We start from the raw sequence: 288,358 nt of genomic DNA on the forward strand, positions 1-288,358 counted from the left end.
GTGTATGTTTATGTAATGTATATATGTTTTGCGATCATTTCAACCTTTAATTGACTTAAATCAAACAAAAATGACCTCAGATGAGTCTGAATCAGACACAAACTGCTGACTTGACGTTCAAATGCAATATTCGTTGTGTCATCTGTCTTACATCGGAGTGAGTAATTTGGCCCAAAATGAGCCTCGCGCTGGAGGGGTGCAGGCTTTGCCAAATGCAGAGGAAGAGGGCTGGTTTTAATCTGGAATATAAGGTTTGGAGGTAGCTTATTTGTCATCAAACATATTGATATGAAAATGACAAAAAGCAGCATTTTCTGTTTGTTTATTTCAGACTAAAAATACTGAGGTAAGTGTTCCAAAATAAAATCAGTTGTGCCTCACAGAGATTCAAATCTATCCACTCTTGGTTTTGTGACAAACAAGAGGTAGAGAGTAAATAACAGGCATGGAAGAAATAAAAATGGAGGTCAAATATCAGGTCAGACTTGCATTCCCATTGAAAAAAGGGCCCGTTTTTACCTCAGTCGGTCACTCAGTCAGACAGTCGTGGAGACAGAGGTTGATGAAAAATGAGCCGTAACAGAAGGGTTCAACTCTGACTCTGTAATTACTCTACAAATCTCTGATTTCCCCTCCTTCATCTCCAGACTATTTATAGCTGCTGCATTCCTCTCAGAGAATAAAATGATCTCTTTGAGACAGTACAATGCCAGAAATAACAGGTTTGGACAAACATTTGCTGAGGCGTGGTGGGCCTGGCTGACCATCGCTGAGTTCCACTGTGGTTTTAGTCTACTGTTTTTTTCCCCCCTCGTCCATTTATTCATCTGTTCTTCTAAATGTGCTCGGGGTGGGGAGGTGGTGAGTAAGATGCGATGGCTCGACAAAAGCAGCTTGTACGGAGCGGGATGAAATCACTTTCTGACACACGAGGGGATTGGGCGAAAGAAAACACACAAACGCGCACCTTCATGTCTGCAAACACTCAGGTGCCTACAAGGCCCAGACCTCCCTCTTTGTGCATCACTGTGTTTATGTTACAATCATATGGATTTGCTGGCAAATATGATCCACTGAGACATGTGCGAATATGTGTGTGTGTGTCCTTGCGTGCCAGTGTGTTTAGGTTATCGGAGGAGCTTTGCTATCGACTGTGTTTTTTGTCAAATTTCGTTTGCCAGAACGAAACAAAGATCATATGATGCCTGCTTAGCATCCAGGCTTCATATCCAATTTATTTAGACCAGTGTTTAGAAAAGGCTGTGTGGGTAAATGAATGGGTAACGCTCCTTTTAACTTTGGACCACTGGCCCAGATGACCCCCTAATTTGGGGTAAGTTTATACCACTGAGTAGAAGAGATCTTTTTTTGGGGGGGTGGGGGTGGGGGGGTTCATTGTTTATAGTATATTGTGTGGAGTTTTGGTCTTTAGTATGTCTAAATTCCCCAAATGGAGCCGATGAGAAAAGATAAGTTAAACTAATGTCACAGCTAATATCTACTTTTGTGGACCCAGTTCTATTTGATTCAAACCCTTGATCTAACGCTTGTTTAAGGTTATCCTACTCTTTTTCAAGTTTCAAAATTCCTGCCAATAAAACCTCAGACTATGCAAAGGACCCTAAACATAGGCTATAGTGGAGGAAATATGAAGCTACTTTTAAAGCCATCCAACTACACATGGCATCTATAGCCTGTTGTTTCATTTGAGTGCACTGAACCTATTTGAACCTCATGGCAGGTTCTTTCTCTCAGCAAATTGTTTCCTAGCTATGGCTTTGTGTTTAACTTGCACACGGCAACATCTGTATGTAGTAAAAAACAAACAAACAAACAAAGTTTTCACAGGACTGGTGTAAAAAACTAAATATGTTTCTGTTTCATTTAAGGGGGTAAGTAATACCCAGCTGCTGCTAATCAAATATACTTAATTAAGTAATCATCAAAGCTGTGACCACGTCTGAAAAAGCAAACATTTTGGGACTATTCAGGTGTGTGTTAACACAATATCATAACTGTCATAGTCTTCTCAGGAGTGGGCTACCACCAAATTCACCCTAAGGTCAGAGTGTGCCATGCTGAAAAAAAAATGCATGAGTTACATCTCAGATGCTACAGGCCTCAGTTAGCATGTTAAATGTTAAAGTTTATGACAGCACAATTGGATACACTTCAAGGCGAAAGCCTCTTCTCTTCAAAAAGTTCATAGCAGCTTGGATTAGGTTTGCAAAGTTGCATCTGAAGTCAACCACAATATTTCTGGAATAATGTCCTCTGGAGAGATGGGATCAAAGTGGAGATGTCTGGTCACAATAGTGCACAAACACCTCATAGAAAATGTCAAGCACAGGGATGGAGGGGTGATGATTTGGGCTTGTTTTACAGCTATAGGACCCAGGCCACTCCGCAGTCATTGAGCTGTCCATGAACTCCTCTGTATACCAAAGTCTTCAAGAGCTAAATGTGAGGCCAGCTCTCCACAGCTAAAGGTTAACCAAAATGGGAAAAAAATGCCTGCAAACTTCAGTAAGCTGAAGCAATTTTGTAAGGAAGAGTGGGCCATTACATGTACTTCAACTTATTGCTGCTAAAGATGGTTCTGCAGTCTGCTGAATTTTGGGGCATGGCAAGTGAAACCACTTTCTTTTGCATGATTGTAAATAGACTTTAAATGAAATCCAAAACTTCCATGTAACAGTAAAATGCCTTTATTCTCATGGCGTGGTCACATGGTTACTGAAGCCAGAAGTTTGCCATTAGTTGAGCATCACTGGATAAGAGTCATTGTTTCTATGGAACCCATTTAACTCCCTGACATATACTGAAATATGACAATGCCGTCTATATAGCTGTGCCCCAATTCCTAGGCCGCATCCTTCGGAGGACCCAGTCTTCACAGTCTACGTGGGGTCGGTCCTTCGAAGACCGAGAAGCCCGGAAGCGCGAGGCTGTGAAATGGGACGGGCTAGCCTTCAAATTTGCATCCCCAGCTGTCTCGGTGGAGTTTAATAAACTCAACCGTCTGCTCCTTTCTCCCCTAAAATATAACACGACATTGGAGTAAATTCTCGACCATCAGTTTTCTGTTTGATGTTTATTCAGCTGTGTGAAAACTTTAACTTAAATCTCAGTCAAACTGATATACTCAGAAACAAAAAAAAACACTGAAAAAAGCCAAATAACAACATTTTTAAGTTATCCAAGTAATTATATATCATGTTTAACCTGGGTAGTGAAGGACTGTGGGGGGTCTGAAAACAATGTGCTAGAGGTTCGGTGTTCTCGCCGGCTCTAGTGAGCCTTGACCTCCCGTTTAGCTGTTGAGCTGGTGGGTAACAGACGTGTCCAAAAACGTCGGAGCACTTTTGCAATTATGTGATGTCTTGATAAACCAAGCAGATGAAAATAACTTAATAGTTTATTTTGTGACCCAGAAAGAGTAATATTAAAACTAAGTAGCTGCCGCCATTGTTGGAAACTGAAATTGGCTGGGCTGCGCTATGAATTCTGGGATAGTTACACCCCATGCTTGAAATCCAGAGAAACAAAGGACACATTTGTCAGCCGCATTTGTAGCAGGCTTCGAATTGGGACAGCCTTTGTCGCCTGGCTGTGACGTAATTGGCCTTCAAATGCGGCCTCCGAAGGATGCGGCCTAGGAATTGGGACACAGCTTTTGTTAATCTTTTTACCAGTACATTAAAAAACAGCTTTTCTTCTGAATGCCAGCTTTATGCCACTCTATCTCACGCAAAGTTTCCTTACACATTGGTTAATGTCTCTAATAGAACTTCAGGTAAAAATCCAGGACTGTGGGCCAGATTTGTATGTGAGTACAGAGAACGGGGATGTTATAATAAACCCTTTTAACTGCTGATATTTTGACTTGTCACAGCAGTATAAGCAGAGGTGTTTCTAATAACCTCAACAATAAGTACAGTGGGACCCCGACTTAAGTAATTAATGCGTTCCCGAGGGTCTTTTGTAAGTCGAAAATTTTCGTAAGTCGAAGCACCCATCGCCCTTTTGAGTGAGGCGATGCTGGCTGGAGACGAAGTTCTTGGTGGAGGAGGAGGTGGTGGAGGCTGAAGAAAGCATACGCATGCATGCATACAGCGAAGCGCAAGTACGAAAGCCAAGGGTTTGTCACATGATTCGGAAGGCATTTTTGGGCATTCTGGGCTTTTTCGTTAAATGGGGTATTTGTAAGTTCCACTGTAATGGTAATAACTACAAAAGCACTTTTCATTCTGCTATATTAATTAATTAAAAGGGCCTGATGCAATGCAAGAAAAGCAAGAAGATGGAATTAATCATTTCACTGATTCTATTTTACCATTTCTTAACAAGAAAAAAACAACAACAAAAAATAATTGCACAAAAACATCTTTGCCCACAGTGGATGTTGAAGTATTTGCTGCATGATAACCATTATAGGTGATCCATATATAATACGGCCACAAAAAAATACACGTGTCAATCACATTGTATCATAACACAAAGTCGTTGTCCCTTTTCTGGCTTTCTCCAGTGGTTGTTTGCTCTTTTGTGAAAATGTTTTACCACAATGGTGTTGCATTCCACAGCGACACCCGATGATTTCTCTAAATGTAGACATATTATTTAGGGTTTTATATGCTGAGGCCCTGGCTATAGTTAGTGGGTGTGCACACACTGACCTATAATAAAGTAAACACAGTCAACTGGGCTCCGGCCAGTGAACTAAAAGTGAAGCCAAGTCTTCTCGCTATTTCCCTCTGGAAGTATCAGGTAAAAGGAAAATAATGGTACGATTCAGTTGATGTTTCACGACATAAAGTCAATGGAGCTGGAGGACATTTCATAGTATCTGTCAGCTGCCTCTACTCCAGCGCTCATCAAATTAATTGATGACTGGTAATGTTTTTTATGTTGTGCTTCCTGAGCGTTCCTTCCTGAGGGAACAAGATATTCTGCCACAGTAATGCTACCTTTTTTTATTTAAAAGGCGACTTTGTCATCACCCACACACACAGTCATTGCCACTCTTGGTGGAGGAGAAAAGATCCACTATAACTTAATACTAAATCACTGTTTTGTTGACCTCTTTTGATTGAAAGCTGTTGTGGGTGCAGAGAAAAGCCACATCCCAAACAACATCAGTAATGTGCTTGCCGCTGCTTTTACAGTTTGCTAGCTACCTTGTTGGCCAAACAAATGGGAGCAAAATTGCAGTTATTAGATCACAATTTCTATAAAAAGGCATATATTAGACTTGATATGGTTCATATTTAATCTTCCTCTTCTTGTTCCAAGCCACATAGGCCCTGAATTACAGCCCTTGTGCTTTTTAAAGCAGACCTATTATGATTTTGACCACTTTTCTGTTCAAATTGTGGATGCTTGTATCAAGTAATGAGGCATACTGTATGTACTGTAGCCCTATAAGCTAAAAGCTCAGGCTTCAGTCTGCTCTAAGCACTCAGTTTCTTTCTACAAATGGTTCTCAGTCATCTCAGTGAGAGCTGTTATCTCTAATGTGGTCATCTTAGAAACACAGCTAGAAGCTCAGAAGCCCCACCCACCTGCAGCCTTTCGTTAAGACTATTGACAGCCAAATCGTTACAGAAGACACCCTTTGTTTGAATAGTGTTTTAAACTCAAACTGCAGTAAAAATAAATATGCAGTCATGGCAAAAACAAAGTACACCCTCTGTCAACTCTAAGATTTAAAAAATCAGGAGATAAAAACTATGTAGACCTTACCGGGGCTTTAAATTAGGCAAATACAACCTCAGATGAGCAACGACACATGGTATATTGCACTGTGCCATTTATTCATTTGACAAAAACTAAGTCAAAATGAAGAAGAAAGTTCTCACAGGACTACATATAGGTTTGTAAAAAGTACACCTCAAGATGCAGTAGCTTGTAGAAACACCTTTAGCAGCAATAAGTTGAAATAATTGTTTCCAGTATGACTTTATCAGTCTCTCAGATCATTTTTGGCCCACTCTTCTTTACAGCACTGTTCAGTTCATTGAGGGTTTCCAGGATTTGCTCATGGATAGCTCTCTTAAGGTTCTAACACAGCCCTTCAGTCAGGGTAAGGTCTGGACTTTAATTGGTCCACTACAACCTTGATTTTTTTCCCTTTTTTTCAGCCATTCTGTCGAGTTGCTGCTGTGTTTGGGATCATTGTCCTGTTGCACGATCCAGTTTAGCTTTTACAGTCAGACAGATGACCTCATATTAGACTCTTGAACAGTTAGGTTTACAAAGAAGTTCTCCACTTTGGTGTGGTCTGTCCACAGGACATTGTTCCAGAGTTTTTGCAGTCTTTGTCATGTTCTTTTTGGAGAGATGAGGCTTTCTCCTGGAAACCCCTCCAAACAAGCTATTTTTGTTCAATCATTTTCTAATTGTACTTTCATTAACTTTGATATTTAACATGCTAACTGATGCCTGTAAAGTCTGAACTGTAGCTGTTGGGCAAATTTGTACTTGGGGGCAATTGCTGGGATATTCACTCTTGGAAAGATTGGAAGCTGTCTTGAATGTTTTCCCACAGTGAATAACTTTTTCTCACTGTAGGATGATTGTGTGGAAACAGCCTTATAACCCTTCCCTTGATGGGCAGCAACAATTACTGATGTCTTTTCTGCTTGGATCCCTCTCAAATCAAGCACGTTTGGATAGCAGAGCGGCGTTGCTTCCTCTCAATTCCTATAAAGGTGTACTTAGATTTCCCCACTGTGTTTCTGCATTTTGTCAAATTTTATGGTTAGTGTGAATTTGTATTTGCCTAATTCCAAGATCCACCCAGGTTTAGATGACTTTTTAATTACGTCCTAGTACATAAAGCCTTAAACTGAAAGATAGTGTACCTTCTTTTTACAATGACTGTAAATCAAGATGCTGCTTCTTCCTTTCCTATGCCCTCCATGACTCGAATCATGCCTAACGGTCATTTGGGATCAAACCAGAGAATTGTCAGTTGTAGCTGTTCTTAATTACTACTTTCTGCTCCATGTGACATCTTAAATAAATCATCGTTCATGGGGGAGGAGTGACAAAGACAGAGGGGACGACAAGCCGAGTCATTCTGCGATCATTTCAGATGCGGGCTCATGAATTATTTGGTAGGAAGATAACACTAATTTTGCATTAGATTTATGGCCCAGTGCACCTGCAGAGTTTCACCCCCCCCCCCCCCCCAACAAACACGCTTACACACAAACACACATGCATATTTGCTGCCCTGCCCCTCCTGACACCCTGTTGTTTGTGTGTGTAGTAAATGTAGGTCATAAATGTGTGTGCGTTTGTGTTTACTGTACTGTATGTGGTCATGATGGACACACAGTGTGCTATGGGGGTCTCTCGACAAAACTACAAATATAAATACACACATACACACGCACTCAATCCAGCGGTAGGTCACTTTAATATTTCATTTGGCTGATGGACGGCGTCTGCTACTCGGTGAGCCAAACATCATTACAACTCACTAAGTGACTTAACTCTAATTAGAGCTGAAAATCACATTAAAGCTGCCCTGTGATACAGGAAGTAGTTCACCTTTTCCCATTGCTTGTTTGGAACTGGAATGCATGAGTACCTTAAATCCATATCGTTAAACACATCTTAAAGTCAGAATTTTTAAAGCACAGAGAACAAAAGTCAAACGACATGTTCAAATTTCAGCATATTTTAATCCCCATTGTTTGCATTCAAACCTCACACTTGCTGCTTAATGCTAATTTACAGAAACAGTGATGCTTAGCACCTTTTTGTCCTGATATTTGTAGCCAATGCAACGATAAAATAAAAAACTGCATCGCTTTTTTGTCCGGCCGTTTTGTGATGTGCCAGAATGTCTGTGTTTACGTATATAATTTATGAATGACGAGGGAGTAAACAGCCCTGACTTTGGTAACATGCTTTTGCACTTTGAATGCTTGTGCGTAAGGCTGTGCAGCTCATGTGTGAATGAATTAACAGCCTGTTTATGATTATTCTTTCATTCCACTTTTCTTTAAAGTTTGCTTCGCTTTTATTTTTCATTTGTTGGTGAGCTGGTGGTGTCAAGTTTAAACATAATGTGTTTCAGTGTGTTGTAGAATGTTTAGTATTGTATATGTGATAATGGCTTATTGGATGACTGGAGGAAAGGGTGTCTTTGTAGCCTCTGAGTTGGTTGAATTCCCACCTGAGGCCAGGCCATGAATCCCACTAAATCAGGAGAAGATCCAGGAGGAATATTCTGGAACTTCTGGCTGTGGTAGAGAAAAGGGATTGGTTATAGAGTTACACCTGGTAACGGGAAGTGACAAACAGAAACCCTTTATCACTCTTTTTTTGGAAAACTTGATAAGAGTATAAAAAGAAACAAAACAAAGAACTGTGTATTTTCTTCTTTAAAAAAATTGGAACCAAAGTCACAGAAAATCTTGATCTGAGGTTTTTAGTTTCTATAGAAATCTGTCCTTTTTACTTCAAGCTTGTAAGTTTTCCTTTTCCATGACTCTGTACATGAAACTGTTTTGGATTCCTACTTTGAGTCCATGTCAACTTACTTTTAAAACCTCAACAACCACCTCCTTCCCTCTCCATCCACTTCCCTGCACAGTTCTATGCTTCACCTAGGGTGGGAGTCGGAGATGCCCTTGTTTTCTCCTCCCTCCATTCCTCCATCCCTCACTGTGTTTGTGCTGAACAGATGCCAGTGCTGGGTAAAGTCCTTTCCAGAGGGACTGCGAGCAGCATATTGGTTTATAATTAATGAAATTAGGGCTGCTGTCTGCTGAGGAGGCTACGGTCCCAGTGTAGGATAGACTGCTGCCTGCCAGGAAGACAGATGACTGGAGAGATCCAGGAGGACAGACAGAAAGAGACGGATATCGCTTGATCACTGTCAGTACACTGGACGACCCTGGCAGTTTCCTGAACTAATATTTTAAAAATTGATCCATTTGTGACAAAGGTGCTAGCCTAATGCTAGCTACTTCACTGCTACAGTACACAGGCCTCCTTAACACTTACCAGCCACATGTGAGCACTAAGCCTCATATACACTGTCTTTTTACCACAGATGTAAATATGTGCATGAAAACAAATTACATATGCAAAAAAGTCCAACTGTAATTGTAATGCCAACTCTCAGAGTTTAGGGTACGCCTACACTTACCCTAAACCTACACATGCCTACACATAGGCCCTTTGTGCTGAAAGCCAAAGCTGCATGGACCCTCACAACCAAGTATGACATTGTAAAATCACAAATTAGTAACATGTTGACATTCTGGGGAGTCAAATACTGCTGTTCACAGAGATTTGTGCACAGTGTCTCATGGCACCAGTCTTTGACGCAACTTTGGAGGCAATATTGAACACCAGGAGATCACAGTCCCCGACGACAGGTGGTGGTTTGTGGGTTGTTTTCTTTTGGCAGGATTTGGGAGAGCACTTTGTTCCACTTAGTTTTTGCTTTCATATTTGTGTGGCTCTACCAACTGGTTGGGTTAATGCTCCAAAACTTGCTTGTTAAGGTTTATATGGTTAAAACTAATGAATAATGTAGGCAAATATTGCAGTTTGGGTTAAAATACGCACCTTTACAACATTAAAACGGCATGTTAAAAAATGCTTAAGCAATATGTTTGAATTTCAAGCCAAGGTCAAGTTTGATGAGTTTGGTGTAGTATTGCCTACATCAAAGCAAAAAAATTGTGTATTGTGCAAGGAATGAAAACAGGCTGGAAATTTCCATGGCTTTCCATGAAACTAGAGTGATTCATTCTGTAATCTAACTGTGGACAGTTTCCTTGGCTGAAAAAATTCAGTTAATTGATGAAAAAAGTTTCCCCAAATCCAGTCGTGTACTTCTTTGTTACCTGTAAAGCCACATTCCCTTTTTTTGGCTTTTAATACTAAAGAAGCAAGAACAAACTAGTACCAAAAGCAACCCGGGGGTGCCCCAAGGTCTGCCAAATGAAATTATAATGCTATACAAACACAGATGCCTATAAAATATTAATCCTTGAATTAATAATTTGTTGTTTCATGTTAAATATTTAACATTGTTTTGAGCAGATTACATGACCTTCATCAGATGAAGTCCTAGACTAGAATTTGCTATAAAAAATAATAGTTTGAAAATAAAAGATGTGAAAAAAGACTCATAAAAGTGTGGATAGTGGAATTTTCTCACCAGACATTTTGACTAGTCACAGTAGGAAAATCACAGGTGTTCATAAGATATTAACAATAGTTTTGTTCTATTCAAGTGCCTGTCATGGTCCTGGGCCATGTGGGCCCAGTATTCTTAGTTCCTTGTATTTTTGTATTTCGTTCCTTATTTAGACCATGTTTTCTGAGTTGCCCTGTTGTGTTGTTCCCTAAGTGTTTTCCCTTCATGGCTTTTACCCCCTGTGTGCCCCTCTGTGTATCTGTGAGCCCTCGTCTCTCCTTGTGTTTTATTCCATGTTTCCCCTGCCCTTTATGTCTAAGTTCTCCCCGTGCTCTCTCTCCCCCCTGTGTGCCCTCTATGTATTTATGAGCCCTCGTCTCCCTTTGTGGTTGTTTCATGTTTCCCCAGCCTGTTATGTCTGTGTTTTCCCCGTGCTCTCTCTCCTCCTGTCTGAACCTCTGTGCCTGTACCCGTCAGTGTTATGTTCACCCCGCCCTGTCTCGTTATGGTTATCTGTGTCACCTGTGTTCCCCGTGTGTTCCCGCTTTCCTCGTTAACCCTCTGTGTATTTCTGTCTGCGTCTTCCTCTGTTCGGCGTCGCGTTCTCCCTCATGCCGTGTGTGGTTCTCCCCGTGTCTTCCGGTATATGTTACTTTAGCTTTTCCCAGTTTAGTGTAGTTTTGTATTGCTTTTGTATCATCGTTATTGTTTATCACTTATCAGCAATAAAGCTGCATTTTGAGTTTATCCCCCGTGTCTGTGAGTTTGCAATTTGGGTCCTCATCCTGCCTGCCACACGGCCGAAACATGACAGTGCCCCAGTGAGTCGATGCAATGACAGTCAGAGAGCATGGTTTCAAGAGCCTAAATGTAACTATGAGATCACTCATTTTAACACTTACTTTGGCAAAATGTCCACTATGAAAAGGGGACTGACATTGACATTCATTTTCTGGAGACTTGCCTTAACCTTAAAGCTCAAGTTTAACTTTCAATATTCACCCTAAAATATATTAACTCACAGTATGCAGACTTTTTGCCACACACACACACACACACACACACACACACACACACGTGCGCGCGCACTTGTAGTCCTATTCATGCCCACTAATCTTATTTTAGTCACTTTCAAGCTCTCCTCCTCCAGTTAATTCACTTAGAGCTGCTCAATCTAGCAGCAGCCATTAAAGCTCTCCCGCTGTGTCCCGATGCAGCCAAACCTTCAGTCCACACGAACACAAAACGATATTGCGGCCACATCAAATGCACCGAGCTGACCTCCAGCATGTTTTTTGTTTCTGCGGGGTCACGTTTTCCATGAAACAAGTCATGGATATTCTTGGTGAATGAATCTTAACCTTTTAACAGACCGTCTGAAACATAATAAGGGCTGCTGTGTGATACTGCAAATTTTGGTATTGACCTGATAGCAAGTAAACATCAGGACTGTATTTATTTGCATTGTTGTATTTTGTCATGTTTCTCAGGTCTTTGTCTGAATTTCTACGAACATTATTGCTAAGGATTGTCACACTGGGTTAAATATGTACACTTGGGTTTTAAGGGGTATTTATTATTTTCTTCTTTTTTTGGGGTTGTATGGAAGCCCCAAACGCAATTTCATTGTTCTTGACAATGACAATAAATAAATAAATACTAAATACTAATACTAATACTATACCGATACCAGTACCGATACCTTTAACATATAAAGATCAAGATGAAAGATCATCACCACGAGTTTGCAAATTCTGAGCATGTTTTTATGAACACTAAAACGCTTTGTCACTAACTGAGAAAAAAAATAACCATGGCTTTTTTTTGACGTTCGGAAGATTAAGACTTCCTCAGTTTCTCGGCTTGATAACACAAGTGCTTGCAGTTTACTGCAGGCATCATGTTGATAATGCATCTTGTTTGTCTCAAAGCTTCATTGTTATGACATTTGTGCTCCATCACATTATAAACAGGCAGCGTGGCTGGCTGGCTGGCTAAGTACAACCACTAATTGTTGTAATTGTTAGCAGTTGCTTGAGCCGCCTGGTCTGTGTGTATTTCTGTATATGAATACAGTATATCTGTGTGTTTACAGTGCGCATTATTGGTTTCTTTGAGTGCAACATACACCTACGCACGTGTGTGTCTGTGTGTTTATGTATTGATCTGTGTGGATGCATTACTCTAAACACTTCCTTTCTCTTTCACTTTAGGCTTTAAACACTCATGATTAGTTGGGAAGATTAGAAGAAATACCAGAGAGGAAGGAAGGGAGAAATAATGAGGGAAAGCTGAGGAGAGATAAGAGCAAGTAAAATGAACAAAACAAAATCTCACTTTGGTTATTGTGTTCTGTTTGACAATAGCAGAAATGTAACTGTTTCAAAATCTTACCTTTTTTAAGGTAAGTTCATACATATTTCAAAAGGACAGGACAAGTATGGATTGCTTGGAAGGGTTGGAGGAGAAAGCCTCTCGTATCCAATAAAAACATGGCAACATGGATTAGTTTTGCAAAGTCTGAACAGACTGCAAGAGCTCTGAAACAATGCCCTTTGGACAGATGATACCAAAGTTGAGATGTTGCAGTTGACTGTGAACTCCTCTGTATACCAGTGGCTAAGTCAAAGTTCAGAGCTGAGCTGTGCTGTGTATAAATGAATGCCCACAAACCTCAAAATGAACTGAATCAATGTTGTAAAGAAGAGGACCAAAATTCCTTCACACTGATACAAGAGACTGATAAAGTCATACAGAAGACCAGGACTTCAAGTTATAACTACCAAACATGATTCCAAAAGCGACTGAATGGTGCGGTGTAGTTTGTTTTTCATGAGACTGCATAGAGTCACTTCACTATATGTTAATATATATATGCTAGCTAACTTGCGTGGCTAGCAACTGCACTGTGGTATAACATAGGATGCTAATTTTGGTTAGCGAAAAACAGACTTAACATTCATCTCTGATAACTGCGCCACTGCCTTGATAGAATGGAGTCAGTGGAATATCGTCAAATCAGTAAATCCGACTAGAGCTAGCTTTTGGAAAATATATACTATTGATTATCTTATATGTGCTAAACACAGCTAGAACTGAGTTAGCTAAATTTTGCAGCAAGACTGGAAATAGGAGGACACTTTTGTAACATGGCTGGTTTCACCTGTGTGTTATAGTAACAGTCATATAGTTAAACTTGCACTGCACTGAAAGTAATATATAAATGTTACTAGCTAGGAAAAGAGGCTGCCATTACAACTTTTGTGGAAAAGTGACCAGTGTAGTCATTTGTACTTGAAGCAGTCATATCCCGTCAGAGTAACGGGAAAGCATGCACATCTGAAATTCCTTCATTCATTCACACAGTTTGTCATTGGAAGTGTCAGAACTTAACTGAGCCTTTGGACTGTCCGGGGTTTTGGGGACCATGTTCTGGGAATAGAAAATTTCAGCGGTAGACCAACGCCACCAAAACCAAAAACTATTTGTATGAACAATTTGTGTTTTTGTAATTTTGGTTAAGTGACCTTTCTTAATTAAACATTTCTTGTCTTGACAACAGTGAAAACAAATATGCTCACCCTGTCAACAAACAGATCTCAACCATCACTAAACACAGACTACCAAAACACGGCTTCGGCAGCAAACTTGAAAATAAGTCCAAAGAACATTTTCCTCCATCCTGTGTGAGGGAGATGGGCAGTAAAGTGTGGTGAGCTTTGGGCCCGTAGCGGCACTGTGGAGGAACAGCCGGTGCTAATCCAACCCAGTAACGGTTCAGCAGGCGGCAGTAGGAATCGTTGGAAAGAGGGAAGGAGCGTGAAATCCCAGACACCTGGTGGCTCTTTCTGCACAAGAGTCTGCAGCTGGTGTCGAGAGCCCACAGCCACCCGGCCAGCTGTGCTTCCTCGACGGCTCCTCTGGCTCGCACTGAGGTTAGACCAACACATTATCTATCTGCTGAAAGGGTTAATAACTTCAGCTGTGCTCCAGTCACTGCCACATTCCTTTTTTAATGCAAAAAAGTCGAAAGTGTATGTTTCAGGATCAGTTATTAAATATTCTTTTGGCAAACTGATGTCCTTTAGTCACTGAGAAATAACAGAAATCTGTTGTTCAGGGGGTTTTTTGGGTGACATCACCTAAGCTGGAAGTTGTGGATGTGATGTAAAATCCAGTGTGATGAAGCGAGATCACTGCGCAATGACATAATTATTTACAGAGCATAAATTAAGCCAACGTTGCCTTACATAACTTCAGAATGCCTTAATAGATGATTGAGTCTCACTTTCACCGTGTGCTCAAAGCTCAGAGAGGCATTAATGATGGTGTATACGCCGATCACGAGCCACGGCACTTGTTTCATATAGTCTAGGTCCCTTTGACCTCTGTTGCTGTCCCATGGTGTCTTTCACCAGGATGTTGGCAGTGGATCATTCGGGTCCTGTGGGTTGTGAGGATTAGGTCATTTCTGGCACATTACATGTTTGCTTGGGAGGAGATTTAGGAAGTTTGGGGGCAGAGTCAACACTTTGGGTTCTTTGTCATGTTGCTTGAGACATTCCTGAATAGGTTTAGTGGCGTGGCTGGGTAGGAGGGGGTGAGTGTGCTTGGTCTGCAACAGTATTTAGGTGCTCCGTATAAATCACAGTCACATCTACAGCAGAGTTTCCCAGTTGGCTGGTACAGTAGCCTAAAGACCTCTTCAGTTACTGGGTGAATAATAAGCACCAAATGAAAAATAAGAACAAGCAAATAAATTGTGCCACAAATTAGAGCCTGTAAATTCTGTTATTTTTTTTTAATGATATTAATTGGTCTGTTTCCTAATTAGAGTACATAAGTGAATGTTCTGTTTACCGTGCCTACAGAAGCATTAGTAATCTATCAATGGAGTAAATTAAAAAGGTAAATAACTTTATTGTGCTCGCTCAGTTTGTACTGCACGTTGTATAGATGTATTTAATTTTAGATGTGTCTTTCCCCCATTAAAACACTGGGCTAAAAGTACTGTAACGTTCCCAAGAACCAGACGTTTTGATCTCATTTTGTCCGTTTATTCGGTAACACAGGCAAACGGGCTGTTAACTCTGGGGAGAGTGCTCTCGTACAACACCTCACTTCAGCCCCGTACAGTCACACACAACAACCAAGACCCGCCTCCCATTCCTGCACACATAACTCCCTTTTTCCTGCAGCACAACCAAACATGTATCTTAAAGAAATAACAACAGTGTGCAGAGATAGCCAACCTGTCACTGTAAAATAACCTTTAACTATCGTTACTGTACATTATTTTAAAGGGAGAATTAGGGGTGCCTTTAATTAGGTTAATAGGCCCACCGTGCATCTCTTTTTATCTGTCACATTTCAAACCACATCACACATGTTAATATGTCAGATGGAACAATGCCAAAAAACCTCTTCACCTAAATTAATGTGCATGGAGCGAAATCTAAGTGGCTAAATGAATCATCAACATTTAAAGATGGGATTTTTCACGGTAACCATGACACACTGTATTCCCCTACAAGCAGCAGGGGGCCCAGGACACTCCCCTGTGGGACTCCGTGTGCTAAAAGGTAGATATAGTTTGAACCCTAACTCATTGGGTTAAATACAGAGTAAAACATTATAGTGTTTATGATCGCAAACCATCACTGAAAGCTTTTGAAGTAGCATATTTTGTTGAATTAGTCATTCATCACTGAAAACACCTGACTACAGACAGTAAAGATGAGCTGGAAGGTTTTATTGGAGCTCAACAAAATCTTGATCAGGAGTAGGTTAACGTTAATGGTAATCCACATCCACTAATGAATTATCCAAATATAAGATGTCCATTCCTAAAGTTCTCCCAAAAGTAGAGAGAAAACTTCCTAATTTAGCTTTAAATATATTTCCTTTAAAAAAAAAATAAAAAATACATGTATTAACAAACAAAAGAGCTTTTATTACTTGAAATGGCACGTTAAATGATCAGATTCCAGACATTTAGAAGTTAAAACCCTATTAGTCTTAAATTGTCTTTCATTTTCCTCTTGAAGTGATTTGCTTTGAATGTCTTTTGTGGGCGTTAAAAATGTTACTGGCTCAATGTAACGCTATTTAGAGGCGCACATCAAAACCCGCCGGTCGGCCACTAATGCAGCAGAGCTGCCATAATTAAATGTTTGTTTTTGAAGGAGATGTGATGTGGTTGTTTTCTGACTCGTTTCATCTCTGCGTGTTTTGAGGGGTGTTTTCACCATCTGTGTGTGTGTGTGTGTGTGTGTGTGTGTGTGTGTGTGTGTGTGTGTGTGTGTGTGTGTGTGTGTGTGACGGGCCAAAAGTTGTGATGTTTAGTTACCACGAGTAGCTGATGACAATGTGCAATAACTTGGATGCGTCTTAGCATATATAATACCCTACAGACATATTGTGTTAATGACACATTTCTGAGGAGGAATTTTCTACGATTTGAATAAGAGCAAAATTCTGTTTTGACAAATGGAAAAGTTACGTAACCGTGTGTGTGTGTGAACTGGTGAGGATTTAGATGTCATCATACCTGCTTAAAGCTTTGTTTCAAGACTTAGACTTGGTTTTAAACTTCATCTTAGAACCAGTTTTAGGTTCAGGTAAAGGTTAAATAGTTGTAATTGGTGCGAGCATTAGTGCTATTGAGGAGGTGTCATAGGAGCATGGTAATTACAATTTACACAGTTTCTGTTCAGGTGCTTGTGGGCGCGTAAATTGTATAATTGTCCATAAATGTCACCTAATGAGACAGACAGGATGTACTTCGATCACAAGTATGATACATTAGTAATATTGTGTTTAAAAAAACTCAATCAATAATTCCTAATCTGACTGAAAGTGCTTTCAGTGACATTATTTCAAGTTCCGGTTTTATTCACAGCAAATAAACCCCACATCTGTTGTCTGGATGTTCAAGCTGCTCATACTTGTAGTAAAGAAATTTCCTCCTATTGTAGGAGGTAGTAGGATATTAGGATATGGATCTCAGCATTATTGAAGCATAGTGGGATCATGTTGACAGACAACAGAACAAAAGGCAGAAACATCCACAGAAGAGCTTTGAATGTCCTTCAAGAAACCTGGAGAACTATTCCTGAAGACTGCTTAGCAATATTTTGCTAAGCAAAATATAAAGAAATGAGGGCTGGCTCAAGACTAACGTATCGTACTTTTTCATGGGTTATGTGCAAATTAGTGCTACCATAACCCATACCATAAGTGCTATGGGTTATGTGCAAATAAGTATTGGTTGTGCTAAACAACCAATACTTATTGCAAGCTACAAATCACATGAGCGTTTTAGTTGACTAAATGTGTCATGGTTCTCAAGATCTGGAGAGGTCGTGGTGTGTGTGTTTTTTGTCTTCGCCTCTCCCACCAGGGCGGAACTGGACCTTGATTCCCCGCCTCTGAACCCTCCCTGAACACACACCTGTGGCTCATTCACACTGATCCTGGCAGACTACTTAAGATGGCAAGAGAGGCTGCTTCCTCGCTGGATCGTCACATTATTTAGTGTCAGTGTAGCCTAGCCTTTGGAAGTATTCCTTGTGATCACCTAGAGTTTCCTCCTAATGTTGTTTTTCTGTGTACAGGCCTTCTAGATTCCCTTAAGACTAAAACTGATTCATCCATGTGTCTAGATAAATAAGCTGCCTAACCACAGTTATATCCCTTAAGCCTTGATTAAAGCTACAGTACATTGCCGTCCCTGCCGTCTGGATTTCTGTGGATGTGTGTGAGTGAGCGTGAGCATTTTGGAGTGGACATTCAGAGTGAGCTGTGGATTAAGTTCAAGAGGAGCGTATGTACCCCGCCTTGGACCTTCCCCTCGGACCCCCCTCCACCCCCTGGAGCCCCGTGTTATCTGTCTCACTGTATATATGTAGATATTCTCACTTGGTGCCACACTGTAAATAAACCCTCACCTTCTCTCTAAACTTCAGAGTCCTGCGAGTGAGTCCTCTGCCTAATAATCTGTGACCAAATGAAGTCATCAGGGTGCCCAAAGGAGCAGGGCACAGTAGATGAAAAAATAAAAGCCCTCAGTATGCAACTAGTGTGCTGCAATGTGGACTCTAAATTAAAAATGTGAAAATTTGCACGTATAACTTTCTCGAATGTTTCACTACAGGCTGTTTGTTGCTTACATGCAAGGCAGTGCGCACAAAGGCCACAGAAGCCTCCAAAACATCACACACAGACACACACAGCGCCACGTGTTGGCTTCACTGATTACCGTGTGTTGCGTTCAGTGGTGTGTAAAGTGCTGCCGCTGCGAGTATTAGCCTGTTTATCAGAGTGTGTATTAACGTGCTCCAGCGCAGGGGCTGAGGGGACAGAGTGTGTGTGTTTGAGTGCGTGAGCGTGCTAGCAGGGGATCACAGGTGTGTTTGCGAGCTCCGCAGAGAGCCTCCTTCCCCCTATAACCCCCACGCCCCCACCTCGAGCATCCTGGGTAATATCAGCCCACGGAGCACCTGCGTCCCTGTCCCAGAGCGCACGCACGCACACACACACGCACACACCTCTAATGGCCCCGTATCAGCCTGCCATACGGCTCTAATAGCCAGCTGTGTGAGCAGAAAACCGTTGGACCGTGCTGACACTCACTGATGCAGTTGTAATATTAGATCTGAGTTAACTGTGATCTCCAATTAGTTTTCATCACACTTGAAACAACCAATGAACACAGAAAACTACATGAAACACACAAAGGATATTTCACGCTTTAGCTTTGAATCCATTTAAAAAACAAAAACAAAAAAACTTTAGTAGCACACAGGGCTCACGGCTTTACTTTTCCAATAACTTTTTCTTGACTTTCCACCACTAGGTTGGCTGTTTTCTGAGGGATTTCCTCTCCAGTTTGAGTGAAAACATTTTCAGTGGGAAAGAAACAAGTAGGTTAGAGTCGTGGTCGAGTGTGTAGGTCAGGGTTTTCACATGCAACTTAATATAAATGTCTTCCCGACAACAGCCTGCTACCACAGCCATTTCACACAAACACGTTTGACCTTAGAGGGGCAGACAGAGATATGAGTTTGCTCAGATGATTCAAATTGTTATCAGGTGCTCTGGCATGTAAGGAAAACACGGAGTTGCACAGAGTTAGCAAAACTCTTAATGACTCCCAGAACAAAACAACTCTGAACCCTCACAGCAGATATCATCACAGTGTCTCTGACAGATACAGTTCTTTGATAACATTTTTAAATGGATTATATTCATTGGAAAGACTCAAGGACATCATTACACTCAGATTCACTTATGTTATCAGATCAGTACATTTTTCCATTAGTATACTGCAGAATGCTATAACACCAGTATTTAAAAAAGGAAAACAGCTCCGGGAAATATTAAAAACTATAGGATGAGGCTTTCACTCGCACATACATTTTAAGTTAACAAGAACTTTATTTCTGCAAACAATAACTACATTGACTTCTCTGGTCAGTAAACCCAAGCAGCTAAACTGCAGGACGGTTCACCTGCATGGTGTCATTTAACACGTGCTTGTGTCAGCTAATGTTTCTCCCTTTAATATTTGTTTCTGCAGTCCTCGAGTTAAATCTGCACGACCTAAATTTTAAAAAAAAAAAAAGAAAAAAAGAAGCCCCCCCCTCAATCCCTTTAATTGCTTTTGTACAATTTATATTTTGCAGTTTACAGCTGCTGTTTTTTACAGTCACGTCTGTGGTCAGCGAGGCCTTTGCATTCGACAGCTGCTCTTTTTATAATGTCGGAGGTTGGAGTTGCAATTGACTACTTAGAATCAGAGATGGAATGACAGCTATTTTGATACGAGCTTTTACATGACTTTACATGCACCCTTCAGTCATTATCGAGATCAACTGATGGATTTCTCTGGAGAGCAGACATGACGACAACAAACAGGAAGACTCTTGGAAACAGCCGCCTTCGTAAGTTGATGGGTGTGTTTGATAAAAACACACACACACACACACACACACACACACACACACACACACACACAATGGTTTGTGCAGGCTGCTACTGTAAATGTCATCGCAGTGCTACTGAATTTTTACAATTCAAAAGATGCAAGATTTCCCACACAGAAAATGCATTAAACTTATCAGATTTTCCTGCCATGCCTACAACAGAATCAGCAGTTCAAGATCACAACTGAAACTAACAGGAACTCTGTCCTGCAGATAAACTATAAAACGATTCATTTGTTTTCACAAAATCTCAACCTTTGTTGCACAAAATGACACAAAACAGTGTAAAGTGACAGTGGTTGCATCCCAGTTTAATGGCAGATTCACTTTTGCAGGTGGATCACCAACATTTACATCATAACGTACATAAATGTCCCAAAAAAAAAAAAGAAAGAAAAAAAGAAAAACAGTTATTTTCCTTTTCAGCCAAAGAAAAAGTTGAATGTTGAGTGTGTAACAGTCCAAAGGTCCTCTTGGCATGTTTTAGTCCCATTTACAAAGACATCTGTAGTCATTGCAAAGAAAAGAAAATGTAATTACAACAATAATACTTAGATTTAAGTAAATACAAAGCTGGTAATAAATAGTAAAAGGAGCAAAGTGTGAACTGGCTTTTTTTGAGTTTCACATACAGACAAGTCAATGCAGGGATCTCCAAAATAATTTTAAGGACAACACAAAAAAATTATATCTAGAAGGAAAAAAAAAAAATCAGAAAATAAGAGGTTATAGTATTTTTTCCCTGCATGCTTGTATTTCTAAAAGGCGAATGCAGTTCAGTGCCGTTTATCCTTGGTCCCAATGTAAGTGCATGAAACCTGAACCTGAAGGCATGTAAGAGTTTGCTCCTCTGACCTGCTGTAAGCCTCTATCCCTGCAGTTATGTATTTATGGGGTTGGATTTAAGAGGGGCAACATGCACTCAATCACTTTATACAAACCATATATGCACCTTTTATCAAAACAGTACAGCAAATACAAAATTTATTGCATTTTATCGACAGCAGACAAAGAAGATGCACATTCTTTGCTAAAACTGTTGGAAATGTACTTGGAGAGCTAGTAAGAGGGCTGTGTTTTAAATGCAGTCTAAGATGTAGAAGGCTTGAGCGTTTTTCTTTTTTATCCTGTCAAAAAGTGGAAAACGACTCAAAGAATTAAATAAATCTGATTTTCAAAGACGTGTTGTCCTATGGAGCCTTTTCCCCAACATCAAAACAAAAACCATGGCATAACTGAAATGCATTTTCTCTCAGTGGCACTGAGCGTTGTCCCAAACACTGTTTTATAAACCAAAAACACTGGCTCTGAAGGTAGGTGGACTCACTTTTCAGTCAAACCATCCATAAATACTTTTCCCAAGTTTTTCAGATATTAGAGAGCTCTGATCATCAGCTCTATTAAAGGTGATGACAAAATTGTGTTTATTCACAGGCTGTCTGTGTGTGGTCGCTGCTGTTATCTCTGTTGCTCTCCAGACTGGGGGCTGTCCGCGCTGCTGTAAGGGGACAGAGAGGAAGCTACTGGCCCTGAAGCTTTTGCATCATCCCCTTCCTCCTTCTCAACCTCCATTTCCACCTCACCTTCTCCTCCCACATCTCCTCCTTCTGTTCTGAACACCTCCACTGATCCTCTCCCGTCCTCGCTTGACTCCTCAGACGGGGAGAGAGCCTCTTCCCCTCCTCTGCCCTCGATTGTGCAGACGCCTCCCTCACTGGGACTGGAGCTCTCCCTGTCATCCTCCCCAGCGGTAGGCTCTCTGGCCTGGCTGTGGTGCTTAACGTTGTAGCGCTGGTTCTGGAAGAACTTGATGATTGTGTGTTTGGGCAGGTCTAGCTGGGCTGACAGGGTGTGGATCGCTTCCTGGTCCGGGTAAAGTCCCACATCGCCAATGAAGCTCTGAAGGATTCCCAGGGCCTCCAGAGAAATCCTTGTCCGTGACCGGGCCTTCTTTGTTCCTCCACCTCCGAGGCCAGGGCTCACCCCGCGCTGAGGCCCATCTTCTGAGCTTTGCAGCGCTGGCGGGGGGATGGGCTGGGGTTCATCATGAATTGGGGATGGAGCCATTAGCGGTGGCAGGGGCTGCCTGTGGAGGGTCTGTTTAGAAAATAAAAAAGGTTGAGTCACAGCATTAAGAAGATTTGTGTCGCCTAATCTGCAATAGGCGAGAATAAAATAGAAAAGAAAAAAAAAAAACAAGACAATGGATCCGTCTCACCTTATTTAACAGAAATGTTTGCCTTTTCTTGATTTTCCATATCAGTTCATTTAAAACTATGCCAAAAATATACATTTAAAAAGCCGATTCAAGGGCAGCTCACCTCGGTCTGAGGCAGCTTAACACAAAGTTGACACTGTATGAAGTTAATAAGTGGCCCTTGAGTCATGATTTCTTTAATTTACTGTTAAATGGTATCACTTAAACTTTTTAAAACTTCCTCGGTGTCCTGTTTTTTGTTGTTTTTTGTTTTGCTTTGTGTCACTGAAGATGTTAGATGTGAAAGACAGGAGAAACATATTTCAGCACTTAAAACACTTTCATCATTCCCTTTAGACATGTTTCTTATATGTAAAGCTACAAATATACGGCCTTTTGATGATTTGTGTAGGGGGCATATTTGCTTTGCCATCCATGCTGAAAAAGGTTGCACATATTTGTCCATAAATAACTAAATCTCTTAAACTCTCAAGCTTTGAAACATCAAAATCTATTACACACTACGGTTTGCTCAGTCGCAGTCTATTTGAAGATTACTCATTCTGTGTTCTCACACTCCTCATCGCCACGGGAGTAAGCGAACTGTTCGGCTCATATTTCAGCTCGTGCCCCTCTGCAGACTCAAAGAAAATGTACTACAAGCGGAAGTGCGATCAACCGGCTTCCATCACCCGCCAACATGCACGCTAAACTCCCAAATTCATCACACAAACAAGCACGCTACTAGAGCTTATTAACAGGGTGGGGAGGCCTGCACACCCAAACACAGGAATCCAACACCATAAATCTGTGGTCCATCAAAATTAAAGGACCTAAATAAAGATAATGGCAATTCCTTTTTCTCTGCTTCAATAATTACAGGCTATGTTCTGAATAATATTGAGGTTAGGGCTAGACTGGAGAGCATTTTGGTTTTTGGGAGAGGGTGGGATGGAGGAGTGTTTAGCAGGAAATGTGTGGGCTGGTCATTTACCACTTCTATTTTCAATGACTTATGGGACACAAACATGACAAAGAGGAGGGCTGCTAAGAGGAGCAGGTGGTGGGATCAGACAGACGGAGGAGACAGAGGAAACTTTTTGACACAGCACAGCAAACGCTCATGCTGCTTTTCCCATTTTCTCACTCGTAAAAACACTTTGATTTGTGTCTTTTCTTACACATGGCTGCGCTGTGGTTGCGAGTGGCTGACTATTTTTAAATATCAGATTTTCACGCGTTTCTTTTGCTCCTCGGATTTTTAACCACATTTACCACTTCAGTGAAACACAAAACAAACTTTCCGATTCATCCTAGCGGTGCCAAACTCCGACCACTGACTGCATGTTTGTTACCTGCGGCTCTGAGATGTGCAGGACGGTGTGCAGCCTGTCGCTGTGCTGCTGTCTCGACTCTTCTTCATACACCTGATCTCGGTCGACTTGTGACAACGCCAGGAACCTCCTGATGGTACACAGGTTCTCCCACAATGTGCGGTTCTCAGGGCTTGGGCTCTCTTTCCATCTTAGCAGCTCACATAGCCAACCCTGAAGGAAGAAGAGAGGTTAGCTGTGTCTTTACTATCAAACAAATTAATGCAGCGCCCACTTGTTTGCAGGTGTAACTCAAAAGGAAAGCATTAAAACTACTCTAGCCTCGTGTACTGAGCATTTTCCAGACTGAGATCTGGAGGGTTTACCAAGGAATACTGGTGGTGGTGGACACCTGATTAAAGGGTGTTTACAGCAATTACAATGAAAGAAAAATAATTACTAACATGCTTCAGCAATTTGCAAAATCAATGGTGAAATAAATAAAGAATCTTTTAAATGTAACCACCTACACAAAAATGCTAAAAAGTAAGTGAACTACTTGAATTACAATGCAAATAAAACCCCAAACAAACTTTATATAGAGGAGCTTAGTTAAAGCTAGTTTACAACTTTCCAAAACTGAAGGCAGGTAGGTTTAATGATTTCCCTGTGAAGAAAATGCTCTGTTATGGCATGTAGGTGACTAATATGACATTTTAGGGCTACACACCAGGTGACTGTAACATTCGTTCTCATTTAGGAAGCAAAATGATTTCAGTCGCAAAGTGTCTGTACTTATATCCACCATACCTGAACCAAAGCTTAACGTATACATATCTATAAACCACTGTAGACACATATACACTGAATATATACTGCCAAGTCCTTATGTATATACAGTAAGCATCTATCCATCCCTTCTTTATCCCATAATTTATCGCAGCATGTTTGCGCTTTTTCATCATTGTACATATAAATATAAACGTACTATACAAGCTGCTTTTTCCCTATTGTTTGTTCTGTCACATACACTGAGACCCTGCATGTGCACATACTTGGTGAATAAAGCCGAGTCACTTTTTCATCAATTTTACACATTTATTTATATTAATTTATACATGTGCGAACACGAGTGAATCAAAGTTTGTCCCAAAGAGTCGAAGGAAAAACCAGAAGGAAAGTCTGATATGAGTGGGGTCTGCAAATGAGTGCGCGCATGTGTGTGTGTGAAGATTGCATTATCTCTGCTAGGCTGACCCAGGATCTGCCACCAGCTGTTGTTTATACACAGCCTTCAGCCTGGAAATTAATGGTAATAATGTGATCATCCCTCCATCATCTTGTCTGTCTTCTCCTCCATCTTGCATCCTTCTGTTCGTCCTGTGTTCTCATCCTTTAGCATTTCAGATTTAGTTTTTAAGCATCTCTCAGCGAGTCTCACACACCCAAACACACCAACTCGGTATTCATAATAAATGTAGTCTGTTGTCAGAAGATATTTAAACTGGTTTTAAAACCATAGCGTCCTCCCTCTCCCTCCCTCCTTCCCCGTCTCCCCCTTCAGAAGCAGACTATGCTTTGATCTCGCCCTCGATCGCCCGCATTGTTTATCTGAGGATGGAGTCATGATGGTATGCCACAAGTGGGTAATCAGATACCGCACACGCCCTCGCACAAACACACAGTCACACACGTCTACACTACACCCTCATCAGCTCCTTCAAACATTATCAACTCAGAAATTTTTACTCATGTTGAGACATTTTTATCTCAGGTTTGCACGTGTAACCCTCTATGTACATGCAAGTTTAGGCAGCCCACGTACAGCCCACACCCGTTCAGGCCAAGTTCACAGCAGCGGGCTGTGATTACAGGTTCAGATTTGAGTATAATTCGGTTGTGAAAATCAAAGAATCAAAACAACAAAAACAAGGACTGACCTGACTTTTATTAGCAGCCACCTTAGCGAACAGAGCCTGGGAGACCTTCGCCCTCTTCATCTCCTGCTGGATCTCCTCATAGATCCCTGATGTGATGTTTACCAGCGAGTCCAGCTTTATCTGCAGCTCCGGGCCGGGCATGCTGCATTTTGTCTACACAAGACCAAGAAACACAATCTGATGTCAATGAAAAATAAAGATATGTTGTAGTGAGTGACATAAGCTAGACTATAAGAGTGTAAGATTTTTCAAGTTTTAGTTGAAAAGAAATCTGCTAGCGCTTTATTTCATGTGCAGAGCTCGTATTTAAATGTGTGCATGTACCTGTGCGTGTCTGTGTGTGTTGGCACTGGAGATGTGGTTGGTGGAGTGGTTGTGGTTAGTGTTGGTACTCCTCTCCCTCTCCTCCAGGTAGATCCGGTCTCGCTCGCTCTCAGGCAGGTTAAGGAAGTTTTGCATGGCTTTCAGGTTGACCAGCAGAGACTGAGAGGCAGAGCGAGGATCCTCCTCCTTACGGAGGATTTCTGACAGCAAGCCCTGCAGACGCACACATTTAAATAGTCATTCTTAGATTCTATGGAATGAAGTCTTTTATTATCGTCTCCACATTTGCCTTAATTCCACGTTTACCTGTGTGCGGTTAAAGGCCACACGGGCAAACACGGCCTGGGAAACGCTGGCCCTCTTCAGCTCATTCCTGACCTGCTGGTAAATGTCGGAGGAGACTTCGGCCCCGGAGTTGAGGCTGGGCTCAGAAACAGCCCCGGAGATCTTGCAGCTCCGTGAGATAGGAGGATGGTTGAGGAACTGCTGGTTGACTCCCTGTGGGTGCTGGTGGGCAAGCAGGCGGCTAACAGCCAGCTGCTGGTTGATGAGGTGGGCCATCGCGAGCTGTTGACGTACAAGTTGAGGGGGGAGTTGGGGAGGCAGGAGCCCGCTGTGGCCCAGGAGAGGTGGAGCCTGTGGACGAAGTGGAGGACTGGGGTGATTCTGTCCACTAGGGTGAGGCAGGCCGTGAGGCTGGGTTGAGGTCTGAGTGTCCCCGAGGCCACTCTTAAGGGAATGAACTCCGGACCCACCCAAATGGGTGGGAGAGGGCAAGAGAGAGGGAGGACGATGGCTGAGGATGCTCAGGTCCAAATCCCGCTCCACTACGTCAACACACATATACAATATTGTGTTAATATATCTGGATTGAACATCCTGGTGTGGGGTTAAAGGTTAATATTTCTTAGACTGCTGGTATTCAGTTTGAAGTTTCAGACAAATCTCACACAGAAAACATGCAAAAACTCTGAGACGCTTCTTATTAGCGAGCATCATATGCAATGTAAGTGTCAGAAGTATTTAATTTTCATTCCACTAAAAACACATTAGACGATGGGCGTACCTTTTATATCCGACTTCTCCTGTGACGACCACATCTTTTCAATGTATTCACCTACAAAGAAAATGAAAGCGAGAGGACCAAGACTGTTAGCAGTTTCTTCTGCATACATGATTACCCACGTAGTTCAATGATGCTTTACTTATAAAAATGATCTACATTGCATCCAGTCCATTAACGGTTACTTCATGTTTCTCATCCCACTCTGACATCAGACAGTGTGAGCAAAAGTTAAATGGCTCAGGTTTTATCCAAGCCTCAGTAGTGACAGTAGAGGAGCTTGTGAGAGATCCTACAGGGATCCTTCCAGGAGTTCTTACAGCAGCGGTTCTCAAATTAGGTCATGGCACCCCCAGAGGTCCAGGACCCGGAGTCAAGAATACCACAAAACTTTGCTCCAAGTCACAAAACTGCACTGTATCATTTCAAAGTATGAAAATCTCAACTATAATTCTAGTCTTCGGGGGACGATCTGATCACAACCTCGGCTGAAGTATGGTCTTATTTTCACTTACTGTCTCCATATTCACCAGATAAGATTATCAAATAAGTGAAGAATGTTTCCTCTGAACTCTTTTCTTTCTCTTCCCCTGGATTTTAACAGCCTCTCCACGTAAGTCTGCTTCTTGTTAGGCTTCCACTCCGGTTTGGCTGTGTGTCGCATTTTTGGTTATTAAGGGAATAAAAAGTTGCAGCAAGGTTTGGCAGGGCATCAGATTTTTACCTTGTGTGTGTGTGTAATAAGTATTATTCCTGTGTTTTGTTGGTGTGTGTTGGTGTGTGTGTGAGTTTGGGGGGGGGGGGGGGGGGGGGGGGGGGGGCGGGGGAGGGGAGGTTACTGCTGTTTTCCATTAGGAGTTAAGAGCATTTAGTTTTGTCATGTGTATTAAGGGTGACATTAATGTGAACCATGTGTGACAGTTCCTTCCTACTGAGAGCTGTCACTGACAGACGTCTCATGCAGCAGATTAGACACACAGAGGCTGGCACACGTGCTCAGACACATACAGGGGGTGGACAGAAGAATGGAAAAGCTTCATTAGAAAGGATCACAAAACGAAGGCATTAAGGCAGGTGAGTCATATTAACTTGAGATGTAACTAGCAATAAGTGTCAGTTCCTTCTTTTTTTAAAAAAGTGTCTGACAGTTTTTACCTTTATGAGTTTTCAAAGCAGCAGAAAGCAAATAAAGTATAAACAGCCGAACAGCTGGTGGCTGAGGTTCAGGAGAGTTGTTCAAAAAACTGTAAAAGTTTTTAACAAGGCAGGAGGGGGACACTTAACCGGGAGGTTACCAAAAGCCACACACCTAGACTCAAAATATAATCACTACATTGCAGCAACACCTGGCAGTGAGGACCAGAACTGTACATACACACAAGGATCCGGCACTCAAAAAACCCATGTGTGGCCACATTTCTGCTCACTGCTGCGTAAAAAATATCATTTTAGTCACCAGCTTTCCTTTAAAAAAAACCAAACAAAAAGATTGCAAGATGACCTCATTATCGTGTTCGTCATTTTTACTTGTTGTGGCAGGAAAAGCATGTGTGGAATCAACCCGGGAAAACAAACATCAGCTATTCTGATTTAACCTCTGGGGGAAACACCTTCATACTCACACCTAAAACCTGCTCTAATGTTAATGGTCAACAAAACTCTCCTGTTATTTGGGTTTCTATTAAATTCTATCGTATTTTATTAAATATATAGACTGTTACAATAACCAAAGCTCATATTAAAGATGGCTACATTTTCAAATAACGCAACCAATAAATGCAGAGATAGTTCCTATAAGGTACAGGTGTAGTTTCCACTTTTTGAAACTATCCTTATTTATATTTTTATTAAAGATAATTAAGGATATTTTCAACTCAGAGTCGAGGAACGAAAACAGAATTAACCGTTAAAGTTTAAATGACATGAAACTATGTCTGTTTCAGTCCGTTAACAACATCATTAGTTACATTTCTTTGAGACAAAAGTGTTCACTGTGGAAAATTACCACCCAGAGATTTTCACATCGTACAAAGTGGTTCCCTGACAAACTGTTATAATATTGATCCTATAGCCAAAGACACACGTAATGAGCTTCTTTACCACGGAGCAGGAAAAACACTAAGGTGACCTTTTTAAAAATCACACCAGCCTTTATCTTGTCTTAAACGTTGCTCCACTTTAAAACAACAGCGTTAGTAAAACCAGGGGAATCATTTGGTAAATCATAAAGCCAATTTACAACCGTAATGTCATTATTCATTTTTAAAAAGAATAATTAGGGACAAATTCATTCCTGCTTCAAACTGTAGCATTTCAGCCAGGGCCTTAGAAAGCATTCAGTTGTCATAATCTAAGTGAAGGCACACAAGCTGCAGCTAATTAACTACATTGTGGTCCCATTAGACTTTGCATGCTGTTGTCTCTGACAGCCAACAAATATATGCAACACTGTTCCATAATCAGAAAAATACTGACGAGTCTCCCACTGAGCACCTTCACTTTAGCACTTTAGGGCAGGAATATCTGTGCCCAGCTTGAGGCTAGTTTGCAGATATAGCTTGCTTAACAATGAAAGAAAGAAAAAAAGGAAACTGACTGCCTTAATTACACTCAGTTACCTGATAATGTGAGTAAGGCTTCAGAGTTACCTTTGATGCGTTTGTATCTCTTGTACCAGCGCCCAAACTCCTGGCACTTGGAGGTGGAGACGTTGGCATAGTAGGAACTGTTGACGATTGCTGAGATCATACTCTGACACAGAGACAATTTGACAAAATACATTAGTCATTCATGGGGTTAGCCAAAATTTTTGAACCATTAAGCAACAGCTTTGTCTTTCAGACTGATTAAAAATCTCAAGTCTCCGCAAATGACCAACAACTGGCCACTTATACCGAGCAAGAGATGCAAAAACGCCAGCAAAAGCTCAACATGGGAAACGCTGAGGATTAAAAGTCACATGAGTCAAGCTGCAAATGCACACCACCCACACACTTCCCCTAATCACTAATTACATCATGACTAAGTCTTATGTATAAATCACAAGTCGAAATGACACACTCTCGACTCTAATGACTGCAGGGTGTGTGTGAGCAGGATAATTGAGGTGTGCGTGTTTGCATCCTTTCCCATGGGATGGTACCAATATTTGTGTGTGTGTGTGTGTGTGTGTGTGTGTGTGTGTGTGTGTGTGTGTGTGTGTGTGTGTGTGTGCGCGACTCAGATTACACATTGCACTAAGCGTGTGGTGAACTGATGATGAAACCATGTGCTTAGAGACAAATACATCTTGGCTATCAATAAGCGTGTGACAAAAAGGGCAAAAAAAAAAAAAAATGGCAAAAGAAGGAATTTAAACTTTGTCCTTGTGTTCAGTTCATCACAACACATCATAAAGAAAATCTGAATATCAAGCAACCTGCAGGAACATCTAAATATGTCCTGCATGTGCTGATTATAGCTCACATTTGTGGCTTATGGGTGCTAAAACCTGAAGTATAAAGCATTTATTATCTGAGACTTAGCAAACTAATTCTTTTGAATGTTCTGTTTACACCATCTAATGTGAGTAATATGCAGTGACTGAATGGATTACCTAAAAATCATAAAAACATTCAGCTTATTCAGAGAAAGAGCGACTCGAGTCTGATTTGGACCCATGACGCAGTGAAACTGCTGCTGAGCTTGAACTCTGCCTGGACAGAGTTATGAAGCAGTTACCTGGGAGAGAGGACACTCCTTTGCCAGAGCGCTCTGGTTGGTCTCTCTAAGCAGCTCTTTGAGGGCGTTTCTCACGGTGGCGTGGGTCCACTGGTCTGATGGCAGCTCCTCCAGCCGGGCAAAGCTACATGGAAATGACAAAACTTTTCTGTTCACTCTTTCAAGAGCAGTGCTGATTACAGAAAGAAACAAACAGGAATCTGATGTAATCCAAGCATTTAGAAGACAAGACTAGTTTTGACCCTTGTTTTCTGCAGTCACTGGTTGTAAGAGGCTTTCCTCTTGTATTTTGCCCATTCCAAAGTAATCTCTTGTATAAATTATACCTGCTGCACATATATGATGAATAACGTAATGCATTAAAATGTATATAGTGCATTCTAATGCTTAGAATATGATTCTGTTCAAGTGTATTTATTCTGTAACTCTTAAAAGTCGCCACTATAATGAGTGGATAAGTAAAACTGTACTTTTGGGCTCCCAGTGAAACCGGAGCTGCTGGCCTGTGTGCACAGTGTATACATATGGTCATCTCCATATGTCCACCAAGCACACGCAGCAGATACACACACTGCAGTTCTGTTACTGCAAAGTGCCCCAAAACTCTGCAAAATGAAATTAGATGAACAAAATCAAGTCAGCTGGTGTGCCTGGTACTTATTTTGGATAGCTCAGTAGGTAGAGTGGTGGCCCCATGATCGGAAGGTCGGGGGTTCGATTCCCCTGAACAGCTACCCTGAGGTACCCCTGAGCAAGGTACCGTCCCTACACACTGCTCCCCGGGCGCCCAATGGCTGCCCACTGCTTCACTGAGTGAATGGGTTAAATGCAGAGAGCGATTTTCCCCACGGGGACCAATAAAGTACACTTTCTTCTTCTTCTTTCTTCTTTTGAGGGGATGCTTCACCATGGATGCAAAAAAAAAAAAAAAAAAAAAAAGCTGGATTCCTATTTACAATCTGCAATACACAATGCTGACCTGTGCAGTAGGATCCGCAGTGTGACCATGTGGTAAACATCCAGCAGCATGTCCGCTACCGTGGCCTCCGGAGCATCTGTTAGGTAGTGGATGGGCATCGGCTTCCACCGGCCCACTTTAATGATCCCTGATGACACACACACAGACCAATCACTGTTTAAAAGTTACCATGTTAAACTGTTTTGTTCCCGTCAATATATTAAAAACAGCTCAATCTGTTTGTGCTTTTTGACCTGTTGGTTAAACTCGTGGTGAATCTTTGAGCATCATGATGATTTGAACATTCCCCTGGCCTTCATACGGCCGTGACTGGAAGTGCAAATCTAAACAGACCTAATCACATTAGGATCTTCTAAATCAAACACAGACCCTGTCTAGTCTTAGCCTGCCAGCCTCAGTTGTGTGTGTGTGTGTGTTGCATGAGGATGCTGGTGATAGGGGCAAAGAACAAAGTGTGTTCTCTTTGGCCTCCACAGTTGATTAATGAGAGGAGAAATGTAAAATCAGCTCAACATTAGGTCTGGAGCTGAGAATGGGCGCGCTGTTTTGATGTTCATGCTCCAAATAAACACTGTGAGGTCATTGCTCTCTTGTCTAACAGAATATCTTCTGATAACTGGCAGTTTTTACGTTTCCTAGATCTGCCACGTCTTTAAAACTATTGATACCTTCACATGTGGTCAACTACTCACTGAGATGCTACTTTAACCTTTTAAAACTCTCACTTGAAGTGAATAAAGCTTAAATTACTGCTGACAGGCAGATGTTTGGGCTTTATCCTTGTACCAATCTGCAGTCTTCCCTAGTTCCCAAACATATCCCTCATATCAGTGTATCTGTCTACATGTCAGGCGCAGAGTAAGATTTTGCACTACATATTTTGGAAGAGGGCTCGACTTCCTCCACACAGACCCAAAAACAAATCTTTTTTTTGTTGTTAGAGCAGAAGGATGTTTATCAGAGATTTAGCTTAAATATTAAACACAATTTCCTGTCATCTTTTCATATGACTCTGCAAGCTCTAAAAGATGAGTACTGGATTCTTGATGGACGTCACGTCATACACTATTGAACATACCTGCATGCACACCAGTGCATTTCTCCCTGCATTTTTTCCGCACAGACACACATCACAGTACTGTATCCAACAAAATCACAACTTTATAGGTGGGATAAGATTACGAATACAGACATTTTTTGACAATGCAACAACAAGATAACACAAAAATGGTAACTAACTGAAGATGACTAACAGACTGATGACCAAAAAGCAGCACACATGTAATACAACAAAAGGCCGTTTTAGTCATTTTCATCTAATTATCAAGCAAGGAAAAGTTTTATGGAGAAAAAAAATAGACACCTAAAGGAGCTACGTGTTCCACAAGGAGCAATTTGGGAGATTCAGAGGTACCGTAAAATTTTATTTTAAGCATTTTAAAAATAAGTGGGTACCGACATAATCTATGTTAAGTGCAGTTTCCTTTTTAAAATAAAGTTTGGGTTGTTTAAAGGGATCCACTAGTGGTTTAAACACCTTAAAAATAGTCATTTTTCAGTTTGTAATATCAGTGAATGTTTCCAAAAACTTGACCTTAAGTTAAATTTAGTTGGACTATTTCTCAGCAGTGCACCTAAGCCCACGTTACAACCCGAGCCTTAACCATATATTCCAAATAAGAAATAGCTGCTTTTTAATTAGCCATAATGTGCAAGTTAATTAAAGAAAAAAAAGCCCTGTGCCATTCAGTGAAGAGTTTAAAAATACTCATCCAGTCAAAGTTATGCAAGATGCAATTCAATCGCAGAAGAGACTCTGTATAATTTTGGTCGTGACCACACTCGGGGGAAAAATGCATGACTCCAGCCAAAAATTATTTATTTGAAAAGAAAAGGCTTATTTCTCAGAACAAAACCTAGCTATTTGGGACAGGCGAGGGGGGTCGTAGGGCGTCGGCCACATGGTTAGAGTACCCTGTGTTTATGGGACACACCAGGAATTTCAAACTGCCCAGCTCTGTGAGAGTGAGTGCGTCTCTCTCTCTGTGTGTGAATGCAGTTGAACTGGATGCTGCTTGCTCTCCTGTTTTGATCTCTGAATTCTGGTGCTCGTCTGGGGTTTTCAGACATAGATTTATTGTTCAGTTTAACCGCCACGCAGCCAGGTGGGTGTAGTGAATCACTGAAAATACTTTCTTGGTAAATACCGCTCCTGTGACTGTCCCTGAGTTTTGCGACATCAGTACTCACTGTACCGATGTGGAAAACCCCCACTCAGTAATATTTCATTCAGCTGCTGCTGGATTAATTACTCAAATAACTAACAGGGCGGTAATAATGAGTAAGGCATGAGCCTTCCCATCAGCGTGTAATAACAGAGAAGTTTACAAACGCATGTTTCTCACATCTGAAGAGGCTTCAAGTTATTCAACATCCGATCATGTTTTTTTAATTTGTATTTAAAAGATCTGGCATGACTACAGTTTGGCTTTGTTTTCACTGCTCTGCTGTCCGGGTGGCATTTAAGGGGAAGTTAAAGCCCTGAAGATGCTCACAGTAGATCCCCTCGTGTCTTGGATGTTCTTAGAGGAGCAGTAAGTCTTTCAGATTTAGAGGCGTCAGTTTTATGTGGATAAACTTTACTGATTTTAAATTGTAAGTCAGGGCTGCAGTTTGCCTGCTATTCGTTGTCATGTCATCTGGGAGATTTCTTAAATATATATAGTGGCAAATTGCAAAAAACTGTCACCTAAAGGTGTTTTATATCGTAAGGTAATGACCCTACAATAATAGAAAACAATAATAGCAAACCCCAACAACCTATGAGCAAGTACTTGGAGACAGTGAGAAGGAAGAAGCCTCCAGCAGAACCAGGCTGAGGGAGCAGCAGCCATGTGCAGTGATTGGTTGTGGGTGAGAGGAGACAGACAGAACAAAATAACTATGGATTAAATTTAGCTCCCTAAACTGACAGGTTTAGGGAAAGCAGGTTAAAGCAAGTTTAGGGAGAAATGTCTAAAGACATTTAGAAAGGCATTTTATAAACCCAGGTATGACCTTAACCCTCTCAGGCTCAAATTAAACTTTTTGTTGCTAATGCACAACCAAGTCCTGCAGTGGTACTTCTGAGTAAAAAAAACTCATAAAGTATGTATGTGGGGTAATCAGGTTGTTAGTTTTTAACTGTTGCAAATCTGCAACGCCTGCCTTGAGAGGGTTAAATTTGAACACCTGTCTGCACCTCTGGATCACTTCTAGTGCAACTGCAACTTTTAGATTATTCCCGGGAAATGTCCCAGTCAGCTTGACTTTGAGGCTACGTCCACACGTACACGGGTATTTTTGAAAACGGAGATTTTCCGTTTTCGTTTTAAAAAATAATCCCGTCCACACGTAAACGCAGAAATGAAGGAAAACGCTGCTAGGAACATGCCAAAGCAACAGGTGGCGATATATTCCTGACCGTGTAGAAATGTTGGCCAATCAGAAGTCTAGAAGCCTCGGTGGGAAATCGTAAACAAAGATGGGGCATAGAAGTAGAACCGAGTCGTATGTGTGGAGGGACAGTAACTGTGTGTATATGTAAGCATTTAAACACTGCAGAGAGTAGAATTAACAGTAACAGTATTGTAGAAATTCATTTCACAGAAACAATAACGTGGCGCACAGTGTATGTAAATGCAAAAACTGAGTTTTCGAAAATATCCACCTTTTGCAGGCGTTTTTAGAAATCTCCGTTTTCAGTGACCGTAAACGCCGTTTACGTGTGGACAAAAGGTGCAAACGTATAGAAAAATCTGCGTTTTCAAAAATACCAACCAGTACCAGTACGTGTGGACGTTGCCTGAGATTGTGAATCAAGTTTTCTACTCCAACATCTTGAGGGATCCGAGGGTGAACATTTGGTACAAACCACCTGAACTGTGACACACGAGACTGTTTGCAGTACCCACCATATAATTTTTGGCTACACCAACATTATCTGTGCACACCACCTGTCCTGCTTTACAGATTTGGCTCTCAGTGACTTCATCCTTAATCCAACAAATGAAAATCTAGTTGACGACTCACTGTTTCGAGGAGCCCCCGTACTCCTTGCAGACCAAGAAGCGGTCAGTATGGGACTTCCAGAGAAGACTAAAAATACTAGCAGTGTCAGGAGATGTGCCCAAATAGACAGGGCAATGAGCCAAATTTAAAAATCAGTTATGTTTCATTTTCAAGGACAGAGTTAAGTTTAAATGTCCTTCATAGTGAGTAACATCTGAATCATCTGAAAACCACATGAATTTACCTTTTCAGACCTACCCACACTCACTGCTTACCTCGTGCCTGCACAGCTGAGTTATGCGAGTATCCAAGAGCAACCAGTGCCGTCTCTACCAGCTGTGTGAACAGGACATCTTTACGAACCAACACAAACTCGGCGTGGCGGTCACTACGCCCCTCACAGTTGCCTGCCATTCCCATGTCTGCATGCTCCACCACACAGTAGACCGGGATCATCAAACCTGGCGCAACAAGACAGAGAGGGAGAAAGTTATAGCGCTAATGTGTAGCTCGCCCACTTCCCAGGTCCTCGCATTTAACGGGAAATCGCAGGTCAGGCCTCACTAGCGTTTCACAGTGTTTCCCTCTACCCCACCTGTTAATGTGCTTTTATCTGAGGAGGGGAGAAGATTTCCATGATATGCATGACAAACAGAATATTACAAGATTCAGCACTTTACAGGTGAAAGGTAGAAAATAAATCTTTTCAGGATTTCCCATCCCGGGCCTTTCTGTTGCTGTGGGTCTAGCAGTTAAGGTGTGGGAGAGTTGACCCTTTCAGCAATTGCTCAAATGCTTGAGCACTCCCCTCTCCCACCCTCCCTCTTATCAATTAGGAGATATTCTTACTTTGTTAAATGGTGACAGAGAAAATGTCTTTTTTGCTGTAACACGATGTATCATTATAGTCAAGAAAACAACCGTTACTCGTCTTATAAAAGGTCTACAATTATTTGTATAATACGTAGATAACAAAAATAATACATTTTCAAACATGTTAAGTCCTCCCTGTTGGGCTAAGGATATGTGGACATATTTAAGATTTAATGCTACATTACTGACTGGAAATTCATCCCAGGGAGTAAAACAAACTTAATGTTATAAATTACTTTCTCCAGGGATTCCTCCAGAAGTTGAAGCTCACAGCCACAGTTCAACAAATTTGTCTGCTCAGTATTTAGTGCGTCAGCGCTGCTGCACTATAGCAGCTCGGTGGTCTCATTGTGTTACACTGGGCAGCTGCCAGTGTCAGTATAAGTCAGTGCAAGATTGTACAACTATATTTGTGTTTGAACCACATATTAAAAGCCACAAGGGTTAAGACTTGTTTCCAGAACCGCTATTAAACTGCTGCATGTAGCGCTCAGGAGCGATGCCACGACTCTAGCGGTGAAAACGATTCCTATGCATCAGTCTGAACTTGTTATCGGATAAGTGCTTAGAGATCCTCAAAGCACAGAACCACTCACACCCATCCAGTCCACTCGTCTGTCCCACAGGAGCTGCTAATTAACAAGTCATCAATCCTTCTCCCCCAGTGTGCGGAGCAGTGACAGATCAGCCGGAGCCAAACCGCAGCAGCATCAGGCACGCTATCAGCCAATAACCAGACCGCTGAGTGGAAGGGTGGAGGGAGGTAACACAGCAGTGTGTGTGTGTTTGGGTGTGCGTGTATGTTCCGCTACAGTGTTTGTGTGATGATGCATGATGATGTTTTCAACTGCATGAGAGAATAATGGGCATCTATGACTGAGTGTTTTCTGTACCTTCTGCTCTGTAACACTATCCATGAGCCGACGTTGCACAAACTCTATAAAGCTCTTTACAATGTGTTTCTTTTCCTGCCAGCGGGAGAAACTTGGGTTCAGTCTCTTTCTCAAAGCCATGCCCGCGATTGTGATGTGATTAGCAGACAACCTGCTTTGCCACCAGAGCCATGGCTGTGTCTTTTAGCCATTATACCCAATCATTACAGCATACGAATGAACTGGAAAGTAGTATGCAGTGATAATTTTACTACATATATCCTCTTTGATTAAGGCTGGGACAGCCTCAGAACAAAGCAGTTTTTACACAGTATCAAGCCTGCTGGATGTTCATATGCTCAGTACACTGATGTGGAGCGGAAAACACGCCGTAGACAAGATATCGTAAAGATTTAGACTGACATACATTTTTAAACAACCTCCTGTCAAAGGCTTTCATGCCGAGCTCACCTTCAAAAATGGACTCATTCATTTGTCACCTGTCCAGTTGCATGAAGTAAAAAATAAATAAAAATAATTAAACATGTATGATCACTAACCAAGCAGCAATACCAAATATTCTGATTTGAGGTTAATAAAATTGATGTAAATACATTTATAATAATGAAATGAATAAAACTGGAAGTGAGCACTTAAGAGATTCTTTATCTTCCCTTTACACTGCTGAATTTAATTTAAGGATAAAAGTCATTTTAAATGAGGCAGTTGTGGCAGGACTGCTGGGTGTCTTTGTCTGACCGTTTAGACCAAGTTGGCTCAAGTGTAGCATTTTACTGTGTGTTTATGGCATAGAGAGAATTTGGGGAGAACTTCCTTAGAGAATGCAATACAGAGTTGGAGCCACTAAATGTTTATTAACTCCTTTCACTGTCTGTTGACAGCTTTAAACACTAAAATGACTTTTATTATAACAAACATGTACACCTTTATCGAGCCATCCTGTTAACAACGCACCTCCAAGTGGTCTCAGCGGTGTGCAGTTCTGTCGGGTTCGTGGGTTTGTTGGGCTGCCATTGACCTCCATACGGCTCAGCTTGCACTGAAGACCACCGCTGGAAGTGGGACTTTCCCCTTTCTCCCCCATCTCCTCTGGGCTGGCGCTGTCCTGACGGCTGGGGCTCTCCGCTTCCCCCCTGCGTTTCCACGCTGCTCCATCCTCTTGCAAACTCCAGGAGGAACACACAGCATAGCCCGTGAAGCTGGAAACACACAAGAGCTTTGCTTTAGCACAATTTAATCTACAGCGATTAACAACTACAACATGAATTAGTCAGTAACAGCTCTACAGCAGTGAGGCCGAAATTAACAACCTAGAGATAAGAGACACATGGGTGGATTATGAAATACAACAAGTCTTTGTATGAACTCACCAGTCTGGAGTTAGGTTAAAAAAAAAAATACAACAGAAGCTACTTTTGGCTGAACCCTTATTCACCAGCAGTCCCCACAGCAGGTAGTGCCACATGTTTGACTTTACTACACATCCTTCCTGACACAATCCCACAGGTATTTGTGCATCCTCCCAGGATCTAACCAGGGAGCTTTCATTTAGTAGGTGAATGCATAAACTACACCATGAGGAGGAAGAACCTCATCAAAAAACTGCAAATCACAGATCCTTGAAACAACGAGTCAGTAACAGTGATGTTACAGTAATTGTCCTCGACAGCTTCTCCTGAGAATTAGCCAAACTTTGCAGCCTTCAAAGAAAGTGGGCCAGCTTTCATTTTATTACACATTCAGGTGGTCCAGAGATCTACCATATGCAGAAATGGCTTGCACTGTCATCTTTTCCAGTGTTTTCTTCACGATGGAAAGAAAAACCCACAGCACTAAAATAAAAGAATCGTAAAAAACAAAAATAACACACGATATAGTTGATCTACAGCGTGCAGATCAACTATATCATCTTTCTTATTTTACCATTGTTGACAGTGTAGAGCCATTACAGACCGTTTCATCAACCACTCTGGCTTTGTTCCTTCCCTGCCCAGTCAATCCAGCTAACACATTTTTTTCTCTTATTTACACAGAAGTGAGGCAGGGACGACCACAACAGACTAAACACAGACCCGTTTATTATCCGCTGTTTAGGCTCACAGGAGTACACAACAGGTTATAATGAAAGACGTGAAGGTGCTTAAAGCACATATGAATACAGTGATAGTGCACACTGTATACTGTGGATGCAAATAAGCAGAACTGTACTTTATAAAAATAGTATGCTACGCAGTAGTAATTTTCAAATGCCTACATTTACTCTCTTCTTAACTTCAAATCGCTCGAGCCTCTTCTAAGCAACAACAAGAGCTTAAACTGCACACTGCTGCAGAACACATCACTATATGCTAATGAGGTCATCTTTTGCAATACTATGCGAATGTGCTTGACTTTTATTCCCGTCTTTTCAGTCTGCGTCTAAAAAACATCAAGATATTAAATAAATATTAAAATAAAAAAGTCTGTTTTGCTTTCATTAATATGCTAAAATATGCAGCCGCTTTCTCCAATATACAGCCCGATTAGCTTATTTACCTGGAGTTCCTGTGGTGCGACTATGACGTTCCTGTCACTCTGCTACCGGAGAGGATAAAATTATAGCAAATAATATTCAAGATGAGATGCCCACTTTTGCTTCGAGCTAGACCCAGTATCAAATGTTATGCGCACGATTAAATAACACGGACAGCATGTGAGACAACATGACAGGGAAGGACACGATAGAGGAAACCAGGAGAGGACGGAGTACATCACAGCACACAGCATGAAATCACAAGACGTGACACTGTGCGACCTAAGGGGAGGTTACAATACTATATAGTGTTTTATAACTGAGTGACAAGACGAGGTGAAGTTAACACAACAAAGGAAGTAACTGCTGTCGCACTTTACACATTTTTGTACAGATTTAAAAGAATTTGCATGTTTACCTTTGAGGGTGAACTGTTACGTTTGAACCAGGTGACCTGTTTCTACTACTTTTGATAAGCAAGTTAGATGAGTTTAACAACCGCAAGACATCAATGGGCTATCAATATACTCATGTACAACTTAGACTAAACGACAATTAACACACTTCCTGGCAATCACTTCAATAGACGGCACTGCAACTGGTCACATGAGATCATATCATAAGAAAGAAAGAAAGCGAAGAAGGCCCAAAGCAACACGATGATGTGACTGAAAGCACTTAAACTGCAAATCCGTCCTCATGGGTTCCTAATCTTGCACAAAGCATTCAAACAATTATTGCTGAGGCTCATTAAAAAAAAAAAAGTGTGTACACTCTAGATTTATGGCACATGGTAACAAACAACTGATTGTTAACAAAGAAGAATGAGAAACATCCTGTTTACACATATTTCTGTATACTATAAAAAGGTTTATCTGCACTGTTGTGCTGTCAGAAACAACAGTCCTCTTATATTTACATTTGCTGAAGCTTCATGAGTAATAAGCTGAGAACCTGAATCCAACTTACGCCGTTAAATAGACTCGGCGCTGCTCAATTGTGCTCACAGCTTTGTATTTTTCCTCACGCTGTGTGGTTTTCAGTGGTATGGCCGTAAAGTCGGCAGTGACACGCGAGTCTGCGCCAAATGTGACACATTATTATAATAAAACTCACATGCAAAATTAATAGCTGCCATTAAAAGAGTTTGGCCAACACAAACGAGGAAAAAATAAATAAAAGAATCACAACGTATGGAGCACAATGAGGCCCCTCCACACTGGACCAGGAAACAGAAGAGAAAGTCCTGAATGTTTCAACGGTCCTGTAAACGGATTCCTCGTCTTTGCATTTGCTGAACTTCACTTGGGCAGGCGTCCTAGATCTATTAACATCAGCATCTCATTTCTATTGTCTGATGCCTTCTAAGGCTTCAAGTAGTACAACTATGTCTCTCTGTTCACATCATGTGAAATGACACATGCAAGTGTTCCTCGAGTGTTTCGACATCAAAAACGGCCAAACTTTCAGCTCTCACACGGGACAGTTTAAGCTTGGTTTTCTCCTGCCTTTTGATTTGATTCGATGTAAATAAAAAAGAAATACTCTGGTTTTGTTTAATATACATCCTCTCACAGCATGTTAACACTCAGCTGTCTGGTTCAGCTCCATCAAAAGTTTATACGTGCTCGCATGTCTGCAAGCAGAAGCTGCAAACACTGAGCGCAATCAGTTATTCTGGTTCATGCTTGGAGTCTGCCTGTGTAGCTGGTATATTGTAATGTAGTTATTGTAGCGTAGTATCTGCACATTTGAGCTGAAGGTCACGCTGTCACACACACTCACAGACAGTATAACACTGCCGTCAATGTGACAACACTGGAATACATTTTACATACAGTTATTCACACACTCACTAAAACACACAACACTACAGGATCTAGTAGGAGCTTGCACAAATGACCCCAGTGCAAGACCAAGCAGAAGCACCCTCCTCACACCTGGTCCTGGAAAGGCTCAGCTATGCTTGAGACACTCAGTGTTGAACTCAGGTTCTCATCGTGAACCCTGTGGAGAAAACCCAGACCGTGCTCTTTGCACCCGTGCTCTTTAGTGAGAATAGTCAAATGTCAGTCTAATAAACACAAAATAAAACCCTCACGCCTTAACTTCTCCGAACCAATTCTTCACAATCTTTATTTTTCCAGTACATCCAGTGTTACTCTACATTAGACCTTTTTTTAATGAATTCTGATTGTATTGCATGTAAACTTAAAACAACAAAGTGCTCTCTCTCCCTCTCAATTTGAGTTTGGTCTGCTAATAAGCACATTTTTTTAATATTTGGGGTAATGGATTATAATCAGCCCCTTTCCCTCGTTCACATTTTCTCCACTAACCAGAGCAGCATTTAAGTCATTAATGAGGAGACATAAAATGTGGGAAGACAAAAGTAAATGGCTTTGAGGTTTGGAAAAAAAATGTAATGTGGACATGGAGGCATCACGGCGAAGCACACAGGATGTGAAAGGAATCAGTTTAGATTTAAACACAATTTTTAAGACTTTTTTGAATAATGTTTTGGTTTGCTATGCTTTTAAAACACTGCTATCTGATCAGCGCTGGCAGGAAGTAAAGAAATATTCTTTATATGCTGAAAACTATGCTCTCACTGTTTATTAACTTACCAAAAAAGCATTTTTCAAACTAGTAACTTGATACGACGCCACCATTTGACCCTACGTCATCCTGCTCTGCTACATGTGCTGCCACACAGCGCTCACAGTACTGTGAATTGTGTGAACACATTCTGCTGTATATGAGAAACCAGAAGCTCATAGTGATAAACATCGGCCATTCTAGTCATCAAACACAGTTACTGCAATGAATTCAATTATAAAGTGTCAGAAAATAGAATAAAAAGATACCTAACATTTATTTTCCCTGCAGATTTATTTTCTCTTGATGAACCCTTTACTTCAGCTCGCATTGTGACCCATAGACCATAGTTTATGCATTCGGGTTATGACTGGACTAATTTTTTCCTTCTATATTTTACACGTGTCAGAGTGTAAAATCGAGCAGTTCATCCAAAGAAAGCAAACCCCTTAACCTACCATGTATCCATATTGGATATAAGACCCTTGGAAAAATTGGCTCCATTGAACGTGAGGCAAAAAAGGAGGGGGACAGTTCCTAAATTCTTCATCGAATGCATATGTAAAAACAACTCTGGCCTCATGCTGTAATACCTGTTTGATTTTAAATGCAGTGTGCCGGGATACAGATGTGTGTGGGTGCACGCCATGTGGCGAGGCCCAGCAATTTATTCAGTAAAGAATTGCTGTCAGTTGTTTAAAGATTCCTGGTGCTGGCCCAAAAAGACTCTTATTTTGAAGGTAAACTTTGATTATGGCCTATAAGTTTATAAGAAAAGCTCCATTTTAAATTTTACACCACATCAGTGTGGCTGAGAGGCCTTTATTGACTTAATCGATCACTTCTGTACATAAAGTATACGGCATATTCCAGCCCCACTGTGACTACACATTCTTGAGCTCGCTGTATGATTATGCTGAACCACGTGAATATATTTTAAAGACAGGCACCAACTAGAGTCTCACATATTTCAGAGCTGTAACTGAAACAGCATTTTACTACTCTGATGTTTTAAATTCATATCAAAAACAGAGGGGGTAAGATGTAGTTAGCTTTTGTACACTGCTTTTTGGAGTAAAGTGTCTTTTACTCACTCATACACACATTAAAACTACTTCAAGCAACACAGTCGGTGGGAGTACAGCTCAGAGACCACACACTCTCAGCACGCACTCTTTACTAGCGCACATGGAGGCCAAATGTACAGTCACACTCAGTAGCCTTCGACCGACAAATCATGTAGAAACACACGGAAAACCTCCAGCAGACTCTAATTTAGGGAGTGTGCGTAAAAGCAGAGCTTAAAGGGCCTTTAACTGCTTTTTAATGAATTAAACTGTGAATTCTAAGAGTAGGGGTACTGGATTGAAACCTGATGGCCCAGGAGATTAAAACCAAGCTGAGTTGTATTTAGCTGAAATGATTGGGGTCTGGTGACACCTAAATGTTTGTGGCGAGGGTCTTAACGACCTCAAGATGCTTTCGGGATCTATATTCTAAATATGTAGACAGACAAGAGTTAAAATCTGCATTTCCAATAATCTCATCATGTAAACACACCGCTTCAATCAGAAGATGAACTCTTGACCAGAGTAGTGTAATAATGCTATAGATTCAACGTAATTCATTGCAAGCACATTTAATACCTATAGCATGTGAGCCGTACAGGACGACAACTTGTGATTGTCCCACCAAGATAAACTAAACTATGAGGATTATGCAACTATGGTTAATAGTTATTAGCAGCAAAACCACATTAAAAAGAAAGTTTACATCTCACCAGGAGCCTCTAACATGGCTCAAACATATAGTTTCCAATCGCTGCTTGCTCACTTAGAGAATAAGGAACAGATCATACTAAGGGATGTTGTTCTTGGAGAAAAAAAGAGAGATGAGAAGCTTTTTTAGAAAACCACACAGTGACTCTGTTCTGTAGAGGGGAAATGCTGGTCTGGAAGCTCTCAGTATTTGTATGTATCCCACTTAAATAAAAACCTCCTTTAAGTGGAAAATCATTTTCCCGTTAACACAAACTCCCTATTTAAAAACAACAACAACAACAAAAACAACAACAAAAAACTTTTACTTTGCCTTTCTTCCTGTACAGTGACATTTTCACACTGAGGGCATTTTAGCCAATTATTTTTTAAAGTCCACTATCTAACACTTATACTAGCGAATACATATTATTATTAAATACTTTATAACACATTTCGTTCCCCACACGCCTTATGTTGCCATACTTAATATGACATATTTGCCTCTAAAAGCCTCCTGTCAGCTACTGTAGCTTGTTTCAGCAGAACACCTCCTCTCTTCTCTCAAAATCTCCTAAATAACAGCTATTTATGAATAATTATTAATAAATTTGCAGTATTTTAAATACTGGCTAACTCATCATTAATTCGGCATACATATCCACATTATTACTTACTCTACTGTCGTCTGAAGTTACAACTTACACCCAGAGGAACAGCAGCAGCTATTAGCAGCTCTGAAAAGAAGAAGAAAAAAGCAGGTTTTTCTCTGGCCCTGTTGTGGCAGGAGGGCAAACACAGCTGCAGCTAATAAAATTAGGCTAATAATGGCTCCGTTTGATTCAGGTGTGCTAAATGAACCACTACTGACAATATACGCCAGTGAACACCGACAGAAACGGCGCTATTGTTAACGCTCAGCGGCACAGTGAATCAAACGGTGCTGGAGTTATTAATTTTATTAGCTGCAGCTGTGTTTAACCAAAGGCGCCTACGTGAAAGAGGTCAGCTAAACAAAAGGATATTAAAATAATTGACGGCTTGCCAAAGTGAAGAGAGGAATATTCGGTTTTTAGAGAAAAAGCATGTTCATTTAAGTTTTTGTTTTTAAATTCAAGAGAGGGCATCTTTTGCCTGTTGGCAAAGGCCTCCGGCTAATACACGTGTTAATTAAGTGGGGCTTTAATTAAGCTAACCCTTTGCATTGACAGTGAGGGAGTGTTTGTGGTGTGGTTTATTAGTTTTTACCATTTTAAAATAATATGGAGGTCATAAAAGAAATATTTTATACCAAGAATAGGCCACTTTGTTTAAATGAATCAATGTTCATTTCTTTCCAGCTTTTCTTAGAAATCACTGACAGTCACCCATCATCTGTATTTAATAGTGGTGGGAAAATGCAAAGCTGCTTCAAACTTCAAAGCACAGAAAACTGAAGGAAGAATTATTAGAAGTTAGTGGTCCCAAAACTATTCAAAAAGGAAGGATGTGTCCAGCTTACAGAGGGATAGATAGAGGGTTTGGAGGTGAACTTCCTTCACACAAGTGTTTAGCAGTTATTATGGCACCATAAAAATAAACGAGTGTTATAAATAAACTGTTTAAAAAATAGTAAAACGCATCATAGACATGAATTTAATATGCAAAGCAAATGTGCCAAAGAGAAGGGGTGGTATTGATACATGATAAGAGAAACAACAATTTTCCAATGTGAGCCTAAAATACAGGATCAAAAACTAAAGCTGGTAAATAACTACATTAGGCTTAAAACTGTACTTTAAGTCTTCAGAATATTCCCCAAGTTAAAACCAATTAATATCTCCTTGTAACATGATTGTGAGGGATGTTAGTGTTTACTTTATTGTAATAACAATTGACAGTTTAAAGATAAACTACCATGACTTCTGTCAGCCTGGCACCTGCTTACTTACATATAAATATGTGAGTTTGGTGCTATATTGTCCTCAAGCATGAGTCAAAACTGCCATAAAACTTCAGTCTGTAAGCTCTTTGGGTTTAATATGTCATTAATAATTTGTAACAACTGCTTAACTTTTGGTAACATCTAAAAGCATCATTTCAACTTCTACCCATTTAAGCTTGCCAAAGTTTTATGTCTGCTTACTCGAATATGAATAACTCACTTTTCAAGAAGTCACTGTGTGCGCTTGGGAATAAACTCCATCCATTGGTGAAAACAAGTGAATCCAGCCTGAGAGAATAGGAATTTTCCACCGCTTTCCCTTCCTGGCGACAAATGGCACGACAGTGGACCGAGCAAGGAGATCTAAAGACAAGGAGTGATGAGGACAGACTGCTGCTGGCGGGCTGAGTAAAGAGCAGTAAAATGACACATGCAAAGAGAGTGAGAGAGAGGGGAGAGTGCAGGAGGCAGGGAGGGAAAGAAAGGGGAGGGAGGAAGGTCTGGGAGGGAAACTCAGAGACAGAATGACATTAAATCAGAAAGAAAATACAGTAGTCACATTTATTACTGCCCCCAGATCACAGTTTTAGCCTCAATTAATGTAAAGCAAATACAAGTGCAAAGAAATGGACAAAGCTGTGCAGGTAAAATAAGCCACTTCTTTGTTCTCGAAAGCTGCAAACTAAAATGAATAATGTGATCATGTTAGTCATTAATTCATAATCCAGATGTGGCGATAGCAGAGAACAGGAGGACGGGGAGGAAAAAGTGGAAACAGGATGATGGCAGAAAAAGGTGATTAATGTCAGAAGTTCATCTTGGAAGCAATGTCAGAAATCGTGCGGCTCATAAATAGAAGTAGATGCGATGGAGATAGAGATCTATAAATGAAAGACACAGAGATGATTCCTTCATATATGATAGGCTTAAAAGTCCTGTCTTTGTCTTTATGTCTCTTTAACCCACAATTCTGTTCTTCTATACTACACAGAGTTTTCCATGCTTTGGTGTTAGATAGACGAGCAAAATGCTTCAGCGAAGCTTTAAAGAAATGGTCACATGATGCACTAAACTGATGGAAAGCTAGGCCTTTTTATGAAGCGGACAATTCAAAATTCAGCGGAGAATACTGGTGTCCAGCCGTCTTCCTGTGTTTTTCTCACAGTGTAAAAACAAGTCGTTTTCTTGAGTTTGTGGTCCCTGATTATAAAAACCCGGGACAGCTTCACGGGGAGCTTGCTGTACTCTGTGTGTAACATGTTAATGCTATTGGATTATAGCTTATTGTGTTTCCATTGTCTTTACAAGATGATAAATGGGGAATATTATCTCCCTTGCTTTTAAGGAAAGCAATAAAACCCTGGACTTTCCCCATTATTTATTTCACATATATACACCGTCCATCCACCGGTTATATGTTTGTTTGTGTGTGCGTCCAAATAGCAGGCCTGGGTTTTCCCAACAGTGTGGTCAGCATGTCTTGATTTATTCTAGATGGAAGAATAGTCACCTATCATTACCACTCAGCCCGTCTGCCTTCCTGTCGCACCTCCTCTGTGGTTTTGCTCTCTCTCTCTCCCTGTGTGCTGTGTGTGTGTATATGTGTGTGTGTGTGTATATGTATGTGTATATGTGTGTGCATGTGCCCGCACTGACAACACTTGTCTGTCCTACATCATCTTAAGTATCTTTGACAGCTCACCACAGGTCACTCACCATGAGCATAAGGTGTGTGTGTGTGTGTGTGTGCGTGTGTGTGTGTGTAGGTATGTGCAGCAGTTAAAGGGTGCTTTCAGAAGGCTCCAGCGGGAACAAGCCGGCTCTCATAACCTGTAATGGCAAATATTGATGTTACACGTGCTTTAACGTGCTTAAAAGACCACGCGGTGTGTTCTTGATTGACTTATATGGCATAAAGTGAGATGTCTGCAATCTGTTTTAAAGCAGAACAAAGTTTCAGTGCGGCCGACTGAACGCCTCAAAGTTACTGCAGAACAAACCATTACATCACAAATAAGAATCAAGTCTCTTTTTTTCTCTTTTTTTTTTTTTTTTTGCTTTGCGCATTTTAAGAAGACACTTGTCAGATCAGTCACATACAAATTATAATCGTCAATAATAATCAATAGTCACTCTTTGGCTTCTCTATTAAATGGATTAATCTTGAAAGAGATGCAAAACTTTTCATATGTAACTCACAGAGGCTACGTTTTACTCACAGGCCCACAAGATAAAGATATTTCTATAACTTAATATCTAATATGATAAAAAGAAAATGAAACAAAGCCAATTGGAAATGTTTAATATTAACATTCAAAATCAGTTATTAAAATAAAGACATGTACTGTCCGTCTGTTTGGTGACACTTGTCACTGGCGCAGGAGCACTGCTCTAAAAAAAATGAGAGACTGTACATATACTGGACCTGTCATAAGCTTGTGCTTTTCTGTGCAAATGCTGCCTCACTGTGGTGCCAAGGGGGAAATTATATGTTTGCTACTGAGGGTGTGTACACTAGTCCAGAGCTTAAGCTTTAGGTAATTATCAGGTAATAAAACTAAATACAAAACTAAAAGAAGATGTTTGTTTTTTTTACCTAATTGAAATAAAAATACAATAAGAAAATGTGTGTTAAACAAAATTAAACAGATGGAATATACTGTATATAATAAAAATAATGACTCAATCAATCAATACATACATGTACAGGAAATGTCTACCAAAGCCACCTGTAGTTCCTTTGTCTGTCTTCCGTGGTTCACTGTGGCTTTGACAGAAATATAGATAAATTAAATTGTGTCACCTGTACAGAGCACAAGAATAAAGAACTCATTTCAAATGTTTTTAAATGGCCTATGTAACTATTACTGAGCTATCATGAATTTAAACAAATAAATTTACATTGCTTGTTTTGATTCCCAAAAACCACAAACACAAGTAAGAAGAGGAGCAAGGAGAAGACCCATCATGGAAAGGCAGGTTTCTGCACGCACCACAGGCAGATAAAAGAAATGGATGGCATCCAGAAATCCTACCAGTGGCTGGACAAAGCTGGACTGAAAGACAGCACAGAGGCACTAATCATGGCAGCACAAGAACAAGCTCTGAGCACAAGATCCATAGAGGCTGGGGTCTATCACACCAGGCAAGACCCCAGGTGCAGTCTGTGTAAAGTTGCCTCTGAGCCAATCCAGCACATAACAGCAGGGTGCTAACAGGAAGGGCATACACGGAACGCCATAACCAAGTGGCTGACATAGTATACAGAAACATCTATGCCGAATATGGCCTGGAAGTCCCGAGGTTCTGGTGATGGCTTTCCAATGGACATAGTAGTGGTGGACAAGCAGAAGAAGACGGCCGTAGTGAGAGACGTAACGATACTGAATGACAGCAACATCAGGAAGAAGGAACACGAGCTGAAGAAGTACCAAGGGCTCAGAGAAGAGCTCAAGAAGATGTGGAGAATGAAGGTAACAGTGGTCCCAGTGGTAAACAGAGAGCTCAGTGCAGTGATTCCCGAGCTAGGCGATTGGCTCCAGCAGATCCCTGGAACAACATCCAAGAGCGCCGTCCTAGGATAAGCAAAGTTACTGTGCAAGAACCTTAAGCTCCCAGGTCTCTGGTAGAGGACCTGACCTTGAAGGATAAAGACCCCCCGCAGGGCAAGGGTGTAATTTGATATAAATATAGATTTCATAATCTCTATATAAAATATGACAAAATCACAAATCAGGGGAAAAAAACAACAACTGTGCTTTAGTTGGTTTAATTTCTTTAACAACCTTTGTTGAGTGATATCACCAAAAACCAGCTGTTAAGCCAGCCTTGTTCATGCCTATGTAAAGCCTGTGTAAATGCTTCTGCTTTGATGTGAGCACAGCGTGTATGTGTTAAGTCTGAAAAGTGAGTACTGACTGCAGAGATGAGGAACTGCTGCCATCTCTGCACTGAGATGAAAAGAAAACAGATTATCCACAGAAATATGCAACTAAGTGAGCAGACTAACCAGTGGATTTCCAGTGTGAAAAGTTTACAGCCCGAACCGTGAGCTGAAGTTGGGAGATTTTATGCTACACAGCGAGAAGTGCATCATCTTACTTCTAATATGAAATTCAGAACTGAAGTATTGAAGCTCTGGATGACAGTGCAGCATTTTGGACTGAAGAGGAAGAAGTATCACACTGACTGGATGGCAATACACCTCAGCAGTTCAGCTAATGGGAGTTCTACTTTAGCTTAGAGTTGCTATGATTAAGTGCAGTTTAATATTTATGCAATCATCCATCAGTGTGTTATTTGTAACTCTGTGTGCGTGTGTGTAGTTTGCACTGTGTGCAGTATGTTTACAGTTTTCTGTAAAGAGTTGGTCAGTGCCTGAGGTCTTTATGTGGTCTAATCCCACAGCCTCTTTCTGGAAAACACGAGTAGCAGTGGAACCACTGACTCAAATTTTGGATCTCATTCTCATGACCAAGCAATTGTGTGAGTTTCAGAGCGCTCTGAAGCTATAAAAGAGGGCAATATGAGCACATACACGTTACATTATTGTAGCTATTTCAAGGGAGGCTAAACAGTGAAGCACAGTCGGTCCCAAGATGGGCAGGGTGAGTAGAACAACATTTAGATCTGGCATGTAAAATCATTAATACCAGGTTATCACTCACATACAATCCCCGCCAGATCATCTTCTACGAGGACAAGAACTTCCAGGGTCGCAGGTATGAATGCGACAGCGACTGCACCGACTTCCACTCCTATCTGAGTTGCTGCAACTCGGCCCGTGTGGAGAGCGGGACCTGGGTCATCTACGAGAGACCAAACTACTTGGGTTACCAGTACGTCCTGAAGAGAGGGGAATACCCCAACTACCACAGCTGGAACGGCCTCAATGACAGAGTCAGCTCTTGCAAGATGATTCACTTTGTAAGCCATCTCAACACATCAGGTGCCTCGTACCAAGAGGTCAAAGACACTGTGGTTAGTGGGAAAGTGGCTGTGTAAGATCCTACACATCTCAGGGGACATTGGGGAATTTTATAGCATTTTAAAAACGCCACTTCATTTTCACATAAATGAATCTTGAAATCTGGATCGGTGGAATAAATCCATGATAAGAAACAACGTATTTTGTAGTGACATCAATCAAACCTAGCTTCATTGTTTTCCCAACCCCCTCCCCTCTACCTACCATCTTCTTCTGTATCCCGCTTCACTCAGGCCCCTGGAGACCCCTACAAGATCCAGCTGTATGGCAAAGCCGATTTCTCCGGTCAGGTGTTTGAAGCGAGCGAGGACTGCGCCTCTGTGCTGGAGACGTTTCACTGGAGAGAGGTGCACTCCTGCAGGGTCCTGGGAGGCTGGTGGGTCTTCTACGAGCACCCCAACTACAAGGGCCGCCAGTACCTACTGGAGAAAGGCGAGTACCGCAGGCCTGTGGACTGGGGCGCTGTCTGCCCCACTGTGCAGTCGTTCAGACGGCTGACTGAGTAAAAGAATTCCAATTATTATTATTTTTTTAACCTTTTCTTTGGCTTTCGATTAGCTAATAATTTGCATCAATGCAGCTGCTAAATAGCTAAAATAAAAACTGAATGATGAGGCATTGCGAAGTTGTTTCATCCCTGTGTGTTAGTGTGGTGCTTTAAAGTGTGGAGATAAAAAAGTCTACCCTGTGTGACCACAGCTAAATTATTTAAAGCTGTATTAAAGAAGTTATTAAAAGGGACTCGGGGGTCTAGTTGAGGGGGTTGTGGGTGCTGTAACACCATTTAACGGATTTTATGTTCACAGATTTTCCCAAATTAAAAACATAAGGCACCACTTCGGTGTTTATGCAAAATTCAAGCTATTTTAAATCAGGGCTAAACTTGGCAAAGTATGCTCATGTCCTTTAGAAAGCTCCAATCATTGCTTTTGCATGAGTTGTGTAAGAGCTGCATTCATTTTCAGTCAGTCTAACATTACTGCTGTGTGTTGCACACCTTTCAAATCATTTTACAGACTGGTATCCTAACAGAAACCAGTGCTAGCACAGTAAAAGGAGAAAAAACATGCTTTTAGTATACACTTAGAAGTCTTTCCTTTATATGATTGACTGTAAATAAATCAAATGAAACTGTAAAACAAACGTTTATTCTCAGATCTTCTTGAAGGTGCTCATGATAACAGTTTCCAACAGTTTAAAATCAACATATTTACATTGTAACCCGCATGCCAAACTTTGTCATGCAGTAGGATGTGTGGCATGCTGCTCCTGTCTCTTAGTCGAGTGTCCCAGTCTTCCTGTGTGCTCACATCGAGGACTGTCCCTCATCTACGAGGCTAAGCTGGGTGGTGTGCTCCCCCCACTCCACCCTCTGCAGGTCCAGGAGGGGCTCTCGGGAACGTGACGCCATGCTGGAGGTTTGGAGAGAAATCTGAGGCTGGATGTCAGACTGGGAAAGGGAATGAGGATAAGACTGGGACATGAAGTGGGTCTCTGACTGGAGGTGGGACTCAGAATGGGATTGGAGTGGGAAGTGGAGCCGAAGCCGTGATTGCGGCTCTGATAAATCCACCAGAAGGGGAGTGATGGATAATGGGTGGCTTGATGAAGAAAGAGAAGGGATGGAGGTGGAAGAGGAGGGATGTGGCACGATTGTGTGCTCGTGGGGAGAGCTGTTGAGCGAAGGGGGAGCCGAGCGGTGAGAGGCCGGGGGAGTGGTACTGGTTTGGTGAGAGAATGGAGGACTATGGGGGGAAGGAGAAGAAGAAAGTGGATCGAACTCTCCTTGAAACACCTTGGTCATGCTCAGCTGTGGAGAGGGCGGTTCATGCATCATGGACGACGGAGGATTTTGATCATCAGGACAGTGCACAGGTGCATGCTGGGTATTGAGGTGTAGGGCCAGAGAGCAGCTGAGTGGGGACACGCTGGGCGAGGGAGTCACGGCACTGGGAGTCAGCAGTGCGGACGGGTTGTGAAAGAGAGGCCTGAGAAGTCGCGTCATTTCCTGCAGCTCCTGACTCACAATGGATACTTGATGGGAGAGGACAGACATCTAGAGGACGAGATGAAAGGATGTGAAAGCAAAAATAATATTACTGGTAATCCCATATAAATACAGCATTTCTCAGTAACACATAATTACAAGAAGCTTTTATCCCAGACACTCGTGTCGAGATAACCCTGTAGGGATTTGTGTCTCCTCCTTGAAGGGAACCGAGGATCTCATGCTCACTGGCCAAACGTGTAAGCTCCTCTAAAATGGCTTATAACTGTTTCTTAATATATTCATTGGTCAGTGTCACAAATAATTATGAAGAATGATGTCATTCATTCATTCATTTGTTCTTTCATTTGGTCTAATTAACTCCCTGCCCTAATGAGTCTTATTAAAACCAGTAGCAAGTGATTAATTTTTACTGTCATCATGCAACACAAGTTACACCAAATTATATACAGATGAAGTCTCTTTATGTCTCTAACAAATCATAAATAATAAAGCAAATAACAAATAAAAAGAGCTGATGAATTCCATCATCTCACCGCCCGAGAAAAGAAACTCTTCTCCAAATCCAAATCCACACTGTCAAAGTCTATTTATTTAAAATTGTGAAAGTACACAAATAATTAGGCAAACAGGAAAAAACCTTATGCCTCAAGCTTAAAAACAAGTACTGAAATATCCATATTCATACGTGTTTCACATTTTGAAATCCCTGAAGCGCACAAAGGTGCTTAAAGTAAGTAAAGTTGTAGAGCTAGCTTACTTTTTTTTAAACAAACCAATCTCAACCTGGGGCTATGGTAGGTATTTGGTGGGGTGGGGGTGGGGGAATGATTTGGCCCAGATTTTTGCTGGATGTACTCCCTCTAGGAGTACACTAGCTTGTGCCCCAGGGACCATTCACATGTCAGGGGACTGTGGTTTGATCACATAATGTAGTGTATTTAAAAATAACAAGGAAAAACGACACACATGCAGTGCATGAAATGTACCTTTCTAGCATTTGGAGTCATCGACTGGATTGATCCCTTTAATTATCACAGAACTGCTTCTTTGTTAAAGCCACAAAGAAACTGAATAAAGTTTTGATGGACAATTTTTTTGCCCTGAAGTAATAAACAAAATCTCTTGACAAACAGCTACATCTTAGGCCCCTGAAGGTTCTTATCTACATCACGTTATGACATCATCACGTTGTTTGTCGACCACCTACCAACGACCTGTTCTTAACCTTTAAGCACCTAATATCTAATGAAAGAATTACATAACTTTCATGTAATGGCAGTCAAATCTGTTGAAGCTGAATTATACAAGATATATTATAATGTCACCATGTTACCTAGCAACTGCCTAGCAACAGGCTTAAATCATCAATTTTTAGGATTTGGTGCACCTAGAACACTTTATCGACGTTATGACATCATCACGTTGTTTGTCGACCACCTACCAACGACCTGTTCTTAACCTTTAAGCACCTAATATCTAATGAAAGAATTACATAACTTTCATGTAATGGCAGTCAAATCTGTTGAAGCTGAATTATACAAGATATATTATAATGTCACCATGTTACCTAGCAACTGCCTAGCAACAGGCTTAAATCATCAATTTTTAGGATTTGGTGCACCTAGAACACTTTATCGAAGAATTGCATTATTTTCATGGGGATGTACTACTACTACTACAACTACTACTACTACTACTTCTACTACTACTAATACTACTACTACTACTACTACTAATAATAATAATAATATTAATTACTAACTTCATGCAGTTCTTAGCATTAATAGATTCATATCTTAAAGTGTTGGCAAAGTCTGAACCTGAACCAACTGAGCCACTTTACATGCATTTTGTTGAGACTGTCCTTAGAAACAACAAGTTAGACAGAAAGTTAAACTCTTACAGCTGCACAACCGTGTTCTACATGGTTGTGTAATAAATCATTAGCTGCCACAAGTGCCCAGTAAAATAATGTGGATGTAACCACAGATTAAGAGCCTGCTGAAAAAAATGTTTTGTTTTTCATGACACTATAACAAGCCTTACCTCATATTTAAGCTTTGTAATGGTTTGCATGGTTTCATCCCGGGCCCCTGTGGACACACAGATATACACACTTATACACAATGCATTAATTCTGAGTGAATCAGGACTTTGGAAGCTGGTATGAAGGATGATGTAAAAATGTGGCCTTCAGAAGTCTGATACCCACTGAGCTGGACACAATAACAAAAACATCCACCATATAAACGAATGTTGTTCAGTAGCAACATAATATTCACAAAGGCTCTATCCATCAAAAAACTTCAGTATTACTGTGCATTAGTTTTTACCGGCTCTTCCTGCTCTTTACCTGAGGTGGCTGAATCCGGGCCGGGCAGAAAGCTCTGGGTTGCACTGGGAGAAAAATCAAATCTCGGAATTGAACCGCTCTGGTTTTCTGTCTCGATCCCATCCACAAACCTGAGGGAAGACGGGGAGGCGGTGAGAGTGCATTTCACGCAAGACAACAAGATAACACAATAAAATTGGATTTACCATTTACAGATAATTGCCAGTTAGTATAATAAGAGACTCCAGAAAAAAAGGGGGCAGTTTGGGGAACTATTTTATCTGAATGTGAGAATTCAGCTATCAAAACCTGCTGGTTAATGACACAGAGACACCACATGGTGGCAGCAGACTCTGCCAACAAACTGCAATACTGGGTAAAAATGACACATTAAAAGCTGCAGTTATACATCCAGGCAGGTATACTGGAAATGACTTTTACTTGTTTAAGACAACATACGAGATCCCTCCTTCCTTACGTAAATTGACATTATACATAATGTAAATTTACATGAGCAAGTTCCAACAAAATAAATCATTCGTTGAGTCCAGAAAATCTTTTATTATATCACACAGAACTCCTTTAGAGTTTCCAGGAGTGTGATTAAGGCACTCCCCAAAACCTTTCAGTTATTTTATATTCTTAACAGCAAACACTTTCTTTTCAGAGTAGAGTAGTCGACAAGATTCATTAGCCTGGGAGGCACGAACCTGCTCAATAAAAAGTTGTTATTATTTTCCTATTAGGATCTAAAATATGCATGAAAGTGGTGCATGAGAAAAGATCGAGCTGTGCCCTGTCCTCTGAGGTGCGTGCATTTGCTCAGTGAATTTCAAAGTGAGTGGAACCTGGATGACAAACCAAAAATCCGTAGGCAGCATGCAAAAATAAGTATAAATGTAATAAGCGCCATCGATTTAAAGTCTATAGTTTTGTAGTTGAGTTCTTTTATGGGAAACTTACAACCAATCAAAAATGATCAAAGCGTCCTCGCTCCACACTGCTGTCTGTTCTGAGAGTGCTTCAGCTCTGAGAGGAAAGTATCTCAGATCTATTATCTGCTAGACTCCTGCAGATCCCAGACCTCCATCTGCTTTCTACAAAGCCCGCAAAGTTCACAGAGATGTCAAAGGCTCACTACGCCTCTTCAAGAACTCATCGTTATAAAGAGGGTTTATGGAAACGCTGCCCAGCTGTCAACAGTCAGTGGGTCAAAGGTCGTGCTCAGTGTGAGCAGATGACGGAGAGAGGCTGCGCACCTGTGTACTAATTACTATCCACACTCCTGCTCACTCACAATCATACACAGAGTGTGTGACTGTAAGCGCTCCCTCATTCACTCATCTGCTATTTACTCCTGCTAGGACTTTGAGTTTTTGGACGCTAATGAGTCACCACCGACAGATGTAGTATTGCATAACGCTAATGTGCGTGCCTATTATCTCACGAGGTAGGAGGAAAGTAGCGTTACATTGTGGGATCTTTAGCAAAATGAGGTGTAAGGTGAAACTTACTTTTTTTTTTAGGACTTTATGTAGAAATTGGACACAAACTACCAAAAACAGAAGCGTGGATTGAATCAAAATAAGGTTTTTTATGTGGATATAATGTAAGCAGTCCGAGAGCGCAAACCACCATGGTGGCTCATTCTCCGGGGAGCATTTACTTTTAAGGGGATAGTGTGTAAATAAACATTATGTATGAGTAGCTAATGGATACTGACTTGTAAATAAGGGCGTTAATAACGTGAGATTATTATATAACGTTATACTACAGTATATTTCTAAGTAAGTAAGCGGCTCATTTTTTCTCTTGACAATACTTTAAAGATACGACACACTTTGAGGCCAACTTGAAAAAACGTAAAGGTTCGGTCAAATATGACTTGATGCAAACTATTAAGTGATATTTAGAATGCTCATTCACCACAACACGTTCTCATCCCAACAAAATTGTCAGTATGTTACGTGTTTGGAGCTGGTTGAATCTATACATGTAAATGTGTTTTGGGGAATGAGAATGCTCTTTTCACCAGTGTCATTTCCTAAATGTTGCCAATATAAACAAAGGCAGCAGAATTTTAAGTTTTAAAGATAAAAGACATATTACGTTTGACCTTATTTGACCTTGAAGAAGAGGTCAGAGTTTAAAAAATAACATGATATTTTAAACTATATACAGTACTTTGTATATGTTGACACACACCACACTTGCAAGAATCATAGTTTCTAAATTCTAAGTAATTCAATGATTTATTGGTCAATTTTTGACCAATAAATCATTGAGTTGACCTTGAAGACCTTGGTAGATGTGAACCAATTTTAATGGACTGTTAACACGACCCCGCTCTACACCCCTACAAAGTTTCATCAGAATTCATTCAAAAGCTTTCCAGCTATCACGGTTACAAACAGAAAGACATTCAAATGCTACCAAAAACATAACCTCCTCCTCGACAAGTTTGCGACAGTTGCTTAGACATGATCTTACTTCCTGTTCAACAGCTTCGTCCTTTCTATAAAAACCTCAAATCCATCTGCCAGCTTTTTGTGAGACATAGTCGAAAGATTAACAGCGCCCATTCTGGTGAAGATTAAAAAAAAAAAAAAAAACATCCTTTGAAGTAATTTGGTGAAGTTACATTGGACATGACACATCTCAGCTTTGGGACTTCCCATAGCATTACCAGACACTTCAGTCCCCAAATCCAATTACCATGTTCTTCCTCTAAGCATGTGGTGTTATTTATTCATCTAATTTTGGTGAGTTTCCCAGTTTTGAAGATATTGGCTGTAGAGATGTCTGCCTTCTCTTGAATATAATTAAACTAAACAGCGCTTAGATGGAATTGAAAGGATGAAAAAGGATGACTGGGAAAAAAAAATCAGCAGCAGCATCTCATTTCAGAAATCATGACCCACTTATTCAAAATAAAATATGCGAACTTTGTTGGGAGCAGTTTCATATAAGAACTATTCTCTTTGCTACGTCCACCAGTCATATTGCTCTGCAGTGCAGACCCGTGAAGAGAGCTGCGTGCTTGTAATAGGATGTATTAAAGGCAAGAATTGAAACCCGCCTCAGTTGGACTGTAATGTTAGGTAGAGTATATACGCCAAAACATAGAGAATTCCTCCAAAAAACAAGAGCACGCATAGAGAGATTGTGTGATTTCATTCTTGGATAAGTCTCTACTTTATGAAAGCCATTTCTGAAACCACTCTGAGACTCTGCCTTTATATAAAACACAGAGGGACAACTAGACTTTTTCCTCTTCGATATAAAAAAAAAAAAATCTTCTGAAAGAAAGCATTTTGAGAATCTGCATACATTTAAAATTTGTAACATCACTTTAGCTACACACAAACGACTTTTAAAGCAGTAATATACAACACCACCGTAGCGTCACTGACAAAAGAGAGGGGGGAAATTTTTCAACCCCTTATTTTAAGAAACCCATATGAAATGAAGACAGAAACATTTTGAAAGGAAATGCTTAGATGCAGAAAATGAACAAATGCAAGTATGTAGTGTAGCTCTAATGACAGCTGGGGTACCCCACCATCCTTTCTGTGGTCGGGATCCAACCACAAAATTTCATCAACATCACAAAGGATTTTATTCCCTCACCAGGCAGCATGGGAAATATGCCCTGGTGTGTCTAATCCAGCCTTGAATATCCTCTATGGAAGCATCCCTATCGGCCTCTTTCATGGAATTTAAGAGGTTTTCTATTGAGGGATTTCTGTCAGAAATCTTCCACTGCTATGATGAGAAAAATTCCACTACTCTGCAGTGAGGTGCAAAGGATGTGAGGGTCAGGGCAAAAAAGCAATGGCGTGTCCAGCGGGGTGGCCTGGGGGGGCACAGGCCACCCCCCAAACCAGACTGGCCACCCCAGGTGCCACCCCAAAGGCAAAACAATAAAATTCAATCAAATATCCGATTATGTTTTCACGGTGACGCTCAGATATCCGAGTGTAAGTGAATGCAGCATCGCTTCTGCGCTATGCGCATCACGTCAGCAAAGGTAGGAGAGCCAAGCGCGAAAGACGGCACTGCAGGAAACAATTTTTCGGTGAAAGAAAATGAGGACAGAATAAATGTCCCGGTAAGTAATATCAAGTTTGTTGAGTTTAGTAAACTTCGGTGAAATTAGAATACCAAGGAAAAAAATAACACTTAAAGAATTATTGCAGCTGTGGAATATTTCAGACAGTATGCTACTGAGGGCAGCTAACATAAGAGTTATGAGTTATAAGATATAATCTAAGTCGTAACATTGCTGTATGGAGCTGCAGATTTGGTTGCAGGTTAACATAGCTGGACTGGCCATCGGGCATATCCCCAGTGACTTATTTTTTATTTTTTTTGTAATGGCATGAACAATGAGAGGTGGTGGATTGGCCAGATGCAGGTCGATGTGTAGAAATAACTCCGTTGTTTGGTGGTGGCTATGATGGGGCTTCCACAGAGGCAACAGGTGGATGAGGGAAGGGGAGGCAGGAGGAGAGACCCGAAGCAGCCGCCAGTCCGAGTGTCAGGTGAACTGAACTTCAGGTAAGAAGTTATGACCTGCAGTCTATCTGGGTCAGATATAAACCAAGTTTAGGTGGAGTTTATTTTCATGTTGCTGACTTTTTACTGTCAGTTGCAATAACTCATACTGCGTTCTAGCCAGTTTGACGGAGTTTTTATACAGCTGGGTGGGTGCTATGATGTTACTGATAGTGAACTTTATTTTATTCATAAAGTTAGTAGAGTTGCCAACGGCTCCTTAAAAAAATGGAATGGTCCCTCATTCAGAGAAAATATTACACGTTTCGTATTGAGCTGAGAAGAGACGCAGTTTGTCCCGGACTTTACCTAGAATGGAAAAAAGACACAAAGCTGGATTTATTCTGTGTTTACGCTGCACAGCTGCCTCTTCTTCTCTCATTCTCTCCCCCTCCCTCTCCTGTTGCTACTTCAATCATGAAACTGATCAATGATCAGCTGATCAGCTTTTCTCTCTTGTTTATTTATCGCCCACTTTGCGCCAGAAAGAGGAAACCAGCAGATGTTGCGCTAAACAACAGCAGCACGTTTAAGCTTGATCAGCTGTTGTTAGAATGTATTTAATATTAATTTCTAGTATCAGCTGATGTTTGCTGGAGCCACAGCTGTAAAGCTGCTGGTCATGATGTCTGTTTAGATATGTGGTGAGAGGGAAACATGAAGATGAAAGAAGAAGAGGGAAGTTATGAACTGTTTCTGAGAGACAAATAACACCAGGATCCTTTTTTATGTAGCTGACAGCTGGTAACTGTGCAGGGGCAGGTCTAGCAAAGTTTTGCCAGGGGGGCAGGTAGGGCATTAACAGGGAAAGGTGGGCACAAAGAAATACTTTTCTTTCTTATTCTCATTTAAAATACCTAGTTTTTATTAAATAATTATCTAAATCTTACAACCAAAGTTTTTATCTGACGTAAAATGTATAGAAATCATACATATACCAACAAGACTGTACATCACTGTCACAACAGCATTTGTTTTCATTCAAAGTCTTTATGGCTTTAATACCTGGTGGGCCGGTCTGTAGTGAAAATGCCCGATTTTTTGTCCCAGTCCAGCCCTGCAGGTTAATACTGGCAGTGTCACCATGCCAGCTGACTGTATTTATCATCAGCCAGTGTTGTTCTTTATACATCAATATTACCATAGTTTACCATGAGGCAGCATAGAAAGTATTTACTTGCTTTCAGGTTTTATTCAAATGTTAGTCTTTTCATTTGTTTCCCCACTTTTTTCCTGTTTCAAAATCAAACACCAGTTTGTGAGAAGATTATCTTCTTTTTTTAACAGGCAGATAAAGTTTTGCATTGGCATTGGCTAATTTGTCAATTGTTTGTTACAAATGTTCATATTTTAATTTTCAAAAATGTTTTTGCCCAAAACATATGTGCACTATATGTCAGTAAAAATACTATGCAAATATTGCTGTCCTTGAATGCCGAGTAAACACTGACAAAGCACTGATTGTATCTCTTGTACTTTATCAACGCAGTATCTAAAAACTTTGCACCGTAGTGGTTAAAATCTCATTCTAATAAGAGTTAAAAGTGCATTTGGTTATTAGGTTTATAGGATTGTTGAATTATGGTTAACGGTTGGTAGAATTTTTTTTTTTTTTTTTAAACATTATCTGCCAATTAAATCTGCCACCCTTCTCCAAATCTGTGCCCCTACCTGGCCCCCCCAACAAAAATTTTCTAGACACGCCACTGCAAAAAAGATTTGTCAATGTGAGGTGGTCATAGAACCAAGCAAAACCCGAGCAGACTGACGGAAACCAACATCTTAACACATGATAATGTACTTTTCACTGCTTTTGTCGTCTTCTATTTTCTTGACAGAAAGTGTGGACAGTCCATGGAACAGTGAAGGCACTTAAAGTGTAGATGCACTGTTTGTCCACCTTCCTCATTTTCTTTACTTCTTTCACTTTCAGTTTATTTATTTATACAGTTCCAAATCACAGCAACAGTCACCTCAAGTCGCTTAATATTGCAAGGTAGACCCTACAATAATACAACAGAGAAACCCCAACAATCATATGACCCCCTGTGAGCAAGCATTTTGGCAACAGTTGGAAGGAAAAACTCCCTTTTAACAGGAAGAAACCTCCAGCAGAACCAGGCTCAGGGAGAGGTGCACATCTTCTACCGGCAGACCTTCCTTCCTCATTCTCACTGGCCCATCATTCACCATCATCTGTAAACAAATGCCCCAATTTATAGGGATCTAATTCATGTGGCTTTTTTTCCACATGATTAAAGGTGAATTCTTTGACCTGTATACCATGTGTGCTTTCTGAAGGAACACAGGAGGATATGTTGCAGTGAATGATTTATCAAATTTTAAGTGGATAAAGCAGGATAATTAAGCCTTGCCAATGCCCCAAACTTATCCGTATTGAAAATTGATGCCTACCATCAATAAACTTTCAACCAAATTGTTAGTATGGAATGTATTAATATATATGAGGCTGTATGCATACTTTTGGCCCTGTTTGCATTGGAGAAAACCCCAAATAAATCCAAGCTCATGCACCGAATTCTTGTTTTTAAAGTCATTAAAGATGTATGCTGTGCAATCATTCCACCCAGGAAAAAAGAAAGGTTCAAAGAATTCATTAAAAGCCTTAATTTATCATGCTGTTCATGCAAACTTCTGACCACAACTGCATGTGTGCAAAAAGGGTTTAACACACAGAAACTAATGAATATGTTTTGAAGTTTATAGAATGATGAACATCATTTGAGATGTGAGGTACGCCTAATAGCTTTTTAGCTTCTTGTACTGTGTTGGCCGTTTGGAAAAACTTACAAAAAATGTTGAAATTGTTCTTAAAACCACTGAATGCTTGTTGTGTTTGTACATCACTCCCTTGTATGTTCCCTGAAAATGGTTGAAAGTGTATTTACCATGTTTAACAAGTTTCAGTCGATCAAAAGTTGCTAAATTACAACTTCACTTCCTGTTCGGCAGCTTCACCGGTGGTTTGTCTTTAATGGACAAACACTGTTGAAAAAAATATCTATAAGATAACCTTTGAAAGGCTTGATTTTAAGATTGGTAAGCAAGGCCGACAGGGTGCCTGACTGCTGCTCAAGCCAAAGTGCATTGAACCCCTATGGTGCTTTCTCCGAGTGGTAGACCTCATTTATGCTAGGCCTGGCTGGGCTCGAGAATGAGCAAAGGCCCAACCAAATGGTGCTTGTTCTCGAGCCCCTACCCAGGGCCTGGCTCCAGGATGAAGCTCCAGTGATTATGTCTTGGTCAGGGTGAACTATTCCCTTGATCTTGTCAGCATCTAAGGGGTTTTCTGAATCTCTCTTAATCTGGACCCTCACATAGGACCAATTTGTCCCGAATAAAGGGCCAAACTTCTCAGGCTGAATGGTTGCTATCCCAACATGGGCAAGCAAACCCCTCCACCATGGTAAGATAGCAATTCATGGAACAACGTCCTACTGGGAGACCGGGTGCACACTTCTGATATGCCAGAGCATGTCTGTGATCTGCCTGTCAGCCAGCATGGCAATACCTTTGTATCCACCCTGAAGAGCTGTAGGTGGTAGGAGAAAAAGGGTCTGGGTTTCTCAGCTTAGCCTGTTGACTAATCCAGACATGGATACGAAGTAGAAAATGGATTTAAGACTATTTTTACCAACTTTGGTGAACATTAGAAAAAAAATGTGTTTTTAAACAATTTTAACAGTTTCATTTAAAAAAAAATCCAGCAAGACAGTAATTCATATGTTTGTGTGCTTTGAACTCAACTTTATTGAAGAAATCTAACTGTGCCATTTTTTTTTTTTGAATGAAACGTGATTAAAAAGCCATGTGCCAAGAATCACCCTCCATCTGCGACCCAGTGCTGGCATTTGGGTATAAGGCATTAGATGAAGAAAAGGTAGAGACAGTGTGGGTGTCTGAGCTGCTTTACTGGTTGTGCCCAGTTTACTAAAACCAATCATTAAAGGTAGGTGACTTTTTTTTTCTTTTTTAAAAAATACAACTGTAATCCTGCTTTTACATGTTTTTTTGTAAAACTGACACAGTGGCACAATTTATGCTCGTCTGCGCCCTCACACAGCTGAGCCAAAATAAATTGATTCCCCAAGCCCAGAGTCTGCTGCCACCTCTCTAGGGACTCCATGCAAATTAGCCTGTGGATGGTTTGTGTTTATGAATAATGTCACAAGTGACAAGCAATTCAGGCCAAATTCCCACTGAGGATTATTTACCAGTGAATGAACTCCTCCAGGCGAATCTAATGCTAAGTACCGAGTCAATAAATCCGTGAATGGCTCCCTACCGAGGGCTGAGGTCCGGCTGCAGGCAGCTGAAGCTCACAACAGGGATCTGCAGGCTGGAGGGCCGGACGGGATCACTTGCTGGCCGGAAGGGCCTCGGCGGCAGAAGCGGGGAGCGAAGAGGGGAGCGGAGGGGGGAACGCAGGCCGCGGCCCAGCCTGCCAAGGGATGACATCTTGGGCAGAGGGGAGCGTTCGCCCTCGGACCCTGAGCCCTCCTCATCTTCCTTAATGGAAGGAAGCTTTTTCATGATTCCTCCATTACTCTCACAGTCTCCCTGATGGGGCAGAAATTAAGATGGGAGGTTAGAAAACATCATCAATTTTCAGCAAGACTGAAATAAATACTGAAATATTATTCTTTTTTTCCTGCAGACTACCTTTTTTTGTCTTTAAAGTGAAAACACAAAACAATCTGAAAAGCTTTTTGAGAGAAATCAGGAATGGTGTCATGTCACTCGCTGATCAGTAGGGGGAGCTGCTGAGTTACTCAAAGCACTGATCAGAGTGAAGACTCGCCATTCACAACAGCTGCAACTGCTCTCATCTCCATTCATTTTATGAGCAGCCCTGCAAAGCAGCATTCTCATTCAAAGCAAACGCTCCAGTCGCTGACAGTCAGTCTGTGTGAGGTGAACCAACTGAACTAAACAGAGAGTTTAATTCCTGCACTCAGCGTGTTGTAGGCAGTAGATCCATTGTATTAAAAGGTTGTTGGTTGTATATCCTGCGCCTTTTCTCTTTTTGCATTTATGCATTCTCACATGCTCCAGTTCAAAAGCTGATTAAAAAAAGCTGGCATGCAACCCCATTTTCTCTTTCCCCTCTATTCTCCCTTGTCCTCAATTTTTGTTTCCCCCTGTCACCACCACCAACACCACCCTTCCCCTCCTCTCTCCTCTGCTTGTTGTCTTCTTCATCCAGTCTTGGGCTCACGTGCCTGCTTGGTATTTTTAGATCACAGAGGTTTAATTTTAGCAGAGGTTTGCCTGGAGGGAACTAAGCGGAGAAGGGACTGTTTGGAGTTTCAGTGTGTGTGTGGGTCTGTGTGTAGTATGTGAGCAGCACGTGCAGTCTTGATATGCAGCGTGCCACAAAAGGGCCACCGGGAAGTTATTAGTGTTGGGTTTGCAGGTGTGTAAAACAGTGTATGTATGAACACTGGGCTGGAGTGTGACCAGTAACATGTTGTGTGTGTGTGTGTGAGTTTCTACATCTTTTAGCAAGTGCAAATATGTTGTGTTATGTTAGTCCGCTATCTGCATTGTGTTTGCACTTAGAGGGCATAAATGTGCTGACACAATCACATCACTGTGAAGTCTGGTTTGAGCCTCCAGGAAATGAATGAAAGTAATTGTCTTCAGTAGGTGATGGAAATATGACTGTGCGTGTGGATTTCTTTGTGTGTTGGCACGTGAATGCAAATATCAGCAAGGTTCTTCCTCCTTCTTCCCCTGCAGCTTCCCCTTCATCCTGATGTTTTCCTCGTCTCGTCTCCATCTGGATATCGCTCTATTTTTATCCATCTGGGGATGACCCTGCCCCTCCCACACACATCTGACAGCACTATTTTTAGTCCCACGCTGCGCCCACTTAAGGATGCACCGCTGCTTTCGCTGCACGTGCATATACATAAACTCCATATGTGGGTTTGTGACTGTAAGATGCTGACAAGTTTGGTGCAGTGAGCTTGAGATTCATTCTTATCCTTTCATGCTGGATCTGCATCCATCTTGATTCGAAACTGCCTGTTAATGCAAATACCTAATCAGCCAATCACATGACAGCAAGTCAGCGCATTTAGAATGGGGAAGAAATGTGATTTAAGTGACTTGGAGCATGAATCTGCCCAAACAAGCATCTCTAGGTTTTCCAGAGAACGATCTTAAAAAAAGAGAAACTATCCAGTGAGTGGTTTTACTTCTTTCATTTGAGACCAGGAAACTGACACTACATTTCACAAAGGATCTCCATAACTGGAAAACAGAAGATAGGAAAAACATTTTCCAGTCTGGCGAGTCTGGATTTCTGGGTACGCAACAAAAAAGCATGGCTCCATCATATCTTTTAATAGATCCCCCTGTTGGTGGTGTAATGGTGTGGAGGATATCTTTTTGACACATTTTGAGCCTCTTAAGTACCAGCTGAGCTACATTTAAACATCATGTGTGAATGTGTGTGTGAACGGGTGGATGACTGGATGTGTAAAGCGCTTTGGGGTCCTTAGGGACTAGTAAAGCGCTATACAAATACAGGCCATTTACCATTTACCACAACCTGTCTGAGTATTGTTGCTGACCATGTCCACGTGTACCATCTTCTGATGGCAGCACAAAGTTGGACAACTCACAAAGCTCAAATCATCTCAAACTGGTGTCTTTTCAATGCACCAATTTAATTATTCTTGTTGACAGAATTAAGCCCATATTTTTCCAAAACTGTTCTTGGCTTTGAAAACTTGTTTTGATACAACTTTCGAGTAAAATTCAGCTGGAACAGAGTTGAATTTTAACTGTGTTTGCTTAACCTGTTTGAAAACATGACCACATTTATCTTGTAAGGCTTAAAGATTTAATTTTATCTTCTAAATTATTAAATTTCAGAATTTGAAACTAGGTTATTTTCAGGCAGAATGAATTTAGCAATAAATGTTAAGTGAAATGTTTATGGCAAAATCTAATATTTAGTAAGAAATTGCTGCAATCATTTCATACCAGGTGAAATCTAACTTTATTATACTACACTTAAAAATGGGACAAGGTTAGGATTTCTAACAGCAGTGATGTTTTTATACAAGAACAACAACAAAAAACCATTATTTCGGTTTTATTTACATATTTTTCTGTCTTTTTTTGTTATACTATATGAATGTCAGACTCATTTTACATTGTGGACCACACAGGGCCCAGTTTACATGACTTTGGCCTTAAATTGTAAAACTGTAACATTACAGCCCACTGGTGAACCCACTGTAAAAATCATCAATTTTTACAGTAGATAGTGAAAAACCTGCAACCTTCTATCATCTAATTGTTTATCTATTACTTATTTACTGTGGTACAGATTGAATGGTTATGGGTGAGGTCTTTATCAATGGGAAACGCTGTAAAAAAAAAGTATTAAAATACAGTTAAAAGTCTAAAATTCATGCCATTCTTTATGTTTTTCCAGGGGACCAGATTGGAGACTTTGGAGGGCTAATTATGGCCCCTGGGCCTTATGTTTGACTGTCTTTGCCCCCTTGATGGTTTCTCTTGCCTCTGTGCTCATTAGCAAGCTTACTCACAGTAAAAATGTGACTTATTTCTAGTGTAAGCTGGTTTTTCATGTGCATGCTACAGCCGAGATCCATCTGTAAAGCCCTGGCATGTGAATCCTCGTGTTTAGATCGTGTCTTTATCCGCTGGCTGTGTCTCAAGCAGAAGTCGCGGGTTCCTCCTCAGTCCCGGTCCAGATGGCTAATCCCTTTCAAGTGCAAAGCCATCGCCGTGGCATGGCGTAAAAAAAAAAAAAAATGGGTGGAGGAGATCATTGCACAACTGAGACTAATCTAAGACACAGACAAACTATTTTCGTGGCTGTTACATTTAAAATGTATTATTAGCATGAGTCAGGTTTTACACTTGATCAAGGCAATGAAAACTAATTGAAATAACTAGAATTTGGTTCGTGATTAGGGGTACTTTAATCTTTTTTTTTTTAGCCAATTAGAGGAGGTGTGTATTGATATCAGTGGAAATGAGTTTTCGCCCTTTGTGAAGCAAAATAAGCTTGGTTAAGGAACACATGTCACAGGTGAATTGGTGACGCTTTTACTAATGCAGGTAATGACATAGCTGTAGTTCTGCACATAAGTTATGTGGACTATAAAATGAGTTTGCCATGACTTTGGATGTTTTTGTTAAGTAATTGTTCAGTTTTTAGTGATATTTTATTTTGGCATTTGCGTTTCCTTCTGCGCCTCTTGTTGATTTACTTCCTGCCTTTGCCTTTTCCCCTCAACTTTTATGATTTTTTCCGCCACCTTCATTTCTTTTGCCTTTTGTTCTGTGTTTAATTTTCCTGCTTTCTCCCTGTACCCTGTCCTTCCATCTTCTTGGTCACCTCTGCTCGTTCTCAGTGTTCCTCTCACTTTTTTCCTTATTCACATTTTTTGCCGTTTATTATTTCAGGGCTTCGTGTTTCTGGCTTGTTGCTTTTTCTTCTGCCTATTTCACATTGCATTGGGGTCCACATTTAAAAGAAAAAATAATAATAATAAATCTTAAAGCTAGGGTAAGAAGGACCCATAACATTCATAATGGCTCTCCAGTGGAAGGGTGTTTTTTTGGGGTGGCATCTGCTCTGTCCCTTAAATCAACCCAGAGCATAATGGAGGGATTATACATCCCATCTGGCTGTAAACATGTTGATAGGATATGTGGCTGTGGAGAACAATCCAAGTGCTTTACCTCCTTCTACCAACCACCAGTCACTGCTGGCACCTTGAGTTTATTTGTTCTTCCTCTTATTGCATTGAACATCACTGATAAAATATCACCACTGGATTTATAATGTGTGTTGCTTCAAAAATAATGTTTAGCCTGAAACTAAAATTAATGTGGTAAAATTGCTACAACAAAGGTAATGTAGTGATGTTTGGCAGTTGTTGTACCTCAGTGTTGTGCCCTTCTCGTAGATTGTACGTCAGATCGTTCCGGATTTCCGTGATGAACTTCTGAGCGTAATCGGGATAGAGGCAGAGCACCTCACGCAGCCCTTTGAGGCTGATGTACTGCAGATCACAGTAGGTTAATGCTTTCACACAGGCGTTGGTCTTTATAACTTCCTCCTGTGTCAGACAGTCAGAGCCAATCAAGTCACCGCGACCTGGAAAGCAGAGACACAATAGATAGTAAACAGTGTGTGTGAGGTGTTAAGAAGTAGCCCGGCACTTGATAGAGGACTCCTTATCACATCTGGCATCTGTTTTTTTTTGTTTTTGTTTTTTTCATAAGATGATCAAAAAACCGAGCTATGGTTTAGACTTCTCTTGGCAAAAAATGGTGACTTAAAAATACTTTAAACTACAGCAGTGGCAATGTAAAAGGTTTGTAATAACAATGAATAACAAAATGAAACAAAAGAATGAAAGCCACCAAGTGAAAATGGAGAGGATCCTTCTGGGAGTGAGAAAGAAAGAAAGAAAGAAAGAAAGAAAGAAAGAAAGAAAGAAAGAAAGAAAGAAAGAAAATCAAGTCAGTGTTGAGCGGATTAAATAACAATAAAAAGTAATGCAAAATAAGTAACTGCTTCTAGTCAAGCCTTAACTGCGGGGGAGAGACACTTGACCAACACAACTTCCACTAGCATCACATTACTTCTTTTGACATTTAACATCAGTTAACTAAACTACCACAGCAGCCTGGTGAGTACAGCTCCTGGCTGCGATGTGACTCAATTGAATGCACTTGGCTTGGGACTCATGCATCTAACTTGCTAGCATAGCTAGCTTGCTATGGTAGCTGGGAAGCTAGTAGTTAAATTTTAACACTTCACAAAAGTCAGTTTGCTCTTGGGCCTCGTTACCAGAGCATTAAATGCAAAGTAAACGTGGGTGTTACTAATGTCTACTTTAGTGGTTCAGCTCTTTTTGGATGTGAGCTTTTTGTGACTAGTTTCACCTGTGTTTACCCACTGTTTCATGTCATACTGTGGAAATTTTATTTTAGCAAAAGAAAAGCTCGACTTCAGATATGTTTTATTGTTACTAAGAAAAAAAAAATCTGTACTCAGATGAGTGAAATTCTAGTATTATTTTATGTCTGTGTTCGCACCAATCAGTGGGCATCAGTTAAAACAGTAGATAAAACTTGCTAACCAAACTAACTAGTCACATCTGGCTGTACTGACAAGTATGGCAGGATGGCCATATCAAGACAACCCGTTGGGTAATATCACAGTATGTTCACATCTGTTTATCTATGTTATGGTTCCCAGGAGAGGGCCTAAATCCCTAGGCTGGAAACTACTGAACTAAACTACCAAATAAAACTAAATAATTAAAACTAGCTTAATAAACTAGCTTGCACACTGAAGAGTCAATATCAACATTCTGATGTTATCATACATAACATCAAAAGCAAATATACATTTTGCCCTACAACCACCGTTTTCCTTTGATTCTCTAAATGTATTTAGCTGATTTATTGTGGACCATTCCCCAAAATACTAATATGCAAGAATTTGCCATGCTACAAGCAGCACATGCTGGCAGAGCTGGCAAAGTGCTCCCACTGGAAATAAACTCTGAGGTGAGAGCATGTGCCACGTATTTCAAGATAAGAACCCAAATGCAGACACAGAGAGATAGCCTGATAGCTTATCAGGAGGATGAGAGACAGCTGGTGAGACAAGGTACAGTTTAAACTAATTAATGAAAATTTGTCAAGTGAAGCAAAACTAGGGACAAATTACAAGGGACAAAAGACTACCAAAATAAAACAGGAAGTAACTGGGAAAGCTAGCCTAAATAAATAACGAATCCAATATATGACTTTAGAAAACTGATAGAAACTCGAGTTCTAAAACACCAAGAAACTCATAATATCAGAATAATCGTGGAAATGCACAGAAATCAAGATATGCCTCAGAAAACTATGAACAAAGAAACAACCATAAAATCACAGAAGCCTTTCCAATATTTATAGACACTGTGCGCTGTCGATATTACGTGCTGCACAATAATGGTTAATATTTAGTATTTGCTGTTATATTCCCATATATCATCGTGATGTTGTTTATTGTATTGCTCTTGTTTTCTTCTGCTTGTTTTCTTTTTTCTTTCTCAACAGGTGATCCAGATGATTGATATATGTATGTTTTTTGTCTGCTCATTTAGTTGGTTTTTGTTTTTTTGCCCTTTATCCCAGTCCCTCTTCTCCGCTGTTTTTCCCCCCTCTTCCTTTCTCCCTTTTCTTTTCCTCATTCAAGTCTGTCCCGTATCTAGCAAGTGAAAATAAATAAAATAAACAATAAAAGGTGAATCAAATAGATCATTACGGCAAGGCTGGGATGGTCAGTTTGGTAAAGTAAATTGGGCATCTTTCTTCGCCTTTAGACAATAATTCTGATGGCAAAAGAACCAAACGGGACAGGCAAAAAAAAGAAAAGAAAAAACAATATTTATAGAAATAAGGAAAACCTTAGAACACCTACAACAAGACTCACAGACCATGACAAGGTGACATGTATTGTTAGACTGTGAAGTACAAATAAACAGCTATGAGTTGGAATAGAAGGTCAGCATTTCCTTCTTCTGCTTCCCCTCTTTACCACACTGTCGTCTCCTGAGCTGTAAATCCAAAGTGGCAATGCCACACCAATTTGTGCGCATGTGTGTGTGAGAGAACGAGCAGACAGGAATACTGTGATAAGAAAAAAAGCACTGTTTGCTCACCTCTATATGTATAAGAAAGCAAGAAATGCATGCTTTTAGGCCTGCATGTGTGCACTCAATAACACATGCAGGTCAGACATACTAACGAGTTTGCTGTCTCTCCTCTGTAGGCAGCAGTCACTTTATTATTTACACCAGTTAGCTCATTAAAATGAAAAACATTGTTGCTAATTTGCTACCTCCACTTCATGTGGACCTGAACTGATTCCAGTGCTGTTTGCGAGTGTGCTTATGATTCTGTATTCTGTTTTATCCACGTCGGAATGGAAAGCGTGTCGATGTACGTGTTGTAGGACAAGACCCTGGAGAGGCTCTTATTGTGGCAGTATGACATTGACCCAGGTTGGTGATTTCAGCTGTTTAACAAGCTGCTTGCGGTGCAATTTAAAGGTGAAACTGCAGGAATATTCTCAGTGGTGGTTTGATGTTGTTAGCCATTACCCGCTCTCAAGTGAAGCTGCTGTCTCTGTGCTTCTTTTTTGCATTGAAATTGGCTCAAACATCCTGAACCCACAGATTATCTCCCATATCCCAGAGCTTTTTAGCCTCTTTTTTTCTTTCAGACAAACAGCCCTCACTTCAATAAAATACTTGCGGTATAGGACGAGTCTCGCTCCGCAACAGCTGGATGTCTGACACTGTTTACGTATAGTGCAAAGTGTCTGACAGCATGTCAACATGTCTACAACTTGTTCCACCACAGCTAAGTGGAGAAATGAATAATTCATTAATTCACACATTAATGTTGTTTATAGGTTTGCTTTAGGGGTTATGGGTGCTCCCAAACGGTCTCATCAATCCCTGGGTCACACTCCATCTTCCATCTGATGGGGTGTTTATTGTTGCCCACAGGGACGGTTTAATATGGCTGCAGTTTTATAAGCTCTGGGCCGCTCTTCTTAATTATGTTCGTCTCCATAAAAGCCGGCTATTAAATCTTGAAAACCTAATAACGACCTTAGTGTTAAACAGCCTTTTTCCATCTTTGCACACAGCACTGAGACCAGACAAAACATATTTGCTTGCAAGCAGATGAGATTAAAAAGGAAGATTCCTTATCTTCTATTTTGTCTTCCTGTCGTTGATTTCCCGTGTGTTTTAAAAGCAACCTTATATGCCACCATCACAACTCTAGAAATAATTTTTCCAGCATTTTGAAATATTATTACTTCATAGGGGCAACCCTACATTTGTGCTTGTGCACAAATGTCATACCGGAGCTGGCAAAGTGCCGCCACTGTTTAACTAACAGCTGACGTAAGCTTCTGCAACTAAACTGTTAGTTTCACCTGGATCACCTTTGGGTCATCTTTCTGTGCAAACATTTCACTCAATTTCCAATTCTCACTGCAGCACAAAGAGAGACCGTGCAACGGTAATGGCCACGAATGAAGAGCGGAAAGAGGTTTCGATGACTCGACTCGAGAGCAAACCTCCCATGACGGCTATCTGGCACTCAACGAAGGCAATAATGACAGCGCTCTTTTCCTCTGAAGCTCACTGAACTCTATTAATCATACAAAGAAATGACTGTAGGCCTCTTTAGCTCCATCCTCGTGCACTCTCAGATAAATGCTGGTTTTTAAGCCTGTTTCCTGCCAAAATCAAGGAGAGCTTCTATGGTCTAGAGCACAGGTGTCGAGGGCTGGCGTCCTGCAGGTTTTAGATGTGTCCTTGATCCAACACGGTTTATCTAAATGGCTAAATGGCCTCTTATGCCTATATTTAACTCTTTCATTCTTGGACTCTTGGACATTAAAGACTTTGCATATGACTGGGTAGCATTAGCTGTTTATTGCCAATCGCCTGTGCCATTTATGTTCTTTTTTGCAGACATTTCAAGGAAATACATCACTTTTTGATCAGATTAGTATTTTGATAAGAGTTTGATTATTGGGTGGCCCCATTGGATTGCCTGGTTCTTAAGGGTCTTGCAGACTTTTTGACTTTGGGAATGGGTGCACTACATAAAGAACTGTCAGTACTCCTTTAGTCTCTCACAAACAGGGGGTCTGAACAGCAGGTGGGCAGACTGGGCTGTATGCTTGAGGTGACCATATTAAAAATCACCCTTCTCTATGACTTAAGACAGAGCCAAGGGTATAAACGTAAGCTTTTGGGTCACAGGGATAACTTGTGTGGACACCGACCTCATGGTTTAAAATTTTGGTCATGTTTAATATGAGCGTCTCTCATAGTAACAGTGTATATATGACAGAAAATAAGGAAACGTAATTTATGATTGAACTGTTTGGGTTTGTAGTCAAAATGAGCTGATTTTGTTTTTCTTTACCTAAAATGGCCAGCACAGTGTTGTCCTTCAGGACTTCCATGGAGCCGGAGCATACAAAGTAGATAGCCTGGAGCGCGTCACCCTGGCGGATGAGGAACTCCCCCGGAGCGCAAAAGGAGGTCTTGATGATCAGGGAGAGGGAGCGCAGACACCCCCTGCTGGCCGATTCAAAGAGCGACAGCTGCAGCAGCTCTTTATTCAAGTGCATCGCGATGTCGGCTCTGAGCTCATCCGGGAAGTCCTTCAGCAGCTGAAGACGGAACGAGAACATGGCTCAATCTCTGCCTCAACTTCTGCTGCTGTTAGAGGCTTCTCAACTTTCTCTACCATCCTCTGAATGTAATGTGTGGGAAGGTGAAGGTAACAGCCAAAATAAAACCTTTTCACCTTCCCACATAGTCACAAGCAGCTGATACATGCATGTTCAGCAAGAGGTTTAAAGGCTTAAAATGTTTTTGCATATTTACTCACTCGCACGATCTAAAGGGAAAGGCCTAATGTGGAAAAGGGGAAAACTTTGCAAGGAGGAAAGTTGCTGGTAGTCATGTCAAAAGTAAGAGCGTCTGTCCTCCATGATGTTATTTCTTAAAAAAAAAGACAGGATTATCTAGATTTAAAACCAACTGGTGGCAAAACACACCAGGAGTGAGTTTAGAGTCTGTGAGGCCATTAATCCGTTAAATTAAGATGGCTGCTCCAGCGTGAGAGAAACCAAACAAAAACCAAATCCTCTCAATGACTGGGAGCCGTGTTTTTTTTTATATATATATTTATTTATTTTCTAGTCTGCCTGGAGGACAAGTCACCTCATCTGCACTTTCACTCCACTTTATCCCATTGTGGCTAATCCATGCTACAGAGGCCACATGTCCGTTTGAGAACGTTAAAGGATCAGTCTCACATTTGTTTCCATCTAGAATTCACTGAATTGGATGCACAAACACTCCTATGAGTTTTACTTTTGCCTCAGGGCAGCAGTACCTGAGATCTATCTTAGATTCCTGCACTATCAAGACCAAATGTCATCCTTCCTACCTCACTGACATCAATACCGTTGTTGACAGACCAGGTTGTCTGGAAACACTCCATCATGCGTTGCTCCAGCACCTTGGGTAACCTGTGCACACGAATAAAGTCCTTCAGGTCCTTGGTGCGGGTGTGGTAGAGGGAGCGACGTGAGTACATCCTCTGGATGATGGCGGTCACGTTACCAAAAACCACAGCATGCATTAATGCTGCAGAGGAGACAGAAAAACAGGTAAGAACACCTGAAAAGCTGCTCAGTGTGATGTTTTTTGCTGTACTTGAGGTACTTGTGTGAGTTCGCTTAACGTCCAGCATGAAATGTGCAGTGTGAGGTTTAAATAACTTGGGATTACTGGGCAAAAGTGGTATATATATATATATATATATATATATATATATATATATATATATATTAGGGGTGCAACGATATTCGTATCGATATTGAACCGTTCGATACAGTGCTTTCGGTTCGGTACGCATATGTATCGAACAATACAACATTTGTAATTTATTTTATCAACTTTCCTTCTGACGATGCTGTCTGTGTTGAGCGCTCAGTGAATCTGTGTTCGACTACTCCGCCTAGGCTGCACTGTCGAGCGCAGATCCACTGAGCGCTCAACACAGACAGCATCGTCAGAAGGAAGAGCGCAGGGCAAGCTAGCGAGACAGAAGTTAAGCTCTCCTTGCAAGATGGACCTCCCCCACCCTCATTCAGATCTGGCGTTTGGAATTATTTTGGTTTTCATGTGACGTATGACCCTGAAGGTAAGCGAGTCATGGACTAAAGTAAAACAGTATGTTGGATGTGCCATGCAATGCTTAATTACATTGGTGTGAACTAGTGTGTTAGCGCAGTTAGCTCGTTAACGTGTTAGCTGTCTAGCCCCATGCACGGGCGATCGGCGGTAGCTCGTTAACGGAGATTTGCCGTGTTGTGGCGTTAAGGTCATTTCAACGAGATTAACCTGAAAGCACTAGTGGGAACACAACGAATATGACTGCACATTTACGCCGACATCATCCTAGTGCAAAGACAAAAACAACAAGCATGCTACTAACTTTAGCCGAGTCATTTAGACAGCTGTTAGCACGTGATTCTCCTTATGGGGACCTGATATGTTTAATATGCTGCTGAGAATATAGCCCAGAAGAAGCGATAGTATAGCTTTTATTTTGGAAAGAGACATTTCTCTGTAATAAACTCTCTTTTCCAAAGATGAGTGATTCCTCAATCAGATACAGGGCTTGCAAAATCGCTAGCCCGACGTCCCGGAGCTAGCGATCTTTCCAGTCGGGCTACAAAAATCTCTCTGCCCTGCCCGTCGGGCTATTGTAGGAAAAATATATGTCAATGCTTTTGCATTCTTTCAGAAATGTAGCTGGGTAATTATGTCATTGGCATCGGTGAGCCACTGTCAATATGTGACATATTGAAGTCGCGTTTGAATTTGCGCTTGTTTTTTTGCTTTCACTTTGCAATGACAGCACTGATCTGTGAGTGATGATAATTTGTGCACCAATTCCTCTGACATCGTCTTATTAATCGTTAGCTTACTATGCAAACATGACAAGTGAAATCTCCCGCAGCAAGCTTAAACATGTGAGAGGTTGATCGCGCAGAGAATCGCTGAGCTTATGTGAGTCCGTGTGTAAAAGTAGCAGTATATATATTTTAGTTCTGCTGAGCCAAATAAGACAGGTCGGGGTGAAGAAGTGACAGCCAAAGAAAAGCTTACCACAAAACGGAGAAGTTATGACAAATGAGACTATAAGGCAAAAAGAAAGTGCAGCTTTATGGTTTCATGGACAAAAGAATTTCTGTGGCTGCAATATGACGAGCTAAATAACCAGGGGTGCACATAAGTGGTCCGCAGGTGCGTATTCGCTGTCAAAATAAAAAACGCGCACAAGGGTTAGGGTTAAATTTAAAAACTGTACTTTTGAGTTAAAATATATATTTATAATTTTAATAAATGACAAATTAAAAAGGCATGAACATTTTTTTGTATCGAAAAAATATCGAACCGTGACACCAAAGTATCGAACCGAACCGAACCGTGAATTTTGTGTATCGTTGCACCCCTATTATATATATATATATATATATATATATATATATATATATATATAATTTCCCCTTGTGGGACTAATAAAGGTATATCATATCATATGATATATATATATATTTGTTTTAACAGATTTTTTTTCCATATTTTGAAAACCAAGCATTAAATTTTACCACTTACACAGTTACTCATTTGCATAAAAAAGCAAAAAACAAACAAACAATGAGGTTTTGTATTTTAACGGAAAATTTTTTCCTACATAATATTTTTGGTTGTTGAAAAAACCCAACAGACAGACAGACAGATATTTTTTATGGCTCAGGCTGTAAAGGGTTAAGAACATCTGATTTTGATGTTGAGGTTTTGCCCACCTCCGATCAGCATGGTGCAGATGGAGAAGATCTTCTCAGAGTCCGTGTTGGCCGAAACGTTGCCAAAGCCCACACTGGTCAGACTGCTCAGGGCAAAGTAGAGTGATGTCACGTAGGAGCTCCTGACAGACGGTCCGCCGCTCACTGTCATCCCTGAGCCATTCGGTGCCCTCACTCTGGTCTTGCTGCCATTCCACTGGCCTGAATCCAACACGCTCGCCCCGTTCAGTGGCTCCAAACTAGAGCCGTTCCACTGGCTGTAATTGCTTAGTCCTGCTGTCACAGTGTCTTGAGGCGATTCAGAGACTCCCAGCAGGGAGGTCAGCGGTGCCATAAAGTATGGCGTTCCCAAGCGTTTGGCCAGTTCATGGAGCCAGCCTGGTGGGGGAAGTGGGACAGTCCAGAAGAGTTTGTCAGTTTAATGAGAGTGCAACCGTGTTTGTTTGATGACCTTTACTAGAAGGCTTCATTAGCGGCGGTAACAAGCCTGGAAGGGTAGAGTCATTCCTTCAGCTTTGGTGTATGTGCATTTGGGAGTACACGTCTGACACAGCATGCAAGCATTTTAATGTCAGATTGTATTTATGCACAGTGCAAATAATAAGTCTCATTATCTGTCAGCTTGTGGCTGTTTTAACATTTTGACAGGAAGTCAAAGTCTCTTAGAAATTACTTACATCACAAGGGACTTCTCATATTTGCTTCACACTACTACTTAATCAACCACAGTAACGGGCATCACTTATATAAGCAGAGGTCATTCCTTGAACCCTAAATAGCTTTAAAATGATTAGGCATCCTAGTGGCGCACAATACCGATATAACATACTCTTATAATGCTTAAAAAAGTTCAACTATTATCTAGTCATATATTCATTTCACAAAACAGAAAACAGATGCAAAAATGGACAAAAACCTATGACTAGATCTGGAACAGGCTGTTCTTTAGTAGCCAAAGATACAATTTAAAATGCGTTCTTTGCTAAGTTGTCTGTTATGTGTAGACACAACATCATCCCTATCCATCAGAAGATGGATGAGTACAGGGACTGTACAAAGCAGCCAAATAAGACTTTGAAAGACCTTCAGAAACCCTGGAGAACTATTGCTCAAGACCAATTTAAACAAAACACATAACGTCCGTCTCCATGGACGCAAAATACAGAGACTTTTGTGCATTATTGTCTGCTCCCTTGTCTTCTTTCCTGCTGAGTCTCTATCAGAATATTGTAATTTCAAGAGTAAAACACAGCTTTTTGTCTGTAAACCCGGAGCTGACTTGTGTAGTGTTACATAAATAAACTGGTAAGAGAGCTTTTAAACCTCGTGTGCACAACTCTCATTAAGCCTGACTAGTGGAGAACAAGCCTGCTCATTGGAAGCAATTTGTGCAAGCTCAATTACCAACCCTATGATAAACGGCTGACCCACTTCTCCACCTTAGCCCACCCCACGTGTACATTTACATCCACGTGCATCTACAAATCAGAGAAAACCATATATCTTTAACCGCTGCTCACCATCGTCCTCCCTCTCTACTCTTTTGTCTCATTGCGCTTTGTTGCGTTAAATCGCTCAAACAGGTTAAGCACCAGCACCACATGCACCTCGCAGTATTGTTGTTGTTTGGCACCGGTGAGCGCAGTAGGAGGGGAAACAGATCACCATAATTAGAAGTGTTTTCGCAGTGAAAGGACACACATACAAGCTGCACGTAGAAGAGTATCTTCATGCTTTGCTTCGGAGCATTTAAAATGACACGCACAATCTTTGATTGGGTCTGTCTCCCTGTCTCTTTGCTCTTTTGCTCCCCCATCTAATGAATCCCCGTAAATCTTTAAATGAAACCACAATACAGACACACAGACACGAACCTATATCCCAAGAGGTGAGGCTATTACTTTCGATCTCGCTGCGCCCAATGAAGTACCACACGCAGGCCATCCAGTGGGCCAGCAGTGCAAAGGTGGACATGAGCAGCGTGAGGACCACAGCGCTGTACTGGGAGTAACGATCCAGCTTCTGCAGGAGGCGTAAAAGGCGTAGCAGGCGCACCGTCTTCAGCATGTGAACGCCGAAGTTCTGGGAGTCAGAGACAGAAGGGAAGGCGAAAACTTGTAACGGGAAATATGACAAGTGGAGCTCATTAGGATGGGATTAGTTACTCTCAGATAGGTAGGGTAGAACATTTACCGTGACTTGAATTAGAAATAGTCAGGTTTAATCTTTTTCACATCTGGAGCTGGGGAAGGTTTGTAATTAGAAGTACTGGTGGACACTGACAGTCTTAATCAGTCACCTTGATAGTGAGCTATGTTACTGAGGGACCTGGTGCACAAACCTATTTACAGCACAGACAAACAGCAAAAACATGTCTCAGTATCCTTACAACACAGACGGAATTAAAATAGCCCAAGAAAATAAATTCAGAGCTGGTTCAAATTCAGTTGTAGCAGGCAGAGGAAGTCACTGATGTTATCATACTTTAGTGAAAACAGTCCTGATGCTCCCTCTTACCTCCTCAAACATGCTCACGATATTGATTTTTCTCATTCTGTGCAATTCCTTGCTCATTTCTGTGTCCAATTAGTAGCCTGTTCACTGGTTTCCACACATGCAAGATGGATTACACCACACAGAGACAAGAATTAATTCCAGAAACCTGGATGTGATTAAGAATCGGCAAAGAAGAAACAGGTGTGTGATTGCTCTGCTTTGCTCCTGTTTTAATCACAGGGGGGGGGGGAAGTTACAAAAATATGATGATGATAATCTAAAAAATAAATGATTAGAAAACAAACCAAAAAACCCCAACTCAGTGTCATGCTAATCACACACTGTACAGATCTGTCTTTAGTTGCATGGTTGTGTTGCACAAAAAAAATCTGAAAAAAGTGAATTTTTTAAACAGGCACCTGTTATTATGATTTCCAGCTCCTCAGTTTTATTCTGGGACTTCACTAAAGTGGTGTTTGAATACCACATTTTTCTAATTTTGGTTCTGTACGTTACCACAATGAATTTTAAATGAAACAACTCAGATGCAGCTGAGGTGCAGACTTTCAGCTTTAATTTAGGAGGTTGAAAAAAAGGATTGCATAAAAGTCTAACACAATCCCATCATTTCAGGGGCTCAAAAGTAACCAGACAAATGAAATAACTGAAAATAGAGTCTTCATTTCTATGCGATGACAGCCTGAGGTCTTGAACTCATGGAAATCACCAGATGCTGGCTTTCCTCCTTTTTAATGCTATGCTAGGTCTTCACTGCAGCGGCTGTCAGTTGCTGTTTGTTTGTGAGGCTTTCTGTCTGAAGTCTAGTCTTCAACAAGTGACATGCATGCTCAATAGGGTTCAGATCAGGTGACTGACTTGACTGAGTAAGAATATTCCACTTCGTTGCTTTAATAAATCTCTGGGGGGTTTTTGGAGGACATACACTCTTCGATCTTTTGGGTCATCGCCCATCTGTATTATAAAATTTTAACTGCATTTTAGCTGAAAAAATACAGTATATACACTCCACTTGTCACATCAGTACTTTAATTTTCTGTTTATAACATCAAGTGGTTAAGGATGCAACCAGGAAGCCTTAAAGAAGTGCCAGAAGTCTGGTCCTCCTTATCTAGAGTCCCACAGCCTTTTGGACTTGCAACCCCTGAAAGTACAGACATATCTCTTTATTAGAAACAGCACAATGGGGACATGAGCTGTAAATGCTCTATAAAAAAGTAGTAAAACAAAATAAATATCAGACCAAAGTAAAAAGTGTAGTGTAGCCTCATGTGCCAGTCGCAATGTTTTCTGCATGAACAGCTATCAGGATCTGCACTGAACATCATCTGGCTAATCTACTTGTCTCAAACGGTAATTTGTCCTCAGCGTACTCATTTATCAACTTAATTACCAGTTACCTAATAATGAGTTCTGGTTGATACTAACCCTCTCAGCTTTCCTCCTTTTTGAAGCCACTCTTGCAACAAATTTGCACAGGAAGAGCAATGTTTCAACAAAATATGGAACAAAAAGTTGTCAGTCACTTTTCAGTTCAGGTTTCTGTGAGTTTAAGTGCAGGCGTTGTCGTCTCGGTGACCACTGAGCATGTTCAGTTTAATTGCCTTATTAAATGAGCAGTGAAAGAGTTGAGCAGCAGGAGAGTGCTACTGATAAAAGAATGAGGTCTATGACCGCCAGCGGGGCCCTTAGAGCCACTACCTTCATGTCACGTGCACAAAAATGGATAAAAATCATAACTAAAGGATCACAAAAGCATAAGCAACAGTCAAGCAAGCAGGATTTATGCACCATGCCTCTATTCCAACCCTTGTGTAACCAACTAAAAGTCATTGCTGCAGACTCACCACACTGATATTGAAGGCATAGAGCAGGTCAAAGGGCAAGGCGGCAATCAGATCCACAGACAGCCAGGACGTGACGTAGTGAATATATATAGAACGGGCGTCGTAGACCACCTGACCCGACGTGCTCACGTAAGTTGTTCGGAAGTTCAACACGATATCTAGAACGAAGCACACGAAAGGCATCATTAAATCTGGAGATGACCCAGTTGGATGACCAAGACCAACCCAACTTCTATTGAAATAGAACTGGCTAGCAAAAAAAAAGGAACTCCACCTTCACCACAGACAAAACAAGAAAGAAAAAGAATGACATCACAAATGTAGGCTGAAATGCTTTAGCAGTGTGCCAAAACCTTAAAGTCTAATTGACTCTCCTTCTTGTGATTAATCAGTCACTTTCTTACCTAAAGCAACACTGTGTCAGTTTGGTAACTTTTACTTGCATTTTTTATGAGCAGTAGATGAGAAACTTGATACTGCAGCCATGCCTGTAGCATAAATATGAGGCTAAAGCCAGCAGCCAGTTACTCCGCAGAACCACAGGGACTGAGCTAGCACAACCAGTACCTGTAAATCAAACATGTATTGTGTTTGCTAAACCAGGGTTGTCAAACATAAGTCTCAGGGGCCAGAATCAACCCGCTTTTCTAAAGTCATTTGACGGCTATGGAAGGAAGCGCATGAAACTTAAATTATTTTAAAAATTATTTTTTGAAGGGTGGCATAAATTTTACTTTTATCTGTGTTTTCATAACTTAAAGGACCTTCTCCACGTTCATTCAAAATTCACCAGTAAATAAGTATAAGATAAACCATTAGATGACAGAAAGTTCCTGTTTTTTCACTGTTTAATTTTGAAATTTACAAAAAAAAGAAAAAGAAAAAGAGGAGTTTCTGCCAATTTTCCATTTGATAATTACAGGACAGTGTGTGCAATGAGCTAACAGAACTTTTTCTGTAAGTTTATAGATTTATTTCTTAAGCCCATCATGCAGAAAAACTGAGATGTGTTGTTAAAATTTTCGGCAAAACTTACATTTTAACTACTGATTTTATCTACTGTTTTTTTTAATCGATTTTAAATCATGCTTTTTATTTGTTTTTGTTTTTTAATGTCTCTGTAAAGCACTTTGAATCACCTTGTTGTTGAATTGTTCTATATAAATAAACTTGCCTTGCCACAGTGGGCTGTACTTGGCCTACGATGTAAACTGAGTTTGACATTGCCGCTCTAAACAAAGCCAAATGGAAAAAAAAAAGAAAAAAGAAAACCCTGTCTTGCTTGTTTGTTTTTTCACTTTAACTTTTAAACAGGGCAAAACTTGCTGTTTCTTCCTGTTTAAAGTGTTTATGCTAACCAGCTGCTGGCAGCAGTTGTGCACTAGTTTCCTCAGTTTTAATGTTGCTCTCCCCAAAAAAAAGTCTGTATAAAAGAGATAAATGACACAGCTGCCTACACGAGTGACTAATGTGAGCTCCTGGTGGCTTTTAAAGCAGTCTGATCTTACAAGTTCCACTTCCAGACTGAACCAGATTACCTAAACACAAACTGTATTCATGTTTTGGTACAAATGGAACAAAACACAGGCCTGGGTGACCTGGTTAGTGCAGCTGCAATGGGAGATGTAGAGTCACATGGACACTAACAGCCGCTTTTGACTGAAGGGACTTTTCGAGAGGTCAGGAGAGTGGGTATCATTTGTCTCACAGACTGTTTAACGCAAACTTTTATGGGATTTGGGCCTTTGTAAATACTTTTGTGTGACTTCTATATGGATCCTTGATCATTTCAGGCTCATATTATATTCACCATTCATAGATGTTTCCACCAGAAAAAAAAGGTGCTCATTTTTAAGTATGGTTCATAAAATTGGATAGAAAATGATAGGAGTTAAAAGAGAAATGACTGGCAGAGAGAGGGGAAGCATCTTAAAACGGGCTTACCAATGATAAAAAGTATCTCCACCAAGATATCGCTGACACTCGGTGGGTTTCGCGCTGCCGAGCCGCCGTCCTCTCGTATTTCCACAGCTGTGAAGCAAACGTTATAGGGAACTGTGATGGCCACGTAGAAAGTGGCCAACAAGATCAGCCAATCCCAGCCGGCCTTGAATGCACCGTAGTGAAGGAGGATGAAACGGGATTTTTGGACATCGGCCACCTTATACTCGGGGACAGGGTTCGCATTGGCTCCGAGAACGCTCTTGATGTGTAGCATGGAAAAACACACATGAGAATTAATGGGCATAAATTAACAGTATTAGCATTATATATCTGCCAAGTTAACAATGGGGAGTGGCTTTTCATCTCCATTAAATATTTCATCTTTAGCACTAGATGTGAAGGTATAATTTATGGTTCCACTGGATTGGCGTGATTGAGACTTATATCGCCATCAAATCTAAATAAAATTGGCCAAGCTGAAGACAAATGGCTATTCCGACTGCTCCTCGCATGTTGGAGGCAGTTTGGCAGTCTTTATGTCATTAAAGGTTACTTAAATTTACAAGCCTTCATCTTTTTGAATTGATATGCAGATCACAATCACAAGCAAAGCTCTTGAAACCATGACAACCCTCTTAATCAGTAAAGCCAGTAAACCCCTGACACCTTATATGGCGCTTCAGTTGCACTCTCCTGGAGGCTGCAGCTTTCCCTACAGACAAAACATGCTGATGACACTGCGACTTTTGGCCTTACTAAAGGCTTAGTCAGGGTTTGAAAGTCTGTGACGGGGTATTTATATTTAAAATGGCGCATCCTCTGTGCATATTTTATTGATACTTAGCAAAGGAGAATTGTGACTGTAGAGTAAAAGTCAGAGGTCACTGAACTTTAAAAAAAAGGCATTGGCTGTGAATAATTTAAACCACCAAACACAGCACATCTCACATTGTTGATCTTCAGCTTGCTCTTGGTTTTGTCCTGTTTCTGCAGGTGTCCCGACAGCTGATAGAGGACAGCCCGACTGCGCCGGCGCTCCATGTTACAGCCTGAGGGGCAGCTGATCTGGCGAATCTCCAGACCAGTTTCCTCATCTGAGAGCAAGGGCACACAATAGGAGAACAAAGCACTAATGTGGCAGAAACTCTCACCGTGCTAACCTGCACATGCCTATAACTGAATCTAAAAGGAGGCAAATGAGAGATAGCTTGAGGACGACTGTTGTCTGGTTTAATTGAGCAACATTATGAACATTGTAGTAGTTTGGCTCCACCGAGATCTGTAATCTAAAGCTAATATGTTTCACTTTAGGTCATGGCTGTTCACCATAGCTATGGAGAGCCATAATCTAAATGTCTGAGGTCGTGTAAAACACTACACTAATACGTGAGGTGATGACAGCATTAGATTAGTGGAGCGATGCTGTACATTTACTCCCTGCTGCTGTGGAGCTGGTTGTTATGTCTTTACATCCCTCAACCACACATACAGAAAAGTTTTCAGCACATAGCAAATCCCCTCCAGTTGAAACAAAACAGAAAAACTGGCGATGAATTCACTGTAAAGTAGGTCTGTCTGATATTCCCATGTTGGTGTTCGTCAGCGTTGCAACTGACCAGTCACGCTGTTGTGATGTCATAGCTTTGGAATATGGAGGAAAAGGAAAAACCAAATGCCTTTGTTTATATAAAACTCAGCATTTCAGGTGTTTTCTTTAAGAATTCATACAATATAATAAATATTTTATCAAGTCAGGTTTCTCACGTTGGGTTCCTCGTGACAGTAAGCTAACGTCTTGGCTAACGCTAACTGAATGCATCTGAATGCTAAGACAGTGTAAACAAGTCAGCTGCGATGCTGATTTTGGACCAACGTTGTCACCGACATAGGAATATTAGACCATGTGAAAATGTAAGTGTCCACTTTGGATATTTTCAGATAAACAGTCAAAGTGGCACAGAGGAATCTCGATATGTGCTTTAAGTATTTGATGTTAACAGTAAGTTTGCCCAAAATTTACTGCTTGGGAAAGCAGGAGAATCGACTTGTTTGTGTTCTGTGATAAGCTGCACTGATTCATTCATAAAGCTCCATCAGACCTTTAGATAGACAGCTGCAGCAGCTCTGCGTTTGCTCGAACCACTAGCATTATTTACAGCTCATCATGTGCAACGTGTTCACATGTCACTGTATGCTCACATCATGTTCTTTAAATGCAAAGTGTATTTGTTCAGTGAATATGTGCTGGCGCATTCATGCACAGCACTGTGCTTATGTGTTTTCTAAGTCCATGCACAATAGTCCAAAGGATGTTGTTTTTATTTGACCCCTTCTCTCTAAAGGAATCATATGAACTGATCGGCTCTTTGCCATCTTTCTCGACAGAACTGACAGCAGGTACGTGAAGTAGGTAGTTTGACTGATTCTCGTTAATGCCTTGCTCATTTCACGTGAATTGGACAGGGAGTGGATGGTGCTCACCAATGTCAGATTCATTGTCACGGTCCTGGTCCTTGTTTTCTGTGATGTCCTTATGTGAGACCAGGAACAGAACCACCTCGCCCTTCTCGTTCTTGATGGGAACAATGTCCAACAGACACCAGAACTTAGAGCCTTTTCAAGGAAAAGAGATCAGAACACAGACACATATTGGTTTGGAAAAAAGAAATACTGCACTAAACACTATTTAACTTGTCAGTCTGCTCCAGCAGCCGAGTCTTACCGCTCTTCTTGTACAGAATGATTTCAGTCTTGAACTCCCGGCGTTCATCCAGAGCTTTTTGCATCTGTGTGGTGAGAGGGTTGCTGGTCTCACTCCCGTACAGAAAGTGACACATGCAGCTCTTCTGCATCAGCTCGCCGCGGGCAAAGCCGGTCAGTTCGCAGAAGCCATCAGAGCAGTAGACAATGGGATAGAGAGACTGGACCTGAGCATTCCCCAGGACGAAGTTGCTGTCTGAGCGGAAGGAAGATGGGAAAGTGATGGAGCAAAGTCACAAGGGAGGAAAAAGGAGAAACATAATCAAGGTAAGAGTGTAAGAAAACTGGAGAGCAGTTAGAGGACAAAAGAACAAAACCAGAAAGCTCAAGTCGTTCTCTCTTGTTGTTAAATGCTGATAAAATACTTAATTACCACCAAACAACAGCTTAAACCAGCTGAGGCTGGGAGCTGTGCCTTTAAGGATTTGTTTTGCTGTGCATCCTGTCACATTTATGCACCACGTTGTGGGGTCAGCACCTACAGGTTCACCAAGATTATTCAAAAGGTATCGCATTAAAATTTCATCCACGGCTGTCTTTTCTTTTTTTCTTTCAGTACTCACTCTCGCTGCGTGTTTGGCTCTAAAAGGCTTCTTCTCACTATGAAGAGCTGTCCTCAAGGAGAATTTAACATGCCTGCTGCTTTTCAATGAACTTCAAAAAAAATAATCATCTCCTTTACTTTGTTCGTCTTCTGCACCTCCCGTGCATTATCATTTTTTTCTTATTATCTTCAGCTGTTTTTTTGTTTTGTTTTTAATCACATATTTTATGATTTGGGGCCACATCAATTTATCCTTACTTAACCTTTAAATAGTTTCAGACTGAAATTAGCAACAGTATTTTCTTCTTTGTGTCGGCTTTGGCCAGTAGTTAACATTGTTAAGATTTTTATATTACTCTGTTAATTTGAAATCATCTCTTTGCAGGTTTCTATATTCATTATAATTTTTTTTGAATCGTCATGTGGCTACAACATTCTACTCTGAGAAAATTTACATTGCACAGTCTTATTATGTGCCTGCCCTCCACCATTTATATGCTATCGTTGGGAGGTTTCAGTGATTTATTTATTTAATTTCTTTTCCCAAAAGTAGACATTTTGAGATTTTAAAGTAAGCTTTAGCTGTTATAATATCATAAAAACTAGTTACATAACACCTAACCATTTAGCTATTATATAAATACTGACATATCCAATTTTTAAAGCTATATAATATATTAATAGTTAGCCATAGCTCAGTTACTAAACTAAAATTAATTCTGTGTGATACATTTTTCTATAATTTCTTTTAATATATACTCATATGAATTACTATGAGGAATTTAGACTGACTTGGATAAAGTCTACAGCTAGATAACATAAAACCACAGACTGTATATAAGTGATGGATGCAGTGGTGTCTTTGATTAAAATCCTATTTAATGGCCAGCAGGAAGTGACTCCAAAAAGATCCCAGAGATGCTGAGCACTTGTTGGCCCTTTTGCCTTCACTCTGTGGTCCATCTCATCCCAAACCATCTTGATTGGGTTTAGGTCAGGTGACTGTGGAGGCCAGCACTCACTCCCCTCATTGGTCAAATAGCCCTTACACACTTGACGTGTGTTTGGGGTCATTGTCCTGTTAAAAAATAAACAATGGCCCAACTAAACGCAAACTTGTTGGGATGGCATGTCGTTGCAGGATGCTGTGGTAGCCATGCTGGTTCAGTGTGCCTTCAGTTTTTAATAAATCACCAGCAAAGCACCCCCACACCTCCTCCTCCATGCTTCACGGTGGGAACCATGCATGTAGAGACCATCAGTTCACCTTTTCTGCATCGCATAAGACATGCCAGGTGGAAACAAAGATCTCAAATTTGGACTCATTAGGCCAAAGCAAAGATTTCCACTGGTCTAATCTCCATTCCTTGTGTTTTTTGTGACCAAACAAATCTCTTCTGCTTGTTGCTTTTCCTTAGTAGTTTTTTCTGACCACAAAGGCCTGATTTGTGTGAATCAGGCCTTTGTGGTCAAATGTGGTCTCCTCTGAACAGTGGATGTAGAGATGTGTCTGCTACTGGAACACTGTGTGGCATTTACAGTGGCTTGCAAAAGTATTCGGCCCCCTTGAACTTTTCCACATTTTGTCACATTACAGCCATAAACATGAATCAATTTTATTGGAATTCCACGTGAAAGACCAACACAAAGTGGTGCACACGTGAGAAGTGGAACGAAAATCATACATGATTCCAAACATTTTTTATAAATAAATAACTGCAAAGTGGGGTGTGCGTAATTATTCAGCCCCCTGAGTCAATACTTTGTAGAACCACCTTTTGCTGCAATTACAGCTGCCAGTCTTTTAGGGTCTGTCTCTACCAGCTTTGCACATCTACAGACTGAAATCTTTGCCCATTCTTCTTAGCAAAACAGCTCCAGCTCAGTCAGATTAGATGGGCAGCGTTTGTGAACAGCAGTTTTCAGATCTTGCCACAGAGTCTCGATTGGATTTAGATCTGGACTTTGACTGGGCCATTCTAACACATGGATATGTTTGCTTTTAATCCGTTCCATTGTTGCCCTGGCTTTATGTTTAGTGTCGTTGTCCTGCTGGAAGGTGAACCTCTGCCCCAGTCTCAAGTCTTTTGCAGACTCCAAGAGGTTTTCTTCCAAGATTGCCCTGTATTTGGCTCCATCCATCTTCCCATCAACTCTGACCAGCTTCCCTGTCCCTGCTGAAGAGAAGCACCCCCAGAGCATGATGCTGCCACCACCATATTTGACAGTGGGGATGGTGTGTTCAGAGTGATGTGCAGTGTTAGTTTTCCACACATAGCGTTTTGCATTTTGGCCAAAAAGTTCCAATTTGGTCTCATCTGACCAGAGCACCTTCTTCCACATGTTTGCTGTGTCCCCCACATGGCTTGTGGCAAACTGCAAACGGGACTTCTTATGGTTTTCTGTTAACAATGGCTTTCTTCTTGCCACTCTTCCATAAAGACCAACTTTGTGCAGTGCACGACTAATAGTTGTCCTATGGACAGATTCCCCCACCTGAGCTGTAGATCTCTGCAGCTCGTCCAGAGTCACCATGGGCCTCTTGGCTGCATTTCTGATCAGCGCTCTCCTTGTTCGGCCTGTGAGTTTAGGTGGACGGCCTTGTCTTGGTAGGTTTACAGTTGTGCCATACTCCTTCAATTTCTGAATGATGGCTTGATCAGTGCTCCGTGGGATGTTCAAGGCTTGGGAAATCTTTTTGTAGCCTAAGCCTGCTTTAAATTTCTCAATAACTTTATCCCTGACCTGTCTGGTGTGTTCTTTGGACTTCATGGTGTTGTTGCTCCCAATATTCTCTCAGACAACCTCTGAGGCCGTCACAGAGCAGCTGTATTTGTACTGACATTAGATTACACACAGGTGCACTCTATTTAGTCATTAGCACTCATCAGGCAATGTCTATGTGCAACTGACTGCACTCAGACCAAAGGGGGCTGAATAATTACGCACACCCCACTTTGCAGTTATTTATTTGTACAAAATGTTTGGAATGATGTATGATTTTCGTTCCACTTCTCACGTGTGCACCACTTTGTGTTGGTCTTTCACCTGGAATTCCAATAAAATTGATTCATATTTGTGGCTGTAATGTGACAAAATGTGGAAAAGTTCAAGGGGGCCGAATACTTTTGCAAGCCACTGTATCTGGGCTCTAATCTGAGGTCCTGTTAACTTGTGATTTCTGAGGCTGGTGACTCGGATGAATTTATCCTCAGCAGCAGAGGTGACTCTTGGTCTTCCTTTCCTGGGCCGGTCCTCATGTGAGCCAGTTTCATTGTAGCACTTGTAGCACCTGGTTTTTGCGACTGCACTTGAGGACACATTGAAAGTTTTAGCAATTTTCCAGACTGACTGAGCTTCAGCTCTTAAAGTAATGATGAACTGTTGTTTCTCTTTACTTAGCTGATTGGTTCTTAAGAAAGGCACACCTGTAAAGCGAAAACCATTTCAGGTGACTACATCATGAAGCTCATTGAGAGAAGGTCAAGGGTTTGCAGCGCTGTCAACAAAGCAAAGGGCTTTGTTGACAGCGCTACTTTGAGGAATCTAAAATATAAAACATATTTAGAGTTATTTATCAATTTTTATTTGCTACATAATTCCATATATCTTGCTTCATATATTTGATGTCTTCAGTGAGTATCTACAATGTGTGTCCAAACTTTTGACTGCTAGTGTGTGTGTATGTAAGCATACGTAACTTGACGAGCAGGCTATGATATAAGCCAGAGCTATGACAAATCTTTTGACAGCTTAAGTTATGCAGCCAGCCTTGAATAATTCATTATCAGACATTGGGTTAGGTATGATAACTGACTCACACTCTTAAGGCATTCATTCCATTAAGATCATTAAAGTCCATGCATGCATGAATCTGGGGGACTGGAGCAACCACTTTGAAGAATGTGAGCAATACAGGATGAGAGAGCCAATGATTGAATGAGATGAGCAGGAATAGATGGATCAATAGATGCATATAAAGGGAGATTGCTTAAATAACTGGGGACAATGACATTTTATAATTTGCACATTAATAAAGCATGCCCAATGTAAATGCTCTTGCCAGACCTTGAAGCACTACTCAGACATAAATACAAACTGCCTCTCAGTGCTAGAGGCTCATGGAAAGTCACATACTTCTCCGAGGCAGTACACTGAAGTTGTAAATCAGAATAATTAACTGACAAAAAATATTTTTGTGCATATTGTGTCATCATTAAATATATGGCTCAATAAAATCTCATTTATTGTGACACAGACATGTGAAAAATAAAGTTTTCCTAACATAATAAAAGAATAGCAGCCAAATGCTACTAATCAACTGCGTTTGATTGGCTGATAACCAGCCAGTGTGAGCATCTCTTAAAAAAAACTAAAGTTTTGGCAGTTTGCTGGTCTGGAGCATTCAGGTGTGTTAACACAATGTCTCAGTCTCCTCAGGCGTGGATACCCAGTCAATTCCACCAAAGGTCAGGCTATGCAATGCTCAGAGAAACTACAAAAACAAAACAAAGAGCTACAGCTACAGTTAGCATGTTAAATGTTAAAGTTCATGACAGTACAATTAGAAAAAAATGGTGCCAGGAGAAAGTTTCTTCTCTTCAAAAAGTTCATGCCATTATGGCTTAAGCTTATAAAACTGCATCTGAACAAGCCAAAAGACCTCTGGAACAATGTCCTCTGGAGAGATGAGATCAAAGTGAAGATGCCTGGTCATAACAGAGAAAACTAAACATATCAGCACAAACACTTGATCGAAACTGTTGAGCACGGTGGTGGCGTAGTGATGAGTTGACCTTGTTGGAGCCACAGGACCTTTACACCTTGCAGTCACTGAGTCAACCATGAACTCCTCTGCATACGAAAGTATTCTAGAGTCAAATGTGAGGCTAAATGTGGGGACAGTTAAAGTCTGACCCAAACTAGAACGTGCAACAGGACAATGATCCCTAAACACAGCAACAATGGCCGAAAAAGAAAAGAATCAAGGTGTTTCCTGTGATCCAGTCAAAGTCGAGACCTCAACTCAAATCCTGAGGCAGTTGTCAGCACACACCGCACACCCATTCTTCATAAAAGAATGAAGATAAAAACACTGTAAATAAACATTGAACGGCATTGCAAGATGGTTGCAAAGAGGAGTGGCAATAACAACAAAATAAAGAAAGCAATAACAATTGCTGACAAGGTGGTTCTAAAAGCCACTAAATCGTGGGGTGTTCTTAGCTTTTCGGATGCAATGAGTCCTGTGAAAACTTTTTTTTTCACTTTGCTGTACGAGAAAGCCACAATTTCTGCGAGTTAGATGAGAAGATGAATGCTGCTTTACTTTTTTGCACCCTAAGTCGTGCAGCTACACAGCAAAACGCTGACTAAAGGGAGGATAATAAGGTGATAACGTCAAGTTGTATTATTTATTGGTCTCCTGGAATACACCATGCACAGCAAAGGAACTATACTCTTATAAAAATGGAGCTTCCTGTTCAGAAAAAGTGTTACAAATTATTTCCAAATTTAATTTAATTTAAATGAGGATGTTCTGGGTTAGCTGGGAGCTGAGTCCAAACCGGCTACAGCACTGAATTAGAGAAAGGGAAGAAAATGGATGGACTTCCAGCAACTGTTAAAAGACTTTATGATATATAAAAGTTTAATTTGCTTGCTGCTGGTAGTGGGGAAACACATTTCTTCCTAGCAACCTGTAATTGTCACGTGGTTGCCGACCTGTCTCGAGGCCTGAGTCACCTGGGATTCAATAGTATCAAACTTCTGATCTAACTGATGGCAAAACAGTGATGTTTATTTCCCCAAATGCTGGCAATTCTTTTAAAGAGCTTGTTTCTTTTATTTTTTATGATTGCTGGGAGGCAAAACTGTAAATATAAGCTTTGGTTATTGGCTGAAAGAAAAAGTTGCTGAGTGAAGTCGTGCATTCATTTCTTTCACTCCAAATTTAGTTCGCCGCCACCTACAAACAAACATTGTAAGTAAATCAGTTCAAACATTATTTTCACTCACCCATCCATCATGGCCATTATGTTTCCACAATATGTAGGAGGAAATGTATGTTTCTGTATAAAGGCCATATGGTGCTGCTGACTGCAGAAGGGCATATCAATCAGTGAAGTGTAATTTTGTGGCTGTGCTTAGCTAAAGGCAGCTGCGAAGCCGGCGAAAGCATGTTTTTGCTGACTATGAGCTCAGAAAAGCCCAGCATGACAGACTCATGTTCCCAGCAGCTGTTTTTTTCTGCGTTTGTTTTTTTCTCTCCTAATGTACAGCTTTATGAACAACGGACCACAGTGAAGCTTGAGATGTAACAAGTGTGAAGCCGCGTTACTCATACAAAGCCGGGTAGACGGGCACTGACAGCAGCCACGCTGGTGCTGTCTCCTTCTTGTCAGTTTTTACCAGGTGTGCTGCCGTAGAAACCAGCTGTAATAACACCTGATCATTCAAGCTGGTCTGTCAGGCAGCAGGAGAGGGAGGAGCTCAATAATTTCACATGTAAGAATCCGGCGATTCTGAAGAGTGTGACGGAATATAATGGGATTTGATGAATCACTTCACCCAGAAAAATAGCCTTGTACATTTGAAATGATTAAAGGGAAGAATGAAGGAAAGAATATATTAATATTTAATAGCAGTGAGCCTATTTTGAAAAAGAACAAAGGTAGGGTTTCAAATGAGGCTACATTAGGAGATTTTACTGGGACTCTTAAACTTTCAGGGTGATGTGATAGAAAAATCCCACAATGGGTATTTTTGGAAAATGAAATAACAAAAATGGTTACCACATTTGTAATTACTGACAATGATGTTTTAAAACAAAGCAATCCAAATATCTGTTTGGATACAGCGCTGGTATTGACACCAGTGCTGGTATTGGTATCAGATCGATACTAACCCGATAGGATCAATATTTCTTTCTGTCCTCTAAGCTTAGTAAGTAAGCTCAGTCCTGTATTTACGTGGTATTGGACCAAAACTAAAATTTGCAGTATCGCTTAGCACTAAATAAAGGCACCCTGACAATTTTTATTCAAGCCTAGCAGTTCTTCTGTAGTGTTCTTCCAAGTTTAGCTCCTGTAAACTGTCAGTAGGAATGTGTAGGACTGTGTAGCATGTATGCATGAATGCATCTGAGTCCAAAGCAGCAACACCCAAGAGCTAAAAGATGGCACACTAGGGACAACAGGAGTTGGAGACCCAGGCATAACCACATGCATTTATTGCAACTGTGCGCCTTTGACATGGTTGCTTTGAAGATGGGTTAGGGTCCACAGCCACTCCCAGCCAGTTGTCATTGTCAAAGTGCCTTTGGCGCATCAAGGTGGAAATAAAACGACAACAAGATTCAGTCTGCTGTCCGTTTGAGATTGAGTGGAGTTAAGTTGGCAATTGCATGCAATCTGTTTGTGATAATGCAGCAGTTAACTGTGAAAAGTCAGCAACAATCTGCTGCTGTCTATGATTCACATTAACTAACTTCCATTCCCAGTCCAGCCAGAACCTCATAGATTTAAAACAGAAATTAAGAAAGTCATCCACAAATAGTGAGGTAGCTGCTGCAAAATGACCAAATCACTTTGCAACCCTGCGTTTATATAGGAATAACCAGAATGCAACAAGTTGGCAACTAGCTGAGTCGAGTCATCTATTGCAAAGAGATGCATCACAGACAAACTGTGCTTGAGTAATGCTTTAATGAATGTGTTGTTTATTCTAGGTTTTATATAAAAGATGGATATAGCCACCATTATGTGGTGTTGGCAGTCTCTCTGCATTTATCAACTGGATGGAAAGTATTTGTGAGACTGCAATCAGTTGGATTGCAGAGTCAAACTTGTGATTGAAAGTCTTCACCCAGAAGTTTAGGGTGTTGCACACTGAATCTCTGGGTATCCAACTAGTTGTGCAACTACTTACATTTGACCTCCAACGGCTAAAAAGTAGCAAAACTAAATTCAGCCCAGTCAGCTGATCATATGGGCAGCCACTAATCTTTCCTTGTTACAGCAGTTTGCTGTCTTATTTTACTCTAGTGTGACTGAGCTTCAAAATAAGTTAGTTTCCATAGTCTTCCATGCTAAAAGCATAAAGATACACCTTGCTAACATAGCAAGCTTGCTAGCATTAGCTGATAACTCTACCTTCTCTTCCAAATTTGCTCACTAATGGCTCTAAACACAAACTAAACAAACAAACAAAAAAATGTAACCAAAAAGCTAAATTTGATAAGTGACATGATGGTGGCTTTATCCATCTTTTATACACAACCTAGAGTAAGTAACATGTTGAAATGTGCAATTCACTTGTATTTTTATTTTTTATTCCTATTTATTCTATTTATCCCCTTTGTATATTTTATTTATATTTGTCTCTGTATTTATATATGTGTGTGTGTGTATATATATATATATATATATATATATATATATAACAATTCTGTAACTGTAACTTCGGTCGTTGCTGTGCTTTTTGGAAGTCGAATTTCCCAGAGGAACCCACCCGAGGGATTAATAAAGTTCTATCTTATCTTATCTTATCTTATGTTCATAAAAGCATTCCTCCAAAGCACTACTACTCGGTCAAAAACTCCACAGGGAACCCGTGGAGCATTTTAACAAAGAAAACAATGTATTAATTCAAGCGTTATTTCTTTGAGAACCCTGACAGCACATTATCTTCAGCCTTGGTTCTTGATTTTTTTGTAAGCATTTTTCTGTCTCTCGTTGTTATGGATGCAGTCATTTTCTAGAAGATGACATCCACATTCTTAATCCCACATCCAAAGCTGTGATTAGCTTGGTTGTTACCGAGCCAAGGAACCAGCATTCAGACTTCTCCTTAATGGGAACAAAAGAGCTTAATCCAAGCCATGGAAATACACCCTCACCAAATGTACAGAATGCTTGCGGACAATTTTACCCCACGCTGTACTCATCATTTTTTTGAAATACTGGGAATAGATATATTTTTGCGCTGTTAATACAAAGCAAAAGAGTAGTTGCACAAAACCAAAATATCACTGAGCCTCTTTGCACTTTTAATCTCATGAAAACATAAAAGAATGGAGTAGAAAGAGTTTCCTGCAAATGCTGAATCACATCTTTGCACCTAAACGTGCGATGCTTTCTGCTTCTGCACTGTGTGCAAGGTTACAGAGCTCATTACACACACATGCGGCGGTCGGCCTCATAGTTACATGGACACTTTCCCTCAGAGACGTGATCTGCTTACAGAGGAAACGGTTTCCTGTGCCCCTCCATTTTCCTTTTGGCCTTATGCCGTGATAGTATTCTGTTTTTGTTTTATTTTCTGCTCATTCCCCAGGCGCTAGGCAGGCCTGTCACATCCCCACCACAATCCAGGTGTAATAACGTGTGAACTGCACAACAAAACCGCTCAGACTCAGCCCCTGAGCGGCTTAGGGAACCCCGATAAACCCTGCTACTGATAACACTGACAGCGACAGCCTGCCACAGCACATTCACGCACAATGTAAGCCTAACACACGCACACAGGCCGCAAACATTACATGTTTGTTTGCAGCACCCGTTTGGAGGCGTCTACTGAACCATAATTATTATAGTTCTAATATTATATAAGAATATAAAACAATCTCTCCTTTTTACCCTTTTAAATGTTTTCTCATATAATTTAAGTATCGTGTGTGACTTTGCCTCATATAGTAACACCTTTTTTTTGTGCAACTGACATTTAGCCAATCACAACCCAGCACACAGCACAACATGTTTGCTGAAGTCACTTTTGAAATACTGATAATTTTGAAGCATCAAGTGCAGAAACTGTAGACACACTGTTGACCAAAATTATTAATATGCGTTTAATCTGGCTTCCATTTATAGCTGAATTTGTCTGTGCGAGAGCCAATGAAATGAAAAGGGAACAAGCAAATAAAGACACGAGCACTGACAGCTGGACGATAGCAGTCGTTAAAGCCGCTCTCTGACGCGTTTCCTCGACTGTAACTGAAAACACGTTTTCATCTTCATCTTCTTTTCACCTTCAAAACTATTTAGCCCACAGCTTTACGTATGACGAAGCTCCAGTAACGCAGAGCAAGCAGATGTGTGAGCTAACTCAAAGCTACTGCATGGCCAACATTAATGCAAAGCAAACACTTAATTCTTACATATGTTGATAGTTACTTGGACAAAATGTGCTCAATGTTCTCTGCTCTGGTGAAGGGACTTCCATATTTGCTCAGTTAAAATGTTTTCCTGCTGTCATTGGGCAGTACTTGTGTGTGGGTTTTATAATGTTAGTCATTAAAGTGTCATTTTGAGTCTGAACTATTTTACTGTCTGGGTTTTGGTCTTTTATCAACAGCGTGACCTGCAGTGTACCCCTAAAATATCACCTGTTATTAACATCTGATCTGTATCTGACACATCGTCTGGATGCTGACAGCCGACGCATACATTTACATATATTCCCGCAGCTTTTGTTGGCCTCTCTGTGGACCTTTCAGCTGATGTTATTTATTCAGAACGTGGTCACGCTGCGAGCCTCAGGTGTCACAATAATGATGTATTGATGATAACTGTGATATTTAAAAAATGAGGCATCCATAAATTAAAAATGCACGTGTCATGGATAACTGTGTTAATTGTCTCGGTCTGCCAAGCACTTTTACATTTTGATTTTGTAAATTTTTGATAAATCTTCTATAAATTCTGAAATCAGACCAGCTTTAAATACTGCAGTTACACCAAGCTAAGAACCAAAAGCAAAGTGCTCCTGACTGTTGTTGGCCTCATTTACATCCACAATTGCTGTGACTTGTTTGAACCTTTCCCTACAAGTTATTTAAACAGAAATCTAAAGCTGTTACAAGACATGCACTCATCTGTCACTACCTGTTGAACTAATCAGCCAGTTACATGGCAGCAACCCAATCCCAGTTTAGGTGTGTATACATGGTCAAAACAACCTGCTGACATTTAAAGTGATCATCAGAGTAGGGATGGGAAAATATCCCGTGAGCCATAGCTCTCTGGATGAAAATGTTTTGTTGCTTTGAGAGGTCAGCAGGTATTTAAGAGACTATTTAGAGCTAATACGAAGGCAACAGTAAGTCAAACGTTCTTCTGTGTACCTAGAGTATAATGAGGTATGCAGAAGAGCATTTCTAAATGCACAAAATGTTGAAGCTGGACAGCAGCAGAAGACCACACTGGGTGCCACTTCTGTCAGCTAAGAAACTAAGGCTACAATTCACACAGGTTCACCAAAACAAGCCAATAAAAGATTTGAACAACAGATCTTATCTGATGAGGCTTGAGTTCTGCTGCTACATTTGAACAATAGGGTCAGAATTCAGCCTAAGCAACATAAAAGCAACAAGCAATCCCACCTTGTACCAGTGGTTCAGGCTGGTGGTGTAACGGTACATAGGATATTTTCTGGGACCCCTTAGTACCACTTGTGCATTGTTGGTAATGCCACAGCGTATGTTCTTCTAGCACCTTGTTGAATTAGTTCTTCAAAGAGTTAAGAAAGATCTGAAGGCAAAAGAAGGTCCAACAACCTTGTCCGGGTATGTTAAAGTGTCCATTATTTCAAACTAGCAGACCTTCGTCAGAGCATCACACATACTGAACTCACTCCCAGCCAAAAGTTAAGACTGAATGAGGAGTCTATACTACATTTTCTAAAGTCAGAAACCATGAAATTAAAAAATACTGTTGAACAAAAGCCTAATTGTTAAAAATCTGTCGCCACAAAGCTGACAGCTACCTTCAACATTTTCCGAGATTTGCTATCAAACTGTTATTAAACGGCTGACTTTGTACGTTTAAATATGCATGATGTGGACTGAGGTATCTCTGGGTTAAAAGAGAGTTGATTTTGCATTTTAAGCTTTCTCCTAAAATGAACGAAAGGAAATCAAGAAATTCCCTGGAGTCTCCCTGCTTCGTCTTGCTCCATTAATGTTGTATGAAAAAAAGACAAGACGATCCAACCTAAAAATACTCTTCTGCTCGGCTGGTAACGGGCATTTGAGGAGTCACTGTGAGTCACAAAGAACAGGTCCCCTGTTCTGTCACCGAGCATAGGTAATGACAAATAAAACCAGTGAAGTGTGTGAAGATCACTGACATCTGAAGCAGCTTCACAAAGACGGACGAGTTCGCTCAAAGTTACCGAAGTCTCTAAATTCCTACCCTTTGACAGTTTCTTGACAGCACCCCCATTGACAGCATTGTACAGTTATACTGTTGTATGGTTGGAGAAGCCCCTCTTTAAAATTCCACCTCTGTGGTTTTACCAATGGCCTGTTAAAGGTTAGGAGCAGAGGGGAATTCATGAATGAGAAAGTCAACATTACCATCATCCCAGACATCATTCACATGCGGCTGTTCAAGCATCAAGAGCTTCTGCTTATCAAAAGTCAACATTCATCCAATCTATTCACGCGTTTATCCCCCGTAGCTGATTCCGTTTATGATTAATGCTTACACGTGTTTAATCAGGCCTCATTGAAGCCACTTATTGAAATTCTGTCACTGTGATCTGCTCTTATTATCAGCTTTTTGTAGCAAGGAGCATCATTTTAGGTTGGTTCGAGTCAGTGTTAAATATATGCAACTCAAAGAACGGATAGATAAATGTGATAAGTCAAAAGTGGAATTATCACACACAGTATTTTTTTACATCAGTTATTTCCTGTTTAACTTCTGCACCAACACACATATTTATTTTACTTTTGTTATAAATGTTTTTTCCGCTTGTGTTTGAATGTACGCCACACTCGTCTTATTTCACGCAGATTCTAATATTAAACAAACTCTGGAGTTTCCTCCTTTTTTGTTACTTTATGCATTATTTGTGCAGGATTAAAGTACGCAGAATCTCTCGAGAGCATGGGAGTTGAATAAATCTGTATAAATAAATCATCAGTTGGTTCATGATAGTCAGTGTTCACTATTTGTAATGCTCCTTTCTGTGGTATCAAAACTGATTTGTGTGTGTGTTGTTCCTCCAAACCTCAAGACAGTAGCTTATGTATATAAGGAAGGGAATACTAAAGGAAAAAAATTTGAATTTCCAATAACCTTTCCTGCAATAGTACAGCAGATATGTTTATATGTTTTACAGCAGTTTCCAGCCAATAACAGCGCCTCAAAATGTACTTGCATAAGTTGTTCCTAGGATTCTTTTTTTCCAGTAAACATGTCCAATATCATTGCAAGTATGCAATTTTGATCATCACTGCTAATGTTTTGCATGCAAGATCAGATGGAATCAGTTTGGAAGTGAGAGTGAATTTTTTCAAGACTGATATTGAAAAAGAAGCAAAAACTTTAAGCTGAGGAGAGAAAGGCATGGCACACTGTCCACCCCTGCTATAATTTGAGTAAATATATGAAATCAAAGGATTATTTATTCAAATAATCATTAAGGAAAATGTCCTTGGTATAAAATGAATATGTACCTATTGACTACATTTTGTTTGGCCTTTTGGATCCCTCCTCCTGATGAAACACCAGGAGACACTGCATGCTTTCATGTGATGGTTACATGTGGAGGCAGCCTGTGGTTTATGTCCTAGAGTCTCAGACTGTCCACCAAACACCAGAAATGAACGGCGAACAGCAGACTAGCTCTTTAGGTCTGTGGTGATACATGCTGGAGGGCTAATGGAAGCTTTCCTGGTGCTCTGTGGACTCTGTCCCCCTGTGGCATCTTTTTGATGGGTACTAAAGCTGCTGCCTCGGACCTTCTGATTCCTGGATGATCCAAACTTTAATTCTGCAGAAAGCACAGATGCATACCCTTTCTTGTTAGCTGGGTTAAATAATTTTGAAATCCAGGGCCAGTTCCTAATGAAGGGTAAGCTTTATATTTCTTTTGATAAGAAAAGCAGGTGGACAACTCCTCAAGTCTTAATGAAGTGGGTGAAATCCCTGCTTACTCAAACAGTGTGTCTAATGGATTTCCTCCTGCCAGCCTGCGCACTGGGACCGCCGGGCGACTGGAAGAAGTGATCAGAAACAATCTGCTCTGCTCTCACTTTAGAGTTGAACTGATTGCTGTTGACACAAAATGAAAAAAAATATCTAATTGAATCAGTGCTATCTCATGAGACTTCAACTGCACGGGCCTCGCAGAAAACACTGCATACTGAATATTATTAGACTTTTGAGTTTTCCGTAGCACTTTGCAGCAGGAAACAAAAATCGACACAAATGACATTTATTTTGTGTATTTATTCAACTTAGAGCTCAGAAAACAGATCTTGCGGTTACAGTGCATCGGCTCTCAGTCCAGGCTTTTAATTTACACCTTCAGGTCTGTGTTATGTAACTCTCTTAAGCAACTGTATGTGCTGATTGACAGCAATATTTGTGAGCCTAATGCACAGTGCAGCAATTTTGCAGTGAATGTGAGAACAGGTGAATAATAATAAAAGGCTGGGTTTTAATTGGTTTGACAGTCCCAGTAAAACACTCTGACTGAATGTGCTTATTTTCTTTTAAAACAGTGTTACTCTGAAGATGTTTAGTTTAAAGGAAAATCGCATGTCAGAGCATTTTGAATGAGTTCAGGTGGCACCATTACTTTATGAATAGATCTATGGTGACTTTTATAGCTGATCTAACAATTTGAAATGTTTTTCTCGCAGAGCAAGATGTCAAGGCTCATTTCGAGAGGCAAAAACTCGAGATGGCCAAAATCTCCAGTATGAACAAACAAAAAAAGCATTAGCTGGGCAATACACTGGCTGCCTGTCCAGGTCCTTTCACCCTATAACTACTGGATAGGCTCCAACCCTTGTGAATCTGAATAAGATAAAGAGAGGAAAATGGACTGTTGGTTGGACTCAATATGTCCATCAAGATTGAAAATTCCCTCCACAGGTCCCAGATCCAGAAGGATATGATTTCACATTTCAAGTTTATTTGTGACATAACATGTCGAAACTGTTCCAAAAAGTCCCAGCTCTAGATCAGGATTGACTCCAAACTTTAATCACTTGTGAGTTGGGCTAAGCCTCATCTCTGCTAAAAAGTTTTCCTGTGATCCTGTTTACAAACAAACAAGCCGGGCCAGTCACATAACCTCCTTGGCAAATGTAAGAAGGATTTTAAATCAAGTCCTGATTTCCAAGACCTTCATAATTAGGTTATACACTCATAAATTTTAAAAACAACAACAACAATAACAACACAGCAAGCTAGCTGAGAAAAGATAAAAACATTGCACTGAGAGTGGAAGGACCAGGACGTTAAACGGGGTTTGACAGCATGTTTTTTGCCCCTCTGGGCTCCATCCGTCCATTTTCTTAACCGCTTATCCAAGTTGGGATCATGAAGATTATCAGAATCAGAATCAGAATACTTTATTGATCCCTGGGGGAAATTATTTTTTGTTACAGTGCTCCATTTTAAACCAACATTAAGACAAGACAGACAATACGCTAACTAAGAATAGTACAATATATACATATATATACATACATACATACATAAGTCACTTATAAATAAATAGTTGGAAAAGAAACATGTGTAGCTGTAGCAGCAAACAGTGTGTTAAGTGGATGCGTTGTACAGGGAGATGGCCACAGGCAGGAATGATTTCCTGTGTCGTTCAGTGGTGCTTTTCGGTAATCTCAGTCTCTCACTGAACGAGCTCCTGTGACTGACCAACATGTCATGGAGTGGGTGGGAGGTGTTATCCAACATTGTCTTTATCTTGGACAGCATCCGCCTCTCCGACACCACCTTGAGGGAGTCCAGCTCCATCCCCACAACATTGCTGGCCTTACGGATCAGTTTATTAAGTCTGTTGGCATCTGCGACCCTCAGCCTGCTCCCCCAGCATGCAACAGCATAGAGGATCGCACTGGCCACCACAGACTCATAGAAAATCCTCAGCATTTTCTGGCAGATGTTGAAGGACCTCAGTCGCCTCAAAAAATAGAGACGACTCTGGCCCTTCCTGTAAAGTGCTGTGGTGTTTTTAGCCCAGTCCAGTTTATTGTCAATGTGTACTCCAAGGTATTTATAGTCCTCCACAATGTCAACACTGACCCCCTGGATTGAAACAGGGGTCAAGTGTTTCCCGGTCTTCCTGAAGTCCACGATCAGTTCCTTGGTCTTTGCCACGTTGAGCTGCAGATGATTCTGCTCACACCACGTGACAAAGGAGTCGACCACAGCCCGGTACTCTGTCTCATCATCCCTGCTGATGCATCCAACCACCGCAGAGTCATCAGAAAACTTCTGAAGATGGCAGGTCTCTGTGCAGTGGCTGAAGTCTGTGGTGTAGAGGGTGAAGAGGAAGGGGGAGAGGACAGTCCCCTGTGGTGCCCCTGTGTTGCTAATCACCTTGTCAGACACACACTGTGGGAGACGTACATATTGTGGTCTTCCTGTCAGGTAATCAACAATCCAGGACACCAGAGAAGCATCCACCTGCATCGCTGCTAACTTATCACCCAGGAGGGTCGGCCTGATGGTGTTGAAAGCACTGGAAAAGTCAAAAAACATGACCCTCACAGTGCTCGCTGGCTGGTCCAGATGGGTGTAGACACGATTGAGCAGGTAGATGATGGCGTCCTCTGTTCCGAGACGAGGCTGATAAGCGAACTGAAGGGGATCCAGATGTGGTCTTACTATGGGTCGCAGCTGGTCCAGGATGAGCCTTTCCAGGGTCTTCATGATGTGGGAGGTCAGTGCCACGGGCCTGTAATCCTGGGGGCCACTGGGACGAGGCGTCTTTGGTACAGGGACGAGGCATGATGTCTTCCACATCACCGGGACCCTCTGCAGACTCAGACTCAGCATAAACAGTTTATGAAAGACTCCACACAGCTGGGGGGCACAGGCCTTGAGGACAAGGGGACTCACTCCGTCTGGTCCAGCAGACTTGCCTGAGTGAAGTCTCCTCATTTGCATCTCAACCTGGTATTGAGTGAAGGTGATGGGTGGGGGAGGGGTGTCAGGAATCTCACAGGAGGCAACATGTGAAGAGAGAGGCTGGCACAGTGGTGTGGCTCTGGATTCCAGGCTGACTGCAGGTGAGGTTGTGGGGGTGGGAGCAGACACTGTGGTGTCGAATCTATTGAAAAACAGATTCAACTCGTCGGCTCTATTCTCACCTCCCTCAGCTCCCCTGCTGTTGGTTGGCCTGAATCCAGTGATGGTCTTCATGCCCCTCCACACCTCTCTCATGCTGTTCTGCTGGAGTTTCCACTCCAGCTTCCTCCTGTAATTGTCCTTAGCCTCTCTGATCTTGTCCTTTAGTAACACCTGGACCTTCCTCACCTCCTCTTTGTTGCCCCCTCTGAAAGCCCTCTTCTTGTTGTTGAGGAGGGCTTTGATGTCCTTAGTCACCCACGGCTTGTTATTTGGGTAACAATGAACAGTCTGAGCTGGAACAATGGAGTCGGTGCAGAAAGTTATGTAGTCTGTGATACACTCAGTAAGCCCATTGATGTCCTCGGCGTGAGGCTCACAGAGTGTTTCCCAGTCGGTCACCTCGAAACAGCCCTGTAGTTCCGCTATTGCCTCCTCTGACCACCTCCTAACAGTCCTGGTGGTCACAGGTTCCCTCCTCACAATTGGCACATAGCGGGGGGTGAGGTGAATCAGGTTATGATCTGACCTACCAAGTGGGGGGAGGGAGGAGGAGCTGTATGCATCCTTGACGTTAGCATACAGTAAGTCTAAAGTTTTCTCTCCCCTGGTGGGACAGTCCACATATTGTTTGAATGTTGGTAGTGTATTGTCCAGTGATACATGGTTGAAGTCACCCGAGATCACAATAAAGGCACTCGGGTGCTGAGTCTGTAGCCGAGCTATGGCAGAGTGGATAGTGTCACATGCAGCTGTGGGGTTAGCAGAGGGGGGAACATAAACAGCCACCAAGATGACGTGAGAGAATTCCCTGGGTAAATAATACGGCCTGAGTCCAACAGCACACAGTTCAGTGTCCGGGCAACAAATCCTTTCTTTGATTGTTATGTTGGCAGGGTTACACCACCGGTTGTTAACTAAAACAGCAAGCCCACCTCCTTTACGCTTACCGCTAGCGATGCTGTCCCTGTCCGCCCGAACAGTGTGGAAGCCTTCCACGGAAGCATTCTCATCGGGAATGACCTGGTGCAGCCATGATTCGGTGAAACACATCAGGCTACACTCTCGGTATTCCCTCTGACTCCGTACCAGTGCTGAGAGCTCGTCGATTTTAATTGCCAACGATCGCACATTTCCCATCACGATAGACGGCAGACACGGTTTAAACCTCCTCCTCGCTTCGAGCCTCCGCTGTCTCACCGTCACCTTTTTTCTTCTCTTCTGTCCTTGACCTCTGCATCCCCGATGTGTTTTCCTCCAAATTTCAGCTGGTACTTCTGCGGGCACTTCTGCGGGCCTGGCCAGCGAGCCGGCCGGCATCAGGGCGATCAGCTGATCTCTGGAGTAAACAGTCCGTGCGTGTAGGAGATGTGCCGCGGTCCCGTTCCATGATAAAAGTAACAGTTCCACGGCCACCAGAAGAACAAAAACTCTCTCAATCCACATGATTGAGTAAGAGATAGAAAACGGAGGAAAATACAAGTCAGAAAAAAAAAGAATACGTAAGAAAAAAGAGCTAAACTAAGAGAAAAGCAGGAGCGACTGTAACAGGCTGCACGCTGGTTGGCGCATGCGCACTGGTCCCAGCTATCATAGGGCCCAAGGCAGGGCACACCCTGGACAGGTAGCCAGTCCATCAGGGAGCTAACACAGAGAGACAGACAACCACACACTCTTACATCAACAGCCAATTTAGAATCCCCAAGCATGGTCTGTGGACTGTGGGAGGAAGCCGGAACAATCCAAACTGCACACAGAAAGGCCGGCTGACTGCGCAGCACCACTGTGCTGCCTGGAGTCCATTAGCAAGTTAATTCAACCGTGCTTGAATGAGATGACTGATAAAGGGTGTGGCATGGTAAACTGAAGCATTTTGAGCAGACTGACATGTATCAGATACAACCTTTCAAGTACTTACAACACATTATCTATATCTATTAGACATAGAAACTCTGGTGTGTTATATGAGGAATCAGTGCTGTAAAGCTCAACTTATCATGGATACAGTGATGTAATAATAAATTGGCACCGGGAAAGCTATGATCCAATACGACTAATTTGGGTTTTAATGCATTGTAAACTTACAATAAGAGCCATGTACTCAGTGCATTAAACTCCTTTGGCCAAGTCTGAATTATCAAGTAGCCTATGCAAAATTATCTCTATATGCTGGCGTCTCAGGTAGGCGCTTGATGAATTTTTCATATGTTAAACAATAGTCTGGGCTTTGTTTCATTCATCATTACTCATTCATTAAAGAATCGGCAAGCTTCAAGTGTCCTAGATCTCCATCAAGCACTTTGCATGTCCCCGGAGGAGCACTCTGTACAGTTTGGATATTTTAATCTTTTATTTAAAAAAATGTTTTCATAGATCCGAGTAAGTAAATAAGTCAGTGATATATAAAGTGCTGTAAATGTCCATTGCGCACAATAAAATTTAGAGGCTTCGGGGAAGACATGTACTCACGGGTGCCATCAAAACGAGTGGCGATAGTATCCAAAAAGGTGTTCTGTGGCGCGATCAGACCCCGCATCACGGGCATCCGGGAGCGGGTCGAGCCTCGTCTTTCCCGGCGCTCTGAGCCATGGCTCTCGCTGGCGGTTGACACGAAGCCCGGCAGAAACCTCGAGGATGCCCCCGGCGCTCCTCCTAACCCCTGGAGGAGGGCGCCGAGCCGAGAAACCCGGGACTCCACGGTCCAAAGCTGACCACCGACCACCGAGCAGGTGATCCGGGCTTATAGGAGGAGAGAGGAGCCGCTGGAGGCTACAGGGGTGAGGACGGAGGGATGAAGGGGGGATGGAAGGACCACGGCGCGGATGGTCACATTTACGCACGGATGTACTGCATAGCCATCCCTCTTTCCTCCTCCCCTTCCCGCTCGCTCTTTCTCTCTGCCTCTCTAACACAAACACTTTATTCCTTTCCAGACACCCTCCTCTCAGGCTAAATGACCATTTCCACTCACAGTTTTCTTTTTTTCACCCAATTTTTGCCCCTCTACCATCGCACCCCTCCCTTTACCTCCTGTCTTTGAAATTCTATCAATCTGTCTTCACCTTCCCTGCTTTGATGTTCTGATGGAGTGTCTATTTAAAGCTGGTAAATTAAAGTGTCATATTGTCCTTACTGTTTACACTGCGTGATTAACTATTACCAGCATTGTCTGCCACGTTTCACACTTGAAGCTGCAACATTTGTCACTCAAAGAACAAATGAATAATTTAGTCAGGATGGACACGAAAACTGTTAAAAACTCCCATCAGTATGATTATATATATTAGAATCCACAATCCACTCAAATATACAAAAGCCATGTGCTTATGTGTGCAGTTAGATCAGTGGGAACACATTATACTTCTCCGTATTTTCTGTCATTTGCATACTTTTACAATAATAGATGCTAAGGTTAAACATGGCATGAGGTCTATTATGTTTGGTTTGCTAGTTGTTTGTTTATTTGGTTGGTTGTTGACATGGAAGGGAGGAGATATACCTAATATGGTCATTTCATGCAGCAGCTTTAGCTGTGAGCACAAAGTCCCACCCATCTACTGTTCACATCTTTTGTTTGCAAGGGGCAGCCAATCAGAAAACAGCTGGCTTAAGTGAGTGAAAAGGAAGTCAAAATAGTTTGTTTTCAGACAGAGGATGAACTGAACTGTGAATGATACAAGCTTAATCTGGTACAGTCCAGAATATGGAGCTGAAAGTGAGCGTGATAATAATACTGTTTTTTATGCATTTTTCTAATATAAACATATCAAATAATATGCAGTGTGATACAGATGTGGTTTGCCAAATGAGATGATGACATTATGTGGCATTTGCATTTTCTCTCTGTGCAGGCTTCCTGTCACTGGGCTAGTTTTCTCCATCAGTCAAAAGATTAGACTGCCACTTACACCCTGGTTCTGTGAGTCTTAATGGATCCCCGTCTATATGTCAGCGCTGTGAGTGGCAGCACATCCAGAGTGCAGCCCTCTTTTCGTTCGACATTAGCTGGGATGGTGCAGATAGTGCCAGGATGTGGATGGAGGCCCACCCTCTGCATTTGCTGATGTGACAGGTTTTCCTTATGTTGAAGTGCTTGGGATTGGAAATGTGGTTGAAAACCAAAACCAATACTAAACACTGCCAACACAAGTTAGCTTTAATGGCCTTTAAAAAAAATGACATGTCTGAAAGTTGTTAGAGTTTAAAGCTTTAAAAGAGGCTCTACCCAACCATCTCTTAAATGTCCCACTGCAACACTGCAAAACTAGAGAAAAGGGATGATGTCACTGAAGTTCTGCATCTTTTATTTATTGCTGCCACACAGTTAGGACACACTTTTGGTCAGTCAGTAGAAAGTGGTTTGGCCCGAAGAACAGATTAAAGATGTTAAACACTGTCCAAGAGTGGGACTTCTAAGCTCAGAAATCCCATCTTCTGCACTTGGGCTTTTCTTAGTGGCCTAAGGTGTGAAACAGTTATGATGTAGCACAGACGATGGTGTTTCTTACACCACATCTATTCGGTACATACAAATGGTTTAATTTTAAACATTCTATAAGCCTGCCCTGTAGGACCATGATGGTACTCGTGTTCCTCTTTAACTAATGTTTTCTTATGATATAACTGAAATTAAATTAAATGTAAGACACTTTACATACGCATCTTTGCTATTCTGGTTTTAAGCAACATGCACCATCCCACAGACTGAAGACAGCATGGTCCTGACCCCAAGCTGAAAACCTGCAGCATTTTTTTTAAAATATTTGTTTTGCATATTAAAATTCTACTTTCAAGGCCTTCGTTCTGCACATCCTGCCCTTTGGGTGCAGTCTCATCAGACTGCAGCTGGCTTGCAGCTAGAGTCTCCCTGGCTTCTCTTTTAAGGAGATCTTACAGAGAAAGACTCAAATATCCTGAAATGTCAGAGACAAGCAAAGCTCCAACGTTTTCACACTTATTGCACTTTGTCTGCATCGGGACCCCCAAAGGTCTTAACGCTCCTGGAACTGCAAAGTAAGTATGCCTCTACTCTAATACCCTTTAGAGAAATTCACTGCAAATGCTTTGCACAGCACACATGAAAACATACAAACATACCTATGTATATAAGTATTCTAGACCTCAGTATTTCTTAGCAAGAGATTTCAATTCAGTTGGGTTGACGTTGAATCCCAAGCACATGTTACACAGCGCAGCGGCTTTTAACGAGGTAGATTCAATACAGGAAGCCCTGGCGAGTGTGGTCTGCAGATAAAACAAGGCTAAATTAAATCATCCACACCTGCGGCTGTCTGGAATTGCTGCAAAGACTAAAATAGGCTTAGAAGTTACTGTTAGACAAGATAACGGCATCTCGAGAGAAGAGGGGAGCTCCTCTCTGAACTGCTGCAGCAGAGACCTGTCAATCAAAGAGGAGGGGGTGCAGAGAAGAGGGCTGAGGGGAGGGAGGGGATGCAGTGGTGGGGAAAATTGACTGGGAGCTGGTTCGAACCAAAATGGACTCCTTCACTCTGGTTATGATATTGGGAGTATAAACCACAAGCACACTGTAACATTACAGCCCCATTCACAAACACTGAAAACCTGACCATCAGTGGTGTAAGTAAGGCAAGGGTGCCATCTACAGGAAAATCTGAACTATTCTCTAGGTCAAAAGTCAGCTCTTCACTTGCAATGGTGTGTTTCTTATCACAATCAAAGGGATTTTAATTAAAAGAAAAGAAGAAGAAAAAAAGGATATTGTACCACACAGAGATCAGTTGTCTGGATGACTTAAGGGTGATGATCAGGACTAAATTCGTAGCAATGATTTGCTTGTTTCCAGATTCGGAGGAAGCTCCCGTGAAGTCTGAAAATATGAAAGCGTGTAGAGTATCAAATCAGAAGCAGCAACAAAATCCGTACAACAGAACAGCTGTTCAGTGGTTTACCAGCTGGTTAACAGCTTGTGAGCGAGTCTGATTCTGTGCAGAACAGGTGGGTTAAGAATGTTCTCAAGTGTAACGGCCCACAAGAAACTCGCTGTGAGCTCTCTGAGGTCCCAGCTTGTAAGAGAAATCTGAATGTACAGTGCGAGTCTGCACTGCGGTATGTTATCTGTTTGGCAGCAGTGCTTGGTTTAGTGAGATCTGCTCCAGTCTAAACAGCACCTCTCGTGTAATAAATTATACATGGCTATGTTACTGCTGGATTTTGTTTTGGTGGTTTTGTCAAACTGTGCATTCACAAAACACAGCAAAGACCACGTCCAGTGCAAAGATCGCACCTGTTTTCCAGCTTTGCATCATCGAGGCAGTGTGAGCGCGAGCGAGTGAGCCTCCTGCCCTGGTCTTGATTCGCTTATGACCGACTTATTTTGTCTTGTACTCAATCGCAGCCAAAGTTTAGTTAGATATCCACGAGATGATGAGGTCTGATACGCCATCTAATAATGATACTATCCCCAACATCCCTTAAGTAATATCACTGATTTGAAATTCACAGCTATGGCTTAAGTCAGATACAACTTCATAAAGTCAGCCTTGGTGAAGTGGACAGTTTTGAGTTTTGGCCAATATTATGAAAACTCACCCTCCAGACGCCCTCGAGTCAAGATAATAAACCGAGCGGTGGGTTTTTTCCAACCCACCGCTGAGATCTGAACAGTATCCAGGATAATGAGGATGTGTTAGGTGGAAAGACTGAATGGTGATGCTTCTATGACAGGGGTGGGCAATTCCAGGCCTCGAGGGCCGGTGTCCTGCAGGTTTTAGATCTCACCTTGGGTCAACACACCTGAATCACATGATTAGTTCGTTACCAGGCCTCTGGAGAACTTCAGGACATGTTGAGGAGCTAATTTAGCCATTTAAATCAGCTGTGTTGGTTCGAGGACACATCTAAAACCTGCAGGGACACCGGCCCTCGAGGCCTGGAGTTGCCCACCCCTGCTCTATGAGATATTAACCTTTTGATCAATACAAGTGAACAAAGACAAAATGAAGGTTCACTGGTAAACATCCCAGCATCCGATAGATGGATGGATATGGATAGATAGAGTGTGCAAATCAGAAGTAGAGTGTGGTTTGTGCTTCCTCTCCCTGCACAGTGGGAAGTCATTATACATTTTAGCTGTAGTGGGTTGGAAAGAATTTCTATATCAGAGCAAGTTTACAGCAGAAGTGAAGGAGCCTCCTACTGAAAAGACTGCAGCTATTTGACTAGTAGGTCATGCAGGGGATTTGATGTGTTGTCTATTACGCTGTAGCATCCTTCCATGAGTAAGTAAGCCTAAAGGCTCTGGGGCAGTCACCAGAGCAGAGCCAGACTTCCTAATCAGCATGCAGAGCATCCTAGTGTCACTGGATATGATGCTGCTACTTCAACACATGGCTGCAAAGAAAAATGCACCAGCAACAACACGCTTGATAAAAAATGTGCAACAATTTGCTCACACGTACTCGTTCCTCCATAAAGATGACATCTGATGACCTCCCCTCGTCCCTTAATGATGAGTTTTGACACAACAGTATTTATCAATACAGACATGGTTTTTCCAAGGGTAGCTGCACAATCAGAGACAACTCTGTCTTCTGATGCACACTCAGACATTTTATTCTATGAGCAGGCCTGAAACAGGCGTACTGGGGTTAGTCCTAGTAGGCACAGTGCTGTATATGATTTTAAGATCTTTTTTCTATAGATTTTTGCAATAATATATTATCATGATTGTCTGATGCTGCGACAGCCCTACTAGTACTTATAGCTTGAACAATAAAAGTTGCCATGCCGATATCAGCGCTTGTCTAGGATTGGTCAAAAATCAAACTAAAGCAAATGAAGATGCAAGTGAAATGTAAGAAAATGACTGCAAGGCTACAAGGAAATGCATCACTGAATGCATTTCCTTGTAGGCTTGTGGTTTCAGATTTAATCCGTCTATTTGATCTAATTCGCTTTTTATTTGTTTTCTTTACTTGAAAGCTAGCATTTATTAGGAGGTGTCTGCTTTGACATAATCAGTCCTTTCACATCTAAAGCTCCCATCATTTGGTGTAATCATTTTATTTATAATACACATCCACTTTCTCTGTGTGGACTGCATCTAATATTCAAACAGAGAATAAGAATGACCCAAGAAACTATGAAAAGCATGTTTGATCAAAGCTCTTCACATATGCTTTCCTGAAAGCCAGCTCCAGATCATCAGTGCTGCACTTACACTACATGAATTGTTCTGGAATAAGATTTCATGTCTGTGGAAAAAGTTCCCAGTAATCAACATGAAAACTGAAATACCCAAACAAACCATGAAACGAGATCAGTTGCCACATATAGTTCAATCTGACCTCAACCAGTAAAACCGCAGCACACCAGAAAACTCCTCAACAGCAACGATGGTAACAGAATTATACTCTCCAGGAGAAATAAGTTGTTAAAACCTTGATTTTTTAAATGATATGAGTTCATACATGCAGTTTATATGCCCTGGTGCACAGTGTTAAAGTTAATTTAGATGCTGCTTCAAATAAGTGCCCCAAGAAGTTACCATTTCAGCTGACAGTGCTGAAACTTGCTTTTGGAAAGAGTCGGCATGATAATTATAAATGTAAAAAGTAAAATATAATGAATAATAAACGTTTTAACATTTTGGATTGACACTGATGGCATTTACACCTCTTGCCTAACCACCCCTTCTTTCCTGTGTACCTGATTAATTGATGATTGATTAAAGGCACAGGGAAGAAGTGTGAAAGTAATTCTTGACAATAAACACGACCATTGACACAACCACCATCCTGCTTCTTTTTTCACCCGCCTTTATCCAATTAAGCTGCGCTGGAGCCTTTCCCAGCTGTCATAGGACAGGAGACACTGGGTGTAATTTTTCACGATGTCTGAACATTGGCCGAACTGATCCTTTAATAATAATATCAACAATAACAGCAACAGCGTCGCAGTTCACACGAGCCGCCGACAGATGTCAGTGCAGGATTAGTGACAGCCTGCGCTTCTCGAGAGTGACGTAATCCAGTGAAGCCTAAATGAAATCCAAAGGCATCTCCCTCCCCCCTTGGGCTTAAAGTTGTAAAAGCAAGAGAGTAAATTTTTTATGCTTCAGCCTATATATACCTAACAGGAAAAACAGCTGTTTCAGAACAACAGTAATAAAATTTATAAAATACTAAAAATAGACGTTAAAACCCGGAATGAGGAGGAAGAACTGTATTACAGCTTGGACTGATGGAAAGATAGAAGAGAAAAGTCACACAAGCCCCTCACAGCTGCATTAAAGGGTAAACCAATCGGACCTGAGCGCGTGCTACTGGGGTGAGCATCTGGCGCGCGTCTCCGTCACTCTCCTCATCTCGAGCGCTCGCGCCCGCGGTGCTGGAGGATGCGTTGCCGCGGAACGGTCTCGCGCTCCGCCGCTCCAGCTCTCCGTCCTCCGTCACAGAAACCGACAGAATAACCGCACAAGCCGCAACCACGGGACGATGTAAGGCGCAGCGGAGGCCACTTCCATTTTATCTGACTTCGCGGCGTCGCGTGTGGGTTTGTTCCCGGTGAAAATGGCGACGGGGGCAGGCTGGCAGCCTCCGTACAACACCTCGACTAGCAGCACCAAATATCCCCCCTGCACAACCTCCAGCATGCTCTACGACGGGAGCCTAACGCTGGAATACACTCAAGACCTGCATTTGAAGATGAGCAAGAAGATAGCACAGCTGACCAAGGTGCGTGGACGTGAGTGAGTGAAGCTCCGTGGAGTGGTTCAGTCATTTAGAGCATGTAAATGAAGTATAACTGTGTAATAACTGTGCTGGTGCTGCATGCCATTTGTAAACATTGCGCTCATTTTTCCTGTATTTTTCATTGACTTTGGTGTGTTGGCATTTTGAAGCAGGTGCTCTGCACGCCTGCAGGGTTCAGAGGTCACCATTAAATACCCAGGCTGGGTAGTTGATAATCAGTGGCTGTGATTGCTGTGCAGTACTTACACACTTCCCCGTGCATGCCGGTAGTATACCTTACTCTGTGGCCAGGCTGTTTTTCCTATGGGTGTTGATAGCTAAGAGCTTTCCAAATGCCCAGAGGAATGTGTTAATGTGCATCCAGCCTCTCCCCACCACAGTTTAACTGTTTTCTGCCACCACTGGGCTGCCTCTGGTACCCAAGGACTGAGAGAAGTTATGTAATCTCGGAAGGATGCAGAGGTTTTTGCTTTCTTTGTAGTCCACCTGACACCAGGGTAGGATTCAGGGATACTATGCCCTGCAGTTGTAGGAGATTTAAAGTTGCAGCTACATTTTTAGAGCATTTAGGTTTTTGTCAGAGTGGAGCTGAGGATGTAATGTAAACAAAGCTGTTTATGCAGATCAAGGAGAGACAAAAGCAGGAGTAGATGACAGAAGATTTTACATAATACTCGCGGGGAATTAGACACTCTGTAGGGTTGGATAAGCTGTGCAGATATCCACAGTATATTGGGCAGATTGGAAATGTGGACATCCAGGATTAAAATTCAGTGTTTCAGTGGTTGATTAAAATGTATTTGGCGAGAGAGCAGCGGCAGCATTAAGGTCCACATTTTGTCAGCAATCCAACTGCGTGTTTGAGCCCGGGGACTTTTTCTCTGTTTATTCTTCACCATGTTTCCCCCTCATGTTTGGTGTTTGTTTATGCGGTTTCAGGTTGTTTCCTGCTCCTCACCCCACTTTAAAAAAAACAAACAGCCACAAGCCACAATCATTGATCCAAATGAAAATGAAAATGAAAGATTCACCTCGCCGGCTGAATTACGAAGAAGATTTAGGACCTGCAATCAATCCCAAACTGGCTGAGGGATGTTTTACTTCACAACTCTAACTTGCAGATTGGATCTTTAAATACTTTGCCTAGTTTTTTGGAAAACAGCAGCTTGGCAAAATCTGTCATCTGCATGCCTCTCAGGCTTTTAAAGTATTTTGTGTAATCGATGTAAAATGTTTGCAGCCAAGCCAGCGGTGGTTTAACTTTTTCAGCAACTTCCAAATGAGCCTATTTTTGAAAAAAAAAAAAAGATTGTGTTGATGGAGTTCCTTAGATCTAATAGCTACACAAATTGGGAAGCAATGCTGCATAATTAGATTGGAGTATGTGTAAAGCGGCATGTTGTGTGAGCAGGATCTGAAGCCGGAACAGTTTGTTGTATTAATAGATTTAACCAGCATAGCTGGTTAAACACTTTCAAGAAGATATGGTGAAAGAGATACTCGGCATTTTCTCCAGCGCAGCATCTGCCATGTAGAAAAACAAGCAAACATAAAAATAATAGTGAGCCGCAGCTTCAGTGCCAGTCAGATTTGTCCTAAGGAGATCTCAGAAATCCCTCTGTGTTTAACTTGGATTTTAACACAGATTTAGAGCTTGTTTTGTTGCATCGTCCGTCCTCCCTTAAAGCAAATAGCACCTTCCTCTGCTGTGAATCCATGTGTCTTTCGTTTTTAAAAATTGAAAGCGTCATGGCAGATTTATGCGTCTCTATTTTGTTTGTGTGAGTGCGTAAGTGTGTGTTTATCTGCAGGCTACCGGTATCTGTGGCACATGTGTTACTCTTCTTTGGAAACATTTTAATTTCAGATGAGTGAGTCAGACATTCCCAGCGTTTCTATTCATGTGTTGTTCGTCCACGTAGTAAATCCGAGCTCTCAGCAGTGCTGTTGTGTGTATTTCGGTCATTCTGCCTCTGCCCACAGGACTGCCACGTCTTTGCAATTGTGCTTCTTTGTTAAATTCACAGGTGCTGCATTGCCTTACCTTTTCATGAGGGTCATGCAGCAGCAGCGTTAGACGAGGAAAGTGGGCCATTTTCAGGCTGCAGCATATTTCTCAAAAAGATCGAACACCCGGTACCATCAGCAAAGAGATCAATGAAATGAAATTAAAATGATACCAAATTACCAAAAATTCATCATCAATCATCCACTGTATAATCCAGGATGAGGTTGTGTTACAGTAGATATGCTGCTGTGCTCTGATTCAGTGCAGTGCTCTGACATGCTTGATTTTTGCCCTAACATTACATCATCTTCACTGAAGAGACGATACAGTGACACGCAGAGCACTAAACTTACTTTCAAGAGCTTACAGCAACAGCTTTGAATAGCTGTATTAAACCAGTCTAATCCTATTGTGAACCTCAAGGTGGAACTGTTTTTATCAGCGAGAATGAGAAATGTCACTTTTACCTGACATTTAAGATGTTAAATCCAGCCTCATAATCAGAGTTGTTGATGCAGTGAACACAAAATTTGCTTTGACCCTAAAAGTCTAAAGGTGATTTAAAAAATCATCACCAAATTAGTGGAAAGTATTGATCATCTTGATGTGAGCAGCATCGCTAACAGCTCACGTTTCAGTGCAAAATCATTTCAGCTGTGTCCTCAGTGCTTAAACATCTGGCCGTGCATATAACCTATTATAAAAGGATTTTTCTGGGAGTACAGCGTTGATTAAATTGAAGGCTGCACTACAATGTCATATGTTACATTAGTTTTATTCTTTAACACTCCAATCTGTTTTAAACATAAGAATTTATTGTAAAGACTCTGTTTGAAACACCTGCTCTACATTCATTTGCTTTCTACTGCTTATCTGGAACCTGGTGGAGAAGGAGATGCCAACATCTCTCTCTCACCAGCTGCCGCCTCCAGCTCTTCTGGGGGAATACTCCCAAGTCATCCAAGAAACATAATCTCCAGCAAGTCCTGGGTCTGCCCGAGGGTTTCCTCCTGATATTTCCAAAACACCTCTCCTGTCCCCGCTTGTCTATTTCTTCCCTATCCATCCGAAACTAATGCTTCATCCCAAAATACAGACACATTTTCAGTTACACTGTAGCCTAGAGAGACTGACAAAACCCACAAATGAGGGATATCGTGATGGTTGGGCCTTAAGAGTCATAAAATGTGGTCAACAGACACACCTGATCTCTTCTGTTTGTATTAATATATGAATTACATATATGCCTTTTGAAGTGTGAAAAAACCTTTACATATTAGGAACCAAAGGTACACAGAGGCAACAGAATTGAAAGTTTGTCCAGTGGAAAAAACATTAAACCTAACTTTACGTTCTGGCAGTCCAATTTACAACAGCTATTGGATTTCAGCTGTTGCAAAGGTAATTTATGCTTCAAAATAAATTATTTGTTGTGTTTAAAATGCCATAGAGCAGCGGTCTCCAAGCTTTTTTGCGCCACGGACCGGTTTATGCCCGACAATATTTTCAGGGACCGGCCTTTAACGTGTCGCGGATAAATACAACGGAATAAAACTAGCAGAAGAGAAGATTTATTCATAACAAACTTGAAAAGACCCAGGAAAACCGAGTTAACGATAAAAACGATAACAAAATAACGCTGAAAACCGATAAAACCTCTGAAAACCATACATTTCACACTTGAACCTCAACTCTCGCGGCCCGGTACCAAACGACTCACGGACCGATACCGGTCCGAGGCCCGGGGGTTGGGGACCGCTGCCATAGAGGAATCGGTAAATGACCGAAGGCTGGCTGATAAGACTGCTGGTTGATGTTTATGCCTGGCAGACACTAATGATTCATAACTCTGAAGCTTAGACATTAGTTTGATTGAGTGACCACTTATTAGAAATCCATAATTGCCCGTCTGGGTTTGGCTAATATGCTTTGCAATAACTCTTGCAAACGTAAGTCCGTATTGAAAGATTTATCTAGCCTGAGTTTACAAAAACTAGCTGACAGCAGTGAAAGTGTCAGAATTGAGGACTAATTAGCTAATTAGAGTTTGAATTGATCTGCACATTTGGCTGAAACTCTCAAAACTCTTATCGTCCACCAGGACACTAGCAAACCATCCAGGGTTAGGATTAGGTTTGGGTTTTGTTTTAGCCACATGCTAAATAGGTACGTGTTCAGAAACGTCACGTAATTGCTTTTTAGTCTCATTAAGTCCTCCCAGAATACTCCACCCGACTGTATCCTCAGTTGACGTCAATGATGTCCCACTTGCACTATACATCACATTATTAGAGCGCTGCTTTGCCATAATCCCTCTGAGGCAGTCCAAAAGTCTTTTTCCATGGCCTCACCGAACTCCTCCCACAGCTGACTGGGACCACAGTAGCGGTGATTAGGATGCTCTACAGGTCTGTCATGGAGAAGCGAGAGCTGAATATGAAGCACAGTAGGGCTGGGCGATATGGCCTAAAATCCATATCGCAGTATAATTGGAAGCATGTGCGGTAACGATATATATCGCGATATATTCTTTTCTTTTGTATAACGTATTTCCCACACTATAAGGCACACTTAAAATCCTTTAATTTTCTCAAAAATCAAGAGTGTGCCTTATGTATGAATTCTGGTTATGACCTCGAATCGATTTTGGCGTGCAGAAATCTGTTAAAAAATGTTTTAGTACAACTTTGGTAAGCCGCACTGCTTGATGGATTGTCAGAGCAACTACTGCCGTGGTGAGGAGCTTCGCGGAGTAATCTGGGTCCAAAACTCCGTCACTTCAGGTCCCAAAGTCAAACAAAGACTGAGAGTTAAAAACGGTCTAAATTCTTTCGTCTTTAATAAAATCATCAGCATTGCTGCTTTACCAGGTGTAACAATTAAGTTTAACATCCATGCATCCATGAAAACAGAATTTATTAAATTTAATTTAACAGTTAGAAGTCGCTAGTTTCAACCTAAACATTTCATAGCATGTTCTGACTGAGAGATTTTTGAAACTAATTAAAACGTACAGCTCTGCTACCACTTCCAACATAAATGAAGACAGAAAACTAAACAGCAGTGGCGTTTGAGGGGTTACTGAAGTTGGACTAGCTGGTATATAATGTTGTGCTACGTGATTGCTAGCGACACAGCTATGTTAGCATAACATTAGCACAGTGAAGCTGGAGGATGAAAGCTACATTTTTTCCCACTCGATAAAAGTTAACGTGAGGGATTCTGGTGGTCAGGGACAAATGCAATTGCATAGCAGGATGCTATACACGGGGCAAACTTCAGTCAGGAGAACAACTAAGATTATTCATCCACAATACAAGATTAGTTGTTAATATACTGCAACAACATGGGAATCGAACAGCTGCGAGAGAATTCAACATTAATAAATCAATGTTACGGAAGTGGAGGAAGCGCAGTTTTTGGCTTTCCCCATATTTCAAAAGTGCTTCATCTCTTTGCTATATAATTATTATGCTATATAATAATATAATGGTTTTAGCCGCTGCGATGCTTTCAACCAAAACAGGCGCAGCTTGATGACATCATCAACATTCACTATCACGATAGAGCGGTATAGTCAAAATCTCTATCGTTTCTATCGTATATCGTTTATATCGCCCACCCCTAAAGCATAGCTGTCCATTTTTCAGTTGGTCTTCGATTGATCTACGACCCCACCTCCAAAGCTATTCATGTGTTGTTATTCCATGTATTAAATCCCATTTCAGGCACTATCTAAAGCTCTGGTCATAATCTAATCTAAGAATTAGATTATGGATACAAGCGGCTGGAATGAGCTTTCTCAGCTCCACTCTCTCTGAGGATGGCTGGCTTCTCCCTTAGTGAGAGGATGAAGAGTACAGTCATTTGAGGGAGACTCAGAGTAGTGCCGCTGCTCTTCCACATTCAGAGGAGCTAGTTTGGGTGGTTTGGGCATCCGCCTCCTGGGTGAGGTATTCCAAGTAAGAGGAGGCACCGTGGTCGACCCAGGACACACTGGAGAGATTACAGTCCTTGGCTGGCCCAGGAAGCCTTGATGTTCCCCCAGATAAGCTGGAGGAGGAGGCTAAAGAGGGAGGGATCTCTGCTTAGCCTGCTGCCCCCTGCAACCCCGCCCTGGATAAGAAAGAGAAAATGGATGGATGGATGGAGTGCATTCAAAATGTAAAAGATACCTGGATCAGTCCACAGACAGCAGGATCAGTCGAGGCTTACTTATAGGTTGTAACATGCTGTTATGGCTGTCACAGAAACATTTTTCTGTCAAAGACACAGTGTGCCTTTGTTCTTGCTTTCTGTTTCTGAGGTTGTGATGTAGCCTAGTGATGCTCAGGGAGGAAAAGTGTGCGTGAGCTGAGTGTCCTTGGAGCGCCTGAGCTTCGAAATGAAAACTGAAGGAACAGATGCGAAGTGTCTTTAAACCAGGAAAAAGTAAATGCGCAGTGCTCGTCGGCTAATTGGTAACAGAGCCTGTGTTGCCACTTCATGGCGCGTCTGGTGAAGGAAAACATTGGACTAAAAGCTCAAATGTCGAGGTATCCCATTAAGACTACAGCGCATCTGAGAGCCAGGCTTTCATTAATCCTTTAATTAGTGCATATGATGGTAATCCTCTGAAAATGACAAGAGCAGAGCAACAGAGTTTTGTCAGAGCCAAATGCTGCAGTTGTTCCTCTCCAGGCTTTAGTGACCTTTCTACCGCGGTTTGATCAATAGTGATCGACTTCAGCCTCAGAGAGATCCCTCCTGGGTGCCCCCACTGTCATTTTTAGCATCATCCCTTATCCATCCTGCACACAGAAGCTCTACATTTGAGGCCTCGGTGATAGAGGACTCCGACTGTAAATCCTGTGCATTACTGTTCGGAGGAGAATTTGCTGTTAAACAGTCTGTAATGATAGATGTGGTTCAGTTTGATTGATTTAACGCGTGCTGCGTGGATTTCAGCTGATCGACTTTAATGATACTCTTCTATGATGCTTTAATAGGTGTAAATTTTATACCACTCCGAGAGGAGTAAAAGGACGCAGCAGGAAACTTTTTTAATCTATTCACACCTAACTCAAAATTATTTTAAGATAATACTCTGAAATTTTGGCTTGCAGAGGGCAAAAAGTGGTGTTAACAAGCTTCTGTAGTTCCCTTTTCCTGTCCAGCTAGTCGATCAGCTTGAGCCTGGATGATTGAAAGTGAGACTTTGGTCAACAACGTCTAGAACAGGGCTGCCCAATCCCAGTCCTCGAGAGCTACTATCCTGCAGCTTTTAGATGCATCCCTACTCCAACACAGCTGAATCAAATGTACCTCTTCAGCATGCCATCATGTTTGGCAAAGGCCTGATAACAAGCCATTCATTTGATTCGGGTGTGTGGGAACAAGGATGCATCTAAAAGCTGCAGGACGGTAGCTCTCGAGGACCGGGATTGGGCACCCCTGGTCTAGAAGAAGTAAAGATCATAGAAGGCTTCTGTAGGTGAACCCCCTTGAAGATTAATTAATGGTTTGCTTCCAAGGCTCTACTTTTGGAAGCACTACCAAGGTGTTGCTCTCCATCACACTCCCAGGTTTCCTCGGGTTCACAGACAACCTGCGGTGGAGGCTGCAGAGCCATTAACAGGGGTTAGGTGTTGCCTTTGAAAGATGAGCTTTTTCACTGTGTTATGAATAATTATGTTAAAATATCAAGGCTAAACTAGAACTAGCATGGTAGGTCATGTTCTTCTCTGCATCTCATGTGCTTTTTGCAGTTTAGTCCACCTGTTGGGTTAATGGGAGATAAATACACTGTGTATCTATCTAGCTGTTCTTGAAGCACACTGTAGTTTTTTATTCCTAATGCCAGTAGAGTGAGATGAGCAACAGTAAAAGTGGTACAAAAAGGTGTTTCATGATGTTTTTGTGTTTTTTTTTCCAGCACTGAATAACTGTGTGTAGCTGCAGGCTGTTGTATTGCCTTTAGGCTTGTTTTGATTGGAGCTTCGGGACAGAAAATGTTCCTGTGAGACCTCCAGCAGAGAAGAAAAGAAGAAACTATTGGCTGTCGTTCTCTTCCTTTTGTTGTCAAACTTGTCATATTCAGCAGTGGACGTGTGCATGCTCTGCTTCACTTTCATGCATTTCTCTTTGGGAACCTGTTAGGTAAAAATAACACGGAACAAGTGCCGGTGCATGAACTCCACAACCCCTCCTAATGGCTACATTAAACATATACAGATAAATAGATAGTTGTTATGTATTCAGCTGTGTGTGTTGCTTAAAATCACACAGTCATGCTACATTTATCATGGCTGGAAGTTCCTCATTTTCTGCTGCTGCAAACATTAATCAGCTTGTTATGGCGTGTCAGGTTGCATCTGTGTGGTAGACAGATGCCAGTGAAGTCTGTTTATTCTGTAGTGCTCTGAGAGTGACACATATCACACCGTGTTTGCTTTTTTCACCCTAAAATCTGAGCCAAGCAAGTTTTACAGTCTGCTTCTATGCAACCACGCACAACATGTTTATCACCTTTGTAAATCTGAACTGCTGCAGATTTGTTTAATGTGGAAAAATTCAGAACAGCTACAGTAAAAATCTTAGGTCTTTTTAAAGAGTAAGAGCAGGCAGTCAAATAGTTTCACGTCATATCAACTATTAGAGCCTTACTGATATATCGGCAGCATTAATATATCAGTATCAACACATATATTGTAAAAAGCAAATAATAGAAGGAAGAACCACCATGTAATCATGTTATGTGTTGATGTTGATGATATAGTTTGTCCACCAGAGGACACTTAGATTACACTTAAAATGACACGAGTAATCCACGACTTGTTGTAACACAACAGTTACATTTTTTTTAACCCGCATTGTCGTATTATATTTAGAGATGGACCGATCCGATATTACGTATCGGTATCGGTCCGATACTGACCTAAATTACTGGATCGGATATCGGAGAAAAATAAAAAATGTAATCCGATCCATTAAATATCACGAAAGCACCTCACAAAACTTGCAACACCCCGTAACTCACCTCAGAACTTTAGCACGTCGAATGTTTGTAAAGCATTCCTGCGTTAAGCTTAACAAGCCACTGCCTCTTCTTGCTGCTACTTCAATCATGAAACTGCTTAACGATCAGCTGATCGGCGGATCTAGCAAAGTTTAGCCAGGGGGGCCGATAGGGCATTAACAGGGAAAAGGGGGCACAAAGACATACTTTTCTTTCTTATTCTCATTTAAAATGTCTAGCTTTTAATAAATAATTATCTGACACCCAAAGTTTTAATTTGATGCAAAATGAATAGAAGTCCATTACTGTATATAGTAACTATTAAGTCTAATATATATACCCTAGTAAGCTATAGTACTTTTTCCTTTGGGAAGGTACCATCTGTGCAGTCTGCAATTTTGTTGAAGAAAGATGTTGAATCTATTTAATATTTCTTGAGAAATAATTGATTTCTGTGCATTTTTTTTCACACTGCATCAAATTAAGGTTGATTACGTCGATTAAGCATCATGAGGTGGAGCGTGAGGGGTGGTTCCCTATTTTTTATTTTTTTATTTTTGTTGTTGCTGGGAGTTGGAACCCTATTAGTTAGGTTGCTTAATATTTATGCTAAGTACTCTTTAAAATACCAGAATAGGGAGGATGGTGTAGGTTTAAGTTTATTAGATTGATCAGTATTGCTGAACTATGAAATTTTTTTTTTTGCATACAGGTATAACAGAATAGCTTTAGTGTAGTTGTTGTTTTAAACTTGAGTATGAACTTATACAAAATGCAGCAAGATATTAAAAAACAGTTTTGTTGATTAAAAAACACTATATCGGATTCATATCGGTATCGGTAGATATCCAAATTTATGATATTGGTATCGGTATCGGACATAAAAAAGTGGTATCGTGCCATCTCGAATTATATTAGCAAGGATTTGTCAGATTTTTTAAATTGCCAAATATTGGCTTTGGTCTTGAAAATCCTGTATTGGTCCCGCTCCATGATATCAGATTTAGATACTACTATAGAATAAAGGGCAAAAGTTTAGGTTGGACAGTTTTACATATTTTTTAATCCACTCTCACATTTAGAAATGCTTGTGTAAATTGAAGCTTTCTTTTAATTCTGGCTGGATGTCTCAAAGATGTTGCACTGAATAAATACATCCTATAATCGCAGAAAATGCTACAAAGCTCATCACAGACTGTCTTCTTATTGGTAATGTTCGCTGGCTAACCTCAAAACCAAAATAATTTTTTATCAGTGTTTCCCAGTGTACTGTGTGACCAATAAATTAATGGCCGATATGTGCAGCTGCCTCTTCAGTAAGATTCTTGTCTTGTAGATGAGCTCTAACTCCACTTTCATGGACAGCAGGTAAGTGCAGTAGTCGTTGCTCTGTTCTGCAGCCTCACTGAGCTCAACATAGCAGCTTGTTAACAACCTCTCCACCTCAAATCAAATCAAATCACTTTTATTGTCACATCACATGTGCAGGTACACTGGTACAGTACATGCGAGTGAAATTCTTGTGTGCGAGCTTCACAAGCAACAGAGTTGTGCAAAAAAATAAATAAAGTAAAAGTAAACACAGAAAACAGCTGTTGCTTGGGGGAGCTCGTGACGAGGCTGCCATACTCGGCGCCATCTTATCCGTAACCATCCATCCAGCCACCTGTCACAGGCTCTTTTTACACCTAATTTATACTAAGGTGTAGTCTACACAAGTAGCAGCCACCGTTGCCAGCATTTATACCTGCACATCATCATGTGCAGTTACATTTTTCGGTAGCTTTAAGTCAGATTACGGCATATGTTATGGTAGAGGGTTTCAGAAAGGTATGCGGTCTAAGTTTAAGTATTTAAGTATAAATCCCCTGTTAGAGTAGCCATCCAGTTCACAGAGTGTCTTAAGAGCTGAGCAAGAACTGTCATCACCACAGTAGTTCAAGAAGAGTCTACAACAGAAGAAGAGCCTCTCTAGAGGGGCAGCTGAATGATATCGAGGGCTGCCACAACAGCGACCTGATACATCTGCTGATAGGAAAATAGAAGATGGGCTGGGGCTAGTTGGTTAGAAGTATCCATCCATCCATCCATCCATCCATCCATCCATCATCCATCCATCTTCTTCTGCTTATCCTAATTCCATTTGTCAGCTGAGCAGTATCTTCCAAGCCTCCTTGAGTGGCCAATTATACTTTTCCCACAGTTAATACACCTGGGCAGCGCTCCCAAATAAAGTCTATGAGTAGGAAACACTGTCATCTATTTCATGGTGACACCAAACATTGAAAAGCTGCAAATCATTAAATCTGAAAAGCCGTAATCAGAGAGTGTTTGACAGCTTTGCTAAATGATTTATGTAGCTGAAAAGCTTTGTTGACTTTTCTTTTTCATCAGTAAATTCATCACTCATTAACAGTCCAAGTCAATAACACTATCTAATTACCAAGTAAGGTTTTATCAGTGGTTAATCACAGCAGAATTTCCTTTCCAGCTGGGTTACTTTGACACAATTGCTCCGTGAGAAATTATTTATGGAACTCAAGTCTCACTTTTATACCATAGATACAAATAGAGATGTTAGGTATCTTCATCCCTGCGAGATGGCGAGACAAAGAAGAAAGTGTAAGAGAGAAGGGAGAGAAGAGAGGAGGAGAGATAAAGAACAAAAAAGGGAGATGAAAGGATGGGAGCAAAGAGAGAGGAGGGAAAGAAGGAGATGAAAGCAGCAGGCACAGCAGCGTCATTAAAATAATCATGTATAATTGAAGGAACAGTTCCACGGCAGACTTACTGCTGGGAATCAAGGCTCACTCTCAAAGAGAGTGGAGGGTTGAAATCCACCTTCCTCTCACTGATTTTGCTCCCAGCTTAAAAACATAAAATAACCAATGACAAAATTTCAGTTTAGCACCAATAAAAACATTCAGGCGGAAAAGTGGAAAAACACAAATGAGCAGATGGTATGTCACTCTTTTAGAATACAGTTGTAAAGGATACCAGGCAGTGGTTAAAGGGAAGAGAAATCAATTCTTTTAATTTCATTTTATTTCAGATTAATTCAGATTCAAGGCTTTTTGTTTTATTTTGCAATTCCTCGGCTGCAAGTGTGGGTCCAACCCTTCGCACTATGGCGAGTCAACCATTTTGTAGTGCAGCTCAAAGTCTCAGCTGCAAATTGCATTTATATGGGCTCAAATTGTGGTCATAAATATTTTGTACCTGTAAATCAGTTTTGTGTGTGTAAAAAAGATTTGTGTGTGGACTTAGCCAAAAAATACGTGTGAAACTCTGCACTCAACTTTCAAGCTTCAAGTACGAATTTTGATCCTACTTTTCTTCCTTTCATCTGATTGGCCAATGTCATGTCAATCACAAATTTAACTATCCAATCAGAGAACAGATGGGTTTGGCTATTGGAGGGGTGCTTTATGGAGCTTCAGGTCCTTGAAGGGAATAAATGTCCTTTTACATGCCAGCCCAGCGTTTTCCTTCATCACCAGGAAGGAAAACAGTCTGTGGTGTCTCAGTTTGGTGATTTTTGTGTCACAGGTTTATGTGCTTAATACAGGGACCTCCAGAGCCTTTTCAACAGCGCTGCGGACCTCGAGGGGGGGGGCAGTGTTGTGGAAATGACAATCTTCACCAGTACAATCAGACCACTACATTTGGCAACAAGTGTGCTTGTAGCTTAAAACACTCACCGGTACTGAAAATACAATGAGGTACAATTATCCTATTTTACCTCAGACACGCAGCTAGATGTTGCTCCAGGTCAGTTGGCTCACTGAAATGATTTCTCTGCCTCCCACGTGGTCCCATGTCAACTTATTTTTTCTTCACGGTGCATTTTTGAGGATGCAACACATTCAGTGTACATACTTTAGACGGCAAGTTTGAAAAATCAAAATAATGCTGCTTTTAAAGGCACTAGGAGATCAAGTGTAATATAGAATATTAAACAGCTGTTATATTGAGTTGCTGTGATACAGTATGTGTCACAGCAGTGGTTTTAGTATTTCTTGCTGAGTACAGGGAAGTTTAATAAAGTTGCAAATACCCTGCAGTGATGATTACTCAATTGTTGATCCCAGTGGTCTTTAAAACGTCAGCAGTGTTGCCCATAAAGGATAAATATCCCCCACCACTATACCTTTATGCCCACTTCTTGCTGTAGATTTGTATGTAACCTTTTCCTCTCACCTGTAAATGGAGCAAAAGGTGGACCCGTTCGTCTCGATGCCAGCGGGGCTGTAATTCAGCTGACCGTGACTGAATATTAGCTGCTCTCCCTGCAGGCTTCAATTTGCTGAAGCTTAAGCTTTTTTCTTTTTTTTGCATATCATTTACCTCCAGCACTTGTAAAACCTACTTATATTCCTGGTAGAGAGAGAGCAAGCATGACTGACGAGATGTTATTCACTTAGGCTTGTGCAATGTGCAGCAACCAGTAGAGGGCTTTCCTGTGACCACAGGAACGTCTGTGCTTACTGTGAAATGTTCACTTATCTCCTTTGCACCAAATTTATTATCGAACACCCGACCCCTCGCCCCCCCACCTCCCTTTGTGGGACTTTTGTTGTGTTTTGTGTGTAGCGTAGTCCTGGCTCAGTGTGTGACTGTCTTTAATCAGAACACGAAACATAATTCTCTCCTTTCCTGATGCTGTTGGTATTGATTTTGTTGCACTCTCGATGCAGAGCTGAGCTTAGTCTTCACTTCTATTGATCTGATATTGAAACAGTTAATAAGAGCTTTCTTTCCTGTCTTCTGGCTCAAGAGTTGGGAGTTCGCCTTGTAATTGGAAGGTTGCCGGTTCGAGCCCCGGCTTGGACAGTCTCGGTCGTTGTGTCCTTGGGCAAGACACTTCACCCGTTGCCTACTGGTGGTGGTCAGAGGGCCCGGTGGCGCCAGTGTCCGGTAGCCTCGCCTCTGTCAGTGCGCCCCAGGGTGGCTGTGGCTACAATGTAACTGCCATCACCAGTGTGTGAATGGGTGGATGACTGGTTGTGTAAAGCGCTATACAAATACAGGCCATTTACCATTTTCTTTCTGTGATCTAATTCTGCTCATTTCTCCAGGTAATTTATGCTCTCAACACCAAGAACGATGAGCACGAAGAAGAAATCGAGTCCCTGAAAGAAGCTCACGAGGACGAGGTACAGACACCGAACACCCTGTTATTATGTGGTGGAAAATACTCTGTGATTGATAAACAGCCGTGTGGTTTGTCACTTTTGTGGTGTCAAACTGCTGTGGGAATGAAAGTGTGTTTAAATGGTGTTATTTCATTTACATTATAAAAGTGTGGTGAAGCAGAATTCTCCTTAGTGAGGTTTCCCCATCTTCTGTTTGGTATTTTAGTCACTGGAGAGGAGAGGAGCAAATTCAGTGGCAAACTGCAGTTTTGTTATCAAGGCTAACCATGGTTTTGCTGTCTCCAGTGGTTTGTGGTATAGCTTCCTAAGGGCTGATGATGCTCACTGTTAAACACTTGACTCCAAAAATCTCCCAGAGGTATTAATCTGGGTCAAATCTGTGAAGAAGTCATATTTTACACTCCCTGTTCCCTGATGTCTATAGAAACATCCACATTTATTGGGTTTCTTCGTAATGTGTTCAGCCGTAATGTGCCACAGGTATTGTGAAATTACGTGATTAATCACATCACCAGTACTTTTTTTCCCAACCTCACATACAAGAACATAACAGAAGCACAGCACAGCAGAGTTCCCCCAGATTGTCCACTTAATTCAAAGGGTTCAGCTGATTCAGTGTAAGCGGTGTGGATGTTTACTACCAGCTGCCTTATGTTCTAAATGTTACGATTTTCTGAACTGGTTTCAAAGACACAGAACAAGTCTGGCACCAAATCAAAACCCATTATATTCAGTGGTGGGCAGAGTTTATTTGAGGACGTGAACTTGGCCTTTACAAAAGTGGTTTAAACCTACTTAATTTCACTGGTATTTCTTTTAGAGGGAAGCTCTTGTGCACTGTAGTCTGCAAGATTGTTAATTAAATGAGTGTTTGTTTCAAGTGTTAAATTTTTAAAGTGAGAGTTTTCTCCCCCTGTTTTCTTGGAGTCCACGGTGTTGTGCTGGCACCTTTTTCTTATTTATTTTCACATATTTCTCCTCAGGTCTTATTTCCTGCTACTCTGGTTGTAAATTTATGATATTTTTCCACTTTGGAAAAGAACAAAAAAGTTTTAATCTTGCTCATAATCATCTTAATCGTAATTGCCTAAACCTGAGCTGAACTTTGTTTTAAATTCTGTTTTAAATTTAAGTTCTGTTCTGTTTTAAAGCACTGGCTGCTTTCTTTCCTCTTGCTCAGGTCCAACACATTGTGACAGAAACCAGAGACAAGATCATGCAGTACAAGACTAAAATGGCGGACGAGGTGGATCTGAGGCGGCGGCTTGCCAGTCTGGAGGAATCTGTAGAGCTCCACGAACACATGAAGAGACAGGTCATTCAGCGCTGCCGGGCACCACGTGGCTTCATTTAGTTTGGTTGTATCGAGCCAGGCTTTGCTTAGTTTGTGTATTGCTTCACATATTCCTACGTTGTCATCTTTAAGCAATAGTATGTTTTAATGTTGTAGCCTTTTAATATGGATTATTTAGGTGTAAAAAACTGGATAGTATCAACTTAACATATAATACAGGAGTGGGTGTGTTATATTGCAGTTGTATGTTTCCATATTTGTCTTTATGTAACACTGTTGTGCTTGTTGTCTTCAGGCTCTAGCAGAGTTCGAGATGTACAGACAGAGGATGGAGGACTCGCAGCTGTGCACAGAGGCCCAGCACACGCAGAGGGTGGTTTCTATGAGCAGAGAGGTAAGGTTGGGCTCATAACAAAAGTAATACCTGATTGTTAACTTTCATGCATGAACCCAATTATGAAAGGTGTTGGGATGCTGTGTAAAATGTAAATGTAATCACACATACACATGCAGAACATGCAAAACTTAGTGAGAAGATGCTGACTGTATGTGATTCTTGTTGTCATTTTTTTTGCTTCATGATACTCCAAATGTTTCACATGCAAGGTCTTACCTGAAAAAGATTGGAGCATATGTTGCTCTAAATCTGTATATAACTTTCAGCATTGCTGGTGCCCTTCCAGATGTGCAAACTGCCAGTCCCCGAGGCACTTATCCACTTACACCTTAAGACATAAGAGAGTTTTGGCCTGAGTGCAAATAGTTCATTTCTCCTTGAGGATAAAGAATCCACTTTTTCAGATGTGAATTCTTCTGACCACAGAACAGTTTTTCAACTCGCCTCCGTCCACTTTAGACCGTTTGCTCAGAGGATCAGCGCCCAGGGGACGATAGCGCTCCAGGATCATGTTAACATATGGCTTCTTCTTTGCATATAGAGCTTTAACCGGGTGGCACAGTGAACAGTGGGAGTGTTCCTGAGTCCATGCAGTGATTTCCATGACAGAATCACGTCTGCTTTTAATGCATGCTGCCCGAGGGCCTGATGATCGCGGGCATCCAGTATTGATTTTTGGACATTGGAGATTTCTCCAGATCCTTGGAATCTTGTGATGATGTCATGTACTGGATATAAAAATCCTTTTGCAGTTTCTCTTCTGTTTTCTATTTTGAACAAAAGATGAGTTTATTATATTTGCAAATCTTTTCCTTGTGTGTTTAATTACATATCACACAGCATCCCAATGTTTTTGTATTCGGGCTGTAATTGTAAAAATGTAAAGTGTGTTATGCTCTAAATGCACAACAGGAATGGTTTATTTGTGCTGAATGCAGATTAATCAATCAAACAAGACTGATACAAGCATTAGTGAGTAATACTACTTCACACCACAGACTTTATACCTTAATAGGTTATAACTGGCACGTATGATAAAATTGATCAAATATGTTATATTATTGTTTAATTTATAAACTGAAAGACAACTTAAATTGACATCAATTAGATGTTGATGCAGGTAAAGGACGCTCGCTGTCATCAGGCTGTAACGACGGCATCAAAATAATTTAAAAATTTATAATAATGAAGCCCACCGAATTAATTCTGAAGGTGTGTGCTTCAGTCACGTCTTGATTGAAAATAGATTTTTTTTTATATCATTGTCCAAATACTTATGGCCCTAATTTAATATGCACTGTGTAATGCTACAGCCACATTTGGGAAAACAGCCGGTGGAGACTGTGGTGTGACCTGAAAAAGATGTATTGGAAAAATAATTATAACTTTTAAAACTGGGAGCCCGTTTGTGACCACTTGCAGTTAGCTGCCATCTTTAAAGCAACTTCAGTGCATCAAGACAGTCATAAAAGTCTGCAGTCAGTTTGCAATTAAATGGAGTCAAGTTGGCAATTATGTGTAATCTGTTTGTGATTGACTGAGACAAATCTGTTGGCATCTGTTTTAAATATTTTGCTGTCCAAACACACAGAAGTTCACATTAACTCCTTACATCCACAGTTCAGCCAGAATCTCACAGATCTGAAGCAGAAATTTCTCCACATATAGTAGCTGAGGGACATGGCACCCAGCTGAGTTTAGTCCCCGACTGCAGAGAGACGAGTTGCAGACAGGTTGCAGTCATCAGCATAGAAAGACATGCTGGCTGTCCTTATTTTTAAATTAGACAGCAATTATTTGCAAACCTTCATCATCTGAGAGTGATTGCAGTCAGTCTGAGTCAGACCGTGATTGTTTGGAGACAGGTTGCCTCCCACCAGGTAATCTGTGCAGACAGCGTGGAACACCCACAACCTCTGTGTCATTTAGCGCTACCAGTTTCACTATTTTAATTTAACATGTGGTACTAGCAGTCAGAAATGATGAGTTGGAGGGGATAGGTATGAACTCCTCTCTTAGATCAGAAAAATCAGATGCATGTCACGCATACTAGGAGACTGGATCTGCCTGTCGGTGTCTCTCTAGTGGTACAGTGTAGAAATAACAATTGAACAAAGGAAATACTGACAGTGTACATTACATACATAAGGCTATCTTTTACTGACAAAATATTATGTCTTACATACAGACAGATACACACACACACACAGTTATGCTTGTAGAGTAGCAGCAACATGTTTTTAGTAATCCAGCATATGACACTAAAACAAGGGTGACACACCAGTCACATGGGCAGGAGCATCTGCCAGTGACACACGAGTGGTAAGCTGTTTACGAGCTGCACACAGCAGGGGGGATGTCATAATCGTTACTGGCATATGCTGATAATGAATACGAATTTAACTTTTAGTGCCACAAACGCGCTCTTCACTGCTGCACTCTTCTTTTGTACGCACCTCGCTCCCAAAATTAAAATTACACTCAGAATGAAGTGCTACTTGGCACGTTTGATTAGGAGAAGGCGGTAGATTGCTTATTTATACAGTAAGTGTTCACTTCATTATAAGGAAGTATGATTTCTACTTGTTATAGTCTGCTGTTACTTCAGTATTGCACAGATTATGTTATGCTACAATAAGATAGATAGAAGATAGAATAATCCTTTAATTGTCCCACAAGGGGAAATTTGTTGTAACAGCAGCCAGAAAGACACATATACAACAAACAGTACACAGAACAGAAACATACACAATTCTTCTTACATATTTACATTAAGGACAGTGGTTACTATAAACAGAGTACTGTACAGTTATTCAATTAAAAAAATAGATATTAATCTAATATTGTTACATGTATCATGTCATCTGTCATGTCATACGATCATGTGACACAGTTTCATATGCACTGATGAATGTGGGCACAAAGGAACATCTCAGCCCTACTTAGATGTAAAGAGCTGGTGGGTAAATAAACTCAGCTCTTTATCTCTTACATTTGGATTGTTGTGTGTTATCTTTGGACTTTAAATGCTTTCACAGTGTCTGCTTCCAGCTTGAACAAAAAGATCTTTACCAGCACTAACAGTTCGCATTACATGACATATGACATCACATCACACGCTACATGTTTCTACATTTTCTTTTGAACTGTTTCAGATCTTGCGCTGCAAAGAACACTTTGCTCTGCTTAGAGGTGTACATAGAGAAGATTCAAGCTTTTATTTAGGTAATAACAAACAAGTGCTGAAAGGCTTAAGATGCTAGAACTGAATGTTTTGTGCCTCCCTCATTGTTACGGGAGGATTTTGAGGCGATGCTGCGATCAGTTAGCGTGACACCATTAGCGACTGGGCTAGCAGTAACACAAAAACAGAATAGAACATATTCCGTGGTTTCAATAGGTGGAGGAGATGCGTCGGGATTTTGAGGAGAAGCTGCGCTCGTTCAGCCAGGCTCAGGCACAGTTTGAGGCTGAGAAGCGGCGAGCGCTGGAGGAGCTGAGGACCACCCACCGCCAGGAGGTGGAGGAGCTCCTCAACAACCAGCGGAACCAAAGCGCCTCCTCCACAGAAGACCAGGAGAAGCTGGCTGAGCTTCATAGACAAGAGGTGGGCGGAGCTCGATTGAGCGAGGGAGATAGATGAGGTTTGGATCGGAGTGATGCATGTTGGGATTTTTGTAGAAAGTTGATAAAGCAAGTTTCTTTCGAGGGTAACTGCTGTTTTTTAAGGCTTATCAATGAAATGAAAGGATGTAGTGTGTTGTAGTGCAGTTAGCTTATGAGCACAATATAAACCCGGAGTGATAATAATTTGGCTATAGAGATTTGTTGCATGTCATTCTCTTATTTTTCTCCCATTTTTCTTTTCTCTCAACAATAAAAAGACTTAAAACTAACTTAAGACTAAACATAATGTGGTTTAGGGGCTTGATCTATTCAAGACTTGTTGTTTTTAAAAAAGGATTTTGGAATGTGTCTTGACAAGCTCTCTGTTTATCCATCTCTTGGCGTAGGTGGAGGCATTGATGGAGAGGGTGGAGGAGCTAACAAAGGATAAGGTCCGCCTGGTGGAGGAGTATGAGGCCAAGCTGGCCAAGGCTCAGGAGTATTATGAGAGAGAGCTGGAGGCCATGAGGAGAACACACCAGCTCACCACTGAGAACCTGCTGGCCTGGAAGAGGACGGAGGTAAAAGCTTATTCCTCTCCTTTTTATGACAGAGAAGAAGAAAAGCAGAAACCACATTTTAAGTACTAAACTCAGGCATTTAATTTGTTTTCATTTGTTAGGAGTACTGTACCGCTTTATTAAACAGAGTCCGAAACATGTTGTTCTGTATCAGGCCTGTAGCTGTTTATGTTCCTGAGAGAGACACAGTGCTCTCTTTATTAACAGGTGTTGTGTGTCTTAAGACAATTATTCCGTTGCAGTACAGCTACAGGCAATAAAATGTGTTGAAACAAACAGGCTTGTATAAAATTCTTGAAAAAAGTCAAGAAATTGGTCTAGAATAAAGCCGTCAAATAGTGCCGAGGGCTTTATTTCTCTCAATTTTAGTAGGTAGAAGCCCTTTATTGAAACAGTTTTATATTAGATGTGAGACCTTTTCTAATTCCCTCTGTTTGTTAAGTATAATATGTTGCATTAGTACAGTTTCCGCTGCAGGAACAGCTTCATTTTTGGGTCTGTTAATACAAAATCAGCACCTCCTGAATGCATTTCTCGTCATTGCTTAATATGATTTTAATTGTAAATACCATATGTAAGAACAGGCAGATGGTGTTAAAGTTAATAAATCAAACATAAGAGCAGCTGTTGAAAACAGCAGGGTGATATTGTTGTCTTGTAGATGTACTTTTGTGATTAGCTCACTCGCACACTTACACGACCGACGCCATGATGGTGTTTTTGTTTTGATTTTTTTTCTTGCTCATTATTTGGTACATATTCGCTGCTATTTTTCTCAAGCTGCCTAGAGCAGTCTCTCCCAACTTTTGGAGCCAGCGCGTATATATTATTATATTTCACATTAGAAAAATCACACGGCACACCACCAAACTAAAATGCAGTTTTCCCCGCGCACCGGGTATAGCAATCGGCTCGGTTTGTCCTCAGTGTACCTTTTTTGCTTTCTTGTGACCACTACTCACGCTAGGGCCTTCATCTGGGTTGAAATGTTCCCCGGGACCCAGGTCAGATTGACTACTTTTTCTTGTCAAATATTTATCTATTTCTAATACACGCTGCGTTGTCTCACTCACAGCATGGCTATATAATTTCTTCTTCATCTTCTGTTTTACTGGACGTTGGCAACCCATTTAATTGGAGCAAAACGTTGTACTGCACTCTAGTGGAAGAGAATGTAATTGTTCTGCCTGTTTCCCATGCCGGTACCGGTCCGTGGCCCAGTGGTTGGGGACCGCTCGCTTAGAGTACTAATCAGGTGAAACCAGATAATTTTCCACAGCACACCTGATCATTTCTCACTATGACACCTCGGCACAGTTGTTGGGAAACACTGACCTAGAGAAAATGACCTCTGAATAACTTTTGTTAATTTAGGGAAGCACAGTATGCCTTTGTGAACACACACAAACTCACCATTAAAGGATTACCTAACATTAAGAATCTAAAAGCAGCATTAGTTGGTTGGTTTACTCACTTCAAACACAATGCTGATAGTTTACATACATTTTTCATGGGAATGTGTTTTTGAATGTGTTATTGTTAGCAAACAGTTCCCCGTTTTTGCCTTTAGTAGATCTACGTTCATTAGAAGTCATGTTTCTGTTTGATTACCAAACACGTTTAAGCTTACATGACTCCAGTGTGTTGATGTGAGTATGTCTTTGCGAGCTTACTTGCCAACTTTGTGTTTGCTGTTGGGCAGGTGGGTTTGGTTTATTCATGGTTTATTGCTCCCTGCTGCTGCTTGAAACGAGGTTAATTAAAGCCCTGAAAGCCAAAACTGTATTTGAAAAGAAGCCTGAGGTAATTACTCACACCTTTTACGTTACATACAGGCGTTTGATCTACTGTTTATATTAAAATATGGATTAATTAGTCCAGCTTTTATTGCGTCTTTGTCAGTGGTGGTGGACTTGCGTGTTATTGATACATGAGTAGCAGTTTTTGAGACACCGCCTTAAAGAAAGCCTCATTTATCTCAATGCACCTCTCAAGGTTGCTTGTGTCGTCTCCTTTTAACTCACACAGGCAGGTGTTGCTGGCTATAAGCGTTGTGTTCTTGTGTCAGAGTGACTAATTTAATTCTGTGTCCTCGTGAAGGTCGAGCTTCGTAAGGAGTTCCAGGCGCAGGAAGTGGCATTGCAGCGTTCACTGTCCAAGCTGAGGAGTGAGCTTCAGAAAGCTCAGGAGGAGGCCAGAGAGAACCGCGACAAGACCAACAGACTGCAGACGTCACTGGCCAACGCAGAGGGAACCATCAAGGTGTGTGGGGTACGAGTGGCTGAACACCATGTTTTATTGTCAAATCAAATGAATAAGACAAAACAATGAAAACCCTCTGGTCCAGATTCCCTTGATGTTTTTGTAATGACAGAAAAATAATGTAGCAGTATGTACTAATGCCGCTACTGCTGGTTTTATCATTCATCTGTTTGCAGGATTTCCCAAAATAGTACAAATAATATGAAGAGTTTTTCTTTGCTTCAGTTTTAAGTACAAAGTGGGATAAATTGAATGGAAAATGTTTTCTGGAAACAGAAAGCCTCGGGGTGGAGAGTGTTTTTAAGAATCTTAAGGTGGTGGGAAATGTAGTGTGCACTGATGGTCCTGCAGGCAGATCTGTTTGGAAGTAGCTGGAGAGTCTGAGCTGAGGTTTTAAAATGCCAAACGTTGTATTGTTGTAACATAGCTGAGCGTGCGTGTGTGTGTTTCTGTGCGTGCTGCAGAACCTTCACAAGCAGCTGGAAGAGGCAATCCAGGACGGAGAGATCTGGGTGATGCAGCTAAAGGACACCGAGTATGAACTAGAGAGCAGCAGGGAACGAGTTCAGCAGCAGGCTACTGAAATCCTGCACAAAGCCAGTAAGATTTGACTGCTGGCGTTCACCACTGTGCAGTGCAGTGCTGTGTGCAGATGTTTCACACATCCATTAAAGAGGAAGTCTGCTATTTGTCATCCTTATTCTCACGATTGTGTTTCATGTTCCCCAATTTGCAAAAGAAATCCTCACACACTGCTGCAAACGAAAGTGATGTTTCACAACGTGTTTTATAATTGATCGTCGCTTGCAAATTTCAGCTAAATTTGCGAGTCCAGCAGAGCTCCTCATGCTTAATTAACCGATGTTGTAAATCTCGGCTTGTATGTTTAAAATTTGATGAGGTATTTCCATTTATTCTAATTGGTCCATTCGTGGCTACGTGTGGCTTTTAGCCTTTTCGTAGACCTCTGTAACCCGTGCAATAAAGTTTGCTAATGACATGATTTAAATTCAGCAGTCAAAACGTGTCTGCGTAGAAACAAATGCATTATAATTTGTTGTAATTTTATCAAAACCGTTGGAGTAAAACAACATTCAAAATCCTCAGACACACTGAAAAACTCTGCTGTTAACTGGACTCAAATTCATGTAAAGATTTTTCTTTTAGTTTGAACAACATTCATAGCCGTTCAGCTGTAGATTTACGAGTTTACATGGTGCACCTGAATGCACCACGAATAGAATATGTTGACTGATTTACAAAGCGGTTTAGACACCCAATTGATTAAAGTGTAGTTGGCAATATGACTGCAGGGAGTTTGTGTGCAGCTTTAGCAGTCACGGTCAACGCCTGTTTGTGAGGATATCACGCAGAGAGTGCGACAGCGGGGTGCCGGGCTCCAAAAATAGAACAAACCATTTCGTGGAGGGCAAAGTTTTATTTTGTCCAGCTGCCACAAACGAATGGTTGAAACACAGTTTTTTGCACCTTGAGGAAATGTATGTGCATGGATAATTTTTTTTCCCTCCAGCATCGGTGCAGCGGAGCATTTTTGTATTATGAAGGGAAAAACAGCTCATGTCTCGTAAGGTCCAGGTTGGTTAGTGATACAGGGCTCAAGCCAAGGGGTGTCTGCGTGTCATGGTGCCTGTGCTCACGCCTTATACTGTGTGATCTCTACAGAAGCGTCTATAGAAACTTTAAAGCTCTCCTATGATTACTAGATTGAAATTGAGCTTTTATGTCATAAATAGTCTGAATAAACTCATCCCACATCTTTTCCTTTGACTGCTTTTCTTTTTAGAACATCTGCTTTCCCTCTGGCTGCTCAGCTAACCACACTGTTGCACCACACTGTTTTTCTTGTTTGTTATTTAAAGTTTTTCCCACCAAGTTTTACAAGCAGCTGATATTTTAAATTAGCAGACTGCCGACTTCCTGTTTAATAACTCTGCTGCAGAGGCCACTTCTTCGTTCAAACAGCAATAACAATAACAAACATCTAGTTTAAACGTTAGCTCAGATTCCTGATTGTAGAGCCTCTTTAACACACACACATGATTTCAATTTGACTGCTTTCAGGTCAGATCGGCTCCTTGCAGGCAACCCAGATGGCCCACGAGGCGACCATCAGGAACTTGGACCAGGAGCAGAGCCGCCTCAAGGAGAAGATCAGCAGGCTGGAGGAGGAGAGGGAGGTTCTGCTCAGCCAGAGCCAGACCGCCAACGACCAGCACAAACAACAAGTGCTCAAACTGGAACAGGTACTTTTTTTTATCCTTTCTTTGTCTGTCACAAAAAGCCTTTTTACTTCCTCTAATCTGCCTCTTGTCCTCAGTCTCTGCGCGAGGAACACCAGGGCTATGAGAAGGAGCTCTCCAGGTTGAGAGCGCACTATGAGGAGGAGACACTTCGCTTCAAGGAGGCGCAGGTCAGAGCATTGGAGGAGCTCGAGGAGAAACACCAGGTGATGAGAGAGGAAGCCCAGCAAGAGAAAGAGGAGGAGAAGAAACTCCTCATCACGGTGAGTCCAGTGTGAAGGTTCGGTGTTGATGTTGAATCTGACGAATGGAAACTTTTTGGTCCAAAAAACTGTCCTAAAATCCTTCACAAGGTTTTCTTCATTATTTTCAAGGATATCAAACACTAAATATGATACAAAAAAGTAAAATATGAGGAGCAAAGTCATCATTTCAACACAGACAGTGTGACAGACAGATGGTATTGTTGCACATGTAAGATGCACACGAGCACAGTCGCAGAAACGTAGCCATGACACAGTAGGTCTGTTTGTACTTCATGATCTTAATTTTTATTAATTGCATTTGTTTGTGGTGTCCTCATTTGGTCATAACATGTTTGGTCAAAGTCTTCACATATTTTTAAAAGCTGAAAACAACATTTCCAACATCCTGATTTTCTCTGCCTCTGGATATAAGAAATTAGGTTCAAGGAACATTTCACCATCAAATTCTGAGTTCACTGCTACTAATAAATTTAAACACTTTGGTAATAATAATGTTGAGAAGAGCCTCTGCAAATGTTAAATGAAAGACATTAATTCTCTGTAGCTCTGAGCTGAACATTACCCGCACCATCATTTTGAAAAGTTGTAAGAGTTGAGGAGGGTATGTGGATGTTTGAGGCGGGAGTACCTCAGCGGTCCTCGGGGCATAGGAAAAATACAGAGTAACACAGAACCTTAAACCATCTGTCACAGAAGTGGACGACTTTTCTCATCCACAACCCGCTGAGTCAGACATCGCTGTGGTGGAGGACCGTGATTGGTCCTGAGCTGTGTCATCAGTTAGCTAAGCCTATAAACTGTAACCCATTGGTTAGCATTGTCCCGTTGAGACGCCTCGAGCCGTTTCGTCTTGGTGTTTTGAAACCGTTAGTGGAGGTCGGATCCATCACACCCCGATGGTGGGCATACCCAGCTTTACGGTCCTTTCCTCTCCAATGAAGACGGTTAATTACAAAATAAAAATCTTAAATTGAACTCTGCCACACTTTAAACTAGTGACTGAGACTATAAAGTCACCAGGAAGGGTTTGGGGTTTTTTTTCTGCAGCCTTCTTGTTACTATCAGAAGTCTTCACCTGGACGGGATGCAAGAAGGAACAGAGGTTTAAGGCACTTCACATTAGCTTTACAATTCAGAAGTTATGTCCATCATTTATAGAGTGAATGCTCCAGCTCCAGTAACGGCGGAAGCCATGGCTCACTCATTCTTGTCTCCCTCTCGCTATTGAGGGAGTATCCTGCCATCTGCAGTCTGATAAGTCAGAGCTACACGAGGGTCTGGAGAGTGTCATGCGGCGGTGCGTCTATTCCCCTTCAATCACTTTCAACCAAATTGAAAAGCCTTAAGTAGAGGGTTTTTTTTAAAGAAAATTAACACTCGTATGAATGAAGATTATGTTTCATAGACTCCAAGTAAAGGGCACAGGCTGGAGGCGGTGGGTTGGCCATTTCTGATTAGATGGTATTAAAATCTAATGCCATCTAATCATTTCTCTGTCTTTGTGTATTTTTAATCAGTTTTGATCAGACTGACTCTGTTACGTCTTTACTCTGCTGGCTGCATTTCTTTGTGTTGGCACATGACTGAGAATTTACATTTACATACTGCTGTCTTTGGCCAAACACACTGTCAGTGTCACTGCAAGGAAATCACAAACTCAGCAAGTGTTGGTCACTTGGATTATTTTAAGATATTCAAACTAAAGGAAGATTGTTTGTTTTGACTTTTTGCTGTGTAACCATCTTGATCATCATTCTTTATAAAACGATAAAGCATGAAAGAAGCCATAAAGATGTTTTCGGGGGGGGGGATAAAAACAGTAATTGGAACACAAACAGCCGAAGGTTTCTCTCAGGGTTTATGTCTCTCACTTTTTTCACGGAAGCATTTGCAATTAATTTCCCTCAGAGCAAATGGCTTTAGTCATTAAAAAAATATGTATCTCTAAAAGAAACGCGCAGCCCCCCTCAACATTTAATTAGGTCAACATTAAGACTAAAGACATGAAGCGCTGCATCTCTCTGTGCCTGTGTTTTCTCCTCTGCGTCTTTCAGTCTGTCGCCCGCTCTCTTTCTTTCTTATTCAGCTTTTCTTTTTTTCACTCCTGATTTGCTCTCCTCTCTTTGACTTCAAAGGGGAGGGGTTACGTGAGGAGAATACGAACGGCCTTATTGCCAAAGAAGCAACGACAACTGATGAGATTACCCAGGTTAAATTAATTTAACCTGATCCATTTAATATAACAGCAACAACAAGACTGCTGGGCAGACTCCTCTCTTTCTTACGTGTCTCACTTATTCTGGATAGCTAAATAAGCAAAAACAGGCCTTTATACAATACAATACAATACAGTTTTATTTATATAGCACATTTAAAAACCCAAAGGCACACCAAAGTGCTTCACAGTAATATGGAGAATCAACATAAGTCAATAACAGGGTACAGATCGGGCACTAGCACAGACAGGATAGAGGCACTAACAGACCAGGAGAGTTAGATAAATACAAAATCCACTAAGAAGACAAAAACAGCAGTAAAATTAGTAATAAAATAATAAATTTAATAAAAGATTTAAAGATTTAAAAGTTTAAAATTTAAAAGGGTATTAACTGGTCAGGAAAGCCAAGTCCAATAGATATGCTTTCAATCTTGATTTAAAGGATTGGATAGAGTCCAAGGCTCGAATAGAAGCAGAGAGGCTGCTCCAAAGGTTGGTTGCAGCTGAAGGCACGATCGCCTCTGGTCTTCAGTCCAAACTTAGGTTGGGCCAGGAGTAATTGACCTGATGATCTTAATGCACGACAAGTGTGTACAGATTGAGGAGGTCAGTGAGGTAGCTGGGCGCAATGTTATTCAGGATTTTAAAAGTGAGTAGCAAGATTTTAAACTCAATGCGATATTTGATTGGTAACCAGTGCAGATCAACAAGAGCCGGAGTAATAGGGTCAAATTTTCTAGCTCCAGTAAGAAGGTGAGCCGCAGCATTCTGAAGGAGCTGCAGTCTTCGAAGAGAGAAGGCCTGGAGACCACAGTAGAGAGAATTACAATAATCTAACCTGGAGGTCACAAAAGCGTGGATACGTTTTTCCAGGTCCCCGTGTGGTATATAATGCTTAGCTTTAGAAATCTGGCGCACTTGGAAAAAAAAACAGATTTAACTACAGATGACACTTGCTTATCGAGCTTAAAGGAGCTATCCAAATAGACACCCAGGTTACGCATAGAATCAGAGAGAGAGTTAGCTAGGGGCCCCAGCAGGGCAACAAGCTGGTCTCTCAAGGAATATGGCTGTCGAACACCAGAACTTCAGTTTTTTTCTCATTTAAAACGAGAGAATTATCTGACAGCCAATCTTTAACCTCGCTCAGGCAATCGAACAGGGAGTTCAGTGGTGCTGCCAAATCATCAGTCAGTTGACAATAGATTTGAATGTCATCAGCGTAAAAGTGATAAGAAATATTGTATTTTTCAAATATGGAGCCCAAGGGTAGCATATACAAAGAGAATAATAAAGGGCCCAATACAGACCCCTGGGGAACACCACAACAGAGAGGGGCAACAGAGGAAGAGTATCCTCCCATCACAACAGAGAAGGATCTATCAGTGAGGTAAGAATTAAACCAGTTAAGGGCAGAACCCTTGATGCCTACAACATGCTCTAGCCTCCTCAAGAGAATATTATGATCAACCATGTCAAAGGCTGAAGACAGATCCAATAAAACTAAAACGGCAGCAAAGAGTCAGCAAATACAAGAAGATCATTATAGACTCTTAGCAGGGCCGTTTCAGTGCTATGGTGTGGCTTAAAGCCAGACTGGTATTTGTCAGTAATATTATTTGGGGCGACCGTGGCTCAGGGGGTTGGGAAGCGTATCTGTAACCGGAAGGTCGCCGGTTTGATCCCTGGGCTCTCTGTCCTGGTCGTTGTGTCCTTGGGCAAGACACTTTACCCTACCGCCTACTGGTGTTCCCCAGAGGGGCCGATGGCAGCCTCGCTTCTGTCAGTCTGCCCCAGGGCAGCTGTGGCTACAACCGTAGCTTGCCTCCACCAGTGAGTGAATGAATAGTGGCATTGTAAAGCACTTTGGGTGCCTTGAAAAGCGCTATATAAATCCAATCCCTTATTATTTGCAACTAAGTAAGCCTGTATTTGGAGAAAGATGGCTTTTTCTAAAATTTTTGAAAAAAACTGAAGTTTTGAGATTGGCCTATAATTGGCAGGGTCTTTCTGATCAAAATTGCTTTTTTTAAGAACGGGGTGCACTACCGCATGTTTTAAAGCAGTCGGGACACAGCCCACTACCAATGATAAATTCATTAAAAATAAGATGCAAGGCCCAATTTCCTCAAAACTTTCTTGATAATTCGGGATGGAAGGATATCGTGCACAGAATTTGAGTTTCTCAATTGTTCAATTATTCCCTTAAGAGTGGGGAGTGATAACACCTCAAAGTGAGAAAAGGTGGACATGCATCCTAAAACTCTTGTGCTGAACAGGATTCAGCACAAGAGAGTGAGAGTGTGAAGCCTTCAGTAATAAAACTTTTCCACTAAAATGATTAAGAAATTGCTCACAGAGAGCCTGAGAGGCTGAGCTCAAAGAGTCTGGACAGGGATTTATCACCGAATTAAAAATTTTGAATAACATTCGGGGGTTGTGGCTATTAGTCTCAATAATGTCTGATAGGAAAGCTGCTTTAGCTGCTTTTACTGAGTTCTGGTAGAGAAAGCGGCTCCTACAAAGAATGTCATAGGATATCTGAAGCCTGTCTTTTTTCCACCTCCTTTCAGATTGACGGCAGACACGACATAAAGCTCGTATAGTGTCATTTAGCCATGGTTGATGAGAAGTTCTGGGACGTTTCATCTTTATAGGGGCCACAGTATCTAAGATGGAACAACAGGTGGATAGCATAGCTTTGGCAAAATCATCAACCAAGGGAGGTGTGTAACAGTTAGTATCAGTGAAGTCTGGATCAAAAAAGGCAAAGTTTAAAAAGGCCGTAATGAAGTTAGCCACAGTCTCAGAGTTAATGATACGTACAGGGCGATGACAGCCTTTAGAATTTAAATCAGTTGCACATAGCTCAACATCAAACATGACCAAAAAATGGTCAGAAATACCAGCATTATCAACGTCCATAGTACAAATATCCAAAGCATATGAGAGGACCAAATCCAAGGTATGGCCTTTAAGATGAGTTGGTTCCCTGACCCACTGTGTAAGGTTAAAACAGTCAATTAGGGCATGAAAATCCTTGGCTAGGGGGTCATCAGCACAACAAATATGTATGTTAAAATCTCCAGTAATAAGGGCTTGGTCATAACTTAATAAAAATGACCCCAAGAAGTCAGCAAATTCACAAATAAAAGGCCTATTATATTTAGGTGGTCGATAAATCACAGCACATAGAATCGTTGGGGGTCCGGCAAGCTCCAATAGTTGAACCTCAAAACTAGAATAGGTAGGAGAGGGCAGTTGCCGAACTTTTTTAAAAACAGAGGCCACGCCTCCACCTCTTCCCGAGGGTCTCGGTGAACTGAAGAACACACAGTCCGGAGGTAGTAGCTCTGAAAAGGAAGAGGACTCACCAGGACGAATCCAAGTTTCAGTCAATAACAGAGCATCAAGCTGAGAGGTGAGGAAGAGGTCATTTAAGATGAAGGTTTTATTCACCAGTGATCTTGCGTTTAATAAAGCCATCCGAGAGATCGGCATCTTATTTCTGCTGGAAGAACGTCTTAGCTGGCTTAAATGCCTGTGCCGTACACCATCGCTGGGGGACCCAATCCAAACACGAACAGGCAGAGAGACTACCGGAGAAACCGGACAGGCTGTTTACCGACCGGACAGATCCAGCGATGGCTGAGCAGCCTGAAGGACAATGGACAATGGATCCCGAGCGGATGGAAGTCGTATAATCCCCGCGGTGGTGAGGGAATTAGCTGCAGCTGATGTTTTAAGGTAAGCCTTAAAGCGAACCCGAAACCCACTCCGTTTGCCCCGCTTCCTGTAACGCTTCTTAGGTGGGGGGCAGAGAGAGGAACCGTATGAACCAGTGGAGAGATGATACGTGGAAAGGAAGCAGCTCCCAAATTCCAGCCTTGATCCAACCCAGCACAGGGGGGAAAATGAAGATTTAACAGAGTATCCCGGTCATAGGTGATTAATGCATAACCATCTGGGGGGCATAGTGCCAGAAAGATAGCAAATAATAAACAAATATCAAGGAAAAGAGCTGAACAACAGAGACGACGATGGCCTGCCGTACACGCTGGCGCCATCTTACTCTCTGTAGGTATGAACTTATTTTCAACTACAGGGAATAGCTGTCTAATCAATGGGCACAGACACTCGTATTCCCCATGTTCAGTAATAATAATATATACTTTATTGATCCCTGTGGGGAAATTCCTCTCTGCATTTAACCCGTTCACTCAGTGGGCAGCCATTGGGCGCCCGGGGAGCAGTGTGTAGGGATGGTGCCTTGCTCAGAGGTACCTCGGGGGAGCCAGTCAGTGGATTCGAGCTCTCGACCTTCCGATCATGGGGCCACTACTCTACCTACTGAGCTATCCCTGCCCCATCAAGGTAGCTCTTAGAATTTCCACCTTTTAGTTATAGCCAAATTAACATCTTTTCAATTCTTTGTGTTTAGCAATAGGTGGGCTTGTGTTTTTCTCTTTGTTTTTTTCTTTTTTTGTGAGCTCACATCTAAAATTGCTGATCTCCTGTTCTGTGCTAAAGGACAACTGTGGGCAAAGTCCTGTCCAAACCTTGTCTGGGGTTAATCTTACATTTCTAGTATGTTAGCTTGTTGATGCTGAACCTCGGAGAGTGCTGGCAGCGCCGTGGACCAGGTTGCTGCGGCACAGTGTGAAAGTTGTGAAAATCCACCCACACCTTTAGTCACAGGCCTGCTCGTCACATGAGCACAAAATCTAGGATTTCTTGTCAGTTTTTATTCATTGATTTTGATCTCCTGATGATGTACTCGTTCAGCTTCTTTCCAACTAATCATTTGATAAAACGAGTTCAGGATCAGGAAAATGCAGAAGGTCAGTGTTTTTAAAATCACAATAATCTAATTACTTCATAGTGATTTTACTTATTTAAATTTCCTTTAGGGCTAAAAGAAATAATATAGAAAAGTCAAATCAATTAAGAAACCAATTTCAAAGGATATTATCCTATAGATTAAGGATAATAGGATTAAGACCCATAACATTTTAAAGGTTCAACTTTTTAAATGATTTATTTCTGTCTGTGTAAAATTATATAAGCCTATAAGAATTAAGAATTTTGCCTATATTAAAAAATATTATTATAAATTGGTTCTGACACACTATTTCAGATTTCTGCCATCTGGTTATTCTTACACACACACGTATAATATCAGTATCTTCTTTAATATCTGTAACAAATTTCTTTGTTTTAAGCCTCACGTGAGTCATAAGGCGATAAAAGTCACATTAATGATCTGCTTTGACAAAATCTTTTGATCACGCTATTACACTAACTAGCAGATGCCTACGCTGCAGTAATGTTTAGTCTATTGTTATGTGGTTGCTAGGCAACATGACAACGTCTCATAAAATATCACAGATAATCAAAGTTTTGCAGATATGAAGTAGACGTTATTGTGATAACGCTGTAAGGTGTTCGAGGTGGAAAAATGTTCAAAGCAAGTCATTTTTGCCCGCTACCCCTAGCAAGGTGGTTGCTAGGCAACATGATGATATCAAAATGTGTGACAGAGATATATAGATGTACCCCTGTACGAAGCTTAGATGATTGTGTAGGAGGAGTCTGTGGACAGACAGACAGAGAGAGGTGTGGCTCAACTGTGGTGGCTCGATCAGACTGAAAATCTGATTTTTCACTTGTTTTGTGTCTTTTAAAATATTGTTAAAAAATTCGAATTGAGAAATAATGAATGAATATTGATTATTTTTTATATGTAAGAAAAACACATGAGTATCAAATTGACTAAAGTTCCTGATTATCCTGAATGTCCAGTAACCTCTAACCTTTCCATCAAACTGTGTCAGGAAGGATAAACTTATATTGAGCAGTATAGTATGACCAAGACATGCCTTACAGCTGCAGCTGGTCCATGGGTGCTGCACGCTGCCTGCCCACTACTCCCAATGCTTAAGATGGGTTAAATGCAAATCACTCTATGGGGCTCGGTAAAGGCTGCACTGCTCTCTTATCTTATTATCCTATAGGCCAGTATGACTGTTTTGCTCTGAAAAGGCAAAAAGTGAGCAGAATAGTAGGTCCTATTGTTCTCTCTTGTTTATATCTGTTGCAGCACATTACACCCCCTTTATTCACGCTCACATGGCTCCAGCTGCATTTAGAGCTGAAGTTCAGCAAAGGACAGCGTACATACTGGAGTTTGCTTCCATCCAATTAAAATGAATTAGCTAAGAGGCATGAAGGCAGTGTAATATATGACTGGCACAGAGTAACACAAAACACTTTGTCTCAAAAGTCATTCCTTTAATATTAAAGCCTGCCGTCCAAAATGAAGACGTATCTTGTTGGTCTGAAACGATTAGACGCTGCATTTTAAATCACTTTGCGCTCGGTGTTTTCTCTCTTCCGTCTCGTCCCATATTTCTCCTCTTTCATAATGTTGCTCTCTCTCTTTTTTCCTTTCTTTTCGCCCCTCGTGAGCTCACACTTCGGATGCTGTTTGAAGCTGACTGCTAATTGGTTGATTTTCATTGACATTAAATCCTGCCTCTAAGCCGAGTGAGAGTCGTGCATGAGCGTGTGGGCGTGTGTTTATAGATTCCCTGAAAGACAGAGCGACGGAGAGAATGGATGGAGGGGTTGATGAAAAAGGGAAATATTATGTAAGTCGAAGCTGCGTTTAGATTAATGCCTGCTTTTGTTTGGGCTGAAATGAAAAAGGGGATGCAGGACGAGAGACGGTGAGACAAAGATGCAGACAGAAAAGAAAGAGACAGAAGTGGTCATTTGGAAGAAGAAGAAGAAAAAGGCGATTTATTCTAAAACGTCTTCATCTTTGTACTTGTTAGTTTTACGACTGTCAGCGGATATTAACGAGTTCTTCAACCGAAGCAATAAAGCGACTAACTCTACAAATTGCTTGTGCTGTATTAATTCATAATTCACCACGGTCTACTTAAGGCCAGATGAGACAGCAGTAGAATAAAGACTTTTCATTGGTGTTTCTAATGTCCCTGCACTGCTGCACATGTAGATTCATTCCTCTGATGGGTTTGTTTGCAGGTGAACGCAGCTTCTCTCAGTTTAAAGAGGACAGTCAAAAATGAAAGTGTCCATAATGAAGTGATAGGCTTTTGGCATTGATGCAGCTTTCTACTCAGTGTCAGCAGCGTGTTGTCTTTTAAATATGGCAGCAGCTGAAGCTTACGAAAGCGGCCAACTGTCACTTTCGGCATTGTTTACTGTGCTGATTGTTTTCTAGATCGGGGATGTCAAAGTCATTCATCGAGGTCCACATAGAGCCTGTTTTGAGCTTAAGTGGGTCAGACAGGTGGAAATCCCCTCTCTGTCACTTTGAAGATGTTTAACTACACATTTAATCCCTGAGATATCTCATTATAAGAAGGAGAAGTGCAGTTTCAACAGCTTGTCTCAGTTTTTCTAATAAAGAAATGCTGCTGTAGTTAGAGAATTCTGTCTATCAGTAAAGACAGATCTTGTAAGAAATAGGGCTGGGCCATATCATACCGTTCACGGTAATACCGGTATAATGTTGGGCAACGACAAGAAAATGAAATATCGCGATAGAATATGGGTAAAACGTACATGCGCAGTGCCTTTGTTTACATACATACATGGCGGCAACGCAGAATGAGAAGGGCGAAAGCGGATCGTTAAATGAAACGGATGAACCAGAATTGGTTTGTGAAAATGCTGCAACTTCAGTGGTGTTGAACTGGTTTGGCTTTCGTCCGTCAGATACACAACAAAGCACTATTTTTGGTGGCGCATGCTAGCGGGCCGTCGTTATTACCGTGTTGTTTGGAAAATACGGCACACTTAAAATCAATCCTTTGATTTTTCTGAAAATCAACAGTGCCCCTTATAATCCTGTCTGCCTTATGTTTAAATTCTGGTTGTGTTTACTGACCTCGAAACGATTTTATGTACACGGCGCTCGAAAATCTGTCAAATGTTTCAGTACGACTTTGCTGAGCTACGAAGCCGCACCGCTTGATGGATTGTTGGAGCATTACGGCTACCGTAGTCAGGAGCCTCGCGTAGTGATACGTACTGTGCTTCAACATAATATTACCGTATTGTGTGTTTGTTTAACCTCTTTTAAAGTTTTGTGGTTATGCTGAGGATATGCCGGCCAATTTCCACTGGAAATGCCTTTTTGTCAAACTGTCAGCAAGGAATTTGCACTGTTAAATTTTTATATAACTTTAATGCACATAAAAAAACAGCTGCTTGTTTAAGTGAAAATACATTGATTTTTTTTTTGCACTAATAAACTTGTGGAGTTATAAAGTTTTTGTCTAGTGTCAATTATATCGTCAGTTATATCGTTATCGCAAATTTTCAAATCTATATCGTGATAAATATCGCCCTGCTCTAGTAAGAAATGTATAGAATTATAAATGATTTGTGGCAGCACATCCCCTCCACAGTTTTGGAATTATAAAGCAGAAAGTTTTTATTTATTCATTTATTTATTTATTTGACTCTACATTGTAAAAAAATAAAAAATAAAAAAACACATTTTTATAGCCGATATTTAAAAAAACAGGAACTTTTTTCTATTACGTCATTACTTTAGTGTCGTATGATGGCTCTAGCGGTGGTCTTTATCAGCAGGAAAAGCTGTAAAATTTATGAAAATGTAATTAAAAGTCCAGTATTTTTGCCCTCCTTTACAAAGGGAACATTTCCAAAGATGGAAATAGGCCGGACTGGAGTCTTTTCAGGGCCACCGTATTTTGACACCATAGTTCTAGATGAATTGTTTGGTTTTTAAACAATCGTAAAAATGTCCTTAATCAAATTTCGTGTTCTCTTTTCTATTTGTGAAACTTGAATATGTTTAACTGAGGCAAGGATCGCTGTAGTCAAAGACGATTTCATTTCCACTTGCAGTCATTTCAACACAAACACTATACGCGTGCGTACGGGTGAGGAAGACCCCTCACAGACCAGAGCAGTAACACGAGATTTGACATGGATTGAGTGAAGCACTCTGTGGAAGGTGGTGCTGGATTGCAAAGCAGCTTGTGGATGTGCAGCAACTCTAGGCGGGCTAAAGAAGCTTAAATATTGCAATCCTATATGAGATCATCAGTAGGACGAGCCATCAGCTGGCGTGGGCCGGCATAACTGTTGCCCATTCAGTTTGTTTAAAACCCCTGTACATTATCAAAACAAAGAGTATGAAGAGATTACAAGTTCCAGCAACAGTGCAGTGGCCACAGTGAGGTCCATCCACCAGTTTTCCATCTTAACCATGTAAGAAATCCAGGGAGTTGGAGACGATCCCGCTCTCAACAACATGTGAATCAATATCATATAACTAGGTGACATAAGCTAAGCAGCCCTCACTATTCATTTAAAAGTGAAGGGTTTCTTGTCCTTGACCTGCCGATTGATAGAATTATTGCCCCATCCAGGTAAAAAATACTCTTAACCAGCTCTACTTTTATACACTTTCATCCTGCCGTGGTGTCAGCGATGTATGACTCTGCAGGTGATGTTTGACACATCGCTGAGGTGGATCTCTGGCAGAGAGTTGAATGATTGAAATGCTGCGTCTCGCGCTATAAATCATTTCTAAGTTCTCAAAGCTTTCAGTTTGTTCACATGTCTTTGTTTCACTTCTTCTGAGACGTGATCTAAATATTTATTGGCTGAAGACTTGCACTTGCGTGGTGGTGTGACCGGCATGTTGTAATGCTGCAGGTTTTATTTGTTTGCTTGGCTTTTTTTCCCTTCCAAGAGTTTGTGCTTCTCACCTAATTCAAATCTGTGAGTCGGGGCTACAAGAGTACAAGCTCTGATTTAATTTTAATCTTGTGGCTCTAAAGCTGCATGGGAAAGGTGGCTCTCCTGTGAGTGGGTTAAAGAAAGAGGATGTGGATTACTGGGTGGCTCCCATGTGGGAAAGATTAAAAGGGGGGTTGCTTTGTATTTTGCTCACGTCATTGAAGAGATTCTGATGGATACAACTTGCCTCAACCCAACGGGGATGTCAAGATGATAAATAATAGCTGCAAATTAGACACTAATGACTGAACCCTTATTGATCACTGGTAAGGCAATTGCACAGCTGAATAAGTAGATGTACGTGCCCTCTTTTTGTATTCGCCTGTAACGAACATCAGATGATCAGAAGATCCAGAAAATATTCTAAATTCACCTTTACAGTAAAATAATAGTATCTGCAAAGAACGAACAACCAGAAACCTGTTGCTCAGCACTGTTAGTACAAACAGAGCTCAGTATTGTTTAGGTGTATCATAAAGCATAGACAGTAAGGATCTCAGCAATTTACTGAAAAGAGAGACTTAAGAAGTAGATCAAAAGGAGATTTTCATAAGAGAAATCCAGAGTGGCCCAGAAAGGATTTGACGCTCTGGTTTGAAGGATTATAGAAACTGGATGTTTTGAAGAGATGGCCTTTTAAGTGTAAATGACAGTTCACGTGTCTTTTCCTCATTCAGTAGCCCTGCGTCACGCTCAAACGCTGCCATGACTCCACATTGTGGCAGAAATTGGATTTTCAATAGAGTTGCTTTTAAATCTCCTCATTTTTTTTAGAGACTTTAAAAGCAAAAAGCATTTTCATATTGAAAACATGCATTGAGAATTTGTCTCACAAAGACATTTTAGACATGGAAGAATGTAGAATAAATCTCTAGTTTCATGGTCCAGCACTAATCAACTTGCCCAATTTCTTGTCCTATTATCCTTCCCGCTCTTCTCATCCGTCTTTTCATCCAATCTCGTTCCTTTCTTCCTCTCTCTCTTTCTTCCCGTCTCCAGAAAATGAGCCAGGAGTTTGAGATTAAACGGCTGTCATTAGAGGAGCAGAGAGATCGCCTCCAGCAGCAACTCGACAACTTGAAAGAGGAGCTTTCGGCCAAACTCAACATGGCCAATCAGGAAGTATGAGTCAGCTCTTACTGGAGCGCTAACGCATGACCAGCATGACCTGATCGTCTCCATGCATACCGACACGTCTCAATCAACTGAGTGGTTGTCTCCTCAGGTGTCCCACCTTCAGGAGCTGGTGAGAGAGGGGGAACAGAACCTGAATTCAGCTCAGATGCAGATTACCTGTCTGAAGGAAACTCAGGAGAAACTCAAGATAGAGCTAGACGCGACTCGAGCCCGCGTCCGAGAGACGAGCAACCTGCTGACTGACCTACAGGTGAGGAGAAAACAAAGACAGTACTGAGGTTTGGAGAACCTGAAATGAGGGTCCTCCTGCATTAACGCCCCAATAAAATAAAGTCTTACTGAGGATAATCACTTCAATATCAATATCACATTTATTTCTATAGCACATTTATAAGCAACAAAGTCAGTGTAAATTTGCTAAAACTGCAGTGATGTGTTCATACGTTCTAACACCTGTTAGAAGACGCGCAGCAGCACTTTAGATTAACTGATGGAGACATGAGTGCTGAAGACCCAGAGAGAATTGCAGTAGTCCAGTGTGATGAAGGCATGAATACGTTTTTCTGCGTCTTTAGGAGGAAGATAAGGCTGAGCTTTGGCAATTTCAGGTAACTGATAAAAAAGTGTTTTTCACAACTGTGGACACTTGCTTCTCTAATTTAAAAGAGCTTTCTAAAAACACTCTGAGATTTCTTACAGTGTGGGAATGATGACGAGCAAGAGGACCAAAGGTATCAGTTAACTTATCCAAAAGGGGCGTGTCTTCCAAAAACAATAACTTCAGCCTTATATTTTAGGGTGAGAAAATTTTGTGTTAACTGGTCTCTAACATCATGTAGACAGTTAAGCAGAGACTGCAGTGGGACAGAAACAGAAGTAAATTTGGATGTCATCATAACAGTGGAAGGAAATGTTGTATTTCCTTCAGTAGTCACAGATCAGTTCTTAATATTTGTTTTAGAATCCTGTAAGATGTAAACATACAGAGTGTCAAATTACACAGATTGGTTATCAGTGTCACACTCAGATATTCAGATCTAGACAAATGAACAGAGCGTTAAACTGCAGCTGAGAATATGCAAATTCTATCGTCTTTGTTTTGTTTTGTAGAAAGTGTTGAAAGTATTAAAGGTGCAAATACTGAAGTAAACATTTGTATAAGCATAAAATTAATGTAAAAGTAAGCCACTGATAGCTTTCTAGTCTGTTTTCTTTCTGAATCAGATTTCCTTATAAGGTCATTGCCCCTCAGTGGGCCTCCAGAAGATGGCCAATCAAAAGAGAGTGGGCTTTTAGGGACTGGAAGAGGACTTTTTATGGCTTTATTTTTGATAGGGACAGTGAAGACTGACAGGAAAGTGGCGGAAAGAGAGAGGGGAAGACATGTGGCAAAGGACCGCGTATCAGACTCTAACCCTGGCCGGCCGCTCTCAGCCGTGGGGCATATGGTCGCCTGTTCATTCCAGTGAGCTAAACCGTCGCTCCCCAAGGATAAACTTAGAGCTGTTAGTTTCTGGCTCTTGTTTTTTTGTCTAATGCACCTTGTTACACACACTCAGTCACTTAAACTTAATGGATTAAATCCCAGCTTTTATTTTACCAACTTTCTGGGACTCAGATTTTACTGAATTGAAGTAACCTTTGCAAAAGTCTTGACAGGTTGGGTCAACCAGTCAAGAGTTTTCAGACCCGACACTGAGACTGGCAGATGGTAATTTGCCTCCTGACATAGTAAGTCAGTGTGACAGCCTGTCTCATAGTCTGACAATAACAGCTCAGTCAGTCAAATAAATGTGGTGATTAAAAAAAAAGCCTTCACTGATGACCGAATAGAGAGAGACAGAGAGGGGGGGGACACAGGCAAGGATCGGAGGATAGAAGGATGGGAGAGGGGAAGAACATTTTGAAAGCAGGAGAGCAGGAAATGAGAGTTAACTGAGAAACAAGCGCGGTGCTGAAGGCCAGCTGTGAGATAATGATGATGAGGCCATTATGAGCAGAGTGGGCCTATGTTTGAAAAGAGCCCTGCTGGTGTGAGACGCAGGAAGAGCGTTTGTGATAGAGAGCGTGGCTTACTGGCAGGGGGAGGAGGAGGAGGGAGCGACTCGATCCTTTCATTAAAATTATAGCTATTAATACTGTTATTAATAATAGGGATGATATTTGTATTTAAAGGAACTTATTCATGATAATAAGTCATCAAATGAGAATTTGGGAAGGCTGAATCATCATAGGACTGTACAATAAAAAGGTTTAAAGTAGAACAAAAATGCAGAAAGGGACAGAAAAAGTGTGGAAATGTCTTAGCTTCAGTAACAGGAATTAAAACAACTGTTAATAAAGGCAGAAAGAAGAGTTAATAAGAAGCACAGTGCAGAGAGGCTATAAGAAGAGCGATAATTAAATGAAACTGCAGAATGGTGCTCTTTGAATTCCCACCAGGCTTCTTATTTAAAGGGCTATATAAAGAGCAGGACTGGGGCAGTAAAAAAGCCAAGCTTGACACAGGATTGTATCCTGTGTTCACACTGAGCTCATTAGCATAGACACAAGCTCAACACCAGCAGAGGCCGGCCTCACAGTAAATTTAGACCAGCTATTGTTTAGCACAGAATGAACCTTTAAGTAGATTACTAGGTTAGGAAAAGTAGAACGAGAGATGGTTTCATTTATACTCATGTTTTATTTCTACCTTAAATACAGAAAGTTCACAAAATTAAAAAAAAAATGTTATAAACTATGATGTCATTGTAGAGATTACATCATGTGTTCCTCAGACAAGCAGCCTGTTGTTAAGTCATGAGTACTTGAGCATGTTTCGTGCTTTCGATGTTGTTGTTAGAAGTTCCACAAAAACAAAATAATTTCATGTTTTTTTTCCAGTATTTCACACAGCGATTGCAAACATGCTGGTTTTATTTTGGATGCTTACACTATTACACTTTGCACAAAGAATCTGAACGTTTGTTTTCAGCAAGTCTCACACATGCCTCCTGATCAGTCTTAGCCCATTTTTCTTTAGTGAATCTCTCAAACTCCTCCAGATTAGGTGGTCAGTGGCAGTTAAGTCAGGGGTTTGTGCAGGACAGTCAGTAACATTCACTTTGGTCTTTGTCGTGTTGAAGACAAAGCGACGGCACAGACCCAGCTTTGCTCCCGACTTTCAGAATCTTCACACATCCTTCGTTTTTCATTGTTCCTTCCACCTTGATGAGATTCCCAGTTCTAGTTTAATCTCATCTGACCAAAGGACATGCTTCCAGTATGAATAGTCTCCTGGTCATCTTTAGCATACTTCAGTCTGGCTTGAAGGCTATTTTTCTTTCCAGAGTCTTTTTTTATTTGATTTTATGAGGTTTAAGCATCACAGAGTTCAAGTAGAACAGTAGTTTGTGCTATGGCTCACTTAAAAAGGTCCGCTTTTAATATTAAGCTTTGTCATTTTGATTTTTTTCTGAAAAAATTCCTCTATTGTGTGCAGAAATGTTTATAAATGCTCTGTTAAAAAAAGAAATTCATAAGGGGGCTAATAGTTTTAACCTCAGCTTTACATTTTCTTGTTATATAGACTCATTTAAATTTATTTTTATTCTTAACAACATATAAATATAGATGTACATTTGTAGTGCAAGATTTATCTTGCGACACTTTGAAGGGCCCCACATGCTGGAGTGAACTGCACCACCCTCACTAACCTCTGATGCAAATCCAGTCATTTTGTCTATAAGCAGCTAAAATATGACGGAAACTGAACAAGGCGATGGTTACTCACAGTTAGCTTTAATGTAGGTGGGTAAGCCTTTACTATAGTCTCTGATTTATCAGAAATGAATGATTCAGAATTATAATTATTCAAGTGAAAGTATAATGAAACAAATACAGACTGTTTAGGATAAAGTAACAAGTGAAACATGAGTCATGTCTGTGGTTTTTTTTTTTGTTCTTTTCTTAATTTGCCGTTGAGCCCATCGGTCGCTTTTTGAGAGAAATCCAGCCCACTGTGGCTTACTGAAGCATATATCTTTATTACTATAAATATCTAGTCCCCAGATAACCTGTGAACTGTTCCTAAAAAAGGCTTTTAAATAATGAACAGTAGCTAGTAAGAGTCACAAACACTCAAATCCAACTGGTCATATGTTTCTTCCTGCATTGCTCCTCCAAAAATCATCTCCACTTGTGAGAAATCTAAAAGCACAGATTTTTAAAAAAATCTTATTTAGATTCCCAGAAATGTAAATTGTCCTCACAGTGGATTTAACCACTCATGTGCTTCCCCTTGCAGCTAAACAAGAGAGCTTTTAGCTCTTCTAATGAGCTCATCAGCACTTACAGCCTGCAGCCTCTTCAGCAGCTGGAAACAGCTGACCCGGTGAAGTTTGTTTCTGCCTTGAAACCAGCACATTATAAATGCCCTGTAGCCATGGCATTATATATGCATGTGGAAGTGGGCATTACAGTATGAGTCATCCAGCTTCAGCTATTGAAATATGGCATCTGGTCAGAGATGCAGACTTGGAGAAAAAAGAAAATGCACTTTTTTACTTTATGCGGCTTTAAACTTACACTATTAGGGCATCAGCACTTTAAAAACACCAAGGTTATTTTAGATATTACCTGCCTGCATTATTATAGATTTTACTCTGAAAGTCTTTTTTTTACATATTTATTGATTGGGGCCTAAAATTATGTCAAACGAACCAATACTGTTACTAGAATCTGCCACAAGACAGTCAGTCTGATGTCACACTATGATTGAATGGGGTCAGGTTGACAATTATAATTACAAATTTACATTCAATTATTACATTTGTGCTCATCAGTCTTCCTGTCCTATAGGAATATAACCAGAATACAGTCCCTTCAAGTTGTGCTTATTGACAAAGGCTCATTCAGCTCATTTGTGCTCTGAATTAGGAGGCAGCTTTGCCAAGCTACCGGTCAGTGTGTCCAGTTGATCAGTTTATCATCAAGTTTTCTCGGCTACCATTATCTCAGGATGGATGCATGAGGAGATGAGCACTCTTGTTCGCAGTAATCTCAGAGTTCTTTAATTTATTTAAAAAATATATATTTGTTGTTTTCCTGTATTGATACAATATTGCAATTTTTTTGTTTTGTTTTTGTTTATTTGCCGACCTGCAAAGAACTCAAACACAAGCTGTGAAACTGAGTCGTCTTGCACACTGGGGTTAGGGACTGGGACTGGGATGCAGTTATTAGTGGAAGAGGTCACATATTCCAAGACTGAAGGTGGCACTTCACGCTGTTAGCAGCAGCAGTTTTTGTTTAGCTGTAAAAAACAAAATCATTAAACGAGGCCCTGAGATAAAATTACCATAAATTGAAAATCTAAATATCAGATCTGTTTATGTTGAGAATGAGTTAAATTTTATAATCTTGAGATGCTTACATATATAATTTATTTGGTAAACGCTTTTTTGGGGGGGTGTTCATTTGATTTCCCCAAAATGAAGTCTGAGCTCAGCCTGCTATGGGTTTAATATGTATTATCTGTGGCGGTGATACAATAAAACATGATGTCTCCTCAAATGTGCAACTCATAAACAGTGCAGATGTTTCTTACCAACTCAATTGCTGATTTCAGACTAAGATAGCAAAAGAAAATATCAGGAATACTGATAGTGTGTGATTTCTGTTGGAGTTCAAATTTGTGCACCGCTTTGTATTTGCAGGAAGAGATTGAAACCCAGAAGCAGCAGCATGAGGCCAGAGTGATGTCCATCAGAACAGAGGAGAAGCAGAAGATGGACAAGATGGCAGATGACTTGGATCGGAAATGGAGAGATGCACTGCGGTAAAAGAGAGAAAAACAGGAAGCCCATCTCCCCTGATGTCTTTTCTCATTCGTCTCTGTCATCTCACAGCCCTCTTCACAATCACACTTATTATCCCAACAAGTCGGCGTCTCCCCAAAACACTCATGTATATTGATGAGAACGAATAGGAAATGAACACAGTCGGAAGCAAGTTTATAAACGCATGCAATATTTACAGATGTCTTTTAGCAGGACAAAACCGAGCAGCGTGAACACACACGCACACTGAATGTACAATGTAATTAATTTAGTCAAACTTTGTGTCTTTCTGTAGGGAAGAAGTGCGTTTGCTAAAGGAGGAGTTGACCGAGGAGTATGAAGCAGACAAACAGGCGGCCATGACTCAGCTCTCCCAGCAAAAAGAGCTGGAGATGATGGCAGCGAGGGAGGGCTGGCAGAGGAAGGTCGAAGACCTGCTGGAGCAGGTAACGCACACATGCGGACACTGACACGTGAGGGTCCGGCCTGTTTTGGTTTTGTAAGGTTACCACCAGTGTTGGTCAAGTTACTTGAAAAAAGTAATCAGTAACTAAAAACTGATTACTTCCGCAAAAAAGTAATCCCGTTACTTTGCTGGTTACTTATTTTCAAAAGTAATTAATTACTTAGTTACTTAGTTACTTAGTTACTTTTTAAAAACATGATGAGGTGATAAAGCGATAGATCTTTCAGCCTAATTTTACTTTTTCTGCATAATCCATCATACAAAATGTAATCAAATGGAAAAGTCTCCTTTTTTTTAAACTTGTTTTGTTAGTTTTAATCTTTTAACTTTATGCATCAAGCAAAAATTTAATTATATGCAACATTCTCTGACTGGAAGAAATTAGTTTAACATTTAAACCTATTTTCTGTACATTCCAGCACATAAAATAAAATATTTTTTTGTGTTTACACTCAGTCTTTCAAATAGATGCAAGTAAAACACAGCAGAACATAAATAAAGTCAAAGACTCAGCGGTCCTGTTGCTCTATTTTCACCTGTAAAGCAGGAGTAGGGTAGGCGTAGGTTTACCCTGGTGCAGGTGTGCCACGGTCAGTTGAAGAATCCGCGAGTTTCTCTGTGAGTTTCCCATTACGTGGTAGCGCACTCGGTGCTTGTTTAGGGGTTTTTTTTCGCTGTAAAAAGAAGTTTTCTTCCCACGCACAGCGGACACTAATGTTTTTGTCACTTTTTATGGAATCAAACTCACAGTAAGGTCAGTACTTCCACGCTTTAAACGCTGCAAGCTCATACTCTCTCCCGCACTCGATATATGAACATTGTTGATCTGCACACAGCTGTTGTCACGAACGTTGCACTTGCTTACGTCACTGTCATGAGACATTCTCGCAAAAAATCACGGTTTTAGTAACGCAGTAACTCAGCGTTCCTACGGGAAAGTAACGGTAATCTAATTACTGTTTTTGCAATAGTAATCCCTTACTTTACTCGTTACTTGAAAAAAGTAATCAGATTACAGTAACGCGTTACAAGTAACGCGTTACTGCCCATCTCTGGTTACCACATACAAGGTTTAAGGGCTTTAACTCCAGAAAGCCTGAAGCATAAAATAATTACGAGACATTTGTCTGTTTATCATATCTATTTTATTATTAGAGTGCCCTCCAGGTCGTTGTGAACATTTTAATAAACACTGTTAAAACACAGTTAAAATGTTGATTAATTGACTGTATTTATTTTATTTCACAGACATTGATTTAACTGTAAGGCTAAGTGTAAATGTATTGCATTAAACTATGACATATATGGAACTTTGATATTCTGGATCTTTGTTTTCTCTAACCGGACCTCCTTACTTTTTAATTGAATACCCCTGCTGTTCAACATTTCAGTGATGTCAGCTGTAGACATGTAGACATTTCTCCCCAGACATTGATCAGTTTCATTTTTCTGTCTATCAAACCATACCCACCGACTGTGTCAGGAGGAAGTATTCATCCGCTGATGATGAGACGCTCACATAATTGACAGCAGGGCAAGATTTTAACATTGTAGAGACCCCCCGTCAGCTGAGCTTTCATGTTAGCTAGTCACGCACTTCTTTTAATTGGCAGGCAGCAGAAAGAGATCTGACGTTGCTGGATCCTTTTTTTCCTTCTTGTGGTGAGAAGGACATGATTTTTACAGATATTTTTAAAACTGCTTTTTTTTTTTTTATGTATTTTTAGTGTTTTGAGAACCACAGGGTAAGTACCATTTAGTTTCATCATATACAAGCAAAAGTAGACCTTTATATGGCTGATGGCTCAAAAACTGGGAACGTCACACCAAAACAATCCAGATGGATAAATAGCTCTATAGTAAATATGACTTGCTGTTGACATAGCAACTCTTAAACTCTTATTCTTTTCTTAGAGCTGCCTTACAAACCGACCCCAGTAACTCGTTTACTATGTCAGCTGATGATAACAAAAACACAATGGCAGCCTGAACCAAGAGAAAAGAAAAGGTCATGTCAGTCTGAGAGGCTGATTTGACCAACTTCTTCTTCCATGTAAACGATTGGCTCTCGTCTTATAGTAGTTACTAACCAACGTTGTTAGTATGTTTGACTTTGCCTTTATAGTCAGACCCACAAACAGTAGCTTTCTGAGTTTTCTGTAAACAACCAAAAGCTACAACATGAGGTCGGGAGCACATGCTGGTGATGCTGCAGTCATCACTGTTTGCAGTATGTTATAAAGCATTGATATCACATGCAGGTGAACTCTGTTAGTATCCGGGAATGCAGTTGTTCATTTTTTATGCATTTTTTGTTCTTTGACAAGCAGTTGAAATTATTTATCATTTACTTCAGGTTTCTTGGTCTATTCCAGAGTAAAACTTGATGTAATTCAATGATTTATTTGATAATTGCTTGCGGCTCTTTAGTCCTTAGAGTGCGGCTCCGCGTGGTTTGGGAAAATAAATTAGAAGTATTTAGCTGAAGTGTATTTTATTTATGTTCTTTTTTAAACCTGTACTTCTAAATTGGAAGATTATTGTGATATTGAAATAAAAAAATAAAATTATATTCTATTATTTTTTTCATCGCTCAAAATAAGCTTCAAACTCGCGGAAGCCGGTGTACCCGCCGAAACGCCGTGCATTTATCGAGACTTTCAGCCCCAGGTAGGCCAGTTATGGATCTTCGGATCCACATTATGTCAGCAGCTCCACCATGAACTATGTTAAAAACAAACACCGCTCACGCCTCACAGATGACAGCTTACAGTCCTGCGTAAAGATGAAAGTGACTTCTTACAGCCCCGATCTGCAGACGCTGTGCGCAGAGGTTCAGGAGCAGAAGTCCCGTTGTAAACTTATCATGGCAGACCCGACGATGTTTGCATGAACACGCTTTTCAGCATCTCTTTATTGACCACTTTTCACACACGGTTGCTGTACGCACACAGCCGGCTGTAGCTTTTCAGTTCACAGCCCGACAACACAACAGCAGAGAGAGCACAGACTTTAAGGCGGCGAGGCGTGATCGCGGGTGCCGCTCAGGTGCGTCCGCCTCCCCTGCAGCGGCGCTGCAGACCACGCCCCGCCACACACATTAACCAGGTAAAATACATATTTAGGCAGAATTTTGCAAATATCTATTTTTCATCTTTTAGCAGCATAGAGCTTTTTTTCCAATTATTTTTTAAAAGTCAGCTCAAGGCTCCAAAAGCACAAAGGAGATATAAGGGTGGCGGCTCACAGCAGCTTTTGTTTGCTGGATCATTTTAGTTCAGCTGGGTGTCTTTCCTTTTGTTATATTTCTTTAAGAGTTCAAAATGTGTTAATTACATAAATAAAAATGTAATTTTCTCTGCAGCACTTCATGGATTTCATAAGCAACACACCTTAGTTGTTCACACAAAGCATAAAGATAAAAAACAATATATACAGTGTTATCTTCATTTTAGATGTCACAAAGTATTTGCGGCTCTCAGTGTTTTCTTTTGCGTGGAAACCGGGTCCAAATGGCTCTTTGGTGTTAAAGGTTGCAGACCCCTGACTTAAGGACAGCCTGAAGCAAAAAAAGAAAATCCAAATCAAGTCTCACAGGCATTCCTGTCTTTCAATAACTGTGTGAATGTGATTAACAGCAACGCTGTAAATAGCTTCTTCACCTGCTTCACAACTCATATAACTCCCACAGCAACAGTAAATTGGTATGAAAACAACAAAAGCTGTAACAGTGTTAATTTTGTCCCGTCATAGTGAGGTAGAAGAAAAGGAACAGCCTCTTTTTTTTAAACCAGGTTGTCTCTAAGCCATAGTGATGCTTGAATACATACAGGGAGTGCAGAATTATTAGGCAAGTTGTATTTTTGAGGAATAATTTTATTATTGAACAACAACCATGTTCTCAATGAACCCAAAAAACTCATTAATATCAAAGCTGAATGTTTTTGGAAGTAGTTTTTAGTTTGTTTTTAGTTTTAGCTATTTTAGGGGGATATCTGTGTGTGCAGGTGACTATTACTGTGCATAATTATTAGGCAACTTAACAAAAAACAAATATATACCCATTTCAATTACTTATTTTTACCAGTGAAACCAATATAACATCTCCACATTCACAAATATACATTTCTGACATTCAAAAACAAAACAAACAAATCAGCGACCAATATAGCTACCTTTCTTTGCAAGGACACTCAAAAGCCTGCCATCCATGGATTCTGTCAGTGTTTTGATCTGTTCACCATCAACATTGCGTGCAGCAGCAACCACAGCCTCCCAGACACTGTTCAGAGAGGTGTACTGTTTTCCCTCCTTGTAAATCTCACATTTGATGATGGACCACAGGTTCTCAGTGGGGTTCAGATCAGGTGAACAAGGTGGCCATGTCATTAGTTTTTCTTCTTTTATACCCTTTCTTGCCAGCCACGCTGTGGAGTACTTGGACGCGTGTGATGGAGCATTGTCCTGCATGAAAATCATGTTTTTCTTGACGGATGCAGACTTCTTCCTGTACCACTGCTTGAAGAAGGTGTCTTCCAGAAACTGGCAGTAGGACTGGGAGTTGAGCTTGACTCCATCCTCAACCCGAAAAGGCCCCACAAGCTCATCTTTGATGATACCAGCCCAAACCAGTACTCCACCTCCACCTTGCTGGCGTCTGAGTCGGACTGGAGCTCTCTGCCCTTTACCAATCCAGCCACGGGCCCATCCATCTGGCCCATCAAGACTCACTCTCATTTCATCAGTCCATAAAACCTTAGAAAAACCAGTCTTGAGATATTTCTTGGCCCAGTCTTGACGTTTCAGCTTGTGTGTCTTGTTCAGTGGTGGTCGTCTTTCAGCCTTTCTTACCTTGGCCATGTCTCTGAGTATTGCACACCTTGTGCTTTTGGGCACTCCAGTGATGTTGCAGCTCTGAAATATGGCCAAACTGGTGGCAAGTGGCATCTTGGGAGCTGCACGCTTGACTTTTCTCAGTTCATGGGCAGTTATTTTGCGCCTTGGTTTTTCCACACGCTTCTTGTGACCCTGTTGACTATTTTGAATGAAACGCTTGATTGTTCGATGATCACGCTTCAGAAGCTTTGCAATTTTGAGACTGCTGCATCCCTCTGCAAGATATCTCACTATTTTTTACTTGTCTGAGCCTGTCAAGTCCTTCTTTTGACCCATTTTGCCAAAGGAAAGGACGTTGCCTAATAATTATGCACACCTGATATAGGGTGTTGATGTCATTAGACCACACCCCTTCTCATTACAGAGATGCACATCACCTAATATGCTTAATTGGTAGTAGGCTTTCAAGCCTATACAGCTTGGAGTACGACAACATGCATGAAGAGGATGATGTGGACAAAATACTCATTTGCCTAATAATTCTGCACTCCCTGTATGCATGCTATGTATTTGCAGCCTTTAAATAGGTTCTTTAAAGAAAGCCTTTGAAATTAATGCTCCTTCAGATGTTCCAGTAGCTACAGTTCGGGAGATTTTATCTTATGAGGACTGAAGTTAGCTGCTAGGGTCAGAATGAAAGCACTGTAGGAACAGAGCGAGCCGTTTGACGCTGGTTTGGGAGCTCAGACGCTCGTCTGCTTAGACTCATGTAGCCGTTCCTGCAGAGCATACTGTCTCTGGGTAATTCAGAGCTGAGTCACAACTGAAACCTCAAAGAGGCTCGTCCTGAGTTTGCCAAGACGCTGGTGGCTCCAGATAAACATTTTCTGACAAGCTGGAGTCACCAGTGCCAGCTTGGCAACTTTTCAGACGCCCCCAACCAAAACCGTGACAAAAGCAGCTCACGGCAAAACGAGACAAAGTTAAAGAGTGATCTGACTTTAACTCCAACACAAGATACAAGAGATTCTGTTTCACACAAAGTTTTGTTCTTCTTCATAAAATATTTTCGTTTACCAAAGAAAACTTGTCCTTTGGTTTTGAGACATCTGTTTGTGGTCGGCGGCTCTGCGATGGACCTTTGACCTTTGATATAGCTACTGTGTTGGAGTTTCTTAATTACTCCAGAAATCGTTTGTTCTGCAGACTAAAATGTAAATATTTATTTGCTTAATTGAAAAAAATGTGCAAGCTAAGGTGGCAGTTTTCAAAAGAATCACCAAATATCCAAATAAATGATTGCTACCTATTTGTTTCAGCTATAGATATGGTATCATTTTAAGATGAAAGGAAGCAGTCCTCATTGATGTGGCTGTAATAATTAAGATGGAATTTCATAGTGGGCTCTTTAGGGAGCATCATTTCTTATCTGCAGCATCTGCAGATTATAGATGCCAGATTAGGAATCATGTAAATGTGGGTCACAGTATAAAAAGAAGCATTTTAAAGTTATAGTGCCGAGTGGCTAAAAATAAACTTCAAACAATATCACAGATCAGATATCTAAGGAGCTTACACTGTATGTGTACTATATGTGAGCCTCTGCATGTGTGTCTTTTTTTTGCCCTCACAGGGCTGTGTGTGTGTGGGGGGGGGGGGGGGTTGGTTTAGGAGCAACAGAAAAGATGGCTAATGTGTGTATATGTAATACTGTAATCCACGGATATTATTAAGTGTATATACACTTACCGGAATCTCTTTAAATGTGCTTTGCTAGTACCTCTTTTGATTTCAGATCTGCATTCATTCCTCGCGGCATAATTTCAACAAAGTGCTGGATAAATTCTTCAGAGATTTTTGTCCATATTCACACGACAGCATCACAGAGTTCCTCATCACAAAGGTGCTCTATTAGATTGGGATCTGGTGATTGTGGAGCCCATTTGGGTTCAGTGAACTGAATGTCCAAAAAAACAGTTTGAGATGATTTGAGCTTTGGGTAAATACGCACGTAGGCTGTGGCAATTAAATGATGCCTACCTGGTACTGACGAGTCCACAGTCTGTAAAGAAAATATTCTCTACTCCATTGCACCACGAGCGTCATAAATCATTGATACAAGGCAGGATGGATCCCTGCTTTCATGTTGTACACACCGGTTTCACACCCTACCATCTAAATGTTGCAGCAGGAGTCAAGATTTATCAAAGCAGGCAGTGTTTTCTAATCTTCTGTTGTCCAATTCTGGAGAATTATAACCTCAGTTTCCTGTTATTAGCTGGAAGGAGCGGCATCCAGTGTGGTCTTCTGCTTTAACATTTGCATGTAGAGATGCTCTTCTGCAGACTCACTTGTTACAAGTGATTATTTACTATAAGTGGTTGCCTCCCTGTCAGTTTAAAGCAGTTTGGCCATTCTCCTCGGACCTCTGGTAGATGGTATTGGCCACCAACCAGAGGTAGAGGATTTCACCCAGAGAACTTCTGGAATTGAATTGCTCTGAGTTTGATATGGCCGGGGGCACCAGTACAGCATTAAAGTGAAGTGCAGATAAGCATAATTTTCAAAATCCAAGACCATGCTTTCAAAGGCTACATGAACATCACCTGAAAAAAACATTCCCAAGTAGTTTAATTCATGCTTAAAAGATCCTTTTCAACCCAAAATATTTAAATTTAATTTGAAAGCCCAGTTAGGAATGTTTTAGCTTATCCCCGTAATACTTTCAATCATAGTCTTGCACAAAGATTAACTAGAAAAAACAGCAGACATGCAAGCTGGGCCACTATGAAGACAAAAGCACGAAAGTATTATTACAGTGATCTGCACGGTATTGACCTACTTACAGCTCTGCAGAAACACCAGCCCTACCGGGGGCTCAGAGACTCATCAGTCACAATGCAAAGAGAAACTCGCAGTCCCCTCAGATATAACACATCACGTTGCATTTTAAGGACAAATCTCAAACTGTTCACACATAAGCCATGATTACAACTAGCATCTGTCAGAGTGATAACGGAAATATGATGGCTGTATATTGGTCGATTACCCATTAATAACGCTAAGAATAATAAATTCTCCGCTTTATTTATCAGAGAAGGGGATATTATATTAGATTGTTACTTTCCTGGTGTGGTTTTAAGGCTGTCAGTGCTTCTCTGTGTCTCTGCACCTCTTCTGTATCATCCTTACAAATTCAAGTTATTGTGCATTCAGACAACACCAATCCCATAATTGCATCAACATTCCACCCTCATGGTGTGTACAATTTCTCTTTCAGTCAAAAAGTAATTCCAGTAGCAACTACTGCTCTTCGGCATTTCTTTTGATCAGTGTTAATACTTCATACGCCGACCCTCCAGCCTGCCAGATGCTCAGCTTGCTCAGAACAGCAGAGCAGTGAGCATGGTGGGACTCTGTTCTTGGTTGCTGTGTGATGGATTTAATGGTGGGACAACTGCCATATTGCTGAATTTATTATTTTAATAAATTTCAATACAGATCTAAATTTAAGTAGATGCAGGGCCTTTCCTGGCTAGGAGAGGGTCTTGAGGGGCAGCTACAACTGTCAGCACAATTAGTCTAAAAGTAAGGGTTTGTTTTTCCAGGAAAACCCCTGTGATTGATAGGGTAGTTTTGTTTATTAACTGGAAATGAAGATGCATACCAAATCCAATCAAAATGTTTCCCATTTTTTCAGAAAATCAATTGTGATTTAAAGGTACAGCCATTAATTTTAAGCATTTACTTTTCTTCTGCTACATCAGAGTAAACAGACTAATAAAACATGGTTAATGCATTTGTTCTTTCCATACCAGTCTGCCACAATCACTTATTGTCTGCAGATTAGACAAGCAACTGGCCCATCTCCAGACAGCTGACAACTGTTATGGCTAAACAACAACAGCTAGTTACAAGCTAACGCAGGGGTGGGCAACTCCAGGCCTCGAGGGCCGGTGTCCCTGCAGGTTTTAGATGTGTCCTTGAACCAACACAGCTGATTTAAATGGCTAAATTAGCTCCTCAACATGTCCTGAAGTTCTCCAGAGGCCTGGTAACGAACTAATCATGTGATTCAGGTGTGTTGACCCAAGGTGAGATCTAAAACCTGCAGGACACCGGCCCTCGAGGCCTGGAATTTCCCGCCCCTGGGCTGACGTTACATATGTAATGTTTGGCTCAAGTGTCCTAAAAATCACACTTTCCCTCTGATAAAGAGTTTGATTGCATTCTCACATCGTATCAGCGTTCAGTCATGACGTTCCTGAGTCCTTAAAAGTTGCAACCATTACAAAGACAGTTTCAACAGTTGCTAACAGAGGCTAACAGCTAACAGTGGCAAAAAGGACCTCAGTATTGCTGTCATTATTCACAACTGAGCTTTTTTGACTCCATATTGGACTCCTTTCACAAAGTTTTATAGCCTCTTCCAGAGTAAATAAAGATAGATGCTTCTCACCCGGCTTTGACAGCTGAGGTAAACAGTGGACTGACAGCCTTCCACAGGAGCAAAGACATGCCGGCCGGCTGCATCTCTTATAGCATTCAGTCTCAATTGAATGTTTTTGATCTCTCTTGGCATGTTTCATTGCCAGTGTCAGTGTTATTTCTATTCTAAAGTTAAAAACAACAAAGTATCCAAAGTCTTTACAAGTTAGTTAATGAACAAGCAAGATATAAAAAGAAGCAAATATGATATATTGTGACAACATAAAAAAGCTACAGTGGCTATCCTACAGCAGCCACAGTAACTAGGATTATGCGCTTGAATTGTGAGGGTACAAAAACAGACCCCAGTTGCCTGCAAAATCTGCAATCTACTGACATTTGGCGCTGAATAATTTTACTCACTAACTTTAAAGAATTGCCAAGACTCAACAGGATGAAAAAATTGAATGATTTCCCTTTTGACTGTTTTGTGCAGACACACTAGCAGATGTAGTTAAAAATCACCCCTGATGTCCTGAATTTTTGATTAACCTGTTTCAGTGAAGCCATTTATGCCTTTGCTGCCTTAGCCTCTCATGTTTGATGGACGTGGCAGCTACATGTGCTGTTAAAGTAGAAAAAGACATTCCTGAAAGCCCTTAAGTGAGCGCAGGTCCCGTGCGGTATTGTGCGCCTGGGCGGATGTGCCGTCGTTATCTATAATGACTTCTTTTTCATTAAGATATTTTCATTACCAGGTCCGAGCCCGAGGCTCCAGTTTGTGCGAGCCAAAACTTGTGCGCTTGGGATTGTGTTTAATTAAGTCACAGAGGGCTGGGTGCATGTTTTTGCAAACAAGGTCGCTTAAGGTATTTCCACATTGCTAATCTCACACATCCCATTATTTTGCTGTAAATGTAAAAATGATTAGTTGGAGTAGACAGAGAGGATAAACTGTGCAGGCCATCTTTTTTTATCCGATGTAGAACCTCAGAAACTTCATCCCAGCCCTGCTCCTCATCCTCTCATTTTTAAATCCATCTTACCTTACACTTGCTAATGTGGTACTTCTTCAGCACTAAACCCTGCGGGGGATTTAACTGCAGCGGCTCAGAGAAAGAGTGGCATGTGAAGGGCCGGAGGCGTCTGGCTGAGAGAGTTCTGCCACTCACTGGCAGTTAGGCCTCTGATAGCTGCAGTATCTCCTCGAAACAAAACACTTTGGCGTGCTCTGATGGGGCTTACGCTTGTTGGCTTTTGTTATTGGGCCGTGCGCGCTGTCACTCGTCGTCGTGACGGGCTGTCAGCTCATTGACACGAGTGGAGAAATCTTCATCCGCAGCCCTGAAGTGGTTTTATTACATCTGTGTGTCAATATCACCACCAGGGAGTGGTTGTTAGAAAAAGGGGGAAAAACCTAGGCTCTCTCCCTGGTTAAGAGCGATGCATTGGAAAAAATATAGTGGAGCAAAAGAGAGAGTTTTTTAATTAAATGTGTGTGCTCTGTTAAGTGAGTTGCTTCTTTCCTGGAGGTATGTCTTCCTTGTAAATTAAATGTGATGTCGCCGCACAGTTGGAGATAGAGAACCACCTGGAGAGAGACACAGTGTTGTCCCTGCAGTTCAGCCTGTAATTACTGCTTCTATCGGATGTGGGCACGCTGACCTGTTAACATTTGCTTTTAATCTAATTTGTTCTGTCTTGTTACTTTTTTCTTTTTTTTTTTTGAATAAGCCTTTGCTCATTATAAACACCTAAACACCATATTTTTACTACTTCCCCCTTTACGTCCCTTTTTCCTCAGATCTCTCTGCTGAAACAGTCCCTGGAGCTGCAGCTGTCTCAGTCTCAGTCAGCTCTCCAACAGCTGCAGTCTCAGTTCAACCAGGAGAGAGAGCTCCTGAGCCAACAGCTCAAAGGTATGCACGCGCTTCCTCCACGTGGCGACTGCGGCTACAAGCTGCCGCTGGAGTTTCAACATTTCATCCTAAAATAACTTTCTTAAAGTAGCGATTTTGCATTTGTATGTGATTTTAACTTTAAAACTTTAAAACTTTAAAACAAGAGATTTTTTATTTTTTGATTATGGGAATTTGAAAGAGAAGGAAGGTTGGAGCTGTAACAGCCAGTTTGAGCTGTTAGATGACGAGTTGCAGTCTGACAAGTTTTATCAGGGGAAACCTGCGTGCCTCTAAATCAGCCATTCCCAAAGTCAAGAGTGCTGCAGCCCACTTAAAAACCCGAAGATCCATTGGGGCCACCCAATCTTAAATCTTCACTCTAATCAGAATCCATGAGAATGTGATGTATTCCTCGAAAAATGTCTTAAAAATAAATAAACCACACAGGAGGATGTTGGCTATAAATTGCTAATGCTACCTAGTCATATGCAAAGTGGTAAGGCTAACTGGGACATAAACTTTAATACAGGGGAAGTAAATTTAGGTCAAAATAAAGTAATACCACCTCCTATTTCCTGTTTTAATTCCATATTTATATAACTACATTGATATAAATATGTAACTGTGCATACTACTAATTTCAAGTTGAATTTCTGTTATTATTGCAGCCAAGCAGCCATGAAGGGGGCCACTGCTCCCTTAAAAACTTTTGGGAATCACTGCTTCAAAACATCCATGAGGGAAATAACTGAATTCACAGCCCAGGATGTTCACTAGCATGAGATCGTCAGCATGTCGAGACAAATCATGCTGCATTGCACTGTACCACTGCTGAAACCGATTTTTTATTTTGTTGTGAAGAATAAATAAAAATCTGAAATGTAACCTAAATATTTAATACAAATAGTCCGAGCATCGAGTGTGTAAATATTTTGTTGTCACCTTCTGTTCAGCGGCGCATCTCCTGCCGCTGTGCGACTGGCTCAGATTGTCATATTGCCTTATCGTGTCAAACAGAATGGAAACACGTCTGCTGTTGATGCATCTCAGTGTACACGTTGATATCTCTGTGTTTGCAGAGATGCAGAGAGAACATCAGAGGAGAGAGCATCGATTACAGGAGGCTCACTGCTGTGCCCTCAGCACCATGGAGGAAGCCAGGCAGCACCAGATAAGAGTACGACACACACACACACACACACATATTTGCAAGCATGTAGGTTTGCATCGGTTGTCTTGGGATTTGTCACATAGTTGCACGACACTACCTGCCTTTTGTTCTCTCTGAAAAGAAAAGTAGAGCAAGTTCTAACTAACTTCTCGGGGGCTTTTACTAAATACATTACAGTAGCCTTTCTTGTTCCACTGTGGACTTCACTGCAGTCTTCTTTGAACTCATCTGTTTGTACACACAGTAAAAGTGCCACGAGGACAGTTTCAACAGCCTCACTAGTGCAGCAACAACAGCTGCTAAATGCTACCATCGTTCACTAACAAGTGCTGTGACTGAAGCAATAATGTGCTGCAGTAATTCTAGTAGCAAAAATGCCTAACTAAATTAATAAAATCTGTGATTTTAAATATGATTTAAGCAGCAAACCTTTGACTACTGAATGCAGCATTTGAGAGATTTACTGTTGCTTTGTACTGTAGTATTAACGTGACTCTAGAACACTGTATGTTGGTGGATCCTGTATGGCTAGGCTGGAGTTTGGTGTTGCAGAGATTTCAGGGTGACGATTTTTTATAAAATTTGGTTTGATCTGTCACCTCAGCCGAGTCTGGCATCAATAAATGTTCAGTTTAACTCAGTCTTATTTATATAGACCAGCACAAGTCACTTCAAGGCACTTTATATTGTAAGATAAAGAAAATAATACAGAGAAAACCTCAACAATCAAACAACTCCCTTTGAAGAAGAGGCAAAAGTGGGAAGGAAAAACTCCCTTTTAACAGGAAGAAACCCCCAGCAGAACCAAGCTCAGGCAGGGGCAGCCATCTGCTGCGACTGGTGTGGGTGAATGGATTTGATAGTTAACTCAAAAACAGGATGATGATGTACCGTACTATTAGCTAGTATTTTTTACCTATGTGATTAAAAATGACTACAAGGCAACATTTGAGCAGAAAATATATTTTATATATTTTCTTCAAGTCATCCAAAGCACATGTGACAACTGCAGCAATAAAACTATGAAAAGGTTAGCACTGCATGTGAACCATGATTGGTATTCTGTCCAAAGCTAGCTCTGCTTATAGGTTGATTTAGCTGCTTGAACAGCAGAGTAAGCAGTGACCTTGTGTTGAAGTAATGTTGACTGAGATTTCTTGAAGAAATGTTTTTGACTAAATCCATCAATACAAGAGCGTGAAACAACACGTAAAACAAGACCACTCAGAGAGCGCAACTATCAAAGGGCAGGTTTATTAACACTGATGTTTTATTACAACATGATGATGTCAACCCGTTATGTCATCATGGTGACATCATAGCAACATCATAGGGACAGCAGTCAAGCTCATGTTTAGCCAGCATATGTAATCATGTCCCCCAAGGCCTAATATGTTGCTGTTATCGGTATCACCATCACAGAAAATCTGAAAATGCTGTTTTGAAAACTGTGGACAAACAGACAGAGTACACACTCCCTCCATTAGGGAGGAGAACAAACTAAAAACTTGCTGCTAAACTTAAATTAAAGAATTAAAGTGTCCTTTAGCTGTCTATCGGCAGGAGAGTAGAGAATTGTGCTTCAGTAGCTGATATATCCACAATGTCGCTTCCCGTGAACTTTGTAATACACAAGTAAACGCCTATTACCATTATAAAAAAAATGAAAGAAAAAGACTGACAAAAATAAGAGTTTTACTTTTAAATCATCAAATTAGTTCATGTGCTCCTCTGGCTGTATCCTGTGTCTTTTTATAGTTCTGTAAAAATGTGACTTTCAGTACAGAAATCTGCAGCTGCTGTTCCTCTCTTTTCACCTGTGTTCTTATCTACTTTTTTTTATGTATGTAGCAGTCTGTGATCAGCAAAAGTCCTTAAAATAGTGCTTTATAAGAGGTACACAACTTGATTTGTCGTCCTGGGAGCTTCTAGTTTCTGACGTTATTTCTTCCAGAGAGGAAATTATAGTGTGGAAGGTGCTGCAATTTGAATTTCCAATATAGTCCACAGCACAGCAATGATTACGTGTAGCAGAGTATCCATTGTGAAGTTCAGCGAGTGCTGGTCAACAAAACTACTTGAGACCAAGTAAAAAAGTTTTTGAGCTTTTCTAATATTGTTTAATGATCCTTTTATGTCTGCCACAGAGTCAAGAAGTGCAGAAGATTCATAGCACAATCAAACCCCTGAGGAAATTCCCGGCTTTCTGAGCCATTTTATTTGGATCATTTACTTTAATTTCACCAATTTTCTTGTTAAGTAATATTAAAATGAGCCAAACGATATAAATTATGGTTGAGGTAGTTTTTTTTTTTCGTTATGTGGCACTGAGAGGATGTGTCAAAAAGCTCAGTGATTTTATACTTACACTCTTTAGTCATTTTCAGCCTGTTGATGGATCTCGCTGTCAGTTCTGCTTCCTGAAGCTGAGTAGCTTCCTTTTTTTATGCAGTACATAGTGGGACAGTCTCCAAAAGTCTTTGTGTGTTCTTAATATTGTCACTTTTCCTGTGCCAGTCTGTTACTCAAAACCAGCTTGGAGCTGTGGTTCGATTACACTGTTCATTTTCTCTCTTTGTCTTCTGGCTTTCTTTTTACAACATTTCACTTTTATTTTTCAGCCAAAAATAAAAAGGAAATATTGAGTCAGACATCCAAACTACACTTTTCTCAAAACCATATTTTTCATGTAACATATTGTGTCTTGTCATCTTTGTCCTTTCTCTTCTCCTTCCTTTCCGTCCCTCTATCCTCTTTAATCTCCCTCGCCGTGCCGTCTGCCAGGCCCTCGAGGAACGTCTAAAGCAGGAGCAGCGGGAGGAGGTTCACGCTTTGAAGGAGGCCCACAGGAGGACTTTAGAAATCCTCAGACAGCAGTCGGACCAGGAGCTGCAGACACTGCGATTTGAATTGGAGGACGAGGGGAAAGCAAAGCTGGGTAAATGATGATAGATATAGTAAACGTGGCTTTGACACGTCTAGGTTTGTAGTTATCGATCGGGGTTGTTCCCACACTGCCAGGCTCGCTCTGTGGCGTGGTTTTAAATTGCAGCAATGATTTTTTCCCCACCCTTTGGTGATTGTGTTTCTACCTACTGAGACGTTCTGGTTCTGTTTCGGCCTGCTGTGATGATGTTTTTGTCCATAGTGATTACAACAAAATCACCTTCATTATCTGCCTATTGCTGTTTAGAAGAATAGGAGAAGAAAGAAACATTTGGTGGTTAAATCGTAAGACGCTTTAGGAAACCAGGATGAAATTAACTAATGGTGAAATCAGCTTTCTGAGATCTGTGAACATGTGCTAGGTGATAAAATTGATCTCAGTAGTTGCCTCCAATATTAAACCAACTAAAAGAATAAGTCGTGAAAGTACGATGTAGGAAAGGAGTCACAAAACATGAGAATATCTTTCATTTCTTCGCACTGTTGTCATTTTTCTACATAAACTACATAAGAAATGATCCCTCACATTACCTGTGGCGTCTCTTTCCTGCAGCCTCTCTTCGTGCAGAACTGAACCACCTCCACGCGACAGCCATCGAGCATCTGAAGCAAATCCACCTCAAAGAACACGCTGCCACCAAACGAGAGCTAGAGAAAGCCATGGAGCACAGCCAAAAGCAGGTGACACTGACAGTGGTTTAGTTCTGTTTTTGTTCTTGTCTCTCAGTGTTTCGCCCTAAGTGATCTCAAGGTTTAAAAGCCTTCTAGCAAATAACTGCCTATTCTGTCTTATGTGCATCCTCTAGGAACAAGATCTCTTAATTCGTATCTCAGACCTGCAAGCGGAGCTGTGTTCCCGTAGCAACCGTATCACCGATCTGGACCATGAGATTCACTCTCTGAACGAGACCATCGACACGCTAACCAGAGAGCTGGAGCTGAAGGGCAAAGAGGTGCTGCGGGTCCGCAGCGAAGCTAACCATCAGATAAGGTTCAGTAGCTCAGCAGACATTATCCTCCCATTACCCTTAAATACTCTTGCTTATATAAGAGTATTTAAGTAAATAATATTTGTGAAATTTTTGCATCAACCATCCAATTTTAAATATGCATTCACAGCATAAAACTAGAATTTCACAGCTGCCTTTTAAGTAAAGATGACATCACATTTGTGAAATCATGTTAAACTTGCGTCTGTATTTTTAGTCTTTTTCTGAGGATTTACTGAAAAAAGTCACGTTTATTCATAAGTGCAGTTTTTTCAAGCCACTTTACATTAGACGTGTTTTTCACAGTCTAAAAATATATTTTTATTTCATTTTCACATATGTAAATTTTTTTCCAGTGTAGCTCTGTCTGACCATTTCAGTTAAAACACCAGTACTTTGTTTATTGAAGCCATAGCTATATAATACCCAGTAAAACAACAAAGTCTATAGATGTCCAGATCTATCAGTGTAAGCATTTATTTATATTAATACTGTATTCTGATCAGTTTCTGGTGAACTTTAAACATGTTTTGCTCTAAATCAAGCACAGCGTTATCAGCATCATGCTTTAGATAAAGTGGGTAAAGGACCTCTCAGCTCAGAGTTTCATGTTTTACACGCCTGCTTCCACAACTCCAGCCTATCTGTTCTAAGCCAGCAGAGTTTGTATTGACTTAAAATGAATCAGTGTTGCCTTCCAGCTTTACGACAGGCAGTATAAAAGATGGATGTAGCTACCATGAAGACATTCATGGTATTTAATCTTGGTTTGGAGCAGGGCTTGGTCTGTCTGCATATTATACCCTCATTGTCAGTCACAGGTGGCTAGCCAATCAGCATAGCCCAGATAATCCTCCGTTTTGGAACATGGGATGATCAAGATTTACAAAACAGACTTAATTTTTTATTTAATAAGATCCAAAATTGGCTCATAAACTCAGCAGGAAAATGTTTATAGAGGTCAACACACAAACCATAGGTTTCTGTAGGATCCAGTCTTTTTGTAGCCACCACTGTCGCCATCTGGTGGCTAGAATGCAAGTTAAGGCACTCGTGCACTGGTTTCATTTTTCTTGCGTGGAAAAACGCCACAAAGTCTTTTGCCTACCGCATTTTGACTCCCGTGCTCTTTTTTATAACCTAAAGACCACTGTGACTATGTTTGCTTCTCCAGCTTTAATGAAGTATTCCAACAGGGTAAATGTCAGCGTCTTTCAAGCTTAATTTGTTGTTCGTAACACAGACTTTCTGTCATATTTGTCTGCCCCAATGTGAGAAAACACTAATTATATTAGGATAGTTTTTTTTAAATTAAAATTCCTCAAGAATTGCTGAAATGCCCTTTTCTAGTGGTTTGAGTGCTACTGTCCAGTGTTAAGCTTGTAAAAACAGTTACTTTAATGAGTGAGTGATGCTAAAAAGAAAATGTGAAAGCAAAACCACAGCCATTAAAGACGGATGTTCGTCCGCTACTCGTGCAAGCGTTGGCAGCCTGTGCCAGTAACCCTGGCTCTGCTTCTTCACATTTCTTATAGGAAGTTTAATTCTAATGGTCCCCATATGTAAATGAAGCACACTCTTCATTACGTTCTTTAACTTAGATTGCAGACACATAAATTAACACTCTGACATTGACACAGTAAGCACTGAGGGACCGGATGCTCCCTGTACCAGCTGTGCTTTGTGTCCCAGCAGAGTTCACTTTGCAGCTGCACATCTTGCTGTCGGCCTCTATAATTTACTGAAATGCGATGTCAATGTCACAGGTCCCCCTTCCGGGAAATTAAATGTACTGGTATAGAGGCAGAGGAAAAGTCCCAAAGTGATTATTATTTAAGTGTAAACTTGTGATACTTGGTGGCACTTTAGGAAATATGCATCTAGCAGAAAAGTTCGCCTAATGATTTATTCATTTATGACTTCTGTCTTTGCTGCAGAGCTCATGAACAAGACCTTGCAAAGAGACACGAGCGAGAGATGGGGGAGCTCAATGCAATCCATCAGAGAGAAACACAAATCATGCTGGCTGACTTCAACAAGGCCCAGGAGGTCCTCAAAGACAAGATTTCTGCTCTACAAATACTGTAAGACATAAAACCGTGTGATGAAACCTCTTCTGTGGCTCTTTTGGGCTGCTACTGTTTCAAGATAGATCAAAGTTGTCTCTGTTTTGTCTTCCTTTTGTCTCTCTGGTGCCACACTTTGTTCCTGTTTATTTAACTCTTAATGTTTCCTGGGTGCGTCCAGGTTGGAGGGCACAGAGGAGAAGTTAAGAAACAGAGAAAGCCGACCAGAAGACCTGCATGTGATCGCAGAGCTCAGAGAGATGGTGACTGAAAGAGAAGCTCTGGTCAAAAAGCTGGTGGTGAGTAGACGCGGGGGTCCATGAGTCCAGATCTTGGCATGGGATAGTCTCTGAGGAGTAAACTGAAAAATAGACATGCAGTTCGTGAGAAAGTCTAAATCAAGGATTAATCGCTGGAAGCGAGGTCAAACAGTCAACAGTTCTCAGGGTTAAAAATGTATTTCTTTGAAAGTTCCTTCATCTGACTGCATGTAAGGGTCTCGACCAGCAGATGTTGTTTACTTAGGAAAGAAAAGTTAGCGAGCAAGCTGCGTCTTTGGGATTTGATAAAGATCCTGCGATGCAGTTAAATGTTGATAAGCAGAACTCGGTTTGAGCGATGTCTCTACTTCTTCACTCTCACTCCTTGTGCGTGGCCCTTCGAGGCACTGTGGAGGACCTGTGTCTTTGCAGCATGCTGCTGATAACTTCATGAAGTCTTAATGTGGAACCGCCCTTTGTGGTTCTGCTGTGTGTCAGTCGGGATCTCAGTAGACTTTTTTCAAGATGCTGATCCACAATTCACTTTGTTATTCTTTAAATTATGAATCCATGTGTGTAAACAGGATCGTGTATGTGCGCTTGCTTATCCTTCGAATGCAGGACAGTGAGTCAAGAAATTATTGATTTGGTGTAGTTTTAGTTGAAAATACTGAGGGAATGCAAACTTTATGAAACTGTGACTATTAAAAATGTGTGTTGGCAAACAGACAGAAGAATAGTGGAGTGTGTTTTGATTGGGGTGGAGTTTGACTGCAACATGTTGTCATTTTTTTATATAGGATGACAAGAAGTTCTACCAGCTGGAGTTGGTCAACCGAGAGACGGGATTCAACAAGGTCTTTAACTCCAGTGCCAATGTCGGTGTCATCAACCCCCTTATTAAGGTGAGTGGGCTCATTCCACACTGCTTTTTTTCACTGTGAATGGTGTGGATGCTTCAGTCTTACAGCATACCAAACTTCTGTACAGCTGAAGTCATCTGCTTCACCTATTTACCCGGTAAGTATTAAGTCGTTTTCACACATGAACTCTGGTGGTCCCTTCTGACATGTAGCGCACAGCAGGACATACGATGCCTGCTCGCTTGCTTTTAACTCTCTAGATAATTGCCTGCATTTAGTTAATTGCCACAAACAAGGACCACACGGGTTAAAAAGAAAACACTGTTTAATGCCGTTCCCACTGCTGATATTGAAAAGTTCAGGCCTGCCGTGCATGTGTGAAAACGGCTTAAATGTATGACTGAGTGTTTTACTGTAAGGATCTATCTTTAACACTGTATGAACTCCAGAGAATGTAAAGACCCACATCCACGTACCAAACACATATTTCTTATCATTTATTACATACTCAAACACCCAACATATGATATATAGTGCAAATGTACTGAGATCATCCTTGAAGATAAATGGAAGTAATCCCCTTGAGTCATAAATTCAAACCAGTGAAACCTGTAAAGGTGAGCTGCACTCTGCAATGAATCAACTCATCCAACAGGCTGAGGATTGGAGAAACACCAGGGCAGTCACTGCATGCGTCTTGGCATAGTTACCCAGCTTTGTTTACAGCCGCCAGATGAAGTTATTGATCATTATCCCGCCTAATGAGGGTAGCAAACATAATTTATCCATATAAACTATGTTTCTTTATTATGTAGAAATAGATTTGCAGCAAGAGAAAAGCACAAGGACACTAAAACCTTCTGTGTTGCTATTGTACCTGATTATCTTCACGCATTGTTCTGCTACCAGCTGTAAGAAAAGAAGAATGTTTGCGGCCCGTGTGCTTGTGTAATCTTCTTGTCTTCCTCTTTATGCTCCCATTTTTTCGTCTGTTGTCTGAGCGCCATTGAGCGTTCTTCCTGAAACCTGGTGCCCATTGCACACGACTCATGATAACTGTTATCTTTGTACAAAGCTGCTCATCATCCTTCATGTGTGAACACAGCTGTCACAGCTTCAGTTTGAGTCATTCAAGAACAATAACACTTGATTTCAGTATCATAACATCAGCTCATCGTCTCCTCATTTCCATCCTCCTCCTCCTCCTAATCGTGCCTGTGTTGCTCGCTGTGGGTTGTTTATATTGAATAACATATGCATCTTCAGTCCTTCGCTCACACGTCTAAGCTTCCAATGTGTAGGACTGGAAAATCTCTCAGTTTGCCAACTAGTGGGGATATCAAGAAAGTGAGGAAGATAGCAGCTCTCTCTCTCCAGCAAGTCCCCTCAGGGAACACTGAGAGATTATTCAAGGCTACTCTGTGCCTATATTTTAATTTATGCTCTTTTTTTCATGCATTCTTTGCTGACTTGCGCTAAACATATTTGGTTGATCCCCTACAAAAATATTGCAATGCCAGTGTGTAGAAAATATATTAATGAGGTTTTGCTGCTGCTTGTTATAATATGTAATCTAGTGCATTGTGCATTTGGCCATATGATAAACCCTTGTGACAGCCGTCCAGTGACAGTCGAGGAAATGTACTTTTCGCCGTACACCGACCAGTAGGGCTGAACGATATATCGCATTTGCGATAATATCGCGACATGATCAAGTGCAATTTTCTAACCGCAAAGGCTGCGATTATACTCTGGACATGTCCAAATTCATGGGCTGCATCCTCCTGAGGCCGCATTTGTAGACCGATTACGTCACAGCGACGCGCCGAAGGCTGTCCAAATTACTACCATATCCCAGAATTCATAGCGCGGCCCAGCCAAACTCCAGTTTCCAGCAATGGCGGCCGCTACTAAGTTTTAAAATTACTCATACTAATCTTTCTGGGTCACAAAATAAACTTTTAACATATTTTCAGGCGAGAAAGTAGTTGTGTAAACATCAAATATCTGCTCGGTTTATCAAGATATCCCATATTTGCAAAAGTGCTTCGACGTTTTCAGAGGCGTCTGCTACCCACCAGCTCGACAGCTAGCCGGGAGCTCGAGGGTTACTGATGCGGCCGAGAACGGCACAACTCCCGGCACATCATTTTCAGATCACCGCGGAGTTTCGCTGCTCGGGTTAAACGTAATATATAAGTCACTTAGACAACCTAAAAATGTTATTGTTGGGCTTTTTTCAGTGTTTTGTTTGTTCGTGAGTAAATCGGTTTGGCTGAGATTAAAGTTATTAGATTAGATAAAATAAAACTTTATTAATCCCCCGGGTGGGTTCCTCCTTGGTTTTCACACAGCTGACTAAACGTCAAACAGAAAACTTATTAAACAGAAGTATGAGACAGTCGAGAATTTACGCCAGTGTCTGGTTATATTTTAGATAGCAAGAAGCAGACGGCCGAGTTTATTAAACGCCACTGAGACAGCGGTGACGCTAATCAGAAGGCTAGACCGTCCAATTTCACGCCTTTAAACTTTAAAGGCGTGTTTGTGTGTGTGTTTATACAATTGCTATTATGTTTGCACTTTATGTGTAATGTTACTGACTGCAGAGATCAGTAAGATGTGTGTATTTTTTATTTATTAGTTTTATTTATTTAATATTATTTTTTAATTGAATGACTGTCTAGTAGTTCACAGATGTCGAAAAACTGAGTGTGGTAAAGCCACTGATTTTTTTAATGTATATTTCTGCAATCTGCACATTGTACTGACTTTCATTTTAATGTTTACACCAGGGTTCCTTGTCAGCACTTTATGCTCAGATGTTTGTAAGCTAAAAATAAACTATTGTGTATGTTCAAATATACTGTTGTGATTGAAGAAGTTAAATAAAAATGTCAGTCATCAATTCATGCATCACCTCATGTCATCATAACAGAGGTCTGTCTTCCAGGAAAGAACAGTTTAAAATTAATGTAATATAGTATTGGCCATACTATATGATGTATTGCTTGTCTTTGTTTAATAATACAGAAGACAAAGACCTTAAAAAATAATCGCATATCGCATCGCAATCGCAATATTGGGGCAAAAAATCGCAATTAGATTATTTTCCATAATCGTTCAGCCCTACCGACCAGGCATAACATTATGGCCGCTGACAGCTGAAGTAAATAACACTGATTATCTCTTCATCATGGCACCTGTTAGTGGGAAATATCAGGGAGCAAGTGAATATTTGTCCCCCGAGCTGATGAAGGAGAAAAATGGTCAAGCGTGAGGATTTGAGCGAGTTTAACGAGGGACAAACTGTGATAGCTAGACGAACAGGTTAGAGCATCTCCAAAATTGCAGCTTTTGTGGGGTGTTCCCAGCCTGCAGTGGTCTGTATCTATCAAAAATGGTCCGAGGAAGGAACAGTGGTGAACTAGCAACAGGGTCATGGGTGGCCAAGGCTCACTGATGATTGGGTACAGAAGGCTGTCTGACCTGTGTGGTCCAAAAGATGATCTACTGCACCTCAAACTACAGTGGGGCAAAAAAGTATTTAGTCAGCCACCGATTGTGCAAGTTCCCCCACTTAAAATGATGACAGAGGTCAGTAATTTGCACCAGAGGTACACTTCAACTGTGAGAGACAGAATGTGAAAAAAAAATCCATGAATCCACATGGTAGGATTTGTAAAGAATTTATTCGTAAATCAGGGTGGAAAACAAGTATTTGGTCACCTCAAACAAGGAAAATCTCTGGCTCTCACAGACCTGTAACGTCCTCTGTAAGAAGCTTTTCTGTCCCCCACTCATTACCTGTATGAATGGCACCTGTTTGAACTCATCATCTGTATGAAAGACACCTGTCCACAGCCTCAAACAGTCAGACTCCAAACTCCGCCATGGCCAAGACCAAAGAGCTTTCGAAGGACACCAGGAAAAGTATTGTAGACCTGCACCAGACTGGGAAGAGTGAATCTACAATAGGCAAGCAGCTTGGTGTGAAAAAATCAACTGTGGGAGCAATCATCAGAAAATGGAAGACATACAAGACCACTGATAATCTCCCTCGATCTGGGGCTCCACGCAAGATCTCATCCCGTGGGGTCAAAATGATCATGAGAACGGTGAGCAAAGATCCCAGAACCACACGGGGGGACCTGGTGAATGACCTGCAGAGAGCTGGGACCAAAGTAACAAAGGTCACCATCAGTAACACACTACAACGGCAGGGAATCAAATCCCGCAGTGCCAGACGTGTTCCGCTGCTGAAGCCAGTGCATGTCCAGGCCCGTCTGAAGTTTGCCAGAGAGCACATGGATGATACAGCAGAGGATTGGGAGAATGTCATGTGGTCAGATGAAACCAAAGTAGAACTTTTTGGTATAAACTCAACTCGTCGTGTTTGGAGGAAGAAGAATACTGAGTTACATCCCAAGAACACCATACCTACTGTGAAGCATGGGGGTGGAAACATCATGCTATGGGGCTGTTTTTCTGCCAAGGGGACAGGACGACTGATCCGTGTTAAGGACAGAATGAATGGGGCCATGTATCATGAGATTTTGAGCCAAAACCTCCTTCCATCAGTGAGAACTTTGAAGATGAAACGAGGCTGGGTCTTCCAACATGACAATGATCCAAAACACACCGCCCGGGCAACAAAGGAGTAGCTACGTAAGAAGCATTTGAAAGTCCTGGAGTGGCCTAGCCAGTCTCCAGACCTCAACCCCATAGAAAATCTGTGGCGGGAGTTGAAAGTCCGTGTTGCTCGGCGACAGCCCCAAAACATCACTGCTCTCGAGAAGATCTGCATGGAGGAATGGGCCAAAATACCAGCTACTGTGTGTGCAAACCTGGTAAAGACCTATAGTAAACGTTTGACCTCTGTTATTGCCAACAAAGGTTATGTTACAAAGTATTGAGTTGTATTTTTGTTATTGACCAAATTACTGACCTCTGTCATCATTTTAGGTGGGGGAACTTGCACAATCGGTGGCTGACTAAATACTTTTTTGCCCCACTGTAGTTGATGCTGATTCTGACAGAAAGGCGTCAGAGCATCACAGTTTGTTGACCAGACACGGTGATCATGGTGATGATGATGCTTTGGGCAATCACACTGTCTTCTGGGAAACATTGTGATAAACGTTGTGTCCTGCCATCCATGTGGATGTTAATTTGACACGCACCACCTACCTAACCACTGTTGCACACCGTGTACATCCTTTCATGGAAACAGTATTCCTTGAAGGCTGTGGCACAGAATAATCTGCCCTGCCACAAAGAAGAAATGGTTTGAGGAGCACAACAAGAAGTTTGAGGTGTTGACTTGGCCTCCAAATTCTGGACCAATGCTGGACAAACTAGTCCAATCCGTGGATGCCCCTCCGCACCACTTACTGGATTTAATTCAAGGGTAGACCAATGCAATATTAGGCTGGTGGTCATAATGTTATGCCTGATCAGTGTATGTTGAAACATTTTAAGGCATAATCTCTGAAGAGACGATAACTAAAAATCTAAAAAAGATTGACGGTTGTGTTAGCAAAAGCTGCCACAAACTGTATTGTATTCCCCTACCATGTGGAAGGCGGTCCTTCCAGGTAAGATAATACAAGGTGTGATCAAAAAGTTCTATAAGCTTTACAAACAAAAAAATAAAAGCCACACATCCCAGATGAAATATTCCTGCTCTCCCACTGTGCACCTCTGGTCTACTTCTAACTTGGACTTTTAGATCACTGGGTGCCGTGTTCTGACCACTTTGTGGTCTCTGCAATTTTTTTGCACACAAAAATCTCAACTTCTGTGTCAAACTCACCAACCTTTTTGGATGAACATCATCACTGGTGATGAGTTGGGTCTCCAGCTATAAGAAGATGTGGTACATCAGGTCACAACCAACACCAGGAGCGTGCTTTTCTCTTTTTTTCCCAGTGTTGACACATCTGAGGGAGAAAAACATGGTGTACCTTAATATACCCACTCAAAGTGCACTGAAAACAGTTTTATTGGCCATACCAATGCAAACTTTGTATGACACTAGTTAGTTTGGACTCCCTCTGTCGTAAAATGAAACTGATATAGTGGAAGAGATCCAACATTAATACCTGAATCGAATAGGACGTAATCTTAAAATACCAGGAATGGTACTGGAGTTAGTCCAGACCTGCACGAGGAGATTCCTTGAAGAGGATCACAGTTCATTTTAAATCAGGTAAGATTTCCGCTTTTTATGAGTGGAATCACAGAACTTTTGATCACACTTAGTAGACTGGAATTTGAAAGATGCGTATAAGCACTTTACTCCTGCTCTTCACTGGATTTGCTTAGGCAGGGATGCAAGTTTAGGTTAAAGGTCATTATCTGAGATGATGCTAATAGCTTTAACCACTTTGGTTACCATGGAAACTACACAGCATGACAGGCACGTTGTTAAAACCAGTTAGTAGTTTGATCTGAGTTAGCTAAAGATAGCCGGCATTCATGTCTCGCCTCTCTATGTGTGTCTGTAGTCAAAAACAGGCAGCCAATCAGATCACCGCTTCACCAGCTTTCCTAGCCATTCAGCTCTCCGATTCGTCAGCCCTCCCACCATGACTCATGAAGGACAGGAAGAGGAGGGACGGGAGGTGGAGGAGGTAGGATCAGGAGGCCCTTTTGCGCCTCCTAACTCCCCCCTCCAGAGATCCCTCCCCCGACTTAGGAAACCCCTTCCCCTATTCAGCCCTTATCCTCCTGCTCCTCTTCCTCAGCATCCTCCTCCTCCTCCTCCTTCTTCTCCTCATCCTCCACATCATCCCATGCCAAGCCTTGCTCTTCCTCATGCTCCTCATCCTCAGGAATCTGTGGTGCAGCATCAGGGCCTGCAGAGCTTCGGGAGGTGAGAACTAAAGTGCATTTCTGCTACTGCTGCCCACCGTTCACCTTCACTTCACATATTCAAGCAGTGAATTATGTGATGTCTGCTGCTGCTTCCACTATCCCAATCTTTCACCTCACTTCTTAGTTTCCCTCCTTTCTGTCCTCACCCCCTCACCCTCAACCGAGGTGAGGTTTATATTTGATCAGCACTTATGGACCAGCTGTTACTCCTATTTTTTCCTTTTGTTCTGACAATGTCCAGAGATGAAATATGAGAGACAACTTCTTTTTCTTTCTGTTCTCTACTTTTTATCATTTTAATTTAGGCCCGAGCTAATACGAGTGCAGCATTGATCTTTTCATTTCACAGAACACTGCAGCCTCGCTCCATTACATCGGGGTCAACACCCAAAAATAATGAACATGTAATCTCTTTTTGATACATTACGCACATTAACATCACATTTTTCATTTTCTCAATGTGGCGCAATCAAAGACAGAATCATCTTTGAAATGCACTGTAAATCCTCGTAAAAAATATTTTACAAAAAGATGAGAACCAACCCGGAGACAGTGCACTTACAAATCAGTCTCAGTGGGACTTTAAACTGGGAGTGAAGCAAAGAGGCAAACAAATGATTGCTTTGAAAGCTTTGCAGCAACTTGCAAATGTAAAACTTGAAAGAGAAAGAAATAAGAAATAGTTTTGGGCTTTGTTCTCTCCACAGAAGGCAGTGGACAAACAAATGAAGGAGTTCTGTTTGCTGCGGCCGTTGATTAGAAATCATTGGGAGGTCTGAGGCTCGAGGGTATAAACTGCAGCTGAACCGCAGACTTTGTTTGAAAGTTCTCCAACTTTTTCCCATCTCGTAATCGAGCTGCAGTTTAGTTTAAAGCTGAAGTCTGTCATGTTTTTGTGTTGTTTTTTTACTTTACTGCTTCTTTTGTGCTCGTATTGTGCAATCTTGCTATATCTAAACAGTTACCAATCATTGCCACCACCCGTTATGCCATGGATCCTTAAAAGGAGCAGCCAACTATAACAAAAACTGTTTTTGTTCATTTAAAGTGTCCCAAGCTTTATGCAACATGTCCAAACTTCCACTGACCTGTGCACTGATTGCAGGCTCAGGAATAGCATGGAAACTGAAGCACCTGAGTAATATACATATGTGTCCGTACATTTACATCTACAGTGATTTACATTTGGCAGTAACCACTCTGCTCTGGGACTCCATTCTTCTGCTAACACATTCAAGGAAAGCATGGTGACTGTATCAGAGGGGTGGAGGTGGGTTGCAAAGTATCTTCCCCAAAATCTGCAGAATAAGCAATGAAAAAACTTACAGGCAAGACAATAAATAAACCGATATTAACTATTTGTCAGTATGTCAGTATTTGCATTTGTAATGGCTTATAAATGTTCAAAAATAAAGAGACAGGAGAAAAAGTCTTTACCATAGTAAGAGTGTTGACATTAAAAGGTTTGTCCACTAGAGGGCAATCTGCAGGTAATCAGAGCACACTTGGGAGAGAATAAACAAGTAAATAAATAACCACTCAAACATTAAGGAAATCTGTTCGCATATTGTATGCCTGAAAGAAAATATCGGCTGATATGTCAGAATATCAGATTTTTTAAATCGCGAGTATTGATATTGATCTTAAAAATCCAATATTGCAGTTATGTTAGTTTCCAGAGGGAAGGGGGTCAGCATTGCTACCTGATAGCAAAAAGGTCCTATTGCTTCTCTTTTAGACTTATTTTGTGAATGAGCATCCCACCTCATCATGGTACACTGGTGGCATGTCCAATTCAGGATGTAGAAAAAGGATTTGGTGATTTGAAGTTTGCGTTATTTATAATTTTAGGTTTGGTGTTTTAGTCCCAAGCTCTCCTTTGTGCATGTGTCCTTAAATGTGGGCAGTCTAAGTCTATGTCCATGCTGGATTTTGGACATTACACCACCACTTCTTCACTTGTATGACATCGAGTAGGAGCACTCACTGGATCTCCCCCATTATGCTCTGACAGTGGCTGCTGCCAACGATCACAACAAACAAGGCAATCACTATTATTTTCTGTTCTGTGAAGCTCCCGAGCTTGTCAGCTAAAAATCTGTGACCATCTGATTGCATACATCTGTAAGCCTGTGAATTCCTGACAGAGCATTTCTCTGTCCTCGAGCTTCTGCCTCCTCATTATTCTAACAGATGTTTTTCTTCCCTCCCTCAGCCTTCCTGAAGCCAACTCTGCGACACCATCGGACCCTGCGTGGATGAATCCAGGAAAAAGCAAAGAATACGTCACAAAAGAAGAGGAGCTGTACGCCCAATACTTCACTTTCTGACTCGCTAAATCCCAACTGTGTCAAAAAAAGGAAGTAATGGGACAGAGAGCTAAAGTTGGACAGCGATCAAACTGCAGGTTTTCACAGTCATTTGGGCGACATGAATATGAGACGTCCTCTCCTCATTGCAGCACTCCCATCTGTCGTGTGCATTGCTGAGTGAATTTAACCTTAGGGCTTCCATACGTGGTGAGCACGATGAGCAGTGTGGCTTATCAGTGCTTCATCATGAAAGTGTGCATGGCAGAAAGAGGTGACATGAAACATTAGTATACAACGATTTGTCTTTTACATTTATGCCATCTGCTATTCTGCAAAAGTGGCCATTTGTATGAGCTCTCATGCTACCCAATGTGAAGAAAATTACAAGTTAGAAAGAATTAATGTCCTCTGAATTTAAATTTAATAATTTATATTACACTGAAGTTTAAATGCGTGGCATGCTCTGCAGAGATTTCCCAAAGGGAGTAGCATGTTTATTGATGGCGAAGCTGGTGCTTTTAATGATTCCATCTCATTCTTTTAAGATTTACCGGTTGCCAAGCGATGTGAAAATGTATCCTGTTGTATTTAAAATCTACAAATCAATATGAAGACTCTGATTAATAATGAGAGTAACTCTACACGGTGCTTTTTTGAACACCGTTCTTAGGGCTGCAGTTAATTACATTTTAATCTTGATCACAATTTTGGCTCCTAACAGCTAAAATGTATCACCTGCAAATCAAGTGCTCACTGAATCACTGCCTGCATGTGCCAATCACAGCTTCCTGGATTGTTCCTGGATGTAACCTGGACGAGTAACAACAAAACATGAACTACACAGACCAGATGTCAATATAAAATTCAAATGTCCGGCATGCTTTAAGCGGATCATCGTTATCATTATTTGGAAACACTTCAGATTTTTGGTTTTAATTGCTACAAAGCGACACAGCTAACTAACACTAGTGTACAGAATGCAGTAGTTTGTCATGACCCTACAGATGAATCATTAAATCATTAACTCCTTAATGCAAATCCAGAGCACATTTTAATGACCACTAAATCACTATGACTTTTACTTTCAACAATATATTAAAACTAGAGATGGACCGATCCGATATTACGTATCGGTCCGATACTGACCTAAATTACTGGATCGGATATCGGAGGGAAATAAAAAATGTAATCCGATACGAAGTATCACAAAATCACCTCACAAAACGTGCTACTTGGCGTAACCCAGCTTGTCGCATGGGAGTAGTAGGTGTCACGTGACAGAGCGGCTGTTGTCTGCGAGACCTGTCGGCGGTCTGTTGGCGCATTTGGAGCCTCGGTACATGCTTCCTAACTGCAGCATTTGATCTCAGAGAAAACTATTCCAGAAAAGTAAGTGTGTAAGTTCATCCCTGAATGTTTGCAGAGTATTTCCACGTTAAGCTTAACAACTGATATAGTGAGCCACAGCTGGACTGGCCATTGGAGTTCCATATTGAGGTGAAAAGGCAGCGATTTGTCCGGTACTTCAGCTAGAATTAAAAAAATAGACACAAAGCTGGAGTTATTCTGTCTTTGCTCCACAGTTGCATCTACTTCTCTCATTCGCTCCCCTTCCCTCTCCTGTTATTACTTCAAACATGAAACTGATCATGATCAGCTGATCGGCTTTTCTGTCGCAAGTCCCGTTTTTCTTATTTGTTTATCGCCCACTTTGTGCCAGAAAGAGGAGACCAGCGGGTAAACAACAGCAGCACGTTTAAGCGTGATAAGCTGTTGTTAGAATTTATTTAATATTAATTTCTAGTATCAGCTGATGTTTGCTGGAGCCACAGCTGTAAAGCTGCTGGTCATGATATTGGTTTGGTTATGTGGTGAGAGGGAAACATGAAGATGAAACCAGGAGATGTCCTTACTGAATCATCAGAGCTGAACAGGTGATGGAGAAACAGGTTTACCTTTTAGGTGACATGAATGAGTTGAAGTTATGAACTGTTTCTGAGAGACAAATAACACCAGGATCCTTTTCTATGTAGCTGACAGCTGGTAACTGTGCAGGGGCGGGTCTAGCAAAGTTTTGTCAGGGGCCAGGTTGGACATTAACAGGGAAAAGGGGGCACAAGGAAATACTTTTCTTTGTTATGTCATATATTCCTTTTTTAAAATTTTTACAGTTCAGTAAGTTATTTTTTTTTAAAACGTTTAAGCAGGATTTTAAACATAAATCACTTAGTTATGTTTAAAAACTTTGAATAAATAATTATCTGAATCTTACAACCAAAGTGGTCATCTGATTAAATGTATAGAAATCCATTATTGTATATAGTAACTATTAAGTCTAATATACATCCTAGTAAGCTATAGTACTTTTTCCTTTGGGAAGGTACCATCTGTGCAGTCTGCAATTCTGTTGAAGAAAGATGTTGAATCTATTTAATTATTGTAGAAAAATAATTGATTTCTGTGCATTTGCTTTACACGTGCATTAAAGTTGATTATGTCGATTAAGCATCATGAGGTGGAGGGCGAGGGGTGGTTCCCTAATATTTTTGCTGGGAGTTGGCAACCCTATTAGTTAGGTTGCTTAATATTTCCACTAAGTACTCTTTAAAATACCAGAATAGGGAGGATGGTGTAGGTTTAAATTTATTAGATTGATCAGTGTTGCTGAACTATAAAATGTTTTGGGTGGAGTGTATTTTTTGCATACAGGTATAACTGAATAACTTCAGTCTCTTGTTTTTTTAAAACTTGAGTATGAACTTCTACAAAATGCAGCAAGATATTTATAAAAAAAAAGTTTTATTGATTACAAAATACACTATATCGGATTCATGTCGGTATCGGCAGATATCCAAATTTATGATATCGGAATCGTTATCAGACATTAAAAAGTGGTATCGTGCCATCTCTAATTAAAACACACCTTTCACCTTTTGGTCACATCAAAATAAAACAGATGTGACGGTCAACACAAAAGTTTTCAGACATTTTTCATGGTGCATGTTGGAGGTTTATTTTTTCATTTCCAAAAACATAATTTGTTTATCACAATTCAGTGGGCTACATAGTGGAAACAAAAGTATCCATTCTATCACGCTAGTATCAATAGCGGGGTTGGTATCAATACTATCGATGTTTGATGATCCACCCTACCAAAATCAAATCTTTAAAATTAAAAAAGCATTTTAATGTTGGATTCAGTGGGCATTGACTTGATTTTGGAGCCAGCCCCAAGTGGCCATTTGGGGGACTGCTATTTTTACAATTTGGGGAGCTGCTTTGTTATTATTCAGCAGTCTAACTCAATGGGTTTTTTTTCAACAAATATGATGAAATAACTTAACTGTAATAATCCTTAAATGTTCTGAACCCTTACCGATTTCAAACATTCAGAAAGTTTAGATAAACACTTGGTCTATATAAAATTATCATTTGAGCTCATGTAAATGTTCACGGTGTTGCAGGTACAATTGGTGCGTTAAACAAAGTTTGTCTTCACAGCTCATTAATGTGTCTTACAATTTGTTGTCTGACTAGAAGTGCTTTCAGAGTTCGGACAGGACAAAGTGATAATGCCTTGATACTTGCCTTTAGTCTTTAATACTGTAGGTCCATCTGTTGTATAAATATGCATTTGTCATTCAGACGTGATCTTGAGGGGATTGGCCTTGCTGTTCATTCAAGTTGTGTTTTTGGCATCTGCAGTATGATAAACTGGAGTGCGCCACAATAACGACACCAGCAAAAAGAAAAAGACTAACTTTAGCTTGCTGTCCCAACACTTTGACCGTGTACATACAATAAATGTTTGAAAGTCCTTTTCAGATCTCTGAGCTATCTGAGGGGTGCTTGATTTACCACTTCAGACGCCTCAACAGTCTCAGGAGGGGAAACATCAAGGTAAAGTGAATCAAGCACCCCTTGTCTTTTTATTATTCAAGTATTTATATTGTAATAAGCTACTGTTTTTCTACGGTCTGTTTGTGACAATGGTAGCCCTGAGACGTTCAGAGGAAGAGTTCTGTCAGCGACACGCAGACATTGGTTGACTCCTAGAAACTTTTTTAATGCCAAGGAGTGTTTAGTTCATTACCAGCTAGGAGTTTGTGTCAGTGGCACAACTCTTGTTGCTGCACGTCTCTGCCTGCAGAGCAGACCGTAGAGCATGTGAAAACAGGAACACTATCATAATGCTGCTGTTGCTCACTTGAAATCTTTTCTTTGGTGTACTGTCTTGTTTTTTTGTTTCGTTTTTTGTTTTTTTTTACTTGACTTGAAAGTTTACATAGTTCCTTGTGATGAAGTCCATTCAGTAATCTGTACAGTTTCCAAACTGCATGGTCGTCATCAGCCTGAAAGAGGCTCTATTTGTTACTTCTTAAAAAGCGGATGGAGACAGTAATCTGAAGAGCTTACTTCCTCTCACAGTGACACCGCCGGGTTCCACCTAACCACAGAGACACGTTTCAGCTCAGTGTGATCGATGATCGATGCTCGTCTTCCATAACTTCCATAACTCGACTGAGGCTGCAGGTTTCAGGAAGTGTTTGGTCTTTCACCGTTTGAATTCATTGTTTAGGTGATGTAGGACGGGGGCAGATGAAAGGAAAAATCAACACCGAGTGTCATAATAGAACAATCTGTTGTGTGTGTAAAACTTATATATATTAATTCCATTTTAAAGTCTTTGCATATATTTGAAAGAAAGATTTAAGCAAAGGTTTATATTAACTTTGCTTTTGACTGGAAACTCCCAGTTTAAGATTATCTGTACCTCTGGGACTCACTTATTGACTTGTTTTGTCTTGCATCTCATGTGTTTGTTGGGTTTTTTTTCTGAGCCTGGCACAATAATTTCCAAGATTGTCATTCCCATCTCCTGGCTGGGGTTTCTGAGCTGGGCACACATTTAGTTTCAGTTAATTATGAACGCAGTCTGGACTGACTGTACAAGAAGAGAACAGGCATGACCCATGATAAATCATTGCGTTCATATTAAGATTTTTTTTTAAAATAATTATAATATTAGTGTCACCAGCGATCAGTCCTATCAGGGACGCAGAGGCCTTGTATTTACTTAAAACATCACTCCTATCTAAATTTACCCCAACTGCAGATTGTGGAAGCAGTCTATAATACCCTCAGTTTTTTAGTATGTGTGTGTAAGGTGTAAAAACTTTCATTTGTCAACGAAGCTTCTATAATGTGTGACATGTTGTGGAAAACTCATATTGTGAGAGTAGATGTTTGCAATCTGTCCATGAGGAGAAAGGTCCTCGATTATTAGTTCTCGCTGTCTCTCGAAGACCAGAATTGGCTCCAGAAGGTCTCATGTTTCTGCTCTCAGTGAAGCAACTACCAAGCATAAACAAGAAAAGCAATAATCAGTAATCAGCTCTTTTTTTGCGTGATATATATGTGTGTATCCATTTTCCTTTGCTCGTAATCATCATTCTGTTTTTGAATGTCCTTTAAGATCACACTACCCTTGATATCTGCAGATGCTCAGAGTTCAGGTGTAGTTAGTGGATCATTCATAAGAAACACTCAGTGTTCTTTCATTCTGCTCACTTAGGTGTATTTACCAAGCGTGACTGAAAGCAAGCTCGCAATTACAGCCTGGTCTATATCAATCTTCTCGTTTGATTGAAGCTAATATGACAGACAGGCTGTCTCATTAAAGTGAAGAGTTAAACACTTCCTGAAACCAGATTGAGACATGGTTGTCTGTATTTGTGGCATATGGGAAGGATGGCAAAAATGAGCCATTACATAAAGGAATGTGACAGAAAGTACTGCAGAGCATTCTGTGGCTGACCCTGATTCATTTTCATCAGGTTGAGAAAATAGATTTCTATAAACAGAGAACTGATCAAATGAGAAGTTTGGCGGTGGCGGCATAGTGTCCAACTGTCCCATATGACAAGAATGCAGCGTCATGACACTGAGGCTTTAGTTACGCCGAATGTCATCATTAATTACACTAAAAGGTCCCACTGTAAATACTGACCCATGACAAACCCCAGCAACGGACCAATACGTGAACGTAAACTGGCCATATCCTTCCTGGGATCCTGGCCACGGTACACCGAACCACAGCTGGTTCGTTCCTCCATGCACACTGTGAAGATTTATTCAGATAACTCTGCTTTGAAATCTCCATCCAACAATGCAGAAGCCTTCTGTTTCTTCTTAGAGCTAAGTTCTAATACATTTTCCTCACAATCACATCTGATTTTACTGCCTCTCCTTTCATTTTGCTTGAGCTCACAGCTCTTTCACTCTTTCAGTGCACACTTTAGTTGCATTGTTAACCCCAGCTGCAACCAAGAGGCACACCTTGGGGGACTGTCCTGATAGTTAGAAGATCGTTCCGGCACTTAGAGGCGTTTCACTCTCCAATCAGTTTTAAATTATTATACTATGGTTTAAAATCATAGAGAGACTTGAAAAATGCTCAAGAGAGGTAGCCGGTGGCTTGAAGCAGCTGTTGAGGAAGTAGTCAAAGATTTAATTCTTAGAAAATGATTTTCCTCATCAAGAGGAATTTTTCTGTTTGTTGCACAATTTATTTTTTTTAAATTGTTTTCTGAGCACTTTACGGACTTTTTGTCCATGTTTGTTTGAAAGTTGAGACGTGGAGATCGTTCAGCAGTTTCACCAGGTCCATTAAGTGGTATTTCTGGAGTTCTCAGATGTTCATATAGACGAATCCAGAACTAAATGGACATTATGGTGAGACTGATTAATTTTAATGAATGAACATATGGTACGGTCCTTTAAGTTTGACGTTATTTAGTGGTTTGACATAACCTAAAGGGATTATTTATTTATTTATTGCTGTTTTGTTTTTAGATTCAACATTATGTCCGTGTATTTGGTTTTGTCATTAAATGTACTATTTGTTTTGTACATTTTTTGTATATGCTTATATATTACTTTGCTGAGTTGATACTTTAATTTGTTCTTACATGTCCTGCCTCTTCCATTACACATTTTCTTGGCTAATATAAGATATTGTCTTTAAAATTTTAGCTTTTCAAAATGAATTGGGATTCCTTGGTAATATCAAGCAGCCATTGGAGACCCATAGAAACTGCAGAATCTGCAGAGAAATTGAAGTAAGTCTGACATCGGTCCAGTTACAGGTAAATACAACAAATGTGTTGCACTTTGTAACAACTGAATTAAAAAGTAAATTAATGTCTCCCCTGTAATCTGTCACCTAATGATGTCTGTCTTGTCATTCTTTTGGAAGTAAAAAATATATACCAGTAATAACAATAACAATATTTATTTATATTTATATTAATTTCTGTTGTATGTTACAAAACAGTAAAATTATGATTGTGAGATAAAAAGCTGTTGTTGTGCAATTCTTATAAGATTTGTGTTGAATCTACATCTAAATATTAATGGTACTTTTTTGTACTCTGCACATATCTGAACTTGCAGTATTTGAGGATTTTGAAATACACAATTGGATATTACAGATATTTGTCTTTTCTGTTTCTATAAAAAAGAAAAAGTAATTTAGATCTTTTTACTTTTGTAAGCCACCAAATGAGGAACTTACTTTGGCTAGCTGCTAGCATGCACTGTATGCTAGGTTAGAAAAAGTTGGGGACAACTGCTCTTTACTTTTTTACTTATATAAACATGTCTTTTTATATTTGTTTAAGACTGCAAAGCATTTTTCAGTTGTTATTTAACCTACATATGTAGATTTTTAAATGTCAACACTTTTTTCAGAGTCTTGTTTTTTTTTCAGTGGCCATGACAAAAGCTAGCAGATTTTGTTGCTAACACTATGCTCAAAACAATTGTTCGGCATATGGTGTTCAGATTTATTGTTTTTTTGATTGACACTACAAGTAACTATGATCCAGTTAAGACAACAAATGGTGAAACAACTAAGAGAAAACTGGTCGAAGGAGATTTTCAGAAGGCTTTTTCACCCAGGTATTTTTCAACATTACTGAAATTATTACGGAAATTATCCATCTATAAACATTAATATGCATATTCTCAATATGTTTTGGGGCTTAAAAATCAAACATTTCTTCAGACTTGCAGACTGTTTTTCACAATAATAATAATAATAATAATGAATAATGTAATGAGTGTTTTTAAGCATTACTGATAAATCAATGCATTTTTTCAATTTCTGAGTATTTGCTAAATAGAACATCTATAATAAATGAGTAAATGAAACAACATTTAAATTTTTTTTAAATAGAATTCAATTCACATCTGGGTAAATAGTCCCTTGGCTGTGGGTGGCAGTGGAGATTTCTCTATGTTCTGGTGATCGCAGGTCAAGAGAAAACAAGCTCTTGGATGTAGGCAGGCGTTCAAAGAGCTGTAAAACCAAAACAGTATGCACATGGACTCTACGGACAGATAAACACAAAGGATTTCACTTAAGTCAGACGCTACTTTTAATTGTTTTGACATGCAGTTTATTTGGTGTTCCACAGTTTAAAAATCAGGTGGAAGTTTTTCTAACGTACATACAAGACAACAAAAAACAACTAATTCATACTCACCTATGTGCATCTCATTTTTTTTAAACATTTTTAGTCATAGTACGTTTCAAAAGCAATGACATGATTTTATAATTAGGTATTTTATTCCAGCGCTGAAAACAAACAGAGTCTAGCTGCAGTAAAGAAAGTGGCACTACGTGTAATCACACCATGCAAAGTGAGCTTTCTTTCACAACTGATAGTGTATAGACTGCATGTACCTGTAAAGCAAACCTTTCACTGTCACTTTCAGGCTGTGCTTCACACACGCTCGTTAAAGGTCTGCAGTACTTAGAAACGTTCCTAAGTATCATATCAAGTATGTTTATATATGTTAATTATGAGTAAGAAACGCACTGAATAAAATGGCAGACATGCTGCACCTTTGGGAGTGAGCTGACTGGCTCAGCATTATTAGTTCAGACAGTGATAACAGAGCTTCATTTTATAAATAATGCCATGTATATTTAAGATATGTGTCAAATTTCTCAGCAGAATTGATGAAAAACAGGGTAAAAATAATTTTACATTTAAAATGATCCACCATGTCTTTTGTGATTTAACCACTGGGCGGCGCCAGAGGTTGAAATTTCAATAGAATTCCAAATTTTTTAATTTTTTCATCTTCTTCTCTTCTGAAGACGTCCTCAGTGAAGAAATCTGAGTGTCAGTGATAGTGAAACCAGTAGGTTTACATTGTTAGGCGAAAGCAGGTTTAGCAGCGTATGTAAGTGAATTGTAGCCTCCATGATTGGGTCTATGCCCATCTGTTGTAACTGTGGACCAATAAAGAGTGGCAACAACTCAACTACTCAACGGACATCACACATGGCAGCTTTTCTAGGGCAGCAACATTACATTTTGAGGCTCATCTCAGACTTTCTCCCTGCTACCTTTTGCTAAACTTGTGTTGCTGAAAGCTTCTTTTTTTTTTAAACAATAAGCAGTTTCAGGAAACCTCAGCGAAACCTCAGTGTTTTCCTGGTTTCTGTCAGCGGCACACCAAGAAAGACGTGAAAACGCTCATGGAAAAAAAACATTTCCAGCCTGTTTATCTTTCTGCTGGGGGGTTTGGGTTGGGCGGGGGTTTACAGGAAGTAAAGGGGGGCAGGCTTGTGGGAAATAGAAGTCAAACATTGGTGATGTATTGATATTTCAGCATCGCTGCACTTACTCGTGCTTATGCGTGCATGGCGGGAGTCGCTGTCCTCTGCAAGCGAGCACAGTGTGAATCTGAATGAGCAGCAGGAAGAGGTGAAGGTTACAAACTGCTGGAGTCGGGTCACTTTTGATCGTTCCCTTGAGACACAAACAGCGCAGCTGATTCCCGATCAGCTCCCACATCACCCTTGAGCTTTGCTGTGAGTTGAGAGTTTGGCCAATGCCTCTGTGATCCTTCCCTGCGCCTTGCTGGTAAACGGGGTTAAGCTGATACATGCCAATTATATTATTGCTTCATATCTTTTTTTAAAAATAGATCTGCATGTATCAGTGAAACCCTCATCTTTGCCCAAACTCTCTCTCTGCACGTGTCTCTCAGCTGCTCAGCAGGACGATGATGTAGATGAGAAGCAGGCAGATGAGGATGAGGGTGAAGTTGACGAACAGCTCCTGCAGGTTCCTCTTGGTCTGCGGGTTCACCTCGATCTGAGACGCTCGGCGAATGGCCGATTTGGTCATGTGCTGAACGCGCTCCATGGAGGCCGGTTACAGTTTGATCCGCTCGATTGGGAGGCGAGGGAGTTCAGGTCAGGCTGCTGGGGCCTGTTGTTGTAGAGATGGGGGGGAGGTGTTGATCTGAAGATGAGCTCGGGTCAGATGGCAGTCACTTTATCTTCTCCTTTCTAGTGGCGAAATAAAAAAAGACTGTTAAACACACATGAAAAATGGGATTTCAGAATCACCCCAGGCCCTCGTCCCCTCATGTGACCTTTCCATATCAGCACTACAGAGTGTGATGATAAGACGGGTGCTCAAGAGGCGCCAGCTGAGGCCTGATGATGTGTTAAGCTGGAGTGTAGTCTGAGTGGCGGCAAGACAACTGTCATGACCACAGTCCTGGGACATGTTTGCAAAGAGGGAGGAGGAAACAAAAGAAGTTTTTCATGACTTTATAATATGTTTTGTCCTCCCTCTGTCATTACATCCCTATCAGCTGGGGGTCGTAGATTGTAAGCAGAGTGCGTAAGCAGGAAATAAAAGCACATCACACAGTGCAGCTGCAGGCTCTCGACACTGGCTTAAATCCCCCTTTGTCATCTGATCTGTGACTTTCCCCAGATCAGAGGCACCGTGACAAGGTCACCGTGCTCTCGCATTAGAGGCTCCTGCACACAGCGAAAAAAAAGAAAAGAAAAATCTTCCCACTTGTGCATCGGCTGTGCCAAGTTCTTTTTAACAAGATTAAAATCCACGCAGGCGCACCCCTGCTGGGTACATTGTACATTACATCCCACATTACAAAAAGAGGCTCAGCAATCTACACACAGCTTAGGAACCTGAGGGGTGGCGCTAAAGGAAACGTGCCCCATACTGCATATATTATGACTTATGCTTATGATACTTGAATTGCACTTTCAAACTCTAATGTGCCATTTTTATTTAAAAAAAAAACTTGTTTCCTTGTGTCTGTAAAAATAAAAATAAAAAGGCAGCCATGGCTATTTTTAATCATTTCACTTTTGTTCCTTCCACCCCCGTAATCTTCCTCTGAGTCACTCATTATCACTTCACATGTTGACACTTGAGCACACAGTTTCTCAAACCCCACGGGTTAACTCTCCAGCTCGCTTGCTTCAGACCTCACTGAAGTGGAGCGTAGAGTGGCTCTGGAAGAAGGAGGTTTGAGGGGTCTGATTTCTGGAGTGATCGACCGGTACACGGTCGTGTCTTAGCTTTAGATGACCTGTGTGTGGAGGCGTACTGACAGAGTTCATTAATTCAGCGTATTAACCTGATTAAAGAGTACATATGGTGTTTAATCAACACAAGCAATCACTGTTACTCATAAATCCTTCAAAGTCTCTGTATGTCCTCGAACAAATGCACCAAGAATGATCAGAAAGTAATCATGCTGAACTTTTCCTGTCATCTGTTTATGAGTTTTCTTCTTTTCTTCCACCTCACAGAAGCAGCCAGCGAAACTCCTCTTCCTATCAGTGTGAAGAGGTTTAACTACACATTGAACCCCTGACATATATAAACGAGGAGTGGTTTCAACAGTACGTCTCTTTATCTACGTGATAAAATAATGCTGCTGTAGTAAATGAAAGAAATCTGTCTGTGCTGAGTCTGTGCTTAGACAAATCTGGTCCTCAGGCCTTATGTTTGACACCCATGATTTAGAGCGTTTGCGTTCAGTCTGGACTTTTAAACTCATTAGATTCTAAATATTTTGCTCCACATAGAAGTAGCCTTTGACTTTATCAGCTGTGGAGCTTCAGGGTGGCCTGAAAGGGTCAGGCTGAAAGTCCTGTTTGGTTTGGGTCAACAGGTGGCGCTCTTTCAGCTCATTATTTGTGGTTAAGGGCTATTGTTTTGAGGTATTTTCTGTAAGCACAACACCTCAAAATGTTTTGTATTCATGCTGGTAAAACGTTGTATGGGTGTAGAGCGGGGTCATGTCGTCCACTGAGGTCTTCAAGGTCAACTCAAAGATTTATTGGTTGAAAATCAACAAAAAGCCTTAAAACTTACTGAAAACGTACTGATTCTTACAAGTCAACATATAAAAAGTACAGTATAAAGATTTAAAATGTCTTGTCACATTTGACCTCTGACCTCTTCTTCAAGGTCAGCAGATTGATCTGAAGGTCAAAGTGCTAATAATGCTAAATAGAACTGTGACAATGACAGAAAGCTTTCAGACTGACACAACTATGCTTTTTGAGTACAGTTGATACAGGTTATAAAATAACTCTTTAAATACACGTGCAATCCTCCTGAATACGTATTATGTTTGGCGTTTCTTTTTTAAACCAAATAAACTTTTTTTTCACTTCGTATTTATCACTAAAAATGTCAATTTTTACTAAACAGTAAAATGAAATCTACACATCTCTGTGTATTTCCTCAGCTCCATCTAGTGGTCTGCAGACAAACTGCTTGGACTGAAGCAATCAAGAAAAATCTTTGCTTGTGCGTCTTCTGCACAGACAGTTTGTATTCTGGGCTTCCCTCTGACAGCAGCTCAAACTACACCTAAAGAAATGAATATTCATCCGCCCCGGTGTTTCCCTGCCCGGCTCTGTTCCTCTCAATCATCCTGTGCCCGAGGTCATGAGCCTTCCACTCATCTTTCTCTCCTCCGTGCCTCCTTTTCTCACTTTTTATATGAGAAATTGACATTTTTGTGCAGCTTGTAGTTTGATCTTTGAGGTGAAATTACATTCACTCTGTATGTCAGTCTGCACACCGCATGTCTGATAACAAGCGAGCCAACGCTGCTCAGCTTCATCCTCGGCTGGTCAGCCAGGCTGTGCTTTTCTTTCTTGTGTCTAGAGTGCAAATAACCCTCATTTGCACTGCATGAAATTAATGAAAATGAAATGTTGACAGTAGATATAAAGCTTTCCTCTTTTTTGGTCCACATAGGCACACCTACACCCTGATGCAGTGCATTCATCTATTTTCTTATTTTCAGCAAACTCTTTCCTACTTTGCTTCTTAGCCTGTAGCCTGTGGAGAAGGCCCCAAAAAGTAAGCAGTAGATCATTTGGGTGATATTATTTTTCCTCCTGCAGTTTCAGTAAAGCAGGTTAGGAAATGAACCCAAGAAGAATCTATGTTTTCATTCTGCTGCTACTTTTAAAATGTATCTAATAGGCCTCATGCAAAAAACACAGTCCATTTAATCATTTGATTGTATTTACCGTGCAAAGCTCGAGGAGAAGCCTGTTTTTATTTTTAGATTATCACCGTTAAAGTGCAGATTGCTCCTCTGGGCTGCTGAAAGGACCGCATTGTCCTATAAACACAATCAGCTGTTGTTAGCCGTTCTTGCCAAGCATTAGATTTCTCCAGTGTGACCAACACAGAAGTGGAAAATAATGGTGCTGATGTTACTGGTAATAAAGTTTTTAGAGATGGAAATAGTTTATAAATAAACTGAAATTTTTCTCCTGTGAGTTTTGTCGCTGTGTGCCAGATCGCGCAGGTACACGCACGCCACTTTCTGCCCACTTTAGAGTCTAAAGTGACGCTAAAAATAAGTCATTAGCGATGCTTTTTGTCTTTGCAATCAATGTCAGCACTTGCAAGAGAGGTAGCTGGTTGGCATTTCCTCTTAGAAAATGATTGACAGCTGTGAAGTATGTAGGTTAGACAGATGCATACTGATGTTGACCTGCTACTCTAATTGGGTCATGGCTAGCTGCGCCCACTCTTTGATAGCAGCTGTTGGGAGCCAATACCTCACATAAATCACTTTAAATTTGGGGGCATATATATATATATATATTACTCTAAAACATTAAATAGATATAGTGTCTGAATATAGGCGTAATTATACGTCTATTAAAACAACAACATAATGTCAAAAAATTTAAGGACTTTATCATAAATATACATATGTAACAATATATACATGTGTAAAATTGCATTGTATAGCGTGATATAAACATAGTTAGTTTCACAGTCTTAAATATAATTTATTTCTTTTTTACCAACTGTTTTTTGTATTTGTCACATGTCAGAAAGAAAATCTTACCACCCTCTTCTTTCTAGTGTTGCCTTTTTATGCGTAACTCGCTCCATGTACCGTATCTCCTTGAGAGGTCATTGTGAAGTAAAGATACATCTAAAAGTAGCTTAAAAATCTTCCTCTTATTATTTTTTAATGGAAAGGCATCTAGAAATAGAATAAGATTATCAAATGGAGCAAAAACAAAGAAAAAAGAAATACAGTGAATTCTCCTGGACCACACTGGGAAATATTGTATATCGTACTGTAGCATTAAGTATTATTAAGATAGAGTTGATTTGACTCCTGAGTGCTTTTAAATGAAATCATGTGTTTGAGATAGGAATGTAAGAAGCTGGGATGAGTGTTTATCCCTCTGGGAGTTTTAGCCCAGTCCCTGTTCCCCTGCTTCTTTCTACAAAGCTTTATTTACTGTAAGTGAGCAGTGACTTTATAAGAAGCAGTGATTCACATCGTGCTCCTTAATATCTTAACATCAAACATCTCCTGTAACCGTTTAACTTCTGCAAGTACAAATGTCCTTTATGTCCCCAACCAGTTAAGTACCTGACTCAAATAACTAATCTCAGCTACCAATAATAATACGTTTTAATGACTCTTCTTATCACAAGATCCACCCTACTGGGCTTTTATCCTGTCTGTATCATCATTTATCATCATCGACTCTCTGTCAGCCTTCCTAAGGAGCAGCTCAGAGGATGCTGGCTCTTACCTGTCAGATGAGAAGAGAGCTGGTTGGAGTTTGAGAGAGAAATGTCAGATATGCCGTCCTCTCCAAGGCTGTAAACACAGTGAGAGATGGAGAGGGAGGGAGGGAGGGGAGAAATAAAGGAGAGAGAGAGAAAGAGGCAGGACATCCCAGCAAAGATTTCAAGAGAGTGGGGATACCAAATTTGTATTAGGGCTTCTGAATTATACATGCAGCCACCGGCACGTACTGCTGCATTTCAGGGTTCAAGTTTGGGTGAGAGTTCTGAAAGCTGAGATTGTGAGGTCATTCCCTCGTTTAAAACAACTCAGTCATATACACAGACGTTACAGTATTTTTTGTTTCTGGCTCCGTAATAGATCCAGTATTACTGTTCATTTAAGAGTTTTCAGGGAAAGCATGGTAATGCTCTTAAGCTCTCTGGGCTGAATGGCTAACGTATTAGCCACACTCCTAGAGCAGATTTCTTTTCTGGGAAAATTTTTTGGGAAATGTGGAAGCCTGCTTTAGAAAGACACCAGTACTGATGCACTGTGCCCATCTGAGAAGAAAGAGATGCTTTATGTGTTACTGCCATGCCACTTTATCCTTTGTTTAATGCATTAATGACGTGGCTGCTGGGAGGGGCCAAACACGTCCCTGCGATCACTTGAAATCTGGCTTCCGATCAAATACCACACCTAGACCATCCCTATTGTCTTCATTATCCTGGCAGCCTGATATACACTTGGCACATGTGTTGTACTTTTGAACAGCTGATGACACCTCTAAATTTATAGTATACATTTGGCCATGACCACATCATTGAAGAGCCCGGGTATTGATCCTCCAGGACCTTGAAATTGTTGAAGCAGCCACGGGAAAGTTATTTCTCTTCTATTGCTTAACTCGCTAACTCTGTCTTTTGCAGCTGGTGGAGAACAAAAAACAGATTTGTTTGCCTGGATGTGAATTTAACGTGTCACAGTAATACTTGTGAAAGCTAGTCTGCTTATCAGATCCATTCATTTTGAAGCTATTTTAAATTCGTTAGCTGTGAAGTTGGGACTACCTGACATTATATGAATTTCATTAAAAAAAACTATTTTTATCATTTTGTGTGTGTGTTTGCGAAGTGTGTGAAGTCCTGGACAGCACCCTCCACTTTGGAGAAATCAGTCGAGACAAGGTTTCAAAAAGAAGTCTGTAAAAAGTAAAAATAACCCCCCTGCTGTGGCCCAGAAAGCATTGCATCTGCCTTATATGGGGAATCAGCATGTAAACAGGCTGTCAGTCACGTACTGGGAAGTCTGCTTTGTTGATGTTGCTGGTCTCTACTCCACACGGATACACACTTCAAACAGTCCAAGAACACGGGTAAGCAGATAGTTCTATCTTTTATGACAGCTGTATTTTTCCCAAACATGAAGTGGAACCTTGATCCTCCCTCTGGGAGACAGCGCCACTGTTTCAGGAACATTTGTAAATAGAAAATTAACATAATAATAAAATAATATTAGCCGAGAGTCAAAAGCACAGTCAGAACTGTTCGGATGAAGAAGAATTTGCTGTGCACAAAATCATAAGAAAAGGAAGTTTAGCAAGAAAACAGACTGAAATTAAATCTAAGGAGTAGTGGACGTGCTGTACTTGGGACATTATTTCCTGATACATTCTGAAATCCAAAATTAGCCATTTATCCTGGGACTAAATGTGTCCAGATGTTGTTGAATGTGCAGATTAAAAACAACAGATTGTTCTTAAGCCTGCTTGTCGTGAGTCATGCGGGGATAGTAACCTTTGAAAGTCTTTCGTTAGAACCATTTAACCTGCAGGACTGTCTGGAGGCACCTGTGACATCCTTTGCTACCTTGGATGAAAACTTTTGGCGACCCCGATTTCGTAACAGTGGAGAAAACTTGTCAAACAGTCAAAAATTATGACTGTCATCTCCAAAAGGCAGTCTGGGAAATATCAGGTGGAGAAACCGGCTGCGCTGACCGCAACGGTGACGGGAAATTTTCAGAAGAGCTGATTGTTTTTCAAAGCCAGTAGCCAGATGATAATGCACTGTCCAGCAGCTGTGGATAGATAAACAGGGCTGGTTGTCAAAACTATAATGGCACAAAGTAATATGGAAATCAATACATTCAATTTTCTTGGGTTATATTCGATCACCTGAATTTTAAAGGTGTCCAAACACTTGACAGACTATCACGTTTGGATAGCCTATAGCAGTAACGCTCATGAAATCAAGGACAGATGAATTAACCCCTGCCAGCAACACTAAAATTGAAGCCTAAAAGGTATTTTTTCCAATAACTATGTAGTTAGAGGAATGAGAGATACAGTGCAGATTGTCTTTTTAGAGTTGTTGAAGTTGCCATAAAGGTAGATTTCAAACTACTAACTAAAAATCTATCAGTAATTGCTCTAAAAAGTCAGTATTGATCTAGTCGACTGACCGACTTTGGCACATGTAGGACAAAAAAGAATTTGGTATCAAGCTGATGTATTCATGTGAAATATATTTGACATACGCTTGATATAGACAGATTTTTGGCAGCAGAATATTACTGCTGATAATCTGCAGGCAGTGGTGAGGTGCCAGTAGCCGACTGAGGGTTAGAGCTCATCGTGTCTTTGTGTTTGTTTGATGCCAGGACTGAAGGGATAAATCTAAGTCTGGAATGCACAAATCAGTTGCAGCTCCAAGGTGCTCTTGAGCGAGGCTGTCGCACATCTGAGAAAGCTCTTCAGCTGTGGACAGATCCAGCTCCTGCTGCACTGGACAGCCTCCAGGTGTGGAAGTGTGGGAGTGGGAACACTCCTAAAACCGAGCCCACTGCTGTCACTGGAAGTCTAAAAATAACACTCTTGGCAAAAATAATCACTTCTCTCCTGTTATGTAAAGTCCTTTGAAAGTGATGATAAATATTTGCGTTTATCTGGTAGATTAAGTGTCTCTGCACTTAATTTTCAATGTCATCATGTTCTGTCTTGCCTTCATGAGCACACAGAGCCTTTATGTCCAGCTGAAAAGTAATTATAAAATCTCTTACGCTAGGAAAATAGTTTCCTCCTTTTTTTTTTTTTAAATCCCTAGAGTGGTGCAGCTCTGCAGCCTTACATGGTGAAATACCAGACTGCTCTAACCCAAGACTAGCAAGACAGAAAGATTCAGAGGGAAAGAAACAACTTGACTCGAGATATTAAAACAGAAAACCCAGCAGGGCAGAGAAAACAGACAGAGCTGCTGCTGCTACCAGTCAGAATCAGAGATTTGCTCTTCAGAGACGCAAAAAGAAAATACTGCACTTAAAACTTTTTTTGTGGTTAAACCTGTAATGAACACACCTGGGCCTTTCTCTAGCAGTCTAAGGTTTTACACTCACTCAAAATTCTCGCTGCACACATACAAAGAAAATATATTTGAGTAGAAGCTTCTGTGTTCCCCAGAGGATGAGCTTCTTGTATTATAGATTTTTTTTCATAAACTGTAAAATGAATTTTAATGCTCTGAAGGACACCCACAGGCCCTGAGTGTTGGATCTGAATGACAGCAGCTCAAAGACAACAACAACATATGCAAGTTTTGACACTTGGCAGCCATCTTGAAATGTAACCTGGCAATTAATTATGAGATATTTTGAAGCATTTTCCAAATTAACAACAGCATGTGTAGAATCCGTCAAGGGTCTAACACATAGAGACAGACAGACATTCACACTCATGTTTGCACCTTCCAGAGACTTCAGTGGAGGCGCTTGTGGTTAAACCTGTAATGAACACACTTGTCCTTGAGCAGATCTCATCACCACTGCAGTTATTTCTGTTACATTCTGCTAGCCACCAAAATCAAATAAAGGGCGACAGGTATGCCCATACCTTGCACTTAGGCAAAATACAGCCCACTGGTTGGAGCCGGTCCATGGACTATTTTAATCCAGGTGAAGATCCCCTAAAAAAGGAAAAAACAAAACAAAACCCAACAATATCCAGAAGACAACAAAAAGTCAGTATTAGGCCTCAGTCACACAGGTAAGAGACTAATCCGAGACCCCCTGCTCAATATTTCCTGATTGTTTGATAAGAGAAATTGGTGATAAAGAGGTATTTAGTGGTGCCCTAAGAACCTCTTTGCAATTGCTTTAGTTGCTTTCAAATTGCTGCAGATTTGTCTGCAAACACTTGTCAACTATTCACAGCGGTAAAACTTTGAAAGTTGCAACTCAAACCAGAAACAGAGATTGTCTCTCTTCGGAGTACAAGTTGCGCTTTTTGATTAAAGTGTTGGTTTCTGTTGTAAAGCACAACATTTGCTTTCAAGGCTAACAGTCTCAATTTCTGGTTTGTGTCACACTTTTCATTGTTTCACTATCACTTGGCGTCTTCCCTGCAAACTTCGGGTACCCACAGCAATCTGCCGCTGATCAAAGTAATGAAAAAAGAGGTTTTAGGTCCAGCAGCTTCTTTGAAAATTTGCTACATTGACAATTAATGATTTCATATGATAATAGTCAGCAACCCCAAAACCCCCACTGTCCAATGCATAAGTTTTACCTGCTGACCAGAGATTTCCAGGCAGTCTGAGACCAGTCCTCGGGTCAGTAAACCTAAACGGTAGTAACCAGACTGAAAAGCAACGCACATTTCGGTGCTTTTTTCCCCCTGAGATGTCACACACTTTGAATTCTAGCCAATCATTTTACGTTTCTGAGGATAGTAGACGGGCCCAGGTACGTACGTTCTTTTAGAGCACAGCTACAGATTAAAAATACCCAAGGCGAAGCGGTCAAAAGTCTGGCTGTACTTCACAGCAAAATATGCAAACTCAGCAGCAAGTGCTTTAAGGTGATACTGTGCAAAGGAGGTAACTCCTCGAATCTGATGAAACACCTGGTGACGTATAACATTTTTTTAAAAGCCGAGAAATGTACCGTATCTGATAGCTTGCTGCGAGACCTCACACCGTGCACATCTACTGCGGGTGGGTTGCCTGTTATCGGACCCGGAGTTAGCAACATCCTCCAAGAACCCGAAGAGGAGAGTCCTGGCCCCTAGCCCTGCCAGTGTAGCAGAAATGATGATGGATGATGATGGCAGCAGCAGCCGGTCTTCTCTGTGTGAGTCGCTTAATGTTGTTCGTGTGTAATTTACGTTGAGTAGGCTAACCATGTTATTAAATTAAAGCCAAAAAGGCTAAAATGACCAAAGAAAAAGTGGAAAACAGTTAAACATGAGAGGTTTTTGAACAAAGTTTGTGTTTTTTCCATTGTTTAAGCACTGCTTCCAGCCAAGAGTGATACCATATATGTCCTATAGCTGCAGAAAAGGCTAACATTGTTACCTTTTTACAAAAAAACAGCTAAACATGAGAGGTTTTTGGACAAAGTTTGTGTTCTCCATTCTTTAAGCACCGGTTCGAGCACCATTTAACCACCAGTACTGTTTCAAAAGTACCGGTTTGGCACCGGAATCGGATAAAACCTAAAGAATACCCATCCCTAAGTAAACCTGGGCATGAATAACTGCAGTGAACATGAACAGCAGCAATGTTTGTAGGGTTATTGACGTTGGGCTAGCTGGCATACAATGGTCTGCTACCTGGTGTCCTGCTACAGAGCTATAGTTAGGACAATATAAACACATTAGCAGAGCAAAGATGGAGGACGAATGGGAAGTCAATGGGAAGGTTCTGAGGGGCAGAGACGAGTGGCAGGAAAAAGATGCTAAAAACAGACCAAACTTCAGTCAACTTCATCTGCGATGATCCATCTGTCACACCAGGTGAGTCACTAGTACATGAAAAATTCATATACATATTGAGCTATAGGACCCAGAAGCACGGCTGATATGTCATCACTTAACAAGCGGATGGTCCATGTCATCCAAGAGTGACCACTTCTTGATGTGCACAACAAAGCTCCAGTTACTCACTCATCTCACAGCTACTTCACACATAATAACCACACATTGTTGAAAACAAGTATGTAAGTGGAATTCCTGAAAGACTGCACACACAGTGGTTTGTGGATGTTAGCCGAACTGGGAGGATGATGAAATGACTGTGCTGTGAAGTTTGTACTGGAACCAGGAGAAGAATTCTATAACATGCTGTGGATAAGTCTATAATATATACTTATATACTTCATAGAATAAGTATTGCCTAAGCATTCACTAACAAAAGGCAGCTGCCTTTCATCATAGAGCTAATATACATGCTAACTGATTACATATTAGCAGATTTTCCTAGCATTCATTAGGCTTTCAAAACGTTCTTTGTTATTCTGTCAATAAAGTTGTCCTAATTATGCATATTGATGTATGGATGCATGCATAGATGGGCAAATAGAGGATAACAGAGGGTGAGAGCATTTTAGGGGTGAAGAGGGATGGTTTACCCCATCAGCTGTGTTTACACTGGAAGACTTAATGCAGCTGTTGGCGGCTTCACACACATTCTCTCGCTCTTTCTTTCTTCCTGCTCTCTGTTCTCCAGATATAGCCAGCTATGCGGAGAAGCCCACAACTAGCTTTTCCTCAGAGGCCCTGTCTAAGAGCAGGCTTTATCTGATATGGGCTTCTGAGGAACAATGCTAACAACTGACACACAGCAACAGCTCTCTTCTCTGACTCACTCTAACGACATTAACATGTTTCTGAAGCCAAGATTAGATTTCGAAAAATCACATTTAGAAACTCAGGTGGGTTAAAGAGATCCTTGGGTGGTGTTGGGAAAGTTTTCTTGAGCATTTGCAGACAATATATACTCGAATCCTTCGTCACCAGTGGGGCTAAATATGTGAAATGCCTTGCTTTCAATAGCGGATGAAGTACACCTCAAAGATCTTGAAAGGACTGCCAAGCTCAGGTTTTAGCCAAGTTAAAATTAATCATCAATCCTTTACTGAGCAGGGTTGCAAAGCATGTCCTGGCATTTCTCACACAGCGATTCCTTCATCAGTATTCACGCTAACGCACTCAGCCTAATGTGATTACAAGACTGCTCCAAATGCACAGACCACACACACCTTGGTCTCATCTAATTTTAATGACTTGTTTGGATCTTTAATGTCTGCAATTAAGACATGCAGTGATTTTGATATTTAAATGGCAGTGGGAGATGCATGTTTGGGTGAGTGTGACTGTGTGTAGGTGCTGATGTCACATGTTATATATATGAGCTGTCAGCTGAACAGCAAAAAAACTGCGTCATTTAAATACACTTGATCCAGTAGTTTCTTTACATTTTAGTGGTTGTAGAAGGTGCAAGGCAACACAGTTGCTGAATGTGTGACATGATCGGTCCTGACATGAAGGAAGGGAAAGCCTGTTTGAGCCTGTAGGGAAACATGTCAGCCTGAATGATCAACAAATGACACATACAGGAAAGTTCCTGTGATGCATTGATTGTGAAATTCTGAGCTAATGCTGTTGTTAGGAATTGCAATTTGTTCACTGTCAATGCTAATATATTTTCTGAGTATTTAGTATGTTTTTGTTGATCCCTATTCCTCTCTTTGTTATTATTATTATTATTATTATTATTATTATTCCATCTTAATAATTAATATCTGTTGGAAAAAACTCATGTTCAGACCGAATATCTGTGGAAGTTCTGTGTGGAATTTGATACTGATGTTACAGCAGTACACCCTATATCAGTTCTAAAGTTTTACATATCAGGACATAATAAAACATTATCTGGTCCTTTCCTTGAAATGAGATAAATACAACCTGAGATGAACAACAACACCCCTACTGGTTCCATAGGAACTAGGAGGGTGAGCGTTAGTGAATTTCCCATAATGCATTGTGCCACATCTGGCAAATGTCAAACATAGCATATGAGCACAAACACCTCATACCAACCAAATATTCCAGAGTCAAACTGAGATCATCTGCCCAACAAACAAAGCTTTGTCAAAACTGAGTCATGCAAGAGGACAGTGATACCAAGCACAGCAGCAAATCTACAATGAAAGAAAAGAAAAGAATGAAGGTAAAGTCCAGACCTCAACCCAGTTGAAATGCTGTGTGTGATGTTAAGAGAGCTCAATGAAATGAGGCAACAATGTAAAGAAGAGTCTGCTGAAAGTTAAAGACCTGGTAAGAACTAACTAATGTTTTGTCTCTTGATATGTAAAACCTTAGAAGTTGGGTTATTTTTTCCCCCATTAGGCAAGGCAAGTTCATTTATATAGCACAATTCAACAACAAGGTGATTCAAAGTGTTTTACAGAGACATTAAAGAACAAAAACAAATAAAAAGCATGATTTAAAATTGATTAAAAAACAGTAGATAAAATCAGAACAGTAGATAAAATCAGTAGTTAAAATGTAAGTTTTGAAATTTAAGCTTAAAAGTGTGGATTTGGTGTTTTATTCAAATGCAGCTGAGAACAGGTGAGTCTTCAACCTGGATTTAAATAAACTGAGTGTTTCAGCTGATCTGAGGCTTTCTGGGAGTTTGTTCCAGATATAAGGAGCATAAAAGCTGAATGCAGCTTCTCCGGGTCTGGTTCTGACTCTGGGAACTGATAAAAGACCGGATCCAGATGACCTGAGGGATCTGGAAGGTTCATACTGGGTCAGGAGGTCACTGATGTATTTTGGTCCTAAACCATTCAGAGCTTTATAGGCCAGCATCAGAACTTTAAAGTCTATCCTCTGACGGACAGGCAGCCAGTGTAAGGACCTCAGAGCTGGACTGATGTGGTCCACTTTTTTGGTCTTAGTGAGGACTCGAGCAGCAGAGTTCTGAATGAGCTGTAGTTGTCTGACTGATTTTTTAGGTAGACCTGTAAAGATGCTGTTACAGTAACCAAGCCTACTAAAGATGAATGATGAATGGACTAGTTTTTCCAGGTCCTGTTGAGACATCAGATCTTTTATCCTTGAAATATTCTTGAGGTGATAGTAAGCTGACTTTGTTATTGTCTTAATGTGTTTTTCTAAGTTTAGGTCTGCATCCATCACTACACCCAAATTTCCCGCATGGTTGGTGGTTTTTAGGTGTATAGATTGAAGTTCTCTGGTGACCATTAATGATGTTTTGTATTTTTTAACTATATATTTATATATTTAAACTCTAAGTTTCACTCTGAGTTCTTGGCTGGCAAAGTTTAATCTCTTACCTTTCTTAAAGAGTAATTTTACTCATGGCCTTATAGGCTTATGCCAGCGGGTGTATTAGTGTAGCACATGTCCCACAGTTAAACATGTGTTCAACCCTACCCTGAACCATGAGTGCACAAGGCGTCAAAGACCCCACAGGGTAAATCCTGCAGACGCCATGTTTTTGTAGCCAAAAGCACTGATGTGAGATTGATGTTAGATTTCAGTGATTTTTGATTTGGTTCTTTTGACCTTTTCCAGAGTGTGACTCAGAACATTTGGCTGGAGACACCATAGTGTACATCTTAATCTCATAACTCTCTCAGCCTGCTGAGGCATCCTCAAGCAAAACACTGAATCCTTCACATCCCAGGGATACTGCACCGCTTAGATAAAGAGTTTCCTCCTCAGGGATCAAAAGTCCCACTGAAGAGCTACTAAACTCAGATACCAGTGGTGTCAGTGTTAAATTACTGTGAATCAAAAGCTCCCGATCTACTTAAATCAGTCGTTTAAAACTAGACTAGCCATCATCCATCCCTATGACCCAATATAAAAAATACACTCAGTCTGAAGTATCTATCTGTCACATTGCCTTATATAATCAACAAAGCCACCTCATCTAGCCAACTAAAATAAATCAGACACACTCAACCTGCTAAGAATGACACACCACAAATCCATCAGTGACAATAGCTGGCATCCTGCAGCCATACAAATCCGGCCCACCTAAAGTGACTCAAATGACTTCTAACCGTTGATGGACCAAAAAGGCCAAAAGTAACCACAGCAGGCTACTGTTGTAGCACTAATCTGGCGCACTCATGGTCGGGCATCATACTTTTCAGTAAACCTCATAAAATAAATGCTGCCAGGTCTCCCGATATAAATACCCCACAAATCCGCAGCACCTGATCGGCGCTGTCCCCTCTGTCACGTATCCAAAATAATCACTCAAATCCAGTGAGTCCAAAGGACGGCATTCCCTGGAGATACCCGCGGACAATCGCTTAAATTCAGAATGTCCTGGGACACTCGTTCCTCTAAAAATAACGCAAATCCAGTACACTGGAGTTTTGTGCGCACTTGTCAGGCATCTGAAAATGGAAACCCAGATTGGCCTACTGTATCCACTCTGATATCAGGACTGCAGTTTGGATTTTATACAAAGCGCTCGTCTGTGTCTGAAACACAGAAGTGAATTCATCTTCATATTTTAAGATTAAAAGCAGCTGGGACACTTTAGTGACTGTTCCTTTCTTACTCCACACATTCGCCCCTGCTCTGTTTATCCCTCCACAAACACACGGCTGTTTTAAGATTTGTCTCATAATCTCCTCTCAGCAATGCCAATAAAACCTAAAATTATCCCACTTTTTGCTTCTCTTTGAGCGCCTCGCGAGGGAAGTTGAGAGCTAAATGGTGGAGGAGCTGCTTAGATTACAAGGGAAAAATAGGAAAGATGATGACTAAACAATCATGTACCACCAGAATACAGACCTTCTTCGTGGCTTCACTTTTCTTGTGTGCTCATACATTAAACAGTGTTTATCTTTGTTGCAGACAAATGGGATTCGGGGCCAAAAACAAGGCTTGTAGTTTATATTTCCAGAAAACACAGAAAGGAAGCGACAGCTACTTTTCAGAATGGGACCCTCATTTCGGCAGGAGTGCACTGAGTCACAGAAACTAGTGAAAGCGCTGATGTCACCACTGATGTTGTTGTTGTTACTGTTGCTAATGTTACTTGGCACTAAAATCTCCTCTATCAGTCTGCCTCCTCGTCCTCCTCTCTTCTCTTCCTTTTTTAGGGAACAATCAAAGATTTTGCAGACATGGTATAAGTTTCTTAAGCACTGGTTTTAGGTAAGACCTGCAAACATCCTTGATATTACAATGACGTGATTCAGTTTAATTTAGTTTTATTTATATAGCAATAAATAAGAAAAAAAAAAAGTCAAATCGAGGTGCTTTATATTGTAAGATATATACCGTAGAATAATACAGAAAAAACTCCAACAGTTAGATGAGCAAGCACTTGGCGACAGTGGAGGGTGAAACTCAATTTTAACAGGAAGAAACCTCCAGCAGAACCAGGCTTCAAGAGGGGCGGCCATCTGCCTCAATGCATTGGTGGTTAGGGGAAGGAGACAGGACAATAGACACGCTGTCGCAGACAGAGAGAGATTATTAATAATTAATGATTCAATGCAGAGCGATTTAATAAACACACAGAGAGTGAAGAGGAAACACTCAGTATGTCAGATGTCTTCTGTGTTTTTAGGTGCTTAGCTATTGCTATTCTTTTTAGGTGAAAGAATAGCAATAAGCTAGCAATAAGCTATCCCCACACCCACCTGTGTGAGTCTGAAACCCAACAAGCAGCAAGCTGAGGGAAAAAGATGCATCTTGACATGTAGTTAATTGACCCAATAGTTCAACAAAAGAAGTCTCTGATCCAGTTTTGAAAAAAAATCTATTATTACCAGTGATTACAGGTAGTACGTGCCATACTTCCCACAAGCATAACTAAATGTCCTTATCACTGGGCGTCATTAGCGCTCTGTGGGTGTTGTTTCCACTGGTACAATATCGTGTCTTCACATGGAGTCTATAAAAAGACTCTACAAAGGCCTCTTCAAAAGTATAGCAGACCTGACTGAACAGCTCTCTGACAGGGGTTCTCTGAAAAGACTTCCCTGTAATTTAGATGCCACAGCGTCTGTCTTTTACTTTCATGCTAATGAAGTGATGCATGATACGTACGAGCCCGCTGAAGCAGAGGCTTAGCTGTGTGGCAGGAAATGTGGGCTGACTCTTCAAACCTCCCCGGCGACTCCCTGCACTCTAAAGCCTCACACTGCACATGTGATGTGCATGACGGATTTATATTTCACTTAATATCACAGGGATCTCTGCTGTTTAGGTCACACGCTCAGAGTATGTGCTTGTCGAAGGTCATGCACCTCTGGGACTCTGGGATCCACTTAAAAAAGGGGCCCAGGTGCTGCAGTTTAAATGTTCTCTTTAGTTTTAGGACAGTCTGTTCATCCCCCCCCCCATGATCCAAAAGTGATGACCACTCTGGTTTGACGCAGAACAGATGAAATAAATGATTGGCTGCGGTTATTTAAAGTATTTTCATATGATGATGAACTCATCCGAAATGCTCTGATTGGCTGTTGCAATCAATGTAGTGGATTGCGATTGGATGCTGGGGTGTCTAAAGGGGTTTGTGTCCATCTGATGTACAGACGTGTTGGACCGGAGCAGCGGAAAAATAACTGATCTATTTATAAAGGCCCATTTAACGGCAGAGGGTCATCTGTGCCCCTCAGAGGAAACGAGTCAGTCTGTCTCCATCACAAGATCACATCAGGACTCGTGGAAAGAAGAGAAAAGCTGTGTTTCAAGTTGACAACAAATCAATTTTAACCACATATTAAACTGGGAATAATATAACCAGAAGCTGTTTTTACCTAAACCTCTGTTCTTCTTTTATATAAGCAAAACATTTCTACCGTTAAAAGCCTTGCAGAATAATAGATTTAAGAATCATTAAATCGTTTAAAGTCTCTGGGTTTTAAAAATGCAGAATTTTCCTGTCCGATTTTGCACAGTGCAGGCATTACGGGGTCAAAAGCGTACAAGGAAACCTCTGTGGTTCCAAAGACTGAAACAACCACACACTGACACAAAGTGACAACATGAAACAAAAGCTTGTAAATGTTATTAATATGATTTAAGCCTACTGGTTTCTCATTGTGAGAAGTGGACGCGGTTTTACACCAATTTATTCAGCTACTCACATAAATCCTGTTTGTGTAAATGTATAATTTATCCAGTATTAAAATCATAATACCTTATAGGTTCTTCATGTTTTCAGCAGCTGTTTGTACTGCATGCATGTGTAATGTAATGGCGTCACCCTGTGGACAACTGCGGCACTGTTAGAGCATCACTCTTTAGAGCTTTGTGTATTCTTATTAAAAGCTTTGTTGTCTTTACAGTTTTGAGGAAAGATATTAAGTTCTTATGTTGCAAAGCATCAGCAGTAACCGAGCATTTGTCAAACTGTGAGTGTTTTTATGTCATCTTCAAAGCTACATTAATATTAACAGTCACACAGTGGAACAGCTGTGGAAACTGAAAACAGTGCAGGATGCTCAGCTGGCACCTTTTCTACTAGATCAGTAAACAAACCCGGGAAGATTTTTACAACTGCACATATTTTTTCTCAAGCTAGAAAAAGTTTGACAACCGCTGACCTAATTTAAGGTCTTTTCTTTTTGTTTTGTTTTGTTTTCATGGTATTTTTGATAAGCGATACGTGATATTGCTGTTGCTTCTTGTGGTTTTGGCTGACACAATGAGCTGTGCAAATGTTCACAAACGGTGACCCATCATGTTGAATTCACGTTATGTGAAAACATTTTAATCTGATAAATAGTTATGGAGATAAAAGTACTTCTAAAACTCTAAATGCTACTTAAAAAATACTTCAAACAGCAGGATTCAGTATTGGAAAAAAAACCATCAAAAGCAAAAACTGATGACATTTAACCTTGGACCCATTTCCTGTGATGCATGTTCAGTAATAGCTTTTCAAGATGTTATCAACTGACCAAATGTGATGTGCATATGCAGTTTACTACATAGGACGGACTGCTTTTTCTCCTGAGGTCTCGATACAAACTCAAAGGTTGTGTAACTGAGTGAACTTAGACACTGGAGACCAACTTCTTCTTCATTTTGCCTTCCATGCCAACTGATATACTTGAAATTTGGGGATAATTGTATTGCACAAGGCACTGGAAATAATGGTTTTAGGATTGCAACAGTCATTTTGTCAAATCCTGCTTAACGTTTCCGCAAAAAGCAGAGTTTTGTTCCCACACCAGCTGCATGTAAACACAGTAACAAGTAACAAGTTTAAGTACAAAAAACAAAACCAAAAACAAACTGTCAGTGCTCTGTGATGTGAAACCCACACACTGAAACCAGTATATACAGGTACCTGTTAACCACAAGTGAGAAGTGACATTTTTTACCAAGTAATACTTTTCTACTCAAACGACTACAGGAAGGATTCTCACAGTATGCACACAGAGATGTTTATTTGTCTTAAATACACATAAAATACATCTGATCATAACTGGAAAAAGTCCTGACATTCCTAACATGCTCAAAAAAAGGAAATGACAAGATAATCATGTTTCACTGATATGGCTCAGAACAGGTAGTTATCAAAGAGCTGCAAGAACTGGTATAATGTAGTCGCTTCCTTTGTTATGTGTTTTGAGAATTGTAGCCTGCACACTGTAAACTACATTACAGTAGTTAAGTATAAAAGAAATAATAGCATGTATGACCTTTTCTAAGTTAGAATGAGACCGAAATTAACACAGTTGACATACCTGTCAAAGCTGAATAAAAGAGGACTGGAGAATTTTAAAGCACCTGTGGTGGTCTGTGGCTTGACAAACCTGAGAGCTAACAGGTGTCTAACCTAGATTTCCCCTTGGTTTGCAGACATTTTTGGGTACAAACCCCAGATTAAAGGAAACATCAACGGTGCTGGGCAGAGAATGTGTAACTACAATTATTTTAGTTTTAGAAAATGTATTAGGTCTTATTATCATAGTAGGCCAGACAAAACCTAATATGAGAGCCATCACTAGTGATGTAGGGTTGTGCATTGTCCGTGTAGCAGAGAACATCCAAGCTATATCAGCACAGAATTTGTCCAAAGTGCAGCATGTAGATCATAAATAAAAGTGGACCCAAAATAGACCCCTGTGGAACTCCACAAGAAGTAGCAGCACAGGAACATGAGGCATGAGGCACGACATCACTGATGCCAGCACTGCTTCTCAGACATGTGAAGAAAATATTTTGGTCCACAGTATCAAAGGCTGAACTGAAGTCAAGAAAAATGAAAACAGAGAAGAACCCAGAGTCAGCAGCAAGCAGCAAACCTTTTGAGACCTTGACCTGAGAGTTTTCAGACCTACAATGAGAGCAAAGATCTGCTTTCTATTCATCAAATGAGTCTGCTAAGTCAGCGGTACCCAACCTTTTTTGGACCATGGACTGGTTTATGTCCAACAATATTTTCACGGACAAGCCTTTAAGGTGTTGCGGATAAATACAACAACTAAAAACAGTACCGGTACCAGTAAAAGGAAGATTTATTCATAACACATGGGAAAAGACCCATGTGTCCCATAACAATAAAATCTGATAAAACCATAAATTTCACACTCGAGCCTCAACTCTCGCGGCCCGGTACCAAACTACTCATGGACCGGTACCGGTCCGTTGGCCGGGGATTGTGGACCGCTGCGCCAAGTGACAACAATCTTTTTTGAGATTTCTGGATAAAAATCAAATCTTGAACATAAACTCAGGGGATCGAGAGAGGGTTTCTTCAAAAAGGTAGACTGATATTTCAAATAGGAAAATCCCAGATCACAGAAAGTAGTTTATAATAATTAAAATATCAGAACCAGCTGTCCAGAACACACCTTTTAAAAACCAAGCAGTGCTACAGTTTGACAGGCAGGTGGAAGAATTAGAAAGCGTCATAGCATCTTCCAAGGTTTCTCTGAACTGATTTAAGATTTGGCTTTGTTGACTCAGCCTCAAACTTGGGATGGAATTCTGGAATTTTGTGATTAAATTAATCACTTTCACACTTTACTATGGAAGGACCAACGACTGATTTTTATTGATGGATAGCCTTGGTTAGCGATGAACTGTGACAGACTGATGTTCCTCGCTTCCCTAGTTATGGCAGAAGCAATTAATTTGCCCTTTTGCACTTCCTCTTGGCCTTTCTGCATTTCCTCTTCAAAATTCTTAATTCCTCATTGACATTCCTCCAGAATGGGGATATCAAAACCAAAATGCTTGTTAAATGATTGTTAAACGTGCTTACAAGCTCGTCTGTGGTGAAGTTGTGTTCGCTGTTGCTGAGATAAATGTAACATAACATAAATGTAACTCGAATTTAGTGAACAGGAGCAAATCATTGCAGATGATTTTGGGGTTTTGAGAAATAACTGGAATCTGGAAAGAGTGACATCATCCACACACACATCAGGAGATCACCAACTCAAATGTGTTCCCATCTTCATGGGCGAACATGCTTCCCCTGTTGCGTCTGATTAAAAGACTCTAAAGGTTCGATGAAATCAGAGCCAGATTCAGATGATGAAAGGAAACACAGATTGGCATTGAAATCTCTGAATAAGCACTGTCATAGTTTGTCATGATAAACCTGATCTGAAAATCCCCGCAGCAAACCAGAAGTCATCTGTATATTTACGTTTTTAAAAAAAAAAAACAACAACAACAATGCATTCAAATGAGTTTGTCACACAGTGGAAAATTGTGTTTTTATGTTTTGTTGTTTTGGACCATACTGTGTATTGGTACATAGTGTTGATTTTATTTGCATGATTTTATTGTGATATTTATATTGCATGGTTTTATCCTGATATTTATATTGAGTATTTTAGTGTTGTTGCATAATATTCTTTTAATCCACTGTGGACTGGCTGTGCATGGGACAAATTAGCTGATAGGGATCACATGCTGAGGCATGGGTGTGTCCAGAGGTGGCCTATCAGCTGTGTAAAGACCTTTTAAAAGCAGGCTAGCTGAGCACTGGAGGAGGAATGCTAGACGGCCAACGTGACATGGCGACCCAGTCCTGACAGCAAGGAACAGTAGGAGACAACGCGTGTGATTGGCAGCAGAGTCTCCACTGTCGTTTACTGGTTGCAGCTGGGTTGGTAGAGGGTTGCCATGGCTATAAGCCAGGGCCACTTCTGGGACCATTGTTCTGGCCCCCAGTTGTTATTTTACCTGGCACCAACGCAAGGGGAGCTGCTTTAGTGTCTGCGTGTTACAAGTATACAACAAAACACGTAAAAATACAGGATGGCAACATCCTTGCAGCTAGGAAAACAATCTGTGGATGCTTCGTGATTGCACTGAACTTCTTTGCATTTGCCAAGTAGTTGCAGTGAAAAAGTGGCCGCTCAGAGGTTGAGTGTGCAGTACAATCTCTGTATGAACACTTTTGATTGCAAGGCAATTGTAAGTCACAATTCACAATTGTGACTTGGTTCCAACCTAATACCAAGTAAGCACCACTTGCCACCTCCAACATCTTACTGCACATGCTAAAGGATCTGAGCTTCTCCAAGAAACAGTCCTGTCGCCCACTTCTTGTACACAACATCACTGTTGGTCCTTGAATCAAGTTTTTCATTTGTGAGTAAAAGTTAACAATAAGTACCTGTAGCTGGCCACTGTTTCCAGATCCTCACCCGTGGTATTAATGGGCTTTGTTTTTTTCCTCCAGTAGTTAACCACCATCTGTTTACCTCGTTGACATTCAGAAGTAGGTGACTGCAACCACCACAGTGTCATCAGAGAACTTCTGCAGGTGGCATGTGCTAGTGTTATGCCGGAAATTTGAGGTTTACAGACTAAACGAGAATGAGACCAGTACCATCCTCTGTGATGCCCCAGTAAAGCTAACTAACCACACCAGACAGGGAAGCCCACATTTGTACAAACTGAGGCCTCTCTCACTGACAGTTAGTAACCCAGGAGACAGTAGATGTGGTGACACCAATCCTGAGCAGTAAAAGTGGTTAGATGGTACATAAGGCAGTAGAAACACCCCCAAAACAAGTTCCTCACAATGGCACCAGCAACATGCAGGTGAGAGTGAGCACAGGTAAATAACAGCATCATCCACCCCCATAAGATGCTGGTAAGCAAACTGATGGGACACCAAAATGACCTTAAATTTAAAAACAAAATTCCATAACTTTATTTAACATATTAAAACACTTTTTTAGTTTATAACATCATAATGGGATATTCAATTTCATCTCTAGTTTCATTTCATTTACTTTCCTTACAGAGTGATAATCAAAAAACTAAATTTATCACCCAAATTAGGACAGGACAGAACCTCTTGAACATCTCTAACTGGAGATCACAGATTATATTTAAATATATTTGCTGAGGCAAGAAAACTTAAAAAGCACAGTCTTTGTTCTAAGTGTCACATTTGCTTTGTTCTTTATCTATGAAAGCAGACGAGGCCTCTTGTATCACGCACATGTGATGATGCCATGCTCTGACAGGAAACAGCCTCTAAAATGGAAAGCGGCTGTTAGCTGAATGTGATGAGAATGGTGAAGAAGAAGATGGCTTCTGCTGCCACCATCGCTGTGGTTCTGCTCTGCTGCTTCATCACTGCCTCCACAGGTACGCTACACTTCATCTCTGTATGCTGTCAGGTGTAGTTTTTGCAGACTGAATAATGTTTTAACACATCACAGACACTGTTGCTATGTAGCATGCAGTGTTTTATTACTGCACTGCATGAGTAATTCTACTTATTTTTAAAATATCAGTCTTTACATAAAGACATTCGATTCCATAAAAAATACATTTACATGTTGAGTAACATAATCCATGTAGTTTATAGTCAACCACACACAGTGTTCCTCTGCTTCACCTCCATGTGTGGAATCTATAAGTCATGAACTGCATCACTTCACTTCTTCTTAGTTTTGCTTTGAATGTTTTGATTATGCAGCTGTAAAACTTTGGCATTTTTCAGGAAACACATTTTCATGCAGGAGTTACAGGGAAGTGGTAATGGTCGTTGGCAGGCATTCAGAGGCCTCAATGGTTCGCACTGTTGAGTACCACTTGTGGTTAAGATCATTAAGGGGCGGGTTAAGAAGAACAAACTGAAGTCATGTTTAGCTTACGTTTAAATGAGCATGGTGGTCAGAAGAGAAACAACAATAAGATGCTGCTGAAACAGCAAGGTTTGACTTTGTATGTCTTCATTATTTTATTACATAAGATGGAAAATAATCCCGAGTGTAAAACAAAATAAACCGAGTTGTTAATTTAGCCACACTTGACTGCTGTTGGCAATCATTCTCTTTTTCTCGTGTTTTAAAGTTAAGCTCGATAATAAGTTGAGATGTTTACAAAACACTCAGAGCCTCGACCCACTGATTAAAAATATGAAATATGTTTAAGAATCATAATTCTGCTATTATAAATGTGTTTAGTGATTTTTATTAGTTCTTAATGTTGTGTTCATTAATTGTCACCACACACAAAATGAAAAAGAACAAAAACATTCATATATTTTGGCTGAACTTTGCACTGGAAAACCCAAAACGAAAAACAAAACGAATAAAACAAAATACACCCACAAACAAGCATTGGATAATTAAACAATCAAACCCTGGGACAATTGTATGTTCTTTATAGGACTGTTTTGTTGTTGAACTCTGAGCCTTCAAATAATCCACAAATTGTGGGTTTTTTTTCCCACAGAATGAAAACATTTGTATGATCAAATGATTTATGGATGGTAAACAGTTGGCAGAAAAAGACAAGACGCTGACGAGAGTAGGCAAAGACGTGGTAAACGCCCATTTCTCTTGCAATATTTCTAACACCATCGGCTCTGAGATCAGTCTGCCTGTTCAACAAATCTGCTATAAGCCCGGTAAGTATTACTTAATTACTATCAGCTGTACAAATGTTCAAATTTGCCTTTTTCAAATCTTCATGAACTGAAGTAGTCATTGTATTGAGCTCATATCATATTAAGATTCTTTTCTTCTTCTCTTGTTTTATTCCTGAAGTTTTTCCCTGAAACAATGACAGAAATCTGGCTTTTACTGGGTTGTGGAGCAGGTATGTTGTGTCTTCTGTGTAATCCTTACATTTTAACATGTGTGGCATTGCTGAAATGCAGAGCAATTAAGCTTGAAGCAATGAACACAGGATTCAAATACATAAACTCTTTACTTTACATGTCTAATACAATTTATTTTCATCCTCATCAGTTACTCTTCTGATCATCCTAATTGTCATCATTTGTTGTGTCAGCACCAGACCAAAAGAGCATGTGCTGCCAAACGGTGAGAATTTATTTGTTTATTTTTAGTTATTTTAAAACCACTGCATATAATATGTTAGTTACTTAAGAAGCTTCATTTCAGTCTAATCTTCTGAAAGGTTACTTGTGGAGCTCCCCAAGGTGCAGTGCTAGGACTACTATATTTATATTTAGACTTAAGGTAGCAGGTTAAAACATTTCAGACTGCAGATGATTTAAATATATTTTGAAAATATTGTTAAATTATGGACGAGGCATCTAAACCTGATCTTTCAAAAAACCCATGCTGCAAATGGAAGCAATGCTCTTACTTATTCAAAATGATAACACTTAAATGGAAGGTTTATTTTTTTTAAATTTTACTGACATAATGATTGAGCGGCCTAAAACTGCAGGGTCACATATCTACAGAAATCACCTCTGTCATGTCACATAGGATGGGTGGGGGTGTCGGGGTCTGATCCAAATTCCACATGAACCATGTAACTCCAGCACACCACAACATTGTCTTAGTTGTGTATGTTTACTGCAAAGGAGATCAAATTATTTTTATTTATCCTTTTTAAAAAAAAATCCTTTTGTGTTTAGTTGACACAACCCCATCAAAGCCATTTTCTCAGTAATACCAACACTTTAAGAGATGATGATATATTTGTTGCTGATTTTGTACCACTGGACATAATATAAAATAAATCTAATATAAGATTCGTATAACCAAAGTTCAGACGATGTGCAGACGCTTGCAGTGATTAAAAACTGCACGGGGAAGTCATAAGTCACATTTATAGTAGTAGAACGTGTGGGCCGCCTCCCAAAACCTCTTCAGTGATTCCCTTTAAAAATGTCAAACCTAAAATGACACAACTGTATATTTATGGATTTATAATTAATTTATTATTACAGAGGGTTCTGCTGCTGACACACAGTCTGGCAATGCGTCCAATCAAAGGCTCTGGACCTTCATGAAGATATATATGAATCTCCAGTAAGTGTTCCTCAACCTCACCCCCACCTACCTCAGGCTCCTTCTCCATCAGACAGGTGATGCTCTGGGTATTTAAAGCCAGTGTTACCAGCCGGAGATCGGACCAGAGCCTCCACCCCAAACTGCTGCCGAACACCTGCAATAGCTCCTGTTGGTGGTCGGTCCACCAGAGATTAATTTTAATAATAATTTCTAATTTAACAGTCATTTTATTTTTTTAATACAAATTTTTGAATATGATGGCACATAAAGGTCTTTAAATGTATGAAATGTGTATGTATGTCTGTAAATTATTAAGTGACCTGTACAGTGATTGATTTACATCTTAAGATGTATGTTTTATCTTTGTTTTAATTAAGTTAAATTAAGTTAAATCATTATTACTTTTTCTGACATTAAACATAAGTAAACAAGTAATAAAACACAGATTTAGATTTTTTTTAATGCAAAAAAAATTGGATAATTACAAGTGTGCCTAATTTAGCAGTTTCTGTCTATTTTAAAATAAGATTTTGAAATCCATAATAATCTGTTTTAAGCAGGAATAAAAAACAAGTTAATGTTTCAACTCATTGTTGGGTGTCTTCCTCTCTTGTACTCGCATGCATTAGAATTGTTACATAGGACATTTTTGTCAGCCTCAAAAATGCAGTTTCGGACGTCCTTTCTGGCTTACGGCCATACCACCCTGAACACGCCTGATCTCGTCTGATCTCGGAAACTAAGCAGGGTCGGGCCTGGTCAGTACTTGGATGGGAGACCGCCTGGGAATACCAGGTGCTGTAAGCTTTTGCACTTACACACAAACTGCAGAGGGCAAAGCTACTCACTCCCTACCTCAATAACAATCATTAGTGCTCAGTTGGTATTCTTCATGATAACATTTTCTGCATCAACGTCCAAAACAGGAGTACTTAAAAGTTTCAGTGACAACATGATGCAGAGTTTGAGCTCTGACTCACGTTCAGCTTATCTCAATAACCCATTAATCTTGCTTCATGGGACACCCCGAATCTCCTGAAATTAAGAATACATACTTTATTGGCCACATTACACTCACAGAGGTGTTTATTTTCAATTATTTAAAATAAAATGCACTTTTAATTTTACAAAATAATGGTGGAATATTCATTTTCTTTGCTTGACAGTGAAAGGAAAAACACCAACAAAAAGGACGCTGTAGCAGTAACAAGAAAAATCAGTTTGTATTATCAGATTTTAAGAGGAAGTCATTTCAGAAAAACATACATTTATATTTTATGTCTAAATTACAAATTATCACCCAAATTAGGACAGTTTGTATTTGAGTTTTCGGTTACCTCTTGAACATCTCTAACTGGAGATTATATTTAAATATATTTGCTGAAGCAAGAAACCTAAAAAAGCAAAGTCTTTGTTCTAAGTGTCACACTTACTTTGTTCTTTATCTGTGAAAGCAGACGAGGCCTCTTGGATCACTTCCCTTCAAAACCATACATGCGCACGCACGTAAACGTGATGATACCATGCTCTGACAGGAAACAACCTCTAAAATGGAAAGAGGCTGTTAGCTGAATGTGATGACAACAGTGAAGAAGAAGATGGCTTCTGCTGCCACCATCGCTGTGGTTCTGCTCTGCTGCTTCATCACTGCCTCCACAGGTACGCTACACTTCATCTCTGTATGCTGTCAGGTGTAGTTTTTGGTGAACTGTATAAGCAATTAGCTTTAAAATCCAAAGTTTATGGCTTTAATTTCAAATGTTAAGTGTCAAAATTCAAATGTTTTTGAAAGATAAAATCATTTATCAGTGTTTAGCTGCACACTGAATAATTTTTTAACATATCACAGACATTTGATCTGTTGCTATGTAGCATGCAGTCCTTTTTTTCTGTACGAAGCTCCCACTAAAAAGCTCCCACGTAAAAATGCCTTCATTTAATTGTAGTTGATGAACTAAAGCATAAATATAATTATTTTATTTAAAAACTTAGATTCAATTTCATCTCGTTAATTGTTTGTTATTCTGCGCTGTCATTTACCATCATTAACAGTTTCTTACTTATGAAATGCAAATTTGGCTTCATTCCTCAATAGAGGACTCAGAAACTGAACAGTGCTGACTAAAAAGAAAAACTAGTTTGTCTTCACTGGACTGGACTTAATTAAAGTTATCACTGTCTTTACATAAAGACTTTTGAATTTAAAAAAAATCATTTAAATGATGAGTAACAAAATCCACGTAGGTTGAAGTCAACCACACACAGAGTGGGGCGTAGCGCTGCAGCGCTTCACCCCACTCTGTGGAATCTATAAGTCATAAACTGCATCACTTCACTTCTTCTTAGTTTTACATTGAATGTTTTGATTATTTCAGCACTATTTACAGGAATAAGTGATCTTCACACGATGTCAGTGATGCCTTTTGACAGTTTTCTTTGCAGGTCATGCATCATGTTGACTGGTTGTGTTTGAATTTTACAATCTTTACAATTTTTACAAAAAAAGAGAAAAAGACATTCTCACATGACAGTTATAAAGATAAATGCCTTTTTGTCTTTTCTGCAACTGTAAAGTTGTGAGAGGCATTTTTTAGGAAAGGCATGCAAGAGTCACAGGGAAGTGGTAACGGTCACGGGCAGACGCTCAGAGCTCTCTGGGTTAGAGTCTTGAGAACCGCTTGTGGTTAAGATGGAGAGAAACAGAAAACTTATGGTTAAAATTTTAAAAGATAATGCCTTTTCTCTTCCTTTTTTGCTACATGAAAGGTGTGGGGCAATTACCCACGAGTCACTTTGTGACTGCCTCTGAACAAAGGCACTCAACCAGCTTTGACTAGCGTCTCAAAATTAGTGATAACAAGAAGCTTATTTTCTTGTTATCACTTTGGAAAATATTAATGTTGTGACTCTTGAGCAGACGACTGATATAACCTCTGATTTCCTGTGGGTTCCCCTAATAGAAAATGAAACTGTCAAGTTGTTCAGTGATTGCAAAATCCATTTTACTGAGTACGTCTAATTGTCTTCTCAGTGTCTCATAATCATGAAGAAATGCCATGTGCCTTTAAAAAATATTATCTGGTGCTCACAACTGACGACAAACTAAAGTTAGGTTTAGTTTATGTTTAAATGTGCACGGTGGTCTGAAGAGAAACAACAGGATATGAGATAACAATCATTGAGCCTCAGTGATCTGTCCTATCATAGACATTTGTCAGCTACACAGCGAGTGTATAAACTTGTTGTAGCGCACGCACAAATGTAGCAGATTAAAAGAACTCAACCTACGCAGAGATCAATCTAAAAACGTGATCATCTTCTACAGTAGTCGACTTTTATTGGGAAGACCAAAAAAGACAAAAACCTTATTCTGAAATATCAGCTGATTGTCAGTGATTTATCAAATTAAAACAACGTATCGAACATCTCCTGATGGGTTTTTAGTAATTTCTTACAAAAAAGCCACTCAGAGACATTTGGACATGCAGGAAATGTGTTTGATGCTGTGCACAAAGTCATTAGTTTTGGTATATTTATGTTTACAACCTGCTAATGTCCCCTCTAAGTTAGAAATATTTTACAATTTGCAAACAGAATGTAAATGTTAGTGCCTGATACTTTCTTTGTGCATTGTGATCTCTTTACAGCTACTTTGGAAATTTGTAATGTCCTTCAAATGTTATAAATTGACATACAATCATTCAGAGCCTTTCTAACATGGCTAATCTCTTTCTTCATCTTTCTGTTTCAAAGGCTCTCAGGATGATTGTGTGTACGCTGCAACAGGATCAAGCTTTACTGTGCCACTTAGATATGAGTTGAAGGAATCAGATAACCTGAAATGGCTCAAGGACACAAGAGTAATCTTTTATCGCAGAAAGAAACAGGTGATCACAGGGAAAAATGATGATGTTGATTCAACTGGATCACTAAAGCGAAAACAACTCACCAAAGACAAGTCAGGACGATACATCCCAGAGGTTACCAGTGAAGATGGAATAAATGTGGGGGGAAACTTACCGAGTGTGCGTTTGTGTGTATTAGGTAAGTAACAACACATTATACATATATTCATTTTGGTAATACAAATGTACTTTATAGCAAGTGTTCTGTCTGTTTCTATGTTAGTCACACATTTAACCCACAGAAAACTGCTGGCTCATTGATATACTAAAGTTACTGTCTAATTTTGTCATGCAGTCTTATTACTTTTTTAATGTATTATCAGCAGTTCATATAATGTTGATATAATCAAATTGTCTTTACTCAGACCGTGTGCAGAAGCCCAATGTGACGATGACGTGTACAGGCAATAAGACAAGAGTCAGTTTTACTTGCAGTGTTGGTCAGGTGAGGACAATATTTCATGTTTTATTGATATTTCCATGTAGTGAGTCCCTCAAATAACTTATAATTAAGCTGCTGAAGAATCTGTGGACAAAGGTCTCATTTCACCTCCACTGAAACCAAGCAGTTGAACTGTGTTGACTGTAAAATGCAGCTGAAACAGCAAGATTTATGTGCACATATTATTTTAATATAGAAAATGGGATACAGCTAATCTGATTTCAGCTGCATTCGGCTTCTGTTGGCAATCATTCTCTTTGCCTCATGTTTTAAAGTTTGATTAATTAAGTTGAGTTTAGTTTTTTACAAAAGACACAAAGACAACGACCCACTGATTAAAATGCTGAAATGTATTTAAGAATTTGTCTGTCAAATTATTAATTCCACAGTTAATTGTACAGAGTCACCACACACACAAAAAGAAAAATACTCTTATATTCTGAGCCGTGCACTGGAAAAACAAGAAAAACAAAATGAAACAAAAAACTACACACACACACACACACACACACACACACACACACACACACACACACACTCTAAGCCTTCAACTAATCTACTAATTGTGTTTTCTCCCACAGAATGAGAAGATTGAATGGTTTAAGGATGGTAAACAGTTGGCAGAAAAAGGGAAGACGGTGACGAGAGTAGCCAAAGACGTGGCAAACGCCCATTTCTCTTGCAATGTTTCTAACACCATCGGCTCTGAGATCAGTCTGCCTGTTCAACAAATCTGCTATAAGCCTTGTAAGTATTACTTGCTGTCGACTCTGCAAACGTTTAAATTTGCCTTTTTCCAAATGTTCATGAGCTCATATCATAATAAGATTCTTTTCTTCTTCTCTTGTTTATTCCTGAAGTTTTCTCTGAAACAATATTTGGAATTAGCATCTGGGTTTTAGTGGGTGGTGGAGCAGGTATGTTGTGTCTTCTGTGTAATCCTTACATTTTAACATGTGTGGCATTGCTGAAATGCAGAGCAATTAAGCTTGAAGCAATGAACACAGGATTCAAATACATAAACTCTTTACTTTACATGTCTAATACAATTTATTTTCATCCTCATCAGGTATTGTTCTGATTTTGATCCTAATTGTCATCGTTTGTTGTATCCGGATCAGACGAAAAAAGCATGTGCGACTAAACGGTGAGATTTTATTTTTATTTTTTTAGTTATTTTAAAACCACTGCATATAATCTGTTAGTTACTTAAGAAGCTTCATTTCAGTCTAAACTTCTGAAAGGTTACTTGTGGAGCTCCCCAAGGTGCAGTGCTAGGACCACTATATTTATATTTAGACTTAAGTTAATGTAATGGTAGCAGGTTAAAGACATTTCAAACTGCAGATGACTTCAAAATATATTTTGAAAATATTGTTAAATTATGGACGAGGCATCTAAACCTGATCTTTCAAAAAAGCCATGCTGCAAATGCAAGCAATGCTCTTACTTATTTAAGATGATAACACTTAACTGGAGCCTTTTTTAAAATTTTACTGACATAATGATTTAGCGGCCTAAAACTGCAGGGTCACATGCAGTCTGATCCAAACTCCACATGAACCATGTAACTCCGGCACACCACAACGTTGTCTTAGTTGTGTACGTTTACTGCAAAGGAGATCAACTTATTTTTATTTATCCTTTTATTTATCCTTTTGTGACACAACCCCATCAAAGCCATTTTCTCAGTAATAGCAGGCTTTACCTTTTTTCTTACCAACACTTTAACAGAGGATGGTGTTTCTCCGGGTCTGATTTGTAATCTATGCTTATTTTAACAGATGAGAGGGAGCTTTATTTGCAGTGGAGCAATCAAGAACAGGAACAGCCTGATTATTATGACCACCGCTACCTGCAGCAACTACCTGGCAATACCAGCAATATGGCTGAAAACAGCAACTCGCCGAGCAACATCCCGAAACCTGGCATCTGTACACACTGTGGCCTGAAGAGAGACGACTTGAAATAATGCAATCACCAGCATCCAGCCTCAGCTATAAGTCATTTATGTTTTTCAGCTTCGTGTTAAATGGATAAACTGGCTGCACACAACAAATTGGCAGATTAAAGGAAATGACCTCAAATACACAGTCTGAATAAATAATAATGAGCATGTGGTTGACATGAAGTGACTAAACCAGATGTACAAACCTTAATCTGAAATACCAGCTGATTAAGCAATAATTTAATCGAACTAAAACACCATCAAAACATCTCCAGACTTTGTTGTTTTGTAAGTAGATTTTTAAAAAAAGTTACCCAGAGAAGGTGGGACAGACAGGAAGTCGGACTGTTTACATCTTCTGTAGTAACTCAGGCCGTACAATGTGGGCGCCTTTGTAAAGAATGACTGTTTAATCTTTGTGTCAGTACATTAAGAGCTTTCTGCTCTCTTTGCTCCTTGTTTTGAGGGAAAATATGCTCTTCTCGATGGGAAGGGTTCATGCTGTATATTTGCTGTGAGAGTGAAAGTTCAGGACTTGCGTATTTTCATGTGTTTTTTCTTCTTTCAGATTTAAAGATTCCCACAACTGTGCACTGGACAATATATTTGTTGCTGCTTCTGTACCACATGCTGGATGTATATAAAATCCATATAATCAAAGTTCAGATCATGTGCAGATGCTTGCAGTGATTAAAAAGTGCACAGGGAAGTCATAAGTCACATTTATAGTAGTAGAACGTGTGGGCCGACTCCCAAAACCCTTCCAGTGATTCCCTTCACTGTAAAACATCAAACTCCAGGTGTGATGTGAATTGTAAAATGTCACAACTGTGTTTGTAGTAGCCTATGTGCACGTGCATGTGTAATGTAATGATGCCACCTTGTGGACATCTGCATATACTGACAGCGTATCACTGTTTATGACTTTGCTCAATGATCCAGGTAAGGAAATCCCAAAAAGTTGATTCTGTTCATCTGGACGTAGCGTTGTCAGTGGGAGAAACGTTTCGTCACTCATCCAAGTGACTTGTTACATTTGATCCAGTTTAAATAAAAAATGAGACAGAAAACAGATTAAGACTCAGAGTTTGCTGCACATAGAGAGAGGATGAGTGCTTCAGGATTAAAGGATGAAAGGATGTGGACAGAGTAGTTGGACAGTACACTACAGGACACACATCATGGAAAAGAGGGATTTGAATTGAACAGACAGCTCAGATTAGACTTCATGGATCTACAGGTTGATCTACGTATACATGAAGTATGAATTCCTCACTCACTGTCTTACTTATCTGAGGAGGGGAAGGGTCTGTCAGCTAATAACAGTCACACTTATTTGATTTCAGTTAGTGTTGCAACTCAAAGTGTTTAGGAAGCACGGGCACATAATGAGGCTAACTTTCTGTCCTACAATACACACTAGAATAACTGTAAATGTCTCTCAGATTTCCAGGTTAAAATAAATAATGTCTGTGTATTTGTTTTGAATATATCATGATTAAACACATAGATAGACAGTTGTACTAGCTGATATTTTGGGTTTTATACACCAAAATATAAGAATACATTATAAACTTATATCAAATCACTGTGCAGACTCTGTGCTCTCGGCCACTTTGACTCTGTCCTGTAATAAATTACTATCTTTTAATAATGATACATTTACTACTTTATCACAGCTAAGTGCTGAAACTACTAATTACTAAATAACTTTATTTTGTACTTTCACATCAAACTGATAACAATAATAATAATTTCGGATAACTTTATCATTTATGGTGGACTTCTTTCCATGGATACTGTTACCGATAAAATAACTGTTTCACTGGTTTCTCTTGCCTCACACTAAAACGCTAACACAAATGTTAGAAATTTGATTATTTATTTTGTTGGGCTGATTATCATGCGGAATACAAATTTAATAGCATAGAGTAATGTTGAGAGACTGAGTGAACACCAGCGCCCTCTGCAGTTTGTGTGTGTAAGTGCAAAAGCTTACAGCACCTGGTATTCCCAGGCGGTCTCCCATCCAAGTACTGACCAGGCCCGACCCTGCTTAGCTTCCGAGATCAGACGAGATCGGGCGTGTTCAGGGTGGTATGGCCGTAAGCGAGAGCATAGCTACATAAAAGACCTTTTATAGCTGGCAAATGTCACACACTTTGATATATATTATTGTGTTAAGCTTCATAGTGTGTGAATGTGTGTGTGAATGGGTGGATGACTGGATGTGTAAAGCGCTTTGGGGTCCTTAGGGACTAGTAAAGCGCTATACAAATACAGGCCATTTACCATATGTTACAGCGAAACATGCAAACCTTAACTGCAGCTTCAAATTTGAGCTGCAAAAACGCTTTTCCAGCAGTAATATCACGATAAGAAGACATGTTCAGTGTTAAAGTGACAGAGGACGATTTGGAAGTCAAACATTTTTGTCGCTTTTTCTAGACTTTCACTTATATATAGAACATAAAAATGTAAGTGCGTACGTGTGTGTGTCATCACAGCATGTTTAAAAAGGCTGTTTCTGTGCTCTTCTCTCGCTTACGGCCATACCACCCTGAACGCGCCCGATCTCGTCTGATCTCGGAAGCTAAGCAGGGTCGGGCCTGGTCAGTACTTGGATGGGAGACCGCCTGGGAATACCAGGTGCTGTAAGCTTTTGCACTTCGACACGCAAACTGCAGAGGGCGCTGATGCTCACTTCCTCAACACCACTTACATCACACCCATTCACATCACATGTTAACATGAGGTGGAACGAAATTATGTACTTTATCTATGAGAGCAGACGAGGCCTCTTCCCTTCAAAACCACACATGCCCACTCACATAAACATGATGATGCCATGCTCTGACAGGAAACAGCCTCTAAAATGGAAAGCGGCTGTTAGCTGAATGTGATGACAACAGTGAAGAAGAAGATGGCTTCTGCTGCCACCATCGCTGTTTCTGCTCTGCTGCTTCATCACTGCCTCCACAGGTACGCTACACTTCATCTCTGTATGCTGTCAGGTGTAGTTTTGTTGTATTTGAGGGAGTTTTAAATGAGCGATCAGGTTGACATTTCAAAGTTCATGTAGATGCAGTAAATGAGATAAAACATCAAACAATTGTGCTTCTTTTAAAAAACTGATCATTATATTTACAAATTACAAGTATCATTCACCCAAAAGTGACCCACCAAATAAACTGTAGTAATCCTGTACTACACAAAGAATGAAAGTGTTCATTATTGGACTAAATGAGTAACTCTAATTATTTGAAACATCACACTGCCTCATCATAGTTCTTGTGATTACAGTCACTTGTCTCCCTGTCAAGCAAAAACGTTTATATGCGATCTTCACGTGATGTATTGTTGTCTGTCATCGCTGATGCTTTTTTGACTGTTTTCTTGGTGAGACCATGCATTACTTGGGCTTCATGAAATTAAGCACATTCCCACATGACAGTTATAAAGATAAATACTTTAATTCTTTTCTGCACATGTAAAGTTATGAAAGGGATTTTCCAGAAAACAACATTTCATGCTAAATGAAAGGTTTAGAGCAAGTGGCTCTGAAAAAAGACACCCAACCAGTTTTGAGTAGTGTGTCAGAATGAACGTAGAGGCTTACTTTCTTATTATTACTGAGGAAAATAATCATAAGATGATTGATTTCCTGTTCCCTTGACAGAAAGTGAAACTCTGATAAAGCGACTTAGTGATTGCAAAATTCATTTTACTGAGAACTGTTTTTGCACATTTGGTATATTTGTTTTCTTTGCAATGTCATGATGATTGTCGTGATCTCAAAAAGTTCCAGTCAATCTAAAAGTAGTCAGCTTCTAAAGTAGTCGACATTATTGAGAAGAATGTGAAATATCAGCTGATTGTCAATGATTTATCAAATTAAAACACGATATAACATCTCTATGGAGATTTTGAAAATTCTCACAAAGATATTTGTACATGCAGAAAATGTGTTTACATGCTGTGTACTAACTCAAGCTATGCTATGTGGACACCTTTGCAAAGCAGCGTTGCTCATGCACACAGAAATTAAATGTTAGTGTCTGACACTTTTTATCTGCATCGTGATTTCTTGGCAGCTACTTTGGAAATTTGTAAGAAGTCTGTAGATGGAACAAAGTTTAGGTACAGCCCTGAATTTAGTATGAATAACACAATGTCCTTCAAATGTTATAAATTGACATACAATCGTTCAGAGCCTTTCTAACATGGCTAATCTCATCTTTCTGTTTCAAAGGCTCTCAGGATGATTGTGTGTACGCTGCAACAGGCTCAAACTTCACTGTGTCACTTAAATATAAGTTAAAGGCATCAGAGAGCCTGAGATGGTTCAAGGACACAAATCTTTCATCGCAGACAGAAACAGGTGACCACAGGGGAAAATGATGATGCTGATTCAACTGGATGAAGACGAGTCAGGACGATACAGACCAGAGATTCACAGCACAGAGGGAATAAATGTGGGGGGAAATTTACCGAGTGTGCATTTGTGTGTATCAGGTAAGTAACAACACATTATACATACATTTATTCTGGTAATACAAATGTACTTTATAGCAAATGTTCTGCCTGTTTCTATGTTAGTCACACATTTAACCCACAGAAAACTGCTGGTTTATTAATGTACTAAAGTTACTGTCTAGCTTTCCCATACAGCATTATTATTATTTTTAATGTATTATCAAGATTATTTCTTGACGGGTGACCGTGGATCAGGGAGGTTGGGAAGCTCATCTGTAACCGGAAGGTCGCCGGTTCGATTCCCGGGCTCTCTGTCCTGGCCGTTGTGTCCTTGGGCAAGACACTTTACCCTACCGCCTACTGGTGGTGGCCAGAGGGGCCGATGGTGCGATATGGCAGCCTGGCTTCTGTCAGTCAATAAGACAAATGTCAGTTTTACTTGCAGTGTAAAAAGTTAGCATAACTCACACTCCTAGTTGTTTAATGTTTGTGGGACCATGAGTTGACTTGTTTTGTTTGATTTCTTGACAGTATATCATTATTATTAATAACGATGCAGGTTGGACATCTGGTGTTGGATTATGCTAAAAATTATATCTGGGCTTCGCAATATTTTATGCTGCTTGTTTAAATTGTGTCACTTACGGTGTGTCGATATAAGCAAATTGGTTAAACGTTTTGAATAATTCAGAAGAACTATATTTTAAATAAAAGCGCCACCAACAACCAATTTAAACAACATGAATTAAATGAAAGGTTTTAAAATGAGCAGGGTAGGGATTCTACAAAGCTCAAAGGTCCCATGTACTGAATCTCATCTGCCTCCACTATCTCTGCTCCTTGTAGGTTCACACCTGCCTCCCACACATTCATTTCTGATGTAGATAGACTCCACAAAGTAGTTCAGACAGATTTAAACCTGCTCTGCTGATGTAATGACTGTCTTAAGACAAGATTAAAAATAAAATACCATTATTAGTTACACAAATAGCAGTGGCATTAGCATAGATTAGCTGACATCAAATACACTTGGAGCTTTGAGATCAGTTGCTCCCGATGCATTCACCTCAGTGTGAATGTTAGATAGAAAGCACTTAGAAATAGAAAAAAGTGCTTTTTCTGTGCTGTTTAAAGCACTATATAAGAATGTGTCAGTTTACCATTGAGCTGTCTACAGTATATTGACTACAAAGGAGATCTAATTCTTTCTATTTATCCTTGTGTAGCTGACACAATCCTGTCTGAAAACATTAGGAGATGACCGGTGATTCTCCAGGTCTGATCTTTCATCTGTCCTTATTTTAACAGATTTGAGGGAGCTTTATTTGCAGTGGACTGATGAAGAACAGGAAAAGCCTCGTTGTTATGAGCATCGCTACCAGCAGCAGCCAGCTGTCAACACCAACAAAGAGGCTGAAAACAGCAGCGTCCCACAACCTGGCACCTGGGCACACTGTGATCTGAAGAGACATAACAGAAAATAACATTATCATCACCGTCTGGCCTTAGTGATGAAGTCATGTGATCTGTGCAGGATGCCTATAATATGTTATAATTAAAAAAAATTTAAACAGAGAGCCGTTTCTGCCGCATATATTAAAATAAACTGATATTTCATTCATTATTACCGTAATATTACCGTAAGGATCAGAATTTGTACCATGTACATGTGTATGGAATGGTGCCACCTTGTGGACATCTGCAAATACTGACAGAGTCACTGTTCATGTTTCTGAATATCAGCGATAACCAACTAATTAGGCCTACCATAAATAAAAACAGGGAAGAGGATGAAAAAAAAACAATTTACAATTTAAACAAAATTGAAGGAATGAATCAGAATTTGCCCACGGCTGAGACAGTTGGTCAGACCTAGAATCTTTGTGTGGTGTGTCACAAGTGGCAGAAAAAAAAGAGGAACGATGCTGATGAGAACTTGTACTTTAAAAAACAAACAAACAAACAAACACAGAAGAGAGCTTGGACAAAAAGCAACTAAAAAACTTTTTTATTTTTATTTTTTTAATTAATGAATTAAAACCTTCACATTTAGACAGAGACATTGTTACTCTGCTTCCTCTTATTTTATAAGCAGAATTGGCTTCATTCATTCACTCATTCAATCATATGACTTTTATTCACTTACTTCCACTTTTGTTCATTTTAACCAGCATGTTTTGTGTTTTTGTCTGAAGGCGGCATGTATGACATGACCTGCTGCCAGGTTAATAAACTGCTATCAGTGGAAAACGAGGAATCCGCAGTGGAATATGTAATCAATAGTTGCCAGAGTGACACTGCTTCTTTCATAAGAAATATCCAAACTTTTATACAGCTGTCTGAATGGCCAGATGTTTTTTTTTTTATTTATACTTCAGTATGTTTATGAAGGCATTTTGAAAACATGCCACCACGATGATCCCAAACAGATCCTGGAAATGACAGTTCAGGGGGCGGATCGGGTCCGCAGTCGCTTCCGCTTTGATAATCACAGTTCCCAGGATCACACCGCCTCCACCCTGAGTCAGAAGAAATCTTTTTAATTCATGATTTTTTTCTTTTTTTTTAATGGATCACATGGACTTTATTAATCATCATCTGCTGTCTGATAGCCTCACTGCAACTTAGGCTTCGTCCACATCCACACTGCTTTGGGTGGGTCTAAGCTTTGTGATCACAGAATCATTGTTTTCTAATACGCGCGTGTAAGAAATCGATGCAAATCTATCAACGTTATGTGTGCTGTGAACCCCGAAGACGAACGCGGTCAGTATCCATGATTGCTGTGATAGAGGAGCTGAAGAGAGAGTGGGTGAGCTGGGCTGACTTATAACTGCGGAAAGGGAGAGAGAGCGAGAGAGCTGCGCAGTAAATTCCTTCCTTTAAATAAAAGACATTTCAGCTCTAACCACAGTCTGGTCTATTGTTCAATTAGTTCAATTGTTTTTTTGTTTTTTTTTTACTTTCACTTTCTATTTACTGTGTTCGGTGACGTCATCCTCACTCTCTATAGCCAGAAATTGAGGCAATATTCCTGTTGGAATATAATATGTTGGTAACCAAAAGGGAAACTTAAGAACATGCTAGACAGTCTGGATTGCATCAGTTGGCTCAACAATTTCCCGAAAACACATCTGCTTTGTTTGCAGCTGTTTTTGTTTGTTTGATACATTTTGTTCATTTTTGCTCACTTTTGTATTTTTTCACGTCGTTAGAAGGCCTTTGGATATTCATCTACCCCTGATTTGGACTGAGTAACTGTTTGGACCTGAATGTGATGAGAAGAGTGAAGAAGATGTCTTCTTCTTCCATTATCACCGCTGTGTTTCTGCTCTGCTGCTTAGCCAACGGCTCCACAGGTACAAATACAATTTAATGAATCTCATTATTAATTCCTCAGGCTTTATTAAAGGAAAAGTTCATTTTAACTTTTCAAATCGTTCTTTAAGATGCCACTTGTGATTGGCCAGATGTTCTATGTGATTTAGTGATCGTGCAGTTTTATTTCTTTTTCAATTTCTTTTTTTTCTTTATGAGGCTGTCAGTGGAAATGTGCTTTACCATCAAAAAACCTAGAATTTAGCAATAATTACTGAACTAAAGTATCTCTGCTGTCACTGAAGCTTTGCAAAATCCTCTTGGAGGATTGCCTTTTCACATCTCTGATGCAGCGTGATGGCTTTGCCCTTGCTGTTCTTAGGCTCACCACATGCAGCCATGGTTTCTGATTGGCCCGGACAGTGACAGTCCTGGTCTCTGTGACATCACTGATGCACTTTGAAATGTAGGCAATGACAGTTTGTCTGTGAAGGTTCTCAGTCATCTGGGTAATCGCAGTCTAAGGAGCTGGGAAAGAAAAATTTCTTCAAGTTTCTTGAAGACGTTTCACCTCATATGAGAAGCTTCTTCAGTTCTAAGACCAATTGGTGGAGAGTCCCAGATTTAAGCCCTTTGGGGGAGACCCTCAAGAGGGTCATGGACCCCCTATTGATCCCCTACCTAATCACATGATCCAAGGTGTGAAAACAGGTGTAGGTGACAGCCAAGGTTTTGGGTGAGCTCATTGTGAAACCTGGCCCCACCCTATCATGTGATTTCCTGAGGTTAGATGGCCCAGGATGTGAGTGGGCGTTAAGGTGCCTGGGAAGGGATCTCAAAACTGGATCATAGATGGCAGACAGTTGGTGTCGTAAACCCCCGCCTCTGTTCAAAGATGGTCGCTCACAGTGGACATAAATGGCTTCTTTCACTCCTTTCAAACCATCTGTCTTCTCTGTCCAAAATGTGAACATTGGCATGCTCAAAAGAGTGACCTTTGACCTTTAGATGCAGATGGACAGCAGAGTCTTGTCCCGTGGAGGTGGCTCTTCTATGTTGATCCAGCTTGTTGTCCAGGGAGAGCACGTTGGACAGTACGATGGGGGAAATAGCAGGTTTGTGTGAATTAGCTGCTAGCCTACTCCGGATGCCTCCACACTTACCCGTCTTCTTCCTCTTGCACTGCCTGACACGTTCCATCTGTGTGCGAGATCTAGTAGCAGGGCTCGCTGAATGTAGGTGCCTCCGAAGCAGTCCGCAGTCCCTCAGTGTAATTCATAGCTCTTCCGTGATTAATAAAGTCAGTTTGCTTTTCTTGATTTTGAGAAGGAGCTCATGACAGTGTGGACCTTGTTTCACAAGAAAAAGAGCAAAACAAAGACACTGTTTTGTCGGGACAGAGAGCAGCCGCCCTGTGTGTCCATGTCGGGATAAGATGGTGAAAGATGAACCTTTAGGCCCTCCCTCGATTCAGAGATGGTCTTTCCCTTTTCACGTAAATGGCCTCATTGACGCCGTGCTCAAACCAGCGTTCCTCCCTGTCCAGGATGTGAACATCCTCATGCTTGAAAGAGTGTCCACTGGCCTGTAGCTGTAAATAGACTGCAGAGTCCGGCCTAACGAGGTAGTTCTTCTGTGTTGTGCCATCCTCTTTGCCAGAGGTTGTTTGGTTTCTCCGATGTATAAATCCTGGCAATCCTCCTGGCACTCAACAGCGTACACTATGTTACTCTGTTTGTGTCGGGGGACCTGATCCTTGGGTGGACCAATTTTTGGCGCAGCGTGTTTTGGGATTTGAAACCCACAAAGATTCAGTGTTTAGAAAAAATGCGTCTCAACTGCTCCGACACTCCTGACACATACAGGATCACTACGAGTCTTCGCTTAGGCAGCGTTCGTCCTTCTCTCCTGGATTGCCTGGAGCTTTCTGGTTGGGGAAACCTACAGTCAGCTGAGACCAGTGTTGGGCAAGTTACTTTGAAAAAGTAATTATAGTTACTAGTTACTACTTCAAAAAAGTAACTGAGTTAGTAACTGAGTTACATGATTCTAAAAGTAATTAATTACTTGAAAAGTAACGATTGCGTTACTTTAAAAAAATGTTTAACCCTCTGGGGTCCAGCTTATAATTGTCCATTTTTAGCTACTTTTGATTTTTGATCAAAAACCAGACAAAAAACATAAAATCAGAGTAGAAAAAGTTATATTTTTTACTGTAACAACCACAAACATGTTTATTGAATCATATTTCATAACTTTAAATGCAAATAAAAATTGTCAATTTTAAAATCATATGCACAAGTTTTGCAAACAACAAAGTTATTTGCATCCATTTAACTTTTACCCTTTTTAAAATAACCATTTCAAATTATTTACATAACCATCAGCTGTTCTGCATTCAATAAGTGTTCCCACACCATATAGAAGAACTCCAAAAAAAGCCTGATACCTGCAGGTCTGACAGCAGCAGGTGTATCACTCCTGATAGCAGTCGCCTCATTGTTCTGACACACAACACAAAACTCTCTCTCGCTCACTCTCTCACTCACTCGATTGTTTTATAGCTGTTTGTGGTTGTGTAGTTTGTAATGCTGTTAGTCCCATCACTGGGACTGAAGAAGTCACTTGGATGAGTGACGAAACATTTCTCCCAAACAAAACGCTACGTCCAGTTGAACAGAATTAACTTTTTGGGATTACCTGGATGCACTTTTGTTTCTTCTTGACACCAGGTTTTCATTCACCTTTTAAACATTAAAAAAAAAAACACCAAGAAGTAATAAAAATAATAATTTCCTTCAAATTTGATGAATTGACATGTAGTTGTTGAGAGCTTTTCTAGCATGACTATTCTTCATTTCTTTATCTTTCAGGCTCTCAGGATGATTGTGTTTATGCTGCAACAGGATCAAACTTCACTGTGCCACTTAGATATGAGCTGAAGGAATCAGATTACCTGAAATGGCTCAAGGACACAAGAATAATCTTTTATCGCAGACAGAAACAGGTGATGAGAGGGATAAATGATGATGTTGATTCAACTGGATCACTAAAGCTGACACAACTCACCAAAGACAAGTCAGGACGATACAGACCAGAGGTTTACACAGAGGGAATAAATGTGGGGGGAGATTTACAGAGTGTGCATTTGTGTGTATTAGGTAAGTAAAACACATTATATGTGTATTTGTTGTGTTTGTACTACTTCTATCACAACAAGCAAGTGTGCTAAGCTGTCTTAGTCATACTTTGTCATTAAGAGTATTTGGTTTTATTATGACGCCACTTTTCAGTCTTATTAATCAACAGTGTTGGTTATTGTAGAAAAGCATTATCAGCAGTAGTTTATATAATGTTGATATAAAGAAATTTTCTGTACTCAGACCGTGTGCAGAAGCCCAAAGTAACAGTGATGTGTGCAGGCGATAAGACAAAAGTCTCTTTTACTTGCAATGTTATTAAGGTGAGTACAATATTTATTGTTTCAGGTGCAATTAAGTTAGAGTAATCTACCAATAACTGACTCATAATTAAGCTGTTGAAGAATCTGTAGTTTGCAGTGTGCATTTCCTCAGATGTTGTTTCAGTGAGGCTTGGGTCTCTATGTATGTATTATTTAATTATATAGGCTGGAAAATTACCCAAAATGTATGAAAAGATTATTATATTTCTAATTTTGGCGAAGTTTAACTTTTTATGTTAGACTTAAAATCTGAACCTTCCAATAAATCCACTAATTGTCTGTTTGTCTACAGAGTGAAAATAATTTTCAGATCAAATGGTTTATGGGTGATAAACCTGTGGCAGAAAAAGAGACTGGCAAGGAGCTGACAAGGCCAGCCGAAGACGTGCTAAATGCTCGTTTCTCTTGCAATGTTTCTAACCCCGTCAGCTCTGAGATCAGTCAGCCTGTTCAACAAGACTGCATTAAGCCCTGTAAGTAGTCAAGTCAGTGACACTGGGTTGTGCAAGTATGATGTGCTATCACGTGTCACCTGTCAGTCATCTCCAAATAAATACATTTCTGCTCCTGTTGTTTTAAGCTGATCACAGTGGCATCTGGATCGCTGTGGGTATGTTTCACATCTTATATGAAATGTGGAGGAATTAAACTTCACACAATCATTTGTCTATTTCTAGTCCCACTTTAACATGTCAAACACAATTTGCTGTTATTCTTCACCATCAGGCATTTGTATTTGTTTGGTGGTAATCCTTGTTGTCGTCATTTGCTGTGTCCAGTCCAGACGGAAAAAGCGGATTAAAAAAATCCGTAAGATTTCTTTTCAAAAATGTCGTCTCCTTTTTATTTTGTTGCTGGGTTGTTTTGGCTGGTGTTTGGTGGCAGGGCGTATACTTCACTGAAAGCTCAATAACGTTTCTTCCTTGAGTATTGAGACAATAAGTTCATTTTTCTTTAGGTTTAGCCATTGTAATGAATTTCACAGTGCAGTATTGACATTAAGACTGAACAAACCAGGCTGAACATGTAATGCTGGATTAGGCTACAGATGACACAAATTATTGTGTCAAAGAAGGAAATTAAGTTTTTAATGTTTTGAGCAGTTTCTTATCTTTTACTACATGGTCAGAAATCATCACGTGTTGCTGAAATGACCTTTTTTGTGACTGGGTGGTCTGTGGTCTGGATTTGATTTCATTTTTATTTTTTTTAAATCTGAGTGACACCTCCAACATGTGTTGAGCTTTTACATTTTGTTGATTGCAAAGCAGATGAAGTTTGATTCTAGCTCATCTTTGTTTAGCTGGCAACACCACATCAAAGCCAGGGTCTTAGTATGAGCAGGTTTTGCGAGAAATGATGAGAGATGATTGTGATGTGAAGACACAGGATGTCTTTTGTCCTGTTTCCCTCCTCTCACCCTAACCGGTGGCGGCTGATGGCTCCTCCTCCCTGAGCTGGTGGTTTCTTCCTTAAAGGGAGTTTTTCCTTCTCACTGTCACTAAAGCTCTTACTCATAGGGGGTCATATGATTGTTGGGGTTTTCTGTTTCTTTGGATTACTGTAAGGTCTTGACAATATAAAGTGTCTCGCATCAACTATTGTTGTGATTTGGCGCAGTATTGACACAACTGAACTGAGCTGATTCTCCCTCTGACCTGTCGTCTATGCTTATTTTAACAGAGGAGGAGGAGCTTCGTTTGCAGATCACTCAGGAACAGCAGCAACATCAGCAGCAGCTGTAGTGAGCTGGCCTGCAACACTCAAATAACTGATCACCACCATCGCGACCAGCAGCATCCCAGAACCTCTGAGTGAGACAACAGAAAAAATACAATCATTATCCAGCCTCAGTGCTGAGATGAAACGGTGTGTTTAGGACCCCTCGTTTGTTTACACTGACTGTATAAACTGGGTTAAATGTGCACACAATAATGGAGCAGGTTAATAAACCCATATAGACGATCAGTCTAAACAAGTGCTAATCAGTATTTGATCAACATTGATGGACTCATTTTTATTAAAGACTCATGTGTTACAGTGTTTTTAAAAGATGTGGGAAAACTAGATTATTCTTGGAATACTGTCGTCTACTTGTCTGTGTGGAAAAGCTTGTTCTTGTAAAAATGTGATGACACTTATATTTTGACTTTTTTAACATTTTTTCTACTTTTGTTTTTCCTGTAGGTTTTTTAAAATGTTACCTTTAAACAGTTGTAATTTAGCATAGCATAGCATGGCCATCTCTGTAGTCCTCTTGCTTGTGAACTCTGGGATTTGTATTACAACCAAAGTATCTCAAAGCCATGGCAGTCCTTTACTGTTTCTGTTTTAAACTGCTTGAAAGGGACTGACTTGTATTTTCAGACCTATGAATTCTGCCATAAACATCTGTTTGAAATGTTTTGTGTTCCTCTTCTGTTTGACAAAAAGTTCTGCTTCTATTTTTTTAATCAGTAATACTCTAATGTGAATAATAAGCATGGCCTTCCTTATGAACGCATCAACAGTTGGATGCGTGGAAAAAGTGTATAATTATATTTGGATATATTTTTGCAAAAGGCTGTGATTTTTCCTGCTGAAGTATTTCTTCAGCTTTCCAAGGATTTACCCATGAACTCCTGCAGCTAGATGGTACCAGAAGGTATATTTTGCTATCTGATCACATGGTTGTATAACATATTGACACTGGTCTCACTTCTGCCCTTGGATTCTGTTATTCGTGTTTTTTGTTTATCATTACTGATAAAATAAAGTATTTTACTCTTTTCTCTCGCCTCACAGTTCATTATTTCAAAACCACTACCAGGTGAAGAAAAGTGAAACAGTATTCTCTCCCGAGAAAGCAGCAGCGCCCTCTGCAGTTTGTGTGTTGAAGTGAAAAAGCTTACAGGACTGCAAGTACTGACGAGGACCAACCCTGCTCAGCTTCCAGGATCAGGCGTGTTCAGGGTGGTATGGCCATAAACGAGAGGACAGTGCAGAAACTGCCTTTTTATACGTGCTGTGATGACACACACATGCTTATATTCTTATGTTCTATATATAAGTGAAAGTCTCCAAAAGACAAAAATGTTTGACCTACAAATCGTCCTAACACACTGTGTGCTCTCTGTCAATTTAACACTGCTGAAATAAACGAACGTGTTCTTAAGGTGATGTTACTGCAGGAAAAGCAATTTTGCAGCTCAAATTTGAAGCTGCAGCTAATAAAGAAGGTTTGCATGTTTTTGTTGTAACATATGCAGTTTAGCACAATAATATATATATAGGCTTTTTATGTAGTGGCTCTCTCGCTTAGGGCCATACCACCCTGAACACACCCGACCTTCAGGAGCAGGACTACACCTTGACACCTCCCCTTCCTGTTCTGTATATATATTAACCCCCTCCTTTAAGTAACCTTTCAAATTCAACCAGTACCTCCAAAACTGATACATCACCTTTATTTGTTATGGAATCAATCAGTAGTCCCTGTACCTTACTCAAATGAAGCAAACTAGCCAGCCTGGTAACCCGTCTGCATCATCCAGCTTAAGTGAAACTCACCCTTAAGCCTTTAGCTGTCAGCAATTATCTCCTGCCTAAAAATTCCCAGCATGCTTCACCGCCAGAGCCTCTGTTCAGACCCCGACCAAGTCACTACCTGATTCAGGTTCCCTCACTCTTTCATCAAGTTTTCTCATCATCTGCACTTTCTTCTGATCTCTTTTCCTGGCGTTCCTTTTTCATGTTTGTTGGCACATTCAATAATGCTGGCACTTCATTCAGTGCAATCCCTGACAACCTGATTGAGGTCACGAGCCGCTCGTCATCTTAAGCCTGCCTACCAGTTAGAGTCTTCGACCTTTGTAGCAGACAGTCATCAATGCTTCTTGGGGATGGGCCATCAGTCTCCTCTGAGGGCTTCTCCAAACTGCAGCCTCAGTTCCTGCTCAGGCATCTGCCATTACCAACTAGAAACGCTGTCAAACCTGAATGAGGATGAGGTGTCAGCTGGTGAATTCTAGTGTTAGCCACATTGAGCTGCTGTGGGCAACAAGTTTCTTTTTCTCATATATATATATATTTAAAAGGTTCAAATCATGCATTTTAACATGTCTATACAAACAGGATTTTTGATGTTTGTGTTCCCACACCACCATGCAAACAGGTATAGAAGAAACCAGTTTAATGCAACAAAAACAGGAATACTGCTGTAAAACCATACAGAGGAGTTTTCTCTAGCACAAACAACTTCTGTGTATTTCCCCCTTCTTATCAGGCGTTCAGTTTCTGCAGTAAGTGTTAAACCACACATGAGAAGTGGCATGTTATTGACGACAAACTTGTTTTTTTCTTTTTAAAAACAAACAGCTGCAGGGTACAGTACACACACAGTCCCAGAGAGCCGTTTTTGTCTTAAATGCACATAAAACATTTGGTTGCACTCACACACATCTATATTTCACTCCAGTTAAATTCATTTACCAGTCTTATCATGTTTAACATCAATCTTTCATCTGGGTCCTCTTCCATCACTGCTGACAGCAGGACAAAAACAGTTCTTCGTGCTTGTGTTTTCATTTTGTTCGTTTGTTTCGTTTTTATGTTTTTAGCAGTTTTGAACTTCAACATCAGAGTGAAACCAAGATGCCGCCTTATTAGGCAGAGAGGGTCTAACAAAACAGACTGTTGTGTTCCATTAATGTTAGAGTCTGAGGTAAAATGTATGAACCAAAAGTGTTTTTTCTTACCTTTCATCCTGCCAAACCTTCAGAGGTAAGATATATTTTAATCTTCTCATCATTATAGTTTTGGCCTTTTTAACTGCAGGTGTTCTATTGTACAGAAATGCTGATGTAATAAAGATTACATAACTTTTTCATGTAATACTCATGGAAGTTTTCATTCTCGCTCATTTTTTATATGTAAAGCATCTAAATTACTAAATCCATTTTTACTGGTCTATGGAGGAACAGCATGAGCAGTGGCAGAACTACAGAATGACCTCCAGCAGGACGCTGGTGTGAATGTCTCTGATCAAACAATCAGAAACAGACTTTATGAGGGTGGTCTGAGGGCCCAGTGTCCTCTAGTGGGTCCTGTGCTCAGTGCTCAGCCATAAAGAACATTATGCTGCCTGTTACATCGTTCAGTATGACCAAGTTTGGAGGTGGGTCAAAGATGGTCTGTGGAGCCATATTCATTGAGGGACTGACCTCTACAGCCTAGGCAATGGTACCCTTACTGCCATTAGATATCAGGATGAAATCCTTGGATCCACAGACTGTAGTTGGTCCCGAGTTCCTCCTGGTGCACAACAGTGCACATCCTCATCCTGCAAGCTGTATGCAGACAGTTGATCTGCATACAGTGGGTAAAATGAGTCTTGAACAAGTCACAAATTTTCTAAGTAAATATTATATTTCTATATTTCTAATGGTGCTATTGACATGAAATTAATTCAATTATTAGTGAATCAATTATTAATAAAAAAATAAATTTAAATAAAAGCATCTTAAATTGTTATTTTATCAGATACATTGTCCTCACAGGTGTCAGCATTAGTATCCACAGGCCCTAAAATCTTTGATTGATTGATCCAGTCTTATGACATTTGAGCACATTCCAGTAATCTTCCACGAAGTGAGCAGCTGTTGCTGTCCCTCTTTTCATGCTTTGCTTTTGCTCTTAGAGCTTTCTGGCACTGACACAGTATTCATCTCACAGGCAACGATAATTTGCATCTTGATTAAGTTGGACTGATAAGCTACACTAATATCTTTCTTCAGGGTTAAGTTCAACTCCAGCTGCAGCCTCTGGGCCACTTTACTGTCGGCTATATTGCAATTAGATATTTGTTTTCTTTATTGTAACCAAAGTCATAATGCTCTGCTAGCTGATAGAGATTTCTGACAAAGGCTTTTACACTCTCACCATGTCGTTGGGAACTTTGATGGAAATTCACACGTTCATGAATCGTGTTGTTCTTCTTTAACATTTTGTAGGAATTATCGTTTGCATATCGCCGTCCTCTTGGTTGAGTTTAGCAGCAACTCAGAAGTGGGATAAACGTTGCCTCCAGACCAGCCATTGCGCTGGTTTAGTGAAGTCAAACAAATCAGGTGCATTAACCTTTGCCATTATCACTGCTTGCATCTTCTCCCTTCTGCTTCTACACCTTTGGTGGGCAACTTCTTCTGACACCGTGCCATGAAAAGTCACGGGAACTGCACAAAAACTGCACTAAAACGTTATTACTCTCAGAATCCATAGCCATTCATTCTCACTACAGATGTAATACCTTGTGTAAACTAGGGACAGCTACACTTACAGACCAGATTGTAAACAACACATCACAGCAGTGTCCTGTTTCAACTGAAAACAATGAGGAAACAACAAATAATATTCAACAAATAAAATCAGTTTGTACATTCAGGTTTATGAAAACAATTTAATTCAAAACAACAGTCATTTGTATTTTATAGCAATTTAGCATTTGATTTCAAGGTTCAAGGTTCTTTATTTGTCATATGCATAGTTATACAAGTATAAAACACAGTGAAATGTAGCCTGACACGCTCCTCGACATGTGCAAAAATTGGGGGGGGGGGGGTGTAGAGGAAGAACATGTATATATATATATATATATATATATATATACAGTATATACACTGGGTGAATGTGCAGTAGTACCAGCAAGCAGGTGAATTCTGTACATTAATATGAATAGACATCTGACTATTTTACAGGATAGACAATATGAACATATTTAAAATTAAAGGTATTGAAATGTACATTGTGCCTTGGTTTAGAGTGTCTGGAAGAGAGTCCTGTCTCAGTCAATTATAGATGATGTGAGAGGGCGGGTGTGTGTGTTTAGGGCACGGATGGCTTGGGGATAGAAGCTCCTCTTGAGTCTCTCTGTCCTTGCCCGGAAGATGCGGAACCTTCTACCAGATTGCAGAAGTTGGAACAGTTTGTTGCCAGGATGGGACAGGTCCTTCAGTATCTGCGCTGCTCTAGTCCGGCATCTCCTGGTGTAGGTGTCCTGAAGCGGGGGGAGAGCAATCCTGCAGCAGCGTTCTGCTGTACGGATCACTCTCTGGAGAGCTTTTTGGTCCTTCACACAGCTGTTCCCAAACCACGATGTCATGTTCTGTGTGAGGATGCTCTCCACAGCGCCTGTATAGAAAATCCTGAGGATCTTTGGAGAGACCCTGAACTTCCTCAGTTGTCGTAGGTGATACAGGCGCTGCCTAGCCTTTTTGGTCTGGACCTGAATGTGGGCAGCCCATGTCAGGTCTGAGGAGATGTGGACACCAAGATACTTGAAGGACTGCACCCTCTCCACTGGAGCTCCATTGATGATAATGGGCTTGTAGTCTCTGTGCTGACCCCTTCTGAAGTCCACCACCAGCTCCTTGGTCTTGCTGACGTTCAGCTGGAGGTGGTTGTCCTGGCACCACGATGCCAGATTCTTCACTTCATCCATGTAGGCCGCCTCATCGTTGTTGGAGATGGCACCCAACACCACTGTGTCGTCAGCAAACTTCACAATGGTGTTGGAGCCATGGGTGGCCACACAGTCTGAAGTGTAGAGGGAGTAGAGCAGTGGCGAGAGGACACATCCCTGAGGTGCTCCTGTGTTGATGGTGATGCTGTTGGAGAAGCACCTGCCCACCCTCACCACCTGAGTTCTGCCAGTGAGGAAGTCCAACACCCATGCACACAGACGGCTGTTAAGTCCCAGATCCCTCAGCTTTGTGAACAGTCTGCAGGGCACTATTGTGTTAAACGCTGAACTGTAATCAACAAACAGCATTCGCACATAGTTACCTGTTTCTTGTCCACGTGGCTGAGAGTGGTGTGTAGGACGTGGGCGATGGCATCCTCTGTGGATCTGTTGGATCTGTAGGCGAACTGCAGCGGATCTGTGGTGTCTGGGATGGAGGAGGAGATGATGTTCTTCAGCAGCCTCTCAAACACCTTCATTACTACCGAGGTCAGTGCAACTGGCCGGTAATCGTTCAGGGATGAGGGTTTGCTGTTCTTGGGCACAGGGATGATGGTGGATCTTTTGAAGCATGTGGGGACCACAGACTTCGCCAGGGACTCGTTGAAGATGGAAGTGAACACACCTGCTAGCTGGTCAGCACAGCAGCGCAGCAGACGGCCGGTGATGCCGTCTGGCCCCGCCGCTTTCCTTGTGTTCACTCTGGTTACTATTGAAAATATTTTGGTTATATTTATGTATGTTCTCTGAAGCAAAAAGCCAAAACAAGATGCACAGTCTGTGTTCTGGGTGTGAGATCTGCTTGCTTGGTTTATGAAAGTAGATGAGGCCTCTTGGGTCACTTCCTTTTAAAACCATACATGCACATGCCTACACTTGAACACACACACACACACACACACACACACACACACACACACACACACACACACACACACACACACACACACACACACACACACACAAAACATGTGACACTGTTGTGCTTTTACAGGAAATAACACCGACACTGGAAAGTGCTCTTTTGAGCTAAGAGTGATGGAAATAGTGAAGAACATGGTTTCTGCTGCCACCTTCGCTGTGTTTTTGCTCTGCTGCTGCTTCATTGCTTCCTCAGGTATAGTACAATTTACGGTACAATTTTGTTGTTCTTTTTGGTTTATGTTTTAGCTTTAAATTCCAAACTTGCTGGTTATGATATTTTTAAGGCAAAATTAATTAACATGTCATCTTCCAACTTTATAATTCTTCAAGACTTAACAGAGGCGAGATCTGACTCCATATTTATATTTATATTTACATGTTTCAGTACTATGTCATATACAGTATTGGGCAAGTCACTTTGAAAAAGTAATTAATTATAGTTATTACTTACTTCTTTTAAAAAAAAAGTAACGGAGTTAGTAACTGAGCTACATGATTCTAGTAATTAATTACTTGAAAAGTAACTATTGCATTACTTTTTTTTAAAGTTTAACCCTCTGGGGTCCAGGGTATAACTGGCCATTTTTAGCTTCTTTTGATGTTTCCTCTACATTTCACCTTTAAAAAACTGTTTATTTGCCTTGTTTGGTATCATTCTTTTCAGCACAGCCTCACATGTCTGAATCTACAGTTATGTTTTCATTTTGAAATATTGTATTAACACAGTTGATCTAAAATCAGACAAAAAGCAAACATGTTTATTGAATCATATTTCATAACTTTAAATGCTAATATAAATTGCCAATTTTAAAATCATGTGCACAAGTTTTGCAAACATTAAAGTTATTTACATCCATTTACCTTTTACCCTTTTTAAAATAACCATTTCAAATTATTTACATAACAATCAGGTGTTCTCCATTCAGTAAGATGCCACGGCGTTGTAACGATAGAAATAGTAATTAGTTTCATACCCTGGAGGACGGGGCTGTGGCTCCCCACACTCCCTAGCAGATCGTTACAGGGAGAAACCTTTGGAATGCAAGCATGCTGATCCACACAGGTGTGCACACAGGTGTACACACGGGTGTTCACAGACGCGGACTACAGCTTTCTTGGCTGCTGCCTCAAAGCACATTGTGCGCTGTCTATCTTGCGTGCTGCACAATATCGTTTATTATTTAGTATCTACTGATATCTACTGCTAGCTAGTTTATTGTGATGGTGCTGTTTTTTTTATTATGTTGCTCTTTGTTGTTTGCTTTCTCTTCTGTTTTTTTTCTCCATACAGGTGACCCAGGTGTTTTTTTTTTTTGTTTGTTTGTTTTTTTTTCTTTCTTCCCCCCCTTCTCACCGTCTCTTCTCCCCTTTGGTTTTCTTTCTCTCCCTCTCTTTCTTTCATTCTTTCTCCCTGTCCTATCCCCCAGTCATGTCTGTCCCGTTTGTAGCAACTGAAAATAAAATAAATTCACAATTATAATAAAGGTCAATCAAATGGACCAATATGGCAAGGCCATGATGATCCACTTGTTAAAATAAATCCGCTTGGCATCTTTCTTGGCCATAAGACAACAATTCTGATGGCTAAAGATCCAAACGGGACACACACACAAAAGAAAAAAAAAAAAAAAAAGTAATTAGTTAGATTACTCGTTACTGAAAAAAGTAACGCCAATACTTGAACGCCGTTATTCCCATCGCTGGACATATATACATATTTATATATGTACATATATATACTGTATGCTCTTCATTCTTGTTACAGTTGACCACAACATATTACTCAAACGACTGGAGAACTGGGCAGGTCTTTCAGGAACTGTACTAAACTGGTTCAAAACATACTTAGAAAACAGGAAATACTTTGTATCAATAGGTAACTTCACATCTGAGCAGACAAGTATCACATGTGGAGTTCCCCAAGGTTCCATCTTGGGACCCCTTCTGTTTAACATTTACATGCTCCCACTGGCACAGATTATAAACAACAACAAAATAAACTATCACAGCTATGCAGATGACACACAAATATATATCACAATGTCACCAGGAGACCGAGGCCCTGTACAGGCTCTTGGTAAATGCATTGAGGAAATTAATGACTGGTTGTGCCACAATTTTCTCGAGCTAAACAAAAACAAAACTGAGGTAATAGTCTTTGGCGCCAAAGAAAAACGATTACAGGTCACCAGAGAACTTCAATCTATACATCTAAAAACCACAAACCAGGCGAGAAATTTGGGTGTAGTGATGGATGCAGACCTAAACTTAGAAAAACACATTAAGACAATAACAAAATCAGCTTACTATCACCTCAAGAATATTTCAAGGATAAAAGATCTGATGTCTCAACAGGACCTGGAAAAACTAGTCCATGCATTCATCTTTAGTAGGCTTGATTACTGTAACAGCATCTTTACAGGTCTACCTAAAAAAATCAGTCAGACAACTACAGCTCATTCAGAACTCTGCTGCTCGAGTCCTCACTAAGACCAAAAAAGTGGACCACATCAGTCCAGCTCTGAGGTCTTTACACTGGCTGCCTGTCCGTCAGAGGATAGACTTTAAAGTTCTGATGCTGGTCTATAAAGCTCTGAATGGTTTAGGACCAAAATACATCAATGACCTCCTGACCCAGTATGAACCATCCAGATCCCTCAGGTCATCTGGATCCGGTCTTTTATCAGTTCCCAGAGTCAGAACCAGACACGGAGAAGCTGCATTCAGCTTTTATGATCCTTATATCTGGAACAAACTCCCAGAAAGCCTCAGATCAGCTGAAACACTCAGTTTATTTAAATCCAGGTTGAAGACTCACCTGTTCTCAGCTGCATTTGAATAAAGAACCAAATCCACACTTTTAAGCTTAAATTTCAAAACTTACATTTAACTACTGATTTTATCTACTGTTCTGATTTTATATACTGTTTTGTTTGTTTTTTAATTAGTTTGTTTGTTTGCTTGTTTTAATAAATTTTAAATCATGCTTTTTATTTGTTTTTGTTTCTAATGTCTCTGTAAAGCACTTTGAATCACCTTGTTGTTGAATTGTGCTATACAAATAAACTTGCCTTGCCTTGCCTTGTTCTAATTTTTTCATCTGATTTTTTTTTACCTTCTTTTCTGTTTCAAAGGCTCTCAGGATGATTGTGTTTATGCTGCAACAGGATCAAGCTTTACTGTGCCACTTAGATATGAGTTGAAGGAATCAGGTACACTGAAATGGTTCAAGGACACAAGTCTAATCTTTTATCGCAGACAGAAACAGGTGATCATAGGGAAAAATGATGATGTTGATTCAACTGGATCACTAAAGCTGACACAACTCACCAAAGACAAGTCAGGACGATACATCCCAGAGGTTACCAATGAAGATGGACTAAATGTGGGGGGAAACTTACAGAGTGTGCGTTTGTGTGTATTAGGTAAGGAAAATAACATCATATGTGTATTTATTGTGTTTGTACTACTTCTATCACAACAAGCAAGTGTGCTAAGCTGTCTTAGTCATACTTTGTCATTAAGAGTGTTTGGTTTTATTATGACGTCACTTTTCAGTCTTATCAATCAACAGTGTTGGTTACTGTAGAAAAGCATTATCAGCAGTAGTTTATATAATGTTGATATAAAGAAATTTTCTGTACTCAGACCGTGTGCAGAAGCCCAAAGTAACAGTGATGTGTGCAGGCGATAAGACAAAAGTCTCTTTTACTTGCAATGTTATTAAGGTGAGTACAATATTTATTGTTTCAGGTACAATTAAGTTAGAGTACTCTACCAATAACTGACTCATAACTAAGCTGTTGAAGAATCTGTAGACAAAGGCCTCATTTTTCCTCCACTGAAACCAAGCATGATTTGAAGCGTGCTGTCTACAAGCATTTACTCAGAGATGTTGTTTCAGTGAGGCTTGGGTCTCTCTTTATCTATTATTTAATTATATAGGCTGGGAAATTACCAAAAATGTATGAAAAGATTATTATATTTCTAATTTTAGCCAGGTTGAGTTTTTTATGTTAGACTTCAATTCTAAACCTTCATCTAATCAACAAATTGTGTTTTCTCCTACAGGATGAGAAGGTCGAATGGTTTATGGATGGTAAACAGTTGGCAGAAAAAGGGAAGATGGTGTCGAGAGTAGCCAAAGACGTGCTAAATGCCAATTTTTATTGTAGTGCTTCTAACCGTGTCAGCTCACAGATCAGTCAGCCTGTTCAACAAGAATGCTATAAGCTTGGTAAGTATTATTTACCATCAGCTGTACAAATGTTCAAATGTGCCTTTTCCAAATATTCATGAACTGAAGTAGTCATTGTATTGAGCTCACATGCTAACATGATACTTTTCTTTTCCTTTTATTTTAAAGCTTTTCCTGAAACACTCTTTGGAATTATAAAAAATATCTGCTGATTGTCAATGATTTTTTCAGTTTAGAAGTTGTATCATATTGTACATTATATTTTTTTGGATAGAGAGATTCAAGTAAATTTTGTGTCCCAGTTTTTTCCTGTTTCTGTTATATCGTTTTAACTCTTTTTTAAGTTTTTGCAGCATTTTCTATTTAATCAGAATCAGAATACTTTTTGGTTACAGTTGCTGCAAAACAATGAGAACACTAACAGACTGAACTAAATTAAATAATACAGTGTATTACAGAGTTTAAAAAAAAATATAAGAAATAGCTCTAATATATACAAATAGCTCATTTATAAATATCCAGAATATTGCAGAGCTTAAATATATATGACTGACATTTTACTCTAAACTGTAAAACTTGTTTTTTTGTGCTATGTGCCAATGGGTAGAGCTATTGCACTGTGACTGTTATTAGATGGAGGAGATGTACAGGGCGATATCCACAGGCAGGAGTGATTTCCTGAGTTGTGAAGTGGTGCATTTGGGTAATCTAAGTCTGTTTTTGAACGTGCTCCTGTGACTGGCCAGTAAGTCAAGGAGTGCATCCAGCATTGTCCTTATCTTGCCGACACCACCTTAAGGGAGTCCAGCTCAATACCCACAGCATTACTGAGCTTATGGATCAGATTAGTTTTTTTTAACATGGTTTTAACACAATCACCAAAAACAAAACAAAAACCCCACAAAGATTTTGTCTTATCAAAATCAAAACTTTGAGAAATTGTTTGTATTGTACATATATTATTTTTGCACTTATATTCAAATGTTTAATTTAATTTAATTTAATTATAATAATTTATTAATGATTTATTAATAATTTATTAATTATTATTCTGTCAACTATAATTTATTCTAAAGAAAGACAAACAACATAAATTGCTTAACAAAGATGAGTTGAAAGAAAATCTGAAGGACAAGCTAACAAAAAGCTGAAGTTGTGGTAAACACGCCCATTGCTTGCAGTGTTTCTGCAATCAGCCAGTTTATCACAAATGCTTAAAGCCCTGTGAATATTATGTGGTGTCAACTGTCTGTTGATGGCTAAAATGGCCATTTTATTATACATATCTAATAAATACATTTTTCTACTTGTATTGTTTTGAAGCTTTCCCTGAGGTATGTGACATTTATGTCTGTATTCCAGTGCGCGCTGGAGCAGGTATGTTATGTTACAGTCTTGTTGAACTAAAACACATTTACTATTTTTCACATGCGTACAATTACAAATAAAGTACAATTTTATTCCTCTCTTTCACTGTCAGGTATTCTTCTGTTGGTGATCTTCATTTTCATTGTTTGCTGTATCCAGAAAAAAGCAAACATAATAAAGGGTAAGATTATTATTATTATCATGCTTAATTTTAGTATTATTATTATTACGAGCAAACTCCGGCCTGTGGCACTTTGCATGAAAACACAGACATGTGAAAATATTGTGTTATTGTAATCTCCATTATTACACTGCACATAGTGAGATGTTAAAAAAAGGCTGTTTATAAAAAACAAACAAATCACTAATAAAAACAGATGTATTGTTCATGCCACTGCACTACAAATTGTTTGTTAAAATTTATTTACAAACACAACACAATGCAGACTAAGATCAAACTCATAATCACAAAGCAGGTTGAACATGTGGTGTTAGATTTTACTAGACAAATTACTGTGTCAAAGAAAAGAAATAGTTTGGCCTTTGCAATATTTTATGCTGGTTGTTTACACCATCCCCCTGCTGAATCACTACATTATCTCGGTGGAGGGGTTTGGGTTTCTCAGGGATCCCAGGGGCTACGTTGTCTTTTGCTTTTACCCCCATGGCAAAGTGGTCCTGGGTGAGGGACAGACAAAGAGTGGTTCAAAAGCCCCTATCAGCAGAAGATCAAGGGAACAGTTCACCTTGGCTGGGATAGGGTTACTGTGATGGCCAAACCCATGGCCACACTCTAAAGTCAGTAACTCTTGTGCATTTTCATTTCTTCCTTTGAACACAGTAACACACGTTTGTGTTGATTGGTTTGGATACATTTGTTCTGTTTGTAAGCGTACACATTTAGTTTACTTATGTATTCATACCAGTTCATTACTTAGTTTTATTTTTGACAAACCTTTGTTTCTTCTTACCTGCCATGATCCCGGGGAGTTGCCAGACAAAAAGTGGTGGGCAGGGTTTGAAACTATTAAATGCAAAGAGGGATAATTGGACCGCACCACCACTTCCTGCTGAAGGGGAGAATCTGTGTTTTCTTTCAATAAAAACAAAGTAGTTGTACTTAATTAAATATTTGAGTTTAGGGTTCAGTAGTTTTGATTTTCTTCTTTGGTGTTTAGTTTATTAACAAACTAGACTGTACTGCATTGTTTGTTGTTTATGATTGTGTTTTGTTTAGTTACCTCTCATGTCTCATAGTGGTCTGATCAGCCATTATATATAACCTTGTGTGACATTTCATGTTTAGGTCAGTTATATTTGTTTGGGCAGTCAGTTGGTTTGTTAAGTTTGCAGGTCTTTGCCTGAGTTCAGTTTTGTTTCTTTGACCTTTTTCTATGAGATCAACATTTATGACTTTTGTAAATATAATTTTGGGAGGTTAAATAAATGAAAACCCTATTTTTCTAATAATTCCTGTCACTCCTGCTTTCTTCAACTCGGTACATGTGGACCCTCCTGTAGGCCCACCACCTGCAGGAGGTGTCATAGGGGAGTGTGTGCTGGGTGGCGGTGTGTGCAAACCACAGTTTGTCCATAACAAACACCATTTTTGAACATAAGGGTGTCCATAAGTGCACGTGGCACCAGGACACCTAGGCCCCAGGTCGGTGATCTATAAATCCATGAGTTATTTTATAATTGCATCATCAGCTCTGCTGCCGCATGTTCTGGACACTCAGGTGAAGAGAGGTGCTGAGCTTTCACCTGATCACCACCTGGTGATGAGTTGGATCAGGTGGTGGGGGAGGTTGCTGGACAGACCTGGGATGCCAAAACACATAGTGAGGGTGCACTGGGTGATGGCCTCTAGCTTGGGGCAGTTTGCAGTTCAGTGTGAAGCGACAGGAATAAGAATCAGCACCTCCAAATCTGAGGCCATGGTCCTCAGCCGGAAAAGGGTGGAGTGCCAACTCCGGGACAGGGACGACTTACTGCCCCAACTGGAGGACTTTAAGTATCTCAGGGTCTTGTTCACAAATGAGGAGAGAAGGGAGCAGAAGAGCAACAGATGGATTGGTGCTGCAGTGATGCAGACGCTGTACCGATCCATTGTGGTGAAGAGAGAGCTGAGCTCTCAACTTACCGGTTGATGTCCCTTTGTCCCTACTCTCACCTATGGTCACAAGCTTTGGTGAGGAGTTTAGCCATCCAGGAGGGGCTCACAGTAGAGTTGCTTCTTCTCCACATCAAAAGGAGCCAACAGAGTTGGTTTGGGAATCTGTCCCAATATGTCCCAATACTATCAAACTGGGACGAGGCCTTGGGGTAGACCCAGAACACGCTGGAGAGATCATATCTTTCCCCTGACCTGGGAATGCCTTGTTATTCCCTCGGATAAGCAGGAGGAGGTGGCCGTGGAGAGGGAGGTCTGGGCTGCTTTGCTTAGGCTGCTGCCCCCACGACCCGGCCCTGGATAAGCTGAAGAAGACAGATGAATGAATGGATAGTTTACACTATATTTTTTACTATGTAGAAATATATAAACACAACGACGGGAAAAAAAACTATCAATGACCATTTAATTTAACATCTATTAAACAAACGTTTAGTGTAAATCCTCAGTTCTCTCTATCTTTGTTCTTGGGGGGTTAAACAGTGACACTTATGTGAACTATTGAATGAATAAGTGTCTTTCTGGAGAGTTTTCATTGCTCCATTTAAACGGCACCCCCTCGCCCCAACCTTCAGAGGCTATAACCAGCTCTTCACAGTTGATGAGCCTTTTGTGTCTCGTATTTAACATTAGTGACACAAAGCAATCCAAACTCACAAACCCTGCAAACAGCACCACAGTGTCCATTCTCTGCACTGTGTTTCTCTAATTCAGATTCCATGTTTTTGCATGTGTCCTTGTTTAGCTGACCCAATATTATCAAATCTATGATGCTATTCATAGCAGGCTTTGCTTTTTACCTAAAGTAGTGAGAGATGGTTGTAATTCTGCAAGTCTGACATGTAATCTTGTGTTAACAGACAAAGTTGAGCTTCCATTGAAGAAGCATCATCATCATAAGCAGCTGGTTGGTAGCGTCCCGGAGCCTGACTTCTGTGCAGACTGTGGTCTGGAGGTAGACAACAGGATATAATGTAATCATTATTCAACATTCAGACTGTTTTGTTTTTCCGTCTTTCATTTTTTTTTCTTCCCGCCAAGTTCATCTTGGCTGTTAGAGCAACCGTTCAAGACTCATGCAGCATGGCTGATGTAATCTTTTTATGATTTTTTTTTCTTTCTGTCTGATTCAAAGATTCCCAGGATGTTTTTGACCTGTATGGTGCAACAGGCAGTATCTTTATTGTTTCTCTGAAACCAAGCTGGGCAAAAAATTGACCTTAAAATGGAAACACAATGATGAGAAAGTCTTTTCACAAAGAAAAGTGAAGGACATGGCATATCCAAACCAACAAGCCTGAAGACAAACAACTTGGGAAACTTTGTTTCAATGAATATGGAAAATTAGAAAAAGAAAATATGACCATATGTTTATTTGTTGTGGGTAGCTAACAACAGAGTAGATTTATTGTGGTTATACAATAAACATCACATTTCTCTTTGAATTTCTCTTTGTGTCAGTCTCAACCATAGATTACAGTGTGCAGTCACCTAAACACTTTTCAGCCTTATCAGATTAGTGTTTTCACATATATGGCATCAATGTGAACATGAATGTATTTTATGTTTTTATGTTTTTGATTTTTAATCTACTCATTAAAAAAAGTGTTACACCTTTGTCATCAGTCTTTATTTAATGCATCATCAGCATTTCTTCATATAATATAATATTAATGTATAAACATTATATAGAGATAATACGATCTCAGATTATGTGCAGAACTCTGTAGTGATGAAGAATTGCACAATAAACGTGATGTGTCTATACCCTGCCACCCACTGGTCGTTTAATGTTACTGTAGATGTATGACGTGTGTCATTGTAATTATTGTTATTTAACCCTGTCATGCATGAATTATGATAACCTCAATTAGGATATTTTTTCTTAAATCCCTGTAGAACTGCAATCACATAAGTTAGCGCAATAATTTTTTTTGCATATCAAACCGGAGGACTTGTACTTACATCTTATGCCATCAGTTTGTCCTAGGTCACGGTTTCCTTCCACACATATCTTTGCAAAAATTGCATAAAAAGCACTTACATCTTTTTATAGTTGCAGTTCAAGCAATATTTAAAAAAAGACCTGTCAGCAGATTTGGGCTGTAATTAAAAAACAACAACAGAGAACATTTTCTGCATAGATGTCCAAACAGGAGTACTTACACATTTCAGTGACAACATGATGCAGAGTTTGAGCTCTGACTCAGGTTCAGCTTATCTCAATAACCCATTAATCTTGCTTCATGGGACACCCCGAATCTCCGGATATTAACAATGCATACCTTATTTGCCACACGACACTCACAGAAGTGTTTCTCACTTATTTGAAATAAAATACACGTTTAATTTTACAAAATAATGACGGGATATTAATTTTCTTATGCAATTTAATTTAATTTACTTTCTTCTGACAGTGAAAGAAAAAATGAAAAGGACCCTGTAGCGGCAACAACAAAAATCAGTTTGTATTATCAGATTTTAAGAAGAAGTCATTTTGGAAAAACATACATTTATATTTTATGTCTAAATTATTAATAATCACCCAAATTAGGACAGTTCTTGCTTACCTCTTCAACATCTCCGACTATATAATCACAGATTATATTTATATATATTATTTGCTGAAGCAAGTCTTTGTTCTAAGTGTCACATTTGCTTTGTTCTTTATCTATGAGAGCAGACGAGGCCTCTTCTCTTCAAAACCATACCTGCACACTCACAGTGTATTTGTTTTCTTAGCAATGTCATGATGATTGTCGTGATCTCAAAAAGTTCCAGTCAATCTAAAAGTAGTCAGCTTCTAAAGTAGTCGACATTATTGAGAAGAATGTGAAATATCAGCTGATTGTCAATGATTTATCAAATTAAACAATTATAACATCTCTATGGAGATTTTGAAAATTCTCACAAAGATATTTGTACATGCAGAAAATGTGTTTACATGCCGTGTACTAACTCAAGCTATGCAATGTGGACACCTTTGCAAAGCAGCGTTGCTCATGCACACAGAAATTAAATGTTAGTGTCTGACACTTTTTATCTGCATCGTGATTTCTTGGCAGCTACTTTGGAGCTAATTTGTAAGAGGTCTGTAGATGGAACAAAGTTTAGGTACAGCCCTGAATTTAGTATGAATAACACAATGTCCTTCAAATTTTATAAATTGACATACACTCATTCAGAGCCTTTCTAACATGGCTAATCTCATCTTTCTGTTTCAAAGGCTCTCAGGATGATTGTGTGTACGCTGCAACAGGCTCAAACTTCACTGTGTCACTTAAATATAAGTTAAAGGCATCAGAGAGCCTGAGATGGTTCAAGGACACAAGGATAATCTTTCATCGCAGACAGAAAAAGGTGATCTTAGGGAAAAATGATGATGCTGATTCAACTGAGCAAAGACGAGTCAGGACGATACAGACCAGAGATTCACAGCACAGAGGGAATAAATGTGGGGGGAAATTTACCGAGTGTGCATTTGTGTGTATTGGGTAAGTAACAACACATTATACATACATTCATTCTGGTAATACAAATGTACTTTATAGCAAATGTTCTGTCTGTTTCTATGTTAGTCACACATTTAACCCACAGAAAACTGCTGGTTTATTAATGTACCAAAGTTACTGTCTAGCTTTCCCATACAGCATTATCATTATTTTTTTAATGTATTATCAAGATTATCTCTTATAATGTTGACATGATCACATTTTCTTTACTCAGACTGTGTGCAGACACCCACTGTGATGATGTCGTGTACAGGCAATAAGACAATGGCAGTTTTACTTGTGTTTGTCAGCTGAGGACAATATTTCATGTTTTATTGATATTTCATATAGAGAGTTCTTCAAATAACTGACTCATAATTAAGCTGCTGAAAACTCTGTGGACAAAGGTCTTCACTTCTCCACTGAAACCAAGCATGAGTTGAACTGTGTTGACTGTACGATGCTGCTAAAACAGCAAGATTTGGGTTTGTATGTATTTATTATTTTATTATATAAATTGGAAAATAATCCAGAGTGTAAGAAAAGATTAACTGATGTTTTGCACTGGCTGCTTTGGGCAATTATTCTCTTTTCTTGTTAGGGTCACGATTAGTCGATCATGTTTTCAAAAGATTAATTCTGCAGTTATTAATGTTTTCACTCATTTTTGTTAATTCTTTAATGTTGAGTTTATTGCCTAAAGTTCCCTCCAAATAAAAACTCATACATATTTATATTTTTTCAACAAAAAAAAGCCCTGAGAAATTGTTTGCTGAACCTTGCACTGGAAAAAAAAATTCTCACACACATGTGCACACATACATCCACAGATACATAAAATCTATGGATAACAGAACACTCAAACCCTTCTATTACAGGACTTTTATTTTTTACTGGATTTTTGATGTTATTCTTGAAGTCTAAACTTTCAACTAATCCAGAAATTATATTTTCTTGCACAGAATGAGAACAACTTTACGATCAAATGGTTTATGGATGATAAAAAGTTGGCAGAAAAAGAGATGATGCTGACGAGAGTAGCCAAAGATGTGCTAAATGCTCGCTTCTCTTGCAAATGTCTAACCCCGTCGAGGGTCACTATACTTGTTGTTATGCTTAAATTACTTATATTTGTAGTACGTGAAACACATTTAAAACTTTTTTTGAATAATTGCAGATAATTCAAATGCATTTTGTGATAAGATCTCTTAAGAAAATCTCTTAAGTTATGGACATAGCATCTAAATCTGCTCTTTAAAGAAAAAATGCAAATGCAAGCAGCACTTATTCATTTAAAATGATCTCATTTAACTTCACTTGAACCTTTTTTTAAATTTACTTTTTTTTTTTAAAGTTCATTAAAAAGTTTGCTTGGGTGTATTTGATCTGTAAATAAGAGTGGAGTCAGAATAACGTATTTTCATTTAATATTTTAATTTGTTTAACTAATTAAACATTACATTAAGAGAAGGGGACTCTTCTGTCTGTCCTTATTTTAACAGATTTGAGGGAGCTTTATTTGCAGTGGACTGATCAAGAACAGGAAAAGCCTCGTTATTATGAGCATCGCTACCAGCAGCAGCCAGCTGTCAACACCAACAAAGAGGCTGAAAACAGCAGCGTCCCACAACCTGGCACCTGGGCACACTGTGATCTGAAGAGACACAACAGAAAATAACATTATCATCACCGTCTGGCCTTAGTGATGAAGTCATGTGATCTGTGCAGGATGCCTATAATATGTTATAATTAACCCTCCTGTTATGTTGGTTTCCAGGAACACCAATTATGCTCCTGGGTTAATTTTAACCTGGGCAAATTGACTCATCCAAAAGTGTCAGAAACACTGGCATTGATTATTTTACAATTTTCTTTTATAATTTTGATTTTATTTTTTCGTTTTCTGTAGTGATGCAGATGACATGTGACATCTCTTCTGTTCTGGGTCAGTCAACATAACAGGGTTAATTTAAAATCCAAAGGACTGAGAAGCACTTAGAACTGGGTAGTTTTGTATCATGGGCAGGGTTCTTCCTGGCTTGGCATGAACATATGAATAATAGGTAAAGTAAAATTACGGAAAAAGCGGTTCTGGTAGCTAAACGTCCAGACTGTCCTGTAATTATAAAAATATAATTTGTGTTAATTATAAGAAAGTGTATTTTTTTGCTTTTCTTTATTAAAAAAACAAACAGAAAAAACAGAAACTTTTCTGTCATTTCTTACTTCATTACTTCCATGTAGCATGAATGGAAAATTTGTGAAACGTATGAAAATTCAGTTAAAAGTCCAAAATTTATGCCCTCCTTCACAATTTCCAAAACTATCCAGTGCAGTGGGGCCAGATTGGAGTCTTTTGTCGGCCGAGGTGTGGAGGTGGTGAGTGACAGGAGAACGGCGGCTAAGCTGTCATCCCTGTTGGACAACGTCTCCCACCCCATGCAGCAGACTGTGACAGCACTGAGCAGCTCCTTCAGTGGGAGACTGCGGCACCCACGGTGTGGGACGGAGAGATTTCGCAGGTCTTTCCTCCCCACTGCTGTCAGACTCCACAACAAAGACTTTAACTGAACAAACACACACATCCACACATGTGCAATAACACTAAGTGCAATAATCCTTTCTGGCATCGTTGTATTTTTACTCAGTTGTATATAGCATTCGTATTCTATTTTTATCTTATTGTATATTTTTATTCTATTTTATTCTACTGTATATAGTATATTATTTTATTCTATTCTGTACAGCTGTGTACTGTATTTATTCTTATTGTATTCTAATTTTTGCGTCATAACTTTTGCACTGTCCACTTCCTGCTGTGACAAAACAAATTTCCCACGTGTGGGACTAATAAAGGTTATCTTATCTTATCTTATCTTATCTTATTATAGCCGCGGGCCTTACGTTTGACATCCCTGGTTTAGAGAATTTAATGAACATATCTATCAGATTTGACAACAAGGCTGCCAGACTCAGGCCAAGTTAGAGTCTTTAAACCCTTTATTCACAGTTTCTCAAACACTGGTAGGAGACACCCAAGTCACGTGACCACTACTAATTGAGGCTTTGGCGTATTTTGCGCCAGTTTGGACACTTGACTGCTGTTGCCTGGACTGAAACAAACCTGATGACACGTCAAACTCCCAAAACCTTTAAAGTCCTCAGCAGCAGCAACAAGCAGATTGTAGGCTGTGAAGTCAGTGAAACCCACAGTACCCACAGTACAGTGATGGACGATGCGCTTTTAATCCACAACTTTCAATATTGGCAGAAAAAAGAGGAACAAGGCTGGTGAGAACTTTGAAAAAAAAAATCATACAAAAAGCGGCAAAAATCTCATTTTTGATTAAAACCTTTAGACAATCGAGACCTTGTTACTCTACTTCCCCTTATTCATCTTATTTTTTATAAGCAGAATTAGCTACAATCATCTATTCACAAGTCCAATCATGTGACTTTTTATTCACTTACTTCCAGCATGTTTTGTGTTTTTGTCTTTAGACGGCATGTATGACATAATCTGCTGCCAGGTTAATAAATTGCTATCACTGCAAAACGAGGAATCCGCGGTGGAATATGTAATCAATAATCAATAGTTGCCAGGATCACACCGCTTCTTTCACAAGGATTATTTTGAAAACACGCCACCATGATGATCCCAAACAGATCCTGGAAATGACCGGTTCTGGGGGCGGTCCGCATCGCTTCAGGTTTCATGATCACAGTTCCCAGGATCACACCGCCTCCTCCCTGATTCAGAAGACACCATCTGATTGGTATGTAGATTCACGTTTATCATCATCATCTTTTTACTTTATGATTCTTTTATGGATCACATGGACTTTATTAATCATCATCTGCTGTCTGATAGCCTCACTGCAACTTAAGCCTCGTCCACATCCACACTGCTTTGGGTGGGTCTAAACTTTGTGATCACAGAATCATTGTTTTTAATACGCGCGTGTAAGAAATCGATGCAAATCTATCAACGTTATGTGTGCTGTGAACCCCGAAGACGAACGCGGTCAGTATCCATGATTGCTGTGATAGAGGAGCTGAAGAGAGAGTGGGTGAGCTGGGCTGACTTATAACAGCGGAAAGAGAGCGAGAGCGAGAGATTCCTCTACTTTAAATAATAAATAAATAATATTAAATACAAGAGACATTTTCAGCTCTAACCACAGTCTGGTCTATTGTTCTTTGTTTTTTTACTTTCACTTTCTGTTTGCTGTGTTCGGTGACGTCATCCTCACTCTGCATAGCCAGAAATTGAAGCAATATTCCTGTTGGAATATATTTTATTGATAACCAAAAGGGAAACTTAAGAATATGCTAGACAGTCTGGATTGCATCAGGTGGCTGGACATTTGCCAGCTTTCTGCTTTGTTTGCAGCTGTTTTTGTTTCTGTTTCATGTTTTTTGTTCATTTTTTTGTTCTGTTGTATTTTTTCACGTCATTAGAAGGCCTATTATGTGGGATGGATATTCATGTATCCCTGATTTGGACTGAGTAACTGTTTGGACCTGAATGTGATGAGAAGAGTGAAGAAGATGTCTTCTTCTTCCATTATCACCGCTGTGTTTCTGCTCTGCTGCTTAGCCAACGGCTCCACAGGTACAAACACAATTTAATGAATCATTATTAATTCCTCAGGCTTTATTAAAGGAAAAGTTCATTTTAACTTTTCAAATCGTTCTTTAAGATGCCACTTGTGATTGGCCAGATATTCTATGTGATTTAGTGATCGTGCAGTTTTATTTCTATATTTCTTTTTTTCTTTTTGAGGCTCTCGGTGGAAATGCATTTTACCATCAGAAAAACCTAGAATTTAGCAATAATTACTGAACTAAAACATCCAAAAAGTTTTTACTGGTCCTTTACTGGGGGTAAAACTCCACGAAAATGTTGTATTTTACAGTCAATTTAAAGGCTGATTTTGATATTTTTTGGTAGTGGCGCTGAAATGGGAGCGGCAAATGAACTCAAGGAGTTGGAATGATACATGAAAATGAAGATTTCCTTATTCTCCATGAAAATATTAACATTGTGCCTCATAACAAGATGACAGATGTAACTGCTAATGTCCTTTGATTTCCTTCACAGAAAATGAAATTGTTAAAGTTGTTCAGCAACTGAAAAATTCCAAAAGGTTGATTCTGTTCATCTGGACGTAGCGTTTTCAGTGGGAGAAACGTTTCATCACTCATCCAAGTTAGTTCTTCAGTCTCAGATTTGTTACGACCGAGAGGACCAGGCTGTGTGTGTGGACTCAAGTGCAGACACAAAGGAAGGCAAACTGATGTGAATACACTGCTTTATTTACAGTGACTACTTTAATTACAATGCAGGGAAAATATGTAGGCTATGAACTGTGAACTAAGAAACCTATGAACTGTTAACTGTGAAGTCTAAGACTATGAAACATTAAACTCCAGCTGTGTGCTATGACTAGATACAAGAGTCCATGAACAGATCCTGGGAAGGGGGGGGGAAGGAGCAGTAGGTGCACAGAGTCACTATAATTCAATTCAATTTCTTTATTGTCCCACAAGCAGGATAAAAATAAACAGAACAATAATATAAAATAATAATGACAATAATAGTGATAGAAAGTCCAAGGACAGTTATTTGCCATTGAGGAGACAAGACGCAGTAGGGATAAAAGAGACCTGGAGTCTTTTAGTCTTCCTCACAGGTACTTTAAAACGGCGGCCGGAAGGCAACAACTCAAACTCACTGTGAAGTGGATGGTTCAAACAATTAATAATAGAATGAGCCTTTCTAAGCACATTTCTATTGTAAATGGCCAAAAGTCCATCTTGCCAGCGCCCTGAAATTTTGCTAGCAGTTTTTACCAGAAGTCCGAACCGATTCTTATTCTTCACCGTCAGGTTACCAAACCAGGCAGCGATACAAAAAAACATCACAGATTCGATAAAACTTCTATAAAACAAAGACAACATCTGAGATGAGCCATTAAAAGATCTCATTTTCGTTAAAAAGAACAGTCTTTGTTGAACTTTTTTAGTAGTGGCATCAGCATGAGATTCAAAACACAGTTTATGGTCAAGTACCACACCTAGATATTTATAACTCTCAACGATCCCAATATCGGCAGTTTTAATGATAGTGGGTGATGAGCTATAAGAGGACTTCCTAAAATCAATAATCATGTCTTTAGTTTTTGACACATTAAGTGAAAGGAAGGACTCATCACACCAATTCGCAAAATCATCTACAACCTGTCCATGGCCTGACTCGTCCACCACTAGAAGACTGACGATCACTGTGTCGTCAGCAAACTTCAGGATGTGTCTGTTTGTGAAATTGCTGCGACACTCATTTGTGTACAGAATGAACAGAAGGGGAGAGAGGCAGCAACCCTGGGGTGATCCAGTAGAGGAGGAGATCACATCAGAAAACACATGATTCACCCTCACACATTGTGACCTATTAGTCAGAAAGTCTGTCACCCAGCCGACCAGACTAGTGTCAAGCTTGAAATGATTGTAAAGCCTGTCAGCAAGTAAGAAGGGTTGAATTGTATTAAATGCAGATGAAAAGTCAGCAAATAATAATCTTGCAAGGGTGTGAGGGGCCTCAAGATGCTCATACAAGAGAAGCAGGAGTGTGACAGCAGCATCCTCCACACCTCTCCCTGAACTGGAAGGGGTCAAGATGGTGTTCAACATGCATTAAAATCTCCTTCTTAATTATCTTCTCAAATGTCTTCATCACTAAAGAAGTCAGAGCCACGGGCCTAAAATCATTCAGTGCCTTAGGAGAACTGCCCTTAGCAACAGGAACAATGACAGCATGTTTCCAAATCTTAGGTACTGTCTGTAGCTCTAAAGAAAGTGAGAAGGTATAGTGAAAAATCCCACTCAGCTGATCAGCACAAGTTCTCAGTACCTGTCCACAGATGTTGTCAGGTCCAGGACTCTTGCTTTTAGTGTGTCTAAAGAGATTAGCCCCCTCTCATCAATACAAATTGATGGGGGAGTGATGGTCTTTTCCCTCAATGTGCTGGTCTGCCTAGAACAGTCAAAGTTCTCAGAACGAAGGTAAAAACTGTTAAGACTGTCTGCCAGATGTTTGTCAGAGGTAAACTCCTCTAAGGTAATATTACTTTTACCTTTCGTCTGTAGCCCTGCCATTGTTTTCATACCAAGCCAAGCTCTTTGGAGGTTGTTACTGCTGAGTTCTGCCTCAGTCTTATTTCTATACCTCATCTTGGCGATCTTTATTACAGCCCTCACGTCCTTCCTCAATATTCTCATAGTGGGAACGTCTCCCTCGTTAAAAGCAATTTTCCTTTTAAGAATCAGATCCTTAATATCTTTAGAGAGCCACGGTTTGTTATTAGGGAAAGTCTTAAATTCTCTGACTGGAACCACAGAGTCTTTGCAAAAACAGAAGTAGCTACACACCACATCGCTGAGTGCATCCAAATCAGAAGTGCTCTCTTGAAACAAGGACCAGTCAGTGCAATCAAAAACCCCTGAAGGGCAACACAACGGTCTTCTGTCCAGACATTAGTCCGCTTCACACAGGCCTTCTCCCTCCTAATCACAGATCTGTAAGCAGGGAGGAGGTGAATAACATTGTGATCCGAAGAACCTAGCGCAGGTCCGGCCACAGACTTATATGCCCCCTTAATTGGTCCATAATACAAATCCAGCGTTTTGTTATTCCTTGTAGGACAAGTGACATATTGAAAGAAATTGTTCAGTGATTTCTTAAGATTACAATTGTTAAAATCACCGAGAATAAAATTAGGAGCATCCGGTGAGAGAGTCTGCAGATTGTGTACCACTTTAAAAATGGCGTCGGCAGCAACTTTAACATCAGCTTTAGGATGAATGTAAACAACAGTGACAAAAATTTGAGGGAACGCCCTCGGTAAGTAAAAAGGCCTGACAGATACTGAAAGGAGCTCGATGTCAGGAAGACACAACCGCTCCCGCACAGTAAAGTTATTACACCAGCCCTGGTTGATATACAAACAAACCCCTCCTCCGTGAGATTTGAGTGTTACTCCACAGTTCCGATCCAATCTGACAGGGGTCCCAAAGCTCTGATTCGCAGTGAAGTGTCACTGTCCATATCGGTCAGCCACGTCTCGGTAAGCGCCATCAGACAAGCCTCCCTGTAATCCCGTAGATGAAGCACATTTCCTTGTAATTCATCCGTTTTGTTCCTAGGAGATTGGACATTGGCCAGAATCATAGAAGGCAGAGGAACACGATTCTTCCTCCAAGTTTTCTTACACGGTGACGCACGCCGCCTTTCTTTCCGCGTTTTCTCAAGCAGTGGGGCTTTCCAAAATTAGTCTTTGACCGGGCAAATAAATCCTCACCAAGAATCACATCTGTCCGAGCATTAGAAGAGTCGTACATAGACAAACAGGACCACTGTAATCCAAGTAGTTCCTCGCGTGTATAAGTGATTGTCAGTGAGAGTGAATGACTCCAGGTGAATATCGCCAACAACAATAAAACTAAGGTGTAGAAGATCTCCATCTCGGCAAAAAAAACTTCATAAAAAGTTAAAACCACGGTTAAGAACAGAGTTAAAACAAAGTTAAAAAGAAAAAGAAAACGCCAGTAAACACCTGCTGCAGGTCGCCACAAGAGCAGCGCCCCCTCACCACAGTGAGTCCTCTCCAGAGTGTGAGGCGTGTGAGGCTGAACCCTCTGCCACTTCTGATGGTGTGAACGTGGAAATAGAAGAGATAGACAGTCAGTGGAATTCCAGTGAATCACGGCTGGTTGATTAAACTATCATGGTAATGGCTTACGCGTTGCAGGCTAAGGGGGACTAGGGAGGAGAGCGTCCAAAGGGTCCGGGTGAGTAGTGGTCCAGAGAGAGTCCAACAGTCCTGGCAGGCAAGAGAGGTGCCACGATGAAGGGAGTGAAACTAGATAGCTGAAAACCTGCATCCAGGCAGAGATGCGTATTGTTCCAACTTGTGAAGCCAGATGACCAGGCGGATAACTATGACAGAAAGAAAAGACTGTGAGTAGAAATAAAAAAGTTACGGTATCTCACAAGAGCTTGCGGCCTAGCACTAACGCGAGTTAGCTGAAGGTCTGGCAGAGGTCTGTTGGGAGTGCTGGTTTTAAATGCCGGTGACTTGATTGCAGTCAGGTGTGAAGGCTGATTGGAGTTTCCGCCTGAAGGCGGAGCCCAGCAGAGTGGAAAAACTCCGCACTTACCCGGACCATGACATGGTTACTGCAGGTTTCACCAACCTTATAAGCAGTAAAGTTGCACAATAACTGAAACTAGCACCACTGAATGAACAATGGGCTGTGAGGTCAGTTCCTTGATCATTAATCAAAGTCAAAGTCAAGTCAAAGTCAGCTTTACTGTCAAAGACCATATATTTACAGTCATATTTTAAAATGACTGTAAATATATGCCCCCATGGCCCTCAGTGTACACTAAAACATCTTTTATACACCACAATTCAAAACTACACAATTATATAAACAGCGGTGTCCAACACAATCCTAGTGATTGTGGGCAAGTTCATGTGCAAGTGGGGGTGGGGCAGTCAGGGAACAGGTGATGGGGGAGGTTCAGAGTTTTGTATGTCTGGGGAATGGGGGGGTTCAGAGGGGAGAGGTGAATGCAGGTCTGGAGTTCATGTGTGTGAGAGCAGGGAGATAATTCAGCATCCTGACAGCCTGACAGGCGAAGCTCTCTCTCTCAGTCTGCTCGTTCTAGCCTGGAGGCTCTTCAGTCTCTTTCCTGATGGCAGAAAACTGAAGAAGCTGTTGGACGGTTGAGTGGAGTCACCTGTAATGCAGAGGGCTTTCCGGATGAGGCAGGTGCAGTAGATGTTCTGGAGGGAGGGAAGAGAAGAGAAGTACCAATGATCCTCTCCGCTTGCTTCGGCAAGAGCCATACCACACAGTGATGCAGCTGGTGACGATACTCTCAACTGTGCCTCTGTAGAAGGTGCTCATAATGGGGGTTGAGGCTCTTGCTCTCCTCAGTTTGCAGAGGAAGTAGACTCGCTGTTGGGCTTTGCTGACCTGTGACGCAGTGTTTTTTGACCAGGAGAGATCTTCTGAGATGTGCACACCCAGGAACTTGGTGCTGCTTACACTCTCCACAGCAGCACCATTGATGGTTAGTGGGGTGTGCAGGGAGTGAGTTCTCCTGAAGTCTATGATGATCTCCTTAGTCTTCTCCACATTCAAGGAGAGGTTGTTGTTGCTGCACCACTTGGCCAGATGGATAACTTCACTCCTGTAGTAGGTGTCATCACTGTTGCTGATGTGACCTGCCACAGTTGTGTCATCTGCAAACTTGATGAAAAGTATATGAAACGTATCTACTCCGGATGCCTCCACGCTTACCTCTCTTCTGTTTCCTCTCGAACCGCCTGAGACTTTTCCACTATGGGCGAGATCTAGTAGCAGGGGTTGCTGATGGTAGATGCCTCTGAAGCAGTCTGCAGTTCCTCAGTGTAATTCGTAGCTCTTCCATGATTGAAAAGTTCGTGGATTTGCTTTTCTTGATTATGAAAAAAAAGCATGCAACTGTATGAACATTGTGTAAAACAAGAAAAAGAGCAAAAAAAACACGGGGATACTGTTTTGTCAGGCGAGAGAGCAGTCGCTGTGTGCGTCCACGCTGCCATCTTGATACGAATTAATATGCAAATTCTCATGACCACTGGTCAACAACCACTGATCAATGGCCATGAGTACCATTCACAGAGAGTTGGGAATGAAATACATTTCAACTCCTGTTGTTTTATTCTGAAGCTGATCCAAGTGGCGTCTGGATTCCTGTGGTGGTGTGTATACCACCGCAGCATTGCCTGTGGGCCGTAGTTCAGCAAATGAAAAATGTTTTTTGCATATTTGTCTTGTCTTGACACCAGGTTTTCATTCACCTTTTTAAAGATAAAACATGTAATAATTAAAAATAATAATTTCCTTCAGATTTGATGAACTGACACGTGGCTGTTGAGAGCTTTTCTAGCATGACTGTTCTTAATTTGTCATGAAATTCCTCTTTATTTCTTTGTCTTTCAGGCTCTCAGGATGATTGTGTGTACGCTGCAACAGGATCAAGCTTAACTGTGCCACTTAGATATGAGTTGAAGGAATCAGATAACCTGAAATGGTTCAAGGACACAAGTGTAATTTTTTATCGCAGACGGAAACAGGTGATCATGGGGAAAAATGATGCTGTTGATTCAACTGGATCACTAAAGCTGACACAACTCACCAAAGACAAGTCAGGACGATACAAACCAGAGGTTATAAATGAAGATGGAATGAATGTGGGAGATTTACAGAGTGTGCGTTTGTGTGTATTAGGTAAGTAACAACATATTATACATACATTTTTCTGGTTATGTAAATATGCAAATATATTTCATAACAAGTGTGTTGATGGATCAGAAGCTGTTTAATTTTTACATTTTTGTCAACAGAAAATGTTTGATATTAATATAAAGTCACTGTTCAGTTTGGTTTGCAAGTTTTATTTATTTTTATTAATACATCATTAGCAGAAGTTCATATAATGTTATTTATTACATTTTATTACCTCAGACCGTGTGCAGAAGCCCAGCGTGACGATGACGTGTACAGACTCTGACTCAGTCAGCTTTACTTGCAATGCTGGTCAGGTGAGGACAACTATGAGTCTGTTTCATTTACATTTCAGGTTTCAGGTCAGAATATTTTTCAAAGAGTTGAACCAATAATTGTGAGTTTGGAGACAAAGTCTCCGTTATTTCAGCCTCGCTGAGCTGCTGTGAGCAGCTGTTCTGTTTTATATGAGGAGGTTATAAAATAGTCCAAGTTTAGACATCTTGATCCTCCAGAAGATTCAACTCCACTTACTGATAAAGACACTGAAATGTGCTTAAAATGTCTGTGAAACCACTAGCTCTATCGTCAGCAATACTTTTACTCATGTTTCTTTATTTTTTGTTGTATTTTCTGAGTTCAGACACACAGAGTCAGTATGTAAATCATCAGATCCTAAGAACATTCACACAGAAACTGCTGAATCCACAAGGTTTGGATTGGCGTTTCTTCATACTACACATATGTTACTTAAACCTAATCTCTGTTTAATGTTTTAGCTGAGTTTGTGCTTCTGAGAGGAACCACTCTCTTTTACTCACCTTGATAATTGGAGCATTTGAAATGGACTCAAAGTCCTCTAAACATCTGTTTATAGAGACTTCCTTATCCTGGTAGAGATTTAACTCTGGTGCTGATGAAAGCACTTAGATGTGGTTATGAATTTTGGTTGTCAAACTGCCATTTCTTTCTTTTTGTAATGAGGGGAAGAAGTGACAATATTTACACAGATTATAAAAAGCATGAAAAAGAAAGGAAAAGCAGAGTGTGAGGGAAAGAGATGGAAAAGACTGTTGTCCATATTTTCTTCCACAGAAAGACAACACTGTGAGATTTGAATGGACTAGTGCGGAGACACAGCTGGAGGAAACAGGGGAGATCCTAATAAAAAGAGCTGTAGATGTGGTAAACACCCCTGTGGTTTGCCGTGTTTCTAACCCCATCAGCTTTGCCATCAGTGACCCTGTTATACAAAACTGCTTCACGCCCAGTAAGTATCATGTGCTATCACCTGTCCATTTTTATTTCACTCATCTCCAAATGAAATACATTTCAACTCCTGTTGTTTTATTCTGAAGCTGATCCAAGTGGCGTCTGGATTCCTGTGGTGGTGTGTATACCACTGCAGCATTGCCTGTGGGCCGTAGTTCAGCAACTGAAAAATGTTTTTTGCATATTTGTCTTGTCTTGACACCAGGTTTTCATTCACCCTTTTAAAGATAAAACATGTAATAATTAAAAATAATAATTTCCTTCAGATTTGATGAACTGACACGTGGCTGTTGAGAGCTTTTCTAGCATGACTGTTCTTAATTTGTCATGAAATTCCTCTTTATTTCTTTGTCTTTCAGGCTCTCAGGATGATTGTGTGTACGCTGCAACAGGATCAAGCTTAACTGTGCCACTTAGATATGAGTTGAAGGAATCAGATAACCTGAAATGGTTCAAGGACACAAGTGTAATTTTTTATCGCAGACGGAAACAGGTGATCATGGGGAAAAATGATGCTGTTGATTCAACTGGATCACTAAAGCTGACACAACTCACCAAAGACAAGTCAGGACGATACAAACCAGAGGTTATAAATGAAGATGGAATGAATGTGGGAGATTTACAGAGTGTGCGTTTGTGTGTATTAGGTAAGTAACAACATATTATACATACATTTTTCTGGTTATGTAAATATGCAAATATATTTCATAACAAGTGTGTTGATGGATCAGAAGCTGTTTAATTTTTACATTTTTGTCAACAGAAAATGTTTGATATTAATATAAAGTCACTGTTCAGTTTGGTTTTGCAAGTTTTATTTATTTATTTTTATTAATACATCATTAGCAGAAGTTCATATAATGTTATTTATTACATTTTATTACCTCAGACCGTGTGCAGAAGCCCAGCGTGACGATGACGTGTACAGACTCTGACTCAGTCAGCTTTACTTGCAATGCTGGTCAGGTGAGGACAACTATGAGTCTGTTTCATTTACATTTCAGGTTTCAGGTCAGAATATTTTTCAAAGAGTTGAACCAATAATTGTGAGTTTGGAGACAAAGTCTTCGTTATTTCAGCCTCGCTGAGCTGCTGTGAGCAGCTGTTCTGTTTTATATGAGGAGGTTATAAAATAGTTTAGACATCTTGATCCTCCAGAAGATTCAACTCCACTTACTGATAAAGACACTGAAATGTGCTTAAAATGTCTATGAAACCACTAGCTCTATCGTCAGCAATACTTTTACTCATGTTTCTTTATTTTTTGTTGTATTTTCTGAGTTCAGACACACAGAGTCAGTATGTAAATCATCAGATCCTAAGAACATTCACACAGAAACTGCTGAATCCACAAGGTTTGGATTGGTGTTTCTTCATACTACACATATGTTACTTAAACCTGATCTCTGTTTAATGTTTTAGCTGAGTTTGTGCTTCTGAGAGGAACCACTCTCTTTTACTCGCCTTGATAATTGGAGCATTTGAAATGGACTCAAAGTCCTCTAAACATCTGTTTATAGAGACTTCCTTATCCTGGTAGAGATTTAACTCTGGTGCTGATGAAAGCACTTAGATGTGGTTATGAATTTTGGTTGTCAAACTGCCATTTCTTTCTTTTTGTAATGAGGGGAAGAAGTGACAATATTTACACAGATTATAAAAAGCATGAAAAAGAAAGGAAAAGCAGAGTGTGAGGGAAAGAGATGGAAAAGACTGTTGTCCATATTTTCTTCCACAGAAAGACAACACTGTGAGATTTGAATGGACTAGTGCGGAGACACAGTTGGAGGAAACAGGGGAGATCCTAATAAAAAGAGCTGTAGATGTGGTAAACACCCCTGTGGTTTGCCGTGTTTCTAACCCCATCAGCTTTGCCATCAGTGACCCTGTTATACAAAACTGCTTCACGCCCAGTAAGTATCATGTGCTATCACCTGTCCATTTTTATTTCACTCATCTCCAAATGAAATACATTTCAACTGCTGTTGTTTTATTCTGAAGCTGATCCAAGTGGCGTCTGGATTCCTGTGGTGGTGTGTATACCACCGCAGCATTGCCTGTGGGCCGTAGTTCAGCAACTGAAAAATGTTTTTTGCATATTTGTCTTGTCTTGACACCAGGTTTTCATTCACCTTTTTAAAGATAAAACATGTAATAATTAAAAATAATAATTTCCTTCAGATTTGATGAACTGACACGTGGCTGTTGAGAGCTTTTCTAGCATGACTGTTCTTAATTTGTCATGAAATTCCTCTTTATTTCTTTGTCTTTCAGGCTCTCAGGATGATTGTGTGTACGCTGCAACAGGATCAAGCTTAACTGTGCCACTTAGATATGAGTTGAAGGAATCAGATAACCTGAAATGGATCAAGGACACAAGTGTAATCTTTTATCGCAGACGGAAACAGGTGATCATGGGGAAAAATGATGCTGTTGATTCAACTGGATCACTAAAGCTGACACAACTCACCAAAGACAAGTCAGGACGATACAAACCAGAGGTTTACACAGAGGGAATAAATGTGGGAGATTTACAGAGTGTGCGTTTGTGTGTATTAGGTAAGTAACAACATATTATACATACATTTTTCTGGTTATGTAAATATGCAAATATATTTCATAACAAGTGTGTTGATGGATCAGAAGCTGTTTAATTTTTACATTTTTGTCAACAGAAAATGTTTGATATTAATATAAAGTCACTGTTCAGTTTGGTTTTGCAAGTTTTATTTATTTATTTTTATTAATACATCATTAGCAGAAGTTCATATAATGTTATTTATTACATTTTATTACCTCAGACCGTGTGCAGAAGCCCAGCGTGACGATGACGTGTACAGACTCTGACTCAGTCAGCTTTACTTGCAATGCTGGTCAGGTGAGGACAACTATGAGTCTGTTTCATTTACATTTCAGGTTTCAGGTCAGAATATTTTTCAAAGAGTTGAACCAATAATTGTGAGTTTGGAGACAAAGTTTTCGTTATTTCAGCCTCGCTGAGCTGCTGTGAGCAGCTGTTCTGTTTTATATGAGGAGGTTATAAAATGGTCCAAGTTTAGACATCTTGATCCTCCAGAAGATTCAACTCCACTTACTGATAAAGACACTGAAATGTGCTTAAAATGTCTATGAAACCACTAGCTCTATCGTCAGCAATACTTTTACTCATGTTTCTTTATTTTTTGTTGTATTTTCTGAGTTCAGACACACAGAGTCAGTATGTAAATCATCAGATCCTAAGAACATTCACACAGAAACTGCTGAATCCACAAGGTTTGGATTGGCGTTTCTTCATACTACACATATGTTACTTAAAACTGATCTCTGTTTAATGTTTTAGCTGAGTTTGTGCTTCTGAGAGGAACCACTCTCTTTTACTCGCCTTGATAATTGGAGCATTTGAAATGGACTCAAAGTCCTCTAAACATCTGTTTATAGAGACTTCCTTATCCTGGTAGAGATTTAACTCTGGTGCTGATGAAAGCACTTAGATGTGGTTATGAATTTTGGTTGTCAAACTGCCATTTCTTTCTTTTTGTAATGAGGGGAAGAAGTGACAATATTTACACAGATTATAAAAAGCATGAAAAAGAAAGGAAAAGCAGAGTGTGAGGGAAAGAGATGGAAAAGACTGTTGTCCATATTTTCTTCCACAGAAAGACAACACTGTGAGATTTGAATGGACTAGTGCGGAGACACAGCTGGAGGAAACAGGGGAGATCCTAATAAAAAGAGCTGTAGATGTGGTAAACACCCCTGTGGTTTGCCGTGTTTCTAACCCCATCAGCTTTGCCATCAGTGACCCTGTTATACAAAACTGCTTCACGCCCAGTAAGTATCATGTGCTATCACCTGTCCATTTTTATTTCACTCATCTCCAAATGAAATACATTTCAACTCCTGTTGTTTTATTCTGAAGCTGATCCAAGTGGCGTCTGGATTCCTGTGGTGGTGTGTATACCACCGCAGCATTGCCTGTGGGCCGTAGTTCAGCAACTGAAAAATGTTTTTTGCATATTTGTCTTGTCTTGACACCAGGTTTTCATTCACCTTTTTAAAGATAAAACATGTAATAATTAAAAATAATAATTTCCTTCAGATTTGATGAACTGACACGTGGCTGTTGAGAGCTTTTCTAGCATGACTGTTCTTAATTTGTCATGAAATTCCTCTTTATTTCTTTGTCTTTCAGGCTCTCAGGATGATTGTGTGTACGCTGCAACAGGATCAAGCTTAACTGTGCCACTTAGATATGAGTTGAAGGAATCAGATAACCTGAAATGGTTCAAGGACACAAGTGTAATTTTTTATCGCAGACGGAAACAGGTGATCATGGGGAAAAATGATGCTGTTGATTCAACTGGATCACTAAAGCTGACACAACTCACCAAAGACAAGTCAGGACGATACAAACCAGAGGTTATAAATGAAGATGGAATGAATGTGGGAGATTTACCAAGTGTGCGTTTGTGTGTATTAGGTAAGTAACAACATATTATACATACATTTTTCTGGTTATGTAAATATGCAAATATATTTCATAACAAGTGTGTTGATGGATCAGAAGCTGTTTAATTTTTACATTTTTGTCAACAGAAAATGTTTGATATTAATATAAAGTCACTGTTCAGTTTGGTTTTGCAACAGTTTTATTTATTTATTTTTATTAATACATCATTAGCAGAAGTTCATATAATGTTATTTATTACATTTTATTACCTCAGACCGTGTGCAGAAGCCCAGCGTGACGATGACGTGTACAGACTCTGACTCAGTCAGCTTTACTTGCAATGCTGGTCAGGTGAGGACAACTATGAGTCTGTTTCATTTACATTTCAGGTTTCAGGTCAGAATATTTTTCAAAGTGTTGAACCAATAATTGTAAGTTTGGAGACAAAGTCTCCGTTATTTCAGCCTCGCTGAGCTGCTGTGAGCAGCTGTTCTGTTTTATATGAGGAGGTTATAAAATAGTTTAGACATCTTGATCCTCCAGAAGATTCAACTCCACTTACTGATAAAGACACTGAAATGTGCTTAAAATGTCTGTGAAACCACTAGCTCTATTGTCAGCAATACTTTTACTCATGTTTCTTTATTTTTTGTTGTATTTTCTGAGTTCAGACACACAGAGTCAGTATGTAAATCATCAGATCCTAAGAACATTCACACAGAAACTGCTGAATCCACAAGGTTTGGATTGGCGTTTCTTCATACTACACATATGTTACTTAAAACTGATCTCTGTTTAATGTTTTAGCTGAGTTTGTGCTTCTGAGAGGAACCACTCTCTTTTACTTGCCTTGATAATTGGAGCATTTGAAATGGACTCAAAGTCCTCTAAACATCTGTTTATAGAGACTTCCTTATCCTGGTAGAGATTTAACTCTGGTGCTGATGAAAGCACTTAGATGTGGTTATGAATTTTGGTTGTCAAACTGCCATTTCTTTCTTTTTGTAATGAGGGGAAGAAGTGACAATATTTACACAGATTATAAAAAGCATGAAAAAGAAAGGAAAAGCAGAGTGTGAGGGAAAGAGATGGAAAAGACTGTTGTCCATATTTTCTTCCACAGAAAGACAACACTGTGAGATTTGAATGGACTAGTGCGGAGACACAGCTGGAGGAAACAGGGGAGATCCTAATAAAAAGAGCTGTAGATGTGGTAAACACCCCTGTGGTTTGCCGTGTTTCTAACCCCATCAGCTTTGCCATCAGTGACCCTGTTATACAAAACTGCTTCACGCCCAGTAAGTATCATGTGCTATCACCTGTCCATTTTTATTTCACTCATCTCCAAATGAAATACATTTCAACTCCTGTTGTTTTATTCTGAAGCTGATCCAAGTGGCGTCTGGATTCCTGTGGTGGTGTGTATACCACCGCAGCATTGCCTGTGGGCCGTAGTTCAGCAACTGAAAAATGTTTTTTGCATATTTGTCTTGTCTTGACACCAGGTTTTCATTCACTGTTTTAAAGATAAAACATGTAATAATTAAAAATAATAATTTCCTTCAGATTTGATGAACTGACACGTGGCTGTTGAGAGCTTTTCTAGCATGACTGTTCTTAATTTGTCATGAAATTCCTCTTTATTTCTTTGTCTTTCAGGCTCTCAGGATGATTGTGTGTACGCTGCAACAGGATCAAGCTTAACTGTGCCACTTAGATATGAGTTGAAGGAATCAGATAACCTGAAATGGATCAAGGACACAAGTGTAATCTTTTATCGCAGACGGAAACAGGTGATCATGGGGAAAAATGATGCTGTTGATTCAACTGGATCACTAAAGCTGACACAACTCACCAAAGACAAGTCAGGACGATACAAACCAGAGGTTATAAATGAAGATGGAATAAATGTGGGAGATTTACAGAGTGTGCGTTTGTGTGTATTAGGTAAGTAACAACATATTATACATACATTTTTCTGGTTATGTAAATATGCAAATATATTTCATAACAAGTGTGTTGATGGATCAGAAGCTGTTTAATTTTTACATTTTTGTCAACAGAAAATGTTTGATATTAATATAAAGTCACTGTTCAGTTTGGTTTTGCAAGTTTTATGTATTTATTTTTATTAATACATCATTAGCAGAAGTTCATATAATGTTATTTATTACATTTTATTACCTCAGACCGTGTGCAGAAGCCCAGCGTGACGATGACGTGTACAGACTCTGACTCAGTCAGCTTTACTTGCAATGCTGGTCAGGTGAGGACAATATTTAATATTTTATTGATATCTCATGTTCCTCAAATAGCTACTTATAATTAAGCTGTTGAAGAATCTGTAGACAAAGGCCTCATTTCTCCTCTGCTGAAACCTGCTGAACAAGGGTGGATCTAGAGAAATTTTCTTAAGGTGGCATGGAAATCAAATGGGATGGCAAAATCAAAGTATTAAAAAACAAAACAAACAAAAAAAACGTGTTTGCAGGTGTTACATGTGGTTAAAATGATTCAAATGCAGTAAGTATACACATCTCGTATAAATATAGTCTATAACAGGGGTTCTTAACCTTTTTTACCTCGGGGCCCAACTTATCCACTACAAAGTGGCCCGAGGCCCATTCAGATAATAACACTGTATTGAAAACAATTGATGTTGCTTTTAGTTTGATTTATATGTAATAACTAAATCAAATCAACTTCATTTTAACAGTTAAAATCTTGTCAAATAAACATGATGATGACATGATGCAATGTAATAATCACAAAGACATTCATTCATTATGTGTATGCGAACCTGCAATAAAAACAAAATGCCAAACAGGTTAACGATTCATGCACCAAATCAAACTGCAAATAGAAATTGAAAGGCTCAAGTCAGGGTTAATAACACACAAACATAATAATTAATAATTGAGTTTTACTACAGCTAAAGAGATAAGAAAAGAGGGGGAAATAGAAATTGGATAAATAATGTAGTGATAAAATAAATACATTCAAAATAATTTTCTAATGAAATAAATAAATAAACCGTTATAAAATTTAAGTAAAGTGCAAATGAAAATATAGTCTCGTGTACTGAGAGACTGTGCAGTGGAACTCACTGATGTCTTCACAGACATCTTCAACATATCACTCATCCAGGCTGTCGTCCCCACATGTTTTAAAGCCACCACAATCATTCCGGTTCCAAAAAAGTCATCTCCCTCCTGCTTTAATGACTATCGTCATGTTGCACTTACTCCCATCCTGATGAAGTGCTTCGAACGACTAGTCATGCAACATATCAAGTCTGTCCTGCCCCCCTCCCTGGATCCCTTCCAGTTTGCGTATCGGCCCAACCGCTCAACCGATGATGCCATCTCCACTCCACTCCACTCGGCACTCACACACCTGGACAAAAAAGACTCATATGTTCGAATGCTGTTCATAGATTTCAGTTCAGCATTCAACACTATAATCCCCCAACAGCTCACTCAAAAACTGGTCCAGCTGGGGCTCAACACCTCACTGTGCAACTGGCTGTTGGATTTCCTCACCGGAAGACCTCAAGCAGTACGGGTCGGCAGTAATACATCCAGCACCATCATTTTAAACACGGGGGCCCCGCAGGGATGTGTGCTGAGCCCCCTCCTCTTCACTCTGCTGACCCATGACTGCACTCCATCATATAGCTCCAACCTCTTCATCAAGTTTGCGGACGACACAACGGTGGTGGGTCTCATTAGCAACAGGGATGAGACCGGCTACAGAAGTGAGGTGAGACGCCTGGCCACGTGGTGTGCTGACAACAATCTCTCTCTGAATGTGGAGAAGACGAAGGAGATTGTCGTGGACTTCAGGAGAATGCACACCCAACATGCTCCTCTGACCATTGACTGTGGAGAGAGTGAGCAGCACCAAGTTCTTGGGTGTGCACATCACACAGGATCTCTCCTGGACGTACAACACCACAGCACTGGCCAAGAAATCACAGCAGCGTCTCTTCTTTCTCCGCAAACTAAGAAGAGCAGGAGCACCAGCCCCCATCATGTACACTTTCTACAGAGGCACCATCGAGAGCATCCTGTCGAGCTGCATCACTGTGTGGTTTGGAGCCTGCAATGCGTCCTGCCATAGAACCCTCCAACGCATAGTGAGGGCTGCAGAGAGGATCATTGGTGTCTCTCTCCCCTCCCTCCAGGACATTTACAGCACCCGTCTCACTAAAAAAGCCCTTTGCATAGCGGCTGATCCCACGCACCCAATGCAAAGCTTCTTCAAGCTGCTGCCGTCAGGGAGGAGACTGCGGAGTCTCCAGGCCAGGACCAGCAGACTGAAGGACAGCTTCATCCATCAGGCTGTCAGGAAGCTTAACTCCCTCCCGATTCTGCCCCCTCTCCCCTCTTCTCCTCCATGGTCTCACTGAACTCTGTCACACACACACACACACACACACACACACACACACACACACACACACACACACACACTCTCTGACTCACTCACTGGCCTGCACCAGTTACCAGTCACTTTGTGGAGCATTGGACTGCCACTACCTCATAAGACTTTGTTGTTACACTATCTCTTACCGTATATTACTAAATCTCCATTTGCACTATTTGCTTATTTGCACTACTCTGCCTGGTTTACACTCAATGTCATTTACCCTTACTTGAATATTGTATATTGTATATTGCATAGCTTTCTTGTTATACGTAAAATTGTATTGTATTTATTTAAATTTTTACTTTTTAATTATTTTATTTGCATTTTTTAATCACTCTCTTATATTTAAATGTTCATTTGCTATTTCATCTAGGGTTTGAGAGTAACGAAATTTCTATTCTCTGTATGTCCTGTACATGTGGCAGAATTGACAAATAAAGTTGACTTGACTTGACTTGATAATCTGTGAGTGAATTTGAAAGTTGCTTCAGCAGTAAACCTTTTTTCATTGGCAGAACCAGAAGTTACTCTTTATATTTGAGACAAATGAGCAACAACAAACAAGCTGCAACTCCCCTTTTATGCTCACCTCTTAATGAGACACTTGAGCCTGCCTCTGAGACACGGTCAGATGCAGTCTGGGTGGAATAGGGGAAAGGCTCCCTCTCAGAGTAGCTTCCAGTGTTGCTCTGAGTCTGTTTCAGGCTTTGGTCTTGGTTGTGGCCACAATAGAAAATCCCGATTCACACAGATATGTAGTTGTGAATGGGAGAAGGAGTTTCACAGCTCTCAGTGCCAGACACAGGTACTCCTTTGAGACAGCAATCCAGAAGGAGCCCCGGCCCAGTTTGCCCCACTGCAACTTTAAAGTGGTGTCGGTGGAAAGTTCCCGAATCTGGGATTCCAGATGTGAGGGCAAAGCAACATCATTTTAAATGGGATCCACTGGAAATGGGTCCAAAATCCACATGTCCTTCTCTGGGATCCTCAGGGAAACATTCATCAAATTTCTCTGTCAGTGGTGAAAGGTGCTGACAGACAGAGTCACTGATCTTCACCTGAGGGGATTTTTCCAAGATGTGAGACAAAAGTGGAAACATGTCCATCCTCTTTTCCTGGGCCCTCTTAGTCCACAAAGCAAGTTTACTCTTGAAAGCTTCAACTTTGTCTGTAACAAACGACATGCTGCTGTTTCTCCCTTGAAGTGAGATGTTCAGCTGGTTCAGCAGTGAAAAAATGTCACAGAGGTAGGAAAGCTTTGAATTGGCATAATAATGTGCAAGAGGAGATTTTCTCTGCGTAGGAAAAGACCTCATTCCTTAGTTCAAACAAATGCTTGAGGACCAGTCCTCTTGAAAGCCATCTCACCTCACTGCGGTAGAGCAGCTGGACATGATCTGCTTCCATGTCCTCACAAAGCTTGGCAAAACATCTGGAGTTCACAGCATTATTTTTAGTGAAATTGAGAGTTTTCACACTTACATCCATCACCTCGTGGAACTCTGGTGACATCTCTGTTGCTGCTGCTGCAGGGCTTTCACAGTGGAGAAAACAGTGGGTCCGTTTAGCTTCTGGTGCACGGTCAAGAATCTGCCTAATGAAGCTGTGGTGCCTGCAAGTCCTTGAAGCTGCACCATTACTGTACACCCCAACACAGTTCTGCCAGTCCAGGTCGTTCTCAGTGAAACATTCCTGAGCCGTGGCTCGAGTTGGTAGCAACATGCAAACTGCTGTCCCAGTGATAACAAACACCAGCAGCAATGCACCATTCGTGACATCAGCGGGCTCCTCTAGTTGCAAAGAGAAAAATGGACTACTTTTTATTCTTTCCAGAAGCTGATGCTGTATGTCTAAGGCCATGTCCGCTAAATGGTGGCTCACATTGTTGTTAGAGTGGGATGGTCAGTAGCTTCTTTGCAGTAGCCTCTCCGATCATCTCATGGCACATATGTACAGCGGCAGGCAAAATCAACTCCTCCGCTTTAGTGAAAGACTTTTTACTCTGTGCCACAAGTCTGGACACGAGGTAGCTAGCTTATAAAGCACATTTAGATTCACCAGTCAGTGACTGATCTCTGTTTAATGTTTTAGCTGAGTTTGTGCTTCTGAGAGGAACCACTCTCTTTTACTCGCCTTGATAATTGGAGCATTTGAAATGCACTCAAAGTCCTCTAAACATCTGTTTATAGAGACTTCCTTATCCTGGTAGAGATTTAACTCTGGTGCTGATGAAAGCACTTAGATGTGGTTATGAATTTTGGTTGTCAAACTGCCATTTCTTTCTTTTTGTAATGAGGGGAAGAAGTGACAATATTTACACAGATTATAAAAAGCATGAAAAAGAAAGGAAAAGCAGAGTGTGAGGGAAAGAGATGGAAAAGACTGTTGTCCATATTTTCTTCCACAGAAAGACAACACTGTGAGATTTGAATGGACTAGTGCGGAGACACAGTTGGAGGAAACAGGGGAGATCCTAATAAAAAGAGCTGTAGATGTGGTAAACACCCCTGTGGTTTGCCGTGTTTCTAACCCCATCAGCTTTGCCATCAGTGACCCTGTTATACAAAACTGCTTCACGCCCAGTAAGTATCATGTGCTATCACCTGTCCATTTTTATTTCACTCATCTCCAAATGAAATACATTTCAACTCCTGTTGTTTTATTCTGAAGCTGATCCAAGTGGCGTCTGGATTCCTGTGGTGGTGTGTATACCATTGCATTGCCTGTGGGCCGTAGTTCAGCAACTGAAAAATGTTTTTTGCATATTTGTCTTGTCTTGACACCAGGTTTTCATTCACCTTTTTAAAGATAAAACATGTAATAATTAAAAATAATAATTTCCTTCAGATTTGATGAACTGACACGTGGCTGTTGAGAGCTTTTCTAGCATGACTGTTCTTAATTTGTCATGAAATTCCTCTTTATTTCTTTGTCTTTCAGGCTCTCAGGATGATTGTGTGTACGCTGCAACAGGATCAAGCTTAACTGTGCCACTTAGATATGAGTTGAAGGAATCAGATAACCTGAAATGGTTCAAGGACACAAGAATAATCTTTAATCGCAGACAGAAACAGGTGATCATGGGGAAAAATGATGCTGTTGATTCAACTGGATCACTAAAGCTGACACAACTCACCAAAGACAAGTCAGGACGATACATCCCAGAGGTTCACAGCACAGAGGGAATAAATGTGGGAGATTTACAGAGTGTGCGTTTGTGTGTATTAGGTAAGTAACAACATATTATACATACATTTTTCTGGTTATGTAAATATGCAAATATATTTCATAACAAGTGTGTTGATGGATCAGAAGCTGTTTAATTTTTACATTTTTGTCAACAGAAAATGTTTGATATTAATATAAAGTCACTGTTCAGTTTGGTTTGCAAGTTTTATTTATTTTTATTAATACATCATTAGCAGAAGTTCATATAATGTTATTTATTACATTTTATTACCTCAGACCGTGTGCAGAAGCCCAGCGTGACGATGACGTGTACAGACTCTGACTCAGTCAGCTTTACTTGCAATGCTGGTCAGGTGAGGACAACTATGAGTCTGTTTCATTTACATTTCAGGTTTCAGGTCAGAATATTTTTCAAAGAGTTGAACCAATAATTGTGAGTTTGGAGACAAAGTTTTCGTTATTTCAGCCTCGCTGAGCTGCTGTGAGCAGCTGTTCTGTTTTATATGAGGAGGTTATAAAATAGTCCAAGTTTAGACATCTTGATCCTCCAGAAGATTCAACTCCACTTACTGATAAAGGCACTGAAATGTGCTTAAAATGTCTGTGAAACCACTAGTATATAGTGCCAAAATGTGGTCATAAATATTTTGTACTTGTAAAAAAGATTTGTATGTGTAAAAAAGATTTGTGTGTGCTTAAAAAAGATTTGTATGTGTAAAAAAGATTTGTGTGTGCGTAAAAAAGATTTGTGTGGACTTAGAAAAAAAACCCCTGCAAGTTACAAGTACGGATTTTTGATCCTATTTTTCTTCCCTTCATCTGATTGGTCAATGTCATGTCAATCACAAATGTAACAATCCAATCAGAGAACAGATGGGTTTGGCTGTCGAGGGGCGCTTTTTTTGAACTGCAGGTCTTTGAAGGGAATAAATGCCCTTTTACATGCCAACCCAGCGTTTTCCTTCATCACCACGAAGGAAAACAGTCTGTGGTCGTCCGAGTTTGGTGATTTTTGTGTCACAGGTCTACGTGTTTAATACAGGGACTTCCACAGCCTTTTCAACAGCGCTGCGGACCGCGGGGTGGGGGCGGGCAGTGTTTTGGAAATGACAGTCTTCATTACAAAGCTTTCTTCGTTATGAATTAGCATACATGTTTTTATTGAACATTTGAAGAACCAGCAAAAAAAAAAAAACTCTTGTAGAGGACATAAAGTCAGAGATAGAAAAGACAAGGAGCAGGTGCATCTAGTACAGGTAGAGCTGCTGCAAAAACCCACAGAGCCCACACTGAAAAAAAGGGATTGGCCACCTCTTGGATTTACATAAGCATCTTGCGTGTATTTAACACAATTGCCTCATGCTTTAAAGTTAAGTGTAACTATATAGTGTAGAAACTACATGATATGCAGAGAGGGTAGACTAAATTGTTCATATCATGTTCAAGTGAAGTAAGTCAATAATATAGCAATGTTAAATCCCGTGACACTGCACGGGTTTCAGACTCGCGCTCTTTAGATCGTGGTTTCAGGAAGGCATCCATCTCAGTCAAGTCGAGCAGCCACCACTACTTTTTTTGGTATACCAAAAAAAGTAAATTGGGTGGTTGTTACATTAAAAAAGTCTAACTTGTAATTTGAACACAATAATTTCATGTTACTATGAACGTAATTAAATCATGTAGGATTTGCATGGAATTCAAAAACTTAATTTGTTCTTGTTGAGATGACCTGACACAATCTAGTAAGAGTGGTTAGTTGCTGAACTCATGAAATTCACAAGATCGCACAAGATTTCAAACTGCAGGAAAATCAGTGGAGTTATAAGAGGCAGAGAACTACACACGCACCACCTGCATGCTATTGCTATTTATTGTGGATTAACCTGTCAAGGACAAAAACAAAAAAATTCTGCATCAAACACAGGAAATCATAGCTTTCCTGTGTTTCCTAGATTGTTGGCATGGTGGTTAGTGCTGTTGCTTCACAGTAAGAAGGTCCTGGGTTCAAATCCACATTCTGGCTAGTTTGCAGTGGTTTCTCTCTGGGCATTCTGGTTTCCTCCCACAGTTAAAAGTCATGCAGTTATTAGAATTAGGGTTAACTGGTGATTCTAAATTACCTGTGAATGTAAGTGTAAATGGTTGTTTGTTTCTATGTGATAGACTGGTGAGGTGTCCAGGGTGTACCCTGCCTCGTAACCTATCATTTCAGGGTTATTTCCCAGCCCTCCTGCAACCCGGAGGATGGTAGTCATTGTAAATCCATTCAAATTTTATGGTAACCAGGATCTAGACTTTGTTGAACATTATGTAATATGAAGACAGCATGTAGTATTTAAGTGACCAAGTAGTATTGGGGTAAACGTTATTGAATAGTGTTGAAATAAAATGACAAAATTGTGAAGGATTACAACATTCCAAGAGCTCAACTTACTTCATCTGAACATGTTTCAATCGCGTTTTAGCAACACAAAATGCACAGGTTTATTGAATATGAAAAAGTTGTGTTGATTTAACTCAGTTGTTTAATTTTCTGCCAAAGCAAAACATTTGTGTGCAACAAATGTCCATTATTGAATCAGGTAAATCCAACATGGCCTTTTTTTCAGTGCAGCAGCCAGCATAACAAATTCTAGATCCTTTGCTTTTAGTTAGCAGTTAGCATTAGCAGCGTATCCTGCATCCGATGTGAAAGGACTTTTATGCTGCGCACTGTGACTCACAGCAATGGTCCTGGGTCAGCCCTGACTTTGTGTTAAACTAATCCTAAAGTAATAATGTTATTTCTAACCACTGATATACCACAACTTTTTCCTTTCAACAGCTACTGAAAGTTAGGGGACCTAGCTGCTATCGGATATTTATATAGCGATCCTCCAGCTTCAAAAGGTATCACCCTTCAAGGACCTGCAGTTCAAAAAAGCGCCCCTCGACAGCCAAACCCATCTGTTCTCTGATTGGATTGTTACATTTGTGATTGACATGACATTGACCAATCAGATGAAGGGAAGAAAAATAGGGTCAAAAATCCGTACTTGTAACTTGCAGGGGTTTTTTTTCTAAGTCCACACACAAATCTTTTTTACGCACACACAAATTCTTTTTACGCATACAAATCTTTTTTACAAGTACAAAATATTTATGACCACATTTTGAGCCCATACCACTAGCTCTATTGTCAGCAATACTTTTACTCATGTTTCTTTATTTTTTGTTGTATTTTCTGAGTTCAGACACACAGAGTCAGTATGTAAATCATCAGATCCTAAGAACATTCACACAGAAACTGCTGAATCCACAAGGTTTGGATTGGCGTTTCTTCATACTACACATATGTTACTTAAAACTGATCTCTGTTTAATGTTTTAGCTGAGTTTGTGCTTCTGAGAGGAACCACTCTCTTTTACTCGCCTTGATAATTGGAGCATTTGAAATGCACTC

The 288,358-nt window shown here is 40.4% G+C and overlaps 8 protein-coding genes, 2 long non-coding RNA genes and 1 pseudogene across 18 annotated transcripts in view; 8 read left to right on the forward strand and 3 right to left on the reverse strand.

Moving 5' to 3' along the window:
- Nucleotides 1-20,442: 20,442 nt before the first annotated feature.
- Nucleotides 20,443-46,375, reverse strand: LOC309700737 (DNA-binding protein SATB2-like; annotated as a pseudogene). Its single transcript, XR_014280821.1, has 12 exons — nt 45,082-46,375; nt 38,464-38,708; nt 36,019-36,204; nt 31,694-31,820; nt 30,715-30,838; nt 29,643-29,745; nt 26,998-27,048; nt 26,238-26,758; nt 25,932-26,144; nt 25,608-25,760; nt 23,710-23,901; nt 20,443-22,254 (listed from the first exon to the last, which is right to left on the reverse strand). The product of XR_014280821.1 is annotated as a DNA-binding protein SATB2-like (transcript).
- Nucleotides 46,376-50,857: 4,482 nt separating this feature from the next.
- Nucleotides 50,858-51,862, forward strand: LOC309700759 (gamma-crystallin S-like). The gene is made up of 3 exons (XM_082524560.1): nt 50,858-50,907; nt 50,984-51,226; nt 51,521-51,862. Exons 1-3 carry the CDS (start codon nt 50,899-50,901, stop codon nt 51,791-51,793), a joined length of 525 nt encoding a protein of 174 aa, XP_082380686.1. The 5' UTR covers nt 50,858-50,898; the 3' UTR covers nt 51,794-51,862.
- A 589-nt stretch (nt 51,863-52,451) lies between these two features.
- LOC309700735 (voltage-gated delayed rectifier potassium channel KCNH8-like) lies at nt 52,452-107,140 on the reverse strand. Its single transcript, XM_082524513.1, has 15 exons — nt 106,877-107,140; nt 86,715-86,948; nt 86,474-86,605; nt 84,941-85,086; nt 83,993-84,251; nt 82,049-82,206; nt 79,562-79,769; nt 77,688-78,065; nt 75,257-75,456; nt 74,222-74,471; nt 69,145-69,359; nt 64,494-64,768; nt 55,652-55,761; nt 55,345-55,391; nt 52,452-53,343 (listed from the first exon to the last, which is right to left on the reverse strand). Exons 1-15 carry the CDS (start codon nt 106,950-106,952, stop codon nt 52,594-52,596), a joined length of 3,438 nt encoding a protein of 1,145 aa, XP_082380639.1. The 5' UTR covers nt 106,953-107,140; the 3' UTR covers nt 52,452-52,593.
- A 6,565-nt stretch (nt 107,141-113,705) lies between these two features.
- LOC309700732 (protein FAM184A-like) lies at nt 113,706-194,421 on the forward strand. 5 transcript variants are annotated; one of them, XM_082524502.1, is made up of 24 exons: nt 113,706-114,123; nt 128,225-128,302; nt 129,483-129,617; nt 129,892-129,990; nt 133,394-133,600; nt 134,007-134,180; nt 136,281-136,451; nt 136,907-137,042; nt 138,525-138,706; nt 138,781-138,966; nt 151,994-152,116; nt 152,220-152,381; nt 157,828-157,949; nt 158,246-158,396; nt 169,485-169,599; nt 170,661-170,758; nt 173,537-173,690; nt 174,252-174,379; nt 174,505-174,689; nt 176,625-176,771; nt 176,935-177,052; nt 177,814-177,918; nt 184,386-184,753; nt 186,971-194,421. In XM_082524502.1, the coding sequence occupies exons 1-24, from the start codon at nt 113,959-113,961 to the stop codon at nt 187,083-187,085; spliced, it is 3,624 nt and encodes a 1,207-aa protein (XP_082380628.1). In that variant the 5' UTR covers nt 113,706-113,958; the 3' UTR covers nt 187,086-194,421. The 5 variants fall into 5 exon arrangements, with proteins under 5 accessions (XP_082380628.1, XP_082380629.1, XP_082380631.1 ...); XM_082524503.1 differs by having other exon boundaries at nt 113,707-114,123; nt 136,281-136,442; XM_082524505.1 differs by having other exon boundaries at nt 113,707-114,123; nt 184,386-184,511; nt 186,971-187,053.
- Nucleotides 194,422-195,484: 1,063 nt separating this feature from the next.
- Nucleotides 195,485-202,117, reverse strand: pln2 (phospholamban 2). The gene is made up of 2 exons (XM_082523855.1): nt 202,009-202,117; nt 195,485-197,439 (listed from the first exon to the last, which is right to left on the reverse strand). The coding sequence occupies exon 2, from the start codon at nt 197,291-197,293 to the stop codon at nt 197,132-197,134; it is 162 nt and encodes a 53-aa protein (XP_082379981.1). The 5' UTR covers nt 197,294-197,439; nt 202,009-202,117; the 3' UTR covers nt 195,485-197,131.
- Nucleotides 202,118-221,494: 19,377 nt separating this feature from the next.
- On the forward strand, nt 221,495-223,549 carry LOC309699908. The gene is made up of 3 exons (XR_014274528.1): nt 221,495-221,859; nt 222,012-222,086; nt 222,968-223,549. It is a non-coding gene; the product is annotated as an uncharacterized lncRNA (long non-coding RNA).
- Nucleotides 223,550-224,326: 777 nt separating this feature from the next.
- Nucleotides 224,327-230,400, forward strand: LOC309701239 (T-cell surface antigen CD2-like). Its single transcript, XM_082525334.1, has 7 exons — nt 224,327-224,690; nt 226,785-227,075; nt 227,302-227,381; nt 227,960-228,125; nt 228,239-228,295; nt 228,448-228,525; nt 229,163-230,400. The coding sequence occupies exons 1-7, from the start codon at nt 224,609-224,611 to the stop codon at nt 229,348-229,350; spliced, it is 942 nt and encodes a 313-aa protein (XP_082381460.1). The 5' UTR covers nt 224,327-224,608; the 3' UTR covers nt 229,351-230,400.
- An 825-nt stretch (nt 230,401-231,225) lies between these two features.
- On the forward strand, nt 231,226-235,362 carry LOC309701295. Its single transcript, XR_014274937.1, has 3 exons — nt 231,226-232,308; nt 233,579-233,841; nt 235,111-235,362. It is a non-coding gene; the product is annotated as an uncharacterized lncRNA (long non-coding RNA).
- Nucleotides 235,363-236,247: 885 nt separating this feature from the next.
- Nucleotides 236,248-243,353, forward strand: LOC309701220 (T-cell surface antigen CD2-like). Of its 2 annotated transcripts, XM_082525318.1 has the most exons (8): nt 236,248-236,457; nt 237,018-237,161; nt 239,994-240,281; nt 240,504-240,583; nt 240,876-241,056; nt 241,164-241,193; nt 241,310-241,393; nt 242,267-243,353. In XM_082525318.1, the coding sequence occupies exons 2-8, from the start codon at nt 237,080-237,082 to the stop codon at nt 242,326-242,328; spliced, it is 807 nt and encodes a 268-aa protein (XP_082381444.1). In that variant the 5' UTR covers nt 236,248-236,457; nt 237,018-237,079; the 3' UTR covers nt 242,329-243,353. The 2 variants fall into 2 exon arrangements, with proteins under 2 accessions (XP_082381444.1, XP_082381445.1); XM_082525319.1 differs by lacking the exon at nt 241,310-241,393.
- Nucleotides 243,354-248,992: 5,639 nt separating this feature from the next.
- On the forward strand, nt 248,993-258,189 carry LOC309700929 (T-cell surface antigen CD2-like). Of its 2 annotated transcripts, none has more exons than XM_082524847.1 (8): nt 248,993-249,198; nt 252,140-252,430; nt 252,654-252,733; nt 253,077-253,242; nt 254,527-254,580; nt 254,684-254,752; nt 257,605-257,699; nt 257,880-258,189. In XM_082524847.1, the coding sequence occupies exons 1-8, from the start codon at nt 249,120-249,122 to the stop codon at nt 257,937-257,939; spliced, it is 894 nt and encodes a 297-aa protein (XP_082380973.1). In that variant the 5' UTR covers nt 248,993-249,119; the 3' UTR covers nt 257,940-258,189. The 2 variants fall into 2 exon arrangements, with proteins under 2 accessions (XP_082380973.1, XP_082380974.1); XM_082524848.1 differs by having other exon boundaries at nt 248,995-249,198; nt 257,605-257,718.
- A 5,722-nt stretch (nt 258,190-263,911) lies between these two features.
- The window catches only part of LOC309701219 (uncharacterized protein), a 26,388-nt gene continuing 1,941 nt past the window's right edge, over nt 263,912-288,358 (forward strand). The window contains exons 1-19 of one of the 2 annotated variants that reach the window (XM_082525316.1): nt 263,912-264,011; nt 264,697-264,850; nt 271,291-271,578; nt 271,816-271,892; nt 272,671-272,845; nt 273,207-273,494; nt 273,737-273,813; nt 274,586-274,760; nt 275,122-275,406; nt 275,649-275,725; nt 276,504-276,678; nt 277,040-277,327; nt 277,572-277,648; nt 278,421-278,595; nt 278,957-279,244; nt 279,487-279,563; nt 284,136-284,310; nt 284,669-284,956; nt 285,194-285,270. In XM_082525316.1, coding sequence (XP_082381442.1) covers nt 264,769-264,850; nt 271,291-271,578; nt 271,816-271,892; nt 272,671-272,845; nt 273,207-273,494; nt 273,737-273,813; nt 274,586-274,760; nt 275,122-275,406; nt 275,649-275,725; nt 276,504-276,678; nt 277,040-277,327; nt 277,572-277,648; nt 278,421-278,595; nt 278,957-279,244; nt 279,487-279,563; nt 284,136-284,310; nt 284,669-284,956; nt 285,194-285,270 — 3,144 coding nt within the window. In that variant the 5' untranslated portion in view covers nt 263,912-264,011; nt 264,697-264,768. Of the gene's footprint in view, nt 264,012-264,052; nt 264,150-264,696; nt 264,851-271,290; nt 271,579-271,815; nt 271,893-272,670; nt 272,846-273,206; nt 273,495-273,736; nt 273,814-274,585; nt 274,761-275,121; nt 275,407-275,648; nt 275,726-276,503; nt 276,679-277,039; nt 277,328-277,571; nt 277,649-278,420; nt 278,596-278,956; nt 279,245-279,486; nt 279,564-284,135; nt 284,311-284,668; nt 284,957-285,193; nt 285,271-288,358 lie in introns of those variants that run through there. The other variant, XM_082525317.1, reaches the window with a different exon arrangement.

This window comes from Aulonocara stuartgranti (assembly GCF_965226115.1).
Source record: "Aulonocara stuartgranti genome assembly, chromosome: 23".
NCBI classification, from domain to species: domain Eukaryota; kingdom Metazoa; phylum Chordata; class Actinopteri; order Cichliformes; family Cichlidae; genus Aulonocara; species Aulonocara stuartgranti.

Bases quoted from the DNA above. Each gene is read 5' to 3' on its own strand.
- LOC309701239 (XM_082525334.1), top strand. From the start codon at position 224,609: ATGACAACAGTGAAGAAGAAGATGGCTTCTGCTGCCACCATCGCTGTG. The intron at 224,691-226,784 runs GTACGCTACACT...TCTGTTTCAAAG, and splicing joins CTTCATCACTGCCTCCACAG to GCTCTCAGGATGATTGTGTG. The intron at 228,526-229,162 runs GTGAGATTTTAT...TTATTTTAACAG, and splicing joins AAAGCATGTGCGACTAAACG to ATGAGAGGGAGCTTTATTTG.
- LOC309700759 (XM_082524560.1), top strand. The intron at 51,227-51,520 runs GTAAGCCATCTC...CGCTTCACTCAG, and splicing joins CTTGCAAGATGATTCACTTT to GCCCCTGGAGACCCCTACAA.
- pln2 (XM_082523855.1), bottom strand. From the start codon at position 197,293: ATGGAGCGCGTTCAGCACATGACCAAATCGGCCATTCGCCGAGCGTCT.
- LOC309700735 (XM_082524513.1), bottom strand. From the start codon at position 106,952: ATGCCCGTGATGCGGGGTCTGATCGCGCCACAGAACACCTTTTTGGAT. The intron at 85,087-86,473 runs GTGAGCACCATC...CCTTGCTCTCAG, and splicing joins TGACAATGAATCTGACATTG to ATGAGGAAACTGGTCTGGAG. The intron at 53,344-55,344 runs GTAAGGCTTGTT...CTCGTCCTCTAG, and splicing joins TTACAAAGCTTAAATATGAG to ATGTCTGTCCTCTCCCATCA.
- LOC309700929 (XM_082524847.1), top strand. From the start codon at position 249,120: ATGGAAATAGTGAAGAACATGGTTTCTGCTGCCACCTTCGCTGTGTTT. The intron at 254,753-257,604 runs GTAAGATTATTA...TTGTGTTAACAG, and splicing joins AAAAGCAAACATAATAAAGG to ACAAAGTTGAGCTTCCATTG. The intron at 257,700-257,879 runs GTAGACAACAGG...TCTGATTCAAAG, and splicing joins GTGCAGACTGTGGTCTGGAG to ATTCCCAGGATGTTTTTGAC.
- LOC309700732 (XM_082524502.1), top strand. From the start codon at position 113,959: ATGGCGACGGGGGCAGGCTGGCAGCCTCCGTACAACACCTCGACTAGC. The intron at 152,382-157,827 runs GTGAGGAGAAAA...TTGTATTTGCAG, and splicing joins ACCTGCTGACTGACCTACAG to GAAGAGATTGAAACCCAGAA. The intron at 174,690-176,624 runs GTTCAGTAGCTC...TCTTTGCTGCAG, and splicing joins GAAGCTAACCATCAGATAAG to AGCTCATGAACAAGACCTTG.
- LOC309701220 (XM_082525318.1), top strand. From the start codon at position 237,080: ATGAGAAGAGTGAAGAAGATGTCTTCTTCTTCCATTATCACCGCTGTG. The intron at 240,282-240,503 runs GTAAGTAAAACA...TTCTGTACTCAG, and splicing joins TGTGCATTTGTGTGTATTAG to ACCGTGTGCAGAAGCCCAAA. The intron at 241,057-241,163 runs GTAAGTAGTCAA...TGTTGTTTTAAG, and splicing joins ACAAGACTGCATTAAGCCCT to CTGATCACAGTGGCATCTGG.